This window comes from Ixodes scapularis, unplaced genomic scaffold (assembly GCF_016920785.2).
Source record: "Ixodes scapularis isolate PalLabHiFi unplaced genomic scaffold, ASM1692078v2 PGA_scaffold12__126_contigs__length_90152505, whole genome shotgun sequence".
NCBI classification, from domain to species: Eukaryota; Metazoa; Arthropoda; class Arachnida; order Ixodida; family Ixodidae; genus Ixodes; species Ixodes scapularis.
Window position 1 is genome coordinate 48533889 of NW_024609838.1, and position 288358 is coordinate 48822246.

The 288358-nt window shown below is 46.6% G+C and overlaps 3 protein-coding genes and 1 pseudogene across 3 annotated transcripts; 3 read left to right on the forward strand and 1 right to left on the reverse strand.

The window, feature by feature from the left end:
* The window catches only part of LOC115331392, a 3741-nt pseudogene extending 2518 nt beyond the window's left edge, over positions 1-1223 (reverse strand).
* A 3954-nt stretch (positions 1224-5177) lies between these two features.
* LOC120851178 lies at positions 5178-182944 on the forward strand. The gene is made up of 5 exons (XM_042289200.1): positions 5178-5206; positions 7597-7806; positions 8003-8987; positions 178570-179436; positions 182115-182944. Exons 1-5 carry the CDS (start codon positions 5178-5180, stop codon positions 182541-182543), a joined length of 2520 nt encoding a protein of 839 aa, XP_042145134.1. The 3' UTR covers positions 182544-182944.
* Positions 182945-190653: 7709 nt separating this feature from the next.
* Positions 190654-192175, forward strand: LOC120841232 (uncharacterized protein K02A2.6-like). Its single transcript, XM_040212087.2, has 3 exons — positions 190654-190781; positions 190860-192116; positions 192164-192175. Exons 1-3 carry the CDS (start codon positions 190686-190688, stop codon positions 192173-192175), a joined length of 1365 nt encoding a protein of 454 aa, XP_040068021.2. The 5' UTR covers positions 190654-190685.
* Positions 192176-192194: 19 nt separating this feature from the next.
* Positions 192195-230998, forward strand: LOC121835215 (uncharacterized protein K02A2.6-like). Its single transcript, XM_042289201.1, has 2 exons — positions 192195-194364; positions 230877-230998. Exons 1-2 carry the CDS (start codon positions 192210-192212, stop codon positions 230996-230998), a joined length of 2277 nt encoding a protein of 758 aa, XP_042145135.1. The 5' UTR covers positions 192195-192209.
* Positions 230999-288358: the final 57360 nt, after the last annotated feature.

The window sequence follows — 288358 nt, forward strand, 5'->3', positions numbered from 1 at the left end:
CTGTGACCCGATATCCGGGACAGGATTGACAAGGCTCCCGCACCGCTCTCTCCATGTCAGGCCAGTAGAAACTACTTGATTTAATCCCGAGTTTTCTTCGGGCCCAGGTGGCCTCCCCAGAGGGACTCATGCACGAGCAGCAGCACCTCGCCTCTTCTCGATTTTGGGAGCACCAGCTGCTTTGCCTTCGTTCCGGCAATCGAACCCCAACGAAACAGACGGCCGTTTTCGATAAACATGCCGCCTGTCCCCACGCGTGCGTCGCACTGTGCCTTCCCCAGAGTGGGGTCGCGCGCCTGCTCGCCCTGAAATACTTTGGTCGTCGGGCTGTCGTCCTCCCCTTTCTCCTCGGTGTCCCCATTCCCCGTATCGGTTACGCCAGTTTCTTCAGAAGACATGCCCGTCACCAATGCGACCTGCGGTTTTGTACCGCCCTCTATTCGGCGGTTCGTGCCGCTGAGGTTCAGCCGTACTTCCCACCGGTGGGCATGCGGACACGGCTTTAACCCCTGACAACAGCTCCCAGCCTTCCATCGAAAGGAGGAAATCTATCCGGAGTGCCAGCTGATCGGTGACGGCAGAAAGCAGGCTCATGGGGCTGCTCAAGCCGACCTCCCCTTCTCGTCGCAGGGATATGGGGAGTTCGGCCAACTTCGCGGTCTGTTCCTGGCCGAAGGCCGAAACAAGTTTTATGGTGCCGCTAGGTTCCAACAATTCGGGTGGCACGACGCTCGTGCGCATAACCGTCACCTCACTGCCGGTGTCCAAAACGGCGCTTACTTTGGCCCCACCGCAGTCGGGCGTCACCACGAGAAACCTTGAATGCTTGGATCCTCTATGGTGTGGTGCCCATCCTCGCAACTAGAACGTGCGGCTCATCCCCCGACCCGTCGGAGTGCGTTGCCCGAATGTTTTGGACATGCAACTTCTTTTATCTGGCATATTTTTGGCTCCGTTGGGCACAGTCTCGGGCAAGATGGGAATCATCATTACACACGTAACACCGGGGCGGCCCCTTCGGCCTCGGGGGGCTGTTGGTAGTGTTCTTCCCTTTTTTTGCGTCCGCGTCACCCGTTTTTTTGGCCTTCGTCTTTAACCTCGGCCACCTCGAAGGTGTCCATAATCTTCGACATCTCGTGAGCCTTGAGCGACCCTTCTTCTTCGCGGAGAGTTAAGTGCCTTTGGGCCTCCGGGCTCAGACATTCCTTGAAGCGGTCAGCCATGATTAGTTCGATTAGCGCCTCCAGAGTCTTCGTCTCCCGGGCCTCGATATAAAAAGTGAAAGCCGTTTACAACTCCCTGTAAGGCCGAGTTGGAGCGCAGCTCTTGAGGAGGAGGAGGGAAGGGTACTGGGGGGGGGTCACGTGACCTGGGGGTCACGTGACGATGCCGATGCCGATGACGTCATCAGTAACGATGACGATGCGGATACCGATGACGTTATCAGTGACGTCACTGATGACGTCATCAGTGATGTTGACAATGACAATGCGGATGCCGGTGACGTCATCAGTGATGATGACGATGACAGTGCGGATGCCGGTGACGTCATCAGTGACGTCACTTATGACGTCATCGGGGGTCACGGGACCTCGGGAGGTCACGTGACTTTGGGTGTCACGTGACCTTGGGGATCACGTGACCTTGGGGGTCACGTGACCCTGGAGACGGGTCACGTGACCTCGGGAAATCACGTGGCCTAGGGGTGACCTGGGGGGGTCACGTGACCTTGGGGTAATTTTGGGAGTCACGTGACCTTGGGGTGACCTTGAGGGTCACGTGACATTGGGGTGACCTTGGCTACGCCGACGCCGACGTTGCGGCGTTTTTTGTAAAATGCAACAGGTTGCATGCAAACTGTTGCATGAGCTGCATGCAACAGGTTGCACAGGATGCAACCTGTTGCATCCTGTGCAACCTCTTGCATGCAAGAGGTTGCGACCTGCCAACACCGACGCCGACGTTGCGGCGTTTTTGTGAGATGCAACAGGTTGCATGCAACCTGTTGCATCTTATCTGAGCTGCATGCAACAGGTTGCACAGGATGCAACACAACAGGTTGCATGCAACCTGCTGCATCTTCTTTGACTTGCATGCAACAGGTTGCACAGGATGCAACGCGCGGTTACGCCGACGGCGACGGCGACGGCGACGGCGACGCCAACGCCGCTCAGGCTGGAAACGGGCCCCTAAGAGCTGCGCTCTTATAGATGAAGTCTATTAGGCCGTCGTCCCTACGCTCCATTGCCTTCATGAAACGAGCGCGGTGCTCCTCCGGCGTCACTCTAAGCTCCTCCAGCACGGCTGTCTTTACCGCGCTCTACCTAGACAGCTCCTCCGTGGTTAACCGGGAGAAAAGGTATTTGGCCTTACTTGAGAGAGCGAGCATGATCAGGTGCACTTTGCTCCTCTCCGGCACGCCGTAAGTCGCAAACACCTTCTCTACCCGGTCAAACCATACGGGCAGCTCGGCGTCTTCAGGCACTTTTTGATTTCTCAGTAGTTTAGCGCACTGAGATACGGGATCTGGGCCGCCGGCCACCCCCGACGCAGTCGCGGCTTTCGGTCTTTTGAGGCTAGCCCCGAGCTCGAGCTTTCGCAGTGGGATTTTTCCTTCCGATTCCAGCCGGAGCTGGAATCGAGGCGCTTTATCGCACAAGGACGATAAGACGCCTTGAGCACCAGGCGTCTTATCGCAACGACATTGTTCTCGGCGCGGGTATCAGCAACCATTGACACTTGCCCCTCCGTACCAGACCCTCCGAGCCCTTATTCACGTTTAACTCTGCTTTCTGTGCGCTTCGAGTCACCACAACCATTCGCTGCTACTTTTGAGACCAAACTGACACCAGCCCCAGAGTGTGAAGCCTTCACTCACCCAAGGTGTCGAAACTTGTCGTGCACTGTCGGTGGCCAGTCCTGCTCCCTCCTACCGTGGTGGCGCACTGATACTTGTAGATGAGCACACTCCAAGGCTTGAGCCTTGGTCGGTTTTGGCCGAACGCGGGGACCCTCTTGTCGCTCGGTCGTCTTCCGCACCGTAGGCCCAGCTCTTCTGCAGGAGTTCCTTGTCCGCAGCGTCCTCCGAAGTTTCCCGCTTTGTCAATTTCTGTCGACCAGCGGAACCTTGCTGCCGTCCGGTCGTCCTCTCCACCTCTGCCGCGGGGTCAAGGGATCGCTGACGTCCTGCTGGCTCTCACTCCCCTTCTGCCGACCCAGTCAACCGGGAAGAGGGTGCAGCTGTTCGGTTGTCTTCCCTCACCGTGCCCCGGCTCTGATGCTGGCGACTTTTCGGCGTCTCCTCCCGTTCGCTTGGCTTCTGCCAACTGGGAGGCCGTTCTCGAGGTTTCGTACTCGTCCCCGTCCTGGCGTCTCCTTCGTCTGGTCGTCTCCGCCGCAGTCGCCGTAGGAATGTCCAACGCAATCCTGTCGGCTGCGCCAGTAAGGTTCTTGATGGGTTGAAAGGGTGGTTCCTCCTCGGTGGTTTGTAGAAGGATGACTTGCATTGGACGGTGGTGGTGGTGTAGCGGTTCCGGCGAGAAAAATGTTTACGCAGGTACTTTTACGCAACAGTTTAAAAAAAGACAATGTAACATACGGGATACAAGAATACAAGCATTGACAACCTGAACCCTGGACTTGGCCGCCGTTAGAGAGCGGCTCCTTTCTCTCCAGCGGTACCGAACCAAGGACCCCCTCCCTTTGTCTCGCCTGTGCTCTTATTCAGAGCAGCAAACTTTTTCTAATTTCCCCGAAAGAGTCAACATTCTCATCCGGCGCTCCGAGCCCAGGCCTAGACGGCGCCAGGCGTATGAGGCTCAGACGTGTCTGCCCTCAGACACAACAAATCACTTCTGGCACTCCGAGCAGTGGTTGGAGGGACAGGTACCGACAGTCGAAGCACAGCGCTCGAGACATTTCTAGGGGAACGACCGGCGCTTATCGGCGGGATGCGGCAAACAAATCTCCAAGTAAACGCAACCCAAGGTGTGGCACTAGTCGACTACCAGAGAAAAAAGTGAAAGCCGTTTACAACTCCCTGTAACGCCGAGTTAGAGCGCAGCTCTTGAGGAGGAGGAAGGAACCCAAGCAGCACATTACGCCCGGCTCAAGCTTGAGCCAGACTGGGTAGCCAGGGAAGTTTCAGTGGGCCTAGATTGTTTTGCACCATGGCGCTAGGCAGCCCCATCCAGGTATGCCAGTCTGGCGACCACCGGCAGTTCCCTGTGTAGCCATGGACTGGCTCACCAGTGGAATTACGGCCTGGGCCAGGCGGGAAGCTCAGTGGTACCCCAAGCTTGGCTCTTTATTGGATATACAGCATGGGCCAGGTTAGTGACCGGGTGGTCAGCCACGCTTGGCTAGACAATAGAAATTCACCATGCAGTTAAACCAGTTTAACTGGTTATATTGACAACACACGTCGTAAATTAATATAATTCATTTCATTTCCGCAAAAAATACATACTGCAGGCTGCAAAAATAAACATAAAAACATATGTACAATGCGAAAAAATTGGCATGATATTATTAATGCGTCCCAGGCGGTTGGCGAGAATCTCCACATCTTCTGGAGTGTCGGGGTTCCGGTGGTGGCTAACATAGTACCGCAAGCCATCTGAAAAAAAGAATAAACATCAGTAATTAGACCATGGCAGATTTATTTGCACCCGTCTGTTCTAAAACGGTATGTAACTAATGCCACGAATAAAAAATATGCACTATAATAAGCAGTATGGGAGGGAATATGGAAGCGTGTGCCAATCGTGCATGTGGTGCCAGTCTCGCGGCAATTACGTAGAAACGGCATGTAAGAGATTTGACGAGCCACGAGACAAGCGACGACGATCCGCTTCACTGTCGTTCGGTCACTCGCGCGACGCGGCAAACCGCATGAAAGCGACGGAGCAAGCGGCCAAGGCGATGAGCGACGATTTCTAGGAATCCAAAAACCGAGCGATGCGACAAGCGACCGTGGGAAATCTCCGCCGCTCGTCTCTGACTCTCGTCGCTCGGAAAATCGCTTACATGCGGTTCAGCCTTTACGTTGCATAGCGGACGACAGACTAGGAAGGCAGGAAGGGGCAACAAAAGCAGGATCCTCTACCACAGTGGTTAACCACTGCGGTAGAGGATCTCTGAAACTGAATGTATACACTGGCGGTTGTATTACTAGCATGGCTGTTCCAAATGGGGTTGCGAAAAGGTTCGGTTTCACATGACCCTGATTATGAAAATGTATCCAAATGGTCGAGCCTGCTTACCTGGCTCGCTGGCGCCGAGACAGAGACAGACAGTGCCCGCGCTGCAATGAGGACGGAGCGAATTCCGAACACGCCGTTCTGGGATGCAGCCATTTCGCCCACGAGCGAGTGGAACTCAGGCGGAGGACGTCATCAGCCACAGGAACCATCGGCAGAGGCAGCACTCAAGGCACCGGCAAACTATCTTATTCAAACACAGCAACTTGTAACCTCCCCAAACAGAACAGCGCCAGATCCGGTTTTCTTTCTTTTTTTTTTTTTTTGGTTTTCGGAACTGCGCCGGCCGCCGTCTCAAAACTGGCGCTTCGAGCGGATGCGAGGGCCGCGCAAATTGGCCCGCGCGCTCCCTGTCCTTGCACGTGTACAGCTGTCCTCTTTCAAGGCATCCGCGCTGCGCGCGGGGAGACTGCATCATCCCCGGTCACCGGGCACTGGCGCATTTCAGGCGCGTGATTCATCTGGAGGGTGCGGGATCGTTCCCGCGCTTTTCCAGGCACGCCGCCTCGGGCACTTGCGCTTGAAGCGGCTTCTCCGTGCAAGCCAGGGTAGATAAAGGCCGCGGTAAAAAGCGGGAAAATTATAAAGTTCGAGTACGACCAATTTCGATAGTTTTATTTTCAATTTGCCCGGTACATTTCCACTACAATTATTTCATTTCGGGTTTGGGCTGTTCATATCCAAACTGTTTTCAAATAGTTTTTTTTTTAATGGCGAAAACGTGTTTTTTTTTATGTCTTAAGCTAAAACAGACTTGTTGCACTCAAACGTCACTTTCTAGTGCGAAGACTCTTGCCACAAAGCGTCAAAAATATGTTAAGAGAACGCTCATACGAATTGAAAAAAAATGGAAAAAGTTAAACGAACTCTAGAGTAGCAGTGGCTTTCAGCGGGCATTCCGGGTCCGATAGAATACGAGCTTGAGCCACGGAACATTGCATAGCGGCAATTCCCTGGCATTCCTTGGCTCACCCTATCTTCGATCAGGCAACATGCCCGAATATTGGCTGTTGCTTGTGTTGAGCGGACCAGGGAATTCCTGCGAACTACCATGAAACCCCACAGCTTGGCGGAGGCATTGCTACCCTGGCCATCTCTGACCGAGGAAAATGAATAGACAGCCAGGGTACATCAATAACTGGTAGCGGTCTGTTTACACTAACCATCAATGACCAAGGAAATTGATTGGTCAACCAAGGAAGGCGTTCCCTGGCAGTTCCGTGGCTTTCTGGAGCAAGGGAAGACTGTGAAACGCCAGGCTGGCATACAGACGTAAATGGCTGGGTAGTCGTGGCCAACCTATCACAAATAAGTGGCAACCCTGGCCCCAGCTAAACCAAGCAAGTGTGCTACCTGGGAAGGGTACTGGGGGGTGGTCACGTGACCTGGGGGTCACATGACGATGCCGATGCCGATGACGTCATCAGTAACGATGACGATGCGGATACCGATGACGTTATCAGTGACATCACGGATGGCGTCATCAGTGATGATGACGGTGACGATGCGGATACCGGTGACGTCATCAGTGATGATGACGATCACGATGCGAATGCCGGTGACGTCATCAGTGACGTCACTTATGACGTCATCGGGGTCACGTGACCTCGGGGGGGTAACGTGGTTTTGGGTGTCACGTGACCTTGGGGGTCACGTGACCCTGGGGGACGGGTCACGTGACCTCGGGAAATCACGTGGCCTAGGGGTGACCTTGGGGGGTCACGTGACCTTGGGTGACCTTGAGGGTCACGTGACCTTGTGGGGATCTTGGGGGTCACGTGACATTGGGGTGACCTTGGCTACGCCGACGCCGACGTTGCGGCGTTTTTTGTGAGATGCAACAGGTTGCATGCAACCTGTTGCTTCTTCTCTGAGCTGCATGCAACAGGTTGCACAGGATGCAACCTGTTGCATGCAACCTATTGTGAAAGGCTACGACACACCCGTACCACGTTTACGAGAGTGGCGCGTGCCCCTGGCTCATGTCGACCAAAGCACGCTCTCGCACCGACTGGCGGCTCGTGCGGGAGCTTCGGAGAACTCGGCTCTCGAGACAACCTTTGTAGAAGCTGGGTGTCCGTGTCTGTGTGTTCGTGTGGATGACTCTTCAGCGGGCGAGCCACCACGCCGAGAGACCCGCCACGAACTTCTTCGGCATTGGCTGGCCGTTGGCACACGAACTTCTTCCACATTGGCTGCCGAGGACCACGTAGGCCCCTGCGATTGGACAAGCCAGTGGACGGCGAGATGGCGAGGCGGAGATATAAAGAAAGGACACCCGTGAAGTTGTTGTGGTACGAACACTGAAAGGATGTTGTAATTAATGTAAATATAGTGTGTTCTGTTTTGCTGAGCTCGTCGCCTTCCGGGTCCTCGATCCTGTCTCCTACCCGGCACAAGGTAGTGTCGCCGGGCTGGGAGCGTTCGTCGGAACCCTCAATCACGACAACTGGTTGGCAGCGGTGGGATACGACTACGTGGGACTCGACTTCATGGAATTCGACTACACCGGGTCGACTTCGCCGGACCATGACTCTCGGTGTGGGTGAGTGCCCGGCCCTCTTTCTTGGATCCGCCAGACCTGACAGCCATTAGATTTGTTGTTAGGATTTGGGGGAAATTGTATCGGTCTAAACGAGTGTGTTTCCGTTGGACGCGAGCTTTCCTGAGTTCTAAAAGGGTGCCGATACACAGAGAGAGTCATGAATCTCGAGACGTTGCGTGTGCCACAACTGGTGCAGGTTTGTACCGAATTGGGAATCGATTTGGTACAAAATTTGGTACGAGTTGGGCGAGGACATCGGGTTGTTTCTCGTAAATTTCGAAAGAACGTGCGAGAAAGTGCACTTCCTCCGCGAGACATGGCCCCATAAGCTACTGACGCTACTCCCTTGCGAAGCGGCGGACGTAATAGCGCGCTTAACAAGAGAGGACGCCGACAATTACGACCAAGTAAAGGCCGCACTTCTCAAGAAGTATCGCTTGTCCACGGAAGCATTTCGCCAACGCTTCCGTCAAGCATCTAGGAAGCCATCTCAATCGTGGCCAGAGTTCGCATATAACTTAAAGGCAGATTTGATAGAGTGGCTAAAGAGTGCCGGGGCACACGGAGACCACGATAAGGTGGTCGAGTGTGTTGCAGCGGAGCAGTTCTTCCGGGAGCTCCCTGAAGCCGTGATGTTCTGGGTTCAGGACAGGCTCAGCGAGCCTAATCTCATGAAGGCCGCGGAGCTCGCGGAGGAACACGCGATGAGAAGAGGCCTGCAAGGTGATAGCTCAGGCAAGGCGCAGAGGGACAAAGAGGGTAAGAAAGCTTTCTGGTCGAAAAAGAACGATGTGAGAAAGCAGTTCCCAAGACGGTTCGCTAGCGAGGGGTCTTTCCGGAAACCTAAAGAAAAGGAAGTCGAGGCAGCGAACAGGAAATTTGGCTACCAGCCGAAACCAAACAGCGAAGGCAGCAAGGTCTTCGAAAAAAGGAGACCATCTATTTGTTTTAATTGCAAAGAGCCGGGCCACTTTGCGGCCAGCTGCACAAAGAAAGTGGCTTTCCACTATGTCCGTGACAGCGAAGACAACGAGAGGTTGTTAGAGCCCTACACGCGACAAATGCTAGTAAATGGCAAAGAATGCCGTGTGTTGCGAGACTCAGCCGCGACGATGGACGTCGTACACCCTACGTACGTGCGACCAGAGGAGTACACTGGAGACTGCGCTTGGATTCGACAGGTGGTAGAAGAGCAAAGTGTTTCCTTGCCTATTGCTAAAGTTTCTATCTCGGGACCTTGTGGAGTCCTAGAAACGGAAGCGGCAGTCTCCAGCAGGCTTTCCTTGCCGTATTCGTACCTCTTTTCAAATAAGTCTGAAGAGATGTTGCAACAGAGGGGGTTGAGCTTCGCAAACGAAACAGTGTTGGCCCTGACGCGCTCGAAGGCACGTGCTCTAGCGAGGCAGCTGAGCTATAACTCCGTGGAAGAGGATTCCCCTTCCGCTGAGTCGGGAGACAAGCCTGGAGTGTCGGGGGAATTTTCCGAATCACAGCACCAGAACACCGAGCCAGGGACAGAACGGGTAGAGCAGATGCCGATCATGAGAAAGAGGACGGCATACTTCTCTCACCGGCCTCCAAAAGCTTTCAGGCTTTAGCTAAACTGGATAGGCCGACGCTTATTTTGGAGCAAAAAAATGATCCATCCCTGAAAGATATCCAGGGGAGTAAGAGGGAAGGCATAGCCAAGAAGAACATCTCGTTTCAAACGAGATCAGGCGTGCTCTACCGGCAGTACCGAGACCGAAAGGGAAAGTCGTTCGACCAGCTTGTCGTTCCCCGTAAGTACCGAGCGGACTTGCTCCATCTCGCCCACGATTGCTCCTGGTCAGGACACCTTGGGATAAAAAAACCAAGGCGCGACTGACGCAGGAGTACTACTGGCCGGGATGCTGGAAGGACGTCGAGGGATTTGTGAAGACCTGCGACGCATGCCAGCGTGTCGGGAAATCTACGGATAGGCAGAAAGCCCCTATGACATTGGTTCCAGTAATTACTGAGCCATTTCGCCGTCTCGTGATCGACACCGTCGGACCACTTCCTCAGGCGCAGTCGGGGTACCGGTATATTTTGACAGCTTTGTGTCCGGCCACAAAGTTTCCAGAGGAAGTTCCACTGAAGGAATTGTCCTCGGCTAACGTGGTGGACGCTCTTTTGTCCATCTTTTCTAGGGTGGGGTTTCCAGAAGAAATTCAGAGCGACCAGGGAAGCGTCTTCACCAGCTTACTAACTACCACCTTTCTCGAGAAGTGTGGTATAAGGCTAGTTCACAGCTCCATCTACCACCCACAATCGAACAGCGTGGAAAGGCTTCATTCGGTGCTGAAGTGCATCCTGCGCGCTCTTGGTGTAGAGCGCAGAAGGGATTGGGAAGCCTGCCTCCCAGCGGCGATGTTCGCTCTTAGAACGGCACCTCACGAGACGACGGGGTTTAGTCCCGCGGAGCTAGTGTACGGGAGGGCTTTGAGAACACCGCTGCGTATGCTTCGAGAATCCTGGGAGGATCAAAAGGAAAACCCAACGGTCGTCGAGTACGTTCTAGAGTTGTTAAATCGGCTAAATAAGGCAATGGGGATCATGGAAAGGAACGCGAAGACCGCACAGAACAGGGCAAAAGCCTATTATGACCGAACAGCCCGGCTGCGTACTTTTGAGGTGGGCGACAAGGTTATGCTTCTTGTTCCCTGTAGAAAGAACAAACTTGACGTTCAATGGGAAGGCCCAGCCAGGGTTCTGCAGAAGCTGTCTGACACAGACTACGCAGTTGAGCTAGAAGGGAGGCGGCCAAACACGCGAATTTACCACAGCAACCTCATGAAGCCTTACAAAGAACGCGAGGCTATTGTAAACTTAACTCTGAACGCGCCAGAGGAGATGCCGCATGAGATCCCCTTCCTCAAAGGTGACGGATGCTTCACTGTCGAAGAGCTCTGCGCAAAAATGATAATTCATGAGAAACTCCAGCCCGCTCAGATTGCAGATCTAACCCAGTTGATCGGGGAGTTTCGAACGACCTTTTCAGATAGGCCAGGAAAAACGACCTTGGTGGTCCACGACATCGAGCTAACTGTCAATCAACCGGTTCGTTCTAGGCCGTACAGAGTATCTCCAAGACAAAGAGAGATAATGGAAATAGAGATCAAGCGCATATTGGAGCTCGGCGTTATTGAACCCGGGGACAGTGACTTCACATCGCCCCTGATCCTTGTTGAAGCACTAGGGAAAGACCCTAGGCCCTGTGTCGATTACGGAAAGCTAAATGCTATCACCCGGGATCAAACCTACCCGATCCCGAACATTGAGGAGAGGGTAGAGGTAGTTAGCGGGGCTAGGTTTATATAGACGTTAGACCTAGTGCGGGGCTACTGGCAGGTCCCTCTTACCGAACGGGCTAGCCGGTACGCCGCGTTTATCTCTCCCATTGGCACCTTTCGGCCGATCATGTTGAGTTTCGGCCTGAAAAACGCGCCGTTTTGTTTTTCTAGCCTTATGGATCGTGTCCTTGGAGACTTTCGCGACTTCGCCCTCCCCTATCTGGATGACGTGGATATTTTTTTGGATTCCTGGGAAACCCACGTGGAAAACCTTCGCGCGGTTCTAGAACGGCTTCGCCAGGCGGGACTTAGCGTCAAGCCCGAAAAATGCCAGCTTTGGAGAGCTGAGGTCAGCTATTTAATCCATGTGATCGGACAAGGTTGTCGCCGGCCCTCTGAGGTTAAGACTGCTGCAGTCGCACAGCACCGGCGTCCCAAGACGAAAACAGAAACACGTGCATTTCTGGGGATTTCTGGTTACTACCAGCACTACATAGAGAATTATTCGCACATAGCAAGCCCGCTCACCGACGCCCTCAGAAAATCCGAGCCGCAGATAGTTCAATGGGACGAAGCAAAGGAACGTGCGTTCAACTCGTTGAAGGAGGCGCTAACAAAGGGGCCGGTGCTGAGGGCACCAGATTACGCGACGGAATTCGTAGTGCAGTGTGACGCCAGCGATCGCGGGGTCGGAGCTATCTTGAGCCAGACCGATGATGAGGGGAACGAGCGGCCGGTACTCTACATTAGTCGAAAGCTCTCCACACGCGAAAAAGCTTATATCGCCTCAGAGAAGGAATGTGCATGTCTTGTTTGGGCCGTTCAAAGGCTTTCATGTTATCTCTCAGGTACCAAGTTTGTCTGTGAGACAGATCACTGTCCATTGCAGTGGCTACAAAACATGTCGCCCAAAAATGGCCGCCTCCTTCGGTGGAGCTTGATCCTTCAGCAATACAATTTTGAAGTAAAGTACAGAAAAGGACAGCTTAATTTAAACGCAGATGGGCTCAGCCGTAGCGTCTAGCGAAAAGGGCGAGCCTTGATGAGTTGCGGCGAATTTTCGAAATTCTCCGGGGAAAAATTCTGTTGTGACTCCCAAGGCGTGTTCCGAGAAATGACTATCTCGGTGAGCCGGCTATAGTGGGGGAATTAATCTGTTTTGTCGTTGTATTTGTTTTTTTTCACGGGTGTAGGTTGTATCCAGCTTTCCAGCTTACAGTATTTCTAAGCTCTCTAGTTTATCTTCGTAGCGCAAGGGCTTTGAGGAGAATTGATGAGCTGCTTGTTTATTTTGTGATGGTGTGGCGGACTGAGGGAGGGGCTGGGTGTTCATCGGCCCGGAGTTTGGTCTGGTGTGGTTGTTCCGTGTGTCTACCTCTTCCCAGGATGAACGAGTGCCCGAACTCCTGCCGAGAACCCCAGAGCGAAACCGCGTCTCTCGGAAGAGCGGTTGCTAACTGCTCTACCTCAAAACGCTCTCCCGGTTGCCGGAGGAGCTATTGTGAAAGGCTACGACACACCCGTACCACGTTTACGAGAGCGGCGCGTGCCCCTGGCTCACGTCGACCAAAGCACGCTCTCGCACCGACTGGCGGCTCGTGCGGGAGCTTCGTAGAACTCGGCTCTCGAGACAACCTTTGTACAAGCTGGGTGTCCGTGTCTGTGTGTTCGTGTGGGTGACTCTTCAGCGAGCGAACCACCACGCCGAGAGACCCGCCACGAACTTCTTGGGCATTGGCTGGCCGTTGGCACACGAACTTCTTCCACATTAGCTGCCGAGGACCACGTAGGCCCCTGCGATTGGACAAGCCAGTGGACGGCGAGATGGCGAGGCGGAGATATAAAGAAAGGACACCCGTGAAGTTGTTGTGGTACGAACACTGAAAGGATGTTGTAATTAATGTAAATATAGTGTGTTCTGTTTTGCTGAGCTCGTCGCCTCCCGGCTCCTCGATCCTGTCTCCTACCCGGCACAAGGTAGTGTCGCCGGGCTGGGAGCGTTCGTCGGAACCCTCAATCACGACAAACCTGTTACATCTTTTCTGACCTGCATGCAACAGGTTGCACAGGATGCAACAGGTTGCATGCAACCTGTTGCATGCAATGCGTGGTTACGCCGACGGCGACGGCGACGCCGACGCCGCTCAGGCTGGAAACGGGCCTCTAAGAGCTGCGCTCTAAAACACATAACCACGGAGCCTTGCCAGCTGCAATCAGCCGAGCGGGGCGCGGGAGGTGACAGCCCGCCACGCCGCGGCCTGTTCTCGAGTAACGGGACACCCGCACCGCAAGGGGGAGACTCCTTGCCCCGCTCAAAGTTCTCCCGCCCAGAGGTCGTAAACATCCCCTAGTGAACCCCACACGTCTCCCCCGAAATTGTTCGCGCAAGGCCTTCACACGAAATAAGACAAAAAACAAAACGGTTCCGGAACATTAAAACGTCTATTTCTCAACTATTTAGCGGGGAAACTGAACTGGAGCAAGGTCACGTGACGTCTATTTTTCTGCTCTTTAGCGGAGAAATGGAATTGGTGCATACGTCACGTGACGTCTATTTTTCTGATATTTAGTGTTAAACTGAATTGGTGTATAGGTCACGTAACGCCTATTTTTCCGTTATTAAGTAATTTTCCCCTGTTTACCGTGGAAACTGAGTTGGTTAACGAGACATGACGTGTATTTTTCCGCAATGTATAGCGGGTAAACTGAATTCCTTGTTAGTGAGCGCGTTGGAAATGATGTATGTTTAGAAAGGGTTATAAACGTATAAACAGGCGACGGGACAATACAACTTGTGCTGTCCCGTCTCGTCTTTAAGCATATAGCTATTTTTAAACGTGCAAACCGAATTGGTGGATAGGTCAGGTGACATCTATATTTCCGCAAAGTCTAGTGTTGAAAATGAACTGGGACATAAGACACGCGATGTATATTTTCCCGCCGTTTGTCGTGGAAACTAAATTGGTGCATAGGTTATGTGACGTCTACTTTCCCGCTTTTTAGCGAGAAACTGAACTGGTGCGTAGGTCACGTGACGCCTATTTTCGCTGTTTCGCGGGGAAACTGAATTCTTGCATAGGTCATGGGACGTCTACTTTTCCGCTATTTAGCGGGGAAACTGAATCCTTGCATACGTGACATGACGTCTATTTTCCGCTCTTTAGCGGGAAAACTAAATTGCTGCATAGGTCACGTCACGTCTATTTTCCGCTCTTTTGCGGGGAAACCGAATTGTTGCATAGGTCGCGTGACGTCTACTTTTCCGCTATTTAGCGGGGAAACTGAATTCTTGCGTAGGTCACATGACGTCTATTTTCCGCTCTTTAGCGGGAAAACTAAATTGCTGTATAGGTCACGTCACGTCTATTTTCCGCTCTTTTGCGGGGAAACTGAATTCTGGCTTAGGTCACGTGACGTCTACTTTTCCGCTGCGAGGAAACTGAATTCTTGCATACGTGACATGACGTCTATTTTCCGCTCTTTGGCGGGAAACTGAATTGCTGCATAGGTCGCCTCACGTCTATTTTCCGTTCTTTTGCGGGGAAACCGAATTGTTGCATAGGTCGCGTGACGTCTACTTTTCCGCTAATTAGCTGGGAAACTGAATTCTTGCGTAGGTCACATGACGTCAATTTTCCGCTCTTTAGCGGGAAAACTAAATTGCTGCATAGGTCACGTGACGTCTATTTTCCTCTGTCATGCGGGGAAACTGAATTGTTGCATAGGTCGCGTGACGTCTACTTTTCCGGTATTTAGCGGGGAAACTGAATTCTTGCATAGGTCACATGACGTATATTTTCCGCTCTTTAGCAGGAAAGCTAAATTGCTGCATAGGCCACGTGACGTCTATTTTCCGCTTTTTAGCGGGAAAACTGAATTGTTGGATAGGTCGCGTGACGTCTATTTTTCCGCTATTTAGCGGGGAAACTGAATTCGTGCATTGGTCACATGACGTCTATTTTCCGCTCTTTAGTGGGAAAACTGAATTGCTGCATAGGTCACATGACGTCTATTTTCCGCTCTTTAGCGGGGAAACTGAATTGTTGCATAGGTCACGTGACGTCTACTTTTCCGCTCTTTAGCGGGAAAACTAAATTGCTGCAAAGGTCACGTGACGTCTATTTTCCGCTCTTTAGCGGGGAAACTGAATTGTTGCATAGGTCGCGTGACGTCTACTTTTCCGCTATTTAGCGGGGAAACTGAATTCGTGCATGGGTCACATTACGTCTATTTTCCGCTCTTTAGTGGGAAAACTGAATTGCTGCATAGGTCACGTGACGTCTATTTTCCGCTCTTTAGCGGGGAAACTGATTTGTTGCATAGGTCACGTGACGTCTACTTTTCCGCTCTTTAGCGGGAAAACTAAATTGTTGCATAGGTCACGTCAAGTCTATTTTCCGCTCTCTTGCGGGGAAACTGAATTGTTGCATAGGTCGCGTGAAGTCTTCTTTTCGCTCTTTAGGGAAAACTAAATTGCTCCATAGGTCACGTCACGTCTATTTTCCGCTCTCTTGCGGGGAAACTGAATTGTTGCATAGGTCGCGTGAAGTCTACTTTTCCGCTCTTTAGCGGGAAAACTAAATTGCTGCATAGGTCACGTCACGTCTATTTTCCGCTCTCTTGCGGGGAAACTGAATTGTTGCATAGGTCACGTGACGTCTACTTTTCTGCTCTTTAGCGGGAAAACTAAATTGCTGCATAGGTCACGTCACGTCTATTTTCCGCTGTCTTGCGGGGAAACCGAATTGTTGCATAGGTCGCGTGACGTCTGCTTTTCGGCTATTTAGCGGGGAAACTGAATTGTTGCATAGGTCACGTGACGTCTATTTTTCCGCTCTTTAGTGGGAAAACTAAATTGCTGCATAGGTCACGTGACGTCTATTTTCCGCTCTCTTGCGGGGAAACTGAATTCTTGCATAGGTCGCGTTACGTCTACTTTTCCGCTATTTAGCGGGGAAACTGAATTCTTGCATAGGTCACATGACGTCTATTTTCCGCTCTTTAGCAGGAAAACTAAATTGCTGCATAGGTCAGTGACGTCTATTTTCCGCTCTTTAGCGGAGAAACTGAATTGTTGCATAGGTCGCGTGACGTCTACTTTTCCGCTATTTAGCGGGGAAACTGAATTCTTGCATAGGTCACATGACGTCTATTTTCCGCTCTTTAGCAGGAATACTAAATTGCTGCATAGGTCAATGACGTCTATTTTCCGCTCTTTAGCGGAGAAACTGAATTGTTGCATAGGTCCCGTGACGTCTAGCTTTCCGCTATTTAGCGGAGAAACTGGATTCGTGCATGGGTCATGTGACCTCTATTTTCCGCCATTTAGTGGGAAAAATGAATTGCTGCATAGGTCACGTGACGTCTATTTTCCGCTCTTTTGCGGGGAAACTGAATTGTTGCATAGGTCACATGACGTCTATTTTTCCGCTATTTAGCGGGGAAACTGAATTCTTGCATAGGTCACATAACTTCTATTTTTCGCTCTTTAGTGGGAAAACAAAATTGCTGCATAGGTCTCCTGACGTCTATTTTCCGCTCTTTAGCGGGGAAACTGAATTGTTGCATAGGTCGCGTGACGTCTACTTTTCTGCTATTTAGCGGGGAAACTGAATTCTTGCATAGGTCACATGACGTCTATTTTCCGCTCTTTAGCAGGAAAACTAAATTGCTGCGTAGGTCACGTAACGTCTATTTTCCGCTCTTTAGCGGGGAAACTGAATTGCTGCATAGGTCGCGTGACGTCTACTTTACCGCTATTTAGAGGGGAAACTGAATTCTTGCATAGGTCACATGACGTTTATTTTGCGCTCTATAGCAGGAAAACTAAATTGCTGCGTAGGTCACGTGACGTCTATTTTCCGCTCTTTAGCGGGGAAACTGAATTGTTGCATAGGTCACGTGACGTCTACTTTTCCGCTATTTAGCGGGGAAACTGAATTCTTGCATAGGTCACATCACGTCTATTTTTCCGCTCTTTAGCGGGAAAACAAAATTGCTGCATAGGTCACGTGACGTCTATTTTCCGCTCTTTAGCGGGGAAACTGAATTGTTGCATAGGTCGCGTGACCTCTTCTTTTCCGCTATTTAGCGGGGAATCTGAATTCTTGCATAGGTCACATGACGTCTATTTTGCGCTCTTTAGTGGGAACACTAAAGTGCTGCATAAGTCACGTGACGTCTATTTTCCGCTCTCTAACGGGGAAACTGAATTGTTGCATAGGTCTCGTGACGTCTACTTTTCCGCTATTTAGCGGGCAAACTGAATTCTTGCATAGGGGACATGACATCTATTTTCCGTCCTTTAGCAGGAAAACTAAATTGCTGCGTAGGTTACGTGAAGTCTTTTTTCTGCTCTTCAGTGGGGAAACTGAATTGTTGCATAGGTTGCGTTACATCTACTTTTCCGCTATTTAGCGAGAAAACTGAATTCTTGCATAGGTCACATGACGTCAATTTTCCGCTCTTTAGCGGGAAGACTAAATTGCTGCATAGGTCACGTGACGTCTATTTTCCGCTCTTTAGCGGGGAAACTGAATTATTGCATAGGTCGCGTGACGTCTACTTTTTCACTATTTAGCGGGGAAACTGAATTCTTGCATAGGTCACATGACGTCTATTTTCTGCTCTTTAGCGGGAAAACTGAATTGTTGCATAGGTCACGTGACGTCTTCTTTTCCGCTATTTAGCGGGGAAACTGAATTCTTGCATAGGTCACATGACGTCTATTTTCCGCTCTTTACCAGGAAAACTAAATTGCTGCGTAGGTCACGTCTAGTCTACTTTTCCGCTATTTAGTGAGTAAACTGAATTCTTGCATAGGTCACGTGACGTCTATTTTCCGCTCTTTACTAGGAAAACTAAATTGCTGCGTAGGCCACGTCCCAAGTAACATTGATATGTTGTAAATATGTTGCGAGAATGTTTCGAATGTTGTGGGAGTGTTGGGAGACTTGCGCAACAGTCCCCATTATGTTTCTCACGCAACAGTGATTGGCACAACAAACACGCAGCGTTACGCTACTGTTTCCATGCTGCCTGGGGAACTGTTTATTAAAAGTCGGAAAAGGCTGAAGGTACAACGTTAGCTAGGTGGCATAATTTAAATGTTGAGCAACTGCAGCGCGCGACATGTTGCTTAACCAACAGGGTATCAGTGTAGTACAGACGCAAAAATCGCAACGTTGTGTAGTGAACTGTTTCCAATACGTTTCTGACGCAACATTGATCGGCACAACAGGGCACAGCGTTAGGCTAATGTTTCGAATTTCATGCTGCCTAGGAAACCGTGCACTAAAGGTAAAAAAAGTTGAATGTACAACGTTTGCTAGGCGGCATAATTTAAATGTTGCGCAACTGCAGCGCACGACATGTTTCTTATGCAACGTGGTATTACTGTAGTACAGACGCAAACATCGCAACGTTGTGCAGTGAACTGTTAGCAATCTGTTTCTGACACAACATTGATTGGCACGACAAAGGCACAGCGTTAGACATCTGTTTCGAATTCCATACTGCCTAGAAAACCGTGTGCTAAAAGTCATAAAAAGGTTGAAGGTACAACATTTGCTAGGCAGCGTAACTTAAATGTTGCGCAGCTGCAGCGCACGACTTGTTTCTTGTGCAACGTGGTACTTCTGTAGTACAGACCCAAACATCGCAACATTGTGTTGTGAAGTGTCTCCAGTTTGTTTCTGATGCAACTTTGATCGAAACGAGAAAGACAAAGCTTAAATCTGCTCCCTTACACTGGCGTTCGACACACAAATGCTTAGCGGATCCGCCCGTTTTTTTCAACGAATCGCGAGCACTTGCACTGAATCTTTAAGCAAAGGCGTCCGCAAACGCGACTCAACCGCCGGTGTGAATGGGCCTGCAGTGCTTCGAGCTCCATGTTGCCTAGGAAACTGTGTACCAACGTTAGTATAGATAGAACCACTCTATTAGGATGCGATGCTGAAATCACCTTTGAGGCAAGGTTGTATAAAAACAATATTAATTGTGCTGCAAAGCCTTGAAGCTAAAGATATTAGAAAAGATCACGCGCACGTCATTTGGTACTAAACTCCAATATAATTTACAAGAAGAAAAACGTCTTCTGTTTCTTTTACTCAAAAACATGCTTTCTGCAAGCTGAAAGTGACCACAGTAAAAAAAAAAGAAAAAAAAAGATTAAGAGTGGCAAAATGGTCGCATTTAGTTTGGTATAGGTGGACGCCAGGGGCCCAGGTTTCAGTGGTGAGTTTCCCATCTGAGTGTTCTTGCAACTTTGCCGTGTAGTAAAATTCGGAAAATGGCTGTAGGTACAACGTTCGCTAGTCCATTCGCTACAAAAGCTGGCGCATCCCCCGTCGCGCCTGCAGAGACTTAATTGCCAAAGCCGGCGAGTCGCCGGGCTGTACATATTTGTGGTTTCAAGTTTAACTAGTGGATGGCGCGCCATAACTACTTACACTTGCGGGGTTTGGATATTTACCACCGCGCGGGTTATGGATCTTTTCTGCTAATTCGTGCACGTTTACCATTGCGACATGGGGGAGAACGCCACAACCAAAAATATCCCGATCTCTATCAACCCACGGCCGCAGATGACAACAGGAGTTTGGCCGTTGTATTGAATTTTCAATCAATGATTTCACATGTCCAACAAACTTTCACCATGTTGAATACGCTGTCGTCCATCTACGACGCCATACTTGCCAGCGAAATGCAATGTCCCAACCGGTTTGCAGTGCGCGCGGCACCCGGGTTTGAAAGCATTTGAGAGAAAGGGCACTGCAGCATTGCCACAATGTACTGTTCGAGGCTAAGCTGAAGTGATGATGATGATAGCGTTTATTCCACTTACAAACGGAGGTTCCGTCTGCCATAGTATGAAGCGGCTTCTCTATCCGCTTGAGACTCTATAAGATACGCTAGATGGACAATTTGGTCATTGCTGGACAACTGGAAATTTGATAATGGTCACACGGATTCAAGCTTGCACGACGTTGATTCATATCAAGCCAGATATGGCATCCGTAATAAATATGTTGAGAACGTGTTTCTGCGGAAATTTTTAGTCGCCAGTTGAAAAAGCCACCATGTTGTGAAGGTTATTTCACAAGGAGCTATCTTTCGGCGAAAATAATTTTGACACCTCACAGCAGAGACGTAGTCACCTTCCGGGTTTAATAACTTGTTGATAATGATAAACACAGCTAGACGGCTCCGATTCTGGTGTGCCAGCAAAGGTGGAAAGCGGGACGAGAGGGAGCGAAATTCACAAAGCTCAGGGGCGCCCGCATGCTTACAAAGTCAAGCACCACCGGCTGCGCGTTATTGGCGTTGCCAGGTATCAGAATTCTCAACAGGCGATGTAAATGTTGGCGCAAATACTACAAAATAAAAATTAAATGAAAGAGTAAGTAAATAAAATGGGTTTGTTTGTCAGAAGACGCAATATTTTTAATTTTTCCATGGAAAATAAAAATGCTTTTGAACACTTTCAAATATGCTGAATACAAAACAGCGTACCGCGAAGGATCACGTGATAGTTCGACCGACTTTCATTGGGCGAGAGCCGCTTCGACGCCTCGGCGCGCGCGTCTTGTTCTGTGTCGGCCAACGCTCCTGCGAAAACGCGCATACGCGCGCAGGAAATGACGTCAGTTTGACGCCGACGCGCCTGAATTCCGAGCAAGAACGCGCATCCGGTCTGCGCTTCAGTCGATTTCGGCAACTTGCCAAGTTGCTAAGTTCGCCGGATCGGAAAAGTTTCGACAAATCTGCGTCGTATTATTTGACGTGTGGTCTTCCTAGGCGTTACTGAAGAGGACTGCATTGTTTTTTCACAACCAAAAATGAAGCGGAGTTGCCCTTTCGGAAATGCCCCTCGCGCCCTTCCTCTTCTCACCCTATCGCAAGAGTCACGTGACGTCAGGGGCTTCTTTTGTGTCGGCTTTTCTTGTACGGATAATCCTCAAAAAGCGCAGAATGAGCGGCTAGCTGCGAGCGTGACAACGACCTTGAGACTTCCAGGTGTCTTCCCCTCACTGTCGCGGCCACGCTCAATCCACGAGACTGAGGACGGCAGCGCGGCCCAATGAAGGCCCGAGGGCGCTCGGTCGGTGGAGATAGAGGGGCCGCGGTGTGCTGGGGTCGTTGCAGCAGCCGCCCTCTGGCATCGCGCGTCTGCTGGAACTATTCCCGTGTCTGCACAAGGATTGGCTTGCGCAATAAAGGGTTCAGGTCGTCGATAATACATTTCTTTCCGAGACATATAAATCAAGTGGCTTTCCCTAATCTCGTCATTACTGTTCGTAACATAGATCTCCCTCATAGGTTGTTCATCCCATTTTGAATCCTTTTGCGAATTTATTCGTCCTTACCTCTGGTCGATGTTTGTTTCATAACTTGATAAAGACCTTTAAATATTGGCGCGGGCTTCCGCGATCAACGCTTTACCCAATTTATCAAACATTGGACATGACTGGCGTCAGGCGGGTGGAAGAAGCAAGCCGCAATGTTGGCTTCTAATAAAGACGGTGCAGTCGTGAAATAAGTCTTCGCTTCACCTGTATCCACAACGCCCCATCGTTTGCACGATCATAATTTCTCAGTGACATAGGTGTATACCACATTTTACTCATAGTTACTATAGATGTGGCCCCACAGGCTTTCCCGTTATGAGCGAGTCGACTTTTGAATGACCGGTGGCTCTTCTGAGTGAGAATAAATATCATCTTCTTCTCACAACAACCACACCTTTATCTCTTCCCCCTCCCCCCCTTTCCCGAATTGGGGAGATATCAGTCCATTTCAGGAAGCGTTCTGCACACAGGGTTTTTTGGCTACTCATTCTCAACACATTCCAACTTGGAAGTAAAAACATCGCATGAACGTCGCCCAATTATTTCCAACCTATATAATCTGACTCTACCGTTAGGACCCAATCAATTTCATCATCAATCATTATTTGTTATGATTTCATGTTGAAAGCATGTTCGCCGTGATGCCACAGAAGTGGTCGATTCAAATTTAAAAGGGAGAAACAGGTCCTCGTATTTATTTTGCGGAAATACTCGCTCCTCTGACGCTCCAGTGCGTAAGGTCAAAGCACCCGAGGCAGTGCGTAATACTTTACAAAATGTCATTGACGATGAAACATTGGTGGGTAGTGCGTAAAATTGTTTACACCCCATATTGTAGCACTCTAAACAGAGGCATACCTACCCGCAAAAAAAAATGTGGCAATTATCCCAAAAAAAACACATATTAGCTTGCGTAAAATTGTTGCATCCCCCTCTCCCCCCCCCCCCGGCGCTCTCTCTCTCTCTTAATTTTTTTCCCCGCGCCACGACAAAGAATAGCGGCCCAGCAACGAATTTCTACCAAAACCTTGCTTTTTGGAGAAAGGACTCGGTATACGGTAGTGAATCTGTCAGGGAGTTTGTAGAAAAAAGAGGCGACTGTTGAATCTAGCCTTTTGCAAAAATCATGCCCGGGATATTTCCATTTTCCTTCCACGCAATTAGAAGGCAAGATGGTGGCGGTATTCATGAGCACTAACATGCTGCTTCTAAGAGAGAGTGCCAGATTTATAGTGCATGTCAATTTACATCTAAATAGTTTAATCACTGTACACAAACATTCTCGGCCTGGAAGATCTCATGGAAGCATGGCGGAAAGCAGATTGCTGGAAATAGAAGTCTCTATTGAATTGCACTGGTGTGAAAAATTATTACGTATGTTTGTCTTATTTCTGTGCTAAAATAAAAACAGCGTTTAGAAACCGAACATTGTGAGATTTGAAGAGCACCGAAAGGACATAAAAAACCGGGACAACCTTAACAATACGAGGCGTTCGAAGGGAAAAGGCGTTCGATGAAACGGTGTTCCATGAAACGTCTTCGATGAAACCGCTTCGATGAAACGGCATTCGATGAAATGTCCGGACGCAGAAAATAATCAATGAAAGAGCGTTACTCGTTAGCTTGGAAAAAACTGACGCGTTACAAAGCTCCGTTTCAGTTTTGTAAATGTAACGAAATACCGCGGTGTCGTTACTTGCCATGACTAACGGACGTTACTTTTACGTTAGTTTGTCGTTACTTTGTGTTTCACTGTTAGTATATGACTGTAGAGTCTTAACCCCAAACGTGCCTATAAGATTGTCGAACACTCCTTGAGAAACGGGAGTTTGATGCATACGGTCGATCTTCCTCTGCTTCTTCAAGGGTGTGTTGGGAAAGTAGTTTGTAGCTTCGGTCTTTCGTTTCTCTGAAATTACCGCGAACCCTGTCAGCTTGTGCGAATACAAGGACTGGCGAAAAAAAAAATTAGGACTGGTGCGAAGCACCGCTGTTAATTTCTAGTTATCAGTAGTGAGGAACAACGAAAGATTTACTAAATAAACTGCGTCACGAATTAGTATAGAAAAAAACGGTCTAAATAAAGCGCAACCTCAAACATATATCACATAGGCGTGTTTATATATAACTTCTTTGATTCATTTATTTTCCTTCTGAATTATACAAATAACTAAACTAGAGCGTTTTCGAAGGCTTTTTCGCTAGCTTACATTAATGAGCATCGTGAGATGTAGCTGAAAAACTGCGACTAACAAAACGATCTCGACAGAAAGCTGCGTTATTTCGGCTAAGAAGGCTTAACGACGACATTTTAACGGAAAAAGGTAAGTGACATTGAAGAATAACTTTTAATGTGCTTTTTCACATTCGAGTTCGACGTCCTGGATGTGCTCAGCAGTTTGAGTTTCGGCATACAGAACAGACACTTAAACAGCAAATTGTCTGACTTTGTTTCGTTCAGTTTAAACATAGCACTTTAGGCTAAGCTCCATGGGACGAATATACAGCGAAAAATTGACGAATTTAGCCTCGCGGCTTTTGCTCTGCGCGTGGCATCAGCACAGTTGCTGCTACGTCACGCGCCCAAGCGAGCGTGCCGTCGGGCGCCGTTCGTCAGTTATTCGTTGCAAAATTCGCTCCATTGAGCGAATTTAGCCCGGGCCATAATAACAAAGTTTCGGTGGTCGTTGCCATCTTGCACGAAAAGTGAGTACGAGATGGCGGTAAAAAGGGCTTTTATAACAAGCGTTCCAAAACGGCCTTGTTGGTTAGAGGCAGGAGTCGCATGACAAAGGCAAGTGTACAGTACACGGACCGCTCAAGAACAGCATACCTTATAGCCACACCGGTTTTAGTCACAGTCAGGTTTAGGCTACACATGCAACGAAAATAGGACACCGATCGCATATATAACCCATAATAATAACCAAAAAAGATTATTGGTGATTATAAACGAAGTATAGCGCCGGCCATACTTTGGTTAATGTTCCATGCGTACTCGTAGTATCTTTACGTGTATATGATTAAAAAGGGTGGCGAGCGCTTATAAGCTCTTTAGTTTTACCCTAAGTTTGTCTTTCGTGTCCAAAAACTTTTTTTTTTTCACGCCGGTAGCGGCAAAGGAAGGGCGAAGCAAACGAAAGCCATCACTATTACTGGTACGAATGTGTCTCTTTAGAGAAATGGTATTGTAGCCTTGACACGCAACCAGGAACTGCGAGAAGGATTACGCGGGCGCAGCGTCCAGCATATTTCCGTCTTTGAATGACAGGGAGCTAGGGGCAAACTCCGATACAAAGAAGGTGCCGTCCGTGGTGGTTACGCAGTCTTTTGTCTAATTTTGGGGACGCTATGGGAGAAAGGGTGACCAGAGGTTTTATTCGGAGGCGACCTTCTGAACGGGAGTCGTTACCGAGCGAGCGAACGCACCTTTGTAACACGGCGGCAGGGATTCTAAAAAATGGTGACGGCTTTCTGGTGACGGACGCATTTCAATCCTGCGATAACCTTGCCACTTATTTTGGTTCAAAGCGTGGGAACGTCAATGCTTCCAAATTTAGAGTTTATCCTTTCCGTTTTTGACAGAAAGAGAATATATTTATTTTGAAGAGAAAGTCTTGACCAACTGGAGTAGCTAGGGACGATTCGGCAGAATCCTTCGAGCGGCGGCAGACCGTTGCCTTCTGAGCGGATGTATCTTTCTAGCGAGACGGCTGCTCCTTCAAGGCATGGCGACGGTGGCCTTAGTAACTTCGATACAAATGGCTAATTCGCGTGGTTCTTTCTGCGCGCTCTCGAGCGCTCTTTCCAGAGCGCGCGGAATCGTGTGGTCGAAAGAGAGTGCTGTGGCCTGATCGGGTGGTTCATTCCGAGGGCGCCTCTTAAGGCTCTGTTATACTCCGACGTAACGCGTGCGCGCGTGCGAGCGCGTCACAGCGACGTCACGTCGGCGAAAACCCGACGCTCTATACTCCGGCGTCGTGGCGTAACCGGCGCGACCGGCGGCGTTCGACGCAGCCTGACCGCCTCGACGCCAAAATGGAGCATGCCGTATTCCGCGCCGACCGCGCCGGCCGCGCCGGACCAGGATGCATCACGCGCTGGCTCCGGCAGCCCTCGCGGCGAATACGAGCAATAGCAGACGACGGGAGCACCACTTCGTGTGGCGTCATGTTTGAAGGATCGGACGTCTCGGTCGTTGAGAAGCTGATCGATGGAATTCGTCCTTACCCGAGTGTCTACGACTCGACGAAGCTTCAGTACCGCAGACCGTGCGCTTGTCAAAGATGTACCGCATGTACAGGGTGTCACAAAAGAAAATTTACACGGTATTTTTTACCGCAAAAATAAACTAGGCATCGCCGAACGCTCATTCTCCGCCCGAAGGTAGAGCTAGAGGTCACAACCAGATGGCAAAGTTTCAGCCCGATCCGATAACTTCATCAAAAGTTATAAGTGATTTTCTGAAAATTTCAATGGGAAAATGGCGGCCGACGGACTTTTCAAACACATGGGGCTCTATGACAGTAGAAACCGAAAACGGGCAAAAATGAGCTCCATTTTCCCATTGAAATTTTCAGAAAATCACTTATAACTTTTGATTAAGTTATCGGATCGGGCTCAAACTTTGGCGTCTGGTTGTGACCTCTAGCTCTATCTTTGGGCGGAGAATGAGCGTTCGGCGATGCCTAGTTTATTTTTGCGGTAAAAAAGACAGTGTAAATTTTCTTTTGTGACACCCTGTACATTGACCGCCTACGCTTCCGGCGCAGGGGGTGCACCAACAGTGCAAGCCCGAGTTTTCGTCGTGCAAAGTACGTCCACGCCATCGCTCGAACTCGGTGCTCAAGAAGCGCGAGAATTCTCGTCTGCGATTCGAAACGAAAAGGAACCGGAAATGGCGCACTCTCGCAGGAAAAGCGCCCTCGTAGCCAGATTCTGCGCATGCGCCGCGCTGGCGGCTCACCGACGCGCGCCGCGGACGTCGCCAGGTCAGCCGGAGAATAAAGAGAGCGATTTTTTGTCGCGCGCGGCGTGACTGACGTGACGTAGCCGACTTCGGCCAGCCTTCGCTTGCGCGCGCGTTAGGTCGGAGTATAACAGAGCCTTTACTCTCAGAGCGCTCCCTGGCACTCCGTCTGTAGCCGTCGGAGTGCGGAGCGGCGCAGGCGTCACGTGGTAGCTGGACGGTGACCACGTCGTTTTGTTGACGATGGCCGGCAGTGGTCTGCGGTGGTGTGCGGGGTCCGGCATGACGGTGATTGATGTGTGGTTCTACAATCTGCTTGTGCATTCGACGGTGCGAGGATTACAACGGACGGGTAGACGTTCGTTTGCGACCGTAGCAGGAAAAGACGACGTGTGAAGTGTTCTCAGTGCTTTCACTAGATCGTTCATCTCACGGCGGTGAATCCTCCAAGCCTAACCGACGACGAAGAAGCTCGCAGAGCTCGCCGCTGTTTTACCCGATTTCGTAGTCGCTTAAAGAAATTTTTAAGGTTTGGTAAAAATGCGTTGAAAGGTTTGTGTTGTAAAATAAAGGGAGAGCCGAACATAATGGACTGTGATTTGTGTCACATTGCGATGCTTGCACGATATTTTGCTGTGAGAAAAATGCGGTTTATTAACTATTTTATATTCGCCTGCTCAGTCCTATGGATGATTGCTATCGCAACGCGTTCACTGTCAAAAACGCGATGAGTTGACAACCGTTTCCAAGGGTTGGCTTTCGTTCCGTTCTGCAAAAATAAATTCGCATACTGTTGTTTTCTTTTTTTTTTACATGCCGATGAGTAAAACAATTTACATCAAAACCGTTATTTAATCACGCTGTGAGCGTAAATTTTCCTCAATCGTCCACCGTACGCTGTAAGATCGCGTTGTTTTTAATGCATTACCAATGCCCAGAGATTTTAATTCCGTGACTGGTCTAAGAACCTCGGAGCGCTCTGAAGCCAGCAGTTGTGATCGGCTGAAAAGGATCCCGAGTAGCTCTGGCGGCGAGGAGGGGCCGCTCTGCTGAATCGAGGTCAGAGGAGAAAGGCGACCACGCGAATTCACCAAAAGTCTGCACGAAGGACGCTCAAGAATTCGACAAAGCGATAATCACGCGCCTTTTGGTCCCGGTTGTGGGAGCGTTGAAAGTGTCTTCCGAGGGGTTTTGAAATGAAGTCGTTTATACATAGCTTTGTTGGGGTTTCTTCGCCATTTTTTGTAGTGCGCAGAATAAAAATTAGTTTGCTTTCGAACCACCATGCTGCCATTTTTAATCAGAAGTAACGAGTAATGGGTAACGTAATTTGATAGCAGATACCGTAAAATAATAACGGCATTACTTTACTCGTTACTCATTTGGTATTCTAACGAGTACGATATTACGTTACTAAAAAGAACTAACGCGTCACCAGTAACGTTGTTACTTGTAACGCGTCAGTTCCAACACTGTGACCTAGGAAGAAGGAAAAGTAATTGATATTGAATGCGAGCTTGCTCATATAACTTTAATCTGTTCAGATGTTCCCCTGTAAACAACAGTCCACACCGCCTGGGTAGTACGTAAGTGGGCGAACGAGACGCCTCTGGGTTTGGCGTCACGCCTGCATTTCCAGGGTCAGACTTACCTCTCATTCACACTGGAAGCGGATCCGCGTTTGCAAGGCGGTTGCGAACGCGGTTCTAAAAAGATCCAGTAGATTCCACGCGCATTGGATGTCACCGAGTACACGTGCAATTGAACTGGATCTTTATACAACCGCGTTCGCAACCGCTTTGCGAACGCGTATCCGCTTCCAGTGTGAATGAGCGGTTACTGGTTCCTGACACCCACACGATTGACGGCTCCGCCCAGGTATTTGACTGTTTATTGATACGGAGAAGAAGAGGAAGAGCGCGACTGCTCGCGGCCATAGTGCGTTCTGGCACGCGCTCTGGCGGGCAGTCAGATTAAAAACCCACTGCTGAAAACCACCCTGTGTACGGAGTCTAAAACACGATAATCATCAAATGGGAGTGGACGTAGATGTATAATTATCCGATGCAAATTTTCCCTTGATTCCTAAACGAATAATGCCGGCGTCCAAGTATACCTTCATATCAAATTGTTAGAGAAGAGCATGACGGCTCGCGGCATAAGTGCGTTCTGGCTCGCGCTCTGGCGGGCAGTCAGATTAAAAACCCACTGCTGAAAACCACCCTGTGTACGGAGTCTAAAACACGATAATCATCAAATGAGAGTGGACGCAGATGTGTAGTTATCCGATGCAAATTTTCCCTTGATTCCTAAACGAATAATGCCGGCGTCCAAGTGTACCTTCATATCAAATTGTTAGAGAAGAGCGTGACGGCTCGCGGCAATAGTGCGTTCTGGCTCGCGCTCTGGCGGGCAGTCAGATTAAAAACCCACTGCTGAAAACCACCCTGTGTACGTAGTCTAAAACACGATAATCATCAAATGGGAATGGACGTAGATGTATAGTTATCCGATGCAAATTTTCCCTTGATTCCTAAACGAATAATGTCGGCGTCCAAGTATACCTTCATATCAAATTGTTAGAGAAGAGCGTGACGGCTCGCGGCATAAGTGCGTTCTGGCTCGCGCTCTGGCGGGCAGTCAGATTAAAAACCCACTGCTGAAAACCACCCTGTGTACGGAGTCTAAAACACGATAATCATCAAATGGGAGTGGACGTAGATGTATAGTTATCCGATGCAAATTTTCCCTTGATTCCTAAACGAATAATGCCGGCGTCCAAGTATACCTTCATATCAAATTGTTAGAGAAGAGCGCGACGGCTCGCGGCATAAGTGCGTTCTGGCTCGCGCTCTGGCGGGCAGTCAGATTAAAAACCCACTGCTGAAACCCACCTTGTGTACAGAGTCTAAAACACGATAATCATCAAAAGGGGAGTGGACGCAGATGTATAGTTATCCGATGCAAATTTTCCCTTGATTCCTAAACGAATAATGCCGGCGTCCAAGTATACCTTCATATCAAATTGTTAGAGAAGAGCGTGACGGCTCGCGGCAATAGTGCGTTCTGGCTCGCGCTCTGGCGGGCAGTCAGATTAAAAACCCACTGCTGAAAACCACCCTGTGTACGGAGTCTAAAACACGATAATCATCAAATGGGAGTGGACGTAGATGTATAGTTATCCGATGCAAATTTTCCCTTGATTCCTAAACGAATAATGTCGGCGTCCAAGTATACCTTCATATCAAATTGTTAGAGAAGAGCGCGACGGCTCACGGCCATAGCAACCCCCGGTCACAGTCGCAGTTTCGCGGAGCTGACATTAGCGTCGCCACCATCAGCGGCGCTGTGTATAGCGTCGCCACCGTCAGCAGCGCTTGGGTGGTGGGGGGCTCTCATTAATACAAAAATACAAATATGAAACTTTGTTCGCTAACAGTAATTTCAACAAAACGTCTTCACCGCACCATGAAAATAAAATGCAATTTATTTTATACATTTCCTTCTGTTCGTCCTGCTTGCGGTCTAAAACCAAAACTCTAAACCGACCAGCTGGCCTCGCCGGTGCCCTGGAAGGCGCCGCTGCCTCCCCCCCCCCCCCCCCTTCTTTCTCTACCCTCGCCGAAATTTGAAACTTCGTAACGGCGGACGGCGGCGTCGCGTGGTTTTCTTTACCCAAGAGTCGTGCGAGCGTAGTTTCGCGCTCCGGCGTTCCGCGCGCCTGTCGAACTCGATGGATATTTTTGTGCGACCTTTCAGAGACTGTTGAGAGGTGCATTTTACGTGGCCATATCCCGATGGTGCACGAACAGAGCACATGCCAAGACCACAAGTTTTTGTTTGATCTTTTTTTTTCCAGAAAAGGCAGGTGAGTATGTATCTCCCGTACTCAGTTTTATTTACTCAGCGAACTTACCATTAAACATTTGCTGCCCATAGCTGTTAGTTTGCAGGCTCGTTCTCGCAGTAAAAACATATGCTTTCCCCCGAACAAGTACGGTTTTAAAGGAATGTTATTGGTATACACTTAGCTCGACTTCGATTTGTGCACAACTGCGTATTTAAAGTGTAACAATTGGGTTCAAACTTGAAAATGGTCTTTGGCGGTCCTCGAACAGACGGAGGATAATAAAAAGAAAGAACGAGGGTTCCTATATATTAATTTAAAGTTTCATTTATTTCTGCATGGTTCCGGGTGCAACAACGGCATTATGTGATTAGTTTGTTCTCTGAAGTTGGACATTTGTTTTGTTTTAAATCAGTTAAAAATTTTAAACATCATGACCACATTGTCATTACAGGTGCTGGGACATATAGAAGGAGCATTTGAACTTTGTCTCAAGGAGGAAAGCTTCGGACACTTCGTGGTTCCCAACCAGTTATACAGCCTGTTGAGTGCCAACATTTTTCGAAGCTTTATTTCACATTTTCATTTTGCTTGCGTGAGAAGCTTTGAATATGTAAAAATGAAGCTAATGATTGCTGGGGGCCACCTAAGTGGCTTATATTTCTTAAATCAGTGAAAAACTTTACTTTGAGTGAACAGCTGATCCAACTTGGCATGTTAAATGCGTAATTATGTGGGTCAATGTGTACACTTGTAAAGATATATGTTAGTGGCCATTCCCAAGAACTGATATTGATATAATTAGTGATAAAGCCCATTCCCAAGAAGGTGTGCGGCCACGCATGTAATAATGAAGTGATGAGATCGTGCACGGATGACAGAGAGGTGCTGGCGATGTGAAACTGGAGCTTGTGGGCGAGGTTGACGAAATGATTTTGTCAATGTTTTATTTTTGCGCGTATGCAGGTGCAGTGCTGTACTTAATTCCGTTTTAGCATCTGTGCAATAAATGTGCCTCGAAATATTTCGGTCGCAGCTGTGGATTCCTTACTGGACGGCGGGACGCCTCGAAACAGAAGAACAACGAACACACATGACTACGCACCTTATACAGCTGAAAGCGAAATCGCACATCGAATATTACGTTAGGGACTTTTAGCGAACTGTTACCGTGTTCCGCGTACTGCACTATCGGAGCCTTTGAAACATGCTTCATAGGCGCGCACCCGGAGTGATACCGTGAGAGCGGGGCGCGCACTTAAAAGCATGCTTCAAAGTGCGGTACGCAGAACACGGTTTGTTAAAAGTCCCTATTATTACACTACCGGGAACGGGCGTGATGCTCAGGAGCCTGGATCCAGGCTCCACCACGACCCCGAAGCGATCCATAAGAGAACCACCCTACAAAAATAGAAAGCGCCATGTTGGATTTTTTACGGCTTGGCTTAGAAACTGCTTCTAAGTAGGCTACTACGTCCCAAACGCGTATATAGAAGTCGTTTTAAAAAGTAAGCCAGATATTTTCTTGATAGCATGGTTAGCTCTTAATATAATTTTACAATTTACCGCATATAAAATAATAAGTTAACTCGTTCAAGTAATGAGAGCCCCCCACCACGGACGAGGAATTCGGCGCTACTGTACAAAACTCGACTCCATTGGCCCTATGGAAAATGTCCGGGGGTTGGCCATAGTGCATTCTGGCTCGCGCTCTGGCGGGCAGTCAGATTAAAAACCCACTGCTGAAAACCTCCCTGTGTACGGAGTCTAAAACACGATAATCATCAAATGGGAGTGGACGTAGATGTATAATTATCCGATGCAAATTTTCCCTTGATTCCTAAACGAATAATGCCGGCGTCCAAGTATACCTTCATATCAAATTGTTAGAGAAGAGCGTGACGGCTCGCGGCATAAGTGCGTTCTGGCTCGCGCTCTGGCGGGCAGTCAGATTAAAAACCCACTGCTGAAAACCACCCTGTGTACGGAGTCTAAAACACGATAATCATCAAATGGGAGTGGACGCAGATGTGTAGTTATCCGATGCAAATTTTCCCTTGATTCCTAAACGAATAATGCCGGCGTCCAAGTGTACCTTCATATCAAATTGTTAGAGAAGAGCGTGACGGCTCGCGGCAATAGTGCGTTCTGGCTCGCGCTCTGGCGGGCAGTCAGATTAAAAACCCACTGCTGAAAAACACCCTGTGTACGTAGTCTAAAACACGATAATCATCAAATGGGAGTGGACGTAGATGTATAGTTATCCGATGCAAATTTTCCCTTGATTCCTAAACGAATAATGCCGGCGTCCAAGTATACCTTCATATCAAATTGTTAGAGAAGAGCGCGACGGCTCGCGGCATAAGTGCGTTCTGGCTCGCGCTCTGGCGGGCAGTCAGATTAAAAACCCACTGCTGAAAACCACCCTGTGTACGGAGTCTAAAACACGATAATCATCAAATGGGAGTGGACGCAGATGTGTAGTTATCCGATGCAAATTTTCCCTTGATTCCTAAACGAATAATGCCGGCGTCCAAGTGTACCTTCATATCAAATTGTTAGAGAAGAGCGTGACGGCTCGCGGCAATAGTGCGTTCTGGCTCGCGCTCTGGCGGGCAGTCAGATTAAAAACCCACTGCTGAAAACCACCCTGTGTACGTAGTCTAAAACACGATAATCATCAAATGGGAGTGGACGTAGATGTATAGTTATCCGATGCAAATTTTCCCTTGATTCCTAAACGAATAATGCCGGCGTCCAAGTATACCTTCATATCAAATTGTTAGAGAAGAGCGCGACGGCTCGCGGCAATAGTGCGCTCTGGCTCGCGCTCTGGCGCGCAGTCAGATTAAAAACCCACTGCTGAAAACCACCCTGTGTACGGAGTCTAAAACACGATAATCATCAAATGGGAGTGGACGTAGATGTATAATTATCCGATGCAAATTTTCCCTTGATTCCTAAACGAATAATGCCGGCGTCCAAGTATACCTTCATATCAAATTGTTAGAGAAGAGCGTGACGGCTCGCGGCATAAGTGCGTTCTGGCTCGCGCTCTGGCGGGCAGTCAGATTAAAAACCCACTGCTGAAAACCACCCTGTGTACGGAGTCTAAAACACGATAATCATCAAATGGGAGTGGACGCAGATGTGTAGTTATCCGATGCAAATTTTCCCTTGATTCCTAAACGAATAATGCCGGCGTCCAAGTGTACCTTCATATCAAATTGTTAGAGAAGAGCGTGACGGCTCGCGGCAATAGTGCGTTCTGGCTCGCGCTCTGGCGGGCAGTCAGATTAAAAACCCACTGCTGAAAACCACCCTGTGTACGTAGTCTAAAACACGATAATCATCAAATGGGAGTGGACGTAGATGTATAGTTATCCGATGCAAATTTTCCCTTGATTCCTAAACGAATAATGCCGGCGTCCAAGTATACCTTCATATCAAATTGTTAGAGAAGAGCGCGACGGCTCGCGGCATAAGTGCGTTCTGGCTCGCGCTCTGGCGGGCAGTCAGATTAAAAACCCACTGCTGAAAACCACCCTGTGTACGGAGTCTAAAACACGATAATCATCAAATGGGAGTGGACGCAGATGTGTAGTTATCCGATGCAAATTTTCCCTTGATTCCTAAACGAATAATGCCGGCGTCCAAGTGTACCTTCATATCAAATTGTTAGAGAAGAGCATGACGGCTCGCGGCAATAGTGCGTTCTGGCTCGCGCTCTGGCGGGCAGTCAGATTAAAAACCCACTGCTGAAAACCACCCTGTGTACGTAGTCTAAAACACGATAATCATCAAATGGGAGTGGACGTAGATGTATAGTTATTCGATGCAAATTTTCCCTTGATTCCTAAACGAATAATGCCGGCGTCCAAGTGTACCTTCATATCAAATTGTTAGAGAAGAGCGTGACGGCTCGCGGCAATAGTGCGTTCTGGCTCGCGCTCTGGCGGGCAGTCAGATTAAAAACCCACTGCTGAAAACCACCCTGTGTACGGAGTCTAAAACACGATAATCATCAAATGGGAGTGGACGTAGATGTATAATTATCCGATGCAAATTTTCCCTTGATTCCTAAACGAATAATGCCGGCGTCCAAGTATACCTTCATATCAAATTGTTAGAGAAGAGCGTGACGGCTCGCGGGATAAGTGCGTTCTGGCTCGCGCTCTGGCGGGCAGTCAGATTAAAAACCCACTGCTGAAAACCACCCTGTGTACGGAGTCTAAAACACGATAATCATCAAATGGGAGTGGACGCAGATGTGTAGTTATCCGATGCAAATTTTCCCTTGATTCCTAAACGAATAATGCCGGCGTCCAAGTGTACCTTCATATCAAATTGTTAGAGAAGAGCGTGACGGCTCGCGGCAATAGTGCGTTCTGGCTCGCGCTCTGGCGGGCAGTCAGATTAAAAAACCCCTGCTGAAAACCACCCTGTGTACGTAGTCTAAAACACGATAATCATCAAATGGGAGTGGACGTAGATGTATAGTTATCCGATGCAAATTTTCCCTTGATTCCTAAACGAATAATGCCGGCGTCCAAGTATACCTTCATATCAAATTGTTAGAGAAGAGCGCGACGGCTCGCGGCATAAGTGCGTTCTGGCTCGCGCTCTGGCGGGCAGTCAGATTAAAAACCCACTGCTGAAAACCACCTTGTGTACAGAGTCTAAAACACGATAATCATCAAAAGGGGAGTGGACGCAGATGTATAGTTATCCGATGCAAATTTTCCCTTGATTCCTAAACGAATAATGCCGGCGTCCAAGTATACCTTCATATCAAATTGTTAGAGAAGAGCGTGACGGCTCGCGGCAATAGTGCGTTCTGGCTCGCGCTCTGGCGGGCAGTCAGATTAAAAACCCACTGCTGAAAACCACCCTGTGTACGGAGTCTAAAACACGATAATCATCAAATGGGAGTGGACATAGATGTATAGTTATCCGATGCAAATTTTCCCTTGATTCCTAAACGAATAATGCCGGGGTCCAAGTATACCTTCATATCAAATTGTTAGAGAAGAGCGTGACGGCTCGCGGCAATAGTGCGTTCTGGCTCGCGCTCTGGCGGGCAGTCAGATTAAAAACCCCCTGCTGAAAACCACCCTGTGTACGGAGTCTAAAACACCATAATCATCAAATGGGAGTGGACGTAGATGTATAGTTATCCGATGCAAATTTTCCCTTGATTCCTAAACGAATAATGCCGGCGTCCAAGTATACCTTCATATCAAATTGTTAGAGAAGAGCGTGACGGCTCGCGGCAATAGTGCGTTCTGGCTCGCGCTCTGGCGGGCAGTCAGATTAAAAACCCACTGCTGAAAACCACCCTGTGTACGGAGTCTAAAACACGATAATCATCAAATGGGAGTGGACGTAGATGTATAGTTATCCGATGCAAATTTTCCCTTGATTCCTAAACGAATAATGCCGGCGTCCAAGTATACCTTCATATCAAATTGTTAGAGAAGAGCGTGACGGCTCGCGGCAATAGTGCGTTCTGGCTCGCGCTCTGGCGGGCAGTCAGATTAAAAACCCACTGCTGAAAACCACCCTGTGTACGGAGTCTAAAACACGATAATCATCAAATGGGAGTGGACGTAGATGTATAGTTATCCGATGCAAATTTTCCCTTGATTCCTAAACGAATAATGCCGGCGTCCAAGTATACCTTCATATCAAATTGTTAGAGAAGAGCGTGACGGCTCGCAGACGTACGCTCTTAGTCCGGTAACGGCTGATGAAACGGCTACATGCTTATTTAGGCGTGACATACGGTGGATTTCGGCATGACAAGAAAGTGACCCTGAAAGTAGCCATGACAGTCCAGCGTTTCTACGTCATCCTAGACCACTTAGGCGTTACAAGATAATTTATAGCCATGCCATTAAGAGCTCCTCACATCAATGGCGTTACAAGCTGTTTGTCACGCTGTTAATGCAACACCAATAGAACGAGTAACGGCTAAATTAAGAGCACAAAATAATAAACCTACAATTTCAAAGTTGGGGCCTTGCCGGAGGCAGCGTGGATTGGCAGTGCTACGAGCAAAACAAACCGACAAACGCCGGTCCCGGGGCCTGAGCACGGTTGACCTCTTCCGAATGTGGAATATTTTGCCTTTTATCCATATATATTTTCTTGTTCATATTTGTATGTGACTTGTCATCTGTGATTAATAAAACGTTATTTATTGACAGTTAAAAAAAATTGCTAGTGTGTTTTTAAGGCTTTGCTGAAATAGCTCTCTCCTCATATGTAACTCATGCACTAAGGAACGCCAGCGGGTGTACGGCAAAGCTTATATGCCATGCAAGTGAACTCAAGGGTGTACCTTGCGGGTGAGGACGTCAAGACAATACCTCGAAACAGAGTGACTTGCGGGGCACATGCGCGAAATATCCGTCCGAACCGACGTTCGATCTGGCAATACGACTGCCTGATCCGAAACATTTGGTCGCTTCAGAGGTCGGATCGGCGATCCGGCGTGCGTCCAACGTGCCAGATAGTTTCGCACGGCGGACGGACTGTCGGAATCGTCCAGCCAATGTCATCAAATGGGGGTGGAGTTAGATGTATAATTATCTGATACAAAGTTTCGCTTGATTCCTAAACGAATAATGCCGGCGTCCAAGTATACCTTCATATCAAATTGTTAGAGAAGAGCGCGACGGCTCGCGGCAATAGTGCGTTCTGGCTCGCGCTCTGGCGGGCAGTCAGATTAAAAACCCACTGCTGAAAACCACCCTGTGTACGGAGTCTAAAACACGATAATCATCAAATGGGAGTGGACGTAGATGTATAGTTATCCGATGCAAATTTTCCCTTGATTCCTAAACGAATAATGTCGGCGTCCAAGTATACCTTCATATCAAATTGTTAGAGAAGAGCGCGACGGCTCGCGGCAATAGTGCGTTCTGGCTCGCGCTCTGGCGGGCAGTCAGATTAAAAACCCACTGCTGAAAACCACCCTGTGTACGGAGTCTAAAACACGATAATCATCAAATGGGAGTGGACGTAGATGTATAGTTATCCGATGCAAATTTTCCCTTGATTCCTAAACGAATAATGCCGGGGTCCAAGTATACCTTCATATCAAATTGTTAGAGAAGAGCGTGACGGCTCGCGGCAATAGTGCGCTCTGGCTCGCGCTCTGGCGCGCAGTCAGATTAAAAACCCACTGCTGAAAACCACCCTGTGTACGGAGTCTAAAACACGATAATCATCAAATGGGAGTGGACGTAGATGTATAGTTATCCGATGCAAATTTTCCCTTGATTCCTAAACGAATAATGCCGGCGTCCAAGTATACCTTCATATCAAATTGTTAGAGAAGAGCGTGACGGCTCGCGGCAATAGTGCGCTCTGGCTCGCGCTCTGGCGCGCAGTCAGATTAAAAACCCACTGCTGAAAACCACCCTGTGTACGGAGTCTAAAACACGATAATCATCAAATGGGAGTGGACGTAGATGTATAGTTATCCGATGCAAATTTTCCCTTGATTCCTAAACGAATAATGTCGGCGTCCAAGTATACCTTCATATCAAATTGTTAGAGAAGAGCGTGACGGCTCGCGGCAATAGTGCGCTCTGGCTCGCGCTCTGGCGCGCAGTCAGATTAAAAACCCACTGCTGAAAACCACCCTGTGTACGGAGTCTAAAACACGATAATCATCAAATGGGAGTGGACGTAGATGTATAGTTATCCGATGCAAATTTTCCCTTGATTCCTAAACGAATAATGCCGGCGTCCAAGTATACCTTCATATCAAATTGTTAGAGAAGAGCGTGACGGCTCGCGGCAATAGTGCGTTCTGGCTCGCGCTCTGGCGGGCAGTCAGATTAAAAACCCACTGCTGAATACCACCCTGTGTACGGAGTCTAAAACACGATAATCATCAAATGGGAGTGGACGTAGATGTATAGTTATCCGATGCAAATTTTCCCTTGATTCCTAAACGAATAATGTCGGCGTCCAAGTATACCTTCATATCAAATTGTTAGAGAAGAGCGCGACGGCTCGCGGCAATAGTGCGTTCTGGCTCGCGCTCTGGCGGGCAGTCAGATTAAAAACCCACTGCTGAAAACCACCCTGTGTACGGAGTCTAAAACACGATAATCATCAAATGGGAGTGGACGTAGATGTATAGTTATCCGATGCAAATTTTCCCTTGATTCCTAAACGAATAATGTCGGCGTCCAAGTATACCTTCATATCAAATTGTTAGAGAAGAGCGCGACGGCTCGCGGCAATAGTGCGTTCTGGCTCGCGCTCTGGCGGGCAGTCAGATTAAAAACCCACTGCTGAAAACCACCCTGTGTACGGAGTCTAAAACACGATAATCATCAAATGGGAGTGGACGTAGATGTATAGTTATCCGATGCAAATTTTCCCTTGATTCCTAAACGAATAATGCCGGGGTCCAAGTATACCTTCATATCAAATTGTTAGAGAAGAGCGTGACGGCTCGCGGCAATAGTGCGCTCTGGCTCGCGCTCTGGCGCGCAGTCAGATTAAAAACCCACTGCTGAAAACCACCCTGTGTACGGAGTCTAAAACACGATAATCATCAAATGGGAGTGGACGTAGATGTATAGTTATCCGATGCAAATTTTCCCTTGATTCCTAAACGAATAATGTCGGCGTCCAAGTATACCTTCATATCAAATTGTTAAAGAAGAGCGCGACGGCTCGCGGCAATAGTGCGTTCTGGCTCGCGCTCTGGCGGGCAGTCAGATTAAAAACCCACTGCTGAAAACCACCCTGTGTACGGAGTCTAAAACACGATAATCATCAAATGGGAGTGGACGTAGATGTATAGTTATCCGATGCAAATTTTCCCTTGATTCCTAAACGAATAATGCCGGGGTCCAAGTATACCTTCATATCAAATTGTTAGAGAAGAGCGTGACGGCTCGCGGCAATAGTGCGCTCTGGCTCGCGCTCTGGCGCGCAGTCAGATTAAAAACTCACTGCTGAAAACCACCCTGTGTACGGAGTCTAAAACACGATAATCATCAAATGGGAGTGGACGTAGATGTATAGTTATCCGATGCAAATTTTCCCTTGATTCCTAAACGAATAATGCCGGCGTCCAAGTATACCTTCATATCAAATTGTTAGAGAAGAGCGTGACGGCTCGCGGCAATAGTGCGCTCTGGCTCGCGCTCTGGCGCGCAGTCAGATTAAAAACCCACTGCTGAAAACCACCCTGTGTACGGAGTCTAAAACACGATAATCATCAAATGGGAGTGGACGTAGATGTATAGTTATCCGATGCAAATTTTCCCTTGATTCCTAAACGAATAATGTCGGCGTCCAAGTATACCTTCATATCAAATTGTTAGAGAAGAGCGTGACGGCTCGCGGCAATAGTGCGCTCTGGCTCGCGCTCTGGCGCGCAGTCAGATTAAAAACCCACTGCTGAAAACCACCCTGTGTACGGAGTCTAAAACACGATAATCATCAAATGGGAGTGGACGTAGATGTATAGTTATCCGATGCAAATTTTCCCTTGATTCCTAAACGAATAATGCCGGCGTCCAAGTATACCTTCATATCAAATTGTTAGAGAAGAGCGTGACGGCTCGCGGCAATAGTGCGTTCTGGCTCGCGCTCTGGCGGGCAGTCAGATTAAAAACCCACTGCTGAATACCACCCTGTGTACGGAGTCTAAAACACGATAATCATCAAATGGGAGTGGACGTAGATGTATAGTTATCCGATGCAAATTTTCCCTTGATTCCTAAACGAATAATGTCGGCGTCCAAGTATACCTTCATATCAAATTGTTAGAGAAGAGCGCGACGGCTCGCGGCAATAGTGCGTTCTGGCTCGCGCTCTGGCGGGCAGTCAGATTAAAAACCCACTGCTGAAAACCACCCTGTGTACGGAGTCTAAAACACGATAATCATCAAATGGGAGTGGACGTAGATGTATAGTTATCCGATGCAAATTTTCCCTTGATTCCTAAACGAATAATGTCGGCGTCCAAGTATACCTTCATATCAAATTGTTAGAGAAGAGCGCGACGGCTCGCGGCAATAGTGCGTTCTGGCTCGCGCTCTGGCGGGCAGTCAGATTAAAAACCCACTGCTGAAAACCACCCTGTGTACGGAGTCTAAAACACGATAATCATCAAATGGGAGTGGACGTAGATGTATAGTTATCCGATGCAAATTTTCCCTTGATTCCTAAACGAATAATGCCGGGGTCCAAGTATACCTTCATATCAAATTGTTAGAGAAGAGCGTGACGGCTCGCGGCAATAGTGCGCTCTGGCTCGCGCTCTGGCGCGCAGTCAGATTAAAAACCCACTGCTGAAAACCACCCTGTGTACGGAGTCTAAAACACGATAATCATCAAATGGGAGTGGACGTAGATGTATAGTTATCCGATGCAAATTTTCCCTTGATTCCTAAACGAATAATGTCGGCGTCCAAGTATACCTTCATATCAAATTGTTAGAGAAGAGCGCGACGGCTCGCGGCAATAGTGCGTTCTGGCTCGCGCTCTGGCGGGCAGTCAGATTAAAAACCCACTGCTGAAAACCACCCTGTGTACGGAGTCTAAAACACGATAATCATCAAATGGGAGTGGACGTAGATGTATAGTTATCCGATGCAAATTTTCCCTTGATTCCTAAACGAATAATGCCGGGGTCCAAGTATACCTTCATATCAAATTGTTAGAGAAGAGCGTGACGGCTCGCGGCAATAGTGCGCTCTGGCTCGCGCTCTGGCGCGCAGTCAGATTAAAAACTCACTGCTGAAAACCACCCTGTGTACGGAGTCTAAAACACGATAATCATCAAATGGGAGTGGACGTAGATGTATAGTTATCCGATGCAAATTTTCCCTTGATTCCTAAACGAATAATGCCGGCGTCCAAGTATACCTTCATATCAAATTGTTAGAGAAGAGCGTGACGGCTCGCGGCAATAGTGCGCTCTGGCTCGCGCTCTGGCGGGCAGTCAGATTAAAAACCCACTGCTGAAAACCACCCTGTGTACGGAGTCTAAAACACGATAATCATCAAATGGGAGTGGACGTAGATGTATAGTTATCCGATGCAAATTTTCCCTTGATTCCTAAACGAATAATGCCGGCGTCCAAGTATACCTTCATATCAAATTGTTAGAGAAGAGCGTGACGGCTCGCGGCAATAGTGCGCTCTGGCTCGCGCTCTGGCGGGCAGTCAGATTAAAAACCCACTGCTGAAAACCACCCTGTGTACGGAGTCTAAAACACGATAATCATCAAATGGGAGTGGACGTAGATGTATAGTTATCCGATGCAAATTTTCCCTTGATTCCTAAACGAATAATGCCGGCGTCCAAGTATACCTTCATATCAAATTGTTAGAGAAGAGCGTGACGGCTCGCGGCAATAGTGCGTTCTGGCTCGCGCTCTGGCGGGCAGTCAGATTAAAAACCCACTGCTGAAAACCACCCTGTGTACGGAGTCTAAAACACGATAATCATCAAATGGGAGTGGACGTAGATGTATAGTTATCCGATGCAAATTTTCCCTTGATTCCTAAACGAATAATGCCGGCGTCCAAGTATACCTTCATATCAAATTGTTAGAGAAGAGCGTGACGGCTCGCAGACGTACGCTCTTAGTCCGGTAACGTCTGATGAGACGGCTACATGCTTATTTAGGCGTGACATACGGTGGATTTCGGCATGACAAGAAAGTGACCCTGAAAGTAGCCATGACAGTCCAGCGTTTCTACGTCATCCTAGACCACTTAGGCGTTACAAGATAATTTATAGCCATGCCATTAAGAGCTCCTCACATCAATGGCGTTACAAGCTGTTTGTCACGCTGTTAATGCAACACCAATAGAACGAGTAACGGCTAAATTAAGAGCACAAAAATAATAAACCTACAATTTCAAAGTTGGGGCCTTGCCGGAGGCAGCGTGGATTGGCAGTGCTACGAGCAAAACAAACCGACAAACGCCGGTCCCGGGGCCTGAGCACGGTTGACCTCTTCCGAATGTGGAATATTTTGCCTTTTATCCATATATATTTTCTTGTTCATATTTGTATGTGACTTGTCATCTGTGATTAATAAAACGTTATTTATTGACAGTTAAAAAAAATTGCTAGTGTGTTTTTAAGGCTTTGCTGAAATAGCTCTCTCCTCATATGTAACTCATGCACTAAGGAACGCCAGCGGGTGTACGGCAAAGCTTATATGCCATGCAAGTGAACTCAAGGGTGTACCTTGCGGGTGAGGACGTCAAGACAATACCTCGAAACAGAGTGACTTGCGGGGCACATGCGCGAAATATCCGTCCGAACCGACGTTCGATCTGGCAATACGACTGCCTGATCCGAAACATTTGGTCGCTTCAGAGGTCGGATCGGCGATCCGGCGTGCGTCCAACGTGCCAGATAGTTTCGCACGGCGGACGGACTGTCGGAATCGTCCAGCCAATGTCATCAAATGGGGGTGGAGTTAGATGTATAATTATCTGATACAAAGTTTCGCTTGATTCCTAAACGAATAATGCCGGCGTCCAAGTATACCTTCATATCAAATTGTTAGCGAAGAGCGCGACGGCTCCCGGCAATAGTGCGTTCTGGCTCGCGCTCTGGCGGGCAGTCAGATTAAAAACCCACTGCTGAAAACCACCCTGTGTACGGAGTCTAAAACACGATAATCATCAAATGGGAGTGGACGTAGATGTATAGTTATCCGATGCAAATTTTCCCTTGATTCCTAAACGAATAATGTCGGCGTCCAAGTATACCTTCATATCAAATTGTTAGAGAAGAGCGCGACGGCTCGCGGCAATAGTGCGTTCTGGCTCGCGCTCTGGCGGGCAGTCAGATTAAAAACCCACTGCTGAAAACCACCCTGTGTACGGAGTCTAAAACACGATAATCATCAAATGGGAGTGGACGTAGATGTATAGTTATCCGATGCAAATTTTCCCTTGATTCCTAAACGAATAATGCCGGGGTCCAAGTATACCTTCATATCAAATTGTTAGAGAAGAGCGTGACGGCTCGCGGCAATAGTGCGCTCTGGCTCGCGCTCTGGCGCGCAGTCAGATTAAAAACCCACTGCTGAAAACCACCCTGTGTACGGAGTCTAAAACACGATAATCATCAAATGGGAGGGGACGTAGATGTATAGTTATCCGATGCAAATTTTCCCTTGATTCCTAAACGAATAATGCCGGCGTCCAAGTATACCTTCATATCAAATTGTTAGAGAAGAGCGTGACGGCTCGCGGCAATAGTGCGCTCTGGCTCGCGCTCTGGCGCGCAGTCAGATTAAAAACCCACTGCTGAAAACCACCCTGTGTACGGAGTCTAAAACACGATAATCATCAAATGGGAGTGGACGTAGATGTATAGTTATCCGATGCAAATTTTCCCTTGATTCCTAAACGAATAATGTCGGCGTCCAAGTATACCTTCATATCAAATTGTTAGAGAAGAGCGTGACGGCTCGCGGCAATAGTGCGCTCTGGCTCGCGCTCTGGCGCGCAGTCAGATTAAAAACCCACTGCTGAAAACCACCCTGTGTACGGAGTCTAAAACACGATAATCATCAAATGGGAGTGGACGTAGATGTATAGTTATCCGATGCAAATTTTCCCTTGATTCCTAAACGAATAATGCCGGCGTCCAAGTATACCTTCATATCAAATTGTTAGAGAAGAGCGTGACGGCTCGCGGCAATAGTGCGTTCTGGCTCGCGCTCTGGCGGGCAGTCAGATTAAAAACCCACTGCTGAAAACCACCCTGTGTACGGAGTCTAAAACACGATAATCATCAAATGGGAGTGGACGTAGATGTATAGTTATCCGATGCAAATTTTCCCTTGATTCCTAAACGAATAATGTCGGCGTCCAAGTATACCTTCATATCAAATTGTTAGAGAAGAGCGCGACGGCTCGCGGCAATAGTGCGTTCTGGCTCGCGCTCTGGCGGGCAGTCAGATTAAAAACCCACTGCTGAAAACCACCCTGTGTACGGAGTCTAAAACACGATAATCATCAAATGGGAGTGGACGTAGATGTATAGTTATCCGATGCAAATTTTCCCTTGATTCCTAAACGAATAATGTCGGCGTCCAAGTATACCTTCATATCAAATTGTTAGAGAAGAGCGCGACGGCTCGCGGCAATAGTGCGTTCTGGCTCGCGCTCTGGCGGGCAGTCAGATTAAAAACCCACTGCTGAAAACCACCCTGTGTACGGAGTCTAAAACACGATAATCATCAAATGGGAGTGGACGTAGATGTATAGTTATCCGATGCAAATTTTCCCTTGATTCCTAAACGAATAATGCCGGGGTCCAAGTATACCTTCATATCAAATTGTTAGAGAAGAGCGTGACGGCTCGCGGCAATAGTGCGCTCTGGCTCGCGCTCTGGCGCGCAGTCAGATTAAAAACCCACTGCTGAAAACCACCCTGTGTACGGAGTCTAAAACACGATAATCATCAAATGGGAGTGGACGTAGATGTATAGTTATCCGATGCAAATTTTCCCTTGATTCCTAAACGAATAATGTCGGCGTCCAAGTATACCTTCATATCAAATTGTTAGAGAAGAGCGCGACGGCTCGCGGCAATAGTGCGTTCTGGCTCGCGCTCTGGCGGGCAGTCAGATTAAAAACCCACTGCTGAAAACCACCCTGTGTACGGAGTCTAAAACACGATAATCATCAAATGGGAGTGGACGTAGATGTATAGTTATCCGATGCAAATTTTCCCTTGATTCCTAAACGAATAATGCCGGGGTCCAAGTATACCTTCATATCAAATTGTTAGAGAAGAGCGTGACGGCTCGCGGCAATAGTGCGCTCTGGCTCGCGCTCTGGCGCGCAGTCAGATTAAAAACCCACTGCTGAAAACCACCCTGTGTACGGAGTCTAAAACACGATAATCATCAAATGGGAGTGGACGTAGATGTATAGTTATCCGATGCAAATTTTCCCTTGATTCCTAAACGAATAATGCCGGCGTCCAAGTATACCTTCATATCAAATTGTTAGAGAAGAGCGTGACGGCTCGCGGCAATAGTGCGCTCTGGCTCGCGCTCTGGCGGGCAGTCAGATTAAAAACCCACTGCTGAAAACCACCCTGTGTACGGAGTCTAAAACACGATAATCATCAAATGGGAGTGGACGTAGATGTATAGTTATCCGATGCAAATTTTCCCTTGATTCCTAAACGAATAATGCCGGGGTCCAAGTATACCTTCATATCAAATTGTTAGAGAAGAGCGTGACGGCTCGCGGCAATAGTGCGCTCTGGCTCGCGCTCTGGAGCGCAGTCAGATTAAAAACCCACTGCTGAAAACCACCCTGTGTACGGAGTCTAAAACACGATAATCATCAAATGGGAGTGGACGTAGATGTATAGTTATCCGATGCAAATTTTCCCTTGATTCCTAAACGAATAATGCCGGGGTCCAAGTATACCTTCATATCAAATTGTTAGAGAAGAGCGTGACGGCTCGCGGCAATAGTGCGCTCTGGCTCGCGCTCTGGCGGGCAGTCAGATTAAAAACCCACTGCTGAAAACCACCCTGTGTACGGAGTCTAAAACACGATAATCATCAAATGGGAGTGGACGTAGATGTATAGTTATCCGATGCAAATTTTCCCTTGATTCCTAAACGAATAATGCCGGGGTCCAAGTATACCTTCATATCAAATTGTTAGAGAAGAGCGTGACGGCTCGCGGCAATAGTGCGTTCTGGCTCGCGCTCTGGCGCGCAGTCAGATTAAAAACCCACTGCTGAAAACCACCCTGTGTACGGAGTCTAAAACACGATAATCATCAAATGGGAGTGGACGTAGATGTATAGTTATCCGATGCAAATTTTCCCTTGATTCCTAAACGAATAATGCCGGCGTCCAAGTATACCTTCATATCAAATTGTTAGAGAAGAGTGTGACGGCTCGCGGCAATAGTGCGTTCTGGCTCGCGCTCTGGCGGGCAGTCAGATTAAAAACCCAGTGCTGAAAACCACCCTGTGTACGGAGTCTAAAACACGATAATCATCAAATGGGAGTGGACGTAGATGTATAGTTATCCGATGCAAATTTTCCCTTGATTCCTAAACGAATAATGCCGGCGTCCAAGTATACCTTCATATCAAATTGTTAGAGAAGAGCGTGACGGCTCGCAGACGTACGCTCTTAGTCCGGTAACGGCTGATGAAACGGCTACATGCTTATTTAGGCGTGACATACGGTGGATTTCGGCATGACAAGAAAGTGACCCTGAAAGTAGCCATGACAGTCCAGCGTTTCTACGTCATCCTAGACCACTTAGGCGTTACAAGATAATTTATAGCCATGCCATTAAGAGCTCCTCACATCAATGGCGTTACAAGCTGTTTGTCACGCTGTTAATGCAACACCAATAGAACGAGTAACGGCTAAATTAAGAGCACAAAAATAATAAACCTACAATTTCAAAGTTGGGGCCTTGCCGGAGGCAGCGTGGATTGGCAGTGCTACGAGCAAAACAAACCGACAAACGCCGGTCCCGGGGCCTGAGCACGGTTGACCTCTTCCGAATGTGGAATATTTTGCCTTTTATCCATATATATTTTCTTGTTCATATTTGTATGTGACTTGTCATCTGTGATTAATAAAACGTTATTTATTGACAGTTAAAAAAAATTGCTAGTGTGTTTTTAAGGCTTTGCTGAAATAGCTCTCTCCTCATATGTAACTCATGCACTAAGGAACGCCAGCGGGTGTACGGCAAAGCTTATATGCCATGCAAGTGAACTCAAGGGTGTACCTTGCGGGTGAGGACGTCAAGACAATACCTCGAAACAGAGTGACTTGCGGGGCACATGCGCGAAATATCCGTCCGAACCGACGTTCGATCTGGCAATACGACTGCCTGATCCGAAACATTTGGTCGCTTCAGAGGTCGGATCGGCGATCCGGCGTGCGTCCAACGTGCCAGATAGTTTCGCACGGCGGACGGACTGTCGGAATCGTCCAGCCAATGTCATCAAATGGGGGTGGAGTTAGATGTATAATTATCTGATACAAAGTTTCGCTTGATTCCTAAACGAATAATGCCGGCGTCCAAGTATACCTTCATATCAAATTGTTAGAGAAGAGCGCGACGGCTCGCGGCAATAGTGCGTTCTGGCTCGCGCTCTGGCGGGCAGTCAGATTAAAAACCCACTGCTGAAAACCACCCTGTGTACGGAGTCTAAAACACGATAATCATCAAATGGGAGTGGACGTAGATGTATAGTTATCCGATGCAAATTTTCCCTTGATTCCTAAACGAATAATGTCGGCGTCCAAGTATACCTTCATATCAAATTGTTAGAGAAGAGCGCGACGGCTCGCGGCAATAGTGCGTTCTGGCTCGCGCTCTGGCGGGCAGTCAGATTAAAAACCCACTGCTGAAAACCACCCTGTGTACGGAGTCTAAAACACGATAATCATCAAATGGGAGTGGACGTAGATGTATAGTTATCCGATGCAAATTTTCCCTTGATTCCTAAACGAATAATGCCGGGGTCCAAGTATACCTTCATATCAAATTGTTAGAGAAGAGCGTGACGGCTCGCGGCAATAGTGCGCTCTGGCTCGCGCTCTGGCGCGCAGTCAGATTAAAAACCCACTGCTGAAAACCACCCTGTGTACGGAGTCTAAAACACGATAATCATCAAATGGGAGTGGACGTAGATGTATAGTTATCCGATGCAAATTTTCCCTTGATTCCTAAACGAATAATGCCGGCGTCCAAGTATACCTTCATATCAAATTGTTAGAGAAGAGCGTGACGGCTCGCGGCAATAGTGCGCTCTGGCTCGCGCTCTGGCGCGCAGTCAGATTAAAAACCCACTGCTGAAAACCACCCTGTGTACGGAGTCTAAAACACGATAATCATCAAATGGGAGTGGACGTAGATGTATAGTTATCCGATGCAAATTTTCCCTTGATTCCTAAACGAATAATGTCGGCGTCCAAGTATACCTTCATATCAAATTGTTGGAGAAGAGCGTGACGGCTCGCGGCAATAGTGCGCTCTGGCTCGCGCTCTGGCGCGCAGTCAGATTAAAAACCCACTGCTGAAAACCACCCTGTGTACGGAGTCTAAAACACGATAATCATCAAATGGGAGTGGACGTAGATGTATAGTTATCCGATGCAAATTTTCCCTTGATTCCTAAACGAATAATGCCGGCGTCCAAGTATACCTTCATATCAAATTGTTAGAGAAGAGCGTGACGGCTCGCGGCAATAGTGCGTTCTGGCTCGCGCTCTGGCGGGCAGTCAGATTAAAAACCCACTGCTGAAAACCACCCTGTGTACGGAGTCTAAAACACGATAATCATCAAATGGGAGTGGACGTAGATGTATAGTTATCCGATGCAAATTTTCCCTTGATTCCTAAACGAATAATGTCGGCGTCCAAGTATACCTTCATATCAAATTGTTAGAGAAGAGCGCGACGGCTCGCGGCAATAGTGCGTTCTGGCTCGCGCTCTGGCGGGCAGTCAGATTAAAAACCCACTGCTGAAAACCACCCTGTGTACGGAGTCTAAAACACGATAATCATCAAATGGGAGTGGACGTAGATGTATAGTTATCCGATGCAAATTTTACCTTGATTCCTAAACGAATAATGCCGGGGTCCAAGTATACCTTCATATCAAATTGTTAGAGAAGAGCGTGACGGCTCGCGGCAATAGTGCGCTCTGGCTCGCGCTCTGGCGCGCAGTCAGATTAAAAACCCACTGCTGAAAACCACCCTGTGTACGGAGTCTAAAACACGATAATCATCAAATGGGAGTGGACGTAGATGTATAGTTATCCGATGCAAATTTTCCCTTGATTCCTAAACGAATAATGTCGGCGTCCAAGTATACCTTCATATCAAATTGTTAGAGAAGAGCGCGACGGCTCGCGGCAATAGTGCGTTCTGGCTCGCGCTCTGGCGGGCAGTCAGATTAAAAACCCACTGCTGAAAACCACCCTGTGTACGGAGTCTAAAACACGATAATCATCAAATGGGAGTGGACGTAGATGTATAGTTATCCGATGCAAATTTTCCCTTGATTCCTAAACGAATAATGCCGGGGTCCAAGTATACCTTCATATCGAATTGTTAGAGAAGAGCGTGACGGCTCGCGGCAATAGTGCGCTCTGGCTCGCGCTCTGGCGCGCAGTCAGATTAAAAACCCACTGCTGAAAACCACCCTGTGTACGGAGTCTAAAACACGATAATCATCAAATGGGAGTGGACGTAGATGTATAGTTATCCGATGCAAATTTTCCCTTGATTCCTAAACGAATAATGCCGGCGTCCAAGTATACCTTCATATCAAATTGTTAGAGAAGAGCGTGACGGCTCGCGGCAATAGTGCGCTCTGGCTCGCGCTCTGGCGGGCAGTCAGATTAAAAACCCACTGCTGAAAACCACCCTGTGTACGGAGTCTAAAACACGATAATCATCAAATGGGAGTGGACGTAGATGTATAGTTATCCGATGCAAATTTTCCCTTGATTCCTAAACGAATAATGCCGGGGTCCAAGTATACCTTCATATCAAATTGTTAGAGAAGAGCGTGACGGCTCGCGGCAATAGTGCGCTCTGGCTCGCGCTCTGGCGCGCAGTCAGATTAAAAACCCACTGCTGAAAACCACCCTGTGTACGGAGTCTAAAACACGATAATCATCAAATGGGAGTGGACGTAGATGTATAGTTATCCGATGCAAATTTTCCCTTGATTCCTAAACGAATAATGCCGGGGTCCAAGTATACCTTCATATCAAATTGTTAGAGAAGAGCGTGACGGCTCGCGGCAATAGTGCGCTCTGGCTCGCGCTCTGGCGGGCAGTCAGATTAAAAACCCACTGCTGAAAACCACCCTGTGTACGGAGTCTAAAACACGATAATCATCAAATGGGAGTGGACGTAGATGTATAGTTATCCGATGCAAATTTTCCCTTGATTCCTAAACTAATAATGCCGGGGTCCAAGTATACCTTCATATCAAATTGTTAGAGAAGAGCGTGACGGCTCGCGGCAATAGTGCGTTCTGGCTCGCGCTCTGGCGCGCAGTCAGATTAAAAACCCACTGCTGAAAACCACCCTGTGTACGGAGTCTAAAACACGATAATCATCAAATGGGAGTGGACGTAGATGTATAGTTATCCGATGCAAATTTTCCCTTGATTCCTAAACGAATAATGCCGGCGTCCAAGTATACCTTCATATCAAATTGTTAGAGAAGAGTGTGACGGCTCGCGGCAATAGTGCGTTCTGGCTCGCGCTCTGGCGGGCAGTCAGATTAAAAACCCAGTGCTGAAAACCACCCTGTGTACGGAGTCTAAAACACGATAATCATCAAATGGGAGTGGACGTAGATGTATAGTTATCCGATGCAAATTTTCCCTTGATTCCTAAACGAATAATGCCGGCGTCCAAGTATACCTTCATATCAAATTGTTAGAGAAGAGCGTGACGGCTCGCAGACGTACGCTCTTAGTCCGGTAACGGCTGATGAAACGGCTACATGCTTATTTAGGCGTGACATACGGTGGATTTCGGCATGACAAGAAAGTGACCCTGAAAGTAGCCATGACAATCCAGCGTTTCTACGTCATCCTAGACCACTTAGGCGTTACAAGATAATTTATAGCCATGCCATTAAGAGCTCCTCACATCATTGGCGTTACAAGCTGTTTGTCACGCTGTTAATGCAACACCAATAGAACGAGTAACGGCTAAATTAAGAGCACAAAAATAATAAACGTACAACTTCAAAGTTGGGGCCTTTTTGGAGGCAGGTTGGATTGGCAGTGATACGAGCAAAAGAAACCGACAAACGCCGGTCCCGGGGCCCGAGCACGGTTGACCTCTTCCGAATGTGGAATATTTTGCCTTGTATCCATATATATTTTCTTGTTCATATTTGTATGTGACTTGTCATCTGTGATTAATAAAACATTATTTATTGACAGTTAAAAAATATCTAGTGTGTTTTTAAGGCTTTGCTGAAATATCTCTCTCCTCATATGTAACTCATGCACTAAGGAACGCCAGCGGGTGTACGGCAAAGCTTATATGCCATGCAAGTGAACTCAAGGGTGTACCTTGCGGGTGAGGACGTCAAGACAATACCTCGAAACAGAGTGACTTGCGGGGCACATGCGCGAAATATCCGTCCGAACCGACGTTCGATCTGGCAATACGACTGCCTGATCCGAAACATTTGGTCGCTTCAGAGGTCGGATCGGCGATCCGGCGTGCGTCCAACGTGCCAGATAGTTTCGCACGGCGGACGGACTGTCGGAATCGTCCAGCCAATGTCATCAAATGGGGGTGGAGGTAGATGTATAATTATCTGATACAAAGTTTCGCTTGATTCCTAAACGAATAATGCCGGCGTCCAAGTATACCTTCATATCAAATTGTTAGAGAAGAGCGCGACGGCTCGCGGCAATAGTGCGTTCTGGCTCGCGCTCTGGCGGGCAGTCAGATTAAAAACCACCGCTGAAAATCACCTTGTGTACGCAGTCTAAAACACGATAATCATCAAATGGGAGTGGACGTAGATGTATAATTATCCGATACAAATTTCGCTTGATTCCTAAACGAATAATGCCAGCGTCCAAGTATACCTTCATATCAAATTGTTAGAGAAGAGCGCGACGGCTTGCAGACGTACACTCTTAGTCCGGTAACGGCTAATGAAACGACTACATGCCCATTTAGGCGTGACATATGGTGGATTTCGGCGTGACAAGGAAGTGACCCTGAAAGTAGCCATGACAGTCCAGCGTTTCCACGTCATCCTAGACCGCTTTGGCGTTACAACATAATTTATAGCCGTGACATTAAGAGCTCCTCACATCATTGGCGTTACAAGCTGTTTTCACGCTGATAATGTAACACCGATAGAACGAGTAACGGCTAAATTAAGAGCACAAAAATAATAAACCTACAATTTCAAAGTTGGGGCCTTGCCGGAGGCAGCGTGGATTGGCAGTGCTACGAGCAAAACAAACCGACAAAGCGCCGGTCCCGGGGCCTGAGCACGGTTGACCTCTTCCGAATGTGCAATATTTTGCCTTGTATCAATATATATTTTCTTGTCTTCATATTTGTATGCGATTTGTCATCGGCGATTAATAAAACATTATTTATTGACAATTTAAAACAATTGCTATTGTGTTTTTAAGGTTTTGCTAAAACATCTCTCTCCTCATATGTAACTCATGCAGTAAGGCACGCCTGCGGCTGTACGGCAAAGATTATATGCCTTGCAAGTGAACTCAAGGGTACCTTGCGGGTGAGGACGTCAAGACAATACCTCAAAGCAGAGTGACGCGCGGGACACATGCGCAAAATATCCGTCCGATTTGACGTCCGATCTGGCAATACAACCGCCTGATGCGAAAAATTTGGTCGCTTCAGATGTCGGATCGGCGATCCACCGTGCGTCCAACGTGCCAGATAGTTTCGCACGGCGGACGGACTGTCGGAAGCGTCCAGCCAATGACAGCACAGCTAGCGCGGATGTCATGATGAGGTACTGGGTCTGGCTGGGCGAACGAGAAAACGAGACGATCGACGGAAGCCGGACGCGTGGATCCTCTGACCCATTCAAAAACGATGGCCCCAGCAAAGAATGCACGCGCTAGCGAGAACAAGCTCCTAACTCCACTTGTGCGAGCTAAACCGTCAATCAGGAACCAGAGATCTATGAACGCGGACCTCCGATGGAGTGCTTGGAAGTTGGATCTCCTGGGCGGAGCCGAACGGATTGTCCTGTCGCTTGCAAGGTCGGAAGCGTGTGACTCAATTCGGAGCGGCGTTCGGACTGTCGGATCGCACGTCGGATCGGACGATTCTGCCGTCCATGTATCTCGCCCTTAAGGATAAAAAGGGCCTCACTAATAAATGGGCGAAATGAGAAACGAACTGCCAAGGGAAACGATCACGATATTTTTTTTTTAATTTTAACTGAGGCGATACAAGTGAGTGTATTTGGTTGGTAGTTATATGCACGAGGCGCGTAAATAGCAGTCGTCGCACGTGCACAGTCTTAGGTAGTATTCGACGTTTATAAAATGTGTACGAAGTAAACCAAGCTGCTGGTTTGGCAAAACGAGCGGTATTGCTTACAATTACCAAAAAGCCCTGGGTTTGCGCGCGTTGTGGTGTCTTTTATTTGCCTAACTCGAGTGATGCCGAGTCTGCAAATGTACTTTGTTCAAGCACATGAAAAGTTTTAGAAGAACGTACGCTATGGACTACGAGCGTTGCGGGCGCGTGCCAATCTATGCTCAAAGCGACGGCACGAGCTCCCGCCAGCCAACGCAGTCCTTTTACGAACCTCTTTACACTCAGGGAGAGAGAGGTAGGCGTTTATTAAACAATGATGTCAACCAGCGCCTGGTGCTGGTTTGCTACATTGTGAAATGAACGGAAGCGAAAATCATAAAGATAGAAGAGAGAAAGGCAAACAGAAAAAGACAGAAGAGAGAAATGTAAACAGAAAAAGATAGAAGAGAGAAAGGTAAACAGAAAAAGATAGAGGAAGAAAACACACAAAACCAAAGTACCAAAAACAAAAAAACAAAATAAAAAAAATTAACGAAAATATTTCACTGGAAATTGTCATTGGTCATTGCTGTTCATCTACTCCCCTACAGTATCTTCTGTAAGCGAGTAGCTGCTAGAAAATTCAGCAGAGCTTTCGTGGCTTTATACCTCTCAGCAGCAGAGATCCATGGACCAAGCTGAGTACGAAAGCTTACGCCTTGTTCATTTTGTAGCCTCAGGTCTGTCTTCATTAACTCCTTTTCACGGCTGTAGTCCTTGCATTCACACAATACATGTTCGATGTTATGGGTGACTCCGCACGAAGCAAAATCAGAAGACTCAGTTCTACCGATTTTATAAAGGTAGCTGTTGGAGTATGCCACATTCAGTCTCAAGCGATGTAGGACCATCTCGGCTGCCCTTGGTAGTCCCCGAGGTGCCCGAAATCTAAGTTTGGGATCGATATTGTAAAGATAGGAATAATGATATTGAGGACTTCTCCAAAAGGAAGATCCTATTTCTTGGCCTATATCTCTAATTAAGTTATTTGCATCTGATTTAGAAAACTCAGGGAGAGGTGCAGTCTATCGTGTGCCCGCTCTCAGCTCTTACTGCAATAAACGGGTAAACAAAATATATTTTTGCAGTGCACGCCGATGCCCCAAAATATTCAAGACTACATTGGCATTTTTTTTCTTTTTTTATGTTTTGTGTTTTGCGGAATCGGAGAAGGCTTGGAGAAAGAAAGCGATTCCAACTCTGCTCGCGTTGTTATATTTGCTGACCTAGACTTCTTCACGTGCCTTAGAGCTCCAATAAATGTGCACAAACGCTAGTTTCTTCACGTTAGAAAACAAAACTGTTTTCATATTTAGAAAAAAAAAAGAAAAAAACTCTAGTCTGCCTTATGCAGTAGCAAACAAGTACGACCCGGGACGCAGGCACAGTGCCTTGTGGGCCTCGCCCAGACATGGCGGTGGGGGGCGTAGCGCGGAAGGAGGCAAGGAGGATAGCTTTCGATGGAAAGGGGTAAGACGCAGGGAGAGGAGGAATTAAACTAAGCATGATAACAGCTCCACCCTTTAGCGACGAGTTGAAACATGAAAGTTGCTTCACTTGGCTATCTGCAAGTCACTGAACGTTCCCAGAGTCCGAAACTCCCAGGCACGAGGTGCCAAGATGGCGGCTCAATCTTTTTTTCTTTACTGTGGATACAGTTGCCTAGAGAGATGTAGTTGGTCCACTCCGCCATGAAAGTCGTCTTGACGAGGGGACCCGCAAACGTGGGGAAAAAAAAGAAAAAAAAAAAAGAGGATAGCGACACAGACAGGACAAACTTTCATCTTCAACAGCATTTAAATTTCGTCTTCAAGCTCAAAGCTCGCCCGCTCCGTGGTAGTGCGAGAAAGGGAAATCTTGGAGGAAGGAGAGGAGATGGAGGTTGTTGCCAAACGAGGAAGGGAGAGGACGGAAGGGGGCTCGAAGACTGGATGTGCGGGATAACGGAAAGAAAGGAAGGCCGCTTCTGCCGGTGACATTGTCGAATCGTCTAGTCTGTCAGCGTTCGGCTTCCATTGTGGGCCTCAGAAAGATAATCTCCATTCTTGAGAGGGAGATGGAAGGGGTGCTTATGGTTTTCGGGCTTGTCACCTTCCCTCCTCTCCCTCCCTCCTTTGGCAACCTCCTCACTTTCTCCACCTCCTCTCCGTCCCCCAAGATTTTCCTTTCCCGCACACCCACGGAGCGGGCGGGCTTAGAGCTTGAAGGTGAAAATTAAATGTTGTTGAAGTTGAAAGTTTGTCCTGTCTGTATCGTCCCTTATGTGTCTCCACTTTTTAAATGTTTAAAATGCACCAACAGGCTCAAATAGTACAAGAGGATAGCGATAGCGCTGTAGTGGACTTTCCCTTAACTATATTCAGTTTTAGTATAGCGTTGCTGGCTCTTACGCATTCAATACGCAATAATGTAGCGTGCGCTAAACACACCTGCTCGGACCGAATTTAGTTGTGCGTTACGTTTACGAGTGAACAACCGGCATGACCTTGGTTAAATTCGCCTGAGTCGTACAATTTCGCGTGCTTATAAAGCCACCATGCTCCTCAGAAAAAAAAATATTAAAATGTTAAAGGCCGGCCCGCAAGCAGAGAGAAGGAACTTGACCCCCACTTTCCTTCTCGCCACGGGGAAAGGAGGAAATCGCCTCTCGTTTCCTCCTTGCCATTTTCGAATTTTTTTGTTTTTGTTTTTTTTCCGGCGGCCTGATTTTTTTCGGGGGCAAGTTTGGGGTGGGGAAAATGATAGCTTGAAGGATTTGAAAAGATTATCCAGAAGCCAGCCGGCACACCTGCGACAAGGAGCTGAACCAACCGAGGAGCTGTTTTGACGTTTGAGCGAGCTTGGCACCTGCTCTTCCCAATGAGTTGGATTGACTTTTTTCAGCATTGGCTTGGAGGACGATTCTCGCTGTTGTGAGAGCACAAATAACTTGTTCTGTTCAAAGAAGTAGTCATTGAAGTATCAATTTTAATATAAATATATAGTTCGGCATCTTTCGTTGTTTAGGCGAATTCATGGCGACAACGAAAAGTACGAGCGGCGTTTTTCGGTATCTGAGGGATGGCGCTACATAGATGACGGAGGATTCCATCCATGGTGGATCTAGCACTTTTCGGTGTAGGGCGTTTTGCTGTAGAGAATTTCGGTGCGGACGTTTTAATGCACAGGCATTTCAGTGTACGGACTTTTTCTGCAAAGACTTTTCGGTGTGGGACTTTTCGGTGCGCGGATATTTCGGTGCACGGACATTTTGATGCCTGGACATTCGACGCTATCGTTCGCTCGCCGGTATCTCTTTTCTAACGTACGCACTACACGCTTCACATCGTGTTTGCGCGTTGAGTCGACAGAGATGGTCTCATTTTGGCTTTATTATTGGTACTGCGTGTAGAAAAGACCCCGAACAGCAAGAAGCTTGAGAAGTTGTTTGTGTACTCAGAACAATTTTGAATATCTTCAAATGCGCCTCGTGTAATTGTATAGCTCCGATCGTTAATAATTTGTTAATAATAAATTGTTAATAACCTTACACGACGAAAAACAATGTAAGTTATCACTTGTAACTCAATAGGGAATAATGTAGACGTGTGGAGGGTACAAAATAACTGTAATAAAATCAAATATCGATTTGAATCAAGTAAACACGCCGAATTCGGTGAATGCTAAATCTATTTTATTTGGCATCAAATGTTTGCTCATTCTCGTACGAAAAAAACAGTGGCTGGTGACAATCCGTGGTCAACGTCTCCTTCCGTGCCGTAATGATGTCGCCGGCCGTAAAAACCTGCCTTACAATCGTGTTTATAGAGGGTGATTTTTTTAACAACTAGACATTTTTTTTAAAAACACGTCAAAGTTACGCAATAGCGGTTTGTGCCTTATTTGTAGTCATCGAAAACACCAAATCATTCATTTTTAGAAAGATCTAACGCACGTGAAGTGGTTTACGTCGTCCTAAAAAGCCCAATTTGGACGCGAATCGTGTTGCCGCAATCTTTTCGGCCGCCGCGCACCTCGCCCCTTCTACAGTGGCGTTGTCACAGCATGGCGCATGATTTATTCCTTTGGCTTCATGGCGCTGAGTTGTGCCACGCGGAGATGGTGACATCAAATCAGGACTATATTTTCGCGCCCAAATGAGGAGGACACCTTATCAGGACGCCGTATATTATGGTGAATTCCGCTCGCAGATCTCGAGCGCTCCAAAAGCGCTCCATTTGGAGCGCGCATATTCCGCTCGCAGATCTGGCTCGAGTTGGTCATCTTCCGCTCGTAGATCTCTGGCAGCGCCCGCTCCACGGAGCGCCCCAAACTCCGCCGAACTTGCTCTGCGGGATTTTACAGATCTCTCCGGAAGTTGACAGAGCGGCCCACGTGACTTCCGTCTAAATCGGCGGTGCGCATGCGCGGCGAGGTTGGAGAGATCGGCGGGCCGGTCGGGTCGTGGAGTTGGATCTGTTCGGGTGCGTCGGTTGTTTACTCTGGATTGTGACGGCTCGAATGCTTCTACCTCGCGTAGATCAGGGATAAAAAGCCGGGAATGTGGAGCGTGGCAAATCGTAAGCGCTGACATCTGTGATCGTGAGAGGAAGAACGAGAAAAAGAACGACAGAAAAGCCGGAGGCAGACGCAAGGTTAGGCTTATTCAATCTGCAGCTGGTGATTGTTTACCTTTTTACACTGCATTCCGTCGGCGTTTTCCCGTGAAATAAAGCAAGAAGTGGTTAGGCAACGACCGCGCAAGTGATGGTTTGTTACCTCTGTGTTTACTAAAGTCGTACTACAAGTCTGAACTCCACGCTGGCAATCGCTGTCCGTGCCCAGCCGCTTCGAGGCGGCCGAAAGGTATGTGACGGTGCCGAACGCGGACGTCTTCGTTATTTGTGACATGGGCACCGCGGTACGTATAATTTCGCCCGGCCTGTGTCGCGTGTTACTTCTGTAGCTAAGCAGTGACAGTCGTCACTGGTCGTCGGAAAGATCAGCCGGCTGAGGCGTTGGTGGGCTGGTCAAGTTCAAGCAGCGGCCATTTTGTACGGCGGAGGGAGAAGGGGTGGGGAGGGGTGTGGGGGAGGTCGCTCCAAAAATGCAAGTTCATCTTCCCCTCGTCGATTCGGAGCCGGTCCCACGGAGCGGAATTTTGCTTCCCTCGCGGATTTTGGAAAGCGCTCTATATCTACGAGTGGAATTCACCATTAGTGTACGCGCATTGGTTTGGTGGCTTTCGATTATGACCAACAACTTTCTAAATACACTATGCCGTTTTCTTTCCTTACTAAAATGTTATTATCGAAATTTAGGCAATCAGTCGGTTTTACTTGAGTTCTTTCTTGAACCTAATTCTCGCTTGGCCGTATAGCTCACATCCATAAACCGCGATTGCGTTAATTTTCACTGAACAATTTAGTGGCTTTCGATTATGCCCAACAACGTTCGAAATAAACTATGTCATTTTCTTTTATAATAAACAAGCTCATTATTAAATTTTTGGTAGTCAGTAGGTTTTTAGTTGTGTTCTTTCTTGAACCTAATCCTTGCCTGGCCGTATAGCTCACATCCACAAAGCGCAATTGCGTTAATTTTTACGTTCTTTTTCCCCTAATTTCTAGTAGGAAAAAAAAACAAAAAACCTTGTATATAAAACAGAGGGCAGTTCTTTTCTGATATAAATAAAGCGTGGGGCACGCGTTTTGCCCATGCATCTTTTTTTTTTCCGCCTATAAAAACAAATCCCGGGACATTCAAAATTGAGTTTATGATGGGGCGGGCGCTTTATCACTGGGTATTTTGTCATGCTTTATAAGCTTTATTACTGGTCAGAAGAAAGCCACTCGAACCGTATCACGTTGCAAACAGCTAATTCTGGTGTTTGTCAAGGAGCTCTACAACTTTCCAATTGACATTTCGGTTCATAATACATTTAAAAAGTTGGGTAATTAGTCCTAAACATTTTATTTTTTAGGCATAATTAAAAATACTGCAACTCTCGTAAGATGTTTGCTAACAACATAAGGTTGGTTTCATTGGCGTAAAGTGGCTGCGCTCTAATTTCTCGTTACAGAAATTTGTAAACTTCTTTCATTTTTATGCTTGATCTTTAAAGATTCGTGAAAAGCATTTGCGACCTTATCTGTCATGCCGCGTCCGCAGACAGCGTGGCCTCCTCGGCAAGTTGTCCCCTCATCGAAGACGACAATGAATAAAAGGTACGATCAAAACTAAATGCCTGAATAGAGTGAAAGTTTAAAATAATTCTAAGAGTGTTATTTGATTTTGTTTGTACCATATTCAAGTTTCAACACTCGTCGCAGGCAGCATGAAAGGCAGCACTGCACTCTTGGCACAAACGAGTGCCCAGTCAACGGTCCTACACTCAAACACGCATCACCACCCGACCTGTTTGAAAAATAAATAATTTCCAGTACTTTTGACGGAAAAGGCGAATGTTCTACTGAGCGTGATTTTTTGTGGACCCAAAAGTCCTCTAGCCGAGATCGGTGGTTGACAGCTTCTAGAAGACGAGGAACGACGGATTCATTATTTCCCGCGGAAGTACTGTTTTGACGTTGAATTCCACCTAAAATTGTATTTGCACAAATTATGGCACGATTCCGAACTTGCTTGATTACTTTTTTTTTTAGAGTCAACATAACCAGGCATAATTCACAGATATTGCAGATTTTATTTTAATTAGCGCGAAAGACAAGTAGGGACATAAAGAACACAATACATCTCTCCTTTCTACTGCATTTCTTTCTTTCTGTACTTGTGGGCAGTTAGCCCGCATGTATATATTCAAAAATTGCTAAATCGTTTAAGCCTCCCTCTTTTTATAGTTTGTTTCATAGATTAATTAGGAATTGTGGCAAATCCCGGCCGGGCTTAGGTACAGATCTCGCACATGTTCAAAGACACATTTCGGCATGATTTCCCGTTTGGTGATGACGTTGAGCTGGCCGCTGTTCAGCTTCTTTTCTAAGTAGGCCGTGCAACGCCAAGTGCCTAAATTAGCCAAGCAGCCCCAAAACTTGCGGTAGTACACCTTCCGAACTACTGAGTTTTTTGGAGATGGTCGCTGGCCTTTGCCCACCCTGACAGAGCACCGAACAATTGTGCAAGGGCTGCAGAGGCTATCTGGGCATTCCCTTTCCCAATCTGCGAACGGATGGGAACACAACAGAATGAAAACTTTGTAATACCAGCTGTCTTTTAATAAATGGCATAATATGCTACTATTTCTAGTTGCACTATTTTACGCGAAGAAAATTGTGATTTTGCGGTTCATTCTCCGTGTTTCCTGCTCTCTTTGCTGATGCGCCAGGTATTTGTCTGCTGTCGACTTTTCAGTTGCATTTGTTGACAGAAACTAAATGCACGCTTGGCGGCGAAGAATTTTTTTTCAAGATCTGAAGATAGATGAAATATACCATAAACCGTTTCACTTTTTATGAAAGTTTGTTTTTTTACTCTTCTTGTATGCTTCAACGAGGCGGCCGTCACTCTAGAAAACACCTGTAGTACGAACCTATATATGCGCCAGGAATGGTCAGACTGTTTTCATTTCGATACATGAGTGTATATTGTCAAAATGCAACTAATTTTACATGGTTCGCCCTCTTACTGCAATATTTTTGACTTGTATTTACTCGTGATTAATATTTTGAACAAAAAAAAAGTGAAAACCGTTTACCACTCCCTGTAACGCCGAATTGGAGCCCAGCTCTTGAGGAGGAGGAGGGAAGGGTACTGAGGGCCACGTGTTCTCGGGGGGGGGGGGGGGGTCACGTGACCCCCCCCCCCCGAGGGCACGTGACCTTGGTGGGGTCACGTGGGGCAAACACGTGCCCCCCTCAGAGGTCACGTGACCTTGGGAGGGGGTCACGTGACCTCGGGGTGTCACGTGACTCCCCAGGTCACGTGACCCCCGTGTACGTGACCAAAATTTTTCCGCTAGATTTAGCGGGGAAATTTTTTCCGCTAGATTAAGCGGGGAAAATTCTCCGCTAGATTTAGCGGGGAAATTTTTTCCGCTAGATTTAGCGGGGAAATTTTTCCGCTAGATTTAGCGGGGAAACTTTTTCCGCTAGATTTAGCGGGGAAATATTTCCGCTATATTTAGCGGAAAAGTTTTTCCGCTAGATTTAGCGGGTAAATTTTTTCGCTAGATTTAGCGGGTAAATTTTTTCCGCTAGATTTAGCGGGGAAATTTTTTCCGCTAGATTTAGCGGGGAAATTTTTCCGCTAGGATCTAGCGGGGAAGTTTTTACGCTAGATTTAGCGGGGAAATTTTTCCGCTAGATTTAGCGGGAAATTTTTCCGCTAGATTTAGCGGGGAAATTTTTCCGCTAGATTTAGCGGGGAAAATTTTTCGCTAGATTTAGCGGGGAAATTTTTCCGCTAGATTTAGCGGGGAAAATTTTCCGCTAGATCTAGCGGGAAAGTTTTTCCGCTAGATTTAGCGGGGAAATTTTTCCGCTAGATTTAGCGGGGAAATTTACCCATAATACACCGCGCGGTTACGCCGACGCCGACGGCGACGCCGACGCCGACGGCGACGCCAACGGCGACGGCGACGCCGCTCAAGCCGGGAACGGGCGCCTAAGAGCTGCGCTCTAAAAACACAAAATACTGATACAATCACTCTTCACAGTGCCGTTGTTAGAACGACCAATTTTCAACTCCCTGGGTATAAAAAATACCCACCTTTTTTTTCTTCTCCTGTGATGTTCATGTTCCGTTCACTCGAGATAAATATGCGGTATTGTAGCGTATGTGGCCGCATGCGGAAGTGTCTGAGCATGTTTTAAAGCTACAAAAAGAAAAAGTAAAAAAAAAAGGAGAAAAGCGAGCCAGCCCGAACCCTTCCGAGCTCATATCGAGCCTGCCGAACTAATCCCCGATGTTTGGGTTTGAAGCAGAGAACCTTGAAGGGTGACAGAGATTTTGTCGGGGTGCCGGTAAGCCCATTAGCACTCGTGCGAGAAGGCCGTAAAAGGCGAGGAGGAAACTGGAGGAGGAAAGGTGAGGAGGAAAAAAAGAAAAGAGGGGGAATCTTCTGCCACGCTGAAGAAAATTTTGAGTGCCCGCCTTTAACGGTAGAAATCATTTCATTTCAAATTAAACCAAGCCGCAGCTGCCTCGTCGAGCGAGCTTTTCTGCAGGGTACAGAGGCTATGAGTACGAGTGCGTAACCAAATTCGATCACGGAGTTTCCGTTTATGTACATGTTGCTTTTTTTTTGCTTCAGCACTTCTTTTTGTAATGCTTCGGCCTTGCGAGTAAATAAAGGAAATGAAATCGTCCCGTGGAAACGGCACCTTTCATCAATGCTGTCGCGAAATGAAATCCATGACCTACTGATGTCCAGTGCCTAGCGACCACTTTGGCGATTCCTTGAAGTTCGTCCGTCGGCGATGAACTGCGTGAATAGGTTTAGCGTTGAGCAGATCGCAGCGCTGACACACATCGCGAGCGGTGATTATATTCACTCTGCACTCCTTCAGCTGCACGGCGATCTGATTCGACCGCAGTAGGTCCCGGAATGATTTGCCGAGCTGAACACCACGCAATTTCACGTAACCCTGTACTTCCCGAATACCCTGTCGCCCTTGCTGCGCCGTCGAGGTAACTGCCATCTTGAAACTGCTGCTCTCGTTGGGCCCGAGATCTCTCGAGAGCTTCCCGCGAAGCCCGCTAGCCCCCAACGCAAGATCCCCAGCATTGAGTGCGAAGGCAATACGCTAGCTCTTCTATAGCGTTCTGCGCATCCGCGCTCACGACCCGCAATTTCCTTGCCTACGCAAAGCTCTAGAGTACGGTCCACTAAAACTCTGTAATATTGCTGTCCGTGAACTGCCAGCGTGTTGCGGTCGCTACGGGTTTGCGAACTTTCATTTAATTTGAAGAGCACCCGCCTTCTGACGCCGCGAACATGGTGCGCCTACTTTACGATGAAACTCGAGATGAGAAATTAAAACAAAACGTTCAAGGCAAACGCAGCTGGGGGTTTATTCACCACAAAGCGTGAGTGGATACACATTAAAAGGTTAAAATGCGCGAACAGGAAGGAAAAAGGCACACTTACGACACGGACAGGCGCCAACTTCCAATTGATTTATTGAAATACGAATCATCGTCAAACTCGATCTCAATCGCCTAAACACATGCAACTGATAAAAGAATTATTATCGCGCATTACATACATGCTTCAAAAAACGCGATTTCTTTGGTTAACAGGCAAAGAGATGGCATGCTTAGGCATCTGTCAGCCGCTTTGTGTATGCAGAAACTCATATATAAATACACAAATCAGTATACACAAAGCGGCTGACAGATGCATACGCATGCCATCCCTTTATCTGTTGACCAAAGAAATTGCGTTTCTTGAAGCATGTGTGTAATGAGCGATAAGAATTTTTATCAGTTGCATGTGTTTAGGCGATTGGGATCGATTTTGACGATGATTCATATTTTAATACATCAGTTGGAAGGTAGCGCCTGTCCAAGTCGTACGTGTGTCTTTTTTCGTCCTGTTTGTTCGTGCCTTTTAATTTTTTAATAGAAATGAACCAACTAGCCCCAACCAAAGTTTTATTGTAGATACACATTCCGGCAAAAGGTAAAAAGGAAAAAGACACGTCCCAAAGCTGAGAGCGTTTACAGGCGGTAGTCCGGTTGGTTAATCCTCTCTTAGGTTCACCACACCACTTAGACGGAGGGTGGGCACGCAAATGCCCAAGAGGAAACATCCCCCAACAGTACAAGAGCTATTCCTACTTTTGACTCAACCCCCGTAATTTTCTTACTTCAATCCGCTTAATATCAAACCGGATGTCAGGGCAATGAAGAGAAATAAATAAACTTAATATAAGCTATACCAACGAGTATGTCTCCCGTAAAGCGGGACGAAAACATAAATAACACGGTTCAATATGTTTGGTAAGGCACTTTAGCCACGCAAATGACTCATTAGACAGATTGAGGGACATGTAATTGTTATTTGTAATTTATTTGCATAAGAAGTATGATGTATATGCGGCGACGTGCGAGGCTAGGCAGAAAGGTAACAACCCTTACGCTTGTGCGCCTGCTACCCGGTCGCCGCATACACCGTTGATGAGGGGAAAGGAAAAGGGGAAAACATTTGGGCAAGTATAAATAGTCAAAACAAAACAAAACAAAACAGCAAAGCAACAACAGTGGTTATGGTGCCGCAGCTCATGAGGCGTCCGACGCCACTTGATGGGAGAAGAGCCTGCACAGTTCTCGGGACTCATCATTTCATGCCGGCAGAGGGTTGCGAGCGTTTAGTGGGATAGTTAGAAAGTCTCTGATGGCGGCGGGGATGAAAGATTCGCTATGGCGAGTGGTTCGGCCGCGGAGTGGCTCGGGCTGACCTGTCCTTTTGCTGACACGCACCACTGACGCAAAGTGGGACCCCGCAAGCGACCCGTCGAGCAGCCGACAGACCGCACGTACACGTGATGTCCATCTATAATTTCTGTCCGAGGGGTCGCCACTCGAGTGCCCCAAGACGTGCGTTGTAGGAGACGTCCGCCGCACCGGATGACCGGCTCCCGATGGTTCGGGTCGCCCGACGCTGGACGGTCTCGAGCCGTTCACGAAGGTGCTGCTGAGCGTCGAAGGGGAACGGAAGGACAAGTCCATAACCGCGCTCCAGACCGACTAATCTGGTTATTGTTAGCGGTCCGCAAGGATGCAAAAAACGCTTTTCCAACTTTTTCCTGTTTAGCTTTCCTCCTCAACTCGTAAATCGCGCATTCTTCCAAAGAGTTCAAGAAGACGGAAAGGGGGGAGTCCCCTCTTGCTCGTAATCTCGTTTCCGTAGCCGGACACAGCCATTGTCCCCCTAGAAGATTAGCCCCTGGCTTGAAATTCAGACAAAAGTTGCTTTCCCCACCTTGTTCAACCCATAACTGACAGTGCTGTTGAAGCTACATGCTCGTTGGACTAGCCACACTTTTGTCACGCGATCACGCTCTCTCGCGCATACCCACGCGCAAAGAATGAGGTCAGGTGATGAAAGGGAGGCGGCTGATTGGTCCGGCAAGCGCGTAGCTTCCAGCACAATGTCAGCTTAGTGGTGAAGGGATTAAGTGAGGTCCGGTGCTGTGTGACCTGCGTTTGGGCCCGGCAACGCGCTGCGGGGTCCGCGGATGTATCACTGAAAAGGCAGAGAGCTTACGAAGGGAAGGAGGTACGAAATAGTCTGCTATATTTTCAAATTTTCGTATCGAAAATCAGGCTTTTGACTTTCTACCTTTCTTCTTTCTTTTGACCCACTGAACGATGTGCTATTAGTAAAATCCCAATATAAATTGATTTATTCTATCCCAAAATTTGTTTCATGAGGCCTTTGACAAAAAAGCACTAACTGCTCTCTCAAAATTTAAAAATATATATATATATATATATATATATATATATATATATATATATATATATATATATATATATATATAACGGGCATGGTGGCGGGAGGCCGAAGGCATGGGTATAAAACTGAGAAGAAAAAAACCCTTAGTGAAAAACAGCAACAACGGACGATTTAATCTTCGACGTTTCGGCCGGAGTCCGGCCTCCTGACGAAGGCCGGACTCCGGCCGAAACGTCGAAGATTAAATAGTCCGTTGTTGCTGTTTTTCACTAAGATTTTTTTTCTTCTCAGTTTTATATATATATATATATATATATATATATATTGGTAGCAAAACGGGAATTCTGTGCGATTTTGCGCAACGGTGAATTAACTTCCACTTGGAAAGGAATACAATTTATGGACAGCGATAAAGGATTCCGCTCGGCTTATGGAAAGCATGCAAGCAAATTTTAACTTATGCTTAGCGCCCACTCAGAGCTCGTCAAAATAGTGCCTGTCATTCTTAGGCAATGCACTTAAACAAACTTGTATTTATTTTATCTGAGGTGTACATAGCAATCAAACGAGCAATTAAAATGTCAGCTGGCTACAGTTTGAAGTTCAATTACAAAAGCCCCCAAAGTGTTTCAAAGTTAAATAGTGCGCTTCCGTGCTTCTCTGGTTTCTCATGTAAATAAAAAATAAAAAAACCTTTTTGCAGCAATGTTTCTTTTTTCTTCAGTCCTGCTTTTAAAACGGTCTTCCGGATGAGATAGATAACACCGTTTCACTTAGAACATAAACAGGGACGTAACAAAGAATGTAAGGTTCCGTCACTGGCCTGGTTTCCAGAGTTGTTTATGCCCGTGTCCCATTAGAGCGACAGACAGAAACAAAAGACAGCGACAAGCCTCAAACCCACGCAGCATGCTCGCGGTGGTACCTATGGCAGGCATTTAGTCGTTCGGTGCTCGTGAAGTAAGCACGAGCGATTGCAAGCCTTCCAAAGATACCCTCGCGTGCATTATGATCGTGTTTCAGCATAGCATCCTTTATTCTACAAAGCCTCTCGAATAGCGAAAGACTCTGGTTTGAGGCTTGTCGTTGTGGTTTGCTTCTGTCTGTCGCCCTAGTGGGACACGAGCATTACAAGATTAGGTGTGGTCCCAACATGTTCATGTGTTATGACCGCTTCACGAAACAAAAACGGGAATGTTAAAATTAGACCCTTAGTTCTGAACTTGCAGGCCGAGGTAATTTAGATTGCCCTCTTTGGGGGAAGAAAAAAAGAAAAGCTTCAGCTTTTCGCCAGGCTTTTTTTTCTTTTTTTCGATGTGCTTTTAATCTTATTGATTTCCAGATGTAAAGGGGCCATGAAATTAAATAAAGATTTGGCTTAAGGCTAGTTGGTTCAGATGAATTAAAATATTAGATGGCGTGACTAAGGTGTTTTATGAGATTCCTTTTAGTTGCGGACAAGTTTACATCGCTCAGACCGGGCGATGCCTTAATAAGAGAGCGTGGGACCACAAGCTAGTCGGACGCAATGATTCGGGTGACCATTCTGCGGAGCACTGCGAACGATGCGGGTGTGAAAATTTGTTAGAGCACACAAGGTTTATTAAGAGAGCGAAGAAGAAGATGGAAAAGAGATAAATCGAAGCTTTCGGTATGCACAAAGCGGCTGACAAATGCGTAAGCAGCCGTTCCTTTATCTGCTAAACAAAGAAATTGTGTTTCCTGAGGGCTGCGTGTGATGAGCGATAGGAACCTTCATCTGTTGGATGTGTTTAGGCGATGGGGGTCGACAGTTTGACAATGTTTCGTGTTTTATTAAATCAGTTGGATGTTGACGCTTGCCCGGGTCGTACGTGGTTCTTTTTTCGTCCTGTTCTATTCCCGCCTTTTATCTTTTTATTCGACATGAAGCGAATTTTGGGCGGGGACAAATGATTTTACATTAGGGGTTTACTATTCGCATATCGTTTAGTGGGCCAAAATAAAGAGGGTACAAAGTCAAACGCCAACTTTTCGGTTACGAACGTTTGGAGATATAGGGGACTATTTTGTACCTAATATCCCTTGAAAGCTCTCCGCCTTTTCACTGTGATAGATCCGCCGTACTCAGAGCATGTCAGCGTTACTCACGCGTTGCACATGAGAACTGCGCCACTCGGATGTATGCGCTCGTCAACATATATTTGGATTCGCGTTCGTGGTCAATGAGTGCCCCGACGCAACTTATAATCACTTGCGAATGAAAAGTTATATGTTGTGTTCAAAAAGCACGGTGAAAGCTTCGAGTCATCGCGCCGGTGCCGAAGCATCTCACGTCCACGTGATTTCTCAATCCACTTTTGAGTTGAGGATTAAAGCTAAGGAGGAATGAAAAATAATTTCATGACTCCTTTAAGCGTAATACAATATGAATATAAATGCAAACGAGGGGGGGGGGGGGGTGAGTGGGATGCTCTGCTAATCTATGAGGATGTCACTTTCACCTGACTCATTCGGTGGTTATTTTTTGTCTCAGCGGCATGGTAGCGTGATAGTGCTCATAATGGCGCGGAGGGTGCTATCGCACCACTTACCGAATTAGAGAACCACAAGCAGCAGTAAAGTACGTGAATAATAGGCAGTTTCATGATACTCCTAAAACATATGGTTTCGGAACAATTCTTTTTAAAATAAATGCCATTAAAACGGCGGTCGTCGCACCGAGCTTCGCATCGGAGCGCTGCTGGAGGGGCCGGAGAACTCCGGAACAACGCGGCGGTGGCGCCCTCTAGTTGCATCCACAGAAAGAGTAACATCATTGGCGGGCATCGGGACTCTGGTTACCATGAGTTTGAGAAAATTAGTTCTTTTCATGAAAACAAACGGAAATAAACTTTTTTTGTAGGAACATTTATTGGAGATTGGTACATAATAGCAGACACGGGATGGTTCTTAAAAAATAGTTTAAAAAGTTTCCCGGCATAATTACTATTGTTTTTATACAACTACGACTCACCGGAGATTTGAGGTAGCGCGTCCAGAGCTGGGTGCGTGCCGACTTCTGTGTGTATTTACGGTACCTCTGCATGGGGAGACGGGGGTGTCTCAACATGCAGTCTGTTTCGGCTACGATATAACCGATCAAAGCCAAAATAGAAGAGTAATAGTTGACGCAAATGAATGCGATACTCTGTGCCAGTTTAAAGGGAGTTCAAAGGGCTGTGTAGTTTCCTCAGTGGCCGCGCTGGGAGAAATGGCGGCGTTGCGATCGCCGAAAGTTGGGTTCCATTGTACGGATCGGTGCAACTTCTTTGGGGCATGTGCCATGGCAGTATACTGAGTTTTAGTAACGTTGCTGTAATACTGTTTGCAATAAGGTGCCCGCAATAGTTACCAAAAGACTGTCCAACTGTTTTCGAATTGTTGTGGGACAAGTCAGGAACACCCGCAAAAACTATGCCACGCAGCTGTGGCGTGACAGACTCTAGCAACAAAAGCAAGATATTGTTGACCCGATCATGGGGAAGCACTGTCGCAAGGAGCGCTGCCTGGTCATGCAGTGCAAATGTTGAGAAGATGCATGCGGCAACAGTTGGCGAAAACGGATGTACAGCTGCAGTCCCGTTGTGGCACGCAGCGTCTGCCGAATAGGCTTAAGCAACAGTCAACCAACAATGGTGTCCAGTGTTTCCGCAAGAATTCCTCGACCCATCTATCCCAACCTAGCGCGAAACTGTTGTGTCGTACGGCTGGAACACTTTTGGAACCCAATGTTTGGCGACTGCAATCTGGCAGTGTAAACGCAAACTGTTTTTGAATCTGCCAGGGGGACAGTTTATCAACATCAGGACAGCACACATTTTTCTGGGTAAAAGCAATGCTTCGGTAACTGTTGCGAGCATGAAACAATCAACGGTTGACCGACACAGTTGCCGCAGTCTTTAGAAGCGGACACTTCTGCAGTGTTATCACTGTTGCTACAACATTGTTGCGCGATTGCAGTAAACTGTTTTCTGTTGCGAAACTTTGCTGCGCCGACTGTCTGCACAACATAAATTGTTACCTGGGGTGACGTCTATTTTCCGCTCTTTAGCGGGGAAATTGAATAGTCGCATAGGTCGCGTGACGTCTACTTTTCCGCTATTTAGTGGGGAAACTGAGTTATTGAATAGGTCACATGAGGTCTATTCTCCGCTCTTTAGCGGGGAAACTGAATTGTTGCATAGGTCACGCGACGTCTACTTTTCCGCTTTTAGCGGGGAAACTGGATTCTTGCATAGGTCACATGACGTCTATGTTCTGATCTTTAGCAGGAAAACTAAATTGCTGCGTAGGTCACGTGACGTCCATTTTCCGCTGTTTAGTGGGGAATCTGAATTGTTGCATAGGTCGCGTGACGTCTACTTTTCCGCTATTTAGCGGGGAATCTGAATTCTTGCATAGGTCACATGACGTCTATTTTGCGCTCTTTAGTGGGAAAACTACATTGCTGCATAGGTCACGTAACGTCTACTTTTCCGCTATTTAGCGGTGAAACTAAATTCTTACATAGGTCACATGACGTCTATTTTCTGCTCTTTAGCGGGGAAATTGAATTGGTGCAGAGGTCACGTGACGTCTACTTTTCCGCTTCTGGGAGGGAAAGTGAATTCTTGCATAGGTCACATGACGTCGATTTTCCGCTATTTAGCGGGAAAACTAAATTGCTGCATAGGTCACGTGACGTCTATTTTCCGCCGTTTAGCGGGGAAACTGAATGGTGCATAGGTCACGTGACGTCTCCTTTCTGCATCTAGCGGGGAAACTGAATTGTTGCATAGGTCGCGTGACGTCTACTTTTCCGCCATTTAGCGGGGAAACTGAATTCTTGCATAGGTGACATGACATCTATTTTCCGCTCTTTAGTGGGAAAACTAAATTACTGCATAGGACACGTGGCGTCTATTTTCCGCTCTTTAGCGGGGAAACTGAGTTGTTGCATAGGTCGCGTGACGTCTACTTTTCCGCTATTTAGCGGGGAAACTGATTTCTTGCATAGGTGACATGACATCTATTTTCCGCTCTTTAGTGGGAAAACTAAATTACTGCATAGGTCACGTGGCGTCTATTTTCCGCTCTTTAGCGGGGAAACTGAGTTGTTGCATAGGTCGCGTGACGTCTACTTTTCCGCTATTTAGCGGGGAAACTGATTTCTTGCATAGGTGACATGACATCTATTTTCCGCTCTTTAGCAAGAAAACTAAATTGCTGCGTAGGTCACGTGACGTCTATTTTCCGCTCTTTAGCGGGGAAATTGAATTGTTGCATAGGCCGCGTGACGTCTACTTTTCCGCTATTTAGCGGGGAAACTGAATTCTTGCATAGGTGACATGACGTCTATTTTCCGCTCTTTAGCGGGAAAACTAAATTGCTGCATTGGTCACGTAACGTCTATTTTCCGCTCTTTAGCGGGGAAACTGAATATTTGCATAGGCCGCGAGACGTCTACTTTTCCGCTATTTAGCGGTGAAACTGAATTCTTACATAGGTAACATGACATCTATTTTCCGGTCTTTAGCAGGAAAACTAAATTGCTGCGTACGTCACGTGACGTCTATTTTCCGCTCTTTAGGGGGAAACTGAACTGTTTCATAGGTCACGTGACGTCTACTTTTCCGCTATTTAGCGGGAAAACTAAATTGCTGCATAGGTCACGTGACGTCTATTTTCCGCCGTTTAGCGGGGAAACTGAATGGTGCATAGGTCACGTGACGTCTACTTTCTGCATCTAGCGGGGAAACTGAATTGTTGCATAGGTCGCGTGACGTCTAATTTTCCGCTATTTAGCGGGGAAACTGAATTCTTGCATAGGTGACATGACATCTATTTTCCGCTCTTTAGTGGGAGAACTAAATTACTGCATAGGACACGTGGCGTCTATTTTCCGCTCTTTAGCGGGGAAACTGAATTGTTGCATAGGTCGCGTGACGTCTACTTTTCCTCTATTTAGCGGGGAAACTGAATTCTTGCATAGGTGACATGACATCTATTTTCCGCTCTTTAGTGGGAAAACTAAATTACTGCATAGGACACGTGGCGTCTATTTTCCGCTCTTTAGCGGGGAAACTGAGTTGTTGCATAGGTCGCGTGACGTCTACTTTTCCGCTATTTAGCGGGGAAACTGATTTCTTGCATAGGTGACATGACATCTATTTTCCGCTCTTTAGCAAGAAAACTAAATTGCTGCGTAGGTCACGTGACGTCTATTTTCCGCTCTTTAGCGGGGAAATTGAATTGTTGCATAGGCCGCGTGACGTCTACTTTTCCGCTATTTAGCGGGGAAACTGAATTCTTGCATAGGTGACATGACGTCTATTTTCCGCTCTTTAGCGGGAAAACTAAATTGCTGCATTGGTCACGTAACGTCTATTTCCGCTCTTTAGCGGGGAAACTGAATATTTGCATAGGCCGCGTGACGTCTACTTTTCCGCTATTTAGCGGTGAAACTGAATTCTTACATAGGTAACATGACATCTATTTTCCGGTCTTTAGCAGGAAAACTAAATTGCTGCGTAGGTCACGTGACGTCTATTTTCCGCTCTTTAGGGGGGAAACTGAACTGTTTCATAGGTCGCGTGACGTCCATTTTTCCGCTAATTAGCGGGGAAACTGAATTCTTGCATAGGTCACATGAAGTCTATTTTAAGCTCTTTAGCGGGAAAACTAAATTGCTGCATAGGTCACGTGACGTCTATTTTCCGCTCTTTAGCGGGGAAACTGAATTGGTGCATAGGTCACGTTACGTCTACTTTTCCGCTATTTAGCGGGAAAACTAAATTGCTGCATAGGTCACGTGACGTCTATTTTCCGCCGTTTAGCGGGGAAACTGAATGGTGCATAGGTCACGTGACGTCTACTTTCTGCATCTAGCGGGGAAACTGAATTGTTGCATAGGTCGCGTGACGTCTACTTTTCCGCTATTTAGCGGGGAAACTGAATTCTTGCATAGGTGACATGACATCTATTTTCCGCTCTTTAGTGGGAAAACTAAATTACTGCATAGGACACGTGGCGTCTATTTTCCGCTCTTTAGCGGGGAAACTGAATTGTTGCATAGGTCGCGTGACGTCTACTTTTCCTCTATTTAGCGGGGAAACTGATTTCTTGCATAGGTGACATGACATCTATTTTCCGCTCTTTAGCAGGAAAACTAAATTGCTGCGTAGGTTACGTGACGTCTATTTTCCGCTCTTTAGCGGGGAAATTGAATTGTTGCATAGGTCGCAACCGTCTACTTTTCCGCTATTTAGCGGGGAAACTGAATTCTTGTATAGGTCACATGACGTCTATTTTCCGCTCGTTAGCGGGAAAACTAAATTGCTGCATTGGTCACGTAACGTCTATTTTCCGCTCTTTAGCGGGGAAACTGAATTTTTGCATAGGTCGCGTGACGTCTACTTTTCCGCTATTTAGAGGGGAAACTGATTTCTTGCATAGGTGACATGACATCTATTTTCCGCTCTTTAGCAGGAGAACTAACTTGCTGCGTAGGTCACGTGACGTCTATTTTCCGCTCTTTAGCGGGGAAATTGAATTGTTGCATAGGTCGCGTGACGTCTACTTTTCCGCTTTTTAGCGGGGAAACTGAATTCTTGCATAGGTGACATGACGTCTATTTTCTGCTCTTTAGCGGGAAAACTAAATTGCTGCATTGGTCACGTAACGTCTATTTTACGCTCTTTAGCGGGGAAACTGAATTGTTGCATAGGTCGCGTGACGTCTACTTTTCCGCTATTTAGCGGGGAAACTGAATTCTTGCATAGGTGACATGACGTCTATTTTCCGCTCCTTTGCAGGAAAACTAAATTGCTGCGTAGGTCACGTGACGTCTATTTTCCGCTCTTTAGCGGGAAAACTGAATTGTTGCATAGGTCATGTGACCTCAACTTTTCCGCTATTTAGCGGGGAAACTGAATTGGTGCATAGGTCACGTTACGTCTACTTTTCCGCTATTTAGCGGGAAAACTAAATTGCTGCATAGGTCACGTGACGTCTATTTTCCGCCGTTTAGCGGGGAAACTGAATGGTGCATAGGTCACGTGACGTCTACTTTCTGCATCTAGCGGGGAAACTGAATTGTTGCATAGGTCGCGTGACGTCTACTTTTCCGCTATTTAGCGGGGAAACTGAATTCTTGCATAGGTGACATGACATCTATTTTCCGCTCTTTAGTGGGAAAACTAAATTACTGCATAGGACACGTGGCGTCTATTTTCCGCTCTTTAGCGGGGAAACTGAATTGTTGCATAGGTCGCGTGACGTCTACTTTTCCTCTATTTAGCGGGGAAACTGATTTCTTGCATAGGTGACATGACATCTATTTTCCGCTCTTTAGCAGGAAAACTAAATTGCTGCGTAGGTTACGTGACGTCTATTTTCCGCTCTTTAGCGGGGAAATTGAATTGTTGCATAGGTCGCAACCGTCTACTTTTCCGCTATTTAGCGGGGAAACTGAATTCTTGTATAGGTCACATGACGTCTATTTTCCGCTCGTTAGCGGGAAAACTAAATTGCTGCATTGGTCACGTAACGTCTATTTTCCGCTCTTTAGCGGGGAAACTGAATTTTTGCATAGGTCGCGTGACGTCTACTTTTCCGCTATTTAGAGGGGAAACTGATTTCTTGCATAGGTGACATGACATCTATTTTCCGCTCTTTAGCAGGAGAACTAACTTGCTGCGTAGGTCACGTGACGTCTATTTTCCGCTCTTTAGCGGGGAAATTGAATTGTTGCATAGGTCGCGTGACGTCTACTTTTCCGCTTTTTAGCGGGGAAACTGAATTCATGCATAGGTGACATGACGTCTATTTTCTGCTCTTTAGCGGGAAAACTAAATTGCTGCATTGGTCACGTAACGTCTATTTTACGCTCTTTAGCGGGGAAACTGAATTGTTGCATAGGTCGCGTGACGTCTACTTTTCCGCTATTTAGCGGGGAAACTGAATTCTTGCATAGGTGACATGACGTCTATTTTCCGCTCCTTTGCAGGAAAACTAAATTGCTGCGTAGGTCACGTGACGTCTATTTTCCGCTCTTTAGCGGGAAAACTGAATTGTTGCATAGGTCATGTGACCTCAACTTTTCCGCTATTTAGCGGGGAAACTGAATTCTTGCATAAGTCACATGACGTCTATTTTCCGTTCTTTAGCGGGAAAACTAAATTGCGGCGTAGGTTACGTTACGTCTATTTTCCGCCCTTTAGCGGGGAAATTGAATTGTTGCATAGGTCGCGTGACGTCTACTTTTCCGCTATTTAGCGGGGAAACTGAATTCTTGCATAGGTCATATGAATTCTATTTTCCGCTCTTTAGCAGGAAAACTAAATTGCTGCGTAGGACACGTGACGTCTATTTTCCGCCCTTTAGCGGGGAAACTGAATTGCTGCATAGGTCACGTGACGTCTACTTTTCCGCTATTTAGCGGGGAACATAAATTCTTGCGTAGGTCACATGACGACTTTTTCTGCTGTTTAGCGGGAAAACTAAATTGCTGCGTAGGACACAAGACATCTATTTTCCGCTCTTTAGCGGGAAAACTAAATTGTTGCATATTTCGCGTTACGTCTACTTTTCCGCGGGGAAACTGAATTCTTGCTTTGGTCATATGACGTCTATTTTCCGCTCTTTACCGGGAAATCTAAATTGCGGCATAGGTCACGTGACGTCTATTTCCCGCTCTTTATCAGGAAAACTAAATTGCTGCTTAAGTCACGTGACGTCTATTTTCCGGTCTTTAGCGGGGAAACTGAATTGTTGCGTAGGTCGCGTGACGTCTACTTTTCCGCTATTTAGCGGGGAAACTGAATTCTTGCATAGTGGCATGACATCTATTTTCCGCTCTTTAGTGGGAAAACTAAATTGCTGCATAGGTCACGTGACGTCTATTTTCCGCTCTTTAGCGGGAAAACTGAATTGTTGCATATTTCTCGTTACGTCTACTTTTCCGTGGAGAAACTGAATACTTGCATTGGTCATATGACGTCTATTTTCCGCTCTTTAGCGGGAAAACTAAATTGCTGCATAGGTCACGTCACGTCTAATTTCCGCTCTTTAGCGGGGAAACTGAATTATTGCATAGGTCGCGGGAAGTCTACTTTTCCGCTATTTAGTGGGGAAACTGAATTCTTGCATTGGTCACATGACGTCTATTGTCCGCTCTATAGCGGTCAAACTAAATTGCTACATAGGTCGCGCGACGTCTATTTTCCGCTCTTTACCGGGGAAACTGAATTGTTGCATGGGTCGCGTGACGTCCACTTTTCCGCTATTTAGTGGGGAAACTGAATTCTTGCATAGGTCACATGACGTCTATTTAAAGCTCTTTAGCGGGAAAACAAAATTGCTGCATAGGTGACGTGACGTCTATTTTCTGCTCTTTAGCTTGAAAACTGAATTTTTCATAGGTCACTTGACGTCTGCTTTTCCGCTATTTAGCGGGGATACTGAATTCTTGCATAGGTCCCATGACGTCTATTTTCCGTTCTATAGCGGGAAAACTAAATTGCGGCGTAGGTCACGTGACGTCTATTTTCCGCTATTTAGCGGGGAAACTGAATTGTTTCATAGGTCGCGTGACGTCTACTTTTCCGCTATTTAGCGGGGAAACTGACTTCTTGCATAGGTCACATGACGTCTATTTTCCGCCCTTTACCGGGAAATCTAAATTGCTGCATAGGTCAGGTGACGTCTATTTCCCGCTCTTTATCAGGAAAACTAAATTGCTGCTTAAGTCACGTGACGTCTACTTTCCGGTCTTTAGCGGGGAAACTGAATTGTTTCGTAGGTCGCGTGAAGTCCTTTTCCGCACTTTAATGGGCAAACTGAATTGTTGAATAGGTCGCGTGACGTCTAATTTTCCGCTATTTAGCGGGGAAACTGAATTGTTTCATAGGTCACTTGACGTCTGCTTTTCCGCTATTTAGCGGGGAAACTGACTTCTTGCATAGGTCACATGACGTCTATTTTCCGCCCTTTACCGGGAAATCTAAATTGCTGCATAGGTCAGGTGACGTCTATTTCCCGCTCTTTATCAGGAAAACTAAATTGCTGCTTAAGTCACGTGACGTCTACTTTCCGATCTTTAGCGGGGAAACTGAATTGTTGCGTAGGTCGCGTGACGTCTACTTTTCCGCTATTTAGCGGGGAAACTGAATTCTTGCATAGTGGCATGACATCTATTTTCTGCTCTTTAGTGGGAAAACTAAATTGCTGCATAGGTCACGTGACGTCTATTTTCCGATCTTTAGCGGGGAAACTGAATTGTTGCGTAGGTCATGTGACATCGATTTTCCGCTCTTTAGCGGGAAAACTGAATTGTTGCATATTTCTCGTTACGTCTACTTTTCCGCGGAGAAACTGAATACTTGCATTGGTCATATGACGTCTATTTTCCGCTCTTTAGCGGGAAAACTAAATTGCTGCATAGGTCACGTGACGTCTAATTTCCGCTCTTTAGCGGGGAAACTGAATTATTGCATAGGTCGCGGGAAGTCTACTTTTCCGCTATTTAGTGGGGAAACTGAATTCTTGCATTGGTCACATGACGTCTATTTTCCGCTCTATAGCGGGCAAACTAAATTGCTACATAGGTCGCGCGACGTCTATTTTCCGCTCTTTACCGGGGAAACTGAATTCTTGCATAGGTCACATGACGTCTATTTAAAGCTCTTTAGCGGGAAAACAAAATTGCTGCATAGGTGACGTGGTGTCTATTTTCTGCTCTTTAGCATGAAAACTGAATTTTTCATAGGTCACTTGACGTCTGCTTTTCCGCTATTTAGCGGGGAAACTGAATTCTTGCATAGGTCCCATGACGTCTATTTTCCGTTCTACAGCGGGAAAACTAAATTGCGGCGTAGGTCACGTGACGTCTATTTTCCGCGCTTTAGCGGGGAAACTGAATTGTTGCATAGGTCGCGTGAAGTCCTTTTCCGCACTTTAATGGGCAAACTGAATTGTTGCATAGGTCGCGTGACGTCTAATTTTCCGCTATTTAGCGGGGAAACTGAATTGTTTCATAGGTCGCGTGACGTCTACTTTTCCGCTATTTAGCGGGGAAACTGACTTCTTGCATAGGTCACATGACGTCTATTTTCCGCCCTTTACCGGGAAATCAAAATTGCTGCATAGGTCAGGTGACGTCTATTTCAGCTCTTTATCAGGAAAACTAAATTGCTGCTTAAGTCACGTGACGTCTACTTTCCGGTCTTTAGCGGGGAAACTGAATTGTTGCGTAGGTCGCGTGAAGTCCTTTTCCGCACTTTAATGGGCAAACTGAATTGTGGCATAGGTCGCGTGACGTCTAATTTTCCGCTATTTAGCGGGGAAACTGAATTGTTTCATAGGTCACTTGACGTCTGCTTTTCCGCTATTTAGCGGGGAAACTGACTTCTTGCATAGGTCACATGACGTCTATTTTCCGCCCTTCACCGGGAAATCTAAATTGCTGCATAGGTCACGTGACGTCTATTTCCCGCTCTTTATCAGGAAAACTAAATTGCTGGTTAAGTCACGTGACGCCTATTTTCCGGTCTTTAGCGGGGAAACTGAATTGTTGCGTAGGTCGCGTGACGTCTACTTTTCCGCTATTTAGCGGGGAAACTGAATTCTTGCATAGTGGCATGACATCTATTTTCCGCTCTTTAGTGGGAAAACTAAATTGCTGCATAGGTCACGTGACGTCTATTTTTCGATCTTTAGCGGGGAAACTGAATTGTTGCGTAGGTCACGTGACATCGATTTTCCGCTCTTTAGCGGGAAAACTGAATTGTTGCATATTTCTCGTTACGTCTACTTTTCCGCGGAGAAACTGAATACTTGCATTGGTCATATGACGTCTATTTTCCGCTCTTTAGCGGGAAAACTAAATTGCTGCATAGGTCACGTGACGTCTAATTTCCGCTCTTTAGCGGGGAAACTGAATTATTGCATAGGTCGCGGGAAGTCTACTTTTCCGCTATTTAGTGGGGAAACTGAATTCTTGCATTGGTCACATGACGTCTATTTTCCGCTCTATAGCGGGCAAACTAAATTGCTACATAGGTCGCGCGACGTCTATTTTCCGCTCTTTACCGGGGAAACTGAATTGTTGCATGGGTCGCGTGACGTCCACTTTTCCGCTATTTAGTGGGGAAACTGAATTCTTGCATAGGTCACATGACGTCTATTTAAAGCTCTTTAGCGGGAAAACAAAATTGCTGCATAGGTGACGTGACGTCTATTTTCTGCTCTTTAGCATGAAAACTGAATTTTTCATAGGTCACTTGACGTCTGCTTTTCCGCTATTTAGCGGGGAAACTGAATTCTTGCATAGGTCCCATGACGTCTATTTTCCGTTCTACAGCGGGAAAACTAAATTGCGGCGTAGGTCACGTGACGTCTATTTTCCGCGCTTTAGCGGGGAAACTGAATTGTTGCATAGGTCGCGTGAAGTCCTTTTCCGCACTTTAATGGGCAAACTGAATTGTTGCATAGGTCGCGTGACGTCTAATTTTCCGCTATTTAGCGGGGAAACTGACTTGTTTCATAGGTCACTTGACGTCTGCTTTTCCGCTATTTAGCGGGGAAACTGACTTCTTGCATAGGTCACATGACGTCTATTTTCCGCCCTTTACCGGGAAATCTAAATTGCTGCATAGGTCACGTGACGTCTATTTCCCGCTCTTTATCAGGAAAACTAAATTGCTGCTTAAGTCACGTGACGTCTATTTTCCGGTCTTTAGCGGGGAAACTGAATTGTTGCGTAGGTCGCGTGCCGTCTACTTTTCCGCTATTTAGCGGGGAAACTGAATTCTTGCATAGTGGCATGACATCTATTTTCCGCTCTTTAGTGGGAAAACTAAATTGCTGCATAGGTCACGTGACGTCTATTTTCCGATCTTTAGCGGGGAAACTGAATTGTTGCATAGGTCGCGTGACGTCTAATTTCCGCTATTTAGTTGGGAAACTGAATTCTTGCATAGGTCTCATGACGTCTATTTTCCGCTCTTTAGTGGGAAAACTGCATTGCTGCATAGGTCACGTGACGTCCACTTTTCCGCTATTTAGCGGGGAAACTGGATTCTTGCATAGGTCACACGACGTCTATTTTCCGCTCTTTAGCAGGAAAACTAAATTGCTGCGTAGGTCACGTGACGTCTATTTTCCGCTCTTTAGGGGGGAAACTGAATTGTTGCGTAGGTCGCGTGACGTCCATTTTTTCGCTAATTAGCGGGAAAACTGAATTCTTGCATAGGTCACATGACGTCTATTTTAAGCTCTTTAGCGAGAAAACTAAATTGCTGCATAGGTCACGTGACGTCTATTTTCCGCTCTTTAGCGGGAAAACTGAATTGTTGCATAGGTCATGTGGCCTCATCTTTTCCGCTATTTAGTGGGGAAACTGAATTCTTGCATAAGTCACGTGACGTCTATTTTCCGTTCTTTAGCGGGAAAACTAAATCGGCGTAGGTTACGTTACGTCTATTTTCCGCCCTTTAGCGGGGAAACTGAATTGTTGCACAGGTCGCGTGACGTCTACTTTTCCGCCATTTAGCGGCGAAACTGAATTCTTGCATAGGTCACATGAATTCTATTTTCCGCTCTTTAGCAGGAAAACTAAATTGCTGCGTAGGTCAAATGACGTCTATTTTCCGCCCTTTAGCGGGGAAACTGAATTGCTGCATAGGTCACGTGACGTCTACTTTTCCGCTATTTAGCGGGGAACATAAATTCTTGCATAGGTCAGATGACGTCTTTTTCTGCTGTTTAGCGGGAAAACTAAATTGCTGCGTAGGTCACGTGACATCTATTTTCCGCTCTTTAGCGGGAAAACTGAATTGTTGCATATTTCGCGTTACGTCTACTTTTCCGCGGGGAAACAGAATTCTTGCATTGGTCATATGACGTCTATTTTCCGCTCTTTAGCGGGAAAACTAAATTGCTGCATAGGTCACGTGACGTCTAATTTTTGCTCTTTAGCGGGGAAACTGAATTGTTGCATAGGTCGCGGGAAGTCTACTTTTCCGCTATTTAGTGGGGAAACTGAATTCTTGCATTGGTCACATGACGTCTATTTTCCGCTCTATAGCGGGAAAACTAAATTGCTACACAGGTAGCGTGCCATCTTTTTTCCGCTCTTTACCGGGGAAACTGAATTGTTGCATGGGTCGCGTGACGTCCACTTTTCAGCTATTTAGTGGGGAAACTGAGTTCTTGCATAGGTCACATAACGTCTATTTAAAGCTCTTTAGCGGGAAAACAAAATTGCTTCATAGGTGACGTGACGTCTATTTTCCGCTCTTTAGCGGGGAAACTGAATTTTTCAAAGGTCACTTACGTCTGCTTTTCCGCTATTTAGCGGGAAACTGAATTCTTGCATAGGTCCCATGACGTCTATTTTCCGTTCTATAGCGGGAAAACTAAATTGCGGCGTAGGTCACATGAAGTCTATTTTAAGCTCTATAGCGGGAAAACTAAATTGCGGCGTAGGTCACATGACGTCTATTTTAAGCTCTTTAGCGAGAAAACTAAATTGCTGCATAGGTCACGTGACGTCTATTTTCTGCTCTTTAGCATGAAAACTGAATTTTTCATAGGTCACTTGACGTCTGCTTTTCCGCTATTTAGCGGGGAAACTGAATTCTTGCATAGGTCACATGACGTCTATTTTCCGCCCTTTACCGGGAAATCTAAATTGCTGCATAGGTCAGGTGACGTCTATTTCCCGCTCTTTATCAGGAAAACTAAATTGCTGCTTAAGTCACGTGACGTCTACTTTCCGGTCTTTAGCGGGGAAACTGAATTGTTGCGTAGGTCGCGTGAAGTCCTTTTCCGCACTTTAATGGGCAAACTGAATTGTTGCATAGGTCGCGTGACGTCTAATTTTCCGCTATTTAGCGGGGAAACTGAATTGTTTCATAGGTCACTTGACGTCTGCTTTTCTGCTATTTAGCGGGGAAACTGACTTCTTGCATAGGTCACATGACGTCTATTTTCCGCCCTTTACCGGGAAATCTAAATTGCTGCATAGGTCAGGTGACGTCTATTTCCCGCTCTTTATCAGGAAAACTAAATTGCTGCTTAAGTCACGTGACGTCTACTTTCCGGTCTTTAGCGGGGAAACTGAATTGTTGCGTAGGTCGCGTGACGTCTACTTTTCCGCTATTTAGCGGGGAAACTGAATTCTTGCATAGTGGCATGACATCTATTTTCTGCTCTTTAGTGGGAAAACTAAATTGCTGCATAGGTCACGTGACGTCTATTTTCCGATCTTTAGCGGGGAAACTGAATTGTTGCGTAGGTCACGTGACATCGATTTTCCGCTCTTTAGCGGGAAAACTGAATTGTTGCATATTTCTCGTTACGTCTACTTTTCCGCGGAGAAACTGAATACTTGCATTGGTCATATGACGTCTATTTTCCGCTCTTTAGCGGGAAAACTAAATTGCTGCATAGGTCACGTGACGTCTAATTTCCACTCTTTAGCGGGGAAACTGAATTATTGCATAGGTCGCGGGAAGTCTACTTTTCCGCTATTTAGTGGGGAAACTGAATTCTTGCATTGGTCACATGACGTCTATTTTCCGCTCTATAGCGGGCAAACTAAATTGCTACATAGGTCGCGCGACGTCTAATTTCCGCTCTTTAGCGGGGAAACTGAATTGTTGCATGGGTCGCGTGACGTCCACTTTTCCGCTATTTAGTGGGGAAACTGAATTCTTGCATAGGTCACATGACGTCTATTTAAAGCTCTTTAGCGGGAAAACAAAATTGCTGCATAGGTGACGTAACGTCTATTTTCTGCTCTTTAGCATGAAAACTGAATTTTTCATAGGTCACTTGACGTCTGCTTTTCCGCTTTTTAGCGGGGAAACTGAATTCTTGCATAGGTCCCATGACGTCTATTTTCCGTTCTACAGCGGGAAAACTAAATTGCGGCGTAGGTCACGTGACGTCTATTTTCCGCGCTTTAGCGGGGAAACTGAATTGTTGCATAGGTCGCGTGAAGTCCTTTTCCGCACTTTAATGGGCAAACTGAATTGTTGCATAGGTCGCGTGACGTCTAATTTTCCGCTATTTAGCGGGGAAACTGACTTGTTTCATAGGTCACTTGACGTCTGCTTTTCCGCTATTTAGCGGGGAAACTGACTTCTTGCATAGGTCACATGACGTCTATTTTCCGCCCTTTACCGGGAAATCTAAATTGCTGCATAGGTCACGTGACGTCTATTTCCCGCTCTTTATCAGGAAAACTAAATTGCTGCTTAAGTCACGTGACGTCTATTTTCCGGTCTTTAGCGGGGAAACTGAATTGTTGCGTAGGTCGCGTGCCGTCTACTTTTCCGCTATTTAGCGGGGAAACTGAATTCTTGCATAGTGGCATGACATCTATTTTCCGCTCTTTAGTGGGAAAACTAAATTGCTGCATAGGTCACGTGACGTCTATTTTCCGATCTTTAGCGGGGAAACTGAATTGTTGCATAGGTCGCGTGACGTCTAATTTCCGCTATTTAGTTGGGAAACTGAATTCTTGCATAGGTCTCATGACGTCTATTTTCCGCTCTTTAGTGGGAAAACTGCATTGCTGCATAGGTCACGTGACGTCCACTTTTCCGCTATTTAGCGGGGAAACTGGATTCTTGCATAGGTCACACGACGTCTATTTTCCGCTCTTTAGCAGGAAAACTAAATTGCTGCGTAGGTCACGTGACGTCTATTTTCCGCTCTTTAGGGGGGAAACTGAATTGTTGCGTAGGTCGCGTGACGTCCATTTTTTCGCTAATTAGCGGGAAAACTGAATTCTTGCATAGGTCACATGACGTCTATTTTAAGCTCTTTAGCGAGAAAACTAAATTGCTGCATAGGTCACGTGACGTCTATTTTCCGCTCTTTAGCGGGAAAACTGAATTGTTGCATAGGTCATGTGGCCTCATCTTTTCCGCTATTTAGTGGGGAAACTGAATTCTTGCATAAGTCACGTGACGTCTATTTTCCGTTCTTTAGCGGGAAAACTAAATCGGCGTAGGTTACGTTACGTCTATTTTCCGCCCTTTAGCGGGGAAACTGAATTGTTGCACAGGTCGCGTGACGTCTACTTTTCCGCCATTTAGCGGCGAAACTGAATTCTTGCATAGGTCACATGAATTCTATTTTCCGCTCTTTAGCAGGAAAACTAAATTGCTGCGTAGGTCAAATGACGTCTATTTTCCGCCCTTTAGCGGGGAAACTGAATTGCTGCATAGGTCACGTGACGTCTACTTTTCCGCTATTTAGCGGGGAACATAAATTCTTGCATAGGTCAGATGACGTCTTTTTCTGCTGTTTAGCGGGAAAACTAAATTGCTGCGTAGGTCACGTGACATCTATTTTCCGCTCTTTAGCGGGAAAACTGAATTGTTGCATATTTCGCGTTACGTCTACTTTTCCGCGGGGAAACTGAATTCTTGCATTGGTCATATGACGTCTATTTTCCGCTCTTTAGCGGGAAAACTAAATTGCTGCATAGGTCACGTGACGTCTAATTTTTGCTCTTTAGCGGGGAAACTGAATTATTGCATAGGTCGCGGGAAGTCTACTTTTCCGCTATTTAGTGGGGAAACTGAATTCTTGCATTGGTCACATGACGTCTATTTTCCGCTCTATAGCGGGAAAACTAAATTGCTACACAGGTAGCGTGCCATCTTTTTTCCGCTCTTTACCGGGGAAACTGAATTGTTGCATGGGTCGCGTGACGTCCACTTTTCAGCTATTTAGTGGGGAAACTGAGTTCTTGCATAGGTCACATGACGTCTATTTAAAGCTCTTTAGCGGGAAAACAAAATTGCTTCATAGGTGACGTGACGTCTATTTTCCGCTCTTTAGCGGGGAAACTGAATTTTTCAAAGGTCACTTACGTCTGCTTTTCCGCTATTTAGCGGGAAACTGAATTCTTGCATAGGTCCCATGACGTCTATTTTCCGTTCTATAGCGGGAAAACTAAATTGCGGCGTAGGTCACATGAAGTCTATTTTAAGCTCTATAGCGGGAAAACTAAATTGCGGCGTAGGTCACATGACGTCTATTTTAAGCTCTTTAGCGAGAAAACTAAATTGCTGCATAGGTCACGTGACGTCTATTTTCCGCTCTTTAGCGGGAAAACGGAATTGTTGCATAGGTCATGTGACCTCAACTTTTCCGCTATTTAGCGGGGAAACTGAATTCTTGCATAGGTCACGTGACGTCTATTTTCCGTTCTTTAGCGGGAAAACTAAATTGCGGCGTAGGTTACGTTACGTCCATTTTCCGCCCTTTAGCGGGGAAACTGAATTGTTGCACAGGTCGCGTGACGTCTACTTTTCCGCTATTTAGCGGCGAAACTGAATTCTTTCATAGGTCACATGAATTCTATTTTCCGCTCTTTAGCAGGAAAACTAAATTGCTGCGTAGGTCACGTGACGTCTATTTTCCGCCCTTTAGCGGGGAAACTGAATTGCTGCATAGCTCACGTGACGTCTACTTTTCCGCTATTTAGCGGGGAACATAAATTCTTGCATAGGTCAGATGACGTCTTTTTCTGCTGTTTAGCGGGAAAACTAAATTGCTACGTAGGTCACGTGACATCTATTTTCCGCTCTTTACCGGGGAAACTGAATTGTTGCATGGGTCGCGTGACGTCCACTTTTCAGCTATTTAGTGGGGAAACTGAGTTCTTGCATAGGTTACATGACGTCTTTTTAAAGCTCTTTAGCGGGAAAACAAAATTGCTGCATAGGTGACGTGACGTCTATTTTCCGCTCTTTAGCAGGAAAACTGAATTTTTCATAGGTCACTTACGTCTGCTTTTCCGCTATTTAGCGGGGAAACTGAATTCTTGCATAGGTCACATGACGTCTATTTTAACCTCTTTAGCGGGAAAAATAAATCGCTGCATAGGTCACGTGACGTCTATTTTCCCCTCTTTATCAGGAAAACTAAATTGCTGCTTAAGTCACGTGACGTCTATTTTCCGGTCTTTAGCGGGGAAACTGAATTGTTGCGTAGGTCGCGTGAAGTCTAATTTCCGCTATTTAGTTGGGAAACTGAATTCTTGCATAGGTCTCATGACGTCAATTTTCCGCTCTTTAGTGGGAAAACTGCATTGCTGCATAGGTCACGTGACGTCTACTTTTCCGCTATTTTGCGGGGAAACTAAATTCTTGCATAGGTCACATGACGTCTATTTTCTGCTGTTTAGAGGGAAAACTGAATTGGTGCATAGGTCACGTGACGTCTGCTTTTCCGCTATTTAGCGGGAAAACTAAATTGCTGCATAGGTCACGTGACGTCTATTTTCCGCCGTTTAGCGGGGAAACTGAATGGTGCATAGTTCACGTGACGTCTACTTTCTGCATCTAGCTGGGAAACTGAATTGTTGCATAGGTCGCGTGACGTCTACTTTTCCGCTATTTAGCGGGGAAACTGATTTCTTGCATAGGTGACATGACATCTATTTTCCGCTCTTTAGTTGGAAAACTAAATTACTGCATAGGTCACGTGGCGTCTATTTTCCGCTCTTTAGCGGGGAAACTGAATTGTTGCATAGGTGATATGACGTCTATTTTCCGCTCTTTAGCGGGAAAACAAAATTGCTGCATTGGTCACGTAACGTCTATTTTACGCTCTTTAGCGGGGAAACTGAATTGTTGCATAGGTCGCGTGACGTCTACTTTTCCGCTATTTAGCGGGGAAACTGAATTCTTGCATAGGTTATACGACGTCTATTTTCCGCTCTTTAGCAGGAAAACTAAATTGCTGCGTAGGTCACGTGACGTCTATTTTCCGCTCTTTAGGGGGAAACTGAATTGTTGCGTAGGTCGCGTGACGTCCATTTTTTCGCTAATTAGCGGGAAAACTGAATTCTTGCCAAGGTCACATGACGTCTATTTTAAGCTCTTTAGCGAGAAAACTAAATTGCTGCATAGGTCACGTGACGTCTATTTTCCGCTCTTTAACGGGAAAACTGAATTGTTGCATGGGTCATGTGACCTCAACTTTTCCGCTATTTAGCGGGGAAACTGAATTCTTGCATAAGTCACGTGACGTCTATTTTCCGTTCTTTAGCGGGAAAACTAAATTGCTGCGTAGGTTACGTTACGTCTATTTTCCGCCCTTTAGCGGGGAAACTGAATTGTTGCACAGGTCGCGTGACGTCTACTTTTCCGCTATTTAGCGGCGAAACTGAATTCTTGCATAGGTCACATGAATTCTATTTTCCGCTCTTTAGCAGGAAAACTAAATTGCTGCGTAGGTCACGTGACGTCTATTTTCCGCCCTTTAGCGGGGAAACTGAATTGCTGCATAGGTCACGTGACGTCTACTTTTCCGCTATTTAGCGGGGAACATAAATTCTTGCATAGGTCAGATGACGTCTTTTTCTGCTGTTTAGCGGGAAAACTAAATTGCTGCGTAGGTCACGTGACATCTATTTTCCGCTCTTTAGCGGGAAAACTGAATTGTTGCATATTTCGCGTTACGTCTACTTTTCCGCGGGGAAACTGAATTCTTGCATTGGTCATATGACGTCTATTTTCCGCTCTTTAGCGGGGAAACTAAATTGCTGCATAGGTCACGTGACGTGTAATTTCCGCTCTTTAGCGGGGAAACTGAATTGTTGCATGGGTCGCGTGACGTCCACTTTTCAGCTATTTAGTGGGGAAACTGAGTTCTTGCATAGGTCACATGACGTCTTTTTAAAGCTCTTTAGCGGGAAAACAAAATTGCTGCATAGGTGACGTGACGTCTATTTTCCGCTCGTTAGCAGGAAAACTGAATTTTTCATAGGTCACTTACGTCTGCTTTTCCGCTATTTAGCGGGGAAACTGAATTCTTGCATAAGTCCCATGACGTCTATTTTCTGCTGTTTAGCGGGGAAACTGAATTGGTGCATAGGTCACGTGACGTCTGCTTTTCCGCTATTTAGCGGGAAACAAAATTGCTGCATAGGTGACGTGACGTCTATTTTCCGCTCTTTAGCAGGAAAACTGAATTTTTCATAGGTCACTTACGTCTGCTTTTCCGCTATTTAGCGGGGAAACTGAATTCTTGCATAGGTCACATGACGTCTATTTTCTGCTGCTTAGCGGGGAAACTGAATTGGTGCATAGGTCACGTGACGTCTGCTTTTCCGCTATTTAGCGGGAAAACTAAATTGCTGCATAGGTCACGTGACGGCTATTTTCCGCCGTTTAGCGGGGAAACTGAATGGTGCATAGGTCACGTGACGTCTACTTTCTGCATCTAGCTGGGAAACTGAATTGTTGCATAGGTCGCGTGACGTCTACTTTTCCGCTATTTAGCGGGGAAACTGAATTCTTGCATAGGTGACATGACATCTATTTTCCGCTCTTTAGCAGGAAAACTAAATTGCTGCGTAGGTCACGTGACGTCTATTTTCCGCTCTTTAGCGGGGAAATTGCATTGTTGCATAGGTCGCGTGACGTCTACTTTGTGGGCTTCTTTACGGAGGTCCCTCTACTAATAATCCCGCCCGATCGGTATACGTTCCGCCCGTCACCCAGGGAGTTACACACTGCAACGAGAAGACAGCGAATGGGTTTACTGTACCTCTCTGTTGCCCGTCGTCGAGAGCCGGTAGTCCCGGCCCGCCGACCTTTGTTGTCGCGTGTCGATCAGAGCTCACAGTCGGGGTCCGTGTCCAGGCCTGCGGATAGCCTTTCCCACGCCAGCGCTGCGTAGGCTGGCTGTCCCGGGCTATCAATCCCCAAGTCTCGCTGCGGAACCACCCCGGAATCGTCATAGCCCAGGTCATATGGCCCGGGCTCGCCGTTTCCACCGGTCTTGCTCCAGACCTCGCTGGTGGACCGCTCCAGGGTTTGATGGGCCAGGCTAGGCAGCCCCGGCTCCGTCGTTCTTGTCCAGCTTAGCTCCAGCCTCGCTCAGCTCGCACTGTCTCGCGCCAGCTCGTGTCGTCTCCGTCGGCCGCCTGTCACGAGCCTCTGCCTCGTCCTTCAATCTCGGCTCCCACACTCTCCCCCCCTCAAGGCCCGGACTTCGGGGGACTTCATGGGCTTCAGGGAGCCGGGGAGCTTCATGGGCGGCCGCTGTTGCTGTTGCTGGAGTCGCCACGTTGCAGCGTCCGAAAGCGGCGTAGGTGGTGGTGGCTAGCGAAGCCGGCAGACAATGCCGACCTGTCTGTCGCTCGCTGTCCCACTCACCGCGATGCAGCAGGGGGCTTGCTCTAAGCTGGTCCGGCCGACGCAGACGGACTTGCCCCGTTCCGCTTAGAGGTCACAGCGGGCTTAGAACTGCCCGCCTGAACCGTTCGTCAGGCCGAACAACTGTTAGCCACCCTGAGCACTTGGGAAAACGAATGGTCCTGTCTTCCCTCCCGGTGGGCTTCCTGGGTTACGCCGTCTGTATACGGCCGCCTTTCCAAGAAGCTATTCTGCGCAGAACAAACTGTAAAAACAACACACAGCGAACAAATACTCTGCCGCAGAATGTGGCATTGGCCATAGCCTCTACCGCCACATAGCTTGCCGACGGGTTCGTGTACCATGCGGCCAACTCAGCAAGTCTGCATTCCAGAGCTCGCTCGTGGGTCGCCAAGAACAGGGGATTTCTTGTGTCCTACCGCAACCTCATGCTATACGTCTTCCCCATCGCGACGACGGTAGTATCCTTTCAAGTCAGCGATGTGAACCGGGCAAGCGTCCTCGTTTGTATCTCGCCGAGTAAGCCTAGAAGTAAGACACGACGCTCGCTTCTTTATACCTCGGGTGCCCTTCTCACCTCGAAGCAAGCGATGCGGCAAAACCACTAGCTGCGTTGCTCAAAGCGTGAGTTTCCTTCAGAACAGGTAACGATGGCGTAAACCTAGTCCATCTTTTGCGCAAGCGAAGGGATCCACAGCCTGTGGCGGGATGACCAAATACCATACCCACAATTCCGCAACGGCTACATATACCATGTGCTACTCGATGTAAGCGTCAGCGTCCATTCCGTCCACGTGCATACGAGCTCTAGGGACTGCTCGGTCCTCGGAGGGGGCGGTAGCTCAGCGAGCAAGCCCGCTTCAACCGTTCACGCCTCAAGGCAAGCTGGACAACTACAAGCCACCTAAATGTCTACCGCCTCATCCCCGGCCAGGTCGTGACGCGACATAACTTATTAAAAGTCTTGCTGTCACTGCCACGACCGGCCAGAGTGAAGCCGAAAAAGTATCCTATAAACATTTCGTAGCTCTCTCGGAACGACCCCCTCAAGGGAGAGTCGCCCCCCTGCCTTCCGTCGGTTGTTGGAGTGACGCGAAACAACTAGCCGTCTCGGCCCAGCGGTTACAAATCATACTGCTCCTTAACTCGCCTGCCAGCGTTCCCGGTGTCAACTGCAATTTACGCCAGTTTACCCAACACCCGCTGACAATCTCGACCGCCAGTGTTCCCGGTGTCGACTGCAATTCCCGCAATCTTTCTGGCACCCACTGACAAAACCCCACCTGCACCCCGGGCCTCGACAAGCGCTTGCTTGCCTACCGCATCACTCCAACCCTAAATCATAAATATGGAATAAGTCCTGGCTGTGTTCCCTCCTGCCAGTCGCTATCCTGCCTTCCAGCGAACATGCCGTGGCTCTCCTCTGCCTCCGAAGACGACTTTCTTACATCTTAACCGCGCTCCTCGTGTTCCCCCCGGTTGGGTCACCTCCTGCCAACCACTATTCTGGGGTACCCGAGAACGCGCGTCCGCAACCTCGTCCTTCGAGACCTTTAAGTACTCGATTCGAGGAGACACCTGCTGAGCTCTGCTTTGAGACAAGTCACCATAATTCCAACATACTTTGTCTCAACGGGCATCGTTAGCGTTAGTGAACAAGCGCTTAACGAATCCATGGGACTCCCTCGGGACGACTAGAAGCAGAGGCATACCGAACGGGCCCCACGTTGGGCGCCATTTTAATGTGGGTTTCTTTACGGGGGATCCTCTACTAATAATCCCGCCCGATCGGTATACGTTCCGCCCGTCACGCAGGGAGTTACACACTGCAACGAGAAGACAGCGAATGGGTTTACTGTACCTCTCTGTTGCCCGTCGTCGAGAGCCGGTAGTCCCGGCCCGCCGACCTTTGTTGTCGCCCGTCGATCAGAGCTCACAGTCGGGGTCCGTGTCCAGGCCTGCGGATCGCCTTTCCCACGCCAGCGCTGCGTAGGCTGGCTGTCCCGGGCTATCAATGCGCGAGTCTCGCTGCGGAACCACCCCGGAATCGTCATAGCCCAGGTCATATGGCCCGGGCTCGCCGTTTCCACCGGTCTTGCTCCAGACCTCGCTGGTGGACCGCTCCAGGGTTTGATGGGCCAGGCTAGGCAGCCCCGGCTCCGTCGTTCTTGTCCAGCTTAGCTCCAGCCTCGCTCAGCTCGCACTGTCTCGCGCCAGCTCGTGTCGTCTCCGTCGGCCGCCTGTCACGAGCCTCTGCCTCGTCCTTCAATCTCGGCTCCCACAACTTTTCCGCTATTTAGCGGGGAAACTGAATTCTTGCATGGTCCCATGACGTCTATTTTCCGCTCTTTAGCGGGAAAACTAAATTGCTGCAATGGTCACGGAACGTCTATTTTCCGCTCTCTAGCGGGGAAACTGAATTGTTGCATAGGTCGCGTGACGTCTACTTTTCCGCTATTTAGCGGGGAAACTGATTTCTTGCATAGGTGACATTACATCTATTTTCCGCTCTTTAGCAGGAAAACTAACTTGCTCCGTAGGTCACGTGACGTCTATTTTCCGCTCTTTAGCGGGGAAATTGAATTGTTGCATAGGTCGCGTGACGTCTACTTTTCCGCTATTTAGTGGGGAAACTGAATTCTTGCATGGTCCCATGACGTCTATTTTCCGCTCTTTAGCGGGAAAACTAAATTGCTGCATTGGTCACGTAACGTCTATTTTCCGCTCTCTAGCGGGGAAACTGAATTGTTGCATAGGTCGCGTGACGTCTACTTTTCCGCTATATAGCGGGGAAACTGATTTCTTGCATAGGTGACATGACATCTATTTTCCGCTCTTTAGCAGGAAAACTAAATTGCTGCATAGGTCACGTGACGTCTATTTTCCGCTCTTTAGCGGGGAAATTGAATTGTTGCATAGGTCGCGTGACGTCTACTTTTCCGCTTTTTAGCGGGGAAACTGAATTCTTGCATAGGTGATATGACGTCTATTTTCCGCTCTTTAGCGGGAAAACTAAATTGCTGCATTGGTCACGTAACGTCTATTTTACGCTCTTTAGCGGGGAAACTGTATTGTTGCATAGGTCGCGGACGTCTACTTTTCCGCTATTTAGCGGGGAACATAAATTCTTGCATAGGTCAGATGACGTCTTTTTCTGCTGTTTAGCGGGAAAACTAAATTGCTGCGTAGGTCACGTGACATCTATTTTCCGCTCTTTAGCGGGAAAACTGAATTGTTGCATATTTCGCGCTACGTCTACTTTTCCGCGGGGAAACTGAATTCTTGCATTGGTCATATGACATCTATTTTCCGCTCTTTAGCTGGAAAACTAAATTGCTGCGTAGGTCACGTGACGTCTATTTTCCGCTCTTTAGCGGGAAAACTGAATTGTTGCATAGGTCATGTGACCTCAACTTTTCCGCTATTTAGCGGGGAAACTGAATTCTTGCATAAGTCACATGACGTCTATTTTCCGTTCTTTAGCGGGAAAACTAAATTGCGGCGTAGGTTACGTTACGTCTATTTTCCGCCCTTTAGCGGGGAAATTGAATTGTTGCATAGGTAGCGTGACGTCTACTTTTCCGCTATTTAGCGGGGAAACTGAATTCTTGCATAGGTCACATGAATTCTATTTTCCGCTCTTTAGCAGGAAAACTAAATTGCTGCGTAGGTCACGTGACGTCTATTTTCCGCCCTTTAGCGGGGAAACTGAATTGCTGCATAGGTCACGTGACGTCTACTTTTCCGCTATTTAGCGGGAACATAAATTCTTGCGTAGGTCACATGACGTCTTTTTCTGCTGTTTAGCGGGAAAACTAAATTGCTGCGTAGGTCACGTGACATCTATTTTCCGCTCTTTAGCGGGAAAACTAAATTGTTGCATATTTCGCGTTACGTCTACTTTTCCGCGGGGAAACTGAATTCTTGCTTTGGTCATATGACGTCTATTTTCCGCTCTTTAGTGGGAAAACTAAATTGCTGCATACGTCACGTGACGTCTAATTTCCGCTCTTTAGCGGGGAAACTGAATTATTGCATAGGTCGCGGCACGTCTACTTTTCCGCTATTTAGTGGGGAAACTGAATTCTTGCATTGGTCACTTGACGTCTGCTTTTCCGCTATTTAGCGGGGAAACTGCCTTCTTGCATAGGTCACATGACGTCTATTTTCCGCTCTTTACCGGGAAATCTAAATTGCTGCATAGGTCACGTGACGTCTATTTCCCGCTCTTTATCAGGAAAACTAAATTGCTGCTTAAGTCACGTGACGTCTATTTTCCGGTCTTTAGCGGGGAAACTGAATTGTTGCGTAGGTCGCGTGACGTCTACTTTTCCGCTATTTAGCGGGGAAACTGAATTCTTGCATAGTGGCATGACATCTATTTTCCGCTCTTTAGTGGGAAAACTAAATTGCTGCATAGGTCACGTGACGTCTATTTTCCGATCTTTAGCGGGGAAACTGAATTGTTGCGTAGGTCACGTGACATCGATTTTCCGCTCTTTAGCGGGAAAACTGAATTGTTGCATATTTCTCCTTACGTCTACTTTTCCGCGGAGAAACTGAATACTTGCATTGGTCATATGACGTCTATTTTCCGCTCTTTAGCGGGAAAACTAAATTGCTGCATAGGTCACGTGACGTCTAATTTCCGCTCTTTAGCGGGGAAACTGAATTATTGCATAGGTCGCGGGAAGTCTACTTTTCCGCTATTTAGTGGGGAAACTGAATTCTTGCATTGGTCACATGACGTCTATTTTCCGCTCTATAGCGGGCAAACTAAATTGCTACATAGGTCACGCGACGTCTATTTTCCGCTCTTTACCGGGGAAACTGAATTGTTGCATGGGTCGCGTGACGTCCACTTTTCCGCTATTTAGTGGGGAAACTGAATTCTTGCATAGGTCACATGACGTCTATTTAAAGCTCTTTAGCGGGAAAACAAAATTGCTGCATAGGTGACGTGACGTCTATTTTCTGCTCTTTAGCATGAAAACTGAATTTTTCATAGGTCACTTGACGTCTGCTTTTCCGCTATTTAGCGCGGAAACTGAATTCTTGCATAGGTCCCATGACGTCTATTTTCCGTTCTATAGCAGGAAAACTAAATTGTGGCGTAGGTCACGTGACGTCTATTTTCCGCGCTTTAGCGGGGAAACTGAATTGTTGCATAGGTCGCGTGAAGTCCTTTTCCGCACTTTAATGGGCAAACTGAATTGTTGCATAGGTCGCGTGACGTCTAATTTTCCGCTATTTAGCGGGGAAACTGAATTGTTTCATAGGTCGCGTGACGTCTACTTTTCCGCTATTTAGCGAGGAAACTGACTTCTTGCATAGGTCACATGACGTCTATTTTCCGCCCTTTACCGGGAAATCTAAATTGCTGCATAGGTCAGGTGACGTCTATTTCCCGCTCTTTATCAGGAAAACTAAATTGCTGCTTAAGTCACGTAACGTCTATTTTCCGCTCTCTAGCGGGGAAGCTGAATTGTTGCATAGGTCGCGTGACGTCTACTTTTCCGCTATTTAGCGGGGAAACTGATTTCTTGCATAGGTGACATTACATCTATTTTCCGCTCTTTAGTGGGAAAACTAAATTACTGCATAGGTCACGTGGCGTCTATTTTCCGCTCTTTAGCGGGGAAACTGAGTTGTTGCATAAGTCGCGTGACGTCTACTTTTCCGCTATTTAGCGGGGAAACTGATTTCTTGCATAGGTGACATGACATCTATTTTCCGCTCTGTAGCAAGAAAACAATTGCTGCGTAGGTCACGTGACGTCTATTTTCCGCTCTTTAGCGGGGAAATTGAATTGTTGCATAGGCCGCGTGACGTCTACTTTTCCGCTATTTAGCGGGGAAACTGAATTCTTGCATAGGTGACATGACGTCTATTTTCCGCTCTTTAGCGGGAAAACTAAATTGCTGCATTGGTCACGTAACGTCTATTTTCCGCTCTTTAGCGGGGAAACTGAATATTTGCATAGGCCGCGTGACGTCTACTTTTCCGCTATTTAGCGGTGAAACTGAATTCTTACATAGGTAACATGACATCTATTTTCCGGTCTTTAGCAGAAAAACTAAATTGCTGCGTAGGTCACGTGACGTCTATTTTCCGCTCTTTAGGGGGGAAACTGAACTGTTTCATAGGTCGCGTGACGTCCATTTTTCCGGTAATTAGCGGGGAAACTGAATTCTTGCATAGGTCACATGAAGTCTATTTTATGCTCTTTAGCGGGAAAACTAAATTACTGCATAGGACACGTGGCGTCTATTTTCCGCTCTTTAGCGGGGAAACTGAATTGTTGCATAGGTCGCGTGACGTCTACTTTACCTCTATTTAGCGGGGAAACTGAATTCTTGCATAGGTGACATGACATCTATTTTCCGCTCTTTAGTGGGAAAACTAAATTACTGCATAGGACACGTGGCGTCTATTTTCCGCTCTTTAGCGGGGAAACTGAGTTGTTGCATAGGTCGCGTGACGTCTACTTTTCCGCTATTTAGCGGGGAAACTCATTTTTTGCATAGGTGACATGACATCTATTTTCCGCTCTTTAGCAAGAAAACTAAATTGCTGCGTAGGTCACGTGACGTCTATTTTCCGCCGTTTAGCGGGGAAACTGAATGGTGCATAGGTCACGTGACGTCTACTTTCTGCATCTAGCGGGGAAACTGAATTGTTGCATAGGGCGCGTGACGTCTACTTTTCCACTAATTAGCGGGGAAACTGAATTCTTGCATAGGTGACATGACATCTATTTTCCGCTCTTTAGTGGGAAAACTAAATTACTGCATAGGACACGTGGCGTCTATTTTCCGCTCTTTAGCGGGGAAACTGAATTGTTGCATAGGTCGCGTGACGTCTACTTTACCTCTATTTAGCGGGGAAACTGAATTCTTGCATAGGTGACATGACATCTATTTTCCGCTCTTTAGTGGGAAAACTAAATTACTGCATAGGACACGTGGCGTCTATTTTCCGCTCTTTAGCGGGGAAACTGAGTTGTTGCATAGGTCGCGTGACGTCTACTTTTCCGCTATTTAGCGGGGAAACTCATTTTTTGCATAGGTGACATGACATCTATTTTCCGCTCTTTAGCAAGAAAACTAAATTGCTGCGTAGGTCACGTGACGTCTGTTTTCCGCTCTTTAGCGGGGAAATTGAATTGTTGCATAGGCCGCGTGACGTCTACTTTTCCGCTATTTAGCGGGGAAACTGAATTCTTGCATAGGTGACATGACGTCTATTTTCCGCTCTTTAGCGGGAAAACTAAATTGCTGCATTGGTCACGTAACGTCTATTTTCCGCACTTTAGCGGGGAAACTGAATATTTGCATAGGCCGCGTGACGTCTATTTTTCCGCTATTTAGCGGTGAAACTGAATTCTTACATAGGTAACATGACATCTATTTTCCGGTCTTTAGCAGGAAAACTAAATTGCTGCGTAGGTCACGTGACGTCTATTTTCCGCTCTTTAGGAGGGAAACTGAACTGTTTCATAGGTCGCGTGACGTCTACTTTTCCACTAATTAGCGGGGAAACTGAATTCTTGCATAGGTGACATGACATCTATTTTCCGCTCTTTAGTGGGAAAACTAAATTACTGCATAGGACACGTGGCGTCTATTTTCCGCTCTTTAGCGGGGAAACTGAATTGTTGCATAGGTCGCGTGACGTCTACTTTACCTCTATTTAGCGGGGAAACTGAATTCTTGCATAGGTGACATGACATCTATTTTCCGCTCTTTAGTGGGAAAACTAAATTACTGCATAGGACACGTGGCGTCTATTTTCCGCTCTTTAGCGGGGAAACTGAGTTGTTGCATAGGTCGCGTGACGTCTACTTTTCCGCTATTTAGCGGGGAAACTCATTTTTTGCATAGGTGACATGACATCTATTTTCCGCTCTTTAGCAAGAAAACTAAAGTGCTGCGTAGGTCACGTGACGTCTATTTTCCGCTCTTTAGCGGGGAAATTGAATTGTTGCATAGGTCGCGTGACGTCTACTTTTCCGCTATTTAGCGGGGAAACTCATTTTTTGCATAGGTGACATGACATCTATTTTCCGCTCTTTAGCAAGAAAACTAAATTGCTGCGTAGGTCACGTAACGTCTATTTTCCGCACTTTAGCGGGGAAATTAAATTGTTGCATAGGCCGCGTGACGTCTACTTTTCCGCTATTTAGCGGTGAAACTGAATTCTTACATAGGTAACATGACATCTATTTTCCGGTCTTTAGCGGGAAAATTAAATTGCTGCATAGGTCACGTGACGTCTATTTTCCGCTCTTTAGCGGGGAAACTGAATTGGTGCATAGGTCACGTGACGTCTACTTTTCCGCTATTTAGCGGGAAAACTAAATTGCTGCATAGGTCACGTGACGTCTATTTTCCGCCGTTTAGCGGGGGAAACTGAATGGTGCATAGGTCACGTGACGTCTACTTTCTGCATCTAGCGGGGAAACTGAATTGTTGCATAGGTCGCGTGACGTCTACTTTTCCTCTATTTAGCGGGGAAACTGATTTCTTGCATAGGTGACATAACATCTATTTTCCGCTCTTTAGCAGGAAAACTAAATTGCTGCGTAGGTTACGTGACGTCTATTTTCCGCTCTTTAGCGGGGAAATTGAATTGTTGCATAGGTCGCGTGACGTCTACTTTTCCGCTATTTAGCGGGGAAACTGAATTCTTGTATAGGTCACATGACGTCTATTTTCCGCTCGTTAGCGGGAAAACTAAATTGCTGCATTGGTCACGTAACGTCTATTTTCCGCTCTTTAGCGGGGAAACTGAATTTTTGCATAGGTCGCGTGACGTCTACTTTTCCGCTATTTAGCGGGGAAACTGATTTCTTGCATAGGTGACATGACATCTATTTTCCGCTCTTTAGCAGGAGAACTAACTTGCTGCGTAGGTCACGTGACGTCTATTTTCCGCTCTTTAGCGGGGAAATTGAATTGTTGCATAGGTCGCGTGACGTCTACTTTTCCGCTTCTAAGCGGGGGGAAACTGAATTCTTGCATAGGTGACATGACGTCTATTTTCTGCTCTTTAGCGGGAAAACTAAATTGCTGCATTGGTCACGTAACGTCTATTTTACGCTCTTTAGCGGGGAAACTGAATTGTTGCATAGGTCGCGTGACGTCTACTTTTCCGCTATTTAGCGGGGAAACTGAATTTTTGCATAGGTCACATGACGTCTATTTTCCGCTTTTTTGCAGGAAAACTAAATTGCTGCGTAGGTCACGTGACGTCTATTTTCCGCTCTTTAGCGGGAAAACTGAATTGTTGCATAGGTCATGTGACCTCAACTTTTCCGCTATTTAGCGGGGAAACTGAATTCTTGCATAAGTCACATGACGTCTATTTTCCGTTCTTTAGCGGGAAAACTAAATTGCGGCGTAGGTTACGTTACGTCTATTTTCCGCGCTTTAGCGGGGAAATTGAATTGTTGCATAGGTCGCGTGACGTCTACTTTTCCGCTATTTAGCGGGGAAACTGAATTCTTGCATAGGTCACATGAATTCTATTTTCCGCTCTTTAGCAGGAAAACTAAATTGCTGCGTAGGTCACGTGACGTCTATTTTCCGCCCTTTAGCGGGGAAACTGAATTGCTGCATAGGTCACGTGACGTCTACTTTTCCGCTATTTTGCGGGAACATAAATTCTTGCGTAGGGTCACATGACGTCTTTTTCTGCTGTTTAGCGGGAAAACTAAATTGCTGCGTAGGTCACGTGACATCTATTTTCCGCTCTTTAGCGGGAAAACTAAATTGTTGCATATTTCGCGTTACGCCTACTTTTCCGCGGGGAAACTGAATTCTTGCTTTGGTCATATGACGTCTATTTTCCGCTCTTTAGTGGGAAAACTAAATTGCTGCATACGTCACGTGACGTCTAATTTCCGCTCTTTAGCGGGGAAACTGAATTATTGCATAGGTCGCGGCACGTCTACTTTTCCGCTATTTAGTGGGGAAACTGCCTTCTTGCATAGGTCACATGACGTCTATTTTCCGCTCTTTACCGGGAAATCTAAATTGCTGCATAGGTCACGTGACGTCTATTTCCCGCTCTTTATCAGGAAAACTAAATTGCTGCTTAAGTCACGTGACGTCTATTTTCCGGTCTTTAGCGGGGAAACTGAATTGTTGCGTAGGTCGCGTGACGTCTACTTTTCCGCTATTTAGCGGGGAAACTGAATTCTTGCATAGTGGCATGACATCTATTTTCCGCTCTTTAGTGGGAAAACTAAATTGCTGCATAGGTCACGTGACGTCTATTTTCCGATCTTTAGCGGGGAAACTGAATTGTTGCGTAGGTCACGTGACATCGATTTTCCGCTCTTTAGCGGGAAAACTGAATTGTTGCATATTTCTCGTTACGTCTACTTTTCCGCGGAGAAACTGAATACTTGCATTGGTCATATGACGTCTATTTTCCGCTCTTTAGCGGGAAAACTAAATTGCTGCATAGGTCACGTGACGTCTAATTTCCGCTCTTTAGCGGGGAAACTGAATTATTGCATAGGTCGCGGGAAGTCTACTTTTCCGCCATTTTGTGGGGAAACTGAACTCTTGCATTGGTCACATGACGTCTATTTTCCGCTCTATAGCGGGCAAACTAAATTGCTACATAGGTCGCGCGACGTCTACTTTCCGCTCTTTACCGGGGAAACTGAATTGTTGCATGGGTCGCGTGACGTCCACTTTTCCGCTATTTAGTGGGGAAACTGAATTCTTGCATAGGTCACCTGACGTCTATTTAAAGCTCTTTAGCGGGAAAACAAAATTGCTGCATAGGTGACGTGACGTCTATTTTCTGCTCTTTAGCATGAAAACTGAATTTTTCATAGGTCACTTGACGTCTGCTTTTCCGCTATTTAGCGGGGAAACTGAATTCTTGCATAGGTCCCATGACGTCTATTTTCCATTCTATAGCGGGAAAACTAAATTGCGGCGTAGGTCACGTGACGTCTATTTTCCGCGCTTTAGCGGGGAAACTGAATTGTTGCATAGGTCGCGTGAAGTCCTTTTCCGCACTTAAATGGGCAAACTGAATTGTTGCATAGGTCGCGTGACGTCTAATTTTCCGCTATTTAGCGGGGAAACTGAATTGTTTCATAGGTCGCGTGACGTCTACTTTTCCGCTATTTAGCGAGGAAACTGACTTCTTGCATAGGTCACATGACGTCTATTTTCCGGCCTTTACCGGGAAATCTAAATTGCTGCATAGGTCAGGTGACGTCTATTTCCCGCTCTTTATCAGGAAAACTAAATTGCTGCTTAAGTCACGTGACGTCTACTTTCCGGTCTTTAGCGGGGAAACTGAATTGTTGCGTAGGTCGCGTGAAGTCCTTTTCCGCACTTTAATGGGCAAACTGAATTGTTGCATAGGTCGCGTGACGTCTAATTTTCCGCTATTTAGCGGGGAAACTGAACTGTTTCATAGGTCACTTGACGTCTGCTTTTCCGCTATTTAGCGGGGAAACTGACTTCTTGCATAGGTCACATGACGTCTATTTTCCGCCCTTTACCGGGAAATCTAAATTGCTGCATAGGTCAGGTGACGTCTATTTTCCGCTCTTTATCAGGAAAACTAAATTGCTGCTTAAGTCACGTGACGTCTACTTTCCGGTCTTTAGCGGGGAAACTGAATTGTTGCGTAGGTCGCGTGACGTCTACTTTTCCGCTATTTAGCGGGGAAACTGAATTCTTGCATAGTGGCATGACATCTATTTTCCGCTCTTTAGTGGGAAAACTAAATTGCTGCATAGGTCACGTGACGTCTATTTTCCGATCTTTAGCGGGGAAACTGAATTGTTGCGTAGGTCACGTGACATCGATTTTCCGCTCTTTAGCGGGGAAAACTGAATTGTTGCATATTTCTCGTTACGTCTACTTTTCCGCGGAGAAACTGAATACTTGCATTGGTCATATGACGTCTATTTTCCGCTCTTTAGCGGGAAAACTAAATTGCTGCATAGGTCACGTGACGTCTAATTTCCGCTCTTTAGCGGGGAAACTGAATTATTGCATAGGTCGCGGGAAGTCTACTTTTCCGCTATTTAGTGGGGAAACTGAATTCTTGCATTGGTCACATGACGTATATTTTCCGCTCTATAGCGGGCAAACTAAATTGCTACATAGGTCGCGCGACGTCTATTTTCCGCTCTTTACCGGGGAAACTGAATTGTTGCATGGGTCGCGTGACGTCCACTTTTCCGCTATTTAGTGGGGAAACTGAATTCTTGCATAGGTCACATGACGTCTATTTAAAGCTCTTTAGCGGGAAAACAAAATTGCTGCATAGGTGACGTGACGTCTATTTTCTGCTCTTTAGCATGAAAACTGAATTTTTCATAGGTCACTTGACGTCTGCTTTTCCGCTATTTAGCGGGGAAACTGAATTCTTGCATAGGTCCCATGACGTCTATTTTCCGTTCTATAGCGGGAAAACTAAATTGCGGCGTAGGTCACGTGACGTCTATTTTCCGCGCTTTAGCGGGGAAACTGAATTGTTGCATAGGTCGCGTGAAGTCCTTTTCCGCACTTTAATGGGCAAACTGAATTGTTGCATAGGTCGCGTGACGTCTACTTTTCCGCTATTTAGCGGGGAAACTGACTTCTTGCATAGGTCACATGACGTCTATTTTCCGCCCTTTACCGGGAAATCTAAATTGCTGCATAGGTCAGGTGACGTCTATTTCCCGCTCTTTATCAGGAAAACTAAATTGCTGCTTAAGTCACGTGACGTCTACTTTCCGGTCTTTAGCGGGGAAACTGAATTGTTGCGTAGGTCGCGTGAAGTCCTTTTCCGCACTTTAATGAGCAAACTGAATTGTTGCATAGGTCGCGTGACGTCTAATTTTCCGCTATTTAGCGGGGAAACTGAATTGTTTCATAGGTCACTTGACGTCTGCTTTTCTGCTATTTAGCGGGGAAACTGACTTCTTGCATAGGTCACATGACGTCTATTTTCCGCCCTTTACCGGGAAATCTAAATTGCTGCATAGGTCAGGTGACGTCTATTTCCCGCTCTTTATCAGGAAAACTAAATTGCTGCTTAAGTCACGTGACGTCTACTTTCCGGTCTTTAGCGGGGAAACTGAATTGTTGCGTAGGTCGCGTGACGTCTACTTTTCCGCTATTTAGCGGGGAAACTGAATTCTTGCATAGTGGCATGACATCTATTTTCTGCTCTTTAGTGGGAAAACTAAATTGCTGCATAGGTCACGTGACGTCTATTTTCCGATCTTTAGCGGGGAAACTGAATTGTTGCGTAGGTCACGTGACATCGATTTTCCGCTCTTTAGCGGGAAAACTGAATTGTTGCATATTTCTCGTTACGTCTACTTTTCCGCGGAGAAACTGAATACTTGCATTGGTCATATGACGTCTATTTTCCGCTCTTTAGCGGGAAAACTAAATTGCTGCATAGGTCACGTGACGTCTAATTTCCGCTCTTTAGCGGGGAAACTGAATTATTGCATAGGTCGCGGGAAGTCTACTTTTCCGCTATTTAGTGGGGAAACTGAATTCTTGCATTGGTCACATGACGTATATTTTCCGCTCTATAGCGGGCAAACTAAATTGCTACATAGGTCGCGCGACGTCTAATTTCCGCTCTTTAGCGGGGAAACTGAATTGTTGCATGGGTCGCGTGACGTCCACTTTTCCGCTATTTAGTGGGGAAACTGAATTCTTGCATAGGTCACATGACGTCTATTTAAAGCTCTTTAGCGGGAAAACAAAATTGCTGCATAGGTGACGTAACGTCTATTTTCTGCTCTTTAGCATGAAAACTGAATTTTTCATAGGTCACTTGACGTCTGCTTTTCCGCTATTTAGCGGGGAAACTGAATTCTTGCATAGGTCCCATGACGTCTATTTTCCGTTCTACAGCGGGAAAACTAAATTGCGGCGTAGGTCACGTGACGTCTATTTTCCGCGCTTTAGCGGGGAAACTGAATTGTTGCATAGGTCGCGTGAAGTCCTTTTCCGCACTTTAATGGGCAAACTGAATTGTTGCATAGGTCGCGTGACGTCTAATTTTCCGCTATTTAGCGGGGAAACTGACTTGTTTCATAGGTCACTTGACGTCTGCTTTTCCGCTATTTAGCGGGGAAACTGACTTCTTGCATAGGTCACATGACGTCTATTTTCCGCCCTTTACCGGGAAATCTAAATTGCTGCATAGGTCACGTGACGTCTATTTCCCGCTCTTTATCAGGAAAACTAAATTGCTGCTTAAGTCACGTGACGTCTATTTTCCGGTCTTTAGCGGGGAAACTGAATTGTTGCGTAGGTCGCGTGACGTCTACTTTTCCGCTATTTAGCGGGGAAACTGAATTGTTGCATAGGTCGCGTGACGTCTAATTTCCGCTATTTAGTTGGGAAACTGAATTCTTGCATAGGTCTCATGACGTCTATTTTCTGCTCTTTAGTGGGAAAACTGCATTGCTGCATAGGTCACGTGACGTCCACTTTTCCGCTATTTAGCGGGGAAACTGGATTCTTGCATAGGTCACACGACGTCTATTTTCCGCTCTTTAGCAGGAAAACTAAATTGCTGCGTAGGTCACGTGACGTCTATTTTCCGCTCTTTAGGGGGGAAACTGAATTGTTGCGTAGGTCGCGTGACGTCCATTTTTTCGCTAATTAGCGGGAAAACTGAATTCTTGCATAGGTCACATGACGTCTATTTTAAGCTCTTTAGCGAGAAAACTAAATTGCTGCATAGGTCACGTGACGTCTATTTTCCGCTCTTTAGCGGGAAAACTGAATTGTTGCATAGGTCATGTGGCCTCATCTTTTCCGCTATTTAGTGGGGAAACTGAATTCTTGCATAAGTCACGTGACGTCTATTTTCCGTTCTTTAGCGGGAAAACTAAATCGGCGTAGGTTACGTTACGTCTATTTTCCGCCCTTTAGCGGGGAAACTGAATTGTTGCACAGGTCGCGTGACGTCTACTTTTCCGCCATTTAGTGGCGAAACTGAATTCTTGCATAGGTCACATGAATTCTATTTTCCGCTCTTTAGCAGGAAAACTAAATTGCTGCGTAGGTCAAATGACGTCTATTTTCCGCCCTTTAGCGGGGAAACTGAATTGCTGCATAGGTCACGTGACGTCTACTTTTCCGCTATTTAGCGGGGAACATAAATTCTTGCATAGGTCAGATGACGTCTTTTTCTGCTGTTTAGCGGGAAAACTAAATTGCTGCGTAGGTCACGTGACATCTATTTTCCGCTCTTTAGCGGGAAAACTGAATTGTTGCATATTTCGCGTTACGTCTACTTTTCCGCGGGGAAACTGAATTCTTGCATTGGTCATATGACGTCTATTTTCCGCTCTTTAGCGGGAAAACTAAATTGCTGCATAGGTCACGTGACGTCTAATTTTTGCTCTTTAGCGGGGAAACTGAATTATTGCATAGGTCGCGGGAAGTCTACTTTTCCGCTATTTAGTGGGGAAACTGAATTCTTGCATTGGTCACATGACGTCTATTTTCCGCTCTATAGCGGGAAAACTAAATTGCTACACAGGTCGCGTGCCATCTTTTTTCCGCTCTTTACCGGGGAAACTGAATTGTTGCATGGGTCGCGTGACGTCCACTTTTCAGCTATTTAGTGGGGAAACTGAGTTCTTGCATAGGTCACATGACGTCTATTTAAAGCTCTTTAGCGGGAAAACAAAATTGCTTCATAGGTGACGTGACGTCTATTTTCCGCTCTTTAGCGGGGAAACTGAATTTTTCAAAGGTCACTTACGTCTGCTTTTCCGCTATTTAGCGGGGAAACTGAATTCTTGCATAGGTCCCATGACGTCTATTTTCCGTTCTATAGCGGGAAAACTAAATTGCGGCGTAGGTCACATGAAGTCTATTTTAAGCTCTATAGCGGGAAAACTAAATTGCGGCGTAGGTCACATGACGTCTATTTTTAGCTCTTTAGCGAGAAAACTAAATTGCTGCATAGGTCACGTGACGTCTATTTTCCGCTCTTTAGCGGGAAAACTGAATTGTTGCATAGGTCATGTGACCTCAACTTCTCCGCTATTTAGCGGGGAAACTGAATTCTTGCATAGGTCACGTGACGTCTATTTTCCGTTCTTTAGCGGGAAAACTAAATTGCGGCGTAGGTTACGTTACGTCCATTTTCCGCCCTTTAGCGGGGAAACTGAATTGTTGCACAGGTCGCGTGACGTCTACTTTTCCGCTATTTAGCGGCGAAACTGAATTCTTTCATAGGTCACATGAATTCTATTTTCCGCTCTTTAGCAGGAAAACTAAATTGCTGCGTAGGTCACGTGACGTCTATTTTCCGCCCTTTAGCGGGGAAACTGAATTGCTGCATAGCTCACGTGACGTCTACTTTTCCGCTATTTAGCGGGGAACATAAATTCTTGCATAGGTCAGATGACGTCTTTTTCTGCTGTTTAGCGGGAAAACTAAATTGCTGCGTAGGTCACGTGACATCTATTTTCCGCTCTTTACCGGGGAAACTGAATTGTTGCATGGGTCGCGTGACGTCCACTTTTCAGCTATTTAGTGGGGAAACTGAGTTCTTGCATAGGTTACATGACGTCTTTTTAAAGCTCTTTAGCGGGAAAACAAAATTGCTGCATAGGTGACGTGACGTCTATTTTCCGCTCTTTAGCAGGAAAACTGAATTTTTCATAGGTCACTTACGTCTGCTTTTCCGCTATTTAGCGGGGAAACTGAATTCTTGCATAGGTCACATGACGTCTATTTTAACCTCTTTAGCGGGAAAACTAAATCGCTGCATAGGTCACGTGACGTCTATTTTCCCCTCTTTATCAGGAAAACTAAATTGCTGCTTAAGTCACGTGACGTCTATTTTCCGGTCTTTAGCGGGGAAACTGAATTGTTGCGTAGGTCGCGTGAAGTCTAATTTCCGCTATTTAGTTGGGAAACTGAATTCTTGCATAGGTCTCATGACGTCGATTTTCCGCTCTTTAGTGGGAAAACTGCATTGCTGCATAGGTCACGTGACGTCTACTTTTCCGCTATTTTGCGGGGAAACTAAATTCTTGCATAGGTCACATGACGTCTATTTTCTGCTGTTTAGCGGGAAAACTGAATTGGTGCATAGGTCACGTGACGTCTGCTTTTCCGCTATTTAGCGGGAAAACTAAATTGCTGCATAGGTCACGTGACGTCTATTTTCCGCCGTTTAGCGGGGAAACTGAATGGTGCATAGGTCACGTGACGTCTACTTTCTGCATCTAGCTGGGAAACTGAATTGTTGCATAGGTCGCGTGACGTCTACTTTTCCGCTATTTAGCGGGGAAACTGATTTCTTGCATAGGTGACATGACATCTATTTTCCGCTCTTTAGTTGGAAAACTAAATTACTGCATAGGTCACGTGGCGTCTATTTTCCGCTCTTTAGCGGGGAAACTGAATTGTTGCATAGGTCGCGTGACGTCTACTTTTCCGCTATTTAGCGGGGAAACTGATTTCTTGCATAGGTGACATGACATCTATTTTCCGCTCTTTAGCAGGAAAACTAAATTGCTGCGTAGGTCACGTGACGTCTATTTTCCGCTCTTTAGCGGGGAAATTGCATTGTTGCATAGGTCGCGTGACGTCTACTTTTCCGCTATTTAGCGGGGAAACTGAATTCTTGCATGGTCCCATGACGTCTATTTTCCGCTCTTTAGCGGGAAAACTAAATTGCTGCATTGGTCACGTAACGTCTATTTTCCGCTCTCTAGCGGGGAAACTGAATTGTTGCATAGGTCGCGTGACGTCTACTTTTCCGCTATTTAGCGGGGAAGCTGATTTCTTGCATAGGTGACATGACATCTATTTTCCGCTCTTTACTTCGAAAACTAAATTACTGCATAGGTCACGTGGCGTCTATTTTCCGCTCTTTAGCGGGGAAACTGAATTGTTGCATAGGTCGCGTGACGTCTACTTTTCCGCTATTTAGCGGGGAAACTGATTTCTTGCATAGGTGACATGACATCTATTTTCCGCTCTTTAGCAGGAAAACTAAATTGCTGCGTAGGTCACGTGACGTCTATTTTCCGCTCTTTAGCGGGGAAATTGCATTGTTGCATAGGTCGCGTGACGTCTACTTTTCCGCTATTTAGCGGGGAAACTGAATTCTTGCATGGTCCCATGACGTCTATTTTCCGCTCTTTAGCGGGAAAACTAAATTGCTGCATTGGTCACGTAACGTCTATTTTCCGCTCTCTAGCGGGGAAGCTGAATTGTTGCATAGGTCGCGTGACGTCTACTTTTCCCCTATTTAGCGGGGAAACTGATTTCTTGCATAGGTGACATTACATCTATTTTCCGCTCTTTAGCAGGAAAACTAAATTGCTGCATAGGTCACGTGGCGTCTATTTTCCGATCTCTAGCGGGGAAACTGAATTGTTGCATAGGTCGCGTGACGTCTACTTTTCCGCTTTTTAGCGAGGAAACTGAATTCTTGCATAAGTGATATGACGTCTATTTTCCGCTCTTTAGCGGGAAAACTAAATTGCTGCATTGGTCACGTAACGTCTATTTTACGCTCTTTAGCGGGGAACTGAATTGTTGCATTGGTCGCGTGACGTCTACTTTTCCGCTATTTAGCGGGGAAACTGAATTCTTGCATAGGTCATACGACGTCTATTTTCCGCTCTTTAGCGGGAAAACTAAATTGCTGCATTGGTCACGTAACGTCTATTTTACGCTCTTTAGCGGGGAAACTGAATTGTTGCATAGGTCGCGTGACGTCTACTTTTCCGGTATTTAGCGGGGAAACTGAATTCTTGCATAGGTTATACGACGTCTATTTTCCGCTCTTTAGCAGGAAAACTAAATTGCTGCATAGGTCACGTGACGTCTACTTTTCCGCTATTTAGCGGGGAACATAAATTCTTGCATAGGTCAGATGACGTCTTTTTCTGCTCTTTAGCAGGAAAACTAAATTGCTGCGTAGGTCACGTGACGTCTATTTTCCGCTCTTTAGCGGGGAAATTGCATTGTTGCATAGGTCGCGTGACGTCTACTTTTCCGCTATTTAGCGGGGAAACTGAATTCTTGCATGGTCCCATGACGTCTATTTTCCGCTCTTTAGCGGGAAAACTAAATTGCTGCATTGGTCACGTAACGTCTATTTTCCGCTCTCTAGCGGGGAAACTGAATTGTTGCATAGGTCACGTGACGTCTACTTTTCCGCTATTTAGCGGGGAAACTGATTTCTTGCATAGGTGACATGACATCTATTTTCCGCTCTTTAGCTGGAAAACTAAATTGCTGCATAGGTCACGTGGCGTCTATTTTCCGCTCTCTAGCGGGGAAACTGAGGCCAGATTCACGAAGAGCTTCTTAGTTTACGACAACTTAGCTAAGAAGTTCGTAAGTTAAGAACATCGTAAGAAGAGGAGAAATCGGTATTCACGAACGCGTTCTTAAGTGAGAGGAGGAAAGCGACGTTGTCGTACGGAAAAACTAAAACTTACCGGTGCTGTTGCTATGGCGACGGCGTCTTCGGCAGCACGAACAACCAATCGGAGAGCTCGGCATTTGTTCGGAGCCGTTCGGAGCCGTTCGGAGCACGTGGATTTTTCATAACAAACACAGGCGGCCTTTCTGCCACCGCTGGTCTGGGGTTCGTATCCGTGCAGTGATATGTCGACGCTAACACGATTTAAACTCGCCCGAATGCCGAGGCCGGGATGCGTAACCACCCCCATTGACTCCTACGAACTCGATCGCTACCAAGTGAACACAACTGTCATCGTTGGTAAAAGACGGCCCGCAGTCGTTTGCAAAGCGACGTAGATGGGAACAAATTGCCGCGGCGTTTTTTGCGGCCTCGGAAATGCAGGAGCGAGCCGACGTTAAAAAAGATACGCTTGAACTACGACAGTGTCAGCAAGAGCCACGTAAATGCCTGTTCACACTACGGAGCGGACGCGCGCGTTTGACCGAAGTGCTGGATTTGCGCTGTTGGACCGCGAATTGATAAGCGCTTCGGGACCGATCCTTTACAATTGCAACTCCATGCTGACGTGACACCCGGCGAAGAAAGGTTGGACCGGCATTGCGACCCACGAACTTACAGCGATCGACAGTGAGGTGCAGTCGTGTCAGAATAAAATGGAATACTAATAACAAAGTGTACATACCATGTTGCGAAGGTAATCCATACGGCGTTTATTTGAGCTTGATATCACTCAAAACAGAGATAGAATCGATGAGAGTCCCTTTTCGACGACAGCGTTCGTCACCGTTGCCTCGGAAAACAAGGGGATGGCAAGAGGAAGAGATTGACCTCTTAATCTAGAATTGAGGTCGGCGATCAAACTATAATACGGGAAAGGTTCACATGGGTCGCGCGGGCATATTCCATTCAGCACGCCAGCCGGTCGTGGGCAGACGGTTTTCGCCAAGCACCGTCAGATCATCGCCGCGCCGAGTCGGAGTGCCTGCTAGGCCTATCTGCCGATCGGTCGGAGTCCGCACTCGTGGCCCTTGAAGTTTTTCCCGGGTGCCCGTGGATCCAGCGTTCTTGTTCGTTCGTCGTGGTCTGTTTCAAGTACTTTTTACTTGTTTCTTGCTGCTTGAAGTCGGGACGCGTGAGAAGCGCACGTAGAAAAATAAACATACGTTGGTTGCCGCGACCAACTGAGCGACGCTGTCGGCCATGCTGATTTGATCGTAAGAAGTGCGTAAGACAGCTTCGGAGCTGTCGTAGGATTTCGTCGTAACCTGCGCAAAACTTACGAAAATTTCGTTTCGTGAATACGGATTTGTTCTTAAGTTTTGTCTTACGCACATTTTTGGCGTAAGATCGTTTCGTGAATCTGGCCTCTGAATTGTTGCATAGGTCGCGTGACGTCTACTTTTCCGCTTTTTAGCGGGGAAACTGAATTCTTGCATAGGTGATATGACGTCTATTTTCCGTTCTTTAGCGGGAAAACAAAATTGCTGCATTGGTCACGTAACGTCTATTTTACGCTCTTTAGCGGGGAAACTGAACAGTTGCATAGGTCGCGTGACGTCTACTTTTCCGCTATTTAGCGGGGAAACTGAATTCTTGCATAGGTTATACGACGTCTATTTTCCGCTCTTTAGCAGAAAACTAAATTGCTGCATAGGTCACGTGACGTCTACTTTTCCGCTATTTAGCGGGGAACATAAATTCTTGCATAGGTCAGATGACGTCTTTTTCTGCTGTTTAGCGGGAAAACTAAATTGCTGCGTAGGTCACGTGACATCTATTTTCCGCTCTTTACCGGGGAAACTGAATTGTTGCATGGGTCGCGTGACGTCCACTTTTCAGCTATTTAGTGGGGAAACTGAGTTCTTGCATAGGTTACATGACGTCTTTTTAAAGCTCTTTAGCGGGAAAACAAAATTGCTGCATAGGTGACGTGACGTCTATTTTCCGCTCTTTAGCAGGAAAACTGAATTTTTCATAGGTCACTTACGTCTGCTTTTCCGCTATTTAGCGGGGAAACTGAATTCTTGCATAGGTCCCATGACGTCTATTTTCCGTTCTATAGCGGGAAAACTAAATTGCGGCGTAGGTCACGTGACGTCTATTTTCCGCCCTTTAGCGTGGAAACTGAATTGTTGCATAGGTCGCGTGAAGTCCTTTTCCGCACTTTAATGGGCAAACTGAATAGTTGCATAGGTCGCGTCACGTCTAATTTTCCGCTATTTAGCGGGGAAACTGAATTCTTGCATAGGTCACATGACGTCTATTTTAACCTCTTTAGAGGGAAAACTAAATCGCTGCATAGGTCACGTGACGTCTATTTTCCCCTCTTTAGCGGGAAAACTGTATTGTTGCATAGGTCAAGTGCCGTCTACTTTTCTGCTATTTAGCGGGGAAACTGACTTCTTGCATAGGTCATATGACGTCTATTTTCCGCTCTTTACTGGGAAATCTAAATTGCTGCATAGGTCACGTGACGTCTATTTCCCGCTCTTTATCAGGAAAACTAAATTGCTGCTTAAGTCACGTGACGTCTATTTTCCAGTCTTTAGCGGGGAAACTGAATTGTTGCGTAGGTCGCGTGAAGTCTAATTTCCGCTATTTAGTTGGGAAACTGAATTCTTGCATAGGTCTCATGACGTCGATTTTCCGCTCTTTAGTGGGAAAACTGCATTGCTGCATAGGTCACGTGACGTCTACTTTTCCGCTATTTTGCGGGGAAACTAAATTCTTGCATAGGTCACATGACGTCTATTTTCTGCTGTTTAGCGGGAAAACTGAATTGGTGCATAGGTCACGTGACGTCTGCTTTTCCGCTATTTAGCGGGAAAACTAAATTGCTGCATAGGTCACGTGACGTCTATTTTCCGCCGTTTAGCGGGGAAACTGAATGGTGCATAGGTCACGTGACGTCTACTTTCTGCATCTAGCTGGGAAACTGAATATTTGCATAGGTCGCGTGACGTCTACTTTTCCGCTATTTAGCGGGGAAACTGATTTCTTGCATAGGTGACATGACATCTATTTTCCGCTCTTTAGTTGGAAAACTAAATTACTGCATAGGTCACGTGGCGTCTATTTTCCGCTCTTCAGCGGGGAAACTGAATTGTTGCATAGGTGATATGACGTCTATTTTCCGCTCTTTAGCGGGAAAACAAAATTGCTGCATTGGTCACGTAACGTCTATTTTACGCTCTTTAGCGGGGAAACTGAATTGTTGCATAGGTCGCGTGACGTCTACTTTTCCGCTATTTAGCGGGGAAACTGAATTCTTGCATAGGTTATACGACGTCTATTTTCCGCTCTTTAGCAGGAAAACTAAATTGCTGCGTAGGTCACGTGACGTCTATTTTCCGCTCTTTAGGGGGAAACTGAATTGTTGCGTAGGTCGCGTGACGTCCATTTTTTCGCTAATTAGCGGGAAAACTGAATTCTTGCAAAGGTCACATGACGTCTATTTTAAGCTCTTTAGCGAGAAAACTAAATTGCTGCATAGGTCACGTGACGTCTATTTTCCGCTCTTTAACGGGAAAACTGAATTGTTGCATGGGTCATGTGACCTCAACTTTTCCGCTATTTAGCGGGGAAACTGAATTCTTGCATAAGTCACGTGACGTCTATTTTCCGTTCTTTAGCGGGAAAACTAAATTGCTGCGTAGGTTACGTTACGTCTATTTTCCGCCCTTTAGCGGGGAAACTGAATTGTTGCACAGGTCGCGTGACGTCTACTTTTCCGCTATTTAGCGGCGAAACTGAATTCTTGCATAGGTCACATGAATTCTATTTTCCGCTCTTTAGCAGGAAAACTAAATTGCTGCGTAGGTCACGTGACGTCTATTTTCCGCCCTTTAGCGGGGAAACTGAATTGCTGCATAGGTCACGTGACGTCTACTTTTCCGCTATTTAGCGGGGAACATAAATTCTTGCATAGGTCAGATGACGTCTTTTTCTGCTGTTTAGCGGGAAAACTAAATTGCTGCGTAGGTCACGTGACATCTATTTTCCGCTCTTTAGCGGGAAAACTGAATTGTTGCATATTTCGCGTTACGTCTACTTTTCCGCGTGGAAACTGAATTCTTGCATTGGTCATATGACGTCTATTTTCCGCTCTTTAGCGGGGAAACTAAATTGCTGCATAGGTCACGTGACGTGTAATTTCCGCTCTTTAGCGGGGAAACTGAATTGTTGCATGGGTCGCGTGACGTCCACTTTTCAGCTATTTAGTGGAGAAACTGAGTTCTTGCATAGGTCACATGACGTCTTTTTAAAGCTCTTTAGCGGGAAAACAAAATTGCTGCATAGGTGACGTGACGTCTATTTTCCGCTCGTTAGCAGGAAAACTGAATTTTTCATAGGTCACTTACGTCTGCTTTTCCGCTATTTAGCGGGGAAACTGAATTCTTGCATAAGTCCCATGACGTCTATTTTCTGCTGTTTAGCGGGGAAACTGAATTGGTGCATAGGTCACGTGACGTCTGCTTTTCCGCTATTTAGCGGGAAACAAAATTGCTGCATAGGTGACGTGACGTCTATTTTCCGCTCTTTAGCAGGAAAACTGAATTTTTCATAGGTCACTTACGTCTGCTTTTCCGCTATTTAGCGGGGAAACTGAATTCTTGCATAGGTCACATGACGTCTATTTTCTGCTGTTTAGCGGGGAAACTGAATTGGTGCATAGGTCACGTGACGTCTGCTTTTCCGCTATTTAGCGGGAAAACTAAATTGCTGCATAGGTCACGTGACGTCTATTTTCCGCCGTTTAGCGGGGAAACTGAATGGTGCATAGGTCACGTGACGTCTACTTTCTGCATCTAGCTGGGAAACTGAATTGTTGCATAGGTCGCGTGACGTCTACTTTTCCGCTATTTAGCGGGGAAACTGAATTCTTGCATAGGTGACATGACATCTATTTTCCGCTCTTTAGCAGGAAAACTAAATTGCTGCGTAGGTCACGTGACGTCTATTTTCCGCTCTTTAGCGGGGAAATTGCATTGTTGCATAGGTCGCGTGACGTCTACTTTGTGGGCTTCTTTACGGAGGTCCCTCTACTAATAATCCCGCCCGATCGGTATACGTTCCGCCCGTCACCCAGGGAGTTACACACTGCAACGAGAAGACAGCGAATGGGTTTACTGTACCTCTCTGTTGCCCGTCGTCGAGAGCCGGTAGTCCCGGCCCGCCGACCTTTGTTGTCGCCTGTCGATCAGAGCTCACAGTCGGGGTCCGTGTCCAGGCCTGCGGATAGCCTTTCCCACGCCAGCGCTGCGTAGGCTGGCTGTCCCGGGCTATCAATCCCCAAGTCTCGCTGCGGAACCACCCCGGAATCGTCATAGCCCAGGTCATATGGCCCGGGCTCGCCGTTTCCACCGGTCTTGCTCCAGACCTCGCTGGTGGACCGCTCCAGGGTTTGATGGGCCAGGCTAGGCAGCCCCGGCTCCGTCGTTCTTGTCCAGCTTAGCTCCAGCCTCGCTCAGCTCGCACTGTCTCACGCCAGCTCGTGTCGTCTCCGTCGGCCGCCTGTCACGAGCCTCTGCCTCGTCCTTCAATCTCGGCTCCCACACTCTCCCCCCCTCAAGGCCCGGACTTCGGGGGACTTCATGGGCTTCAGGGAGCCGGGGAGCTTCATGGGCGGCCGCTGTTGCTGTTGCTGGAGTGGCCACGTTGCAGCGTCCGAAAGCGGCGTAGGTGGTGGTGGCTAGCGAAGCCGGCAGACAATGCCGACCTGTCTGTCGCTCGCTGTCCCACTCACCGCGATGCAGCAGGGGGCTTGCTCTAAGCTGGTCCGGCCGACGCAGACGGACTTGCCCCGTTCCGCTTAGAGGTCACAGCGGGCTTAGAACTGCCCGCCTGAACCGTTCGTCAGGCCGAACAACTGTTAGCCACCCTGAGCACTTGGGAAAACGAATGGTCCTGTCTTCCCTCCCGGTGGGCTTCCTGGGTTACGCCGTCTGTATACCGCCGCCTTTCCAAGAAGCTATTCTGCGCAGAACAAACTGTAAAAACAACACACAGCGAACAAATACTCTGCCGCAGAATGTGGCATTGGCCATAGCCTCTACCGCCACATAGCTTGCCGACGGGTTCGTGTACCATGCGGCCAACTCAGCAAGTCTGCATTCCAGAGCTCGCTCGTGGGTCGCCAAGAACAGGGGATTTCTTGTGTCCTACCGCAACCTCATGCTATACGTCTTCCCCATCGCGACGACGGTAGTATCCTTTCAAGTCAGCGATGTGAACCGGGCAAGCGCCCTCGTTTGCATCTCACCGAGTAAGCCTAGAAGTAAGACACGACGCTCGCTTCTTTATACCTCGGGTGCCCTTCTCACCTCGAAGCAAGCGATGCGGCAAAACCACTAGCTGCGTTGCTCAAAGCGTGAGTTTCCTTCAGAACAGGTAACGATGGCGTAAACCTAGTCCGTCTTTTGCGCAAGCGAAGGGATCCACAGCCTGTGGCGGGATGACCAAATACCATACCCACAATTCCGCAACGGCTACATATACCATGTGCTACTCGATGTAAGCGTCAGCGTCCATTCCGTCCACGTGCATACGAGCTCTAGGGACTGCTCGGTCCTCGGAGGGGGCGGTAGCTCAGCGAGCAAGCCCGCTTCAACCGTTCACGCCTCAAGGCAAGCTGGACAACTACAAGCCACCTAAATGTCTACCGCCTCATCCCCGGCCAGGTCGTGACGCGACATAACTTATTAAAAGTCTTGCTGTCACTGCCACGACCGGCCAGAGTGAAGCCGAAAAAGTATCCTATAAACATTTCGTAGCTGTCTCGGAACGACCCCCTCAAGGGAGAGTCGCCCCCCTGCCTTCCGTCGGTTGTTGGAGTGACGCGAAACAACTAGCCGTCTCGGCCCAGCGGTTACAAATCATACTGCTCCTTAACTCGCCTGCCAGCGTTTCCGGTGTCAACTGCAATTTACGCCAGTTTACCCAACACCCGCTGACAATCTCGACCGCCAGTGTTCCCGGTGTCGACTGCAATTTCCGCAATCTTTCTGACACCCACTGACAAAACCCCACCTGCACCCCGGGCCTCGACAAGCGCTTGCTTGCCTACCGCATCACTCCAACCCTAAATCATAAATATGGAATAAGTCCTGGCTGTGTTCCCTCCTGCCAGTCGCTATCCTGCCTTCCAGCGAACATGCCGTGGCTCTCCTCTGCCTCCGAAGACGACTTTCTTACATCTTAACCGCGCTCCTCGTGTTCCCCCCGGTTGGGTCACCTCCTGCCAACCACTATTCTGGGGTAACCGAGAACGCGCGTCCGCAACCTCGTCCTTCGAGACCTTTAAGTACTCGATTCGAGGAGACACCTGCTGAGCTCTGCTTTGAGACAAGTCACCATAATTCCAACATACTTTGTCTCAACGGGCATCGTTAGCGTTAGTGAACAAGCGCTTAACGAATCCATGGGACTCCCTCGGGACGACTAGAAGCAGAGGCATACCGAACGGGCCCCACGTTGGGCGCCATTTTAATGTGGGTTTCTTTACGGGGGATCCTCTACTAATAATCCCGCCCGATCGGTATACGTTCCGCCCGTCACGCAGGGAGTTACACACTGCAACGAGAAGACAGCGAATGGGTTTACTGTACCTCTCTGTTGCCCGTCGTCGAGAGCCGGTAGTCCCGGCCCGCCGACCTTTGTTGTCGCCCGTCGATCAGAGCTCACAGTCGGGGTCCGTGTCCAGGCCTGCGGATCGCCTTTCCCACGCCAGCGCTGCGTAGGCTGGCTGTCCCGGGCTATCAATGCGCGAGTCTCGCTGCGGAACCACCCCGGAATCGTCATAGCCCAGGTCATATGGCCCGGGCTCGCCGTTTCCACCGGTCTTGCTCCAGACCTCGCTGGTGGACCGCTCCAGGGTTTGATGGGCCAGGCTAGGCAGCCCCGGCTCCGTCGTTCTTGTCCAGCTTAGCTCCAGCCTCGCTCAGCTCGCACTGTCTCGCGCCAGCTCGTGTCGTCTCCGTCGGCCGCCTGTCACGAGCCTCTGCCTCGTCCTTCAATCTCGGCTCCCACAACTTTTCCGTAATTTAGCGGGGAAACTGAATTCTTGCATGGTCCCATGACGTCTATTTTCCGCTCTTTAGCGGGAAAACTAAATTGCTGCAATGGTCACGGAACGTCTATTTTCCGCTCTCTAGCGGGGAAACTGAATTGTTGCATAGGTCGCGTGACGTCTACTTTTCCGCTATTTAGCGGGGAAACTGATTTCTTGCATAGGTGACATTACATCTATTTTCCGCTCTTTAGCAGGAAAACTAACTTGCTCCGTAGGTCACGTGACGTCTATTTTCCGCTCTTTAGCGGGGAAATTGAATTGTTGCATAGGTCGCGTGACGTCTACTTTTCCGCTATTTAGTGGGGAAACTGAATTCTTGCATGGTCCCATGACGTCTATTTTCCGCTCTTTAGCGGGAAAACTAAATTGCTGCATTGGTCACGTAACGTCTATTTTCCGCTCTCTAGCGGGGAAACTGAATTGTTGCATAGGTCGCGTGACGTCTACTTTTCCGCTATATAGCGGGGAAACTGATTTCTTGCATAGGTGACATTACATCTATTTTCCGCTCTTTAGCAGGAAAACTAACTTGCTCCGTAGGTCACGTGACGTCTATTTTCCGCTCTTTAGCGGGGAAATTGAATTGTTGCATAGGTCGCGTGACGTCTACTTTTCCGCTATTTAGTGGGGAAACTGAATTCTTGCATGGTCCCATGACGTCTATTTTCCGCTCTTTAGCGGGAAAACTAAATTGCTGCATTGGTCACGTAACGTCTATTTTCCGCTCTCTAGCGGGGAAACTGAATTGTTGCATAGGTCGCGTGACGTCTACTTTTCCGCTATATAGCGGGGAAACTGATTTCTTGCATAGGTGACATGACATCTATTTTCCGCTCTTTAGCAGGAAAACTAAATTGCTGCATAGGTCACGTGACGTCTATTTTCCGCTCTTTAGCGGGGAAATTGAATTGTTGCATAGGTCGCGTGACGTCTACTTTTCCGCTTTTTAGCGGGGAAACTGAATTCTTGCATAGGTGATATGACGTCTATTTTCCGCTCTTTAGCGGGAAAACTAAATTGCTGCATTGGTCACGTAACGTCTATTTTACGCTCTTTAGCGGGGAAACTGTATTGTTGCATAGGTCGCGGACGTCTACTTTTCCGCTATTTAGCGGGGAACATAAATTCTTGCATAGGTCAGATGATGTCTTTTTCTGCTGTTTAGCGGGAAAACTAAATTGCTGCGTAGGTCACGTGACATCTATTTTCCGCTCTTTAGCGGGAAAACTGAATTGTTGCATATTTCGCGCTACGTCTACTTTTCCGCGGGGAAACTGAATTCTTGCATTGGTCATATGACATCTATTTTCCGCTCTTTAGCTGGAAAACTAAATTGCTGCATAGGTCACGTGACGTCTAATTTCCGCTCTTTAGCGGGGAAACTGAATTATTGCATAGGTCGCGGGACGTCTACTTTTCCGCTATTTAGTGGGGAAACTGAATTCTTGCATTGGTCACATGACGTCTATTTTCCGCTCTATAGCGGGAAAACTAAATTGCTACATAGGTCGCGTGACGTCTATTTTCCGCTCTTTACCGGGGAAACTGAATTGTTGCATGGGTCGCGTGACGTCCACTTTTCCGCTATTTAGTGGGTAAACTGAATTCTTGCATAGGTCACATGACGTCTATTTTCCGTTCTTTAGCGGGAAAACTAAATTGCGGCGTAGGTCACGTGACGTCTATTTTCCGCCCTTTAGCGGGGACACTGAATTGTTGCATAGGTCGCGTAAAGTCCTTTTGCGCACTTTAATGGGGAAACTGAATTGTTGCATAGGTCGCGTGACGTCTAATTTTCCGCTATTTAGCGGGGAAACTGAATTCTTGCATAGGTCACATGACGTCTATTTTAACCTCTTTAGCGGGGAAACTAAATTGCTGCATGGGTCACGTGACGTCTATTTTCCGCTCTTTAGCGGGAAAAAAGCATTGTTGCATAGGTCACGTGCCGTCTACTTTTCTGCTATTTAGCGGGGAAACTGAATTCTTGCATAGGTCACATGACGCCTATTTTCCGGTTTTTACCAGGAAAACTAAATTGCTGCGTAGATCACGTGACGTCTATTTTCCGCTCTTTAGCGGGGAAACTGAATTGTTTCATAGGTCGCGTGACGTCTACTTTTCCGCTATTTAGCATGGAAACTGACTTCTTGCATAGGTCACATGACGTCTATTTTCCGCTCTTTACCGGGAAATCTCAATTGCTGCATAGGTCACGTGACGTCTATTTCCCGCTCTTTATCAGGAAATCTAAATTGCTGCTTAAGTCACGTGACGTCTATTTTCCGGTCTTTAGCGGGGAAACTGAATTGTTGCGTAGGTCACGTGACGTTGACTTTTCCGCTATTTAGCGGAGAAACTGAATTCTTGCATAGGTGACATGACGTCTATTTTCCGCTCTTTAGCAGGAAATCTAAATTGCTGCGTTGGACACGTGACGTCTATTTTCCTCTCTTTAGCGGGGAAACTGAATTGTTGCATATGTCACGTTACGTCTACTTTTCCGCGATTTAGCGGGGAAACTGAATTCTTGCACAGGAAACATGACGCAGATTTTCTGCTCTTTAGCAGGAAAACGCAGGAAAACTGAATTGCTGCTCGGGTCACGTGAAGTCTATTTTCTGCACTTTAGTTCTGGAACCTGAATTGTTTCATAGGTCGCGTGACGTCTACCTTTCCGCGATTTAGCGGGGAAACTGAATTCTTGCATAGGTCACATGACGTCTATTTTCCGCTCTTTACCGGGAAATCTAAATTGCTGCATAGGTCACGTGACGTCTATTTTCCGCTCTTTAGCAGGAAAACTAAATTGCTGCGTAGGTCACGTGACGTCTATTTTGCGCTCGTTAGCGGGGAAACTGAATTGCTGCATAGGTCACGTGGCGTCTATTTTCGCTGTTTAGCGGGGAAACTGAATTTGTGCATAGGTCACGTGACGTCTACTTTTCCGCTTTTAGCGGGTAAACTGAACTGGTGCATAGGTCACATGACGTCTATTGTTCCGCTATTTAGCGGGGAAACTAAATTGCTGCATAGGTCACGTGCTGCCTATTTTCCCGACTGAGCTGGTGAATTGGTCACGTGACGTCTATTGTTCCGCTATTTAGCAGGGAAACTAAATTGCTGCATAGGTCACAAGACGCATATTTTCCCGATATTTCGCGGGGAAACTGAACTGGTGCATAGGTCACGGGACGTCTATTTTTCCACCACTTACTGGGAAACTGAATTGGTCGCATAGGTCACGTGACGTCTATACTTCCCCTTCTTACGGGCAAACTGAATTTGTGCATAGGACACGTGACTTCTATTTTTCCGCTACTTACAGGGAAACTGAATTTGTGCATAGGACACGTGACGTCTATTTTTCCGCTATTTAGTAGGGTAACTTAATTGGTGCATAGGTCACGTGACGTCTATTTTTCCGCTACTTACGGGGAAACTGAATTGGTGCATATGTCACGTGACGTCTATTTTTCCGCTCCTTACGGGGAAACTGGACTGGTGCATATGTCACGTGACGTCTATTTTTCCGCTACTTAGGGGGAAACTGAATTTGTGTATAGGACATGTGACGTATATTTTTCCGCTACTTACGGGGAAACGGATTTGATGCATAGGTCACGTGACGTCTATTTTTCCGCTATTTCGCGGGAAACTTAATTGGTGCATACGTCACGTGACGTCTTTTTTTCCGCTATTTAGTGGGGAAACTTAATTGGTGCATAGGTCACGTGACGTCTATTTTTCCGCTATTTAGTGGTGAAACTGAAATGGCGCGTACGTCAACTCACGTTTATTTTTCCACTATTTAGTGGGGAAACTTAATTCGTGCATACGTCACGTGACGTCTATTTTTTCGATATTTAGTTAGGAAACTGAATTGGTGCATATGTCACGGAACGTCTATTTTTCCGCTACTTACGGGGAAACTGAATTTGTGTATAGGACATGTGACGTCTATTCTTCCGCTACTTACGGGGAAACTGAATTGGTGCATAGGTCGCGTGACGTCTATTTTTCCGCTATTTAGTGGCGAAACTGAAATGGCGCATACGTCAACTCACGTCTATTTTTCCACTATTTAATGGGGAAACTTAATTCGCGCATACGTCACGTGACGTCTATTTTTTTATATTTATTTAGGAAACTGAATTGGTGCACACTTCACGTACGTCTATTTTTCCGCAGTTTATTGGGGAACTTGAATCGGTAGATAGGTCACGTGATGTTTCTTTTTTCGCTACTTACGCGGAAACTGCATTGATGCATAGGTCACGTGACGTCTACATTTCCGCAAAGTTAAGCGGGGAAACTGAACTGGTGCATAGGCCACGTGACGCCTATTTTCCCGATATTTAGCGGGGAAACTGAATTTGTTGCATAGGTCACGTGATGTCTACTTTTTCGCTATTTAGTACGGTAACTGAATTCTTGCATTGGTCACGTGACGTCTACTTTTCCGCTTTGTAGCGGGAAAATAAAATTGCCTCATAGGTCACGTGACGCCCATTTTCCCGCTATTTAGCGGGGAAACTGAATTTGTTGCATAGGTCACGTGACGCCTACTTTTCCGCTATTTAGTAGGGTAACTGAATTCTTGCATTGGTCACGTGACGTCTATTTTCCGCTCTGTAGCGGGAAAATTAAATTGCCTCATAGGTCACGTGACGCCCATTTTCCCGCTATTTAGCGGGGAAACTGAATTTGAGGCATAGGTCACGTGACGTCTACTTTTCCACCATTTAGTAGGGCAACTGAATTCTTGCATAGGTCACGTGACGTCTACTTTTCCGCTATTTAGTAGGGTAACTGAATTCTTGCATAGGTCACGTGACGTCTACTTGTCCGCTATTTAGTAGGGTAACTGAATTCTTGCATAGGTCACGTGATGTCTACTTTTCCGCTATTTAGTAGGGTAACTGAATTCTTGCATAGGTCACGTGACGTCTACTTTTCCGCTATTTAGTAAAGTAACTGAAGTCTTGCATGGGTCACGTGACGTCTACTTTTCCGCTATTTAGTAGGGTAACTGAATTCTTGCATAGGTCACGTGACGTCTACTTTTCCGCTATTTAGTAGGGTAACTGAATTCTTGCATAGGTCACGTGACGTCTACTTGTCCGCTATTTAGTAGGGTAACTGAATTCTTGCATAGGTCACGTGATGTCTACTTTTCCGCTATTTAGTAGGGTAACTGAATTCTTGCATAGGTCACGTGACGTCTACTTTTCCGCTATTTAGTAAAGTAACTGAAGTCTTGCATGGGTCACGTGACGTCTACTTTTCCGCTATTTAGTAGGGTAACTGAATTCTTGCATAGGTCACGTGACGTCTACTTTTCCGCTATTTAGTAGGGTAACTGAATTCTTGCATTGGTCACGTGACGTCTATTTTCCGCCTTTTAGCGGGGAAACATAACTGGTGCATAGGTCGCGGGACGTGTATTGTTCCGCTATTTAAGAGGGAAACAAAATTGCTGAATACATCACGTGACGCCTATTTTCCCGTTTTTTTAGCGGGGAAACTGAACTGATGCATAAATCACGTGATGTTTATTTTTCCGCTAAATTTACAGGGGAACTGAATTGGTGCCTGTGTCGAGGACGTCTATTTTCCCTTAAGTTTTGCAGGGAAAATGAATTTGAGCAAAGGTCATGTGACGTCTATTGACCCGCTTTTTAGCGGTGAAACTAATTTGCTGCATGTGTCGCGAAGTCTATTTTTCTGCTATATAGCGGGGAAACTGAATTGCTGCATAGGTCACGTGACGCGTATTTTTCCGCTATTTAGTGGGGAAACTGAATTGGTGCATACGTCACGTGACGTCTATTTTTCCAAAATTTTGTGTTAAACTGAATGGGTGCATAGGTCTCGAGACGTCAATTTTCCCCCTGTTTAGCGTGGAAACTGAGTTAATGTATTGTGATGTGACGTTTATTTTTCCGCAATGTATAGTGGGTAATTTGAATTGCTTGTTAGTGAGCGGGTTGGTAATGATGTAAGTTTAGGAAGTTATTTTCGTAAAGAAAAGGGACGGGACAACACAACATGTGTTGTCCCGTTTCCTGTCTTCTTATATATACCTTTCTTTAAACGTACACACTGAATTGGTGAATAGGTCAGGTGACATCTATTTCTCCGCTAAGTTTAGGGGGGAAAATGAACTGAGACATAAGTCACGTGATGTATATTTTCCCGCTGTTTATCGGGGAAACTGATCTGGTGCATTGGTCACGTGATGCGTATTTTTCCGCTAAGTTTACAGGGGAAACTGAATTGGTTCGTGTGTCAAGTGACGTCTATTTTCCACTAAGTTTAGCGGGGGAAATGAATTGTGAGAAAGGTCACGTGACGTCCATTGTCCCGCATTTTAGCGGTGAAGCTAAATTGCTGCATAGCTCACATGACGCGTATTTTTCTGCTGTTTAGCAGGGAAATTGAATTGGTGCGTAGGTCACGTGACGTCTAATTTTCCGCTTTTTAGCGGGGAAACTGAACTGGTGCATAGGTTACGTGACGTCTATTGCTCCGCTATTTAGCGGGGAAACTAAATTGTTGCATAAATCACGTCACCACTATTTTACCGCTATTTAGCGGGGAAACTAAATTAGTGCATAGGTCACGTCACGTCTACTATTCCGCAAAGTTTAGCATGAAAAACAGGTGATTATGTTCTGCACCGGCAAAACGCCGGACTTCCGAAAGCCCCATCGGGCGAGTACGGGCCAGTGAGATTATCAGTCACTGGCCAGTGACTGGGGCTGACTGGAACGTCCGGCACTGGGAGTCACAGTGAGTTCCCGGGATGCTTCCAGCAAAAATCCCAAGCGTAGTAAAAGTAATACGGTAAGATGCCAGCAAGAACGCAGGCTAGCTGCCTCAAGCTGTACAGTACCCGGTCTTGATTTGTCGCAGGAAGTTCCCGGGCTTCTGCCAAATCCCCGGCATAGTACCCCCAGTATAGCAAGATACCATATAATAGGGTGTATAAACCAGCATTTTGCACTGTGCATAAAAGTACAATTCTGGCATAGGTGTACACCTTTTTGAAAAAAAAAAAAAAAAACAGCTGCCACATCCATTTTTCACTCATACATGGATAGTAAATGAAACATACAAAATGGTTACCGTAGTTATTTGTGGCCAGTGGCAGTGATGCTACAGCTCGGCAGGTAATCATGGGCTTGTCGCCAGAGGAGTGCGCTGGATGAAAGAGGCTGCATGCCACGGGCCTAGGAAAGTTTCTTCACACTTCTCATGCAGCTTGTGATGCAAGTCGACCTTGCACCCGGGAAGGCGAGTCCTTCATTACAGCACCTGTAAAGATAATCGATACCACAGTAGAATGACACGTTAAATCAATACCCGCTGCACTTGATAATCCAGAAATTCCAGACAGTGGTGAGGGGCCTTCGACAAGAAGACCATGTAAAAAGAAAACTACGTAGCTAATGTACTAATCGTCTTTATTTTATTTTCAATGTGGAAACAATATCACAACAAAAATACCTCTATTGCCTTAAGGGACACTCCTGTAACAACACTGTGTATGACCAAGGGATAAAAATGGTCCAGCTATTTCATATTTAAGATCAGCTTTTTGTAGGAAAAAGGCCCACTTCATAAAAAAGCTTGCGGAAATCATTTACTTTAATTCGAAAGGGATGCCGGACGGGCGAGCTTGGTGGAGTAGTAGGCATGTTTTTTACGTTGTCGTTCGTCACGAAAGGTGCGCAGTGCCTGATATCCAGATCCAGCATTTTTAGGTAAATATTGCGATTAATTAGTCTTACTGAGAGAGTGACAATTCATACGCTTGATATATAGAGCTCATTGTTGTACACATACTGATGAGATTGGGTAGAGACAGGTAGACATATAATTTATTACAAACTATGACCCCCGCTTTACCATATAATGGCAACTTGACGACTAATACTTACTTGCAGACTTTCTCAAATAAAATATAGCGATTTAAACACAAACTAGTATATATTAACAACCTCTACCATCAAATTTACATTGGGTGTTTACCATCGGCATGCCTCATAGCCTTTCAAAATGCCCGCAAGCCTCACTTACCTTAAACATATGAGTTCACATCACAAGAAACATTCCCTCGAGATCATTATTGAGATGACTACAATCGCGAAACGTTCAGGCAAATCGATTGAACAATGCCGAATCAGTAGTGAGGCAGTGTACAGGGGTTTGTAAGTGCAGGTTAGTATGTATGGAGATCTATTTTCTAAGTCAATTTGTTAATCTGGCTAATTTTCTTCGCAGACCCATCACATACTGAGACAATATTCTGAATACAGACGAAAACAGGAAGGAGGAGTGCGTTCCAGATTTAGTTTTGTTTATCCCGACAATACAGCCAGCAGCAGATGTCTCAAAAGCTGTCCGAAAGGGGTAGAGAAAGTTTGAATCCTAACTTCCGTAGTACGGTGAGCGGCAGCTCATACTGACAATTGTTATGAGCAATGTCGGCCATCCCTCTGCCTGAAATATCCATGCGTCAGCCACCCCATATCATAAAAGGTTTTAGCTGAGCGCTTTGTAAGGCCCGCTCCGCTCAGCGACAGAGCGAGAAGGCCACCAGGTATGCGCATGCTGCTCAGCCGAAAGTGGCCATGGGGGTGCGGGAATTGTCTGCTCCATCGGCATCTGCTGTCCAATTGGTCGTTGCTGACTGATTTTTCTGCGCATGCAGGTGCTTTCCTGCTGAGCGTAGCGGGCCGTAGAAATGCTCACCTGAAACTATCTAATGTCTACGTCGCAGCCAGAACTGCAAAACACGCTGTCTCTTCTTCCTCGCTTGCACAATACACCAAAATTGCACTGCATACTGCTGTGGAGACTTGCTGGCATGTTTCACACTCACTCGCTGCAGACAGCTAGGACTGTTGGTAAACGAGGAACACAAATCTGAACACATAACAAGCACGCCAAAACTAAACACCAATGGGTCTACACGAGACTGCATTAAAGTTGCCAATTGCACGTGTTTCATACCGCACAGCGACTGTGTTAACACAAGTCAACTAGCTCTACACATACCGCTCAGCACACCACAGTTAGGCTGAATCAAATAAGTGTCACACTCTCCAAGCTTAAAATACAGTCGTGATCTATTTGAGGGTGAACAAGCAATCGTCGAAAGCTTAGTACTGGAAGCATTATGCAGCTGCTGGCTTGCTCTCCTTTTCAAATTTCTTGCGAACAAAGCGTGGTAAGACGTCTGATAAGGAAAGGACTTCATAGGGATCAAGTCTCTCCCTGGCCGAAGTAGACAGTGTGTGTGCAGCAGAAACGGCTGTATTGAAATCTCAAGAAGATGAAAGTTCAGGACAAGGTTGGTAATATTTCACATTGCATGTAGGCCAATACAAATTGCATAATCTAAAACATAAAAATGAATTTCAAATTACCACCCAGGAGGCGTTGTTATTACAGAGCTGTATATATAAGGCACCTTACCATCAACAACCTTTTAAGAGTGCCATGGACCTGAACCTCGGCTCACCTGGTGATGCAGGAACGAATCGGCCTAGTCGATGCTAGCTACCGTTCGGCGAGGGCTGCACTGAGTATAAAAGTGAAAAATATGTTGCAGATTATATGAAACGAACAAACAAACAAAAGCAATCCTACATGCACATTTCGCTAGAGGCACTGACAAATAAAAACGAAAAGTTGGGTCATTTACGTTAACGGAATATACTTCGGACACGTACCATGAGTTTTGGCAAGATATTTGCTGCCTTCAGACTAGATAAACTTGTAAATTTACAAGCCAAATAAGAAATAACTTAAAAGCTGAAATAAATTTCGCTGACATACAAAAACCAAATACTAGTTCTGCAAATATGGTGCTATCTAGTACACAAGAAATGAGTAGAATCGGATTACAGCGTCCCTTTTACAAAGACTGAAGCAAAACATGCATAGAGTCTGTTCTGCCATTACAACAGAAATGAGACCAGTATTGTGATCTCGTGGAGACCAGAGTTCGGAACAGGTTTCACAGGGTTTTGCACGACAAATATTCCAATGTCATTATTCGTTTTCGGAACATTAAAATTATTCTGAAAGTGCGGCCAGTTACACGGCGTATTCACTCAAGTCTTGCGAGTGTTGAATTTTAAGCACAGCGCCCTGGTTGTGTCCATGTGTGATATATGAACGAATACCAGAGAGACCAATACTGAAAACTTCTCCGAAAATCATTGGGCACGGTGGCGAACGACGAGAGTGAAGCTCGTCACCACTCTCGCCGTTTCTTCGTGTTTCTTGTTGCTACTAACAAGTGCACCAATAGGAAGGCGTCAGTCATTTTCGGGGACACTAAATAAACAAATACAATATACAAATACAGCACACACAGAAATACAGGACGCAAGTAGTGACGCACTTCTGTTGGGGTTGCGTGGATATTTATACAGCGTGTAGTTGATCAGCCATTTCAAAGTGGCGTGAAGTCACTCGCTATAGATGAGAAATCTGAACAGCGCAGTACAACCGCTACCTTAGTGTCTTACGTGCACGACGCAGTAGTGGTACGCGACCGCACACTCGTACGATGCTTATCCAGATGGAAACGGGCAGGGGTGGAGATTTAACCCAGGCTCCCTGGGTTCTGCAGCGCGAGCTTTTGCTCCACGTGCTCCCAGATGGTGTTCGTTAGCGCACTCGGGCACCGATCCTCCAAAGCGAGGCTACGCAAGGCACTTCTGTTGGAAACTCAGCATTCCGCTTACGAATGGAATGTGCGATTCCTCTACCGGCTTTCATTTCACGCGATTGGCATCAGAATTGCTAAAGCCAGCCCATAACCACAGTTTGTGTTAAAACAATCCTAGCACCGCTCAGTTGGTAATATATTGCTCAATATATAGAAAACCTTACCATGAACAGCCTTGGCATTCTTCCTTCAAGCCTGGACGTCAGCAGAGGAGACTGTCATCCTGTGTTGTCCCAGGACACTCACATCAGGATGGCGAAAGTGAATGCCAACTTCTACTTGACAAGGGCTGCAGTAAGTATAAAGATGAAAACACAGAGTTGAATATGCGATAAAAAATATCATGGACCAACTTTAAAAAAGTGCACAGAAAAACAACTACAAAAGCACAGGAACACGGAGGACGCAGACTGGTGCACACTCGCAAATCGATCTATTTAACACAAAATGAAATAAAAAAAGAGGATGAGAGAAATCAGAAAGGCTGTGCTCAGAGAACTTGAGCTTCAGGAACCAGGGCGTGAGGTGAAGATATCAGGTAGATTGTTTAACAGAATCTCTAGAATTAACAACAACCTTTCCATGTAGAAAGATGGTGAGGTCACTCTGATTCAAGATCTTGAAAAAGAGCACACACAAAAAAAAATAAAGGAGAGGAATACATGCACTACATACAAATGCAGACTCCAAATTCGTATAAATTACAGACGAAAAAAAAAGAATGCGGAAGGAGCTTTAGAAAAAGTTCAAACAGGTCCAAGTGGAACGTGCTAATTCACCAATATGCACAAGACGGTAAAAACAATTTCGTTGGCAGCTCAGGTAAGAGACGGATGCGCGGACATATTGGTCGCCCATACTACGAATAATAAAGGCCTGAAATAATCCTCTTGTATGTCTTTTATAGTAGCTGCTAATTATTCAGTTTTTTTTTTTCTAAGGATGACATACACAAGCAGTGTAAGCAGTGCATAGGCAAGTGACCATTCAACCTATACTTTAGAGAGAGATTGAGGTGTCTTTATATATTGCGGAGAAGGCGCCGTGTAACCGAGCTTTCGCTTGCACGTCAAAAGATCCCTAGGTGGTCCAAATTAATCCTCCGCTGGGGCGTGCCAGATGCCCTCGTAGGTTTGGCACGTAAAACCCCCAAATTTGACTTTTCACTTTTAGCTGTCTTTATATTTTAGCCATCCATCTGTTACCTCAGCTGATATAAAGATTATGTTCTTAAAATCTGCTCTTGCTAACAGGTGAATCAGCGCATTCGAATAGACCCTGTGCTCGAGCTCCATCTGCATTATTTGTCTACCTTCTTTGATTTATGCCAGTTGAGAGTCAGCGCTTGCATGTGGTTCACGTGTTACTCTCCTTGTCTTCTTGACATTTCCTGAACTATTTTTCAACGTGTTCAATGAGTACCAGCTCACTACCTTACTACAATTATGCAACAACTAAAACAATTACAACTTACACCATTCGCATTCGCAAACGAAAAGACGGAGATTGGGTGAGTGGGCCCGACAGCTTCCATCCGAGCAGGATGCCTAAGTTTTTCGTCATATCGTTACAGTTGCTGTCTACCGTCCTGGCACCGTCATGGTCACCACTATCTGGGAACGGCAATACCATCATCGGAGGCAACTTCACATCAGCGACATCAACAGATACAACTAAACTGCACCCGTCAACGCCGGCCTATTCTTTGTGGATCGGTCTTCAGCACGTGTTTCTTACGGTTCTGCCCATGCTTGGCCCCAACCAGTCACCATCAGCCACCTCCGCGAGCTCAGCGCCACTGGGTAGACAAGCGACGGCATCACTCAACATCGCCAGTGGGCCCGACAGCTTCCACCCGAGCAGGATGCCTAAGGTTTTCGTCATATCGTTACAGGTCAGTAGTTTTAAACACCTTGGTTTAAAGAGCAACAATGTGCGTCTTCTTTGCTGCCGGGCCCCAAGGCATGCTCAGTGTTGTACCTTGAATGTTGTGAACTGTATCGCGTTGGTAGTGCTTGTGTGGCTGTCTACGTAGAAAGTGTTAGATATATGTCACTTTTACTCCTCGTAGGGGACATTGAGACTAACCCTGGTCCTATGACGAAAGCGCAAGAGTACCTGCTTAACCAAGTTTTCACCATCGTCACGTCATTGCAGACTGGCCAGACAAGCATACTTCAGGGGGTTAGAGAGTTAAAAGAAAAACAGAGTAGTACTGATGAATCGTTGAATGCCCTCACCACACGAGTTTGCCACTTAGAAAACGAACTTTCCACAATAAAAGAAGCAAGTGCAAGTAACTGCATAATATCGGATCCCCAGATAACATCGGCGGTTTCCGAGATATCAGAACTTAGGGCGCGCTGCGATGACACAGAAAGCAGAGCGCGCAGGTCAAATCTTCTTTTTTTTGGCCTCCTCGACGGGGAAAGGGAAACTTGGGCACAATCGGAAAAAGGTGTTCTGGACGTGTGTCGCGAAAAATTGGGCATCCAACTTTCAACAGCAGCTATCGAAAGAGCGCATCGTCTTGGCAGGTTCAGTCACCAAAAGCATCGCCCCATTATTGTAAAAATGGTCTAAAAAGAAAAGGAGACGGTGCTTTCAAACGCTTTCAAGCTTAAGGGCACCCCTTTTTCCGTTAGTCAGGATTATATACCGTCTGTCCGCCTTGCTAGGCGGAAACTGATAGAGTTCGCCAGGTCGCATGGGAAGCCCATCAAATTGCGTTTCGACAAACTACTCGTTGACAACAAATGTTACATCTACGCGCCTGGCACAGACTCCGTTCGCGAACTAAACCCACCTGAGCGGAACTTGGAGCCAGACGGGACTCCTTCCGGACTTCATGACCCCGTCATGGTGCTCAGAAAAACCGGCAGTTCTAACCTAGCACCTGCTCTGTCATAGCGTTCGGATGACATTAGTGAGTCACCCCTTGTAAATATTTCTGTTATATTTACTAACATTAGAAGCGTTATGCGTAACCGCGATGACTTGTCGTCCATTGTGGACTCATCAGATGCGGATATTGTTGTTCTCACCGAGACCTGGTTGTCAAGCAAAATACGTAACGATGAAATATTAAACTGTCATAAACGTTTCAATTTTTACCGTCATGACAGAGGCGAAAAAAATGGCGGTGGCGTATTGGTCGCGGTGGCGGAAAACGTTTTATCATTTCAAATCAGTATTGTTTCTGAACTGGAGCTTCTATGGGTGTGTCTTCAGTTAAAAACAAAAAAAATATATATATATTTTAGGCGTTTGTTATCGTCCTCCTTCAAAAAGTGCCACTTGTGTTACAAGCCTACACGACGCCATTAACGGAGTCATGATCCGTTTTCCCAATACGCCAATAATGCTGCTGGGTGATTTTAACTACCCCGCCATAGTATGGTCAGATATGGGTGCTAGCCTCAGTCCCTTTTCTTCAGAGAGTAGTGAGTTTTTGAACTTGTGTTTGGACTTTAGCTTTTCACAAATTGTTACGAAACCGACGCGTATTACAACTACAACTGCCTCTGTTTTAGACCTTATATTAACAACATCGCCCGAGCTTATTACTTCATGGACTTACATGCCTGGTATTAGTGATCATTATTTGTTGCATTTTATATTAAACATTCCCAGTTCCCGCAAATCAAAACAAATAAAGCAAATACACGATTATGCTAGAGCGGACTTTGATGTGATTAACAATGAAATGAGTCTCTTTTTAGATCGGTATATGCACTGTTTTGCCGAGCGCTCAGTCCCAGACAACTGGCGTTTATTCAAAGATAAGGTGGTATCATTGATGAAGGCACATGTACCTCTTCGCAACATAACGTCGTCACCTGAATCGCCATGGTATACCGTGACTCTGAAAAGGCTCTCAAATAAAAAGAAACGTTTGTTTCGTGCTGTCAAGCTGAAGGATGACGTACAGCATTGGGCAGCGTACCATCTAGCTGCGGGTGTGTACAAAAATGCTGTTGTAGAGGCTAAAAGCTCATTTTTTAATATTCTGTTACCATCTATGCTAATAAACAACCCCCGTCAATTTTGGAAAGTTGTTAACCCCACTGAAAGCTCCGATGTTGCGCTTAGAATGGCTGACGGAGTAGACGTACCAAATGATCAGTGTTCTTTTGTTTTAAATGATGTTTTTGTCAAAGCGTTTCGTGCCCTGTTACCTCCAACTTTACCGCAACTCCAGTTTGTAACTTTTTGCCAATGTATCCTGTCATTACAGAATCTGAAGGGATTGCTAACATAATTGAAAATCTTGAAACCTCTTCGGCAGCTGGCATCGACAATGTAACTGTTAAGTTTCTAAAGAAACACTAAAACGTATTCAAGCATTATTATATCTTATCTTTTTTCCCAGCCTCTCGAACAAGGAATATTACCCAGTGACTGGAAGGTGGGGAAGGTGATTCCAATTCATAAAGGCGGCGATAAACGTAATCCTATTAATTTCCGCCCGATCTCACTAACGAGCATCCCTTGCAAAATTCTTGAACACGTAGTATATTCACATCTTGTTAATTTTCTTGACTCCAACTCTTTTTTCAACACAGCTCAACATTGTTTTCGAAAGTTTTATTCCTGTGATACCCAACTCTAACATTAACTCATCATCTTCACCTCACTCTAGACCGGGGTTCTACGACTTACTGCATATTCCTGGATTTCTCAAAAGCATTTGACAAGGTTTCTCACCAGCTACTTCTTCATAAACTTAGTAACCTTAATATAGATCCCAATGTCCTCACATGGATAAAATCATTCCTAACGAATCGCTTCCAATTTGTTCGAACTAATGACACTAATTCTTCGCCCTCACCTGTTAACTCCGGTGTCCCTCGGGGCTCCGTACTCGGACCACTCTTATTTCTTATTTATATCAATGACCTTCCTGTGCATGTTTCTTCCTCTATTAGTTTTTTCGCTGACGATTGTGTAATTTATAAAGAGATAGTTAACGACTCTGACATTTCCGCCCTTCAGGTTGATATTAACAACATCTGCCAATGGTGCAAGGAATCGCTCATGGAGCTTAACATCACTAAATGTACATCTATGAGAGTATCTCGTCATAACAACACTTGTCCTTCCTACTCTATTAACAATTCTACTTTAGTTTCTCTGTCCTCCTATAAATATCTCGGCATTCACATAACCAACGACCTCTCCTGGAATATCCACGCCCAATATGTCACTAACAACGCAAATAGGCTTTTGGGCTATCTCAAACGTAACTTTTCGCTTGATCCTCTTTGCTTAAAACTTCTCCTCTATACACCAACTCAACTCTCCTACGTCACGCCGCGGTGGTGGCGCGCCGGACGCACTTCCGGTCTGGGGCGGTGGGCAGAAGTCGCCGTGCCAGACATGCATTCCTGTGTTCCTTTGGAAGAAACGGGACAAAAGACGTGCCTTCTCGTCAAAATGCTGCGACGGGGGCTGTACCAAGAGAGTCTAGAAAGTTTTTGAACATCAGTTTTCATGTGTTTTTGCCCCCTCCGTTCGTCCGAGGACGTGGATAGTAGCCGTGAAAAGGGCAAACAAGACGCTGTCGAACTACGATTGCGCGTGCGGGTCACAATTTGTGGTCGCCAGATGTATTTGCTTTGTTCCAACATGAACGAGAGAAAACCCCCAAATTGTCCGGACCACTCACGGGTTCAGTGAGTCTTCAAATTCACACGGCCGCCTGATCGTTCGAACTTTCGTCTGCTTTTTGAAAGTTGTCTGCTTTTTGTCCTCTGTTCGGTCAAACAAAAGCGGCCCGTAGACCAAACTTTGACCCCGTGATTGCGATAAGAAGTAATTGCAGGCCTCAAAAGGCTTAAGTAGGCTTGGTGTAAACAGTAGATACAAGATGTTAATTATTGGTACCGGTGGCCATCACCTACTTGTTACGCTTGGTCTGTTCCCGCTTCCGATTTTCAGTATCGACGTCGATCATCGCCGCTACCTTTTAGACTTTTGCAGCACGAGCGACGTCGCGACCGAAAATAGCTACAAGAATCTCATCATGGTTTTGGCGTCCATTCTGCAGCGTTCATGCGAATGAATCGCCGCACGTCAAATCATTTACGGAAAGTTTAGCGGCGTAACGAGCCTTGATAATTTCGCTCAGGCGATTCAAGTGGTAAGACATTGCGATGACGACGTAGAATCGACCACTCCAACGCGAAAAAGAGTATGCATACTCACACAGACGCCGACAACGTGACATTCGAATGGTTTGTTGACGCGGGACGCGGTGCTTCTTGCCCGTACTTCATTGCGCGTGCGTTCGAACTGTCGTCTGCTCTTTCAAACTTGGCTGCTTTTTGTAGTCAGCTCGTTCAAACGACAGCGGCCCGTAAACCAAACGTTGACCCGGTAATTGCGATAAGAACTAAGTGCAGGCATCAAAACACTGTTGAAGGTTGGTTGGGGTAAGTCTGCTAAGTGTAAACAGACACAAGAAGTTGTTGATCATTGTTACCAGTGGCCAGCACCGACTTGTAATGCCCGATTCTACTTGCGGTTTTCAGTATCGATGTCCACTATCTCAGCTACGGTTTACGCTTTTGCGGTCCGAGCGACGTCGCGACTGAAAATAGCGAGATGAATCTCATCGTGGGAGTCAGGCTTTAGCGCCCATTCTGCGGCGTCCACGTGAAATGAATCGCCGCACGTCACATTATTCACGCAAAGTTTTGCCTCGATAGTTTTGCTGAAGCCGCTCAAGTAGTCAGACACATAGGTCGGCATTTCCGAACCCACTCACTCACCATCACATCACTAATTACAGCAACATCCAAAAGTCACAGCCCTTCACATCACAAAGTACATCGACGTCCAAAAGTCACAGCCTTTCACATCACAGAGTACACCGACGTCTAAAAGTCACGGCCATTCACATCACAAAGTACACCGACGTCCAAACGTCACAGCCCTTCACATCACAGAGTACACCGATGTCTAATATTCACGGCCCTTCACATCACAAAGTACAACGACGTCCGAAAGTCACGGCCATTCACATCACGGAGTTCAACCGGACAACAAACTCATCCCCATCACGTCACCGCAATCTCTGAACTCACAAAGTCATTCACCGTCACTTCACGAATCCGTCAAGTTCACGAAGTACTTCACCGTCACATCACGAATCCTATAGAGTTCATGAAGCATTCCCCATCCTATCACCGCCAACTCTGAATTCACGAAGTCGCTCACCGTCCCATCACGTGCTCATCGAGTTCAGCAAGTCGTTCCCCTCACGTCCGTGAACTGATCCCGTTCATGAAGTCGTTCGACCGGTTCGACTTCACGGCCCTTCACCGAGTCACAGCCGTTCACCGAGTCACAGCCATTCACCGAGCCACCGAGGTCACGGAAAGCGGCGTCGGCCCCTGCAGCCGCGGCCACCGCCACTGCCTCCGGCTCTCAGCCATTTTCGAAGTTCTTTCGCAGCGGCGCTGACGACTCCAGATGTGTGTTTCAGTGTGTGTCTGTGTGTGTGTGTGCGTGTGTGTGTGTGTGGGGGGGGGGGGGGAGTATTGGGCTGGGCCGGGCGACGCACCCTGCTCTTGTCATTTTGTTTGTCTAGCTAGTTCCCTCTGACTTTTAGTTTTGTTGTCCCGTTTCTTTTATTTTCGTTTTGTTTCGCGCTTTCTTCATCTTGTGCGCATGCTGTGGAGAGCGAGCGGCTCTTCCCTGCTCCGAACTTGTGAGATAAGGTGCTTGTTTCCGGGAGAGTTATCAGCCCCACGGATGCCCAGAACCAAAATGGCTGCTGGTTTGTCGGCGAGCGGTATTACAAAGGGTGGCATCATTCTAGCAAAGCGCACATGAAGGCTCCCTAGACTTCGCCTGGTTGTCGGCGTTGTGATTGTGGAGGGGACCCCACCTCAAAACCTTCTAACCTGTCTTTTTTTTTTTTTTTTACTTTCGTTGCGCACGGTTTTTTCTACGAAAAAAAAAGAAGGCGCTTATATTTTTGCCAACGACCGCAAACCCAGGTGGCAAAAAGGAGAGACAGACACGAACCTGCGTGCGCGATTTTTGTGAAACATCTTACAAACATTAATACGAGTCCACAATATATGAACGAAGACGTTTTAGCGAATTACATTTTAGCGAATAGAGATCACATACGCGAGTCGACGTTTAGGCATTTGTAGGGGCGGCAAACTGGGCATCCAGACAGACCGCGCAAGGCGGTCTGTTCGGAACGATAGCAAGGGGTGCTTTGCTATAGTTTGGGGAAAATTAAATGAACTCAAGTTCGAGCGTCCATCGCCAAAGGTTCGGCAAGCTCGAAAACAGGACGGCGGCGGCCTCCATTTCATCTATTCGGTCAAATGAACGTCGCCATTCGCTAAAGTGTCATTCGATGAAACGTCGTGGGCCAGGTTTCTCTCGCTAACCGTCGTTCGATCAGTACAAAATTGTTTTGTATGTTTTATCTTAATAATTATGATCCATGGCAACCAGCCTATCGTTGCCTACCTCACTTTAAGTCGTAAAATAGCGCGATGATGTCACTTTCATAAGAGATACCATAATAACGCAATACTTCACAACCGACCGCTGAATCACCCATGTAATATTTTGTCACGAATTTCATCATATATATATAAAGTAGACATTCCAAAACAAGAGTCATCCATTCCCAAAAATTCCAGGGACTGGAACTACCTTCCCTCATCTGTTGCCACAATTGCCACTTACTATATGTTTAAAATTGCCGTAAATAATCTATACAGCTCAGACTGCGCTCCAAAGTGTACAGCTTTGTTCTGTTCTCTTCTAACTCCCGCTCAGCTCTGTAATGCCGATGGCCCTGAGGGTATGTCATTTAAACAAATAAATAAAAAAAGTAAGTGCCTCCCCTGAAAAACCTCTTCAAGAGGCGACCTGCAGCTTGCCGAAGCAATGAAATCTGTTTTATTCGAACCCGTTGGTCAGAGTACACCTCAATATTAATTAAACCACTCATTGGATCATTCACCTCAAAGCAATATGTTTACTTCTGAGCGTGTTCGTGTCGCTCAACCCACTTTGAGCGAAATGCAGTCGAGATAACTAATGATGGCGGTCGACTCCACGTTTTTCAGCTTTGAACCGAGGCGAGGCGCGCGATTCACGCTCGCCTCGCGCTCGTTGTTTTACGCCGGGGTTTGGCTGCGCATAGACTCGTTTTATAGGTAGCGTACTGTGTTTTCGGAGTTCATTTTTGAATAGAATCGGAGCGTGTTTTTCGGAGTTTATTTTGTAGCGTAGGCTACACAGGCCGAGGTTGAGCAGTTTCGCGTGGTTTCTGGCGAGCCGTGCTGCGTCACACGTGTCAGTCCCCGATGCACGCGCCGCGCGCATGGACCCGCTCGAGATCATGGCTCGCGCTGTCCGGTTGTTCTGGGCGGCAGCTTGGTTGCTTGATACATAACACGGCGCACAGCTGGCCAAACCAACGACGGGCATCTGGCACGCCCCAGCGGAGAATTAATTTGGACCATCTGGGGATCTTTTGACGTGCAACCGAAGGCTCGGTTACACGGCGCCTCCTCCGCAATAAGAAGAGCGGAGAAGCTTAACTCATCGGATCCCGAAGTAGTCACATAATCCGTAAACCGTCTGTGTCATTGAAGCAGCAGTAAGCATGATAATCACGCTAATCGCAGACAACCAGGAAAGCTAAGAACAACCAGCTGAACCGAAGCTTATGCTACGTATATCCTGGACAGCCGAGCTAAGCCACTGCAATTTTTTTACAATGAATTCGGGGTGTTTTTCGGAGCTTTCTTTAATGGTATAGAAAATACGGAGTTTGTCGGCTTCTTCGGTGGTGCGAATTAAATTTAGAAAACAGCAGTTTGCGAATTTAGTAAATCAGCCTTTTCATATGCGAGACTTCGACTGTGGTCGTAAGAGAAGCTACCTCGTTTCTATAATAACGGGATAAGTTCATAAGTTTCAACTAAAAAGGATGACAAACGTAAAGCTTGTTGTAAATTCCGGGGAAATATGAAGACCTGTCGGGCGTTATTACTTCTGGCAGCCCCAAATATTCGGGGTTTTTTGGATAAACTCGAATCGGCAAAAGTTTAAACGGCAAGTGTTCTTCGGATTTCATAGGGTTTATTCGAAAACGCGGAGCCCTAATTATACTGTAGTGGGCTCACGCAAAATGCGGAGCTTACTGCATTCTTAACTTGGTTAAAACTGCAGTTCGAATCCCACAGCGCGCACTCGCTCCCTTCCGCCCAGCATTCGCTGCGCTTGCAAGCTTGTGCTTTTCTGGTGACGCAGGTCCACGAAAATAACATGCATACAAAATCAATAAAAGACAAAGTTCCCGGGGCACGCAAAATACGCATGCCTCGAGAGTGGAGGCACAGAGAACGTATACCAGCCTTAACAGTCGGATGCGCAGTGGTGACCCGGAGGCTAGAAACCTCGCGCTGAAGGCAGACCTTGCACTGCGGTCTTCACCGGTCACTGAATATAAGTACAATAGCGCAATGTGCTGAATGTACTTGGCACGCTACACCTATGTCGATACCTGTGGGCGGCATGTTTTCGTATTTCGTTAAACTCCTACGCATCCGAATCTCCGTTCGACTAAACATGAAAGGAACCGCGGCGCAAAAGGACGCACACACAAGTAGAACAGCGACACGTGCACAGCGCTGTCTGTCCTCTACTTGCTTTCCTTGGGTCCTCTTGCGCCGTTTTTCCTTGTATGAACGGTCTTTGTCAAAAGTTCACAACCAACCAAGCCGCTCCGGCCAGGCCGGTGAGGGCTCCGAACTTGCTACAAAGACTGTGCACTATGCACCGACTGGACCACCTTCAAACTTTACCACAGTTCGACTAAACATCTGTTAGACAAAGAGTCAATCATTTGCTAAAGTCCGACGGGGTGGTGTTCGCGAATATAATAGACTCGGAAACCTGATGGGACGCAAGTTCTTGAGGTGGGAATCTCTACGAAGCGTTTTATTAGAGGACAGGGTCTTCAAGTTTCACTCCTTGGCATTGCTTTCAGTCAGGATGGCACGCTGTGCGATTGATTGGGAGCTAGTGCGCCACTTTCCGCGAGAACACCAGTAATGCAGGTGGCTGCTACCTACGGAGAAAACTCTGCGAATGACAAGGACTAAAGTATCTAGACTTATGAATTTTCTAACGTTATACTCACATGACGTGACGTGAGCATATAAAACGTGGTGCTCAGTGGCACCTAGCTCATTTCACATAATTTTTCCACTATATTTTATACACCAACTCATGTTTACAAACAAACTGGAGCGCTCCTCGCCGACGCCACCGTAGCCGGGCATGCGTGATGAGGTGTGGGCAAGAAGCTCGCCGCGTCGCCGATAAACAAACCATTGAATTCCGTTGTTGTCGGCGGCGGTGTGAGTCCCCGTGCGCTTTTCTGCGTTGGAATTGTTGATTCTACGTCTTCCTGGGCAATGCCTGACTACTTGAGCAGCCTTAGCGAAATTACCGAGGCTCGCTACACCACAAAACTTCGCGTGAATAATGTGACATGCGGCGATTCATTCCGCGTGGACGCCGCAGAGGATACGCTAAAGCCTGATTCGCATGATGAAATTTCGGTCGCAATTTTCAGTCATGACGTCGCTCGGGCTACAACAGCGTGAACCGTAGCTGAGATGTTCAACATCGATTCTGAAAATCGCAAGCAGAATCGGACCAAGTGAATGAGGCATAACAAGTCGTTGATGGTCACTGGTAACAACGATTAACATCTCCGCACTCACTTCTTATCGCAAGTACCGGGCCAACATTTGGTCCACGGGCCGGTGTCGTCTAAAAGAGCAGACGACGAGCAGAAACGTTTGAAAGAGCAGACGACAGTTCGAGCAATCAGGCGGCCGTTCGATCTTGAAGACGCACTGAACGTCCGCATGCAGACGGTCCTAACAACTTTTCGGTATTCTCGCTTTCATGGCGGAACAAAACAAATAAATCTGATGACAACATGTATCCGTGAATTTAACCCAAACTGCTTCCCGGCCAAGCAATCGTGGTCCGACGGCGACTGGTTTTCCATTTTCACGGCACATATCCACGTTCTCGGACGAACCGAGCACATGAAAACTGATCTTCAAACCTTTCTTGACTCTTTTGGTACAGCCCCAGCCGCGGCGTTTTGACGAGAAGGCAAGTTTTTGTCAGGTTTTTTTTTTAATACAACGCTAGAATACACGTCTCACATAGGGACTTCCGCCTTCAGTCCCAGACCGGAAGTGCGCCCGACGCGCGACCACCGCGCCGTGACGTAACAGAGATGAGTTCGTTGGTTCGTGTATTGCCAGAACATAATTTCGGCGACATATTCACCTAAACATGAACTCATCTCTGTTACGTAACGGCGCGGTGGTGGCGCGTCGGGCGTAACAGAGATGCTCCTTCAAACAAAAACCAAAAGGCTCCTTAAAACCAAAACCCACAGACTCCACACGTAACCAGTAACAAAAAAGAACAGGCCACAACGGGTCGACAAAGGACGTAAAAGGAAAAACCCGAACAGCAAACTTTTCTCGACACTTGGCAAGGTCAAACTTTGTACCTACAGGTTGCCTCAAGCTTGAAACACAAAAGTTTATCCCAAGCTTGAAACACTAAAGCACTAATCACAAACGAGCGTGTTGGGGACGAATTAAGTAAGTGCTTATACTTCCTTTTTACACGTCTAAGAAACTAGGGAGTTTTGCGTATTGTTCTAATAATTCCTGTAAGGATACCCGATACTCCTCTGTCGTCTTAGTGCATGCGTAGTATCGTTATTGGGTATCGTTACCGAGCACAAAAACCGTCTACAAGAACTCCCTACCGTTTATCGTTTTTCTAGTGAAATTAAAGACGACGTTGGCAAGGAGAAGCAAGCTAACTAATCTCGAAGGGAAGGGAAACAGAGGTCGTCTTCGCTCCTTCAGCTCCCCTTGATAACCGGTGATTTCTTCAAGCAGACAGAGCCAGTGAGGACGCCTTCAGCGAACATCAAACATAGTCTTTGAGATGAATAGAGGCAGGTTCTTAATTTTGTTTTCGTTGCAAAAGTAAGGTCATTTTGGAACAAGGTCTGGTGGGAAATGCAAGATGGGAGGACGGGTAAACAGCTCGTCCACACTTCTAGACGGGGAACACAGCCTGTCATAAAAACTGGACATGTCAGGCTCTAAAGAGCGTGGGAAAGTAAAAGCTCTGTAGTGAACCGACGATACGTGCCCCAGAACAGCACGGCGACGTGCATGAAAAAAGTTTAAAAAAAACGCGGCAAGCCCGGTTCAATAGTTTTCCATGTTTTAAAAATAACAGGCTTATTCTGCTCTTTGTGCACCTCGTGTGTTTGTTTACCCCTCAGACGCTCTGACGTACCTCTATTTACACCTGATTTTGACCAATGACGGCGCGCGCTTTTCTGTCTCGTCTTCGCGCGTTCTGTGAGCGCCCTTTATGTTTCCCGCTGATTGTTGTGCCACTCTTCGTATTTACTTCTTTTCAATAAGTCACGATAACGATCGAAAGCGCGGAAGACACGTTTTGGTACCCCTACTTTCTCGTAGGGGTACCCCTTAAACACTTACTTCGAATTTGACTTCGACCTCGACCGCGCACCTTGTTTTTCATTGGTAGCCTACTTGCAACAGCAGGATGACGGTGATGACAACGCAATCGCGGTCTGCTTGTGGTCCTGTGTGATGGGCTCTCACTTCCGATCGAAGTGAGAGCCATTCGTATCGCTCCGACGCTGTTGAAAAAACTCAGCAGACCTTTGAATGAGTCACTTGCTCAGGAAAATAGCGAGGAGACGAGTGTCTAAGCGCTTATGTAAGAAGAGTGGTCTCGATTTCAACTGAAAAGCACTCCAGAAAAATGTGGCCGATATGGTTCGTATGCAAAACTAGCTAGCATAAAAAAAGAGATAAATTCAGAAATGGGGACGGACTATCTGTCTCCCCCCTTGTAAAAGATTTATGTCATTTTATCAAGAATCTTTGAACACTCATACTCCGCCTTCGCGTTCGAAGCGCTGTTCACGGAGTAAGGCTAGGCTGCTTAGTGGATTGAGTTTCGCCACGTGTTTGTCGCACATTTTCTGATGGGGTCCGGCTTTTACACACAAGTATCGTGCCAGTAGCTGACTTTTGCTCAAATAAACAGAAACAAAAACCTCTAGTCAATATTCACGTTCAACGGAGATCGAAGAACTCTGTTCGTATTCCTAGAATTTAAGAACTCGGGAATATACACGACTGTGATTAAAACTATTATCGGCAACAGCAAGCGAGGCCCCCACCTAAACGCCTGAGAGCACGTAAAATCTTCTCCGCCTGTTATTGCAACGGACATGTCCGCGCGCTTGTTAGGAAACGTGGGCGACAAACCGTGATGCCAATCGGCTGCTTCCTCACATTTTTGAAATTATGATAATTCTCCGGCATATGGATAAAGCCCGTAATCTTCCGCGATTTTTCTAGAATAGCGTCCAGCTTTCCCGAGATCTTAGATGCTAACTAGCGTTTGAAAAAAATCCTGAAGCGGCCGAAACAGATCAAATCCGGCGCACGCTTTTTCGTGTGGACGGATAAAAACGAGCGTATGCCGCATATTACCAGCATCATAGAATATCTGTAAGCATTATATTAAGCGAGAGCGAGAAAACCAACATTGTATAGTCCAGTTAGGGTCGCACCAGTACTCGCGTAAAAGCTCCGGGAAGACGGTTTTATTTGTGTTTCCTTGAAGGGTGCGCGCACGCACGCGCTTACAAAAGATAAAAAACATTGTCGCACGGACACACGCAGGTGCAATCAACGCGAAGAGAAACCCTCCCATGGCAGAATAGCACACTGGCAAAACGACACCTTCCCCGGCCCCCCACACACAATGACACACACAGACACACACACCGAAAGGAGGAGTCGCCAAGCCGCGCCGCGTAAACGGAACCCCACGGCCATGCAGGAGGCTCAAACGTCTGCCGCGCACAGACAAAGCCTCCCTTAACGTTCGCTAAGCTGCACATGTACTACGCGACGCGGGTACGCACGCCCGCAGTATCGGGGCAAGGCAGCCGGAGGTCCGCCAAACTCGTTGGAGTCGCCGCTGAGTCTGTGCCAGTCCAAACATCCCCCCTCCTCCCCCCCCCCCCCCCCCCCAATCCCCATCTGGGAAGCGCTGGTGCCGCTTCGTCTGCAATACACAGTCCCCTCCCCATTTCCGATTTCGCGCTTAAGCCGCGCACAGTCGCACACGCAAAATGTCACATCCTCTCTCAAAGTCCTCCAAAGCAAACGCCCCCTGCAGTTGCTTCCCCCAAACGTTACCAGACCACCCCTACGAATCTCGTTCTGGGCTCTAACAGAAGTTCCTTCCAAGTTTCTGCTCCGTCTGCACTCTATACTAACCGCCACAGCATGTTTGTGCGTGTAAGGGCACCAACATGCTGCAGACACTTCCAAATGTCAAGTCGGCTATCAGTCGCGAAGAGTACGCCCACGCAAGCAAATCCATAACGACATCTCCTGAGTCCTGACTCCTAGTTCACGAACTCAGTCCCCATCACATCACGAATTCAGTTCACGAATTCATTCACCATCACATCACGTATACACCAGAGTCACGAAGTCCTTCACTACTGCATCACGGGCGCGTCAGAGTTCACGAGGTCACTCCCCGTCACATCACGGCTCCTTCCGAGTTCATGAAGTCAATCCCCTTCGCATCACGACTCGTTCCGCATTCACGAAGTCACATCCCCTTCACATCACGGGTTCTTTCGCATTCACGGAGTCACGCCCATTCACATCACGACTCCTTCCGTATTCACGAAGTCACATCCCCTTCACATCACGGGTTCTTTCGCGTTCACGGAGTCACGCCCATTCACATCACGACTCCTTCCGCGTTCACGAAGTCACATCCCCTTCACATCACGACTTCGTGCGAGTTCACGAAGTCATTCACAGCCCTTCACCATGACGCGGTGAGCATGAGTGAGTGTGAGTGAGCGAGTTCGTGAGTGACTTCGCCGAGGTATGGTCAGACATTGTTAGGAGGACGTAGAATCAACAATTCCAACGCGAAAAAGAGCACGGGGACTACCACCGACGCCGACAACAACGCAATTCAATGGTTTGTTTATGGGCGACGGCGGGCTTCTTGCCCACCATCCACCGAGCATGCGCGGCGCCGGTGGCGTCCGCTAGGGGCGCTTCGGTTTGTTTGTAAACATGAGTTGGTGTATAAAACCGTAGTTCGTCCTGAGCTGGAATATGCAGCTTCTATTTGGAGCCCCGGTATCACCCTTGCATCAGCTGTCGAATCTATTCAGAATCGTTCTGCCCGTTTCATACTCTCGAACTATCATCGTACAGCCAGTGTAACTTCCATGTAATCGTCCCTCTCCTTACCTGATCTCTCTCTCTCGGAAGAAAAATATCTCGTCTATGTTTATTTCACAAGATTTATTACTCTAACCCCGCTCTCCGTCAAGCATTGTTTTTAGAACCATCGTACATATCATCACGTGTAGACCATGACCTAAAGGTAGGGATGCCCCATTGTAGCACATCCACTTTTAATGCTTCTTTTCTACCCCAAACCTCCATTGATTGGAATCGCCTTCTCGCACATATAGTCTCAATAACTAACACTGTTTATTTTAAAAATGCTATTACCAACTTTTTAACAGATGATGCGTAGCGCGTGTTTTTGCTCTGTGTGTGTGTGTGTGTGTGTTTTTTTTTGTATTTTTGCCTCGTTCAACTATTATTTTTATCTGTCGACCGCCCACTCCCCTCTGTAATGCCTTCGGGCCCTGGGGGAATAATAAATTAAATATTTCTAACAGTATATACTAACACAGAATAAAATATACCTCCCATAAACTGGCGAGACACTACCTCAATTCATGGAATGCTTGGGATTTTCCCCAGAAGCTTGTAATTAATACTGGATAGCCTTTAAAACACCAGTAGGAAGAGAATAAATGATTCACCACTTGAAGCAGCCTGAGTGTTTCTGGAGTTGTGAACTTTGTTGCACGTGCGTTGCATCATACGAAACACGTGTACAACAAATGATATTTTGAAGCTCGACGTTTTGCGAGGAATCGCTTAAAATGCCGGTGTCAAAAATTATTTCGCGGGAATAAAGTTTCGCGATCGGGAGTCGTATGTTATGCACTAATCACCATGGGGTGAATTCATCGCGGCACCAAATTGCAGCACTTCTTTTCTATTTACGAAACGCGAAAATAATGTCGTTTCCATTCGACTGGGCGGCGGAAGCAACGGGCTTGCTCGATCAATCAATAGCAGGCTTTTGCCTGGTCCAGCTCTCCGCCCGCAAGTACGCTCACATAATCTAACTCCAGTGAGAAACTTAGTGACTTCGGCGATGGAGGGGCACCGTGCTCTTCAGACATTCTAGTTTACCAGTAAACTCTGCGGTGCAGGGAGGCAATCAAACACCCCCCCCCCCTCCCCGCCTGTGACCCCTCCTCCCAAAGAGTTCCGCCGCTACTGGTGGACCTTTAGCGAGTACGCAGCCTAAGCGCCCATTTGTGAACGATAATCAGCGCGAGGATGCGGTGCTCTGCATGGTTGAAAAAAAAGAAAAGCAGCCTCGCATCACATCATTCAAGCACAACTAGTAATACTGGTAAAAGCAAGTGATCTATAAAAAAATAGCAAGCCTTTTGAACGCAGGAAAGAATAATCTAGCCCTAAAGAACAAAAAAAAAAAAAAAACGCACTTACTTCGGAACAACCATGCCATGATCTTTGCTCTTGAGCAGATTTGACGTAGTTCCACCATCTCACATTCGCTTCCGTCTTTTTCAGACACATGTGAAACTAACCCAAACGCCACGCATCACAACTAATCGGGAAATTGACCTAAAGGCACAGACATGCAAACGCACACGGTCAACAAAATGTGTAAAGCACAGGCTTTGGACTCCATTGAATTGCATTCGTTGGCTATTATGGATGTCTAGCGACTTCACGGAAGATGTGTTCGTTGATCTTCAATACACTTTCAATAAAACGAACCGCAAACCGCATTTCAAATTCACAAAAGACACATAATTAATAAAATATTGAGCATATCAACATGGCTACAATATTATAAATACGTCCTGAAAATGTAGCGAAACTTTAAATACGAATCTATCCGTCCAATGGTTTCAACCGATATTCATCAGATGTGTAAGCTCATAAAAAAGGCGCGAAACCGACCGGGCTTTTGTGGCCTGTTCATATTATTGTTTTAAATATGTTCTATGTTTTTGCAGTCGTCGACACCCACATCTCTTAATTTTTTTACATACGGAAAGTAGTATTTGATATTTTTCTGGTAGACAAGTGCTATTCCCCCCTCCCTCCCCCGTGACGCCTATTTTTACTTATCGAGTTGCACTTTGCGGTTTTACTTTTTTATTGGGTCAAAACAAATTTTTATTCTAGAGGTTTAATTAGAGTGCGGATAATTAAACTAGCTTTCAGAAACGGTGTTGTTCGGAGTTGTAACATTCTTTTTTTCGTAGACCCAAGGGGTCACATTCACAAACCCGGCAGCGTGATCATCCCCAACACATTGGTGTTTCTCAATGTTTTGCGTTAAAAAAAAAAAGTTTTTATACTCGCGTACTTCTGGTGCGGTATGTCGTATAACAGAAGAATCAAGGACACATATCATTCGGCGATGTGAACATTTGAAATTTTTTTGTTAGATGATCATCATTACCACTGACAACAACCGATTCCTGCCTGAGATAGCATAATTTCAAACTCAATTAAAATCACCAAAAACAGAATCTCAGGAGCGTTATGTACCACTCGTAGCGTCATAAGCAATAAACACGTCTCTTACTTTTCTAGTTTGTGGAAAGTAATGTTTATTAGTGTTTTTGTTACTCAAAGTGTGTGTTCAATGATGCCACGTGTGTTTTTTCTTCATTTGGAGGCTCGGCTATACCGTTTTTTATTATTTTATCAGAGCCAAACAAGTATGTATATCGCCGGTATAGTACATCAAATTATACTATCAACCTGAAAAAAAATATCGTTCAGTGTTGGAAAACGTATTTTTGGTGGCGTAGGCGGTCAGATTCTCAAATCCTGAACTTTAAAGTTTTCTCACCGCAATGTTTTTTCTCGCGTTTTCGCGACAAAACACGTCAGCCATGCCATGCTGGGATCAAATACGCCAGCATCGGCAGTCATTTAGGAAGGATTGATGAATGGAAACATTTCACCACGCTATTCATGTGTCCCAGTTCGTCAGAATCTCAGTGACATGCCTGCATAGTGAAAACGGCAAAAAATAAAACGATGCCGGTGAGTAAACGGAACATCCATGGCGAGGTTCGCGAGCGTGAACAACAAAGCGCCAATGGCGGGCATTTACTAAACTTCAACGTAAATACTGGCCATCAAAGACAGCAAAATACCGATGCCGGCCAGTTACTGACCTTCCATGTAAATGCTGGCCATCAAAGACAGCAAAATACCGACGCCGGCCAGTTACTGACCTTCCATGTAAATGCTGGCCATCAAAGACAGCAAAATACCGACGCCGGCCAGTTACTGACCGTCCATGTAAATGCTGGCCATCAAAAACAGCAAAATACCGATGCCCGCCAGTTAGTGGAACCTTCATGGAAAGACTGGCCAGCAAAGACAGGAAAATACCGATGCCGGCCAGTTACTGGAACGTTCATGAATAGACTGGCCATCGAAAACAGCGAAATACCGATGCCGGCCATTTACTGAACTTCCATGTAAATACTGGCCATCAAAAACAGAAAAATACCGATGCCGGCCAGTTACGGGAACCTTCATGGAAAGACTGGCAGGTAAAGACAGGAAAATACCGATGCCGGCCATTTACTGGAACCTTCATGGAAAGACTGGCCATCATAGACAGCAAAATACCGATGCCGGCCATTTACTGAATTTCCATGTAAATACTGGCCATCAAAGACAGCAAAATACCGACAGCGGCCAATTACTGACCTTCTATGTAAATACTGGCCATCGAAAACAGCAAAATACCGATGCCGGCCATTTACTGAACTTCTATGTAAATACTGGCCATCAAAGACAACAAAATACCGATGTTGGCCAGTTACTGAACTTCCATGTATAAACTGGCCATTAAAGACAGGAAAATACCGATGCCGGCCAGTTATTGGAACCTTCATGGAAAGACTGGCAGCAAAGACAGCAAAATACCGATGCCGGTCAGTTACTGGAACCTTCATGGAAAGACTGGCCATCAAAAACAGCAAAATACCGATGCCGGCCATTTACAGAACTTCCATGTCAATACTGGCCATGAAAGACAGCAAAATACCGATGCCGGCCTGTTGGAACCTTCATGGAAAGACAGCAAAATACCGATGCGTGCCAGTTACTGGAACTTTCATGGAAAGACTGGCCATCAAAAACAGCAAAATACCGATGCCGGCCATTAACTGAACTTCCATGTAAATACTGGCCATCAAAGACAGCGAGACACCGATGCCGGCCAGTTACTGAACTTCCATGTAAATACTGACCATCAAGGACAGCAAAATACCGATGCTGGCCAGTTACTGGAACCTTCATGGAAAGACGGGCCACCAAAAACAGGAAAAACCCGATGCCGGCCTGTCACTAACTTCTAGTGCTGAACTGGCCAGTGAACCGGGCGCCGCCATCCTGTTACCAGGACCGGCCGGCGTCGTCGCGATCCCGGTGCACTACTTGGGTTACTCCTTAAAATTAGCGCGGAAATCGTTCCGCTGATTTTAGAGGGAAAATTCGCCTACTAAATTTAGCGGAAATATTGTTTCCGAAAATTGTGCGTGCAAAATTTTGTATCACGCAACGCGCGCGGCTACGCTGACACTGACGGCAAAATTTAGCGAAGAAATATTTGCGTTAAATTTAGCGGAAAAGTGTTTTCAGTAATTTTTTGCGGGGAAGCATAACCCGCTGAATTGAGCAGGTCAAGTTTCCACGCTAAATTTAGCGGGAAAGTTTCCCGGCTAAATTTATCGGGAAAATTTTTTCCACTAAGTTTACCTCGAAAATTCACCCGCTAAACTTATCGAAGAATTCTTTTGCACTAAATTTAGCGGGACGTTTCCCTTGATGGAATGCACGCGGTTACGCCGACGGCTTCGCCGCTCAACCCGGAAATGGGCGCCTAAGAGCTGCGCTGTAAATTTAAAAATCACCCTTTCCCCTCATTGTTCACGATAAAGTTTATATCCTTTGGAGATTTCGAACGATTATGAAAGTGGCCGATATATATGTTATTCGGCGAAAATGTCAAGGATAGTAGTAATTAATTTAGCAATACATATACCGGGTGTATTTGCGAAGACTTCCAAAAATCCTATAAATTAGATCGTTTAAAAAAAGAAACCGCCTTCGGGAACAAACTACCAGCCAAGGCGGACGTCAGGAATTGCCAAAAACATACTAATTAGCCAGCTAATAAATCAAAATTTGTTAATTAACTTTTTAATTAGTGCAAATAGACATATGGTTCAAATTACAAAGTTGCTGAGCGTTATCAAAATCCATAAAGCTAGTCATTTTTAGAAAGACTTCGAGCGCGTGAGAAGAGTAGTAGCGCACTAAAGCTACCACTTGTGGAGCAGGGACAAGGCTGGGGCTAGATAAAAGGAGAAAAAATCGCGCTGGTGCCTTACCGCAACCGCTAGCCTTGTAGCTGCTCCACGAGTGGTAACTTTAGTGCCGTAATACTCTTCTCACACGCTGAAAGTCTTTCTGAAAATGACTGATTTAGTGGTTTTCAATAACACTCAGCAACTTTCTATTTGGAACCATATGTCTATTTCCACTAATTGACAAGTTAATTAACAAATTCTAATAATTAGCTGGCTAATTAGTATGTTTTTGGCAATTCCTGACGTCCGCCCCTGCTGGTAGTTTGTTCCCGAACACACTTTATTTTTTTTTCAAATGCCCCAATTTTAGGATCTTTGAATGCCTTCGCAAAAACACCCGGTATATATCTATATATATATATATATATATATATATATATATAACGGGCATGGGTGGCGGGAGGCCGTAGGCGTTTGTATACAACTGGGAAGAAAAAAACCCTTGGTGAAAACAGCAGCAACGGACGGTTTATTCTTCGACGTTTCGGCCGGAGTCCTGCATTCGTCTGGAGTTAGGCCTTCCTGACGCAGGCCGGACCTGGCCGAAACGTCGATATATATATATATATATATAGCGGGTGTTCATTTTTAATTCGAACAGATCTATTTAAAAAAATCCATAAAAGATGCACTGATACGCTTTGTGCAGGTGTGTTATACAGCCAGGGGGACATATTATAGGGGCTAATAGTAACGATCATTTGGTTAATTAATTAAAATTCGATAATTACCTTTTAAATAATGAAAATAGACATATGTTTCCAGTTAGAAACTTGCACAGCGTCACAAAAAACCACTAAATCTGTCATTTTCAGAAAGACTTCGAGTGCGTGAAAAGCGTAGTAGTGCACTAAAGTTACGACTTGTGGAGCACGTAAAAGGCCGGGGCTAGATAAGAGACGGAAAAATCACGCGGGCGCCTTACCGCAGTCACTAGGGGATCACGTGATATCGGGGGGGGGGGGGATGCGGGGTCACATGACCTCGTGGGGGTCAGGTGACCAGGGGGGGTCACGTGACCTGGAGGGCACGTGACCCTGGGGTGCCACGTGACCTGGGGGTCATGTGACCTCGGGAGAGGTAGAGTGACCTGGGGTGTCAAGGGACCTCGGGTTAGCGGGGGTCACGTGGCCAGGGGGGTCACGTGTCTTCGGGGGGATCGCGAGACCTGGGGGTCTCGTGACCTCCGAGGGGTCACGTGACCTTGAGGTCATGTGGCCAGGAAGCCACGTGACCTGGTGGGTTACGTGACCGCGGGGGTCAATGACCCCGGGGGATGTCACGTCGCCTGGGGGTCACGTGACCTAGGGGTAAAGTGACCTCGGAGGGGTACGTGACCTGGGGGTCACGTGACCTCGGAAGGGCATGTGACCTGGGGGGTCACGTGACCTCAGGAGGTCATGCGACCTCGGGGTGACATAGCCTGGGTGTCACGTGACTCCCCTGGTCACGTGACCTTAGCGTTATGCTGACGCCGACGCCTCTCAAGCCGGAAACGGGTGCCTAAGAGCTGCGCTCTAAAAATTGGCAGGTGCATTTTTATCTAATGATCAAATCGTCATGTACGTACGATATATTGTGTGTTTTCATGGCGCCATAATTAACGGGGTGCTCCGGCGGTTTTTAGAGCACAGCTCTTAGGCGCCCGTTTCCGGCTTGAGCGACGTCGCCGTTGGCGTCGGCGTAACCGCGCGGTGCATTATGGGAAATGGCCCATAATGCACCGCGCGAGCGCCCCTAAGGTCACGTGATGCCCTCGCCGGAGTTCACGTGACCCCCCCCTTCCCGAGGTCACGTGACCCCCCTCCCCTGAGGTCACGTGACCCCACCCCCGGAGGAGATTCAAGAATGAGGGGAGGAGGAGGACAGGGAGGTAAGGAGGGAGGAGGGGTATACCCTCCCCTCAGTACCCTTCCATCCTCCTCCTCATGAGCTGCGCTCTAATTCGGCATTACAGGGAGTTGTAAACGGCTTTCACTTTTTGCTGCTGAATTTAGCGGGGAAAATTTTCCGCTAGATTTAGCGGGGAAATTTTTTCGGTAAATTCAGCGGGAAATTTTTGAGCTAAATTAAGCGGGAAAAAAATTAGCGGAAAAAATTCCCCGCTAAGTTGATCGGAAAAATTTCCTCGCTAAATCTAGCGGTAAATTTTCCCAGCTATATTTAGCAGAAAATTTTCCCCGCCAAATTTACCGGAAAAAATTCCCCCTAAACCTAGCGGAAGGTTTTCCCCTACCCCCAAGGTCACGTGAACCCTTTCCCCGAGGTCACGTGACCCCTTTCCCCGAGGTCACGTGACCCCTTTCCCCGAGGTCACGTGATGCCTCCCCGGGTTCACGTGTCTTCCACCCTTGAGGTCACCTGACCCTCCGAGGTCACCTGACCCCCCGAGGTCATGTGACCCCCCCAAGAACACGTGACCCCTCACCCCAAAGGTAGGAGAGGAAGGGGAGGGGGGAGGAGGGAGGAGGAGGGGAGGAGAAGGTGAACGAGGAGGACCAAGACGAGGGATGAGGGGAGGAGGAGTAGCAGGGAGGATGGGAGCTGAGGACAAGACAGGAGAGGCATACCCTCTTCTCAGTAGCCTTCCCTCCTCCTCCTCAAGAGCTGCGGTCCAATTTGGCATTAGAGGGTGTTCTAAACGTCTTTCATTTTTTAGAGCGCAGCTGGGTAAATTTCCCCGCTAAATCTAGCGGAAAATTTTCGCCGCTAAATCTACCAAAAATTTTTCCCCGCTAAATCTAACAGAAACTTTTTCCCGGTAAAGTTAGCAGAAAAGTTTCCCCGCCAAATTTAGCGGAAAAATTTCTCCACAAAATCTAGCGTAAAATTTTCCCCGCTACGTCTAGCGGGAAATTGTCTGCGCTAAATCTAGCGGAAAGTTTTCCCCACTAAATCAAGCAGAAAATTTTCGCAGCTAAATCTAGCGGAAAATTTTGAACACTAGATTGAGCGGAAAATTTCCCCGCTAAATTTAGCGGAAAAATTATCCCGCTAAATCTAGTGGAAAATTTTCCCCGCTAAATGTAGCGGAATACTTTCCTGCGCTAAATCAAGCGGAAAGTTCTCCGCGCTATATCTGGCGGAATGTTTTTTTCCACCACATTTAGCGGGGAAATTTTCCCGCTAGATTCGGCAGAGAAATGTTCTCCTAAATGGGGGCGAGCAGGAGGGGAGGAGGGGCATTGCACCCTCTCCGTATTTTCCGCTCTTCCTCCTCAAGAGCTGCGCTCTGCTACGGCGTTGCAGGGAGTTGTAAACGGCTTAAATTTTTTTAGCTACCCAAACAAATTGCATTTTCTGACTCCCCGGACTTTCGTCTTCACAGTATGCCTTTTATTTTCTCGAAATTCAAAATTGCGATTTATAAAACCGTAAATGAAGGTGATGCCAAAACCAATATTCAAATTTACGCAAGCTGACCAGTTGCGTGACATAAGATATGGTACAGACTTTCAGGTCGCACAAGAAGTCTTAAACACAGTACGTCGAGTGCTTTCGGCGTGCTTCTCACTGAATCAACTACCAATAATGATTTTCCCGCCACCAAACGTCTTGCAATCAGTTGGTAACATGGCTGACTGCTCACTTTGTACCATTTCTGTCGTTACACTTCAATGCTGCCAGTAGGGTCTCCCCGTTCTAGAAACTCGATAAAAACGAAATTCGAAAATTCAATAACTTCGCGAAATGTTTCTATTTTCACACAATACTTAGGGAACTGGTATACCCGCGTCAATCGGTTATTGAGCCAATTTCGAGGCAAATCGGCGACCATGAAAAAATCGCCGGAGCACCACTTTAACCATATGTCACGGGGTCACGTGACGTCGTGGTGTCAATACATGCTGTCATGTAATCTCACGTGACCCCGTGATGTCAAGTGACGCACTGCGTCAAATCGATTTAGTTTGAGAAAGTCACTTGATATTGACTCCTTGTTGACAGCGTGATGTAACATGACATCATGATTTCGCACCGAGAGTCACATGGTACTGTGACGTAAACGATTTTCATAACCCAAAATCCAGTGCTCGGGTTAATGCACATTCAGCATCGCTAAACATTCGGGTAACGGCTCATGTTCAGTAAAAATGATAATAGCCCAACCCTAATTATATCTGAGGCTCAGCCCAAGCTTCCGCTTTCCAAACCCTAGCGCATGACTATTATGAACACTGACGGTATATATTCAGTGTCAGACCACGTGACCGCTTGTTCAAATTGCGAGTCGAGGAAGGCATCGAGAGCTGTCTGTTTCCTTTTTTTTTTTGGATCTGTTATTGCGCGGAGGGGAAAACTAATGGATGTTCTCTCAAGCTATCAACGTGAGTGGTTACTGCTTAAGAGTATTTACTGAAAATACTAAAAAAAAATGTGTCATGACCAATTTGACACCATTGACACACTCCAACATTTATTCGTTGTTGCTGAACTGACTCAGAAAGATGCCCCCGAGAATATAAGTATTGACTAAATATGTCTTAGCAATATGACGGTACAAAAAATACATGTGCACGGGAGAGATACTTGAGAAGAAAAAGCAAAACAAACTCTTATTAACCACAGAGGAACAGTCGAACGTTGGCAGTCGCTTTAGGATTCACACGAGCGTTGTTCTCAAGTTATTCCCCAAGTTTCGACCACCTATGTATTTTGCTTAAAGGAACCATAAAACGATTTTTAGACATTCACCAAATTCTACTTAGAATCACTCCATCACGTTAATAAACGAATAAACTTGCCTTTGCTTTTCTTTCTAGGCACTGGCAATTGCCAAAAAAAATGCGAGAAATATGAGCATCGTTCGTCTCCTCAACTGGGAGCCAGAGCAAGCCGTCCCTATCCTATGCCAGCAGCGTTATTTATAGCCGCGCTCCGGGTTTGGAAAGGAAGAAAACACCTGCTAAGCGCCAGTCATTGTAAGCGTTTGGTTATTCTCATCACCGCACCGGTTGGACGCCAAGAGAGCGTCCGTCGAGGCCTTGAATCTTACGAGGAATGTACATTGCTCACGCAGTTCTCGTCTAATCCATAAACCGTTCTGGACTGTCGTCAGGCGGGTGTTTTTGATCCCGCAATTACGTCATCAATCTTTGCGAAGGCAAGACTAAGAGAAATAGTCTCATATTATCCTCTCAATTTCACCGCGACAAAAAAGCTTTTGTAGAACTGGACGTCTGTACGAGTATGCCTGGACTAGTCTAGGACCATTATGCATCAGAAAGGTCATGAGCATTCCAACCCAATCTCGTTTATGAACCCTTTAAACTTCACGGGGTGCAAAATAAAAGCAATGGAGGGTTGCTGTAACAACTGGCAAATATAAAATATAATTGTCGAATTAACACACCTAAACGGAGGAGGCAATCTCTCAGGAATACAAAACATTTTCAGGGGGAGCAGCATAAAAATAAAAAGAAGTGCGTGTGTGCCTGCGTGTGTATATGTGTGTGTGTGTGGGGGGGGGGGGGGGTGGGGGTAGTTTTAAAAACATACTGCGTTGTAAAAGTTCCTCTTCCCCGCATCTTCACCCCTGATCAAAAGGCGTGGCTCCTGAAACTACATCGAAAATGTAGTTTCTGTTTGCAAAAAAAAAAAAAAAAGCACGTTTTTGTCGTGCCAGACGCTCGCGTCCTTCCTTACAATGATGCACTAAAACAATATTACGTGCCTTTCAAATAATTGGTTTCGAGCGCGGACCTCCCGAAAAGGTGCATTTTGCACCAATGAATTTGATTTTCTCAGCAAGAAAAAATCAGAATGACCGATGCTAGAGTTGAGGTTTGGGCCAGTTGGTACATACTTTGGAATTAAAACAGCGCAAAATGACGAGGACCAGACGAAGTAACACTGCTGCGTCCGTGGTACTTCGTCTGGTCGTGGTCTTTTTGCGCTCTTTTTATTTTACCATGACCAGCAGCGTATAGCTTGAGGACGTCACGTACATACCATGAGAAATAGTTTAGCTTTCAGGTGAAACGCAGTGTTCGCAACACTAGCAATAGGTGTCCTAATTGTAAAGTTGTGCCGTATTTATAGAAGTCTCGCGATGATATGCGGCAGCCCAGAGAAACGTTAGAGCGCATGACTGTTGACGCATAGTGTTGTATAGTGGGGGCCTAAAACAAGTGCAGGTAAAATCAAACATAGCATTCGCCTCCCGAGGCGGTATTTCGCAAGCTTTCAAGCTCATGCAAGCTGAGCAATAGCGATTTATGTTAAGATAGTAAGAATCCTTGTCTGACCTTCGTGTTTTTATGTTTGATTTGGAATTTCATTGCATGCATCTCTATGTATCTTTTTTGCTGTAAGGCGTTCTGTAAGGGATTATTTAGAAAAAATGTCATTAATTATCTTTCCCTATTTTACATTTCGTGTATTTTCCTTCCGATCTATCATGTGAGCAGAGAGACCTTTTTGGCTTACCCTACAACTCGATATTTCACACTGCCAATCAGCGAACAAAAACACGTTTACGCAGACTCAACAGCTCACGTAGTTTCGAGTATCGTCCTTCCGTGAAAATCTCAACCGGTTATGTGAACTTCATAAAGTAAAACCTATTGATCATTATAAAAATATATATTATTACTAACTGAAGATTTGGCAACATAAGTAAAAGACCGACCACCCAAAAGCTATGCCCCCCCCCCCCCCCGTCCCCCCCGTCATCCGCCACAAACTATCTGAAATGTGCTTTGGAAATCTTTTGCGCCATTTTTTATTTTCGACAGGCACGTTGTAAGTGATTTAGGAAAGCTTTACTCACATTTCTGATTTTGAGACTTATTTAAATAACTATGTGTTCCTCACACATATAACTTCAAAAACATATGGAAGTATGCTATTGCCTCCCTTATGTAGTCAACATTACTTTTTTTGTCTGTGGGCTGACAAATACACAAAGTACACAGGGGCGCGCACCGAAACTATGACGATTACGCACGGGGACCTTCAGAAACTGTACAATTAAGTAGCTGCCAACATAAAATACCACTTTGTTTTACTTAACAAAAAAAAAAACATATTGGAGAGCACTAAAGCTTCGCTTTTAAAAGTGGAACGCGATAGCGTTAACGGGCCTCGTTCGCATCGCTTTCTCATTCGCCGTGAAAGCGTGCCTCGCGTGGCCTAGTTAGGAACGTGTCTGACTCGGAACTGAAGGATCGTAGATCCGGAACCCGCCTAAACTTCTTTAAATTTTCCTTTAAGGCAGGAATTACTTTATAAAGTAAATTCATTTGTACATACGGCGACATATATTTTGCATTACATGTTACGTTTAAATCACTTTTATTACACTCGTGATGTCACGTTTCACGTGAGCACTGTGGGTTGTTTGAAATTCCTGCGCTAGGGCATGTAGCTCTGACGTCATGACCCTATCGACCAATCAGAATTTTCAAGCTACGCCATCGACATCGGCTTTTCTGCAACATAAGCTCCTTAACGCTATCACGTTAAAATCATCAATTAGCAAGGGTGATGCTCATTTTAAATAATATTGACCGGTATTTTGTCAAGAACAAACCTCAACAGCCTGCTTTGCTGCTCATCTTGTGTAAGAAAATGTTCACTTGGGTCAGCGCTATTTTTGGTCAGATTCGTTCTCAGTGCGAAGGTGGGTATAGATTAGAGTGAATAATTTCGAGTACTCTTTTTTGCATGATTAATCGCATGCATCGCGGTGCTGAGAAGTAAAAAATGTTTGATTAGAAGAACAAAAATTGTGATTGGCGCTCGGTGTGCCTAGAAAAAATAAACTGAAAGGAACTAACTGACTGTCTGAAAGAAAGCGCACGTTTTATTTGCCGTCTTTTTAGTATTTGTCTTTGTTAGCGATTTTTATTTCATCAGACTGGAACGAATTGTCCTTAAAGTTTCGTGACATTGTGAAAATTTTATTGGCTTTAGCTCAGTTATGTCGTCGTTATATATATGTATACATGATGAAACGTATTTCGTAAACAATATTTCATGATATATATATGGCCACGAGGTGTCCATTTCATGATTTTATGTGCTGAAATAATTTCTTAATTCAAGGACACAGTCACGATTTAACTTTTATTACTGCGACACAAAGTTCTGCAATCACGGGATTTTTATGCGACCTTCCACGCTTTCTAACAACATTTTTTATCTTGTAAATAGATCAGCTTGAACTTTAATGTTTTTCGTAAACACGAGGAAAAAATGACAGGAACAATAGCATAGTTCTAAATTTAAAGCTGCTGTATTTACAGGTATGTACCAACAAGCTGAACTCTTCGCTGTAGTACTTAAACATTTTGATTTAGGTAAAATATATGACTTGTAAACAAAGAGATGTTGAGTCGTATAAACACGACGTTATGCGCGTTGCTGTAGTATTTATTTTAGTGTTGCGTCGAAATTAAATAACTGAATTTCATTGACTGAGTTTTGGTACCTGAAAACAAATGGGAATTGCATGGACAATAGAAGAAACAATGTAGTTAATCCTTGCATTGCGTAATTAGTGCCTATTGCCAAAACAACGCGGAAAATGTATTCCCAATTTAGCGGTGCATACCGCTCCCCGGAACTCAACTGGAACCAAACCGAAAGCCGTGAACCCGATCTCGAATTGAGCCGTTTATAATTTCGGTTCTACACTCAGGTTCTGATAAGAAGGGTCGGGACGGAATACTCCAGCAATCTTTTGTTTAGTTTTTTTTTTTTTTTTTTTTTCGATCTACCCAAACTAAATGTACTTTTAGAATACCAAGGTTTTACTCTGCCCGGTATGCTGGTTCTTATCGTTAAATTCAAAGTAGCCATTGAGGAAACTTCAAATAATGTAATGCCAATAGCAACTTTCAAATTTTCTCGTGCTTTCCAGTGGAGTAACATCAGGTGTTGTTTAACTTGCAAGTCCAGCAGTGAGTTTTTAAAAAAACTGTCTGACACTCTTTTTTGCAAGTTTTTTTTTCATTTGTTTTGGTGGTGTATGCCTAACCAGCATTCATTTCACCCTATTCAACTTATTGTAACACCCGTCGGAAGCAAGATCTAGTGGGCCAATATTGTTTCACACTATAACATGTCTAGTCAAGTGTTTACTGTCACCACTATGGGGCATCTCCACGTCTCGGACCGAATTTGAAACTTTATTAACTCGTTAAAAATAAATATTGTTACGTGTAAGTATTTTAAGTACTAGCTCATATGTGTCTATGTACTAGTTCAGATCTGCCCATTTAGCACACCGCGTCGGCCGGTATCGGGACTACGTCGGCCGCTCCTGGTAACAGGATGGCGGCGCCCGGCCATTGGTGCCGGTGAGCTACCGGCCCCGGCCGGCGTCGGGGTTTCGTCTTATTCACTGGCCAGTTCAGCCGTAGAAGTTGCAGTTACTGGCCTGCATCGGGTTTTTGCTGTCTTTGCTGGCCAGTCTTTCCATCGAGGTTCCAGTAACTGGCCGGCATCGGTATATTGCTGTTTTTTATGGCCAGTATTTACATGGAAGTTCAGTAACTGGCCGGCATCGGTACTTTGCTGTCTTTGATGGCCAGTATTTACATGGAAGTTCAATGACTGGCCGGCATCGGCGCTTTGTTGTTCTGACTGGCGAGCCCCTCCATGTGTTTACTGACCGACATCGTTTCATTTATTTATTTTTTGCTGTATTTGCTATGCAGTCAAGTCATTGAGATACTGACGAACTGCGGCAATTCATCAATAGCGAGTGGAAATGTTTGCGTTGATCAATCCTTCGCCAATAACTGCCGACGCTGGTGTATTTGATCCCAGCATGGCAAGACTGGCATGTTTTATCGCGAAAACGCGAGAAAAAACAATGCGGCGAGGAAAATTTCCAGTTCAGGATTCGAGAATCCGACCACCTACGCCATGAAAATTAAATCACACAACGCCGAACGATACGTTTTCAGGACGCTAGTTTAATAGACCGATCTCACCGGCCAGTTTGACTACGCCACCGCTGCCGCAATGCATGAAGGGAACTTTAATCTTTCTTCACGTGCGACAACCTCGCAGAAGTTCTGCACGTGAGGCGCACGAGACAGCACGAGCCCTCTGGTGCTCTGCCTTTTGCCTCCTGTGGAATAAAGTTATGTTCAAAAAATAAAATAAAAACGGTATGGCAGAGCCTCCGAATGAAGAACAACAACAACAAACACGTGGCATGATTAAGCACGTGCTTTGAGGAACAAAAACAATAATACGCATTACTTTTCAGAATCTGGACGAGAAAGAGATGTGTGTATTGCTTATGACGCTACGAGAGGTACACAACTCTCCTGAGATCGCGTTATTGGTGATTTTAATTGAGTGTGAAAATATGCCATTTCAGGCAAGAATCGACTGTTTTCTGTGGTAGTTAGGATCATCTAACAGAAATATTTCAAATTTTCACATAGCCAGACGATTTTTCTCCCGATAGCTTATGTTATACACTGTAAACGAAAAGTAGCCCGGATGGGGGTTTTAAAGAATAAGATACGATTAAACTCCCAAGCCTAAAGCATTCACTCCCGCACATGGGAGTATAAAAACTAGAAACCACCACTTTACTCTGGTCGCTAAGAGACGAGGTATAAAAGCGACAACACCTGATTTTACTCCCATTTTAAACTGGAGTTCTTGTTCCCTCCTTCCCTCCGCAAGACGAAATGGGAGTTGAAAATACTCCCATCCGTCCACCCGTCTGCGGGAGATCGGCCGCCATTGACGCAGCCGGCGTTTCCCCCGTCCCGCTCAGTCCCGGCTCTGGCACCAACGGGTTTCCCGTCGTGGAGGAGGTCGTTATAATGGGTCCAAGACGTTTTGGGGCTGGTTTTTGTACAAAATCCCGACGCTCTCGAACAACAAATATTACATCAGTGAAAAACCAATCACAAAGTACGAACTTTTCGCTCAATCTGGCGAATACTCAAAAGTTGAGGGTACTATGGGGAAGCAGAAGACAATCCAGCTCTTTTCGGGCAGACTCAAGTATAGTGCAACCATTGAGTGTTGTTTAAAGGCCCTTTCACACGATGCATTTTTCTGGCGCATCTTGACTCGCGAAACGAGTTTCGTGAAATGAATGCGCCGTCTGAACAGGACCGAAAAATGTGCGTCTGCATCTCCCTGGGTTTTCACGAAAAACACAGCCAACGGCCTCTCGAGAAAGCTTTCACGCGATCTCAAAAGGATAAGCGAGCCGTTCGCGGGGCCCAGTGGCGGATTAAGAGGGGGAAGAAGGGGGGAATGGGGAGGTTTGTCTAGATGTTCTGACTACCTCTTGATTTGTGCATGTGTAAAAATTTAGGGCGGGAAAACAAAGGGAAAGGGTGGGGGGGAGGGGGGTTTCAAACGACATCTGATACGCTAACCTCCCCTCTCTGGAAATACCGGCGTCGGTACCTGGCGGGGCCAGATTTCTTCCCGATTTCAAGCCACAGCAGAAAAAAAAAATAAATAAACACGGCGCGATCCACGGATGGATACGTAGGTTGCGTTTTCTTGGTCCATACGAGTTCGGGTGCGCACAGGTCCGTGGCGCGTGGCAGCTTTCTCAATTTTTGTGCACTCGTAGCGACGAGCGCGAACATTGCACGTCGCCGCCAAGAATGCTCTATTCGCGTCGTCAACGAGCCCGGAGAGCGCTGCCCGACGGCGGTGACTACCCAGAAGCCCACGCGCGAGCGCCCCATTCGGGAATTAGGGGCAGCTGGGGCCAGTGTGGTGCTCGAGGCGCTCACTTCTGCGATCTAAACCTGCCGTTCGTGCCGCGTGTCGTCTGCTGTACACGTTTTTCCGTGCTGGTGTGCATTTTTAACGTTCGTGCGCTCGACTGGGCGATTGTGCGCGTGGACGTGGACTGCTCCGAGGATGTGCTACCGCCGTTAGGCCTATCTGTTAACGAGCCCGGGCCCATAGGCCTAACAGCCGGTGGTGGTGGTGGTGGGGTGCCGGCGAAAGCGGGAAGCTCCATGACGCGTCAAAGGTAGAGTTAATTAGAATTAGGGATGACTTCATGTGTGTGCTATATTTTATCATGTGCTAGTTGTACGTTAAGGCAGCCGTTCCCGGTCGAAACAAGCGCCATCGAATGTACGGGAACGGAATTCGGGGCAGCTGGGGCCAGTGTGGTGCTCGAGGCGCTCATTTCTGCGAACCGAACCTGCCGTTCTTGCCGCGTGTCGTCTGCTGTCCACGTTTTCCCGTGCTGGTGTGCATATTTAACGTTCGTGTGCTCACTGGGCGATTGTGGACGTGGACTGCTCCGAGGATGTGCTACCGCCGTCAGGCCTATCTGTCTAGCGAGCTCGGGCCCGTAGGCCTAACAGCCGGTGGTGGTGGTGGTGGGGTGCCGGCACAAGCGGGAATCTCCATGACGCGCCAAAGGTAGAGTTAATTAGAATTAAGGATGACCTCATGTGTGTGCTATATTTTATCATGTGCTAGTCGTATATGGCAGCCGTTCCCGGTCGAAACAAGCGCCATCGAATGTACGGGAACGGTGGACCCAATGAAACATTTTAACCAAGCCCGCCAGAAATTTTCATCTGGAGTGTCTCGGCTAGGTAAACGATAGTAGCGGTACGCGATGAAAGTGGGACTGAATATTTGCATTGTTTGTAAAGGTTCTGTAAAATGCGCTACAATTTCAGACGCGTACGTTGTGTCATTAGGCTTCGTCCGCTTTCTTCGGTGTCAGTTTCTTGACTCGGCGAATAGACTGGCCATCTGTCAGAAAGAGGTCGCTGTGGAATATCGATTTCATCGAAGCATTCCGGCGGAATCACAAGAGTCGCTTGACACCACTCCGGAAAATCTGCCAAGCAGCTAGTTTCGACAAAACCGATAGTGTGATTTGTGTTTTGTCACATTTGTGTGAGATTTTGGAGAAAATGAATGCTGGTCTGCATTCGTTATCCCCCAACATTTGTTTGTTTTCGGTCTGCTAACCACTACCCCGAATCGTTGTTTTGAAGCGGGTCCAAACCACGGGAACGAAAAGGTACCGACTGGGAATCCGACATACGGTACGTGTAAATACGACGCGGTTGCCGCGAAGACACGCATGCTCAACGTGGCAGCTCGTCGGGGTGCGCTGGTTGGCCGCGCTGATAAACCAGACATTGGCGTAGCCAGGTCGTGTTCAAGGGTCGAAACACCTTCGAAATTGCATGGTTTTCCTCTTTCTCCCCTTTCCCTTTTCCATTGTCAGCTTCTTTTTTTTTTCTTCTTTTGTGAAGGCATTAAAAGTCCTATGTGCTTCTCTTTCTGTTCGACAACCCACTACGGCGAGGGGCCGGAACATTCCAAAGCAAAACGAAGATGACAACACTGTCCGTGGACTGCGTGAGCGTGAGAAATAGAAGTCCGGCTCCGGCTTTCCGAAGAGCTCTCGCCAAACTCGACAGTGTTATTAGCAACCTAAGCCTTTCTTCGGGCTCGCAGGTGCGGATGACTCCGCTCCTGACGTCACATAAGCCGCGAAATCCTAACCTCGAAGGACGCTGGCCTCGCCTCGGAGAATGCAGGCGGCCTGACTAAAGTTCCCTATACTCTTTGAGCCTCAAGGACTCCACGCCACTATCAGGGCAACGAAACAAAATTTAAAAATAGCAATACTTTGACTTTGCAAACCCTACAACCCTACAAACAGGACAACAAAATGACAAACAGCTTAGATTTTTTTTTTTTTTGTCCCGTCTTTTATTTGTTTTGGGGCATACAAAAATGTAAAAAAGAAAAAAAAAGAAGCGGGAGAGAAAAGCGGCAGCATATGCACCGTAGAAGCACTTTGGAATGCTCATAATTCTTTTGGTTTCAAAGCGTACCGAGGTTACTTCTTTTATCGCTGCAGTGGGTAATGTTTATAATCTTGCGTTCAACACGTGAGTCGTGAAAGTTTCTTTACGTATATAGACTCTCAAAAATTAATTCAATAGCCAAAGCTGTCGCTTGACGCTTTTTTTAAATAATGATTATTTACCTACAACTTCAAGCGTGCCATCAACGTCTCCAACAGAATCGGCACATTCACGTCAGGCAGCATCGTCCGCCCTAGGCGAGAGCAATGTCATGGCCAACGACGTCGGTTGCAATGTCGCAATCCTCGGGTTGGGCCAATCACCAGCCTGTGCGGAGCATTCGTTTCATTAAACAAACTGTCTGAGGAAGTTCTGGTTTGGACACAGATGTGAAGGGACCGCACCTCTTAGCGCGTGTCACCGGTAGAGACAACTTGCCTTGGTCCCCAGGTCTCGTATTCTAATGTCAACCGCCTGCTGCAAATCCTGGCCACCATGCCCGTTAGCGTCGCTGAGGCGGAACGTTCAGTCTCGAGACTCCGAAGACGGAAGCCATACCTGAGAGCTTCAACGTCCCCGGAGCGGTTGCTGCTCCGTTCTTAGCTCAGACCAGAAGCTCCGCCTTCAGCACGAGCTCGCTGGCTTCCGCTGTGCTTTGTTTGCGCGCGCCTGCGCGTTCAGACTTGTGCCAGCAAGGGCAGAAAGCTCGTGCTGAAGGAGGAGCCTCTAGTCTCAGCTAAGGGTGAACGGAGTATAGGGGTTGCGCTTTTGAACATTCACGGGAACGTCCAAGACAGCTCCGAAAGGGTCCTCTCGCTGCTTTCGATCGACCGACCGCGGCTTCCACTAAATGTTTAGACCCCACAAAACGATAGAAGCTGGTACTTTTCTCTGCCACTTTCTCGTAAAACGACAACGAAGAACGGAAAAAACCCGAAACATGACCACAACACGATCATTTCTGAAAAATGTGCGCAGGAACAATGAGCGCGACGTTTCACTTGCTCGTTACCCCGGTCGGTGCGCATTGGAGTTTTTATGTGTAATCGTATTCTAAACTTCGCTATTCTTTGGCACTCTTACGTAGTTTTCAGTCATTGGATACCCCAGTGTTCCGCAGAGAAGTGAACGCACCGGAATATTTTATGAGCCTGTCTAGACTTTTTGTTCAAAGCGCATTATTATATTTTATGATTGTGTGTTTTCGTTGTTCCACAGTAAAGTTCCCCTCTTTAAAGATCGAAGGGACGAAATAAAAAACGTTGAATTCTTGTCTTCTGAGAAACAGGAAAATAGCAACTACAGTTGTGTTTGCGGGATTTCTTTTCCTCTTTCTTGATTTTTTTTTTCTACTTTTGAATGGTCTGGGCAAAGGAAAGCATCCCCTGAAAACATTTCCTGGCTATGGCACTGGCGGACTGCTTTCTAACTGTTTGCGTACCGGATCGCCGTGCAATGCTCAGAAAGGACAACGAGCTGGCGTGTTATCTCCGATGGGTGGAAAACGCACCAATCTCGCCGTGCCCTTTTATTTCGATATGGCGTAAAATGTGCGTGAAATATCAACAGGTAAAGTGACAAGAATTAGGCACATAGACAAATTCAATCATACTGTGAAATAAAGTCCTCCATCTTTATATTTAATCCCGTGTAGGTATGCCGCGAACTTTTTTTGACCGAAGTTTCGATGATCGATTGAAGTGGTTCAAAAGATTTCGAATTTTCGACCTTCCCATTTCGAAAAATTCAACGGAAGTCAATTTTCGAACTTATTAAACTAAGAAGTTCGACGCTTTCCGAAATTTCGAACTTATTACCCGGCAAAATTCGATGCTTGTCGAACTTTCGAACTTGATAGACTAAAAAATCGATGATTTTCGAACTTTCGACCTTCTTGCACTAAAAAGTTCGAAGCTTTTCGAACTTTCAAACTTCCTACGCTAAGAAATTCGAAAATTTTCGAACTTATTAATCTACAGAATTCAAAAATTGTCAATCTTTCGATTCCTGAAACGTCAAAGGTTTGACGAACTTCGAGCATTTAGGGTAAAAGTTCGAAGTTCCTGGAACTTCGAAAGACCGGCGGGCGGTTTCATTTGGATTCAAGCAGTGAGGTACCTTCGTAATATTTTTTTCTCGCAATTTTACATGCGGTGCCGCATTCCTTCCGAAGGACAATGCCGTTTATTTAAATCATATGGCATGCTTGGTTTTAAAGAAATAGATTCCCGAAGGAGCGAGGAAGGACGACGGGGTTTTGACAATTGTCGTACGTGCCATATTTGAAGCGCGCTATAGCCGAAGCTATTTATGGTAGAGATGTTAAACTTTTTAAGAATGATCTATGTATAGCCTAGGTAAGTGTCGTCTTAAGATATGATTATTGTTGTTCGACACAAGTTTCGAAGAAATATCCAAACATGTACCTACGGGCAATTATGCCCTAAACTTGGTCATTTTCTTCGCCTACATTCTTTGAGGTATCGCAGTTAAATTAACACCAGAGACAGTACATATCATTACCATCTGCAGATTACAAAATAATGTATTTCTTTTTTTTTTCCCCCTTGAGGAACAAATTAACTCATGGGTAAGATTTCTAAAATTGTTCAAGTTCAGCACGTCATAAAAAAAAAAAAACATTTTTTTCTCAATTTACGTTTTTGGGACGTGTTTCTTTTGGCCTGTACACATTTTGGTGGGAGAGACTTGTTTCATAGTTCTGGGCCTCTGAATATGCAAGAATACAACACTTCCGGCTGGTTCTTGATAGTTCTTTTTTCTCTCGAGCTTTTTATTTTTGCATTTATTGTTATGTTTATTTATTGATTATATTTTACCAATGGCACAGTTATTTAGGCCGAAAATACATAGCTCCGAACTTCCGAGCCACCGAGCATGTGACGAGTAGTGCCTTCTGACAACGAGTTTCTAACAATGACCATCTACGCGGTCTTTTATGCAGTGAAGAGCGACAGTAGCTATACATATGCATAAATAATTTCAGATTACAATAAGCTAGACCATGCTCTCTTTCCCTGTATTGTTTTCTTTAACAGTCCGAAATATCTGGAAGGGGGGGGGGGGGAGGTACTGGAGCCCCCCCCCCCCCCCCCCCCGTTTTTTCTCTTCCGACGCCACTGGTATTGTAGAACGCTCCTCGACCTCAAGTTGCATCAGCTTCTGTGCTTTTGGCTCGGCGTTTCTTTCGCCCCGGAAATTAAACCTCCAGAGCAATTACAAACAAAAAAATTGTCACGATGCAGGCGAGCTGGCGTATGTTGATCATGATGCAAAATCCCGAGACTGGGCATGAAAGTCGCAAGAAATAGTGTAAGAAGAAAGAAAAAAGGGGACAGGACAACGTCTCAAACTCAGCTGAGTTGAGTTTGAGACGTTGTCCCGAGCTGAGTTTTCAGCTGAGTTGAGTTTCAGGCGTTGTCCTGTCCCCTTCTTTCTGCCTTCTTACACTTTTTCTTCAGAATTTCATTCCCAGTCTCGGGATTTTGCATCATGTACAAACTAAACTTACTATATGCCAGCGTCACTCGAGCGGCGTTCGATCGGATTACTGCCAGCGTGCAAGGAGGTAGGGGGGCAGTTTGCCAGATCACTTCAAGGTTTTTGTGAGCCTCAACCACCTGCCTGCCCCCGGCCGTTTCGAAATGGATGAGTATCGTTAAACAGTGCGTTCGTAGAATCGCTACTTCGTGATGCACGTTAATGACCACACCGGGCCGTCGGTCACAATTACTGATCTATTGTCACACGTCACTCTGCACTGGCACATATTCCAGCACATCCCGGACACTCGTCGTCTCATATAATTGCCTGATCGCGCAGTCTAAATATCACACCCGAACTTTTCTAAACCTGATTTCGTGAAAACCAGTGTGGCGTGAAAACGTTATTTGAAACTGAAACTGGTGGCGGAACATGAAAACCCGACTTCGAACTTTGCGCACTTGGACATAAAAAAAATTTAAAACCTTCAAAGATTTTTTTTTTTTAATTTATCCCTGAAAGAGAATCGAAACCTTTGACCTTATCGAACTTTATGTAGAAAGAAAATCGAAATCTTAGAATTTATCGACCTTTGTCTTTAAAAATTCGAAACCCTCGATTTTTCGGTTTTACATCTAAAGCAATTCGAAACGTTCGAATCACTGGGATTTAAAATTAGGGAAGTTCGAAATCTTCAAATTTATCGAACCTCAAGTAAACAAAAATTCGAAATAATCGACCCCAACTTTTAGAAACTGTGAAAGCTTCGAACTTTTCGATTTCGAAACCCCGCGATTTAGGAAAGTTGCGAATTTTTCGAATTCAAATCTCCGTACGGTCGAAAATATAGAAACCTTTCGAATTCGAGAATCAGTTCAGGTCGAAAATATCCCAACCTTTCGAAATCGAACCTAGGGTGGTTCGCGGCATCCCTAATCACGTGCAAAAATAAATATGTTCAAAAATTCATTTGCAACAAAAAAAGAAAAAGATTTTGCATCAAAGCGATAGGCAGCATTATCTCCAATCTACCTTTCAAATTCAGGTTCTGATGATTTTAGTGGTTTTAAGTACTATTTGTATCAAATAAAGCGATTTTATCTCTTTCGGTTTTGAAACCGAACCCGAAACAGAGTGCCTATGGCAGGTGGCGCTAGCTATCGCCCGAAATCTCCCCGCTCATATCTTGTTTTGAATGGGCGTCCATAACTTTGCTCTCGGAGGCGCATCTTGCGGAGGCGAGTCGTCGGGTGTCGTCGTCTTGTGCCGGCGTTCGCCGCTTATTTTTTACTTTTCAGAACCTTAATAATGGGCGTTTCTTACTAGTACCTTGTTCAAGTGTGTCAAACGGTATCTCGGAGACGCCGCGTCTAGTCATTGATCGTTGGCTGGCAGCGAGAGGGCTACGAAAACTTCAAACGGCCGGTCAGCACAACTCTTTTCTTTGTCCAGAACGAAGTGTTACTTTTGCCGTAAGCTTGCTAAGCTATGCTCTGACCTTTAGCCCCCTTCCCTGGCAAATCGCGAGCGCTTGTTTCGCACTTGGACTCGTCTTCGTGGTTGTGCGACGGCACCGCGTTGTATCGGATCGCCTACTTTTGATGCTCCTAACGGGGCTTGTAACAGTACCGCATCCCTCAGATGTCCACGTAACTTTCTATTGCGATGTGGCACTGGCACAATCAGTTTCGTGACTGCCACAACATCGCCAACAGAAATATTTAAACTGAAATGTTGCGAGTGCTTTCCGAATAAGCTACTCCGAAAAAGGCAGAGAGAACTTCTGTGGCTCGCTCGACGCGCTCTGCCACTTTCCCACGGATCCGCTGGAGCAAGAATTTTAGTAGATCGTTTTCAGAGGCTCTGTACTGCTACGGGCGCGCGCTTCAGAGCATGCATCGAAGTGGCAGCGCGAGCTCCCGCTACGAATAGCGTGGTCTGAAAACACGGCCGCTCGCCGAGCGCTCTACCGGCTCCAGATTTACCAGCGGCGCAAGAACCCGCCCGGCGAGCGCGTGCTATTTGCCAAGGGAAGGGCTACTAGTATGCTTGTGACCTGGGGCGGTTTGCTGGATAGCGACGTTGTGTTTGTCCTTTACCTGTCTCGGCTTTCAGTATGTCGAATGCGCCAAGCGACTGAGAGAGAGGAAGAGACGAGTGCGCGAGGACGTCAGAACGCTGAGCTCTGGTCGGATTGATTAGTGGGTAGACCTAAAGCCCTTGGTCTGCACTGCATGTGTCCAACACATTCTGATGCAAGAGCATAACGCGAGACGCATTCTAGCTCGTTCGGCAAGTGACAAAGGCAGCTAAATTTAGATCTACCCACTAATCATTCAGACGAAAGCTCGGCATTCTGATGTCCCCACGCTCTCTCGTTTCCTCCTCCCTCAGTCTACTGCCCAGTATTGTTACCTTCGATTCCCGTTTATGTCGTCCAAGTTTGCCACGTTTACATAAATCCGACTTGAGTGCGTAGACTTTAATTATTCTCAGAATTAAGCCGATACGCCAGCATTCACCTTAAAGGGGCCCTGCAATCATATTTAAGCGTCAACCTTTTTTCCGGTTTCCACGTCTCTTCTGGTTCGGGCAAGCCAGCGGGTACGGAGAGAGTAACTAATTATCAGTGCATCATATTTTAACCGGACGACGCGGAAACCTCCTCCCCCTACGGGGGCGTCCCGCGGTACCAAAAGTGCACGAAATGTGAGGTATTTGCTCCTGGGCTTACTACTGGTGAGAGCCGCTAAAAGCTTCTTTTAGTCGAAACAAAAAATATAAGTGGCGAGAACCGTCTCAATTATTTATGCAAGTAGTTTTTGTTCAGTATTTTAGATCAGAAAAGAAACAAATGCAGTTTATAAAGTCAGGAAACCAGAAATGACCTGTCAACATACCCGCCTCCAAGCGGTAAAAAAGGGCGGCGCATACTAGAAAGGAATAGTAGGATCAGGCTCCAACGAGTGGCGAGTGTAGAAAGGTCCCGGATGTATGCGGTGGCACTGCGGTCATTTACGGACTCGGGGATTTGACAGGTTCCAAGCGTTGCGAAGCCTTCGGCACAGGTTTGGCTTGCTGTTTGGCCGTTTCGCGATATGGCAGCGCGAAGTGGCTCCTGTTCTGAACTGATCTTTACCCCGTGTTTGCTGTCGTTTGTGGCCAATGAAGTGTCATGCTGAATTAGTGTTTAATCGTGCAGCAAATGCAATGCGAGCCGCCCTGGCTGCCTGCTCCTACAGCCTATCCAGAACATGCTTTAGTGGCGCCCTCTCGAGCTGTCGACGCGGAGTGCGGCAGCCATGACCGCTCGCTGCGCTCACTACCCCTCCTCTAGTTTACGGCCACTGAAGTGGCTAAAGACGTCATGAACGAAGTTATTTTTTGCTTGTTTTTGTAATTTTAATTTGCCTATAACTTTTAAGATAAAGTGAAATTCAAAGGGGGAAAAAAAAAGTTTCATTAAGTTACTATGTTTAGTGCGCTCAAGTTCGGTGCAAATTAAAAACCAGTAAAAAATTCATTGCAAGGCCTCTTTAATGCTCAAGCCCTATGCTAAGATGGCACCATGTTGTGTTACATCTCAAAGTTAAACCAGCATTTCCAACTCAAGCCGAACATTGTAATCACATTTTCTGTCTGGTGTTTTGCATGCGGTGGCCTTTCTGATAGCATAAAGATCTTAACCACTGTCTTTGATGCTCTGCAAGAAGTTACAGCATGGAAGAAAGCGCTGAGAGTTCTGGGCCTTGCCACTCTAGAACCGAGGGAACAATACTGCACACGACATGGCGAGCAAGATTGTTACCAACGGCTTTCAAGACACTACAGCTACTTCTATCATGGTTGGACCACAAGGACGAGAGGTTCCAGTGCAAGCAGGAGCAGCACTGAGGTAGGAACTACTTTTTCTGCGATACCAGCACTTTGAGCTCGCGACGCCATTCCTGCTTACAACTTACTCTAGGGGCTCCCTCCGATGCGCAAGGCCAGAGCGGGTGCCGCCCTCGCCGAGCAGCTCAGCTATTTGCGACTCCAGCGTACTATACGGGCGCGCCGGTCAGGCAGTATGGCGGGCGAAAGGAGGTTGCTTTCGTCGTTCAGCACGCTGACCACCATAAATTCTTTCACAGCAGCGTAAGATCGGTGTTACATGTGAAAGCAAAGCGATTTTTCGACGGTAGAAACCTTCTTCTAGTCAGTGCGTAGGAATGACACAGCGGAAGCATAACAATAATTACTGGAAACAATGTTTGTTTCTATGCTGCCTACGTGAACCAAGCAGCGATAACAGACGACAGAGTGGAAACAACCTCCTCTCCTGAGCTTCTCGGTGTTGCCGCTACGCTGCGTTGATTTCGCTGGAGTCGCCAATATTCAGCTCATTTACAATGGCAAAAAAGGTTTGCGTTTCTTCTCGAGAGAAACTTACGGAGGGACACCCAGGATTGTGCCCACTTTTTTTCTGCTGCCAACAAGACAAGACTCACTGCCTCCATGTTCTCAGCTAGGCACATAGCCAGGATTTTGATTCGGGGGGGGGGGCGGGGGGGGGGAGGAGGAGGGGGGGGGGGGAGGGGGGGGGGAGGGGATTGGTGCCCGCTTTTTGCTACCAACTCTGCCAATACTGAGTTGGCGGCAAAAGGAAAAGGAATGCTATACTCTAGCTCTGCAATGCCTATACAGTTACTTTATATCTGGACTAAGTGCAGCGCTCGTGTTAAACCACAAAACTAAAGAAAAAAAAAAGATCGCAAGAGTGCAAAGACAGGAAAGGACCTTGAGACAAGTTGAAAAATATGCCATCTCGGGATCGTCCTTTTGTTAATTTTATTTCTTATGTTTTGTAACAAGTCGTCGCAGACTGTCGCCGCGAAGCGGCTTGAATGGGTGGACCGGGTAGGTTAAAGGAATACTGAACCGAAATTTGGATTTCGCAAAGTAAGGCTGCAGAAGTGTTGAACCGAATTCTACGAACTCCAAAACATCCCTCGTACATCGATATCTCAAACGGATGGCCGTACTTTTGGAAAAGAAGGGCGTGATCAAGCGAGTTCTTTGACGTAACCGTCCTCTGGGAGAATTTGAGAATGAGGAGAAGCGGCCTCGCTTCTCTCCTCCTCGCTTCGGTTCACCAGCTTGGCGGGACGTAGCGAGGAGAGAGAATGGGAATCGTGACGTGCCTTGTCTCGTCGGCCTCGTCAGCCAAGTTCAATCGCGCACTTCTTTCCCAAAAAAATATGGCGATTCGTTAGATATATCGCCGTATGTGTGGTATCTTTTGGTTTTGCAACTTCCCGCCTATCCGCCCGGCCTTGTTTAGTTAACTCGAAATCTCGTTTCACTATCCCTTTAACACGCACGCGCCTTAGTGTTACGTGTGCGACATAGTGGTCGTCCCCCACTGCAGTGGCATGGACAGGGAGGAGGCTTATGGGGCTTCAGCCCTCCCTCCCCTGGTCATAAAGATCCCAGCCTCCCCAGCCAGCCCCCCCCCCCCCCCCCCTAAAAAGATCGACGCATGGCACCGTGAAAGCGGTGAAAGTGGCAAGTTATTTTCTTCCACAAGGAAGAGCACATGGGGGTAAATTACCTTGCGGCAATTTTAGGGATTGCTATGGCGCAGTATTTGCTATAAAATGTCAGGGAAAAAGGTATATTTTGGCTTTTAAAAAGCTGCATCCAGTTAACATCTGCAACGATTTTTTGTGCGGCGAATTGCCCTATGACGAATCGGCCTATTCGACGAATGAACCGCCGACGAGTTGACCGTCGGCGATTTGTCCTAGACCCTCACCACATCATCTCAGCTGCGAGCTACAACGCAGGACGACATTGCATTCCTATAGGACAGGGGTCTCAAGCACGCGGCCAGCGACTCGCTGGGACGCGGCCCGCAGGCAACCGGCTACGCGTTCCGGTTCCTGTGCGCTGGAAATGGCATGCGCCATAGTGATCTCATCACGCCGATTCATTTCCGCTCGAAAAGTAGCTCTGCTTTTTTAACGTATTCACATAGTTTATACTTATCTGTGCTCATTTGCCCTTTGTTTCGCTTTATTTTTTTGCTTCCCGGCTTTTTGTAATGTACAACAATTACGCTACTGCTGCAAGCGCAAACTTTTCGTTTCAGGATACATCTCAGCTGCGCGAATTCTCGATCAGCAGGAGTAGCTGCCAAAGATAAAGCTACGAGGTCGGGACTAGATCCATCACAGTATTTTCTCAGTGTGTTGTAATAAAAATCGTCAGGAAAGCAAGAACTGTCAAATTAACTGATTGATTTTTTAGAGACATCTTGGGCTTGGTGAATTTCCGAACGAATTAAGCAACGAAAACGACAGTGCAATTTCTCTCTTGTTCCATTAAAAATGCTAGCATGCTGGTGGGGCGGTGTCATTATAATTATTGATATCACATGACGTGAGGCCCCAAAGTAGTCATATAAACCAATCAAATCTAAACATGTCACTGGCAAAACTGTGAGTTACAAAAAGCATAGAGGACGAGGTCTTTTCATTTTTAAAATCGTCTGACTCACCCCCCCCCCCCCCCCCCCCCCCCGTTGCGTTGGCCCTCGACCTTTCCGGTATGGGCTATCTGGTCCTCACACTCAAATGAGTTTGAGACCACTGCTATAGGAGGTGCGCATCAGAAACTTTTAATAGGACCCAACAAGGTGGGCAACAATTGCCGGCAACTTGCGACGCGCAAACGTTTCTCGGCGAAATTATGGAGTGCGAAGGTCAGTACACGAGACCTCTCTTGCTTAGGCGACGCAAGTGGACATTACCAGTCGACTGCTTCCGTTGCATTCTCATATTTAAACAAATCTAAAATGTTACTGTGAACCAAGAAACTTTTTTTCTTCTCAAGTTACAGTAATTTGTGTGCAAAATAAAAAGTGTTACTGTATCTTTGTGGCGTTGCAAGCACGAGGTGCTTAGGACTTTCGTTTGCGGTGTAGAAACATTATTCTAAAACACCCTGGCACAGCGCGCGCTAACTCAAGCGCTAAATTTAGCGCTAGCATGGGCTCGGTCGCTCCGGTGAAAAGTAAATCCGATAGAATAAACACAAATTTGGGACGAAAACAGACGCATACAACTCTTTCAACTCTCAACGAGATTTATTTCGTCTCCGTTCAAACGACGGCCATCGAGCAGGTTCAGGGGAGGGAGCAGAGAAGGAAAAAGGAGGGGGGGGGGTTGAAAGAAGAGGAGGGGGAAAAACAGGTTATTCGCGGCCTTCCCTCAAGGCCCCTGTCCCTTCCGCCCAGTTCAGGATGGAGGAATCTCATCTCCCTGTCTCAAAGGGCTAGAGAAGCCGAAGCAACGTTAGTGACCGAGCTCTTAATAGCGTACGATTCGGTGACTTCCCTGCCAAATCTCTGCCGGTGTCCTCCCAATACGTGCGTACCTTCGTATCTGGGCGAACAACCGTCGCACTTCATACGGTGTACGACTATTGGATGCATGGAGTCGGGGGGGGGGGGGGGGGGGTTTGCTCACCTCTCGCGAGTTTTTTTTCAGGCGCTCATTTAGGCGCCTGCCGGTCTGCCCCTATATACCCCCCCCCCCCCCCCCCCCGAAAAAAGGATGGTATAAACCACCTCCTTCCTGCACTTAACAAACTGCTGTCCGTGCTTTTTGTTGCATTGGGTCGCAGAGGGTGGGGTATTCACCATTCTGCACATTTGTTGAAGCTTTTGCTTGCAGCTAAACACTACTCCTATCTCGAAGTGATAGGCGAGTCCCTTAAAGGGACAATGAAGGCAATTTCGGAAACCATTTTGGCGATTGAACTGGGTTCCAGGCACGCCTCACGCCACGTTGCCCAAATTTCAGCCGAAACCGGTGCTTGTATGCCGCACAAATCAATTAAACAGTTGCGGTAATAATCGTACCGGAATCGACTGGAGCGACGCCCCGAGAGTTGCGGGAGAAGCCAAGAGAAGCGGAGCTCACGTGACCGATGCGAGGCCAAGAAGCGCGACGTCACAAGAGACGCCTCAGCGATTGGTTGAAACGAGAGATGCGCCCTCGGTCACGTTTTGATTCCCGGTTTTTAGGAATACTGTTCTAATTTCCGCTTGAATAGCCATGAAAAGTATAAATCGGACCGGAAAGGATTACTAAACCGTAAATAAAGCAGCATAATTGTTTTTTTCTTTGCTACGCTGGACGCGAAACGGCCACCGAGCAACTATGGGCACTTCGGCATGCGGGCCGATCGATATCGGCTGGGCGGTCTCCCTCGGGTGATGGCGGAGGCCGCCACACGCGTACTCCCGCTCCGTTTGTGTTGGGTTACTGAAGATAAGCTCGAACTCGCTCGCGACAGCGGCATTGCCGTCTATGTTGACAGATTCGACGAAACGACCGCGCCACCGCGCTGTTATAACCCACCGCGGTAACAAGAGTCTCGATCTCCTAAATACTACCGATACCGACTATTCACACTTGACGTCACTCCCTACGTCACCTCCGTTTTCGGAGGCCCAGAAACGAGAATCGAGATTGTTTAGTTTCGGTTTCTTTACTCCTTTCGTAGGCACAGAAATACGCGTCACAAATGTCTACAAAAAATTGGGCAGCATGCTATGTTCCCAAGAAGCATAAAAAAAATAATTTAAAAAAATTAAATAAAATCGTCTTCATTGTCCCTTTAAGGCAATGTGCGGTATTGTGCGAGTAGGGGATAACTGCAAAATGTTTTTTACGAGGAACAGGAGCGGCTGGCGGTGCCCGGGAGGCAGTGATCAGCCTCTTTAGTGTCTTTGCCACTAAGTCTTCAGGGTACCCTGCCCTCTTTAGCCTCTCTGTCTGTAGAGCACGCTGTGCGTGGTGAGATGGGGGCACGACCTGGTTCCAGAGGATTTTAGGAGTGAGTTCACGAGACCCCGTTTTACTGCTTTGAAGTGGGCACTCGTGAAGGGCGGACCGGCTTTTCTGTGCGCTATCTGAACTCCCAGCATATCCCATCGGGGTGCATCTTCAGGTGCAGGTCCAAGTTTTGAAGACCGTCTTCAGACGGGTCTTTTCTCTTGAAGGAGAGTCCGGTGGGTCTCGAAGCGAAGGCCTGAATGACAGACTCGGGAGGGGTCTACTTTGGGTGCACGATCAGATAATCATATACATACCGGAACACCCAGCTCTCCGGCGCGGTCTCCTCCATTGAGCTCCTATGCACAGCGCGCACAGCATGCTTCTACAAACAGAGAGGCTAAAGAGGGCAGGGTATCCTGAAGACTTAGTGGCAAATACTCTAAAGAGGCTGATCACCGCCTCCCGGGCACCGCCAGCCGCTCCTGTTACTCGCAAAAAGCATTTTACAGTTATCCCCTACTTGCATAACATCGCCTTAAGGGACTCGCCTATCACTGAGCAAACCCCCCGACGACTCCATGCATCCAATAGTCGTACACCGTATGACGTGCGACGGTTGTTCGCCCAGATGCGAAGGTACGCGCATATTGGGAGGACACAGGCAGAGATTTGGCGGGGAAGTCGCCAAATGGTACGCCATTAAGAGCTTGGTCACTAACGTCGCTTCGGCTTCTCTATCTAGCCCTTTCCGACAGGCAGATGAAATTCCTCCGTTCGGAACTGGGCGGAAGGGACCAGAGGCCTTGAGGGAAGGCCGCGAATAACTCATTTTTCCTCCTCCTCCTCTTTCAACCCCCCCCTCTTTCAACCGTTCGGTGCGGCCAGTGCGCCAGCCCTTTTTCAGTCCTTCATGGACGAGGTGCTTAAAGGCATACCTCATGTGGGATGCTACATTAATGACGTCATCGTGTCTGGAAAGGACACCCAGGACTGTCAAAAGACGCTGGAATGCGTCTTGCGTCGACTTCGTGACTACAATGTCACTTTGAAAACGGACAAGTGCCGTTTTTTTCCAAAGCTCGGTGACCTACCTGGGTCACACGGTGAGTGCCGATGGCATTTACCCGACAGAAGCAATGACAAAGGCTATCACAGAAGCGCCCGAGCCCACCTGCGTAACGGAACTGAAGGCGTATTTGCGGATGCTAAACTTTTACGCTAAGTTTCTCAAGAATGTTTCGTGCGTAGCTGAACCGCTTTATCGGTTGTTGAAAAAAGGTGAAAAGTGGTCGTGGACTCGGAAGTGCAGCGAGGCCTTTGCTGCTACGAAGCAGTTGCTCGTAAACAGCCAGGTTCTTACGTTCTACGACGTAGACAAGCCAATTGCATTGCTGTGTGATGCTTCATCGTACGGGATTGGTGCTGTCATTTTTCATGTAACACCAGAAGGGGAAGAGCGCCCAGTGGCGTTCGCGTCGCGAACGCTCACGTCAGCGGAAAAGAACTATGCGCAGTGCGAGCGAGAAGCGCTAGCTCTGATGTTTGGTCTGAAAAAGTTCCATCGCTACCTGTATGGTAGGGAGTTCACTCTCTATACAGACCATCAGCCACTGCTTGGGATACTGGGGCACGATAAGCCTGTACCTACGCTAGCGGCAGCTCGAATGCAAAGATGGGCAATGATTCTTGCAGCCTATAGGTACAAACTCAAGTACCGTAAAGGAAAAGATGTCGAGGTGGCTGATGCTCTGTCTAGACTCCCACGACCGATGACAACAGCTGACGACCCTGCTGAGTGTCTTTTGTTGTTTGACAGTACTCCCTTGACCGCGGAAGATGTAGCTAGAGCTACAAAACGTGACTTGACCTTGTCTCGCGTAGCTAACTACGTTCTGAATGGATGGCCTGCCCAAAGTAGCGAAGAGCTAAAACCGTACCATGTACGACGTGACGAGTTGTCATTTGAGCAAGGCTGCGTCACCTGGGGCTCAAGGGTGATTGTACCTGAAAAGCTGCAGTCACAGGTTTTGGCACTGTTGCATGAGGACCATCCAGGTGCTAGCCGCATGAAAATGCTTGCCAGAAGTTTTGTATGGTGGCCAGGGCTAGACCTAGAAATCGAGAGCTACGTACGACAGTGTCGCGTATGTCAGTCTGTTCAGAACGCTGCTCCACCTGTACCGTTACAGCCATGGAGCTATCCAACTAAGCCGTGGCAACGAGTACACGTGGATTTTGCTGCTAAAGAAGGCCATGTCTTCCTAGTACTGGTGGATGCTTTCTCGAAATGGATCGAAGTGTGGTCCATGTCTTCCACCACTACTGGTAAAACACTCGACAAATTGCGAAGTGTATTTGCGGCTTATGGGCTACCAGAGGTACTGGTGAGTGATAACGGACCTCAGTTTGTTTCAGATGAGTTCTCTGAGTTTATGAGGGTGAATGGCATCAAGCACGTTAAGACGCCACCCTATCATGCTGCCTCCAACGGCGCAGCAGAGCGTCTCGTGCAGACCACAAAAAAAACTCTGCTGAAGCAATTGTTAGACGAGAAACAGAGTGGCAAGAAACACTCTTTGCTCGAACGTTTGGATAGCTTTTTACTGAGCTATCGAAACACCCCAAACAGTACCACTGGTCGCACTCCAGCCGAGCTGTTTTTGAAGCGACAGCCACGAGTGAAACTTTCTTTGCTTAAACCCGATTTTGTAAAAGCCATGCAAAACAAACAGCAGCACCTGAAGGAACAGAGTGATGCGTCGCGAAATGCTAACCGGTCTTTTGTTGTGGGTGATACTGTGTTGGTCAAAACGGTGCGAGGCGAGCTAGTGTCATGGGAAGAAGGTGTGGTGACTCAAGTCGTCAGTCCTGTGACATATTTAGTGAAAGTGGCGCAGGTTGTGCGGTTCACACACGCCGACCACATCCGAGACCGCCTTGCAAGCCCGACGTCCCTTGCTGCACCGCCTACGCCGGAGGAGCCTACGCTCCCAGATGTTCCGGTGCCTCGAGAAACTCAGCCGATGGTGCCACAAGTTGCTTCTGCTGCTATGCCAGCGGACTCTCAAGCCGGCAGTCAACAAGCTACACGGACGCGTCAGCAGCCGCTTCCACCACCGAGTTCCACAAGTGCGCCAGTGACGACACCGGAGCCTTGTACTGAGGCACCGACTTCCAGAAGAAGTACGCGAGTGCGGCGTCCACCGGACAGGTACAAACCGGAGCAGGCAGGCGGCACGACAGACAGCGTTACTACACGCCGGAAGCAAAGACGCGTCGTTGAACGAGATAAGAGCGAACCAGAAAGATAACGTCAATAAGCGTGACGTTCGAAAACACAAGCAAAGCAAGAAGTCTTGCGAAAGATTTGGAAGGGCGCATGCGGCAAGCAAATGTTGGTACAAGAATGCTACGTGTCACAAGTGTGGCAAGTTAGGCCATTTGCAAAAAAGTGTGCTCGAGCGAGAAAAAGGGACCCAAGAACGCGAATGCAGTGGACTGCTCGGAGGACGATTCAGAACTGGACGTCTATCACTGCCTTAACACGGTGCGTTCGGGTTATGAAGTGAAAGTCAATGTTGAAGGGGCGGACGTTTTCATGCAAATTGATACAGGAGCGGCTGTAACAATTGTTCCTGAAAGTGTTGCGAAAACCGTGTTCCCTCATGTCAAGTGTGAGCCATCTCGGGTAAACCTAAAAACGTACACGGGTGAACGAATCCCGGTAAAGGGGCAATGTGACGTTTCCGTCACATACGAAAACCAGACTTTGAAACTGCCCGTTATCGTCGTCGATAACCAAGGCAAGAAATTGCCGTTGCTCATGGGGCGGAACTGGCTTGAGAGGCTCAGACTTGATTGGAAAAGCGTCATGTCACTGGAGCATGTAACTGATTCACACCGAATAGAAGCGCTGCGTAACAAGTTCCCGACAGTATTTTCTAATCAGTCTAGTGTCACGAACAACTATCAAGCGAAGATGGTTCTAAAACAAGATTGTACGCCGGTTTTTTGCAAGGCGAGACCGGTGCCTTACGCGTTACGCGATAAGGTTGGAGAAGAGCTGGACAGGCTAGAGAAGAGCGGGGTTTTACGCCGCGTAAGTCACAGTGAGTGGGCGACTCCGGTAGTTGTAATTCACAAGAAAGATGGATCACTCAGGTTGTGCGGGGATTACAAAGTAACGATCAACCCTGTACTAAAAACCGACCATTACCCACTGCCGCGACCTGAAGATCTGTACACTGCCATCGCAGGTGGCAAAGTGTTTTGCGTGCTGGATCTTTCTGCTGCGTATCAGCAGGTACCGCTGGCTGCCGAGTCCAAACCACTTTTGACTATAAACACGCACATGGGGTTGTTTCAGTTCCAACGCCTACCGTTTGGTGTGGCCAGTGCGCCAGCCATTTTTCAGTCCTTCATGGACGAGGTGCTTAAAGGCATACCTCATGTGGGATGCTACATTGATGACGTCATCGTGTCTGGAAAGGACATACAGGACTGTCAAAAGACGCTGGAATGCGTCTTGCGTCGACTTCGTGACTACAATGTCACTTTGAAAACGGACAAGTGCCGTTTTTTTCCAAAGCTCGGTGACCTACCTGGGTCACACGGTGAGTGCCGATGGCATTTACCCGACACAAGCAATGACAAAGGCTATCACAGAAGCGCCCGAGCCCACCTGCGTAACGGAACTGAAGGCGTATTTGGGGATGCTAAACTTTTACGCTAAGTTTCTCAAGAATGTTTCGTGCGTAGCTGAACCGCTTTATCGGTTGTTGAAAAAAGGTGAAAAGTGGTCGTGGACTCGGAAGTGCAGCGAGGCCTTTGCTGCTACGAAGCAGTTGCTCGTAAACAGCCAGGTTCTTACGTTCTACGACGTAGACAAGCCAATTGCATTGCTGTGTGATGCTTCATCGTACGGGATTGGTGCTGTCATTTTTCATGTAACACCAGAAGGGGAAGAGCGCCCAGTGGCGTTCGCGTCGCGAACGCTCACGTCAGCGGAAAAGAACTATGCGCAGTGCGAGCGAGAAGCGCTAGCTCTGATGTTTGGTCTGAAAAGGTTCCATCGCTACCTGTATGGTAGGGAGTTCACTCTCTATACAGACCATCAGCCACTGCTTGGGATACTGGGGCACGATAAGCCTGTACCTACGCTAGCGGCAGCTCGAATGCAAAGATGGGCAATGATTCTTGCAGCCTATAGGTACAAACTCAAGTACCGTAAAGGAAAAGATGTCGAGGTGGCTGATGCTCTGTCTAGACTCCCACGACCGATGACAACAGCTGACGACCCTGCTGAGTGTCTTTTGTTGTTTGACAGTACTCCCTTGACCGCGGAAGACGTAGCTAGAGCTACAAAACGTGACTTGACCTTGTCTCGCGTAGCTAACTACGTTCTGAATGGATGGCCTGCCCAAAGTAGCGAAGAGCTAAAACCGTACCATGTACGACGTGACGAGTTGTCATTTGGGCAAGGCTGCGTCACCTGGGGCTCAAGGGTGATTGTACCTGAAAAGCTGCAGTCACCGGTTTTGGCACTGTTGCATGAGGACCATCCAGGTGCTAGCCGCATGAAAATGCTTGCCAGAAGTTTTGTATGGTGGCCAGGGCTAGACCTAGAAATCGAGAGCTACGTACGACAGTGCCGCGTATGTCAGTCTGTTCAGAACGCTGCTCCACCTGTACCGTTACAGCCATGGAGCTATCCAACTAAGCCGTGGCAACGAGTACACGTGGATTTTGCTGCTAAAGAAGGCCATGTCTTCCTAGTACTGGTGGATGCTTTCTCGAAATGGATCGAAGTGTGGTTCATGTCTTCCACCACTACTGGTAAAACACTCGACAAATTGCGAAGTGTATTTGCGGCTTACGGGCTACCAGAGGTACTGGTGAGTGATAACGGACCTCAGTTTGTTTCAGATGAGTTCTCTGAGTTTATGAGGGTGAATGGCATCAAGCACGTTAAGACGCCACCCTATCATGCTGCCTCCAACGGCGCAGCAGAGCGTCTCGTGCAGACCACAAAAAAAACTCTGCTGAAGCAATTGTTAGACGAGAAACAGAGTGGCAAGAAACACTCTTTGCTCGAGCGTTTGGATAGCTTTTTACTGAGCTATCGAAACACCCCAAACAGTACCACTGGTCGCACTCCAGCCGAGCTGTTTTTGAAGCGACAGCCACGAGTGAAACTTTCTTTGCTTAAACCCGATTTTGTAAAAGCCATGCAAAACAAACAGCAGCACCTGAAGGAACAGAGTGATGCGTCGCGAGGTGCTAACCGGTCTTTTGTTGTGGGTGATACTGTGTTGGTCAAAACGGTGCGAGGCGAGCTAGTGTCATGGGAAGAAGGTGTGGTGACTCAAGTCGTCAGTCCGGTGACATATTTAGTGAAAGTGGCGCAGGTTGTGCGGTTCACACACGCCGACCACATCCGAGACCGCCTTGCAAGCCCGACGTCCCTTGCTGCACCGCCTACGCCGGAGGAGCCTACGCTCCCAGATGTTCCGGTGCCTCGAGAAACCCAGCCGATGGTGCCACAAGTTGCTTCTGCTGCTATGCCAGCGGACTCTCAAGCCGGCAGTCAACAAGCTACACGGACGCGTCAGCAGCCGCTTCCACCACCGAGTTCCACAAGTGCGCCAGTGACGACACCGGAGCCTTGTACAGAGGCTCCGACTTCCAGAAGAAGTACGCGAGTGCGGCGTCCACCGGACAGGTACAAACCGGAGGACTTCCGAAGCTGATGTGAGGGGGAAGGAATGTAGCAGCGTGGCGCTGCAAGTCACGGCGCACCACGGCGCATCGGCTGTGCGCACCCCGGTCACGGATGTCACGTGACAAGCGCCTATAAGTATAGCACGTTCAATAAAAAAGCCCTCTTTGCCCGTTGGAATGTCGTCTGCTCAAGTTATCACAGTGTTCCCGTTGGCCTCGGCAGCCAGGTACCGCTGGCCGTGGTTTGGACTCGGCAGCCAGGTACCGCTGGCTGCCGAGTCCAAACCACTTTTGACTATAAACACGCACATGGGGTTGTTTCAGTTCCAACGCCTACCGTTTGGTGTGGCCAGTGCGCCAGCCATTTTTCAGTCCTTCATGGACGAGGTGCTTAAAGGCATACCTCATGTGGGATGCTACATTGATGACGTCATCGTGTCTGGAAAGGACACCCAGGACTGTCAAAAGACGCTGGAATGCGTCTTGCGTCGACTTCGTGACTACAATGTCACTTTGAAAACGGACAAGTGCCGTTTTTTTCCAAAGCTCGGTGACCTACCTGGGTCACACGGTGAGTGCCGATGGCATTTACCCGACAGAAGCAATGACAAAGGCTATCACAGAAGCGCCCGAGCCCACCTGCGTAACGGAACTGAAGGCGTATTTGGGGATGCTAAACTTTTACGCTAAGTTTCTCAAGAATGTTTCGTGCGTAGCTGAACCGCTTTATCGGTTGTTGAAAAAAGGTGAAAAGCGGTCGTGGACTCGGAAGTGCAGCGAGGCCTTTGCTGCTACGAAGCAGTTGCTCGTAAACAGCCAGGTTCTTACGTTCTACGACGTAGACAAGCCAATTGCATTGCTGTGTGATGCTTCATCGTACAGGATTGGGGCTGTCATTTTTCATGTAACACCAGAAGGGGAAGAGCGCCCAGTGGCGTTCGCGTCGCGAACGCTCACGTCAGCGGAAAAGAACTATGCGCAGTGCGAGCGAGAAGCGCTAGCTCTGATGTTTGGTCTGAAAAAGTTCCATCGCTACCTGTATGGTAGGGAGTTCACTCTCTATACAGACCATCAGCCACTGCTTGGGATACTGGGGCATGATAAGCCTGTACCTACGCTAGCGGCAGCTCGAATGCAAAGATGGGCAATGATTCTTGCAGCCTATAGGTACAAACTCAAGTACCGTAAAGGAAAAGATGTCGAGGTGGCTGATGCTCTGTCTAGACTCCCACGACCGATGACAACAGCTGACGACCCTGCTGAGTGTCTTTTGTTGTTTGACAGTACTCCCTTGACCGCGGAAGACGTAGCTAGAGCTACAAAACGTGACTTGACCTTGTCTCGCGTAGCTAACTACGTTCTGAATGGATGGCCTGCCCAAAGTAGCGAAGAGCTAAAACCGTACCATGTACGACGTGACGAGTTGTCATTTGAGCAAGGCTGCGTCACCTGGGGCTCAAGGGTGATTGTACCTGAAAAGCTGCAGTCACAGGTTTTGGCACTGTTGCATGAGGACCATCCAGGTGCTAGCCGCATGAAAATGCTTGCCAGAAGTTTTGTATGGTGGCCAGGGCTAGACCTAGAAATCGAGAGCTACGTACGACAGTGTCGCGTATGTCAGTCTGTTCAGAACGCTGCTCCACCTGTACCGTTACAGCCATGGAGCTATCCAACTAAGCCGTGGCAACGAGTACACGTGGATTTTGCTGCTAAAGAAGGCCATGTCTTCCTAGTACTGGTGGATGCTTTCTCGAAATGGATCGAAGTGTGGTCCATGTCTTCCACCACTACTGGTAAAACACTCGACAAATTGCGAAGTGTATTTGCGGCTTATGGGCTACCAGAGGTACTGGTGAGTGATAACGGACCTCAGTTTGTTTCAGATGAGTTCTCTGAGTTTATGAGGGTGAATGGCATCAAGCACGTTAAGGCGCCACCCTATCATGCTGCCTCCAACGGCGCAGCAGAGCGTCTCGTGCAGACCACAAAAAAAAACTCTGCTGAAGCAATTGTTAGACGAGAAACAGAGTGGCAAGAAACACTCTTTGCTCGAACGTTTGGATAGCTTTTTACTGAGCTATCGAAACACCCCAAACAGTACCACTGGTCGCACTCCAGCCGAGCTGTTTTTGAAGCGACAGCCACGAGTGAAACTTTCTTTGCTTAAACCCGATTTTGTAAAAGCCATGCAAAACAAACAGCAGCACCTGAAGGAACAGAGTGATGCGTCGCGAGGTGCTAACCGGTCTTTTGTTGTGGGTGATACTGTGTTGGTCAAAACGGTGCGAGGCGAGCTAGTGTCATGGGAAGAAGGTGTGGTGACTCAAGTCGTCAGTCCTGTGACATATTTAGTGAAAGTGGCGCAGGTTGTGCGGTTCACACACGCCGACCACATCCGAGACCGCCTTGCAAGCCCGACGTCCCTTGCTGCACCGCCTACGCCGGAGGAGCCTACGCTCCCAGATGTTCCGGTGCCTCGAGAAACTCAGCCGATGGTGCCACAAGTTGCTTCTGCTGCTATGCCAGCGGACTCTCAAGCCGGCAGTCAACAAGCTACACGGACGCGTCAGCAGCCGCTTTCACCACCGAGTTCCACAAGTGCGCCAGTGACGACACCGGAGCCTTGTACTGAGGCACCGACTTCCAGAAGAAGTACGCGAGTGCGGCGTCCACCGGACAGGTACAAACCGGAGGACTTCCGAAGCTGATGTGAGGGGGAAGGAATGTAGCAGCGTGGCGCTGCAAGTCACGGCGCACCACGGCGCATCGGCTGTGCGCACCCCGGTCACGGATGTCACGTGACAAGCGCCTATAAGTATAGCACGGTCAATAAAGAAGCCTCTTTGCCCGTTGGAATGTCGTCTGCTCAAGTTATCACACTTTTTCCTTCTCTGCTCCCTCCCCTGAACCTGCTCGATGGCCGTCGTTTGAACGGAGACGAAATAAATGTTGGTGAGAGTTGAAAGAGTTGTAAGCGTCTGATTTCGTCCCAAATTTTGTTTATTCTTTCCGATAGTTTAAGTATAATTACGAACACGCTCGTTTTTAATGTTAAATCCGGTCGCTGTAGCTATTTTACTATACGAAGTTGGTACTGGTATGGGCCTTTAGCGACGATGACTGGAAGTCTGGAATAATAAATAAAAACGTGCTCTCCCGGCGCAATAGACGCAGTGGTTGAGTTGCCAGCTGTCTCCACTGCTATTGAAGTAACAGGGCAAAGATACGCTAGTTGATCATTTACTGAGATAAAACAACAGAGCGCTAAGGGCTGGTTTTGGAGTAGCCATAAATATTCTAAGAATGCGCACCACTTCATAACGGCAGCCACGAGCGAGAGTTCAATGTTTGGTAGATGGAGAACGGCAACCTCCCTGTTTTACGTCTGCTAGCAGAGTCGGGCGCGTGCCCTCTCTCGTTTTACCCCGCCGACCCTGCTGAACTTCCCGGATGTGTGGAGAGGGTGCTGTGGTCTAACAATATGGCGCCACCCTGAGAGAGCTAAATGAAATGGTCTATAAGCTCCCTCCGGGAGCCAGAGTTGCGCATCTGTTTTCCACATGCTGCCGCACCGCTAATCGCCGAGATCCGATCACGTGAGGAGCAGACTCAAATGCCGTGCAGGAAAGTAGACGTTGCGTGCGCCCCGGCATACATTCCCCTGCTTTCGGGCGAGCCTCGAACGCACGGCGCAGATATTCGCCGAATTCAGACAGATGAGGGATCAGCGTGCCATGCAGGAAAGACGGCGCTACGGGGATGAGCACGCAACTCTGGCTCCCATAGGGAGCCTATACAGGAATTCTGCAAGCACTGGTACCACAGATCAAGCAGTACCTACCTCTCCACGCTTATGCCGGAAACTCTCAGCCTCGGGGTTCGGTCGTGGTTGGCGCCAGGCATGTAGCAAGTGGGGGGGCCCATGGGGCTTGCCCCCCCCCCCCCCCCGAAATCTTCCATTTTGCTGGGACCTCCTGTCCCCCTCCCCCTCATACAGCATTTTGTCATAGGCGGCCCCGGCCCTCCCCCCCCCCCCCCCCCCCCTTTTGCCCGAAACAAAATCCTGGCTACGTGCCTGGTTGGCGCGGTCTCGCGCGGCGAGATGCAGCAGTGTCCTGTGAGCAGTTAGAAACTATCTCGCTCACCAGGGCGTGCACAACTACATCCTCTCCTTTCCAGAGGGAGGGTAAAAACCGGATTTTAAGCCTTGTTCAACTTCTTACTAACTGTGCAGCGATATTACCAATTCTAAGCAGTCGCAAGAGATTAAAATCTGTTTTTGCACCCTCCGGTCACAAGCAGTCACAAGTTTGTGAAACAGCCATTACAAATGTTTCATTTCAGTTCATTTATACCGCTAAAACAATATCAGTTTTGAGCAGTCAAAGCAGGATCGATCGAAACTTTGAGTTCAGACCAACATCCTTTTGTGAATTCTTAATAGAGTATTCGCACGACTAGGTTTCTCTCTGAGCACAGGATTAAACGTTATCGAGCTCTAAACTCACGTGCTCCGCATCACGAATGTTCTCAAATACCCCCAGCTCGCGGGGAGCCGAGGGGAATTTGTGACCGGCCGACAGAATATCTGTTGTTCCGTCAGAGCGACCAGGCCTCCCCTTTGTCCCCCTGCTTTTAGGAAGGTACCGCAGTTAACAGCAATTAGGTGGGCGCCTTTTTAAAAAAAAAATTATTATGCTTTTTGTTTGACGAGTTTCCGAAGTTCGCCAGCACATTCGAAAAAGGAAAGACTCCGGCAACTCCGACTCGGTTGTGCGAATGCTCGCTTGATATTTCCGCTCTGCCTCCTCCTCCTCGTTTTTTCCTTCTCGCAGCTCTACGACATACTCAATTTTCTCCAGCATTAATGATCTCTCATGAGATACCCCGTCACCATTATGCACATTTACAAGGCGATCAAAAGACTTTTAGCTGCACGAGCAGTTTCTTTGAAGCTCACTACCCATACAGGCATTGTATTCGAATGACTTGTCTTCCTTTTTTCTTAAGGGGGCACTAAACCAATGTCTGCGAAAGTCTATTTACGGTCATAAATGTGGACGTGTCTGCAATAGTTCTCGAGGAATCAATTTCTGATGCCGATTTAAGTAGCAATAGCTACTTAAATTGGTTAAGTGCTTCTTTAATTTGTTTAGCAGACAATTGCTAACCAACAGATTAAAGCAGGCTCCTCTGTTCCGTGCAATTTGCTTCGTAATCAGTTGGTCAACTTGACCGTCAAACTATATCTTCGATCTGATATAGATGTTTGATATACTATCCCCATCACGTGAGTGGATAGTTGAAATAGCTGCAAGGCTATGTCCTTTTTATCAAAGTAGACCATCTTCTGTGGTGAAGCTAAGGTTCTTGAGAGGCAGGTACTTTCTTGTGGCCCTTGTGGGTTGCTCTTCACACGTCCGTTTGTAGAGCAAGGTTTAGCATGGTGACAGGGTATCTTTTTGGTGGTAATCTTTATCCGTGCCACAGTTTTCAAGGGCATAAGAGCATTATTTGGTTGACTGACACTTAACTTGGTATTGTGAGTCAAGCAGATTGTCATGGCTGTGCTCATCTTCACGATAAGGAAAGAGGGACATTTAAGACAAACGGACAAGACAATGTCCCTCTTTCCTTATCGTGAATTAATAACCAACACGCTCAACCATCTACGTGCTCATCTTCTTTGTCAATGCTTTCTAAATATTGAGAGGTTATTGTCTGATTGGCCACTAATTGTAACTTGGCTTTGTTACAATTTTTCGTCCTCCGATTCCGAGTGATCAGGTTGTAAATGAGACCGAGGTGCCTGCAATTTGACAGGCTTACTGTGCTGCAAGGTCCATCTATCTTAACAATACCTAGGTGGTTGAGATGAATCTTCAAAGCTCGACTCTAATAATTTGTGTGATTTTATTATTTTGTTGTTCTAAGTGATGGCTTCTTTTATGCTTTGTATTTTCAGAAGTGGGCCTTCAACTCCTTCAGCTGGTGCTGCAAGCCTGCTGGCACAACTTGTGGCCCAGGTACCAGAATGAAGAGCTGAAAGCACTGTTCGAGTGAGAGGACCAGTGGCCCTTGCGCAGGTCGAAAACCGGACCGGGCAGTCATCAGAGCTATTTATGTTCCACTTCCATTAGCTCCAAGATGTTTCGTTGGCACCCTCTAATGGTTTCCGTCCGTGACGTCACAAACAGAATTTCCCTTGTCCTGATTGGCAATATTTGCCTCTATCTTCCTGTAATTGGCAGGATTTCCCTCCCCGTTAGCCGGCATTTGGGTAAGCATTATCAGTATACAGGAAGCTCTGGTTCGGCGGATCGCAAACCTCAACTACTGCGACGCTTTTTGTCGTGCACATTGCTAATAGTCTGCGTCACTAGTTGTGTGCAGTGCAAGCGAAGCAACGCCGGGCAAAAAAAAGGGCAAGCACTAGGAAGGCTGGACAGAAGAAGAGGGCGAGGCGAGAAAGAGAGAGCACTAGGAACTTTAAAGAGGAGGGTAGGTTTCTCCCCTCCCCAACCTTTCTAGTGCTTGGCCTTTCTCCCCTCGTCTGGCGTTGCCTTCGTCTGTCGTTCACGTAATTATAGTCTGTTACAACTGAAGAATGTAAGGAAAGGGAAAGGAAGGCCGGGGAGGAGGAAGCAGACGAATTGCTGGAGAGGAGAGGAGAAAGTTTTTCCCTCTTCTATCTAGCATTCTGTCTGCTTCCTCCTCCCCGGCCTTCCTTTCCCTCGCCCCATCTTCTTGAGCTGTAACTTACTATAATGAAACAGGGTATAGGGGACATGTTGCTTTTTGAAACAATCAAGACTCATGAAGGATTGATAAGAGCCTGTTGGTATGGTCATTTTAGTCTTTAGTGGAATAGACCGATCTCACCTAGCGTTCAGTGCATCTGTGAAGCCGCCATAACTTTAGTTCACAAGAGGCAGGTGGCAGTGCTCGAGACACCTCGTGCCGTCTCGCGCTTTGCATGCGCAGAGCTCCAGCGAGGTTGGGGCACATGCAGAAAGACGAAAGTTCCCTTGATGCATTGCAGCAGCAGTGGCTTAGCCAAACTGGCCTGTGAAATCAGTCTAATACAACTAAAAAAATTGAAATTATTTGTATAAGTTAGGTAAGTCCTTGTTATATATTTGCCAAATATAATTGTTAGGTGTACATCCTTTAAAGGAATGCTGAAGCGAAATTTTGATTTCCGAAAACAACGCAGAAGCGCTAGGCGGGACGCTACAAACCCGAAAGCATCACGCATAAAGCGATATTTCTAACGGATGGTTGTATTTTTTGTGAAAGAAGAGCATGCTTGAACAATGGCCAAAAAGGCCCGTGACGTCGCGATTCTGGTTTCCTCCTCTTCTCACTTTGACTCCGCGAGGACGCGAAAAGGGAAAGAAGCAAGGCTGTTTCCCCCCCTCCTCAACTATTCTGCAGGAAACACAATGTCGCGATTCTCACTCATCGCATCCTTATTTTACAAAAATATGGCTATCCGTTCGAGATATCGCTTTATGAGTGGTGTTTAGGGGTTGGTGGCGCCCCGTTGAACACTCCTGCTACCTTATTTTGTGAAATCTAAATTTCTGTTCCTTTCCTTTAAGACCTGTTCACATATACACTGCACCTGTGCTGCCAAGTTCTTAATCTTGGTGAAGCTTTTAAAGTACTGCATTAAGTCGGTTTGGGGATGCATCACGCTACGATTTACGACAGAGGTGCCCGAAGGTATTGGAATCACTGCATCAAAAGCTCAAAGAACAAACTTACCTGAGTAAAAGGTAAAAAAATCACTATTTTTTTCTGCCTTTGGTGCCCGTCTGCTAACTGTGCACCCTTTGACTGGCTCAATAACTGACAGATGGCGACATCAACCCTAGCGGCTTGTAGCTGCTCAGCAGCCGCCCAGTCACACGAAAATCAGACAACCCTTTTGAGTCATAAATGGTGCACACTTTTTCGGTGCTATAATTGTCGGAACATTATTTTATTTTCACCCCCAATAAATCACATTAAATGGACACAAAAATAATCAAACCGATGGTTCGTTGAGTAATTTCAGCTACATGTGGTGTGCTTTTGGCGTGACCGTGGAGCTACTGAGCTGCCATAGGGCGTCGGTGACGTTGCCGCCATCTGTCGGTTGTTGTGCCAGTCGGAGGGTGCGCATATACTAGCACACTGGTGCCATACGTAGCCAAACCAGTTTTTTTACTTTTTACTCGGGTAAGTTCATTCTTTGAAATGTTTTCTGCGATGCTTTCACCACCTTCAGGCACCCCTCTGGTAACTCGTAGTGCGATACATTGTGAAGCCAATTTATGCGGTGATTTGAAAGGGTTCACCCAGATTCGGGGCGTTACAATAGTGCAGTACTATTAGTAAGTGCTTGGAATAGTGCTGACTTTGCTCTTTGTTAATGATCTGATGCTCATATACTGCTGTATCAGTACTAAGTTAAGTTCAATTCAGCACTGTTTTACTGTTGATTTAGCTCTGTCCCGTATATGTGAGCTATCCCTTATAGTCGTTTTTTAAAAAGTTGATAACTCTTGCATGTTTGTGTAGTATCTTGCGAAGCGCATCGCGTATGACGTCACATTGATAGTGCGTCGCTTATCTCTATATAAGCGCTGGGAGCCGTATGCTCCGTGTTCTTTTGGTTACGCAATGGCGTGCTGAATAAACCGTCTACGTTGGTCGTCACTCTGGCTCTGCCTCGTCGCTCGCGGCTACAACATACTAGCGACGAAGAATGGGATAAAGGATTCCGGCGGGGTACAAGAAGCCACTAGCGGCGGTCCCGGAGCAGGCTGCGAAGAGACTGGCAGGATGGCGACGATTGGAAGGTTCGACCAGTTCGAGGACGGCGACGAAGACTTCGAGTCCTACGTGGAGAGGTTCGAACACTTCCTGAAAGCCTCGAAGGTGAGCGACGACCTGACGGTCTCAGTGTTCATAACGGCAATTGGAAAGAAAACCTACAAAACTCTAAAAACTTTGCTGGAACCGGAAAAGCCGGAAAACAAGACATATGCACAGCTAGTGCAGACCCTGCGAGGGCACTACGTACCAAAGCCCTCTGTCATTGCAGAGCGGTTCAGATTTAACCGTCGCTTCCAGCAAGAAGGCGAAACGGTGGCAGCTTTCGCGGTAGAGCTGAAGCGGTTGGCGGCGTCCTGCGACATTGGGGCGTTTCTGGACGAGGCTCTTCGCGACCGTTTCGTGGCCGGGCTCTGTGACAGAGGAACTCAAGCTGAGTTGCTGAAGAAGAGCAAGTTAACGTTTAAAAACGCCTGCGATATCGCAAGGAGTATTGAGTTGGCCAGCCAGGAAAGCCGGGATTTGCAGCCCAGCGTGGGGCAAGAGACCGTCAGCGCTCTTTGCCACAAGCCAGACAGCGGGAAACGCCCACCGCGCCGGAGGGAGGTACCGGCTACAGTACCCGCAGGGGCAAGAGCGACGAAATCGCCGGACTGTTTCCGATGCGGTTCAGCGCATGAAGCGTCTAGTTCCAAATTTCGCAAGTATCGTTGTCATTTTTGTAAACGTGTTGGACACTTAGCGAAAATGTGCAAGGATAAAAGCAGAGACGCTGCGAACGCAATCGCTGAGGACAGTGACGGGGGTGAACTGGTGTTGCACAATATCTATTCCTGTGAGGGGCGCACCGGACTTTACAAAATTTGTCTGAAAATTGAACAGAGAAATGTCCGCATGCAGATTGACACGGGGGCATCCGTATCAATATTACCAGAGGCACTGTATAAGAAATACTGGCCCAGTCTACCGAAAGAGCCATGCAGTCTAAAGCTAAAAACTTACGGGGGTACTCCACTCTCGGTAACGGGGAAGCTAACCGTTTCGGTAGAGCACAACGGTCAGCGTAAGCAGCTCCCGTTAATTGTCGTGAAGACAAACGAGAATACGAACACTGTGCTGTTGGGACGTGACTGGCTGGCGGCCCTTAAGTTGGACTGGTCTAGTGTGCATGGGGTTTGCTTGGACAAGGTAACGGCGTTGCTTGAAAAGTACGCTAAGCTTTTTGAGCCTACCCTTGGCCTAATCAAGAACAGTGCAATTAAATTATTGCTTAAAGAGGGCAGTACACCAGTCCTTTGTAAAGCGTGTTGGGTTCCATTTGCGGTTCGGAAAGCAGTGTCGTCCGAATTGCAGAATCTCGTAAAAACAGGGGTGTTAGTACCTGTTCAGAAAAGTGAATGGGCGACTCCACTAGTAGTCGTGCCTAAACCGAACAACCAGGTCAGAGTGTGTGGTGACTTTAAAGTGACGCTAAACCCATGCCTTAGAACGGATCATAACCCCCTTCCCGTCATGGACAATCTGTTTGCAAAAATGGCCGGGTGCAAATATTTTACTGTGCTTGATCTATCTACGGCATATCAGCAGCTGGAATTGCACCCGCAGGCGCAGTTACTAGTCGTGGTCAACACACACTTGGGGTTGTTCAGGTACACGCGTTTACCCTATGGCATAACGAGTGCACCTTCGATATTTCAGGCAGTCAGGGATGACGTGTTAAAAGGGCTGGATCGCGTAGCGTGCTATCTGGACGACGTGCTGGTAGCTGGAGCTACGTTTGATGAGTGTTTCCAAAAGGTGGAAAGTGTTCTGTCACGGTTTCAGGACAGGGGCATACGGTTAAAGAAAGAAAAATGCAGGTTCTTTCAAACGTCGGTCTCGTACTTGGGGCACGTTCTTGATGAAAAGGGCATACGCCCGTCAGATGAAAAAGTAAAGGCAATAATGGAGGCGCCGTCACCAAAGGATGAATCACAGTTGCGGGCCTACCTGGGGTTGCTTAACTTCTATGGGAAGTTCGTTCCTAACATGGCCGCCAAGCTAAGGCCTTTGTATGACGTAGTAAACCAGGAAAAAGGTTTCAAGTGGTCACTTCAGGCAGAACAAGCATTTCAGCAAAGTAAAACGTGGCTAACGGGCGAGAATGTTTTGACATACTACGACCAACAAAAAGAGATTGGGCTTGTGTGTGACGCGTCAGCGTATGGCGTAGGCGCCATTCTGTTTCATAAGAATGGTAAAGATGAAAAGCCAATTGCATACGCGTCTAGGGCACTGAGCAAAGCAGAGCAAGGGTACGCTCACATCGAAAAAGAGGCTCTCGCCGTTGCCTATGGGCTCAAGAAATTTCACAAGTACCTGTTTGGGCGTAGTTTCGTCATTTATTCAGATCACCAGCCATTAGCTAGCCTTCTGGCGCACGGCAAGCCTATTCCAGTGATGTCAGCGGCACGCATGCAACGCTGGGCTTTGTTGCTAGCGGCTTACGATTACAAATGGGTGTATCGTAAAGGCAGCGATATTGGAAACGCTCACGCGCTGTCGCGGTTGCCGTTGCCGAATGATAAGGATGTTTCAGATTATGTACATTTCTTCTCAGTTGTCGATGAACTTCCCTTGTCTGCTGACGCGATCCAAAAGGGAACGAGCACTGATAGGGTGTTATCGAAAGTGTTGATGTACACGAGGAGTGGCTGGCCTACGCGTGTAACGGACAGTGAATTGTCCCCGTACTTCGTCCGCCGGCATGAGCTGTCCGTAGATCAGCAGTGCGTTACGTGGGGAAATCGTGTGATTGTCCCTCGCCGCTTGCGCAAACAAGTGTTAGCGCTTCTGCACGAAGGTCACCCCGGAGTTACGCGCATGAAAATGCTCGCGCGTAGCTATGTCTGGTGGCCTCAGTTAACACAAGACATTGAATGTGTTGTTAAAAGTTGCAGTACCTGTCAGTTGACGCAAAACGCTTCACCGAAGGCCCCACTACAAACTTGGGGTTGGCCGAGCCGCAGATGGCAACGAATCCACCTGGATTTTGCATTCACAGACAACCAATGGCTTTTGGTGCTGGTGGATGTACACTCCAAATGGGTGGAGGTGTTCGTGATGAGTTCAACAACGGCAGAAAAGACTATTGAAAAGCTTCGGAGTGTGTTCGCGGCGTATCGCCTTCCGGAAGAGGTCGTTGCGGACAACGGGCCGCGGTTCACTGCGAAGAACTTCACAGAGTTTCTGCTCAGGAACGGAGTGCGTCATACCAGGACACCTCCGTACCATCCGGCATCAAATGGAAGTGCCGAGAGATGCGTCCAGACGGCCAAACGGGATCTTCTGCGACAGCTTCTCGACGAAAACTCTTTGGGCGTCAGGAAGACCCTACAACACCGTATAGACCAGTTTCTATTCAGGTATCGGAACACCCCCACCACGACAACGGGGCAAACGCCTGCTGAACTGTTCCTGTCGTGGAAGCCCCGCACCCGCCTGACCCTGCTACAGCCAGATCTGGAGAGACGTATAGCAGATCGTTTCTCCAAGATCAAGAGCCAAGCTGACGACAGAAGAGGGCCGTGGAGGTCATTCGAAGAGGGCGAAAGAGTAATAGTTCAAGGCCTTCGTCCGGGGGAGACAAAGTGGCTACCTGGGGTCATCGAGAAAAGGTGCAGTGCCGTTACGTACAGGTCCCGTCAAAGTAAAACGGAGCGCCGGAGCGGCGACCGAACTGCATCGCCGCGCTATCTAGCAGCGCCGGCTGCAACTGATAGGTGCCGTCTGCGCATGCGCGCGTGCCGTTCGCGGTGTCCTTCGTTTTCTTGTTTGATCCGCGCATTATTGGCGTCTCGAGCTGCCAAACGCTGTTCCTATAAACACCGCTAGGTGTTCGACTCACACTCGGAGATAACGTTGACTGCAAGTGGGAAAGGGCCAGTGTTGTCAATGAGCACCGCCCCTTGTGCTATCAGGCGTCGATTTTAGGAAGATCGTTGCGCCGCTCGAACCACCGATAACGTGTGGGTTGGAAGAAGAAAACAGAGGCCCCAGCGGAAGGCACGCTCGCATGCGCAGATGTAGCCTATCAGTTCCAGCCGGCGCTATCAGATAGCGCGGCGATGCAGTTCGGACGTCGCTCCGGCGCCCCGTTTTACTTTGACGGCACCTGTACATTGTGCGTGTGGGACGCGGGACCAGGTTTGTGCATGCAGAAAATTTACGTCCTCGTTATTTTGAAAGTGACAAACAAGGGTCCCGGGAGCCTTCATGTGTGGTACCCAGTTCGATTCCAGACCGTGTGCCGGAGGCGTCTGCTACGAGTCCTCCTCTTCCTGCGTTGGAGTCTCCGAAAGCGGCTGCAGCACCGCCAGAGCCACGCGAAGACTCAGCCTCCTTGGGTCAGCGAAATGCAAGTCCCCGCCAAGGTTCCGCACCGCAGTCCCCTCTCCGAGAACCGGCCTCTCCTCAAGGGGCACAGACTCTTCGACGCAGTGCTCGTGCAAGAAAACCTCTCGATTGGTACACGCCCTAACATTGTGTAAACAAAATTTCTGGGGAGGAGTGTAGTATCTTGCGAAGCGCATCGCGTATGACGTCACATTGATAGTGCGTCGCTTATCTCTATATAAGTGCTGGGAGCCGTATGCTCCGTGTTCTTTTGGTTACGCACTGGCGTGCTGAATAAACCGTCTACGTTGGTCGTCACTCTGGCTCTGCCTCGTCGCTCGCGGCTACAACAGTTTGCAGTGCACACAATTATGATAATGGGAGGGCGTTTGCTTCTTCTGCCTAGTGATTTTGCGAAAGTGAAGAAAATTATAGTTTGTAGGAGTAAATCGCTAGAAATGTATACTAATCTCAATTTCTTAAGCTTACATGCAGCAAGACAGGTATCCTACAGTTTTTGCAATAGGTCGTTTTGTTTGGTATGACTTTTTAAAAGCTTGCAATAAGCTGTCAATTTTTCCGGCTTTGAAAATTTTTACATGCTTGATGACATTTTTGCAGGACTGTCACTCACTCTTAAAGTTGCTGAGACTATGAAACGATGGAAAAGGAAACTAGCACAGAAAGGTAGATAGTTATAAACGTGTTTGATGTGAACTGTTGAAAATAAGGGTGTACCTTGTTCTTTCTTTTTTTTAAGGTTATTACAACAAACTTTTAGCACTAATTGTATTGTCTAAATGTTAACCATGTTCTGCCCACACCATGGAGACACCGATTTTTTTTTTTTTGCTAAAAAAGACGCCGAAACATTATTTAAATAAACCAAATACTGTCACGTCACACCACATAGAAGCAGCACCACTACACGGGAACATGGTGGCAGGCTGTGTGCGCTTGAGCCCTGTCCAACTTGGCTGAACCGGTTTTCTTTTTTCTCCCGTGCCTATTCAACTCCTGCGGAGAGCGAGGAGGGACAACTCGAACGACCAGCTTATAGTGCATTGACGTCATCAAGTGGCGAAGCTCACAGCCACGCCAGCCCCCATATAGCCTTGACTGAAGGAGAACCAGACGTCACGAACGTGATGCATATCGGGAGATCTTCTGAGACACTAGTTTTAAATGTTTTGTGTCTTTTTGAGCAAAAAATTGGTGTCTCCACTGTATGGAAAAACATGGTTGACATTTAGACAATAAAATAGGCACTACGATTTCGTTGCTATATCACTTTAAAACCATTCTGCCCTTTTACCATATTTTCAATATCAGTAGTATTGATATTGCTTTGAAGAAACTGTCTTCAATTCACTTCTTGAGAGAAGTCCACTCTTCACCTGGTTTGCAAGGTTCATACGATAACGTCGGAAACATCTGTTGTGTTGATTGTGAGTATATTTTAACTTAAATGCTTGTGCTTTTTTGGTTACAGGTCCCTTCCAGCACTACACAGGAAAGAGAATGGCCAACAGCGGACTGATTGCAGGAAGAGTAATTGCATCTGCCGCTACTACATATAACGAGCAAGCTGCGACGTCTAAGAGGGAGCAGTCAGAGTGTTTAGCATAAATAAGCTGAGGTGAAAAATCTGTGACTCATATTATGTTTTATCGAATTCTGTCCAGTTTGAGGTAATTTATTTCAATATTTTAGGACTGATTAAGGAAGAACTTTGTACTTATGGTAAGGCTCCATCAGGATGTGGCGTACCTCATTTCCGTCTACTGGATTTTCCACATCCACTATGTAAAGAAGGCACATAACATGCTGACTTTCATTGAACGTGGTTTTGCCGACTGCTACATGAAGACACGGGTGAAGGCACTGGAATTGATAAATTTCTACAGAGCAATCGTGGCTTGTGTACCACTGTTAGCCTAGCGTACCCTACATTGTAATAAATACCCCTGTCAGTTGGGCATTTAAATGGCTTTCGGAATGAATTCCTTCAAAGAATCGGTGAATCAGTTCACAATCTTGGCTCTGCCTGTGCCCTTTGGTGTTCGCAGACATTTTTCGAGGAGTTTGCTCTGAAGGCCATTTAAATGGCCGTCTAACGGGTTATAAGCCAGTTTGCGCCCAAGGCAAAATGAGCTCTTGTTACACGACATGTGCAAAAAATATTCATAGTGCAATAAATTTATTTCGTGCATGATGCTACCTGCTTATGACTTTCCTTCCACACTTCCTGACTTTGAAGAAACTCCTAGATGGATGCGAAGGAATACCCCCGTAGGTATACAACTCCTAGGAGGATGTGAAAGAAGACTCCCGTGGGTCCACGTACTAACTCCCAAATGGATGTGAAAGAATACTCCCTTAGGTCCCGGCAGTAACTCCCAGGTGGATGTGAGAAAATAGTCCCATAAGTGCACGTAAAAACTCCCATATGGATGTAAAAAAATAGTCCCATAAATGCACGTAAAAACTCCCATATGGATGTGAAAAAATAGTCACATAAATGCGCGTAAAAACTCCCATATGGATGTGAAAAAATAGTCCCATAAATGCACGTAAAAACTCCCATATGGACGTGAAAAATAGTCCCATAAATGCACGTAAAAACTCCCATATGGATGTGAAAAAATAGTCCCATAAGTGCACGTAAAAACACCCATATGGATGTGAAAAGATAGTCCCATAAGTGCACGTAGAAACTCCCATATGGATGTGAAAAAATAGTCCCATAAGTGCACGTAAAAACTCCCATATGGATGTGAAAGAATACTCCCGTGGATCCACGTAAGAACTCCCAGGTGGATGTAAAGGAACATTCCCGTGAGTCCACGTAAAATCTCCCATAAGGATGTGAAAGAATATTCCCTTGGATCCACATAGGAACACTCTGACGGAAGTAAATAAATACTCCCATTGATCCATGAACAGACTCCCGTACTGCTGGCAGCTCTGTACATACTCCCTTGCACCCCCCAAAAAACTCTGGCCTGCGTGGGAGTTCATTCTGAACTCCCATCCTGCTGAGTATAAAAACCTCCCACAAGGGAATGCCCTAGAGGACAAGCGATGTACTCCCATCTGGGTATATTTCCGTTTAGTATGTACGACATACCGAACCAAAAAAACGCAAATATAAAAACTTTTTTTTTTAACACGATAAAGGCGTTGAGGATGTTTACACTGCCGGGTCTGTGAGTGTGACCCCTTGACGCTACGAAATATAAATGTTCTAATACCGAACGATGCCGTTTCTGAAAGCTAGTTTAATTATCCGCACTGTTCTTGGATCTCAGGAATAAAAACATGTCTAGGCCTAATAAAATGTAAAACTGCGGAGCGCAACCTCGATAAGTAAGATCAGGCGGCAGGCGAGGGAAATATCACTGATGTACCAGAAGAAATATAAGTACTACTTTCCGTAAGTCAGAAAAATAAGAGATGTGCTTAATACGCACCGCGCTGTGAGCTCAGCTAAATAACTGCCTTAAAATAGCGGTATTTCTTTTTTAATAGTGGGTAAAGTTGACCACCTTCAGACAAACTTCGGCAGCATCACTGCGGCAGTTTGACCACTCACACATTTTCTCATTTTGCTCTCAATATTCCCATTATGATTACCTTCTTTACTTCGTTGAAAGGACTTGCGCTGTTTGCCCACTACACTGACCCAGAAATTAGCACGGGGGCAGCGAATTATCCCGCCAAAACAAGAGGGCGACTGGTTTGTGCTTTGCATCAATTTAAATTTGGGCTCGCACTTCCTATTTTCACATTCTGCGTGATTTTTACCCTAAAGTAAGGGGCCGGCAACTGCAAAAAAAAAACATAGAAAATATTTAAAATACCAAAAAGAAATAAAAAACGTCGTAAAGAAGAAATAACTTTGCTCAACCGGGTATCGAACTACCGACCACACGAACACCAGCATCGCGCGTTAACCAGCAAGACAACATCGTCAAAACGAAGATTTGTTGTTTTCAGTAGTTTATATGTCCGCTGAGTTCGTTTGAATACATTGCACGGTTAGTTTCGTATGCAATTTTTTGCTACGTGTACAGGACGTATTTCTAATATCGTGGCAATGTTTACATGCTCAATGCTTTATTAATACTGTGTCTTTTAATACTATTTTAATGCGCTTTTCTGATCGTTTTATTGCAAGCGTGTTGAAGATACGCGCACATAGCTTCCGTAAAGTCGTTAGGCATCCATAGTAGCCAACGAACGCGATCCAATTCAATCCACAGCCTTGTTTTGCCGGCCATGTTGGCGGTGTGTGTTTCACGTCTCTGTCTTGAGGTCAATTTACCGATTAGTCGTGATGCGTGGAGTTTAACTTAGTTTCAAATGTGTCCGAAAAAGAAGGAAGCGACTGTGAGCCGTGGAACTACGTCGAATCTGCTCAACAGCCAAGATCATGGCACGGTCATTTCAAAGTAAGTTCCTTTCTTTGCCTATTAGGGCTAGATTATTCTTTTTTCGTTCAAAATGCTTGTTATTGTCTAGATCGCTTGCTTTTACCAGTAGTACTAATTGTGCGCGAATGGTGCTATGCGAGGCTGTTTTGCTTCGTTCACAAATAGGCTGTGTACTCGGTCCAGGTCCATCGATAGCAGCGGAACTTTTTGGGAGATGGTGGGGGGGGGGGGGGGGGGGAGGGCGGGCGGACGGCGTATCGGCGACGGCGGCCGGGCGGCCGGGTGGCCGGCGGGTGGAGACGGAAAGTTGAAGGGGGAGTTTGATTGCCTCCCTCCACGGTATTGTTCACTGGTAAACTACAATGTCTGGAAGAGCGCGGTGCCCCTCCATCGCCTAAGCTCTAGGTTAGACACTACGGGTGGATTCCGTGTGCGTATTTACGTCCGGAGAGCTGGGCCACGCAAAAGGCAGAAATTGATCGATCAAGCAAGTCCGTAGCTTCCGCCGCGCAGTCGTCTGCAAACGACTTTATTTTCGTGATTCGTTATCAGAAAATAATTGTCGAAAATTGGTGCCACGATGAATTCATCCTATGTTGATTTGGATAGCATACCGCTCCTGATCGCAAAAATTTGTGCCCACGAAATAATTTTTGATGCCGCTTCTGGGCTTCTGGGGAAATTTACAAGCATGTCCTGACTTAAGGTAGTGCCTCGGCAGTTTATGAGAGGTATATTTAGTTCAGTGTAAGTATATAGACATACCTCACCCAATCCCTGTATTTTTTTGTCTGGTGCTGCCTTGAGCGAATGGTGTAGGTTGTAATTGTTTTTAGTTGTTGCATGATTATAGTAAGGTGGTGAGCTGGTAGTAATTGAACACTTTGAAAAACAGTTCACCACAAAAAGTCAAGGAGACAAGCAGAGTAACGCCTAAACCACACGCAAGCGCAGACTCTCAACTCTCATAAACAGAGAAGGAAGAAATAAAGAATACGGAAGGAGCTCAAGCACAGGCCCAAGTGGAATGCGCTGATTCACCTATTAGCAAGAGCAGATTTTAAAAAAACATAATTTCCTTGTCAGTTAAGGCAACAGATTGATGGCTTATACATAAAGACAGCTCAATCTCTCTAAAATCTACGATGAATTGTCACCTACTTATGCACTGTTTACACAGCTCGTGTATGTCATCCTTATAGCCGCGTCCCACTAGAGCGACAGACAGCAACAAACCACAGCGACACATGACGAGCGACAGACGACACCGACAGACAGCCTGTTTGTCGGAGTCCGCCGTCCCACCTGGCGGACACGACGCAGGACACGGGGACAAGGAAACTTGTTTCCTAGTGGGACTGGAGTTGTCAACAAAACACTTCAACATACACAGACAAACGGAGTCTGGCGTCGCGGTTTTCGTGTTTTGCTCTTTGGGCATTAGACGCGCCGACAAACGCGGTGAAAGTAGAGACGATTACTTTATTTCTTGATTAAAGCTTGCGCTTGTCTTCATTTGCCGTTGGCGACTTTCCGCAAACAGTTGTGACAATCGACACCAAACCTTTTCCGAACTAGCATTCCGGAATCATTCCTTTTTTTTGGTCGTCTGAGGAGTTCTAACTGAGCTCCACGAATTTCACCCCAATTTTGAGGATGTTTAAGACTTCACATCTGAATGATTTAGGGCAGGCGTTTTTTGTGGACAGTACGGCATCCCGATTATCACAGAACGTGATGACAAGTGTCTCGTCTGCCGGAATGGCTTGCCGCATAACGTCGTGTCCTACTTCGTGGTGAGCGGTCTTACTTTGGTCAGTCCTCGAACATGGGTGTATCCATCCTCATGCAGGGGCGTAGACCTCGGTGTCTTGAAGCACCAAATCGCGCACAAAGTTTTGTGAGAAAAACCAGTCCACCTGGCGGACACGACGCAGGACACGGGGACAAGGAAACTTGTTTTCTAGTGGGACTGAAGTTGTCAACAAAACACTTCAAAATACACAAACAAACGGCGTCGCCGGCCAACACGACTGCCCAGCGCTAGTGGCGCGCCCGCGACCACTATGAGCAGTCGAGGGACCGGAACTGCGGGAATGAGGAGAAGCCGCCAAGGGCTTTTCTGAAGATCGAGCGGCGGAGCAAGCCACGGGAGGAAGGGTAGAAGGTGGGAAAGAGAGGCAACAGAGGGCACAAGCGGGCGAGGCGGAGAAGTTTGTATCCGAGAGATGTTCCTCGACAGGACTGCTTGCTGCGCTTCAAGTCCAACGACAGACAAGAACTCGTCCGTCGTCGATGGTTTGTCAGTGCTTGTCGGCGATTGTCGCGGGTGTTGGTCGTTGCAGTGGGACAGCATCGGCGACATGGAACTTTGTGGTGTCGTCGGACAAAATCGGTGTTTGCCGCTGTAGTGGGACGAAGCTTTTAGAGAAAACGTGAATAATCAGCAGATAATATGAAAAACATACAAGGGGATTATTTTAGGCCTTTATTATTCGTAGTATGGGCGACCAATGTGTCCGCACATCCTTCTGTTACCTGAGCTGCCAAGAAAATCGTGTTGGGTGAATTAGCACGTCCCACTTGGACCTGTTCGAACTTTTGCTAAAGCTCCTTCCGCATTCTTTATTTTTTTTCTTCTCCAATTTAAGTGAGTTAGGAGTCTGCACTTGTATGTAGTGTATGTATTCCTCTCCTTTATTCCTTGTTTTTTGTCTTATTTCTCAAGATGTTCAATCAGAATAAACTCACCACCTTGTTACATGGAAAGGCTGTTGTTAATTCCAAAGTGTCTGTAAAACAATCTACCTGACATCTTCGGCTCACTCCCCGGATTCTGAAGCTCACATTCTCCGAACATAGCCTTTCTGATTTCTCTGATCCTTTTTCTTTTTTCTTTTATGTTTAATGGATCAAGTTGTGAGTGTGCACCAGACTGCGTCCTACGTATTCCCGTCCTTTTGTCCTTGTCTTTTCGTGCACTTTTTTTTTAAGTTGGTCCATGATATTTTTTACCGAATGTTTTAATCTGTGTTTTCATCTTTATACTTACTGGAGCCGTTACCAAGTACAAGTTGGAATTCACTTTCACCATCCTCATCTGAGCGTCCTGGGACGACATAGAATGACGGTCTCCTCTGCTGAAGGCCAGGCTTCATGGAAGACTGCCAAGGCTGTTCATGGTAAGGGGCTCTATATATTGAGCAATATAATAGCAACTTATTGCTGCTAGGATTGTTTTTAACACAGACTGTGTTTATGAACTGGCCTTTAGCAATTCCGATGCCACTCGCGTGGAGTGAAATCCTGTAGGGGAATTGCGCATTCTATTCGTAAGAGGAATGATGAGTTTACAACAGAAGTGTGTCTCGACTTGCTGCCAGTACTGCTGTGTGTGTTGTGTTTGTATTTTATTTGTTCATTTAGTGTTCCCAATATTGGCTGAAGCCTTCCCATTGGTGCGCTTGTTAGTGGCAACACACAAACACGAATGAACGGCAAGAGTGCTGAACAGCGCCACTCACGCTGTTCGCCACCGCACCCATTGGTTTTCAGAGACGTCTGTAGTATTGGTTTATGGTATTTGGTCATATATCCCACATGAACACAACCAGGGCACTGTGCCTACAATAGACCTTTTGCGAAATCCCCCGAGCGCTGCGGCCCGCGACCAAGGAATCGTGGGAGAGACTGTCCCTCGCCTGGCCGCTCTGCCTTGAGATTGTATTGCCTTGTCGCTTGTCTCCTCTTAATTTTCTGTTTTCCCCGCAGGGGGCGCCTGTGAAAGCGGGTGTTTGGGGAGTGGCGTCTCCACGGACCCCGAGCCATGCGGGTTCGCCCGCCCACGTATGGCTCTGCGTGGCTTTCCCGTGTCCGGGGAAGAGGGCATCCTGGTGGTTGAGCCGAGCCCGGGGTAGGTTTAGACCCTTCGGGGCCCCCCGGGTGAGGCAATACACCACTTCGGCCCCTTCTTCTCGTAGACGGGAGTCCTGGTAAGGCCCAGTCAGGATGATTTAGTCTAGTCGCCACCTCTACTATCCCCTCTCTACTTTCACTCTTGTCTTCTCCTCCTTTTCACTCTTCTCATTTCTCTTCTTTCTTTTTAAACTCCTTTGGCGGCAAGGGCTAACCTTGGGTGGCAACAGGCACCTTGTCCAGAACCACTCTTGGTTATAGAGACTGGGCAGCACTAATGGAGTAACGTCTTCAGCCAAGCCTTTCTTGTTATCGAGCGTTACCTTTTCCCTTGTTGGGCTCGGTGGTGGGCGGTGCACCACAGTTTCCGAAAACCCTCCGCCTTCATATGGGTTCTCAAGCTACAAAACCTTTTGATCGGGCCCCGAAAAGGGTCCGCACCGAAGCGCTACGCATAGAAAAACCAAAATACACATTTTCAAAGTTCCCCAAGTTTCTTGCCATGCACTCTGAGGATGAAAAACCGCTTGGCAAGTTGTCCCCTTTCCTCATTTCAAAAGTTCTTGAAGAAGTGATTGCGAAGAACTACAATGCAAAAAAGATGGCATCTAATGATCTAGTGGAGATACACAGTAAACAACAGTGATTCACTATTAGCACTAAACTGTGTGACTGATTACAAAGTCACTGTCACACCTCATAGAACACTTAATACAATTCAAGGGGTGATCTCGGAAGACGACCTGGTCGAGTGTACAGAAACCGAAGTAGTTGAGGGCCTTTCTACACAGGGAGTAATCGCTGATCGGCGTATTACCCTTTGCCGCGATGGTGTTGAACGCAAGTCCAAACACATCATCCTCACATTTGAGTCAACTACACATCCTGAAGTTGTGAAGGCAGGATATCTCCACTGCTGCGTCCGCCCCTATGGGCCAAACCCTCAGCGGTGTTTTAAATGCCAGCGATTTTGCCATGGGTCACGGAACTGTCGAGGAAGTGACACTTGTGCCAAGTGTTCTAGCAAGGAGCACGTCGCTGATGTGTGCGAGAATGAGCCCCACTCTGCTAACTGTAGTGGTAAGCAGCCAGCGTACTCCCGATCCTGCCCATTATGGAAACAGGAAAGAGAAATCCACACCTTGAAGGTTACCGAAAATATTTCATACGCTGATGCAAAGAAGCGCTTCGCCTTTGTATCCAAAGGCTCTTATGCCGAGGCCGTACGCAGGGGACCGGTACGGCCAATGGTTTCGACGGGATCGCAGACGTCTACGGACAGTCTGCGCCTCCCGTCGAGGTCTCCTTCATCCTCGGGAGCGGTGCCAGTGACACCGCTTTCGAACCGTAAGGTGGGTGCTGCCTCTTCTCCGTCCAGCTCAGGGCAGGGGCTGACCCCCCCTGCTCCACCTGGCCCTTTGGCCCCTAAGGGCCGAGGCCTACCCCCTCGCTCCTCTGCTCCCCAGAGGAAGCCCGGGGAGCCGCCGAAGCAGTCGACCTCCAAGGGTCAACTGCCGGTGGCAACAGACGAGCCCATGGACGAAAGTGGGCCCAGGTCCGAGGAGGATGCTCTCCTCTCAGGATCAGAGTCCTCCCTTTCTGTTGCCAGTGAGCCCACTTGGAGGCAGAAAGATCATCCTAAAAAACAGAACACGCCACGTGTTCAGATAGATTTTAAACTTTAAAATCTCCTTTTAAATATTTTTTTTGTATATATACATTTTTCCTCTCTAGATGCCAAAGTATAGTATCATGCAGTGGAATTGTCGCGGCCTTTTTTCTAATATTGATGACATAATTTTTTTTCTTGACGAGCTTCGGCCTGTGGCCATATATTTGCAGGAGACTCATCTTAGGGACACGCATGCCAAAGTTTTACGGCGCCATCAAGTTTTCAGAAAGGACCGTGCATCATCTAGCAACTCGTCTGGTGGAGTGGCGGTTGTTGTCCAGAGCGGTCTAGCCTGTGCTCCAGTTCCTCTCACGACCTCGCTGGAGGTAGTGGCAGTCCGTGTGCTTCATTACCACCTTACTACACTGGTCCCAATCTACCTACCACCAAATATTTCACTGCATCTACAGGACCTTCAAGGACTCATTAACCAGCTTCCCAACCTTTTTTTTTTAATTTTAGGAGATTTTAATGAATGGGGTTCACCACATGGGGTGGTGCACCCCATGTGAGACAGTGCCCGTGAAGACTCCCGTGGTGGGGTCATTGAACGTGTTTTGTTATCATCTGGCCTTTGCCTTTTAAATGGAAGTGATCCAACTTTTTTTAGTGCATCTCATAATACTTTCACCTCTATAGATTTGTCTCTTTCATCACCATCCTTACTTTCATGATTTCATGGAAGGTTTTAGACAATCACTTTGGAAGTGACCATTTTCCTGTGATTTTAGAAAGTATTGCATCACTTCCTTCTCTTCGAACCAGCATCCCCAGGTGGAAGTTGGATGAGGCGGACTGGGCTCTTTTTGCGTTGGAAGCGGTACTTGACTCTACCGAATTTTTATCTATGACGCGGGAGAATGCAACCTTGCACATTACTGACCGAATCATAAATGCAGCATCTATTTCTATTCCACAAACATCGGGGAATCTTCCGAAGCGGTGCAAGCCTTGGTGGACCAAGGAGTGTACTGCCACACGTAGGTCTCAGAACAAGGCCTGGGCCACTTTTTGTCGCTACCCAAGTACTAGGAACAAGATCGAATTTAAAAAAAGTAAAGCAAAGGCTCGTTGGACAAGGAGGCAAGCCAAGAGGAGTTCGTGGATGAAGTATGTTTCCAAAGTAAACAGTTTTGTTACTTCCAAAGAGGTGTGGGACCGAATGAGAAAGATTCGGGGCAATTATCTTTCTTTTAGGATACCTCTTTTATCCTCAGCTATGCCAACGTTAAAGGGCCAGGCAAATTGTCTTGCAAATTAGTTTCAAGAAGTCTCTAGTTCATCCAGTTACACTGCCAAATTTCAGAAACTCAGGGCTATGGCAGAAAAGCAGCCAATTGGTATGTCTGGATCAGATGCTCTAGAATATAACCAGCCTTTCACATTGCGTGAACTTAAGGTGGCCCTTGCAACAAAAAAGGAATCTGCACCTGGACCTGACAGAATTAAATATGAAATGTTGTGGCACTTGTCCCGTGAATCCCTGGGACATCTCTTGACTTTTTTTAACAATTTGTAGGGAGCTTCTGTTTTTCCTCAGGGCTCGAAACGTGCGCATATAATTCCCTTGCTGAAACACGGTAAAGATTCTTCGCTGCCTACGAGTTGTCGTCCCATTGCGCTGACCAGTTGTCTCGGGAAAACGTACGAGAGGCTGGTAAATAGGCGACTAGTGCACATTTGGAGACTGAAAAAATTTTAGATACGAATCAATGTGGATTTATAATGGGTCGCTCAACCTTAGATCATCTTGTTCGCCTGGAAACTTCATACGTGAAGCTTTTGTACATTGACAGCACTGTGTGTCGGTATTCTTAGACCTAGAGAAGGCTTACGACACTACTTGGCGTTATGGGATTCTCAAGGACTTGCACATGTATGTTATCCGTGGCCGAATGCTGCGTTGCAGACAAGATTTTCTTACTAACCGAACTTTTCTGGTTAGGTTTGGCTCCACCCTCTCTGATGTTTTTCTTCAAGAAAATGAAGTCCCCCAAGGAGGTGTATTGAGCGTTACTCTGTTTGCAGTGAAGATAAACAGCCTGGCTGCAGCGATAGCACCATCTGTCTCCTATTCGTTATATGTAGACGATGTGCAGATTTCCTTCTCTTCCTGCAACCTCTCGAGTTGCGAGCGCCAACTGCAGGTCTCTATAAATAAAATGAGTAAATGGGCCGATGAAAATGGGGTTTAGATTTTCTCCTGAAAAGACAGTATGCATGCCCTTTTCACTACGGCGGGGCCTCTGACTTGAGCCCAGTTTACAACTCAATAGTATATCTGTAACTGTAAAGCAAGAGCACAATTTTTTAGGAGTTGTTTTTGACAAGAAACTTATGCTTTTGGCCCATATCAAGGAACTAAAGAAGAAGTGCCTTCAAGCGTCTAATATCCTCAAAGTACTTTCCCACATGTCTTGGGGGTCTTACAGGCGATGTCTCATCCGATTATACAATGCCCTGGTTCGTTCCCGTATGGACTACGGTGCAATTGTGTATGGATCAGCACGGGAATCTGTTTTAAAAATGCTAGATCCAGTCCATCCTCTTGGCCTTCAACTTGCTACAGGAGCTTTTCGGACTTCGCCTATAATGAGCTTGTATGCAGATGCTTATCAAATTTCTTTAAGAAAAAGGAGACACTATCTTAGCCTTTGTTATGGATACAAAGTTAAATCTGACCCTGCACATCCCGCCTTTAGCTGTGTACAGACTTCTCTCGAGCGACTTTTTGTAAACAAGCCAAGCATTGTGCGACCATTAAGCTTTCGGCTTCAAAGTACTTCAACCTCCCTGCAGCTTGAAATCCCTGAGAATAGCATGATTACAAGGATCGAGAGCATTCCTCCCTGGAGTGCCGTAAAAGTTTCAAGCGATTGGTCACTGGCGAAATTTTATAAAAATCAGTCAAACCTCTCGTGATTCAGCAGGAGTTTTTAGCATTGCTGGAGAAATATCAAGATTACATACAATTTTATACTGATGGTGCCAAAACCTTACCCTACGTAGGTTCTGCAGGGTTTTCACCACAGTGCAAGAAAGCAAGACGTATCGATAGCGTTGCAAGTATTTTTACTGCTGAGTTTCATGGTATAATGATGGCCCTTGAACATATCTTAGAGTATCATGTGATGAAAGCTATTTGGTTTGTTGACTCCCAGAGTGCCCTGCTCTCAGTTTGTCCCTTACCGACAGAAAAAACTGGCTTACACAACAAGTGCGTGTAAAGCTGCACCGTGCTCTCCTACTTGGACTCGATATTAAACTCTGCTGGGTACCGAGCCATGTAGGGATTATCGGTAATGAAAGGGCAAATGAGCTAGCCGCCTCTATCAAGGATAAGATTAAGGCTGCGGTACCACGGCGGCCATCTTGAACAAAACATTAGTTGAACCACCGGGGCGGCGTTGGCTGTCCGTATGAGCAAATGCTGCAAAACCTGCGCGCCAATTTCGAAACCCTTTTTCCCGTCGCTTGCGACCCTGAGTTTCCTTCTCCACTCTTACGCCCCCCCTTCCACGTGTTCACCCTCTGGCGCGTCGCGCCCACGTTCTTTGTTGGGAGGACAATGTACCGGATAATCCCCAACTTGAGGCCCCCTGCCAAAATTGTCCGGCTGCCAAGTGATTTGAGCGAGATGGGGTTTTGAAGCGGTATGGAAAAGTGGGACCGTCAATTTTGAACTATGCCTTTTCAATACTGCATAAGTTGTGTACGGGGCTGGCCAAGGCACGGGCGCGAGGACGTAACTGTATACAATGCTTGGGTTGCAGGAGCACTCGCGCGCAGAAATGGTAGGACGCGCTTTCTGAAATCACACGCCTACATTCCGCAGCGTTGCAATCCTACGAGTAAAACATCTTCGGACAGTGCGTGAGTTGATGCCGGCCGTACGAAAGACACACCTCGCGCTTCCTGTCACTACTGCCTCTGCTTGCACGCGCTGCCCATTGGCGGTTATTTCTTTATTTTGTTTCGTCGCTTTTTTTGAGAATACTGAAACTAATATTTTCTCAGACCCTGCTCATCGTACCTCTGCACCACAGTTGTGTAAACACATTGTGATGTAATTTGAGATATGGGACGGAGTGTCTACATTCTTATTTCGTGTGTAATGCCGGCATAATATTCCTTTGCTGCCAGAGGGTCAAAAATAATGGTAGGGTCGGCAGCAAAAACTATTTCAATGACCGAATTATGATCAAACACCAGTAAGAACATAAAAAAGAAATCACATGGGGACAATAAAAATATTGCTACAAGAGGATGGTGCGCGGGGCACAAACAATATTCGGAGTGACGTTGAGGGAACGCGACAAGCCAGATCTTTCCTGATGGCAGCCGTAAAAGTTGATCTGGCGCCTCGTTTTGATCGGCTTTGCACGGAAACTCGTCGACTACCGACCATCTTGTCAGTGGTGAACATAGTGAGCATGAACTGGATGATTTTTTTTTTGTTATTGTTTCTGTAGTTAAATGAGAGTATGGAAATATGAGACGTCCGCTGACGCTCGCGTCGGCTAACGGAACCTCAATCGCCGATCGCGGCCGATGTCATGGGCGTATACAAATACATCAAGTCGTCTGGGCGGGAGCAGCTGAAGCGCCGCACTTTTTTGGCCGGACAGTAGAGACTCCGCGAATTCTGACTCGAGGCTACTCTGTGCGGAGGGAGCCGCTACTGAGCGCGACCAATCGGAAACCAAGGATGGCTGAAATTTCCTGATTGCCATGAGATTTGCAAATTCGTTCTTCCCGTCGTAGTAAATTCGTCCGAATCGCTATTCGATTTACTAATCGATTATTTGGATGAAAATATATATTTCAAAATTCGTACGTGGCTCACCAAATGGCAATAAAATTGGTATAGGATTTCAAACCTATATAGTGTCGCCTTAATTTACAAACTTGTTTCACTTGAAATTAGAGTTCACGCGCAAGCGAGCTGGTGGAAGCCTATACTAAAAAGGCCAGAAACAAGAGAAACAAAAAATAAATAAATAAGAGCGGGATAAGCTCAACACAGTCTCAAATCACAGCTGAAAATGGTTACTTGGTAAGTGTAATGTCCAGACATTGTATTATTAAAAAAAAAAAAAAATATATATATATATATATATATATATAAAAAGTCAAAAATGCGTACTGTCGGAGTTATTAATTCGAAGTTTATTCCGACCTTTCGAGCGGGGACCGTTCTTCATTAGGTGATGAAGAGTGGTCCCCGCTCGAAACGTCGTAGTAAACTTCGAATTAGTAACTCTGACAGTACGCATTTTTGCCTTTGTATGTATATATATATACATATATATATATATATATATATATATATATATATATATATATATATATATATATATATATATATATATATATAGAGAGAGAGAGAGAGAGAGAGAGATAGGTAGATAGATATTTTTCACTATTTGCTGACGGCCGAAACTAACTATGCAACACAATTTTCGCTAAAGGCTACCGTTATTTACAAAATATGACGAGCGTAGTTATTATATCTGCAATAATTTGATAGCAGAAACATAATTCGATCAAGCTACTTGATGAGTTGGCGTTCAATGAAGCGGTGTTCGATGAAATGTCCACTATTCGATGAAACGCCAATCAATAAAACAGAGCTTCATCGGACGAAGATGCCTAGCTGTTGTGATCCGCAATATTTCGCGCAAAAACGAAAGACACCAGAATAAACAACAAGTAAAACCACAGAGCTGCCCCGCCTCATATCACCCTCAGTTGGAGCTCGACTGACACATTGCGCCGATCAAGCATCACCAACAGCTCAATACCTAAACGCCACGGCGTTCACTATCTTTGTTTGGGTGATTCCACCCACTAATATAACAACTCATACAATGCGCCGTGATAAAGTGCTTTTTGTCTTTGTGTATGTGTTTTCGTGACATCTAACCTCTGTTTGCGCTCTGACTAAGAATGAAACCATGTATACTAAAACATCGATAGTGGTCTCTATTTTTAGCAACGCTCGCAACGTCTTGTCTTTGACGCAGTGGCATTCTCATCTCCCATACACGGACATTTGGACAAAATAGGTTGGTCGTCCTCATCCCAGGCCGACCAACCTATTTTGTCCAAATGTCCGTGTATGGGAGATGAGAATGCCACTGCGTCAAAGACAAGACGTGTGCGAGCGTTGCTAAAAATAGAGACCACTATCGATGTTTTAGTATACATGGTTTCATTCTCAGTCAGAGCGCAAACAGAGGTTAGATGTCACGAAAACACATACGGGATGAGGACGATTCGTCACATGCGCACTCGTCACAGGACGATTGGTCATAGGACGATTCGTCGCATAGGAACATTCGTCACAGGATGACTCGTCATGCGGCCAACTGGTCACATCGATCGAGTCTGCCCACGTTCCCTGATGAGGAGTTTCACGATTTTCTACTGTCACGTAAACCAATGGTTAGAAAAACTAATCTCAAATACTCATCAGTTTTTCCTCTCGTAATATTACGGGTCTTCAGCAGGTTGATCTCAGTTGCTGGCTTGAACGAGTAATAATCCGACTGGCAGCCAAATCAGTAGTTTTGCCTTGCATACACCTATTTGACAAAACCAATAATTATTGGAACTCTTTCTGCCGAATCTGTACGAGTACCCCTCGTGCAGCGTCATGGCTCTACCTCTCTCTGTTGCGATCACCTCTATCCTTTTGAATGCAGTCTCAATTCAAAAATAGTCGCTGTTATGTGGCCTCCGCATTCACCGTTCGGGACGGACCCAGTTGCTAGAACGTCTGTTATAAATTCTTTGACTTTGAGAAGCGAAAGACATGCTAAGATAAGGGGTGTAGGAAAAAATGTCCCCGGAATAAATGTCCCCGGAAAAAATGTCCCCGGAAAAAAAGGCCCCGGAAAAAAAGGCCCCGGAAAGAAAGGCCCCAGATGGAAAGTAGGAAAAAATGTCCCCAAAGGATTTTCTATCTCTGGGTTTCCCTGATCCTCATGTGCTTCGGGCGGTCCGGTCATGCGTCCTGGGAAAAAAGGCACCGTGTGGCAGGTAGGGGAAAACGGCTCCGAAAGAGGATTAGTGAGAACGAAATTTTACCGTTCGCATTATATCCCCAAATAAGCACCTTCAATACCTATAATAACTTTGATGACAATTAACCTCTCGTTTCTATAAAAAAATGACCGCATCTCCACGTGGTGAATTATGTTGATTGGGGCGAAGCTCTGGTGGTGCTGATGATACTGATTTTATTGTTAATAGGTAGTGCTGACGGTGCTGATTTTTTTTTATTGCTCATAGGTATTGCTGAGTTCCGAGTTGCGTCTCGACTTCAATATTACTGCTTTATGGTCGGTGAAATGCAGAGCCAGCGGTTCTTCTAGCGGATCAGCTTGGATCCGCTAGAAGCCGTGGGAACGCATCTCCACGTCCATGTCAGAAAGAGAATGTTTGGTATAGAACATGGTTATATACGCATTTGAGCATTTGACCGCAGCGCCCTCCGCCCTCTCCTCTATAAACGTTGAGCCAATGCATTCAAAGTTTACGCATTTGACCGCAGCGCCCTCTGTTGTATAGACGTTGAGCGGCTACATGCAACGTTTCATCCATGACATCCCCAGCTCTTGAGTTACTACCACGTCTCAGAGCCTCTACTCGTCTCGCAGTTAAGGCGATGGACTAGAAATCCCGCACAGGTTTGAATCCTGTCGACTGCGCAAACATTTTTTTTTTTTTAAGAAGACAGATGAAATGGCAATCGATGTGAGCACGGACGCCGGACGGACAAGGCTAGACCCTAAGGAGCTTCGCCTCTTAAAAAAAAAAAAAAAAATTAGCGATCGCTTGTTCGTGTTAAGTGTCGCGCTTTTTACCTATTTGTAAAAGGGTACACAAGTACCTCTCAAATTTCCCGACACAATAATTTGTCATGCCGAACCAACATTCAATGTTCGGGACCGCACCAGAAGCCGAAATGGTTGTGACAAATTCTTCACCTTTCAGAAGCCAAAGACATACTAAAATATGAGGTTAGCCACTTTGTCCGCCCGAACCAAACTGAACAATACATTTTTGGGGGGACGAACTGTTGTGGGACCGGTTGGCCGCTTGACGAGTAATCCTATGACGAATGGTCCTGTGTGACGAATCTTCCTGTGACCAATCATCCTGTGACGAGTGTGCATGTGACGAATGGACCGTATCCCGGTCGGCCTTCACTCATTAGCTGCGGAACGTTTTGACCGTGACGTATGTACAATTCAAAGAAGCACCGACAGGCGGGTGCCCCTTTGAAAACAAATCATGCTCGCGTAGAGATATTTAGCGGCTATAGTATAGTCCGTGGGTATTTATTTCTAGGCCAACTCGTCGGCGTCAGTCGGTACAGGCGCTGGAGGCGTGATGAAAATGCTGGCAGATGTCGGCTTGACGAGCCCCACACTCTCCCCTTACAGCAGATGGCAAATAAACCAACAACAATATTTGTCGACGGGCAATTGATTGAAGAGGCCAATCGGTAGTAGGATGACTCGACAAAGGGTAATTCATCAAAAATTCCAACTCGTTGACAATTGTCTGTGAGGCCATTCAGTTTCCACATTGCACTCATCTTCTGTATTAGAACACATACAGATGTTAGACATTTTAATATAAGCAGGTTTCGGGCACCGGATATTTTTTTGAAAAGCTGTTTCACCGAATTTCGCATCTCCCGGTTCGTTGAATTTTGATATGAAATCATAATATAATTATTATATTTGTTACTTCTTCAATTAGAAATGGTTACAGATAATTATAAAATAAAAGTAGGCTTTCGCAAAAATTATGTCGATTATAGGCTATGCCAACGTAGCCGAACAGTAAAAAAAAAATGTTATGAGGGTGTTTTTGTTAGGGTTCAGGAAAGACAAAGGCGATTCTTCAAATGAGCACTGGTCACACAGGCCGACTGGTAACATAATTAAAATAAAAGCACCGACTTCACAGAACAGGAAAAAACAATTTCACGAGACTTTTTGCCTCCATGAATAAACGCCTCCATGAATCATGAATAACCAACTCGCCCCAGCTGAAGTTCTGATCAGTTTCGCCTCCCTTGCGGGAGGCATCTTCAGTAGTTACACAACAATGCCTGTGTAAGCTTCGTGGAGAGGGCCGCGTTTTTTGTTACACACGGATGTGTGTGTCCCTGCGAACAAACCACGATTCTAGGATATTCGGGACCCCCATCTGTCCTCCCTCGCCAAGGCCGGGAAGTCCAAATAATGCCCTATTGTCCACACATGGTACACCAGTTCAGACTTCAGTCGGGTCGCGTGGGATGCGCACGTGACGTCACGCTTGTGTTTACAAAGCAAATGAAAAGTGCAACCTCAAGTCAACGCTATTTATCAAATATGTCCGTACTTCGTGGAGAGGGCCGCGGTTTTTCTTACACACGGATGTGTCTCTGAGAACAAACACGATTGTAGGAGATTTTCGGGACCCCCATCTTTGTCATAGGGTGACTCGTTTATCGGACTGTTCGTCGCAGCGAGAGTACAGGGAAGGATAATAATTCATACCCTATATCGTGCAGAGGAGAAGAATATTAAAAAAAAAAAGAAAACGAAGCGAAAATTTCGATTTCCTTTCTTGTGGACAGGGCATTGTAGGTGAACGTTGCTTCCTTGTTTGATTCGCCAAAGTAGCAACAAAGCGGCATTTTACGATCGAGCGAGCACCGTCGGAAACACTGCCCAAAATAATTTTATAGGGAGTTTCACGGCTTTCCACTGCGACATAAGCACGTGGATAGAAAAACAAATATTGACAACAATAAATTTCGAATATTTTTGGCACGCTCACACCTGGTTTTTCTTCATAATTTGATGACTCATATGTTAATTTTGTTTGCGGAACCGTACTTCTGACCGGCAATTTTATTGCGGACGCGAAGCTTTTGCGTGCGATCCACTACAGTTAATTATTTTGGGGTGTCCAAGTTGAAGCGGTGCGTGTTATTTTTCGATCTCTGTCCGAATGATACAAAGTTTCACGTTTTCACCCTGTGAGTGAAGTAAGTTGGTCAGTGCTAGCATCGAAGGCTAACTTCGAACTCTAATTTGGAAATAATGTCTCTGTTGCCGCATCGCGGACAAAGATATACAGGGTGTCAAAAAAGAAAATTTACACGGTCTTTTTTACCGCAAGAATAAACTAGGCACCGCCGAACGCTCATTCTCCGCCCAAAGGTAGAGCTAGAGGTCACAACCAAATGCCAAAGTTTCAGCCCGATTCGTTAACTTAATCAAAAGTTATGTGATTTTCTGAAAATTTCAATGGGAAAATGGAGCCCCTTTCTGCCCGTTTTCGGTTTCTGGTGCCATAGAGCCCCATGTGTTCGAAAACACCGTCGGCCGCCATTTTCCCATTGAAATATTGAGAAAATCACTTATAACTTTTGATTAACTTATCGGATGGGGCTGAAACTTTGGCATCTGGTTGCGACCTTTAGCGCTACCTTTGGGCGGAGAATGAGCGTTCGGCGATGCCTAGTTTATTTTTGCGGTAAAAAAGACCGTGCAAATTTTCTTTTGTGACACCCTGTATATGCTCTTATCACTGTAGCAAAATAATGTGGCAGGATTTGTGCTCTTGTTATGATCGTGTACCATTGTAGTCGACGTCATCCCAGCACGGCGTATCGTTTTTGTATTCGATTCAGCCCTGCAAACCACACTTAGGAAAAAAATGAAAGTTTGCACCTTGTTTGTTCATTTTTTTGTTATACTGCAGAAACACATTGCGCCCCGTGTTTTTGAAGGCACGGTAGACGGTGGTGACGGTGAGGTGATCGACCCCCATGTCAGCCGGCGTCTCGCTCGACCTCCTCGGAGGACAGGTCGTTTTTACTGGTGACTGGTGCATACGTGGAGCAACTCCGCGCGCATTGCGTTCTTCATCTCAGAGAACGCAATACATGACTCAGCTCTATCTCGTCATCGCTCCAAAATGACAAGTGGAATTCGCAACTGTAGTCGGTGACAGGTCAAGAACGAAGTGGGAGCTCCTCCCACCCTGTTCCACTTCAGCGGAGCGAACGGGGGAGAGGAGGTCGCCCCCTCTCTCCAGCGTTCGCAAACGGCAAATTTTAGTTTATTAGGCCACTAACTGTCAATTTACGCTCGTTCCTTTACGTCCGCCGCAGCCGATAATGTTATCCCCGGGAATAACAAAAGTATAATTTCTTTCAGCAAAAAAAAAAAAAAAAAAAAAAACATAATAATAAAACGCCCGGTATATCACAGCTTTGACAATGCTTCACGTGTGTGAGGTTCGATGACCGACAGAGAACCACCGCTGGCCGTGCTCCCGAAGCGGGGAAGTGCAATTTATGGAGACCGATCATATTATCAGAAAGGTGCAGACTAGGGAGCCTTCATGTGCGCGAAGCGCACATGGAGGCACTCTAATGCAGACAATCCAGGAAAAGTATTCTTGCAACTATGAGGTTCCAGTTGTACTTACACATGCATTATCGTCAAATTTGACGAAGTTCCTTCCAACACTAAAGAGTTGTCAAGAGTGAAGATTATAAAGGAGAATATCAGCAGGAATCTATTGTCTGTTTACTGAAAACAAAACAAGCATCAGAAAAACGCATTTGGGCGGCCGGGGAGGCCAGAAGCACGTACTGCGCGCACCCAGCGTGGAACCAGCGAATGAGAGGGCACTCCTAGCAATCTGTTTTCAGAGCCACGGTATGCCGGCTGCCGGCCAAATGTCCACTTTAATTCTATTATGGCTTTCGAAACGTAAATACACGCTCGAGAATTTTCAACAATATCACGCGAGCGCCGACCGGCCTGTAGATCAGCGCATCGTCACGGTGCGAAGTAGCGATATCATTGACAGTACGCGCGTGCGCAGAAGAAACGCGCCGAAGTCAGCGTCGGCTGCTAAGCTGTTTCCCCAATCACGACCCACCCCTGGCGCGACGCCCACCGCTTGCTCCACCCCATAAGCAGGGGACCTAGTAATCAAAGCGACACACACGGTACGCAAACACGAACACCAGCCAGTAGGAAGGACACCGACACGAGCTTAGTCAGCGAACGAAAAGACAGACACAAACTTCACTCTAGGCAAACAGAGCAGGGGTAGTTACAAGGATGAGAGGCGTGCGCAGACGGAGGTAAAGGGGTATTCACACGAGGGAGAAATCCCGGGGATTTCTCCCCGGCACGCGCATCCCACGACGAAAACGTCACGCTTTGCGATGTGCAAAAGCCTCGCGTTTTCATCTCGTGATGAACGCGTGCCGGGGAGAAATCCCCGGGATTTCTCCCTCGTGTGAATACCCCTTAAGCAGTGCACAATAAATACGCGAAAACTCGCAGCAACCGAAGAACCACGCAGCAAACACGTACGTGCACACGCACCAGAAGCACGTGCGTCACGCTCCGTATATATATGGGTGGTTTCATCTCAAATCGTGCAGGCAAAAAGGGTCGAATTTTTAATTTCGATGAAAAAAATATATGTTATGGCACCGTTTCTAAAACCGCATTCGACACAAACCGCAAGTTCGTCGGATTTTTTGTTCTCGACTTATGAATTTTTAAAGAGGCCACGGCGAAAAGCAGTGTTTTTCACACCCGTCGCGGGTCGGATGTTTCGCTTGATCTCTCGCCATGGATTTTCAGTCCACATTATATTATCTTTTTTGAAGCACTCTGTGGACACATTTAAAAGGCTCCAATACCATGAAATAATTTTAGGCCTTTTGCTTTTTTTCTGTAAAAATGTCAAAAACGCCTCCTCGGTCAATTGTTGACGAACTTTGACAATTAATTACTGGCGATCTACTTGGGTTACACCGATATTTTTTATGTCCATGGAGAGCCCAAAACACGCTTTTTTTATTTATTATAAAATGCCTTGGTTGTATAAAATATCCTTTGCGGTACCTTTACGTTAATATTATGCAAAAACCAAAAAGTAGCATTTTTGAAATTGATTTTCTCAAAAAACCCATTTTTTATTTTTTTTTATGTTTTGTTCAAATGTAGATATGATAGTTGTCTACCCGAAAATCAAGCCTAGAAAGTGTATATTTTGTTTGTATGTTCTACATTCAAGCATCAATATCGTAGAAAAACGTGTTTTTACGGCTCGAAATGGACTGGCGAATTGCGCGTCTTCACAAGCTTGGATATAGTTTTTTTCTTTTTTTCAACGTTCCCACATAAAAATGAAATACAGTATTTCCACCCTGATATATTTATTGATTATTCAAATTTTATTATAGGCGGCAAGCTACATCGGAGGAGTTCCAAAAAGAGAAAGCAAGACTTCTTAACAGACCAGCAGGTGTCGTAAATTTTTAACGTGTAGGAGTCGGCAGACGTCTTATTGATTCGGGGCCCTCATTGGCCTGCATGAACGTCCCGCCCTTTCGGAGCCAGCAGATGACCACGACCTTTCGCGCTCGTTGTGTTAGATGGGACGGCCCGTGACAGTAAAGCGAGCAGCGCACCCTGTGTCACGAGGAGTGAAATGGTACGATTCTGTCGTTGACGCGGCGAACAGTGACAGCCATCCAGGAGGAGTCTGTCAGAGCACTGCACAAGGGAAAGCAAAGGAATCGTTGCTTGAAAGGATGAGGACACCACGGCCATACAATTTCGACGGTCAACAACTGTTCTGCCAGCCAAAACAACGCCGCGTGCGCGCTAAAACCGGCGGCGCGGGACAGAAATCCCGCAGACGCACACACGAAGACGGGCCGGTTTCGTTAGGGATGTGGGGAAACTTGAAACCAGCCATCCGTGCATGCGTGAAACGATACCGCCTGTTTGCCCTATAGCTTCGAGCGCCCTATCCTTACCTTGAAACGGCCGTGCTCTCTCTCTCTCTCTCCGGGGAGATCCGATAGCACCGAAGGGTTATCTATTAAACTTGAGGAAGAAAACGAGAAGGGAGTGTTTAAGTTTAATTATCCCCACCAACCCGCTCGTTCTGTCCTTATAAAGGGTTATCTCTTTTGGAAACAGCAAAGCCCGGAGACTGACATTAAAACGAGCGTGTTGGTAAATATACTTGTGTTTGTATTCTGCCCGGAGACTAGTTGGGTCGAAGTCAGCCTCCGTGTCAACTATAACCGTTTGTGAAGAGTGGGCTTCTCCCGAGATGAAACGTTAGCGCCGGCTGACGTGTTCTTTTGAAAAAGGGAAGGGGAAAGAGAAAGTTTGAGTAACTGCAGAAACTACCTCGAAAGCTCCTCTCCCGATATGAAGCTTGAAGCATAGTCTCGGTTACCTTCTCGCGCATCGCCTGCTCGAATCTATTCTTCACTTTCTTTCGTACAGCCACTGTTCCGCACAGCCGTCGTGGATGTGCGTAATAGAGGGAGGAACAGATTCGAGCATCATCCGGACGCCGTCATCCTGCCAGACTTCAATGTCGTGGGACCGACTCGTGTGTGTTTCTTCGCCCCGCTGAACTTTGTTTCTCGGGTGCGGTTTTTTCTGAACGTTTTATTTATTTATTTTTTCAATGTTTTCTTACTAACTGTTTGTTAGCACTGTTCAGGTGTTGGGTTTATTTCGTCATGGCGTAGCGGCCTGGCGGTGATGTAGAGAGCGTGTTCGCACGCATTTGGTTGCGTCCCGTTTAGGGAATGCCCGGGGGAGGTGGTTTTTGTTCTGGCCATGTGCGGCTGAGTTTTCCCGTCCTTATTAAATTATTGATTTTTTTTTTTTTGCTTTACCTTTAAGTGCCGTCGACTTCTTTGCCTGACTCTCCACTAGGCGTGGACCTATCGCCTTGCCACCGCTCGTACCTAAATACTTTTTTTTTTAACGCAATTTTTGTTAAGATTGGAGTTGGGCAATTTAATTCCTATTTATTTATTTTTATTTCCTACCCCTCTCCATGACAATCTCTCTGTGTGTTTCGGACCGTTTCTGTGTCACCACTTTTGTGTATTACGGAAGTGAAAGGACATTCCCTGGTGACCTGTGCGATGTGCGGTGAACAAGCCCCAGTGTTTGGTTTCGTAAAGAATTGTATATAATATATCGACGATGTGGTGACTTTCTTTGTCTTAGTAATATGACAGCTAATAGCTAGTCGTGCTAGTTTACTTTGAAAGGTTTATAAATCGAAACAATACAACGTCTGTGCCTTTTGGTTATTGAAAGTCTACTAGGCCTGCTGATTTGGCTAGATATGTATCTCATGGTTCCCGCTCTTATCAAAACATACATAAATATTCAATACCACAAAATCTGTATATAATTGATTGCAAAATGCAGAAGAAAATTCAAGAAAACGTTTTCACAATTCATAGAGACGCATGGGTCGCTATGTCTGACTTAGGTCTTGCAAAACAAAGACGTCTTTTTCCGATATTGAGGCCTAAATATAAAACATGCAAACAAAATATACACTTTCTAGGCTTGATTTTCGTGTAGAAAACTATCATATCTACATTTGAACAAAAAATAAAAAAAATAAAAAATGGGTTTTTTGAGAAAATCAATTTCAAAAATGGTACTTTTTGGTTTTTGCATAATATTAACGTAAAGGTACCGCAAAGGATATTTTATACAGCCAAAGCATTTTATAATAAATATAAAGAGCGTGTTTTGGGCTCTCTATGGACATAAAAAATATCGGTGTAACCCAAGTAGATCGCCAGTAATTAATTGTCAAAGTTCGTCAACAATTGACCGAGGAGGCGTTTTTGACATTTCTACAGAAAAAAAGCAGAAGGCCTAAAATTATTTCATGGCATTGGAGCCTTTTAAATGTGTCCACAGAGTGCTTCAAAAAAGATAATATAATGTGGACTAAAAATCCATGGCGGGAGATCAAGCGAAACATCCGACCCACGACGGGTGTGAAAAACACTGCTTTTCGCCGCGGCCTCTTTAAAAATTTATAAGTCGAGAACAAAAAATCCGACGAACTTGCGGTTTGTGTCGACTGCGGTTTTAGAAGTGGCGCCATAACATATATTTTTTTCATCGAAATTAAAAATTCGACCCTTTTTGCCTGCACGATTTGAGATGAAACCACCCATATATATATCTACGCGGAACTGGCGATTTTGGCATTTCGGTAATTTGAAACTTCGATATCGATTGCGTGAACAATTTATTCAGCAAACTGAACCGATGGAGCCTCGCATAAAAAAAAATCGATTGACGATATGAAAGCGACTGAAATTCTTCCTAAAAGCTACATTAGCAGAAAGTACCGTGTTATAAAGGACCACACAAGTTTCGACCAAGTTTTCCAGCACGTTATTTTGCAAGCAACGGAAGACGCCAAGTGTACAACCAGTTTCCGAAGCTGGCAACCACAGCTGGAATCAGCGCCATCCTCGGCAGTTTCCTGAACCTCGCGTAGTCACATTTCAGCCAACTCCACATAGAGGGCGCAATCAGACATCCAATTTGTGTTTTCTGTATGTTTTATGATTTTTTTTAATAAATAGGCTCGATTAGTGAAAATGTGGGCTAATAATCAGGACCTGGAACAGTAATCTCCATTTAATACTAAAAATATCGGCCTAAATGTCTGCCAAAAAGGGTCAAAATACTCGGTTTTGACTATCAACAAATTCGTGATTTCGCCTATATTCAAGCTTTTTTTATGGAAACTCAAAGGTGAAATTTAGAAAAAGGGCCTCTAATGACAAAGCAGAATATGTTTTTCTTTGAAGGTCTACAATTTTATTCAAATGTGCCAATCCCTAAGCGCTGTACCACTGTACTACCAAATGAAGTTTGCCAAAAAAAACTGTTTTTGTCACTTTTCACGTGATCATTCCGAAAAAAGTTTAGGCCATATTACAATGAAATTTAGCGTAGCTCTTTCTATCATAGTTGCAAACACATGTAAAAAGTTTCAAATAAAATGACCGAGTAGGCGGCCAAAAATCCGCGACTGAATGTGCTTCCGCGAGGTACATTTTTTAAAGTAAATATCTGTCAAAATAAAATGAAAAACGAAAAAAGGGCCTCTAATGACAATGAACGCGCTCTTCTTCTATAACATTCTAAAATTGGAAATAAATTGCTCCAATTGTGCACCCTGTACCACTGTACTACGAAACCATGTTTTGCCGAAAAGGCCAATGTTCGCGGGTGCCCACTGAATTAGCGTTTCGCACTAGGAAAACAAATCCTACATCAGAGGAAAGATAATGTTGTACAGGACAAGATGATATATAACACATAATTTTAGAAAGCTTGAACACGCCACAATCGCATTTCGAAAACGTGCGGAAAGCATCATATGTCATGGCCGCCATGGGACCGCAGCCTTAAAATATCCCTTAAACTGCCATATAATAATAATAATAATAATCTTTCTTTATTTCATCTTTTCCACATACAATTTTACCGAGATTCATACCCCACATAAGCCTAAGCGGCTTGTGCGTAGGGCAGCGACAGAGCTCTAGTCACTTATAACAAACCCCTTTTTTACACTTGTTCAGTTCCTTGCAAACAAAACAAAAAAAAATGAAAACAAGACATATATACACCTTTACTCCATAATTCTCTACAAAATAACACACACAATACTACACAATTTAGATTCCAACCCCTGGTAGACTTCTCTTCTGCTTATTACAGCTCTTTTCTGTTAATAAACCATTGTTTTAACTCACGTTTTAACTCGCTTATTTTTGTAATTTCTATTATTCTTGGTGGTAGCTCATTGAACACTCTAGGTACATATGATGCTCTGACTGCTTTTCCATATTTCGTCTTAACCTTTGGTTCTTGGAATAAATTTTTAGGCCTTAGGTTTCTTATCGGGATATACTTTGTTTTATATTTATCGCTGAACTGATGTTGAATTATAATATTTAATTCCAGTAAGTCACTAAGTTTTTGAATATCCAACTGTTGATACATGTAATGTAAAGGTCTATTTTCATGTACATACAAGTTTTTTACTACTTTATTTAAGATAGAATTTATTTTATCTTGTAAATACTTTGCACAGTGCCCGCATATAGTAATTCCATATACTAAGACTGATTTTCCTAAGCTATGATATATCATCTTTAATATTGGTTGAGGTAAACACGATCTTAGGTGGTATAATTGGGCTGCAACTGATCTAAGTCGTTTACAGATGTGTTCCACATGTTGATTCCATTTGAGATGCTCGTCAATGTATAGTCCTAGGTATTTCACACTCGTAGTTAGTTTCAGGGGTTCACAATTACAATTTTTACATGAGTCACTATGTATCTTTATATTCCCTTCCATTTAAGTTCGTCTTTGTGGACTTCTAAAACACATCAACTCTGTTTTCTTAGTGTTAATTATAATTTGATTTTCTTTGTACCACTTAACCAATTTGTAAACATCCTCTTGAATTTTATTTTCGGCTGTCGTATAATCTTTATCTGCATACAGAATAACGGTGTCGTCTGCAAACTGAAACAACACGCTATTTAAATGAACATTCACAATATCGTTAATATATATATTAAACAATATAGGTCCCAATACAGTCCCTTGAGGCACTCCCTGTTTTACTAGTCTCTTTTCACTGAAGCTACTTGCTATCTTGACAACCTGAGTCCGACCAGAAAGGTAGTCCTTGAACCAGTCTAATAGTTGGCCTCTGACACCTAAAGAGAATAGTATGTCTATTAGTGTTTCATGCCTTACTGTTTCAAATGCCCGAGAAAAATCTATAAACAGTGCTAGCACATAATTCCCTTCGTCTAGTTTCTTATTTACGAAATCACTAAAGTCTTCTAGTAGAGTGATTGTACTTGAATTTGTCTTGAAACCATATTGCGTTTTTGTTAATAGGTTATATTTATTATTGAAGCCATTTAACGCATTATGGACATATTTTTCCATTATGTAATTAAGGACTGGAAGAATACAGACAGGCCTATAGTTAAGAAGAGTTTTTTTATCTCCTTTCTTGTAAATCGGTCTTACCACAGCTGTTTTTAAACCACTTGGTACCTTCCCGACGGCCAAGCTCTTATTATACAATGCTAGCAATACTGTCTTAATTATATTTACATTTTCTTTGATGTCGCGCGGTCTGATCGAGTCGATTCCAACTGCTTTGTTTGTTTTCATGTTACTTACTATTTCTATTAGATCTTCCTCGGTCATTTCAGGGAGATACATTGAGTTTCCGATTCTAGCTCTATTTTCCGTTTCCTTTTGGTATCCATGATTGCAAAGCAATTCTATTGATTGTATAAATTCGTTATTAAAATCATTTGCTATTTTCTCATCATTGCAGTATGTTCCAAAGTTCTTTTTGATTGTTTGATCTATTGACAGTCCAGTGTTTCTACCCACTACTTGATTAATTACAGACCAACATTGAGTTGGATCCTTGGTGTGTTCAAACTTTTTCCAGAAATAGTTTCTTTTCTCCTTTTTTATTATTGATGTCACTTTATTTCTTATGGATCTGTACTCTTCCTTGCGTTGGCTGCTTTCTGGACTGCTTTTAAGTAGTCGCCACGCTTTGTTTTTTTTCCTGATTAGTTGATCTATTTCTTTTGTCACCCATTGGTTCCCCGTTTTCCTTTTCTTTACGGTGACCTGTTCAGACGACTTTTTATATATATCCGTAAACGCATTTTTTATTTTATTGTATATAATTTCGGGGTCTTCTTCATTGTCTATGCTTTCCCAGTTTATCTCTCTCACGTATTTATCTACTTTTGTGTTGTTGATATATGTAGTTACTTGGTCCCTTTCGCTTTCAGGAATACCCAATTCTGGAATTGCTATTCCCACAAAGTAGTGGTCGGCTAATTTTTCAGCAATGACGTGAGCTTTACAGTATTTTTTGCTCCTAATGCAAATATGGTCAATACATGATCTTGTCAATTGCAAACCCAAAATTTCTTCTCTCGTAATATCTTTAATCATTGATTGAAGTCCATGTTAAGCCAAGCAATTTAGGTACTTGTCTACTAGATTACTTTGCTTAGTTATATCAATATTTATATCTCCAGTAATTATTAAATTTTTCGAATTCTCTACCTTTATCCAGTTATCGATATCGTCAATGAATTCTGCTATATTTCCTTGAGGTGCAATATATACTGCCAGAATTTGTATCTGTTCCTTTTCATTCTCAATATCTATTTGTACTGCTTCTGCCCTCGAAAAAGTTATTTTTTTACTATTCTTTATATTCCACTTTTTACTGACCATAACCATGATTCCACCTCCTCGCTTGTTCTTTCTGTTATTTGTAATCGTTTCAAAACTTTTATTTTGGAATAATGCTTCGTCGCAGTCCGTTATGTTCGTTTCAGATATGACTAAGCAATCAATAGAGTTCATGAATGGATCAAGAAGTAGGTTCATTTCACTGTAGTGTTTCTTCAAGCTCCGTATATTTACATGTAACAAAATGAAACTGGTTTCGTTTGCTCCTGGTGAAATCTCTTTCCACCATTCCTTGAGTGATGAAATCGTTTGTTTTCTTTCCATGTCACCCATCGACTGTAGCGGCTGCATTTACATTGCACTTACTTTATTTTTACCTGGTCCCCTTCGTTCTCAATCCGGATAGTTGGTGCGCCTTCTTCTTTTCGCACATACGTACAACCTTCTTTGTGCCAAATAAACTTGTACCCCATGCTTTTTGCCTTCGCTCTTGCGTCAAAAAACGTCTTTCTGTTTTGTGCAGTCATGTTTTCTTGGATAAAAATAGTGCCGGTATCATCGCCACCCCTCAACTTGCTCTTGTTTCTTAGCCACACGTTCCTATCGTTACGATTGATAAATCGCACTATCACCATGGGCGTTTTGCTGCCTTTGTTTGGAACCCGGTGCACCGCTTCGACGCTATCAACTTTTAATCTAGGCACCTCTATTTTGTCAGCAATTTGATTCAGCTTTTCGAGCAAGTTTTCATCCTGGGTTTGCACTAACCCATGTACTTCTAGATTGTTCATTCTTCCGTACTGCTCCAGCCTGTTTAAATCTTTCCTTAGTTGTGACGTTTCGTCAGTTGCCTTCTCCTTTTCGAGCACGGTGATTCTTTTCTTCAGCTCTTTAACTTCGGTGTCTTGTTCCGTCATTTTCTTTAACACCTCGTCGTACTTGTCCGACATAGTCTGCATTGATTTTTCAATGTCTAGCACTGTTTGTTTTACAGTCATCAACTCATCTACTTGTTGTTTCAGCGGCGTGAGTACTGCCAACATCCTTGTCATTTCTGTCAGTTGTTTTTGTATGTTTGTGGTATCATCCGTATTGCTCCTAGTTCTCACTTTCGCTCCCCGACAAGTTTGACATTTCCAGGTTTCTTTGCATCCCGTTTTTTTTCCGCGAAAGGTGCTTTCGCTAGTACCCGAGCAAGCGCCAAGGTGATAACAAAAGTGACACTCGCAACATTTTAACACACTCTCTTTCTCGTTATCTTCAATACTTTTTTTACAGCTTAAACACCTTTCATCAAGATCGTTTGCTCTAGCCATATTCGTGAACACTCGCAACGGCCAGTCAGTCAGTCAGCGACAGGGATTAGCTCTGAATTTAGTAGGAAATGAAAATCCTCCCACCTGCGGATGCAAGTTCTTTTAGTTTTCGCTCTCGAGCCCTGTCGCTGACTGGCAGCTGTCGTCGGGCGCTCCTCTTTATGATGTCCTGGTGTCGCTCTAGTCGCTGCTCTGGTGGCGGTTGTCCTGGACGGTCCGATGTGGCAGCGTTCCTCCGGTGACTTCGCTGTTGGTGGATCCGCCCCTTCAGCTTCGGCTCCTTCCTTTGTTGTTATCTGCGGATGCAAGTTCTTTTAGTTTTCGCTCTCGAGCCCTGTCGCTGACTGGCAGCTGTCGTCGGGCGCTCCTCTTTATGATGTCCTGGTGTCGCTCTAGTCGCTGCTCTGGTGGCGGTTGTCCTGGACGGTCCGATGTGGCAGCGTTCCTCCGGTGACTTCGCTGTTGGTGGATCCGCCCCTTCAGCTTCGGCTCTTTCCTTTGTTGTTATCTGCGGATGCAAGTTCTTTTAGTTTTCGCTCTCGAGCCCTGTCGCTGACTCCTACTAAGGTATGGCAGTCAGAATGGGATAGGGAAATTGCCGATAAACTACACTTTATCAAACCTTGATTGGAGGTGTGGGAGATCTCCCATCACAAGAATCGTTTCCATGAAGTTTTGATGTCCCGATTGAGGATTGGCCACTCGCGCTTGACACATCTGCATTTGCTTTGTGGTGAAGATGCTCCACAGTGTGAGCACTGCGGCAAAGTAGTGACTGTATTACATATCTTGTGGAATTGCAGGCACCTACATGAAAAGCGACGGGCATGTTTTCCAGAACTTTTTCGATGTCATCTCCCGTTTCACCCAGTCTTCCTTCTTGGCGATAAACCTCTAGTCCCTTTTCGACGGGTTTTAGAATTTCTTGAAGTAACTGGCTACATACACCGGTTGTAACTTTTATTCATAAAATATATCACTCCCATTGTAGATATCTTAAAATGTTGTAGATTATGGTCAGTGTGTAATCTTAAAATTCTTAGACATAGCAATTTTTTACACCCAGAACTCATGTTTATGTAATACACGATTCATGTTCATAGTCTTATAAAATCATCAGCTTCTATAGCTCTGTTTCTTCAACCCTTGTTTCTGCAATAGTTTATGCACTTGGCGCATTTTGGCCCTGGTAGCTCTCGCGGCATAAAACTCAAATCAATCAATCAATCAATTTTATGTTTTTCGAATCTATTAGCTATTTTTATCTATTCCAGTGTATTTTTTTGTTGCTTCTAAGTGTTTCTGTTCTCTTCTGCGTGCAATATTTCTTTTGTATATATAGTACTTGTGTCCTTATTTCGCCTTTTTCGACGGGAGTGCCGACGGACAACACGCCGCTTCGCGCGTCGTTTCCCGTGTGAGTATTACCGTTGCTACCGATTCTTATCGTGCTGTTAGCTGTTCATTTTGGTTTATAGGATTCGCGTGCAGTCGAGAGGAGTCGTTTATGAACACCCGCGCACATGTCATAGGGGTAGGCAGAGCTCTGAATCAACAATCGCGACGCGAGAGCCCAGTGCGCTCTGATTGTGCCGCTTGCGCTCACCCCATTGACTGCGCTGTGGCGTGTGCCTCCGAGTGCTGCTTACTTGACCAAGGTACAGCACGCCGCTTTGTCGCCGCGACCCATTTGTTCGAATGTTTCCGAAGCTGAGGCATATGCAACGCTGCGCCGCCTGACAACTGCGCGCTGCGGCACGATCCCTTCACAAACGCCGACGGCTCAATGTCGCGGCTTGAAAGCGCCTATGGCATGCCTTCGTAATCTATCTGCTAAGCGGTTGTCAGTTGCCAACGCCCTTTTTTCAAGTGAAGATGTGTGTTGCCGGAAATCATTTGTCCGAATGCCTGCAAAACCGTAACACCGTTCGGCATATCCAACGCTGCGGTGACTGACAAACTGTGCGCAGCGGCGTAAGCCCTTCGCAAGCGCCAGTGGTCCAACGTCGCGGCTTGTATGCGCTTATGGTATGCCTTCTTAATCCATCTGCTAAGAGGTTGTCAGTTGCAAACACCCTTTTTAAGTGCAGATATATCCTGTCACCCAGGCAGTCACCTTGAAACTCGTAGATCCTTCGATAATTTTATTTCTCGAGTCAAGATGCCAGCTGATGCTCGAGTTAAGATGCCAGCAACTGACAACCGCCGAGGAGACTGATCATGAATGCATGCCAAAAGCGCATACAAGCCGCAACGTTGAACAGCCGGCGCTTGCTAGGGGCTCGCGCCGCGGCGTGCAGTTGTCAGGCGCCGCAGCGTTGGATATGCCGAACGGTGTTACGGTTTCGCAGGCATTGGGACAAATGATTTGCGACGGCAAAGCAGCGTGCTGTGTCTTAGTCAAGTTAAGCGGCACTCGAAAGCATACGGACCGAGCGCGGGCGGCCAAATCACAGCGCACTCGGCTCTTGCGTCGTGATTGTTGATTCAGAGCTCTGCCTACCCCTATGACATGTGCGCGGGTATTCATAAACTGCTCCTCTGGACTGCAGGCGGGTCAAATAAACCAAAATGAACAGCTAACAGCGTGATAGGAATCGGTAGCAAAGGTAGTACTCACCCGGTGTACGATGCGCAAAGCGGCGTGTTTTCCGTCGGCCCTCCCATCGGAAAAGGCGAAATAAAGACACAAATACTAGATATATGCAAGAAATATTGCACGCAGAAGAGAGTATGAACACTTGAAGCAATACAAAATACAGTGGTATCTGGTCCACTTTAGCCAATCTGCTCCTAATATTGTCTATGGCATTATGTAGAACCTTCAGTGATGGCCCAGCTTCTCCACTGACCAACCGATATTAGAAGCACATTGGTATAAAATAGGCCATCTTGGCCTGTCAGTTCCATTCGCTTCCGAATATTAGATGAACACTGGCAAAACATGGGCAATGTTGGCATAACAGTTCCATTGGCTTGCGAACATTGGATTCACACTGGCATAAAATGGCCAATGTTGGCCTGTCAGTTCCATTGGCTAGCAAATATTGGATGAACACTGGTATAAAATGGGCAATCCTGGCCGGTCAGTTCCATTGGCTTGCCAATTTTTGATGAATACTGAAACAAACCGGACAATGTTTGATTTTGAGTTTCCTTGGCTTGCTAACATTGGATGAACACTGGAATAAAATGGTGAACCGTTGGCCTGTCCGTGCCATTGGTATTCCAGTATTTGATGGGGACTATCATGAAATGGACACTGTTGGCATGTGTTTAGTATTGGCTTGCCAATGTTGGATAAACACGAGCTTATACTGGTTACTTTTGTTCTGTAAGTACCATTGGCTCATCGTCATTTCAAGAACGCAGGGGTATATAATGGTCAGTGTGTGTTAGTCTGACAATACCATAGGCTTAATAGTGGAAACATGTTGGAATAGGCTGGTTTGGGGGCTTTCGTTTTGCCACAAGTTGAAATTGCTGGAGCGCTTGTCAATTTTATTTAATTTTATTTAATTTTTGTTAATTATTTAAGTGTAGCCTTGAGCAGGCTACCTCTGTTGATTTCGATACAGAGTTGACATTTAGAAGGTGGTCAGATTTAAGGTGGCAAATATTTTGGCTGACTTATTTTGGGTTGGCATGTCATTGAGATCATTGCTAATTGTTCTCAGTTGCACCTTAATAACTACATTATTTAAACAAATTAACATGTGATTGCAATGTGTTTTTTTCTATATAGGGCAACAGTCAAACCCGAATAATTTAAACTATACCTTGTATTGAACTATTTGTAAACATACGAGTAGCTTTAATAAAAATGCATAGCGGAAAATGGGGTTACATTCAACGAAAACTCCAGTATCTCCCAATAGATCAAACTGCCAAGAGCGCCGTTTTGCTCTGCTAGCTGCCTTTCCCCCAACGCGGCATCACGTTGAGGGGAAGCAAGCTAGCAGAGAAAGCTGGCTTTTTTTTTTCTTTGGGCAACCGCGTAAACCGCGCAGAAGAAAAAAATGTACTCTCCTTTGCGTAGGAAGAGGGGAGAGGGTGAGCCGGTGGGACCTTGAAAAACAAAGAAGCGGCCACTGAATAGCCGCGCAGAACGTCCCTCATGACGTACAAACGCTACTTCAAGAGTAAACAACTTTTCTAAATGTGGCGTGCTTGTTTGATGTAAAATTCATTAAACATTTCTTATAAAAATGCCCGCTATATCAAACTGGTAGACGGTTTTTCGCGAGTTAAATATAAAAAAGGTTTGACTTATCAGTGGTGCATATGAATAATTTCCACATTCTTTTCATTTTCAGATGCCTTCGACATGTACATCGGGCAAGCACCCTTTGATATGTCGCCTAGGCAACGAAGGAGTCTCATGATCAAGTACATTCCGGAGCATCTTCAAGATATCGACAGGAAGCTGCAGTTTTAGGCTACTTTTGGGACCTAACTCAGTTTTTCTGTTGATGTCATGACGGTGCTGCGTTATTTGCTTTGTCATGCGTGTAATATATATGTTACGTCAACTGTACCTGCTTTCGAGTCATTTTGTTAGTTTCTTTTGCATGATCTTTTCAGGAACCGTGTCGGGAATTTATTTCAGTGGAGCGCCTCGGGAATACGAAGGGCAGATCGGGGGTTGCTAGCTCACCTTTTTCCGAACAGGAGTTTACGGGTGGGCCTGCGGCATGAGTGAACCCGCATAACAGGTAGACCCGTATCAGGTCGGGTGCTGCTGTTTGCGAACCCTTCACATGTAGTACGACCTGTTTGCACACTGGCTTCGTATGTTCATAACATCATATAACCCAAGCGAGTCAACCTGTATGAAAACTATATGGGTTTTTTGATTTCTTGAGCAGGGCAACACGGTTCATTGTAAAGTATTCAGTAATCCTGTTCGGATTATGGTTTGCACCGGCCGAACGGTTTGAACACGTTTATTTTACGGTATACAGTAATCCAGTCCAGATTATGGTATGCACCGGCCAGATGGTTTGGACACGGTTCATTTTACGCTATTGAGTAATCCAGTTCAGATTACGGTATGCATTGGCTACGCTTTTTTGGTCACGGTATGCATATTTTACGGTAAGATTCCCGGCTCGATAATCCAGTTTGAATGTTACGATGTTAAATTTCATACCGTATTTTCGGTAGGGTGTCCTGACAAAATTTTATTCTTTGCGCCCTAGATTGGTCAAATGTATTCCACACCAGGAAGTGGGCGTTTGTGTGAGCGGCGCTGAATAGGATCTTTGTATTTACGCTCTAAACAACGTTACGAGCTGAACATTCAATACTTTTGAAATTAACTCAGCATTTCTGTTCGACCTAATATCAGGTCGATTATGCGAGGCAAAATTTAGAATATTTCCCGACCTGCAGCCACGAGCGGCGGTCATGAGAAGAACCCGGCGTGACGTGAATGGGGGACTTGTAAAAAGAAAGGAAATTGTGCAAATACCGGCTCAATCAAAGTTAATTTTTCTATAAATCTTGTCGTTCCAACATAAATATAAATGCGTCGAAAACCTGGTATCTACAACAAAACTTCTATAAGAACAAGTTTTAGTGGCATCATCTACCCGAGGTCAACAATACCGTCAGCTCTAACTGTTACAGCGAACAGCCGCCAGAAGCCGGAGGGGACGGGTGTAGAGAAGGACGGGGATGGCCGGACCCGTACGAGACTTTCCTCTTTTCACAATGTTGATCGCGCTGCCCAAGAACGTGGTCACGTGGTCGCGAGCGGGTAAGTTCCCACTGCACTCTGATGGCTCTAGAGAGAGAGCTTCACCGGAACCTCGCGTGTCCCTTCGGCACATGACAGTGCACGTGACTCGGAAGACGGTGAAATCGTCGAGAGGTGCCAAAAACTCTAGTCTTGTCAATTTTTAACATAAAAACTAGGATATGCAGACAAAAGCGTTTTTTTTTTTCTTTTTTACGTCCGAGAGGTTGAGACACCAACTGTGAAATTATAAAGCAAAGCACTGAAATTGTTGCACAAATCCTTTAAGGAGAATGTGATCACTGCCCAAATGGCCAGTCTTTTAAACTCAAGGAACTTCATATCCTAGAGGATGAAGATAATGAGCTCACAACGTGGGAGTCCTGCGACTTTGTGAAAAGATATTGGATCCTGAGAATTTCCTAAAAGTCGTTCAAGTAACGGTAAAAGTTGGATATTTCACAACCATATCTGACAAACACGAAGTAAAGCTATCTACGATGAAAAGCAATGATTGCAACACGAAAGCTGCCTTTCAATTTGACTTTGCTGAAAACAACCATCATGCTTCCCGATGGAGTTCAGTTCAAGCATACCACACACAATAAAGTTACGATATTTACACGTGTAGAGACGACAAGAAAATCTACTAACATCTTCGATATCATCCGTTAGGACCTGTGTGACGATGCCGCGCACACGTGCTTGGCTCTAGAAAAAGCGAGAGTGGGTCGAAGACAACGTTGCCGTTTATACGCACATGACGTACGTAGGAGACGGAGCCGCCAGTCATCTCAAGAATCCCTACCAGCTTGACCAATTTGCATAGAAAGATTGTCAATAAGCCCAGTAGTTATTTTCAGCATCGGCACGCGAAAAACTGCATGCGACGAGGTGGGCGGACTTGTGGAGCACCAGGCCACGTTGAACAACCTGAGAGAACGTTCAACAAACGAAATTCAGATGGCCACGACGATGGTGAGCGTTCTATTCAAGAAACCAAAAGGCGTGCATCTTGTGTATCTGGATGAAAATGAGGTCGTTCGGTATCGCCCACAACAAAAAAAAAGTGGTTGACGGTGCAGGTCTTTCTTGTCATTCAGTCTTGGCACGCGTGGCGTATGTGCAATGCATCAACCTTAGGAACCTGTGACATATATGTAGCACGGAGAGTCGGATCTGTCTAGAAGAAACTTTATGAGATGGGTACAGCGATGAAAGCCTTAGCGTAAATTGCCGAATTCGATTCCCCAAGTACTGTTCATTTTTAATGCAGTGACATCTTATTTATCAGTCTTCTTCGCGGGGTATATAACCTACAGCTTTACTCGGCGATTGCTTATAATCCTTATCTTATCACCATACCAAAATCACGAAACGTTATCGTCACGCAGGGCGAAATATCTCGGCTTTGCCACGATCCACTAGAGGCGCGCTGGCATCATTAACCTGAAATTCTTTGTACCCGGAAATACATAGCCAACCTGAACAATTTTATAATATTATCTTTATCTTTCTGTGTGAAGTAAAGTTATTTCTTTTATTCGAAATGTAAATATACTGTGAAATAAAACTTCCCACTGCATCAACTTTTCGCGAATCACTAGTCTCTAACATGATACACCTTTGTACGTTGTATGTAAAATGCTGTATATAGTTTCTCCTCACTTTTACTGTTTCACCGATTGTTCTAGTTGGCAATGACCTCATCTGAATACAAATATATAAAAGATTTGTGTAAGTTTTATGAAACTGGAACTCAGAGCCATTTCTCATATAGTGCACTGCTAAGTCTAAGCTTTGAAAGCAGACCCTAGCTCAGTGAGTTGTGTCGTTGTTCCTATTTAAACAATGCAACATGTTTTAATAAAAATGTTTGCCTAAATAATGTATGACAGGGTATCCAACTAAAAAAATCTAAGGTTTTTTTGCATTAAATATTTTTTGTTTGACTTTCCCTCATGTTTCCCTAAGTGCATCACAACTACAGTATCGCTGTTTAATCTGAAATATATATTAAATATTAGCCATCCATAAGTAGAATAGTGTTTGAAAAGTTAATGATAGTGTTTAAATTATTTCTTGAGATAAAGGCCTCAAAATTTGCTATTTGTCGTTAGAGCACGCAGGTTTGGAAATGTTTAAAAAGCAAAATATATTGTAAATAAATATTATTATTATATATAACAAGCAAGCTGTACCGATAGTTTCTTTCTAAGAAGTATTATAGTGTTGCTAATTTTATAGTTTTATTATTCACTTTCAAACGTGCCCCCGCCATCAGTGCGTATTATTGCAGCTGTCCACCTTTTCGTGCCTGACGACTTTTCATATTCCCAACTTTTTTTGTTAGGACTGTATGTGTATTGTTTCATACCGGACACTAGACAATAACTTTTAAAAATATCAGTTGATCTAAGAATGTCGAGCAGCCACCCTTTGGTCGATCTTTTTTGAAATCACACTGTCGAAGTAAAAACAAATGCGGCTTACCTCTGTCCGTCTTCTCTGCAAATGGAGCGGAAGTAGGCTGAGCTTGCTTTGTTTTGCAGGCAAAATAATTGGCACAGCATCTTGCTTCATTTCTGGCATGCATTTAATGCCCATCATCTTTATAAGCCATACCTTGTCGTCTTTCGCGTCATTCGTAAATGCACTGAACAAGGCACACTCCACTTGCTTTGCTATAAATTGTCTTTCTGCGCGTCGGAGACGTATAACTTCGCGATCCTTGGGTCGGCAGAAAAAGCATGGACATAAAACGGGCCTCCTCTCCAGGAAGAGTTGTAACTCTTTCCGGATAGGCAAGTGACAACACGAATGCACTTTTTTTTCAAGTAGAGGCATGCTTCACTTCGAACAAGGTTGCAATAACTGGCTGGAAAATGTGTCTGTGCAGTTAAAGTATAATCAATTGCTTCTTAACGCTATAATCCAAACTAGGTTTTAATGAAATAATAAATCCTCCTTTTACAACTTTAATACGCAGCGACGGTGAGAAACAGCCGACATTTGAAGGAAAGTTTGGCTCTCCAAATGCAACGATATGCAGGTGGCGATCGACGGAAGATGTGGTGGAATGCATCCGGAACCGCCAACATCCGGGAGAAAAGACCGGCTTTGCAAACATAGCAGTTTGCGTGTCTTTGCGGGGTTGACATTTTTATCCTTCGTTTAGTTGAAATTTCTGCGCTAAAGGCTACCGTATTTCATCGAGAATTGTCGTAGCGACATCAGCGATTTCGGTATCATTTTTACCTGACTTAACATGCTTAGCGTACCTTCCCTTACAGACATACCATGGATGAACCCTAATTAAAAAACCCACATATGGATATATAGGAATTGGGCAGATAAGGCTAGATTCACATTACAGGTAAATATATGGCCATTTTGTGTATTTTTAGCCATATCTGCTTAATTTGTTTATATACTCATTTTTAAGCTACTTTATATAAAACCATATCTGCATTTGATTTGAAGAATAAGTATTTAACTACCTCAAATATAGCAGTCTTATAGATGTGATGTTTAGAGGCCGGATGTTTAGGCACTAAAAAGCCAGTTTTAGGCGCCTATCAAATGAACTAAAAACTTCGTCACGCATTTATAGGCACAATCAGTTTTTCTTCACAAAGTGCTTTTGAAAGCATGGAGGGCCTCCGAAAATTCAGAGAAATACAAAATAAAGTGGTGCATTATGAATTATAATTTAATTTATACAGCATTCAATAGAACAAAGTCAACCCAAGCCCACACGGGTACTAAGCTGTTCCATGCTGTACACAGTACAACAAGAAACAATGTGAACAATTATGAAAACAATAGCAAACAAGCACTATCTCAAGATTCTTGGATTCCAACTTCTGCCTCTTGTCGCTTAGAACCAGTTTGTAGGCTGAAAAAGAGCTTTTCACGTCAACTGATGTGAGTGAGACGTATCTGCAGTGAGGCATATTTAATGCTGCAACACCCTAAGGTGCCCTGGAGTGTTCCCCGGTGAGAACCTTCGAGACTTCTTTGAGTACAGAAAACCCACTTTGTTTGCTCAAGACGCACTGAAGCTTTGAACGAACTTGTACAGCAGCGGGGCCTGCGGGGACGGCGTCGACTAGTTCTTGTACTTTCGAAATGGGCCCGATGTTCTGAGCCAGAGTTTCGCCAGCACTTTCGAGGCTCTTGATTGTGCCCGCCAGAAACGTGAAATTGGAGAACAAGTACGCCAGGTCACCCTCGAGAGTGTCCTCCCGCGGGGCATACTGAGCCTTTCTGACTGACACACTATCGTCTGCTGGAAACCCGTTAATCACCATCTCACACCTGTAAAGTAAGTACTTCAACGCTCTACAGCCTTAAGCAAGGTTTCTCCGTCGCGTCACGATGGGTCCTGGTGAAAGAGGTACCTCTGGTAGCTGTTCCTTAAATGCAGAAACACAAAACGGTGACTTAAAAACATAGCTTTTACAGCAGGAAAGAGATTGTCTACATGCTTGAAGTGTTTTCTTAGTTGTTTTTCAAATGCGGTGACTGCCCTGGCTGAGGCAGGTGACGTGCAACATCCGCGGGTAGAATTCCTTCAGGAGGAGTGCAGCTTTGTGCATATGAGCCGCCGCATCCGTGTAAAGTAACAACACTCTGCTGTCTTCCAATCCAGTAGGGTATAGCAACTTCAAGGACGCGAAGTCAAAGTACGCCACGGTCTTCGCATCTGTTCTCTCCATAGCGCCTTAAAGCACTCAAGAAAAGGCGTGGTTCTCTCGCCTGCTACAAGCTTCCCAGCTACGAGGTGCGCGACAAAGTGTCCAGTTGCATCTGCCCTTTCGTCTACGGAGACCCCAATACACAAGTATCTAAGTTAATCTTTCATTTTCTTCACTGTTTTCTCATACAAAGACCGCAGGTAGTTCTTGCGCAGAGTCGACTACGGCATTATGGTATGACTAAAATATTTTTGTAAAAAGTTTGTGAAAACTTGGTTTTCTACTTTCGCCCAAGAAATATTAGCTGCGACTAAGGCTTCGCGCAAGTCTGTGTGGAATCCGTTCTTTCTATCCCGTGAGGTTTTCTTTCTAAAATGACTGTCGTAGTCGTTGACGGCACATAGCGTTCTCAGTTGTCTCGAGGCCCTGTTGTTTTTTTCGTGTTCTGCCAGGTGGCACTCTTTCTCGCATGGAATCTGTGAAAAAAACGACATTACGATATGTTGAAAGCCGCAGTGCGCCGTCCTAAGTGGGGATGGCTTTAAGGAATATCTGCCTAATACCTCTAAATATACCGACACTGATAATATATAAGTGTTTTACAATGGTGATAAAGCCTACTCATTCTGCAAGGTTGTTCAGGTTTAAGTTTAGCTCCAGAGCACACAGCTGCCATACGATCCGCTACCAAAGCTCACTTTTACGACACTATCTGTCGCTTAGATAACAAGGCGCAAGGCTTTTGGGTGAACAAGGACTTCAGCTCGAATTGAGTGCGTTTTGTTCATGGGGGGCATCGTGTGTTACTGCAAGCTATTTTTTTTTTTTTTGGTTTGCCGATTATGTTGAGCAAAATAAGGGGTCTTTCTGTTGCCTCGCCCCCAGCGTGAGTTTCAACTGTGCACGTCCAACCAAACCATAAATGGGAGGTAATAAGCACGTGGAGATCAGTAATCCGAAAAAAAAGACATGGTGTGTTTTGCGTTGCTGCCGAGTGTAAGTAATTTCTTAATGGAAATTTCAATTAGCGTCAAGAAGTTTGTAATAGTCCTTTTGGTGGTCCCCCTCCGGGACGTCAAGGCGATAATCTTTTTCCTAGTCACCTTATGAACGGTTTGGCAGATGCTGCTGCCCTACCTAAAAGTGCCATATGAATTTATTTATGAATTTATTTATGATGTATTTACTGGACACATTTTTATATCAGAACCTATTGCGTATTTCATATTAGTTTCATATGTTGCATACCATTTTTTGGTCTGGTATGTCATATCAGTTTCATATGCTGCATATAACTTTCAGCTAGGCAAGGTGGCGCTGGGTACCGCCTAATACATGTGCTACGAAAATAGTCTTAATTTCTCACGCCACCATCACACTTCCGGCCCTTCGGGCAAGTTTATTATACACACATGTAGATACATTACGCATACCACTAGCATCAGCTGAATATATACATTGAGCGCATGCATACGGCACAACAAACATAAATACAACTTCACACCCGGTAACTACTTCTGAGCTCGGCGTTTCCGCCTTGTATACTGGTCGTTGTGAAGGTACGGATTTTCTCGGTGACCACTTAAGTAATAAATGATATTTCCAGCATGTTGATATTTTTTTAGCCTGGGAGTATTTTGAACGGCTTAGGGGATGAGTCTCTTAATAAAAAGTAAACGATCATGTTTTAATTATTTGATAGCCAATAAATCAAGCCGCTCCACAGCGGTTCCACGCCACGTCTTTGCTTGCCCGCACGGCACGTCATATACTGAAAAAAAAAAAACATATCAAATCATTTCTGATATGTTTCTTGAACGAATTTTTATATATGTTGGCATATGTTGCATATCAATTCTTATATGTCTCATATCAGTTCTTGGGCATTTCATATCAGTTTCATATACCACATATCAGTTTTTTTTTACATTTTATATCAGTCCCATATGTTGCATATTAGTTTTTGGATATTTCATACAAGTCTTATATATATATATATATATTCATCGAATATCTGTTCAGTAGGATGTTTACTTTGAATATTCTTCCTGCTTGAGCTTTGAATACCGTGCATAAAGTTTAATTCGAGCAAACCCAATCTCACGGGAACAAGGTCGCTTTTCTCACTGTGACGTAACGGAGATGACTCAGCAACCAATCAGCACGCTGCAACTACTGCTATGGCTGTGCTCGTTCTCGGGGCTAATAGATTTCGAGAAACATTGTGTTTGACTCTATTCGTAAAATAAAAAAAAAAATACTTAATGTGTTTTTTGAGGGTCATGCCACAATTCAGAAACCTCCTGTCTTACAAATGTATGTGCCAGTCTCGGCCGCGGGGGAGGGGGAGACAGTTTTGAGAAGACTTTTGAAGTTAGCGCAGGAAATTGTTGCCCGGCCCATAGAGGAGTAAACCTTCGATTAAATAAATACATCTGCTTCATCTCTTTAACAAAGAGGCAGTTGTATTTCTTGGTACATATTTTATGAGCGAATGACGTTTTCGCGATTAAAAATATTTGAGCGGACGAACGTTTTCGTGAATGCCATTCTAGCGTATAGGCTGCCTTTCGGCGGTGACGGCTAGGCTTTAAAGTAGATCGGGGAAACGGCGCTGTCGTTTGCTACAGCGTCATTCGGTGAAACTGCGCGATTTCGTTTGCATTCACTAAATCGTTGTTGAATCAGCTTTTTTTTTTCTCCGAAACAAGGTGCCAAAGGGTGTCTTTTTACCTGCTTTCCCCAAGGTTGACAGAAGACCGTATCCTAGTCCTTTGAGTAGCAAAGGGAATGTTGGGTCCATTGTCGAATCAGCACGCTCTTTGGGACCTTCCTTTTTTTATTGTTGAGAAGCTTCAGGAAGCGAAAGCGAAGAGCAGTAAACCACACACCACCGGACAAAATAACGTTAGAGACCGACGCGCACGAGAAAGGAGCAAACCACGGCTTCTTATTTCGTTCACCTCACATGTTGGCTGGCACGCACGCCCACCACACACGCATACATACACGCGCTCGCTGACTGGAAACAAAAAACTTACCTGTTGACATTACACTCCCTTTCCCGATCTTACAATGAACCGCAGCGAATAGAACAGGCCATCCAAGCCATTCCAGTACTGCACCAGATGGGCGGAGCGACACGAGGAAACTCCGGGTCACGTGTATGCCACTCTCTTAGCGCTGGACTGGCTTGGACGCTCCCTGCATCCACTAAGGTCCATTTAGGGCGAAACAGAGTACAGTAGCATCCAGATCCAGACTTCCAGCTTCCAGGCAGCTCCCGGGCTCCACACTGTCCAGCCATGTTAAGACAACAAACCCGCTTCTGCCGAGCGAGGTGAGGAGGGGAGGAAGCAAGGGCAAGTAATAGAAAGGACGATGCGTGCGGAAGGGTGGGAAGGGCGTTCTACAAGAAGGAAAGCGCCGTTTGCGCCTTGGCTTACAGGCATGAAGAAAAAAACAACAATGTTTGTGGTGAATCTTCAGGCAGAGATTGGAGCAGCCTGTTGCCATGCATTGGAGCAAGATGAAAAATAGTTTGCTTGAAATAGAAACTAAGCAGAACAAGTCATGTTGCGGTAGCGAAGCAAAAAGTAGCAAAAAAGTAGGCATTTGTAGGAAGGAAAATGTAATTTAGGCTCATACTCCGAAATAGGAATTTATAGGCACAATAAAACCACCCTTAAAACGCTTCTGAACTCATGATTCGTTCTCATATATAGAAAAGGCACGATAGGGACCAAAGGAAAAAAATAGGCATTTGCCTAAAGATCCCGCCTCTAGTGATGTTACTCGCAGATTTCAAGTTATCTAAAAACATACACTATTATTGATATAAAGATTGCATGAAATATGAATTGTTTTGGATAGGCGCAGAAAACAATCTGCCCGCATACACTTCTGCGCTATATAGGCCTCTCGCCGTTCAAGTTTAAGGTTCATCATATTTGTCAAGTCTTAAGTTCATCATCTAGATATAGAGAAATGCTATGTGACAAAGATCAAACTTCTGAAATAAGGACGCAGGTGAGCTAGTTAGGAAACATTGCGACAGACCTCATTCGAGGGGGAAAGTAACAGCCCTCTGGCGGGATTTGTTGTCAAGGAAGCCAGCCCAGAAATCCAGTTTGCGAAGGAAGTTCTGATCTCAAGAGCGACAAAACTCCACTGACAAGCACTTGGAAACACCCGCTAACAATAATGATACAAAACTAGTACTTGAGTGACACACGGACAAACGTTAAGCTAAAATAAATAAACGGCGGCACGCAGCTTTTTGTACTATACTTAAGTTCCAGAAGTTGTTGATTCTCACTTGCCCAGTCAATCTTCAGCTGTGTTGAAGGCATAGAGTGAAAGCAACAGCCCCTTAGAACCAATCAAAGCGAGGGAGGTGAAGCACGTGAAAACCCTTACCATTCTTAGAGAAGGCGAGTGAAAAGAATCTTTTTTTTTCTCAAAAATATTTGCAATTAAATTGAATTTATTTAAATTAGAACTATTTGATTTAAATATTAGTTATTTGCTTTAAATAAATTAATTTGATGAAAGTCAATATTCAACATTGATTTATCCCTAATTGTATTTTGATACATCGCAGATTCATTTTCCAATTCAACCGATTCTTAACAACTATACGGACGACAGAATTACTGTACATTTAAAGTGCACTTTAAATGACAACTTTTTTTATAAAAAAATCCCGTGATGCTTGAACAAATGCAACTTGAATATTTTAGTTGGTAAACAATTTTCAATACCATGTTTTACTTTTATAATGTGCTTGCAATACATCATTGTATTGTTGATGTTTGTTTTTCTAGCGTCGTAACATGCTTGAAGTAAAACGCCACTGAACTGAACAATAATTGCGAAAGGAAGCTTAACGTTCCGATTTGGCCAGAAGAGCGCTGCTTTGGGATCGTGTTCACCCTGCAACAATCTTTTTTGCTAAATAAAAATATATTGATATAAATACAAAAAATGTCAGATATTATTTTTTTTTCAAATAAAAGCAAACTCTAAGTAAAATGCTTTGACATTTATTAGTGAAGGGTTTTTGTTCAAATCACCAGAGTAAGGCTAGTCTGATTTAGATCCCAGTTTATTTCCTGATTTGAACCAGGATTGAAATCATCTTGATTTGTGCACCCTAACCTGTGCAGAAGAGGAGTATAACTCAGCAGTTGGATAATAGGAGGAGTAACTCTCTTATTAATCCAACCCTTCTGTGACTGCCTAAAGGTGAATTCGCGTGGTGCTTTCTGCGAGCTCTTGAGCTTTTTCCAGTGCGCGCAAGATCTAGTTGTGGAAAGAAGAGGCAATTACCTGATCGGTTGGTTCTTTCCTAGGGTGCCCCTTCCTCTCAAAGCGCTCTCAAACGCTCCATATCTAGCCGTTGGTGTTAGGACCAGAGCAGGCGTCGCGTGGTACGTGACCTGGGGTCACGTGAATTTGTGGACGATGGAGGCGTCATTGGTGGTGTGCGGCAAGACGGCTTTGAAAATCTAGCACTGTGAATTGCTTGTGCGCATGGTGGTGGGAAGATTGCAACGGAATGGACGACATTCGCATTTGACAGTGATACGAAAAAGCAGAGGGACATGCATTCCGTATTTGTAGCTTTAAAAATATCGTTCGCTTCAAGGAGGTCAGCCCGTTAAGCTGAGCCGATGAAACAAGAGCTCATAGCTTCTTTACCGTACTTTGTGGACGCTTCAAGCATTTTTTTAGCTTTAGAAGAAGTGTGTTCTAAGATTTGCGTTGTAAGCTAAAAGGAAAGCCGGGAATAATTCGCCGTGGTTGGCGTCGCATGACGATACATTTTATATCCTGTGGGTGATACTTCTCAATATTTAGCTGAGAGCATGGTGTTGTTTATTTACCATTTGCTATTTGCCGTTCTTCCGTACGCATGGCGGATATTGTATCGCATGACTGATCACATCGCGTTTATCATGGAACAGAGGATGAGTTAATTGACAACTACTTCCAAACGTTGCCAATTTTTTTTTTTAACACGCCACTTCGATACGCAGAAGCGTCTAGCACATTAGAGCCGTCATTTCAATATGTTGCAAGTATAAAATTTGATCAATCACCCGTAATTGGGTGAAGAAATCTGTTTGTTTAGATTACCAATGTCCAGGAGGTATATAATTCCGTGACTGGCCTGAGACTTTCGGTGCGCTTTGAACCCAACAGTTGACGTCGGCTGAAAAGTATCCAGTGGAGCTCTGGCGGCGAGGTGCAAGAGCTTCATAGAATCAGAGTCAGAAGAGAGAGGCGACCTCCCGAATTCGCCTAAAGACGTCGCTTTTCACCCTCTAGAAAAAGACCCTCATACCAGAAATTTGTACAAATACGGCTTTCCTTTTCCTGCCGTAAGTCACAGGTTAAGTTTTGATTGATTGATTGGGGGTTTATGGCGCATCAGCATCTAAGGCTATATGGCGCCAAGCTATAGCCTTAGATTGCCATACTAGTTTAAGAAGAGGAAAGAGCTATAGTAGCGTAATATATGAAAAAACCATGAACATGAATGTGTATAAGTGTAAACAATATGACAATGAATTTAGGATAGAAAGTAAAATCACAGTCAATGTACGAGGCCGATATCTGTGAGGAAATTAAGAACACAAGTGTATGGAATGAGCGGTTCTTCACCTAGTAGTAGGGCAAGGTGTAGTGGAATGTGTTCTCTATAAAGCAGTGAGAAGTGTTGATACCGGCATTGGTGATACATAGGGTATTCAATGAGTATGTGCATAATACTTAGAGGTAGGTTACATTGCACACATTCCGGGGCATCCTCCCCGCTCAAGAGCTGTCCATGTGTGAGACGAGTATGACCGATTCGTAACCTACATAGTATGACTTCATAATAGCGCTCCCGATGTCGGGCACTCTCCCACTCGCCTAAAAAAGGTTTGATTGCGTGTAGTTTCTTGCTGGTTTGGCTGTTCCACTGCACCTGCAACTTTGCTTTGATGCAACACTTCAGAGAGTTGTGGTAATCTTTGTAGGGTATTTGGTGTGTGTCAATTTCTCGATCATTAGCAGAGCTAGCTGCACAATCAGCTGCTTCATTTCCAGGAATGCCAACATGGCTAGGAACCCAGCATAAGACTATGTCAAGATTTTTCTTAGCAGCCAGGATAATCTTGTGCTTTAACTCAGAAACCAGTGGGTTTTTTGCGCGGTTCATTGATGCGACTGCCTTCAGAGAGCTTAAAGAGTCGGTGTAGATTACAGCATGAGAAAGTCGTTTTTTGATTATGTAATCAACAGCCAGCAGTAAACCATAAAGCTCTGCTGTTAGTATAGAGGCTTTTGAATTTATTCTCTTCACCTGACTTACCGATGGTCCCACCATAGCACAGCCTACTACTGAGTCGTTTTTTGTCCCGTCTGTATAAAAACTGGCATACTCGTGATATTTGGTCTGAAGCTCAAAGAAGTCTGCCTTATGACTTCCTGTGGAACATTCTTTTTGTTATACTTGGTCAGTGTAAGGTTGCATTGTATGTGGAAGTTGTTCCATGGAGCTATATCTGGTGGGTACTGGACTAGCTCAGGCTTTGCATCAATCCCAACAGATTGTGCTGCAGTATTATTCCACATAGAAAGAGGGGGGACTATGGAAGGTTTGTTTTAAAATGTACGCTGGAACTTGATAGTCTCAATATTATCTCGAACGGGGTGCTCCGCGACAGAGCGCACCCTGACAGAGTACATAAAACCCAGGGAAAACCTCCTATGCTCAAGGGACAGTTCGCTTGCTTCCGCGTAAAGGCTAAGCACTGGGGAGGTGCGAAACGCACCTGTAGCCAATCGCAGTCCCTGATGATGAATAGGATCTGGCATCTTTAGAACTGGTGCCCGAGCAGAGTTATAGACAATACAACCATAATCAAGCTGAGAGCGAATGACTGACCGATAGATACGCAACAGACAATGTCGGTTGGAGCCCCATGATACATGTGACAAGACCTTGAGGATGTTCAGAGATTTAAGACACTTGAGTTTTAAGCTCTTAATGTGTGAAACGAAAGTCAACTTGGAATCGAACAGAAGGCCCAAAAACTTGTGTTCATTTTTTACAACAATAGGAGAACCATACATGTTCAAAGACGATTCCTGAAGAGCACTCCGTCGACGAGAAAAGCTAACACAAGCTGTTTTTCGGGAGAAAATTTAAAACCGTTTGTATCGGCACATCTGACCAAATTATTAACCGCAAGTTTGACGTGACGTTCACAAATTGAGGAATTACAGGATAAAATGGAGATCTGGAGATCATCAACATATAAAGAATACTGCACCGAAAGAGGAATTGCACGGCCAATTGAATTAAGTTTGACAATAAAAAGAGTGACACTCAGCACACCCTCCTGAGGGACTCCATTTTCCTGTAAAAATTCTTTAGAGAGAGTTGTTCCCAGCCACACACGGAAAGTACGATGCTGCAGGTAACTCTGCATAGCACTCAACATTCGGCCACGGAAACCAAGATCGAACAAATCCTGCAATATGCCATAACGCCAGACCGTGTCGTATGCCTTCTCCAAATCAAAGCAGATGGAGAGACACTGTTGCCTGTTGATAAACGCCTCACGTACGAAGGTCTCAAAGCGGACGAGATGATCGACAATGGACCGTGCTGAACGAAAGCCACACTGAAACTTATCAAGGCAGTTATTGTTTTTTAGAAAAAACATCAGTCTCTTGTTAATCATCCTTTCTAGTGTCTTGGAAAGACAGCTAGGTAGAGTTATTGGTCTGAAGCTAGATGCACAAGAGGGATCTTTGCCGGGCTTCAGCACTGGAACAACCACAGCGATCTTCCAGGAGGATGGAAAGTGGCCCTCGAGCCAAACTTTATTAAAAAGGTACAAAATTAGCTTCATAGTGGATGGATGAAGATGTTCAAGCATTTTGAAAAGAATACCATCTGGTCCAGGCGCAGTTTGTTTGGGACAAAGAAGTGCTGTTTGAAGTTCACATAATGTAAATAGACTATTATAGGGTTCGTGCGTGCCAACTGATGTGTTAACAGCTTTTTTTTTCTTCATTTATCTTGTGTCGCTGAAACGTCTGAGTATACCGTTGGGAACTGGAGACATACTCGAAATGCTCGCCAAGGATGTTGGCCTGTTCCTCAAGACTTGCAGGACACACTGCATTTCAACTCAGGAGTGGGGCAGTGAATGCCCGGTAAGGGACGTCAATTTTATGTACGCGATCCCAGACTTCCTTCGCAGGTATAGTGCTGTTAATAGAGGAAGCGTACCCTCTAAAACTTTTTGTCTTTGCTTGCCTTCGAATCCACCTCGCCTGGGCCCTTTTTCTTTTAAATTCAATAAGATTACATATTGTAGGGTAGCGCCTAAAAATACCCCAAGCTAGATTTTGTTCGTTTTTGGCCAAACGGCAATCCTTGTTCCACCAGGGCTTAGGTCTCCTGGGTAGATGCGAGGACGTCATCGGGATGGGAAGAATGGCAGCCTGTAAAATGTGGTGAGTGATATATTCAGTGGCTCTGTCGATATCGAGATCGTCAAATGGTGTGCATGCCAAAAGAGACGATTCTTTGAAATTTGACCAGTCGGCGTTTTCGAATTTCCAACGAGGAGAGCGCGTGGGGACTTTTCATGGGAAGATGTTTAAATTCTAAAATGATGGGAAAGTGGTCACTTCCGTGAGGATTCGGGATGACCTTCCATGAAAACAATGGGAGTAATGATGGGTTAAAAATAGATAGGTGAATGGAAGTGAAAGTGTGAGTTGTTGAACTAAAATATGTGGCTTCATTTATGTTAACTAGGCACAATCCCGAGGAAAGAAGAAAGTGTTCGATGAGAGCCCTTCTGGGATCTCGTCTGCCACTCCCCCACAGAGGATTGTGTGCATTAAAATCTCTCAAAAGCCGAAAAGGTGGTGGGAGCTGACTAACAAGGTCTTCAAGCTCCTCAATCTTTAGCTGATAACTGGGGGGTATATAAAAGGAACAAACCGTAATTAAACGATCTAACAAAATGCGGGCTGCCACTGCCTCCAGCGAAGTCTGCAGAGTCATTTCGCTACATGGGGTTGAGCGTTGCACTACAACTGCAACGCCTCCAGTTGAATGAACGGCTTGTAACCTGTCCTTGCGAAACACCTTGAAGTACTTTAATATATTAGTGTGGCTCACTTTTAGATGTGTTTCCTGTAAGCAAAATGCAATGGGGCCGTGATCATCTTGTAGCTGGCTCACATCGTCATAGTTAGGAAGGAGGCCTCTACAGTTCCACTGAAGAAAAAGAGACATCGATATTCTAAAAGGAAGTCAGATCAATATATATACATATGTATATATATACTAAAAAAAAGCTAGAACATAAATTTACGGGCTTTTGGTGCCTCAACACGTGGGATTGTTTTTTCTTAGAAGTGTCCTTTGGTCGTCCTACAACCTCAGAGGAGACCAGAGGAAGAGACTCTGTTTCAGGGAGAGGCTGGTCGTCTTCAGAGAGCGGTAGGCTCTCGTTCATTTTATTCATCCGGCGAGAGCGTTGGGCCCTTGGGCGGAGGAGGAAGTTGTTCTGTCCGCCTGGGCTTCGGGTGGCTGCAGGAAGCACAAGGAGAGAGCCCTCGACCCCTGCCAGAAGGGCCAGCTAGGGACGCTGATGGAGGGAGTGGTACCCTCCTTGGAGGGTACAGCACCCTTAGAACATGCAGGTGACTGAGTGTGCGTCAACTTCAGAGGTTCGGAAGGGGACCCCTGTGGAGACGACAGGTCTTCCAGAGAAGTCTGTGTCTCCACGGATGCCGTAGACAGTGGGGGTCCCCTCAACACTGTCTGGGCATAAGAACCCCTTGCCTGAAAGGCAAGCTGTTCTTTGGCTGCTTGGTAGCTAAGGTTATGCTTTACTTTAAAAGTCAGGATATCTGTTTTCTTTCCATTTTGGACAGCAGCGAGAAAAAGCAGGGTGAGCTCTGCTACAGTTCACACATTTGACTTCATTTTCGCAGATGTCTGCTACATGGTCAGTACCACCGCACTCTCCACACGTTTCTCGGCCGCTGCAGTTTCGGGAACCATGCCCGAAACGTCAGCAGCGAGAACACCGCTGAGGATTTGGGATGAAAGGGCGAACTCTACAGTTCAAGTACCCTGCCTTCACGGTGGATAGAAGAGCATGGAGCTCAAATGTGATTATCAGATGGCGGGTTGGTTTTTCTTGTCCGTCACGTTTTAAGGTGATTCGTCGAACAGTAACGACAGCACTCTTGCGCAGACCTTCAAGGATCTCCTCTTCACTGCATTCGAGAAGGTCATCTGAGATGACACCGCGAACACTATTCAGGGTACGGTGGGGGGTGACAGTAACCGGGTAGTCTCCCAGGCTTGTCATCTTCAAGAGTGCTGTGCTCTGTGGCTTATTTTCTATCTCAACAAGGTCTCCAGCAAGCTTCTTTGCCTTATAACATTTTCCAACCACTTGTTCTTGATGCTTTGCAATGACAAGGGGAGAAACTTTTGACAAACGCACAGTGTCACTTGCAGAGTGAACTACTAGAAATCGAGGATATTTTTCAGGTTCATTAACTTTTTCAAAAGTAGGGGAAGCGGGGCGAACCCTTTTCGGGGGTCGCTCTGCATGGGGTTGAGAAGAGAGGGACGCCATAAAAAGGCAAAGGGTGTTCGGAATCTGTGGCGCGCCGCCCACCACGGAGCCCAACTAGGGAATAGGTAACACCCTATAACAAATATGGCTTTACTGGAATCACTACTCTATTAGCGCTACCCAGAAACTATAACCAAGTGTGGATCTGGACGAGAGAATCTGTAACCACCCAAGGTTAGCCCTTGCCGCCAAAGGAGTTGAAAAGGAAAGAAGAGAAATGAGAAGAGTGAAAAGAAGGAGCAGGCGAAGGTGAAAGAAGGGAGGGGATAGTAGAAGGAGTGGCGACTAGACTGAATCATCCTGGTCGGGCCTTACCAGGACTCCCGTCTATGAGAAGCGGGGGCCAAAGTGGCGCACTGCCTCGCCCGGGGGGCCGCGAAGGGTCCAAACCTACCCCGGGCTCGGCTCAACCACCAGGATGCCCTTTTCCTCAGACACGGGAAAGCCACGCACAGTCAGACGTGGGCGGGCGAACCCGCATGGCTCGGGGTCCGTGGAGACGCCACTCTCCAAACACCTGCTCTTTCACAGGTGCCCCCTGCGGGGCACAGGTTAAGTGTTCAGGGGTAGCTCATGCTTACTCTTTCCATTTTAGCTGAGCGAACGTTGGAGAAGAACTGACCTCTTTTCCTTCGTTGGCTTTGCTAAATTAAGAAGAAAAGGGAGGAGCGCCCCCCTCCCTAACTCTTGACCTGTCACCGACTATTTGCGACTCAAATTTACAACAGGAGCTGACACTCGTTTTCCAAGATGGAGGTTAAATGAGAGTCGGAACTGCACGCTGGTATAGCATATCTTGAGACTCCTTAATGCACTGGCTTCACTGAGCAACAATGATTATCCCTGCGCATGCGAGGAAGGTAGGGTGTTATAAGTAAAAGGTGACCTGACTATCCTCAAAACAAAGCGGTGTTTAACTTAATATTTACGAAAGGAGACAAGTTTTATTTCTGGAACTAAACCAAAAGTAACCTCTATTTTGTATTTTATTTCGCGGTATAGGTGTTGATTTCGAATTCTTTCGTAACTCAAGATGTGTCTGACAGCGTAATTTTTGAATTAATAAACATGTTAGAGGAAACGTTTTGTTTCCCACTTGTCCAATCCGGGCACTTCAAAATGATTTGGAGACTGGATTGTCTATAAGTCTTTAGTCCGAAGGGCATTCGTACGTATTCGAATAACCCGAATGGTGTGGTTATTGCTGTATTGGGGATGTCAGATGCCTTAATCGGGTATGCGATGATAAGCTTTGACTAAATCGACCTTACTGTAAATAGATTTTCCGGCGAGTTGTTCTGTGAAGTCGTAAAGGTGGAGAGAGGGATAGCGGTCCGACAACGTGCTTGCATTCAGGGCATGGTAGTCCCCGCACGGCCTCGAGTCCCCTGGCTCCTTTTTGGGCACCATGTGCAGAGGCGATGCCCAGAAGCTGTTTGAAGGCCATATAATCCCAAGCTCGAGCAGGTGCTCTAATTCTCGGTGAGCTGTTTTGAGCCGTTCACCGGAGAGGCGGCGAGGTCGTGCGTAGACCGCCGGACCGGAGGTAACGGTGGTATGAGTCACTCCGTGCTGTACCGGTTGCGCCATATTCGAGGGTCTTGTGACTTCGGGAAATTTGTTTAAGATACCTGCATATCCCGTTGATGGTGTGATGTGACATATGCCAATAAATTAGGTCGTTGTAAATGTCCCAATCAAAGTCAGGTGTGTCGTGCCGTCGAAAAGACGACGGCGTCGCATGCTAATGTTCAGGTTGAAGTAAGCCAAGAAGTCCGATCCTAAGATGGGACACTTAACTTCAGCGATAATAAAGATACACCTGAAGGTGTGGCGCAGTCCCAAGTCGAGGGTCATGCATCGAAAATCATCAGTTGCTATAGGAGTGCCGTTTGATGCGAATAAGCGCACGCCACAGTTCCGGTCTTTTCTATATGCTGTTGTGGGTGGGATGACGCACAACTTTGCACCAGTGCCGACAAGAAGTCGATCACCTGTGGACCGATCAGCAACAAAGAAAAGACGGCTTGCTGGTCGGCCGGCGTCACCTACCACCTCTAGTGACTGGCCGAGGTGTTTTCCTGCCAGGTACAGGGACAGTGGCATTTGACTGCGCGGTGTCCGTATTTCCGGTGGTACCATCAGATACCTTGACCAAGTAGCGGCGATGGCGTTTGTGAACGAGATGAATTCCGATGATTGGGAGTGCTGCGGCTCGAAGGACGCCGTGCGCCATCGGAAGGTTGTTGCAGGGCGGCAACGGACGCCGTCAGTTGGTCAACGTTTAACTACAGATCCTGCAAAGCATTTGACGAGGGAAGTGGCTCTACCAGTGTGGAGATGGTCGGTACCGCGCACTCAGCTACACGATCAGCCATCTCTGCCAGACGGTTCAAGGGCATGTCGGTTGCTGAGGCAAGAACCATCAGGATGCCCTGGGGTAACCGTTGCCCGAAGAGCTCGCGCAAGAAGGGCTTGTACGAATACGTACGAATGCCCTTCAGACTAAAGAGCTCCGCACAGATATTCCAACGATTTATACACGAGGTGACACGCCGGCTTCCCTTTGTGTTTCCGTACGTCGACGACATGCTCATCCCTAGCAAGTCACTCGAAAAGCATAAACAACACCTTCGCTTGCTTTTCGAGCAACTGCGCAACTACGGCCTTGTCGTCAACGCAACGAGGTTGTAACGCGAGGGTACTAAATGCATTCGCGAAAGCAAAGAAAGCCCTCGCGGAAACAACACTCCTTGCTTATCCGCGGCCGCATGCGCCGACTAGGCGCATGGTTTATGCCTCCGATGTCGCAGCTGGAGCGGTACTTCGACAGTACGACCAGACGGGTTTATTTCCACTCGGTTTCGTTTCCCAGAAGTTGAAACCAGCAGTGACGCGCTATAGCACAGTCGGTCGTGAGCTCTTCGCCAATTACGCAGCGGTCAGACACTACCGGCACTTCCTGGAAGGCCGAATTCTCCACGTACCGACCGATTACAGACCCCCCACCTTCGCTTTTGACGTAAATTAGACCTCGTGTTCGGACCGCGAAATTCGTCATCTTAAATACATCTCCGAGTATAAAACCGATCTGCTTCACGTGCCCGGAGCGAATAATGAAGTGGCCGATGCTCTTTCACGTATGGAGACACTCACTGCGCCCCCTGACTTGGATTTCTCCAGACTGGAGAAGTCTCAACATGATGCCGCCGAATTGCAGACAATGGGAGCATCTTCTACATCGTTACAACTTTGAGTAGTTCCGCTGCCGCTTTCAAACTGTGACCTGGTGTGCGATACCTCAACGGGGACACCACAGCCATACATTCCCCCCGATTTTCGGCGCGCCATCTTTCACTCGTTCCATGACATCAGCCATCCAGGTGCTTGTTCAACCCGTCGGTTCATTTCCTCACGATATTTGTGGAGCCCAATGAACAAGGAGATTAGCCTCTGCACGCTGACCTGTGCTCCTCTCCAACGAGTCAAGGTGCAACGGCATACCAAGAGACCGCTGCAGCCTTTCCGACCACCAGACGCCCGCTTCGACCAAGTGCTTGTAGACGTTGTCGGGCCCCTTCCGCCATCCCAGGGGCTCCGATATATACTCGCATGCGTGGATCGTTTTACTAGACGGCCAGAAGCCACACCAATTCCAGACGTCACCACGGAAACCATCGCACAAGCATTTATCACCAGCTGGATTGCACACTACGGCTGCCCATCCATAATTACCACAGATTGTGGTAGGCAGTTCCAAAGCAGATTATTCGCATCACTTGCTAAAATACTTAGAGAGCGCCATATGCACACGACCGCCTAACATCCGCCTGCCATTGGCATGGTCGAAAGACTACATCGGCAATTGAAGGCCTAACTTATCGCTAGAGACGACAGGAGAAACTGGGTCGACCATCTACCCTTTGTGATCCTAGGCATCCGATTCACTGTTAAGGAAGACGTCGGACGCACGGCCGCAGAACTGGTAAGCGGCACAACGCTCCAACTTCCGGGCGAATTTCTTACTCACCTGCCCACTCCACCACCTGACCTCTCTTGCCATGTTCGAGACCTTCGAGACCGTTACACACCATAACGCCCGACACTGCCTCGACGCCAAACACCACAGCTAGTGCTCGTACTGACCGAACTGGACAAATGTACGCAAGTCTTCGTCCGACTTGCCGCCGTTCGCCCTTCATCAACACCACCCTACGATGGTCCATTTCAAGTCATATAAACAAATCACGAGACTTTGACCATCCTCATTAATGGACGAAGTGATGTTATTACCATCCACCGTGTGAAGCCTGCATTCATGAAAGGAGCCATCTGTGACACTCTAATCGTCACACACTAATGTTCTTCGAGACCCTTACCCCACAAAGCAGTTACGTGGAGCAAACAAAATTCTGCTCCACTAAACTGGAAGACTTGTAGCGTATAAGCGGCGACGACAATAACAATGTGGCTCATGAAACGAGGCACGTTAGCAGGGCGCGCCGCGTGGGCACTCACGACTCGAGGCCGGCTAGCTTGAGAGGGAACATCGAAACCATCTGGCTCTTTTTATTAACAGCAGAGGTCGCGGTTTTGCTACTGCTCCTTCCAGGTGTGTAAATAAAAAAGGGGTCAATTTGGAGACGTCATACTCGTCTTTTGGTTAGACATTAAAGTCTATCGTACTTTCGTTGCTCACCTAAAGTACCAGTATCGTATTAAGTTACTCGTTTGTTGTTTCCAAGACGGAAACAAATTTTCTTAATATATATTTTCGTTTCTAGACTCCGTCACGTAAATTATCTTTTGTTCGCATTTTTCTTCGATTTTTGTTTTATTTTTCGATGGTATTTTTGTAACACCGTACAAAAAAGTAAGGTAATAATAATAAGTTTCTGCATTGACATAACGTTTTTTGAAATGAAGCTCTTATGCTCACCTGTAACGTCAAACGTTTAATTTCGTAATTAAAACAGTAACTCAAAAGCAACGCGTGGTACGTTTTGTAGATAAAGCTGAGTGTAACGCACTCCTTTCATCTTGAACTAACGTAGGTCAGTAACGTGTTCCATGTATTTGGAAAGAAAGTGTAATGCATATTGACAAAATTATTTAGTGCACGAACGATCTGTTGAGAGTTTATCATAATTATTGAATCCGAGACTCGGGTAGAAGGAATAGTTTTGTTTTTAGAGAGAAAGAGAAAGTATCAGGAACAGACTAGGTCTTTACTTTTTTTCATTAAAAGATAAGGTAACATGGACAGACAACGTTGTTTGTTTATGTTACTTTCTTTTCCACTGTAAAAAGAAAAATATTCCCTGATTCTACTCGAGTTTCGGATTAAAATCAGACAAATATATTTCTTCTTTTTTTGTAACGCTTACAACACTTGTTTCGCCAAAATGCGCTACAAGACCGGACCAGTTGCTAAAGTTTAAGAACAAAACGTTAGCTTATTTAAACACTTGCAAGTGATTTTCGAAACTTTTCACAGGGAAAATAGCAGACGACGAAGCCAACAAATACACGGAGTTGAGTGGCATGACCTATATTGGGAATGGGCGACAATTTTCCATTATAATATTTAAAAAAAATCAATTTTAATGTCGTTTGAATAACAAAACGGTTAATACTAAATCTTTCGACCTCTGTCTCCGACCGCTAGCCGTACACTGTGGTGGTTGCTGATCGTTGGTCAATGTGAATTTCATTTTTGCGGTGAACAGTCCCCTTTTATTTTTCTGGGTACACCGGCTATTTTAGAAGCTCCTATGTACCACATTTTATTTTCGTAGCACATCTTAACATTTGAACATGTCGTACTCCATCTCACGGTAACTTGGCAATCGGTGAAGGCTAACGTCCCAGTGAGCCAACCGCGCGTTGGAGGGAAACACGTGGCTATGCTCTCACTATTTCCGTCTCCAGCTCGTTGCCCCCCTCCCCACCCCCCTCTACCTCTCTCTCTCGGCGGACACGGCAAGCGCTCAAGTGAGGATCCTTTGATTCTCCTTCTCAGCAAACACGGCTTAAGCGCTCGCGATCAAGGCTTGCGAAATGCCACTTCTGAATGCAAACAATGGTGGCCTTCAGATGATCGTAGGCATTTGGCGGTGATATTGCCGCTAGCACGACGTCGAGCTCGTCAGCTATCTCGGGTGGTAAGACGGATACTATCAAATAGTACCTCGACAGCTGCACGTTGATCCTCTTCAGGTGAAATTGAGCTTCGACCTGAGCGACCCATGCCCTAAGATTCTTTGCCCAATATGTTCGAAGCCGAACCACAAGTGTAGATACTGCCGATTCACCTTCGAGAGGGCTTTGCTTCATGTCTTGAATGGCAGTCCAGGACAGGAGGTGGACGTTCAAATGTGGTAGAGGGCTACCGGTCAGCTTCTGCTTTGGCTGATGGCTCGACAATAAAGCCCACCTTCGGTGTCCTTTTTCGGGTTACCGCTTCACCGCTTGAAGTGGCGAAATTGACCCCTTCATTTATTTACACGCCTATACCTCGTTTCACTTTATGTTTTACCGCAGCGAAGGCTAGAAGCGCGAGCTAATAGCGTGGGCAGCTGCCCTTCGTGCACGAGAGCTTGTGCCGCCGAGATGTGTCCCAGAGCAATGAGCTCGCGCTTGTAGCCTTTCCTGCGGTACAACACAAGGTGAAACAGAGTATAGAAGGAGTAGTAGCTTGACCGGGCGCTCTGCCATTGATAAAACGAGCCGGATGTTTTCGATGTTCCCTCTCGATCTAGTCGGCCTCCAGTCGCGTGTGCCCACGTGGCGTGTGCTGCTAACGTGGCTCGCTTCACGAGCCACATTGTTATTGTCGTCGCCGCTTAAGGCGCTTTCACACGATGCATTTTTCTCGCGCATCTAGTGTCGCGAAGCGTAGTTTCGCGAAATGGTTGCGCCGTCTGAATGAGTGCAAAAAGGACGCGCGCATTTAAAAAAAGTTGCGCGCACACCTCGCTTCTGGAGCGAGCTTTTGCTGAAACTTTGCCGAGTCCTGTCAAATCACTCTGAGGGCGCCGCCAATGGCCGCTCAGAAACGCTCTCACGTGGCCTTTGGGGGGGGAGCGAGCTGTTTGAGAAGACCACTTAACTGCCGGTGTTGTAGCCGAGCCAAATCCGAGAAAAACCGAAACCACGAACGATCGATACTGCCGGCGCTTCAACAAGCACGTAAAGCGCCACTGAAGGAAAAGTGAGTACCATATCGGAAAAAAAATCCAGCGATAGACAAAGACAATTAGGCCTCATTCACACAGCGGGCGTCTCGCCCCGTCCCGGCGAAAGTGCCGTGGGCGCCGTGTGGAAAACGGGACGGTGCGGGGACGGAGGAGCGTTCGAACCAGCGGCGGCGGAGCGGCCGGCGATGCTGGTGGTTTTTAGAATGTGGCGGGAGAATGGAGAATACGACGCTGAACGGCTAATGGTGACGATGATGATGTTGGCTTTCAACTGAAGCGCCACTTTATGGTCAACACCCAAACTATTTTCGCGAGTCTAAACGTCATCGTTGTTGCACGTGAAGCGGTTCGTGTGAACGAGCACATTTCGCGAAAGTTGAGTGTCGCAAAACTGTTGCGCGCCTAATAGATGCATCGTGTGAACAGATCATTAGCCACTATACCGAGTTTCACATGGAGCAATTTCGGCCCTTGAGCGGCGCGATTTTGCCGTCGCGGCTCTCTGGCCAGCCGAAGCGGCTGAGCGGCGCGTTTCCACCAGCTTGGAACCTTTTCGCCCCGGCAGAGCGGCAGCTTCGCCGCTGACCAATCAAGGCGCGGCGGGGAATCACGCGACAGAAGAAGAAACATTTCGGGAAAGCTGGCGCCTAGGACGGTGGCGTTTCCACCCTCTTGAAGCAGACGACGAGCAGAGAAATTACGCAAGTAACTGGATTGCGGTTTCTTTTTTCCGGCGGGTCGAGCTTCTTCGCTTCAGCAGTCGTGTCGGAAGTGTTCAGGAGATTATGGAGGAGGGGGATCGCTGTCCCGTTCCTCGGAATTTGTTTTCTTAATGATTTACGCGGCTCGTTTTTACTTTCCTCACCTGAGTACATACTTTAGCGGGCGCAAGAGACGCTAATAAGAAGCGGCTTGTGCGAGCGCTAGTAAAAAAACAAAAAAACAAAAACAAAAAAAAACTCAGCGGCATTTACGTGTCTTTATTAATACAGATTGTCACACCAAGTAAGGCAATATTTATCGCGCCCAGTTCAATGAGCCACTTATGAGTGAAGTGTCGAAGCGGCGGGTTTTTCGGGACGCTCAGCTCAAAGAATTTTAAAACAATGAGACCAAAAAGAAACTCTCGGAAGAGGTGACTGACGCCGAGAATGTGATCGACAAGACCGGTATGAAACCACTGCACTACTACGGGTTGTAACGCTTTTACACGTTCAGGGGGCTCGGGTCGTCCAAATTAGTTGAAGACTTTACATCGGAGGAAGGCGCTGCCTTTGACGCTGCCAAGGATGATACGAGGTTCCATCCTCCACGACAACGAAGTTAAAAAAAAGCATGAACAAATAAAACTAACGTTTCATTAGTATTTTCTTTTTATTAAAGTGAAATTAAAGGGGAAACTGAAAACTAAGGCATTGAAATTTTTGCCAGAAGCCGCTGTAACCGACTGCGCGCATCTGCTTGCTGCAAGCAACATTAGACATCGCGACGGCAGAAAACACTAAAGCGTGTTTCACATGCAGCGGTTTTGGCCCTAGAGCGGCGCGATTTCTGCCGTCTCGGCGCTCTGGCCAGCACCAGCGGTTGAGCGGCACGTGCGCCGCGACGGCAGAAATCGCGCCGCTCTAGGGCCAAAATCGCTGCATGTGAAACACGCTTAGGGCTCATTCACACTGGAAGCGGATCCGCGTTCGCAAAGCGGTTGCGAACGCGGTTGTATAAGGATTCAGTACAATTGCACGCGCATTTGATGACATCAAATGCGCGTGCAATTGCACTGCATCTTTATACAACCGCGTTCGCAACCGCTTCGCGAACGCGGATCCGCTTCCAGTGTGAATGGGGGGTTAATGTGAAACAAAACCTCACGATTCGTTCCGCCGCGCCGCAAGCGGCAGTGATTTTGGCCGCGGAACCACTGCATGTGAAACCGGCTTATAAGTACGTTACGATATTACTCAAGATAGTAAATTGTTAGCGATAACGACGTTACTTGTAACGCGTTTCCGCCAACATTAACGGGGACTGTGTTTTCAGCGACGCTTTTTTTTTCTAAAAAAGAAAAGTTTTGTGGGGAAAGTTTGTAGTATTTATATGTAACTCAGGTGCTTTCCTCTCAACCGTTTATTATTTAATGCCTACCGCACACAAAAAATTCAAAGGCAAAACATTTCGAAAACCAGAAACCAACACCCCTAATTGATTCTGCCATATATGAGATGACGTACACTTGTTGTGCATTGTGTGGAGCAGACCTCTAGGGCATTTTTGAGCTCATAGTCCGAGGGTCTTGGCACTTTGTTCAACACACACTTAATGCACGAGGTCGTCGAATAATGTGTGCAACAGGTGCAGGTGGCGAACGCGCTGAGAGCGCCGATGCCCATCGGGAGACGGTCGAGTCGTGAGAAAACACGGCGGATAACTAAGCCACATGATATGCAACATCCTGAAAGCGAGGCCTTGTTGATGTAGTCAGATCTCTTAAGTCGTCGACTGGAACGTCTAGTGTACGACTGCCAGGTGTAGGCGTCACATGCTGGTATTTTCACGTCTCCTCCTTGCGTATATCTCGGGTCATTATCAGTTTCCGCTGGGTCATAACGCCCGATTATATTTGATGTCGCTGTTAGAACTGTGCTCGCTGCTTCCACGGCCTCTTCCTGGATGTCCAACCTGAAAGAAAGGCGGATCACAGCGACCTTTATCTTCTAAGTCCCATACAGCATCCCACAGTTTAGAGAAAAGCCCGCGTTTGCCGACATCAGAGTCCAGACTCGCGAGAGATGGAGCATCTGCGCATCCAAGCGAATTAAAGAGCCTAGGTTGAAGAGAGGGTTCTCAAATCGTGTGGAGTGTTTTTAATCTAATTGCGCGCACCACCCGCGGCGATCCGTGGTGAGTGAGTGTGCACGCGCCGCGTTTTAGCGAGCGAGAAGGAAAGCAGAGGGGAAGACGGAGTCGTTTGCAGACTATCCACAAATACTTTACTAGGGGGAATACATTCCACTCCTCTCAAATACAATAGCCTCGGCGCGGACAGGTTTTCTGGGCTTGGCGAGAGCCATCTGTCGTCGAGGAGGTCTCGGCAATCGATGACATAGATGTTCTACATACCAAATTCGTTCTTGTGGAAATGCGCGAGACACGGTCCGGGCGCCACTTCTAAGAATAACATGGCGTCTAAACTCTAGCTCAGTGGTGCTACAGTACGCTGTAGTGGTGCGCTAAATACTTTGCTGCGCTGTGCCGCCATGATCTTCCCAAGGGTCGCAAGTTCCACGTGCCTCGTGCATCGACGCACCTTGCGCTACTTTTGAAACATGAAGGGGCTTTACGTGGAATCAGAGACGACACCTCCGCGGCCGCCGCGAACATCCACGTGCCTTTGCGCGTGGACTGACGCGGATCTCCACTCCGTCAGGGCTGGATTCGGCGCTGTAGGCGTTCTGTCTAATGCAAATGAGCTGAGTGGAATGTAATCCCCCTGGTAAAGTATTTGCTATCCACTCATTCGTTACCTCCTCGCAGCTCGTATTGCTAATGCGTCCTTCAACCACGTAACTCCGATCTACCAGATGGGCGCTCTTTGGAATACAGGCTCTCTAATGCGCAGTGCCCGCAGCTGCGCCACGGTCGTGAAGGGAAGTCGGCCAATTGAATTGATGTATAGATACGGCCCCTAGTTTTTCTGGTAAAAAACGATATTTCTCTATATTTACACCCCGAACATGTTTTCTTTTTCAATCAAGTTAAATCTGACTTTTGCCCGTAATCTAAAAAAATTCCACCATTTTCACCATTTTCGCGTGTTTTTTTTTTTTTTTTTTGACATTGTAAAAAAAAGTGGAGCTCGTTAAAAAAGAAAAAAAAAAATCATTACATGACATAGTAGGATGCGAAATGTATTCGAGTAACACTCTCTGGGAAAAAATGTTTCGCGAAGGGAATTTTGATTAGAAATTAAAAAATGCTACGCTGACGATGCTGCTTGTTGCAAATGGAAGCTTTTATGTTCAGAAAACGTTCACTCAGCCAAGCTATGTTTCAAGACTGGAGAGGTCTACTATCTGAACAGAAATGCTGGTCGTGCAAATGATTCTACAGTCAAAAAAATTGTGTTGAAAATTGAAAAGACAAAAGTGAACACTTATATAGTATCGGGTTTTATTCCGATTATTCGCACTTAAGACTCGCTTGTCTAAAGAAAGCCTTCAATGTCCTAAAACCGGTCAGGACGTTTGATTGTAAAATATTGTTATTAAATTTCATGTATAACCCCAAAATCCCCGATTCCATTATAGTCTCTAAAAACAATTTCTCCCCCATAACGAACCTAAACAAATACCGCGCGATATTAAAGAAAAAAAAAATCGCTTGCTCGAAGGAGTTGAGACACAACTTGAGACAGTCTCAGCCGAGACCGAACGTGAGCCACTTGCTCGAAACGAAACTTAGTCTGGACTTGAGACTGAAACCGAGTCTCTGACTCAACTTGTGTCTCAAGCCGTGAGACATCCCCGTAGCAAATAAACTGGCAGCTGAGACCCAAACGGAGACCCAAACTCGAGACAGTCTCAGCGGTTAGCCACTTGCTCGAAACGAAACTTAGTCTGGATTTGAGACCAAAACCGAGTCTCTTACTCAGTTCTAGTCTCACATCGTGAGACAGTCACGGAAAAGGCTCACTGTCGGTCTCAGAGTAAACAAAATGTCTGACGTGGCCACAACACACTGGCTTCAAGCAATCTTTGCCGCATGAATGCACCCTCGGCAGCGTCGGGCCGGGTTTTCGAGGACCGATTTCGCCTCTTCGACGTTTCTGACGAGGTTTCGGTTTCGCCGCGACGGCAACATGCGCATCACCGGAGTCTTGGAGGTAAGAAAACAGTCATATTTCTAACGTTCCTCTTCGACTATATGTTACATATATTAAGCGGACAGCTGCGAAGTAATTTTGGAGCAATCGAGACTTTTGTTTTCGTCAGTTAAAAGCCTCTTTTGACCAACATGCAGCGCCGTCATTGCGTCTCCAAAACGCTGTGTAGTGGTCCTTTCCCAAGCTCACTATTTTTTTTTTTTGTCTTTGGTGTGGCACGGTATTTCGTATCATGGTGAGTTTCTCATTGCGAAAACGGTTTTAGAATAACGAGCTTCATAACTTGCCAGATGAAATAGCTGGTGGATACTTTAGGGAGTTTTGAAAAAGAGCAGACTCTTCAAAGTGGTAGCGAATGATATGTATTGATCATATCTCGCGGCAAGGTTCGTGCGCACGATATGACTATGTCGGCGGAACAATGTAAACTACGATAGTATTCAACTGACGGCGTAAACCGCGTTTCCTCCTTCAGGTGGCCAACAGCAGCGGAACTCCCCGAACTGCAGCAGCAGTTTTAAGCATTGGGTGGCTTTCCGGGCGTCGTGGGAGTCATCGACGGCACCCAGGTTCGGATCCAAGGGCCGCCGTGCACGAGGAACTGTTCGTGAACAAGCACTACTGCCACTCCATCAACGTGCAGCTGATAGTGGACGCGCTCTCTGGGATCCTGAATGTGGTTCCATGTGACCCGGAAGCGTCCACGATTCCTACGTGCTGTCGCAGAGCAGTGACAGGGAGAACGCCGCGACGGGCGTGCACGGCGGCCTCCTCATAGGCCATAGCGGCTACCCGTGCAAAGCGTGGGTGATAGCGCCCTTCCGATCGCCGACCGCGCCAGTGGAGTGTGCGTACAACCAGGCTTACCGAACAACACCGTTTCTAATCGAAAGGTAGGTGTTATGGAGAGCTGCTTTCAGAGAAACAGTTTGCTTGTGAGATGTCTCGGAGCTACGTTTTCTAAAGCGCAAAGGCCACGCTGCGCTTTAAATATCCAGGCAATGAACAAATCGGTTTATTTGCACAGCGTATCCTAAGATAGCCACCATGCCAGGTTGTAGATAAAATTTGATTGTAGCCAGAGTGCACGGAATGGCAAACAGCAGAAGTATCATGGGGCCTGGCAAACGAACTGCTAAGTACACTTTTATCGAGCATCACAAGAAGTGGAGTCGAGGGTTCTGTTTGTTGTTGTAACCCCACAGACTATGAGCTGAAACACCGGATCCTTACTTCTCTGGGTCCGTGATCCTCACAGGCCCTATTACTTCAGTTTGCTAGATTTATAGCTTTTGTGTATATCACGCTGTTCTCTGTTTTACAGGTTGTGGTACGTTCTGAGTGTCTTAATTTTGCGCCTCCGCCAGTCAGCTTTCGACTTTTGCCAGTAAGAAATAATTGTAAACCTAGAAGCGTGAGCATATTAAGATAGACTCTGTGTTTCTTACGCTGTCATAGACGATAATGAGGCTCGTGAAATTTTCTGACGCTAATATGGGGTCGAACTTTCTGTAGAAATACACATACAAAACCAAAGCATGCGATTTCGCTGCGTACCTAAATATAGTTCAACCAAAATAATTTGCTGGGTATAACTTCACTACTTTAAAAAATACTCTTATTGTTCTTTTTAGCCTTGTTTCCGCAACATTTCTACGATAATAGTCAAGATGTGTTAAACATAATTTTTTCCTTTTTTAACTCCTTTGGGTTTTCTTCGTTTGTTTGCGGGAGGTTTTCTGTATTTTATTACATCATAACTTGGGGAAACGGCGAAGGCGATTGTCTAAGCAAGCCAATCAGCACGTTGGAAAGAGACATTTGACTCACTAGGTGCGTGCAGTGCTGTCAAAGACATGGTGGAAATAGACAAGAATGTCGCTTTTGTAAAAAGGTTGAGTTACAGGTTAAGTTTCAGGGGAGAGAAAGCAACTCCCAAGTTCCTCCTTCCCCACTTCTTCAACTGCTTGGGTTACGCTTTGTATCTGTCACTGATTGGCTGAAGGGGACCGTAACACTTGCTCTTTGCCAAGTGACGGTGAGACAGAGTATAGTTCCCTGCTGAACAAACATGGCGTCTTTCTCTTGTGCAATGGGCAGGGTTGTGGATTGAGCTACGAGCTTTGAGCCCAGGGTCCCTGGGTTCTGCATTGCGAGTTTTGGCCATACAGTTTCCGAGCTGTGGTACACCACTGGCTCTCCCTAGAGCCATCAGTACTTGAATGCAATCCAAATAGGATTTCGCTTTGTGCCGTAGCTTGCGCGTGTTCCTCTTTTGGTGTATTGCGCAGAAGCTATGATTTTTCGGCACCCGAGGAGTTAACACGTCAATAACCTCAAAACTGCAGTGCCGTTGAACTTCACAGCATTTCTTACATTGACACCGCATACCTGTGTCAGTCGCAAGATCAAATTTGACAGGATTGACCACGGTGTAATTTACCTCATTGACTTGTGTCTAGAAACGGGTGAAATATAGGGAAAGTTATGCGGATATAACTGCGTGCTCTGGTGATCGCGGTTAAGTGCTCGAAACCTAAACGCCAAAACACAAACTGAAACATATACCAAAAAAACTAAACTTCTTGGCCCAATAACACGCAGCCGTTAGCTTCTCCCCTCTAGCTTTCTTTTCATTGGCACAAGTAGATCCCGAGTATAGGAAGACTTAGTGTCAATAATGAGGTGCAAAATTAGTTCGATAACTTGTACAAACACTGCTTATATCTCTGCCCCAATGCTTGTTTTTGGAGAACAAAAAACATTTAACCCACAGCCCGTAATGCATGGTTGATACCACGAGGGGTGTACACCTTGTTTGAAGGCGTGAGTTGCCGTACAAGTGGCAAGCCTAACCCTGATGTTTTATTCGTGTGCCACCCTTTTTTGACAGACCGTAAGGGGGGTGACAGTGAAGCCCACTTTGGGTTGCATAAAATGTGCTAAGGGATTAAGGAAATTTTTGATTTGAAGGACTATTGGGCATCTCAAGCGCAGCTTCCACTGCCTGCACACTGAGCTGAAGGGGCTGCGGAGTGCTGCTACACCACTCGTATTGCATGCAGTGTCATTCACAACATTGTACAGCACTACAGCTGCGAGGACGGCAACTGCCACCTACCAGCAAGGGTGCTTTTGCCTCTCTCGCCACATGAAGCGGACGACGGGGTTGCGCAGTGACGTGCAATTCTGGACCCACACTGTTGTGGTAAGGTACGAGCCTGCAAACACAAGTTTATCCCTGATAAACTCGTGTGAGGGCAGCGCTTCTTTCTTCCAAAATACCTTTTCTATATAGGGTTTAAAAATATATATATATACATATACATTCGTCCATCTAACACTTAACGTACTTGCAATCAAATTCTCTGGTCTAATACACCTCTATTTTGAACCTGGAAGAAAAATAACCTTTTCAACACTTCTGGACAGTCATACATGTGCAAGCTGAATTGCGATCTTGGTTTTTAAACTTGGCTCTCTTAGACTATTGCTTGTTTTGTGGAAGAATATTCCTGAGTGGCAGTCTCGCATAAAGGCCCATACAAACAATTGCGTTAGACTGCGTTGAGACTGCAGGTAACCGGATAATATATACTTCGTATGCTGCGTGATAAGCAAATTATTTGCTTTACCTTATATGACCCATGGACGACCAGGCAACTCGTGGCTACTTCTGAGTGCAATGCAGTAGAACTCAACTATGTGTATGGGCCTTTAATCCACTGCACTGCTATTTGACACCTGCAGGTTGTACTTTTTTTCATTTTCACTCCCACTCAGCTTTGACGTCAGCAAATGGTAGATGCATTCTTATTTTTGCAATGCAAAAAGAAGACAACTGTGCAGGGCTTTTGGCTCAAAGTGCCTCAAGCAACTTTGACAAAAGGCAGCAAGAAGGGAGGAGCTTTTAAGGAGTCCAAAGAGAAGAAAAGCATTGATGAAGCGAGTGTAAGGGCGCAAACGAGCTGGTTTATATTGAACATGATATAAACCTTGAGACTGCAGGTAAAAAGACACAAATACTAAACGCACTAACGCTGCCTGCATGCCCCTTGGCGTGGAAGTCTCAAGAAGCCTGTACAAATGCAGTCTTATGGAAGGCAAACTTTTTTTTTTTTTTGAGGTGCGGCCGTGGCAGGTGCTTATGTGGTTATGACGTTCACTTTGAATTGGCCGAGTGTGTAAACGCTGTTGCAAACTTTTCATGAAGCCATCATTTACTTAGTTCTGCATGCTTCCAAACGAAATAATGAAGTGGAAGGTTTTTGTACGCAAGAAACTAAAGGTGGAGACATTCAGGAGGACCGAGCAGAAAAAATGTTTTATTATAATTACAATCCCCCCCTTTTTATGGGCCTTCTTGTTGAGCAGCCTGCCCAAGTAGGTCAAAGACTTTTTTGCACTGTTCTCTATAAAAAAATGGCCGCAATCTGCGTCTCCCTTGTTGCTTTGCGCGCTGCCTATGCCGTTCTAAGCTCCTCAAGGGCTGTATTTATCCAAGTAAGGACACATTTTCACTTGAGTGGCATGTTTTTCACCTGTTGCGCGAACAAGTATTTGTAATACTGCCTTTCTGCAGCCTGCAGGCGGTATGCTGGGCCTCCAAACTGGTCGTGGACAAGGGGGTCCCGGTCAGCGTAGGCCTGGTGGTGCTGGTCGCCCTTCCAATGGCAGCAGTGCTGTCTCAGGCTGAAGGGGCACCTCATCCTCGTCCAGCTGCCAATCCAAAGGCTGGCAATCTTTCGTTCCCCGGACTTCAGAATCTTGAGGAAAATGACCCAGGGAGCCACAAAGACCTTGTGGCCGAAGGCCCAACCTCCTGGGCCAACCAAGTCAGTTGCTGGCCGCTCATTGACTGGTGCTTTGCTAACCCTGAGGACAATCCACAAGAATGTTTTTAATGTCGCCCCTGTACATAGTTCGAGCACACACTTATTTTCTTCTCAGGAAATCGTTCTGAGTGCTTGTGGATCAAGCTCGATCGCTTAGCTCTCGGTCGTTGTGGCTATTAGTTTTGAAAGTAGCTAGGCTTGAGCAGACCAGTCAACGGTATAAAAACCGAACCCGATGGTAGCTGTTGCGGCTATTATTTCTGAATGTAGCTGGGCTCGTGTAGAGCCAGTCTGCAGTGTGCATGTCAAGCCCGATCGTAGCTGTTGCGGCTATTAGCTGTGAAAGTAGCTGGGCTCGAGTAGAGCTACTCTACGGTGTGTAGGTCAAGCGCAACCTTAGCTGTTCCATATATTTTTTGTGAAAATAGCGTGCTTCGGTTTGGGCCAGTGTGCAGTGTTGATGCAGGCCACCGATTTTCTGGTCGCTTGTCCCTGTGCGTCTTTCCATTGACAAATAGACTACCATGCTAAGTAGCAGATGCGCTCAGGGTGATATTAAATTTAGTGAGTGTATGCTTAATAGATGGTACTAGCTTACTGCTCAAGATGTGCCAGCACAGGATGACTTCTTATTAATTGTGTTAAAAAATGAGACGTTTACAATTCCCTGTAATGCCGAATAAGAACGCAGCTCTTGAGGAGGGTACGGAGAGGAGGGTATACCCCTCCTCTCCTTCCCTCCCCCTCCCTCCCTCCTCCCTTGTGACGTAACTCGTGACCCTCGTTGTGACCTTCACTTGTGACCTTTGTGACATCACTCGTGACCCTAATGACGTTATATTTAACGTCATTATGGGAATCATCCCAATGCTTCCCATAATACACGCAGTTACGCCAACACCGACGCCACTCACGTCAGAGACGGGCGCCTACGAGCTGCACTCTAAAAGAAATTCTTCATGTGGGCAATGTGCATGTTGCAGCTGTTGTAGAAGCTTGCCGTCATTATATGTGCTCTGCAGCTGCAAGCTCAGCTATGGCCGCAAGTGAATACTACCTGTAAAATGAGCTAGATTGTAGAAGCCCTGCAGGTACATATTGTCGCGGGTGGTGACCAAAAACAATAAATAAACAAGAAGAAATAAACGTTTAATGTGGCGAACTTGTGCCAAAAATAAAAGGGTACATAAGGTAATAACAGAGCGTCGCGGGCGTCGAAGTCGGCGTGACAGCACAGTCGAACGCTGGGGCGAGACTGAAAGCAGATCGCCACGCGGAGCCCCTTATGTACACGTGTGGGCTTCTGGAATAATCGGCGTGGAAGGCTCGGCGTGGAGAACATTTCGACCTCGAACGAGCAACACGGTTCTCGAATTTACCAGAACATTACTTTAGAGAGCCAAAAAAAACTGTGCCTCCACGACCAGGAATCAAACCCTGGCTTTCAGCGTGGAAAGCAAGCGCGATAACCGTTAGGCCACGCGCGCGCTGCCTACTTGGCCAGCTGCGCGCGCGGCATTACTCCCCCCTTTAAAGAAGTGCATCGTCCCGATGCAACCCAAAAGCAAAACAAAGCAAATAAAAAGGCCGGTAAACTAAAGAGTCATTTGGAACACATAAGGTCCACAGTCCTACGAGCGTAGTACGGCTTCAGTCGCACGACGTGGACGACTTCCGGTCGTGGAGGGCGGCGTCAGGAAGTCCGTGTTCCGTCGGGCATCACATCGTAGTTCAGATCCCCGAGTCGACGAAGCACTTTGTAGGGTCCAAAGTAGCGCTTCAGGAGCTTCTCGCTGAGACCACGGCGGCGGATCGGTGTCCACACCCACACCTTCTCTCCGGGCTGGAAGTGGACGTCCCGACGACGAAGGTTGTAGCGGGCAGTGTCGACACGTTGTTGAGCCTTAATCCGGAGTCTGGCGAGCTGACGGACGTCTTCTGCACTTTGCGCAGCCGCGGCTTGGCGGGGAGCTTGCGGCGGTCGTCGGGCTATGGCAGCGTAGCTCAACGTCGGTTCCTCGGGTGCCACCGTGGTGACGGGAACCTCTGGTTGGAGCGCCCGTTGTACTTCCTCGCGCACAGCCTCGGCAATGGAGAGTGTCGCTGGACGACTTGCGGCTGGGAGCAACTGGCAGAGTTCCTCCCGGACGACCTCCCGGATAATTTCGCGGATGTCCGTACCAGGAGCGTTCTCGCCGCCAAGCAGCTCGGTTGCAGCGACACTTGGATGTCGCTGGTAGTGGGAAGCGCGCGCTTGGAGGGCGCGCTCGATGTTTGTCGCCTCGGTGACGAAGGCTTCGACGGTGCCCGGTGGGTTGCGCGCGAGGCCTCCAAAGATGTCGTCTCTCGCCCCGCGCATGAGGACCCGCAGCTTCTTGTCGTCTGTGGCTCGTGGGTCGGCACGGGCGCTCAGGCGGAGGACATCTTCTACGAAGCTTGTGACGCTTTCGTCGGGGCCCTGCGTTCGAATTCGGAGGAGATCTTCTGCCTTCTCCCGTCGGTGTAGGGTGGCGAACGTCCGCTGCAACTCGGCCACACAGATGTCCCACGACGTAAACGAAGCCTCGTGATTCTCGAACCAATGCCTCGCAGTACCCTCCAGCGAAAAGTAGAGGTTCTGGAGGCACTGCTCCGCAGTCCATCCGTTGTGCCGCGCAACACGCTCGTGGTGCTTGATCCAGTCTTCGACATCCTCATGGATCTCGCCGTGGAAGGGAGTCGGCGTACGGGGAGCGGCGGGCAGGGAGACGACGGCAGGAGCGGCGGGGGTCGGCGACTGGTTGGCCATCGTCGGCTTCGTTGGCTGCTTGGTCCTGGGCGGCAGAAGTCGAAATTCCGGGTGTAGGCCTTGGGTGCGACGACTGAACCGGATCTCGGTAGAGCCTTCGTTGCTTCTTCGTGGGCTTGGCGTCGGACTTGCACTGCGGGCCCTCGGAGGGGTACGCGGCAGGGGCATGCGTTACCCCGCACATCCAAAAATGTCACGGGTGGTGACCAAAAACAATAAATAAACAAGAAGAAATAAACGTTTAATTTCGCGAACTTGTGCCAAAAATAAAAGGGTACAAAAGGTAATAACAGAGCGTCGCGGGCGTCGAAGTCGGCGTGACAGCAGAGTCGAACGCTGGGGCGAGACTAAAAGCAGATCGCCACGCGGAGCCCCTTATGTACACGTGTGGGCTTTTGGAATAATCGGCGTGGAAGGCTCGGCGTGTAGAACATTCCGACCTCGAACGAGCAACATGGTTCTCGAATTTACCAGAACATTACTTTAGAGAGTCAACAAAAAATGTGCCTCCGCGACCAGGAATCGAACCCTGGCTTTCAGCGTCGAAAGCAAGCGCGATAACCATTAGGCCACGCGCGCACTGCCTACTTGGCCAGCTGCGCGCGCGGCAACATTTATGCAACAGACTTTCAGCTTTCTGTGTGCATTCGTTTGACTTGGCATCTCAATACAATGGACCCAAAGAAAATGGGTCCCAAAGGAAATGAGGTCCGAGTGTTGTGTTCGTCGCCTTTAGACCTACGGAGATGTAGAGTTTTCGGCATAAAACAGCAAATTCGTGTTAGTGCCTGCCATGTTTCGGCTTTACTTCATAAGCTTCTAGCCTGTGTATTTTGTGGTGATGGTGCAATGGAAACACAATAACCTTTGTATTGTTTGCATTGCTTAACTCCTTTTTAAAATGTACCTTCTAGAATTTGAGCAGTGTACAAGATTAATTCTGCTACCGATAAGTGCAGTGTTTTTTCATTGGAATACCGACCTTGACTTTTAACTGAAATGACATGGCTCAAAGTTTCAGTGCTCTTGAATGTGCACAGTATATTCTTGCTTTGGAGAGAACTTGCCGGAATGTTTCCTAGAGTGGGCCCAGTATTTAGTATTTGCATACCCAAGATACAGTTAGGAAATCAATGTAAGCTTTACTACTAGAACCCCAATCATGTCAACCGCAAAAGGTTAGACTTGTCTGCATCAAATGGCGCATACTGCATTCTAGTATATTTGTGGAAACAGCAGTAACATGACAGCTCACTGATCCTCTGGCTGTAGAAGACGGCTCTTTTTACATTTTCTTGGGTCATTGGATTTTGTCTGACTGCAGCAGCGCATTCACTGTTTTGATTTGTTTGTAATAAAAGTTTTCAACCCAGAACACTTGACAACTTGTATAATTTAGCCGGGAAAATTAGAAGTGAATAAAATTCCTAAAAGTTATTACTGGTTGCAGTGGCGTCACGAGGGTCAGCGGCACCCGGGGCTGTAGCCTGCCGCGAACCCTCCCCCCCCCCCCTCTCGCATAGACCGCCGCGACTTCTCCCCCCCCCCCCCCCCCCCGCCCGCTCTCGTGGCCCGCCGCGACACCCCTCTGAGTGCTGCACCCGGGGCGGTCCACCCCCCCCCCCCTACCTCCCCCCCTTTTGACGCCACTGCTTGCTTTGTTCTATCAAAATGTTCAAATCCAGAGCTCTTGACTACTTCTGTAATTTAGCCAGGAAAATAAGAAGTAAATAAATTTATTGAGCACATAGAATGTGTGCTTCATTTTTTATGTGCAGTAAAGCAGTAAAGACAAATGCATAATAGACTCACCGGTCGTGGAGTGTGCCCTTGTAGAAAGCGTCAACTCTGCAGCTAAAAAAATTTCTGTTCTGCAACTTGTTTTTAAACTTTTTGTCTTGTGCGTAGCATCGGTTGGTACCGCGAGTTCAGTACGGATGCCGTGCTTTCTTTTTAGCAACTTTTGTAATCTTGTTAAATTTCTCTAGAATTACGCGTTTTCGTTTCTCTATTTTGTACACCAATTGAAACTTTTCATCTTTGCACCAAATTACATTCGGCTTTACCCTTGAAGGAACGTACAGTGCTGTTCCTTTTTCTTAGAAAATGCATGGGTACGAACAGACACTTCTGTAGATGCCTTTATTCGGCGTACGCGCTCAACGTCGACGATGGTGGTGACAGACACGTCCAGAACCGCTGCTTGCTGCGCTTTTCACGTGTAATCACGTTTTGCACGAAAAGCACGACGCAATTATGAGATTGTCGTCGTTGGTCGCTGCCCAAAGCTACCATGGCGCAGGAGAAGCAGGCGACCCGTGTCACATCCACGTCCGGATTCTTCGTTTTCCCTAGATTCCCTCTCGAGGCACCGCTCACTCCGTTGTAGGTACCGTACTCAAGTCCTGACTTGGCTGAGACGGTTCCAATTTCGTTTCGAGCAAGCGGCTAAGCCGGCGTCTCACACTGGGTCTCAGCTGAGACCCAAGATGAGACCACCAGAGAAAACAAAATGTCGGACGTGGCTACCACAGCCACTACGCACCGGCTACAAGTCATTTTTACCGGGTGGATGCTTTCGTTAAAGTGACTTTAGACTGCTTCTACGCCATCGACGTCTTCGACAGGAAAGCCTGCCACGACTGTTTCGTTTTCGGCTTGGCGGTTTCGCAATTGCTTGTTTTTCTGTGAGCATGACGACCAGCAAGCGAGACAACTATGTCACCCAGGTCCTGATGCTATTGCTCGTTCCATCTTTGCTACTGGCGGCTTCTATTCGTGACACCGTGAAGCCACTGACAGTACCTTCAGTTCCTGCACGTTCATAAATCGATCTTCTCAGGGTATATGCGACGAGTGAGTTATTCACAACTTTCTTCAAACAAGCTTTGCAACGCAACGCAACGCACGGCGTCAGGTAAGAAATAATATCAATAGCATCACTGTTTCGCTGTGCTGCTTCGTAAAGGCAAATTATGAATACGTTTGGCATAATTATAAGTTATTTTTGCGGTTCAGTTCCTGACACAAATACAGCGAGATCCATTCAAGAATAAACAGAAAGCAATACGTAGCACGTAGTCTTATTGTTCAGACGATTTTTAACCCCATGATCACGGAGTTGACCGAGGGATTGAAATTGCAGTTCCGAGACAATCATGTATTGGTATAATGATGTGTTTCGTGTTTAAAAACTGTTGGAAAAGCAAACACTTTCACAAAATGTCAGCGTCAACTCCCGACGGACGTCATGTTCCAAAACATTTTCGAAGATAGCGAGTACCTTGATACATTATAGCAACATTAACCCTTCGCTAGATATTGGTATGGCGTGGCTATATATTTTTAAATCGGAACTGCGCTAGCATATTTAATGCTTGTCGTGCACGAATCTCAGACATATTTCCCCACTTAATGTGGTCACCAGCAGCGGAGCTCCTCGAAACTGATCGGAGGGCAAACGCCGGACAAGTAGGTAGTCCTCCTGGTAGTCGGCATAAGCTCACAGATCGTGAGATGGTCGCCAAGTGGCAAGGAAGCGGCCACGACCTCTACATGCTATCGCAGAGCTGTATCAAAGACAACTTCGGAGGAGAAACTTCAAACGGGCTCGTCATCGCGGATGGCGATTGGCTACGATGGCCGTGATTGATCGTGCCCTATCGCTGGGTAGTCACGCCAGCGGAATGCGCATACAACCAGGCGCACAGAAAACTGGACGAAAGTAAGGTTTAGAGGTAAGGGTTGTTTTTGGATTAGTTAAGTACATGTATTAATCATGCTGTCTACAGACATCTCGGGGCCAACTTTTTTTAAACGGCCTCATCATGCTGTGTTTGAAATAATGGGGCCGTAACTAACAATATTTTTTTCAGTACACTCCAAGCATAGTCACTGTTAGATCCTGGCCGGAAGATGACGACAGGATAATATTAACTATTTATTAACTCAAGATACAAAGGCTACGTGACGAGGTGACAGGTTCGCTGGCTGGTGTAGGCTGTTGGCTACGTGCTTCGCATTTTTCTCGTGGTGTGGTGTCATCTTTTAGGATTGCAATCCGTGCCCCAGATCGTGCCACCACTCAACACACTACAGTCACCATGAATGATCTATTGAAACTTTGACTATTGCCAGACACTTTCCAATAGGACACTGAAGTAAAATGTTTGTAAGAAAAAATGGGTGATTGCAAGCACAGAGACGTCGGAACTATTCAGGAGAGGGGAGGGGGGGGAGGAAGGAAGGAGAAGGGGAGGGGAGGGGCATGTGCGGTGAGGGCGAGTTCGCGCCCCTCCCCTGTATTATTTCCATTGAATTTCTGACCTGTTGGGGGGGGGGGGGGGGGTCGGCCCCTTCTGTTTCGACGCCACTGTTTCGACGCCAGTACAAGCAGAGTGTGATTACAACCATCGTGTCTGTACTCGACTGTATACCAGTCTTGGGTAAGTTACTTTTAAAAAGCAATTCGTTACAGTCACAGTTACTTTCAGAAAAAAGTCGAGAAGTTCCCGTTACAGTTACCGCAACACAATAGTAACTCGTTACAGTTACAGCAACTTTTAAAAAAGTAACGACGTTACTTCTCAGTTACTTTCTTATAACTCAACAAATTTAGGAAAAACTAGAAAGCTCCCCTCACCGCGTTGTATTGCATACAATTAACAGAGGGCGCTTTTTACTTCATATTGTAGCTTAGCAGGAGCCGCTTCTCGAAATTAATGTCTGAAAGATTCCCTAGTTTGATGGCGAAAACGTCCCTGCCCTTGCGAAACAGGCGCTCAACCGGCGCGCTGAAAGGAATAGCACGAGAGCAAACCCGAAACCAATACAAATGTCCTATCGTTGATAGCACCAGCACATTGCTATCTCGTTGACGGTTGCGCTGGATTCATTGAGTTGCTGTACAAATTTCAGTTTGTACCCGTCAAGCCAGCAACAAACCCTGCGCAAACAGCAGTAAAGTTTGCCTTTGACACCACGCCGGAGTAGTGGCGCAAATCAAAATACGAAACATGTGCGGTGCCCTCCGCGTATATTGTTGGTTCACGGTTGATTCACCCAATTAAAAAGCGTTTGCGCAGAAAAAAAAACGCAACATAGATAGCGCTTCAAGATACTAAGATGTAAGTGTTCAGTCACAAAGTACAAGCGCGTCCATCAAAACAATCTTGACTTCTTTCTCACCAACTCTACACGTGAATATATATTCGAGTCGTGACTCGCGGGAAAGAACGTATTCACAAGTTTGTGCAAGGCCAACTTGACACTCGAAAAGTTGAAAAAGTCCATTTCGAAAGTGCAAGGTATAGCTGGATTGTACTCGTCGTTCAATGATATATTATTTATAAAAAAAAAGGAAAGTAGCGACGAAAGTAACGTCGTTACCTTCTTCGTTACCTTAGAAAAAGTAATAGAACTACAGTTACGAGTTACATTTTTTAAATGTAACTCGTTACAGTTACAAGTTAGAAGAAAAGTAACGAAGTTACAGTAACGCGTTAGTAGTAACGCGTTAGTACTCAAGTCTGCTGTATACATGCCTTGCACCTATGTCACATGATGGCGTAAAACACCGGCAACCAATATACTGGTGATTCAGGCGACGGCCATTCGCAGCGAGAGCTATGGTAAATTGCGCCTTATACAGTTGCAGCACTTGCTAAGTATTGCGGCGATAGTTTTATTGAGTTGCCCCTCAAAAGAGTAACTGTCAAAGAAAAAAAAGCATGAGTGGCAGAGAAGGGTTGCGGCTGCACAGTTGGCAGGACTCTTCGTGGCGGTGCGTTGACGGCACTTTTTTAACATTTATGTTCACGCACTCTTTGCCTTACCCGTTCGTGGTAGCGATGCCCTTTGCCTTTGTCTTTATGATGTAGTTTCCATGTTCTGAGCGCAAGTTTGGGGCCTCCTAACCGAGTACGAGTAAGCATGCTGCGCCGCGAGCTCCGCCAGGCAATGATCAGTCGGCAGTGGCCCCCGAATGCATGCTCGCTGAAACACTGCCACCGGAACATCGACCTTTGCGGTCCATATGGATTCTTGCGTTGTTTACTAGTACTTCACTAACTCATAACTTAACTATGAGTGGCGTCTAGAGCCTCTGGTAGGATAATTGCGAGATTCCAGTTACGCCTTGAACCGCATATTGAAATTTGTTCTTCTGACAAAATAGCCTTTCGCATCCAAACATTGTCGGTGGCATATTGGAACTTTCTGCTCGTAGCAGACTTTACCAACGCCGAAATATCCCGTACGCGCTGGCTGAACGTCATCATCGCAAGTTAGTCACGGGTTTTTTAGTTCACATGCCGAAAACCAGGTCGCTTTGTACAAAATATTGCCACGCTCGTCGGCGAGCGACCGCGTCCTGGCCGAATGGTTAACGTGCTTCACTGTCGTTTGGAAAGTCTGGGTTCGATTTCAGTCAGTGGCATGCTCTTTTATTTGTTCTTTCAATATTGCGTTCTCGTGTGTAGAGAACATTCCCGTATGATCGAGTTCCGAATGTTCCAGTCACCGAACAATCTAGGCCGATTGTTCCAGAACGCAACGCGCGTACATAAGGGCTCGGCGTGCTGATCTGCAGTCAGTTTTGGCCCCAGCGTTCGACTCTGCTGCTACGCCGACTTCGACGCCCGCGACGCTCTGTTATTATTTTTTGTACCCTTTTATTTTTGGCACAAGTTCGCCACATTAAACGTGTATTTCTTCCTGTTTATTTATTGTTTTTCGGTCTCCACCCGTGACATTTTGGTGGAGGTGCGGGGTACCGCATGCCCGTGCAGCGTTCCCCTCCCAGGGCCCACAGTGCCAGTACGATTCCCGGCCCGGTGAAAAGACCACTCACCGCAGAACCTGGAACTCGGACCAGCCGCCGCACCAAGGGAGAGGATCCTGAGTACGGTTTGATGCTGGACAAACCCAAGCCGAAGAAGACGACGATGGCCAACCAGTCGCAGACCTTCGCCGTTCTTGCCGTCGTCTACCTACCCGTCGCTCCTCGCACACCGGCTCCCTTCCACGGCGAAAGCCAAGAAGACGTCAACGACTAGGTCGAACAGTATGAACGAGTGGCCCGTCATCACGGGTGGACGGCGGAACAGTGTCTGCAGAACGCTTACTTCGCCTTGGAAGCAACCGCCCGTAACTGGTTCGAGAACCACGAAGCATCGATCACTTCCTGGGAGCAACTAAAGGCTGAGTTGCGAAGAGCATTCACGAACCAACAACGAAAAGAACGCGCGGAAGAGCTTCTACAAGCGAGGATCCAAGGCCCTAACGAGAGCGTCGTTAGCTTCGTGGAAGATGTCCTGCGACTGAGAACCGCACCGATCCTGAAGCATTCGAAGCAAAGAAGCTCAGAGTCTTGATGCGCGGCGTGAAGAAAAACATTTTCGGTGGTCTTGTGCGGAGTCCGCCTACCAATGTCGAAGGCTTCATGACGGAGGCCACCAACATCGAACGTGCCCTTCAAGCACCAGCCGCCCACTATCACCGAGTTCCCGGCGTCGGTTGCTTTTCGTCTTCCGGCTGCAACACCACGGACATCCGCGAGATAATCCGGGACGTCGTCCGGGAGGAGATCAAGAAACTTCTACCTGCCGCCGCAAGCCAAGCTTCGCCTCAATCGAAGATATTGTCAGGGAAGAAGTCCAGCAAGCGCTGCAGCCTGAGCTTCTCGTCAGCACCGCTCCGGAACCACCGACGTTGAGTTACGCCGCAGTGGCCCGACGGCAACCGCGTCCTCGTCGCACCTATGTCGCGCCGCCCCGACGTCAGTCTCCTGCGCCGCAGCACGACCGACACCACGACGACCAGGTCCAGCACGCCTGCCCGGAGCCTCGCGCACCCCGCAAGACCGACGTGCGCCGAACGCCCGACCGACGCCCTCTGTGCTTCCATTGCGGGGAAGCGGACCACACCTACCGCCGATGCCCACACCGACGACTCGGGCTACGCGGGTTCCACCCGAACGACCCGCGCTCCCGTCATGGTGACCGCCCTACTGAGATAGACGAGTACCTGGAAAGACCTCAGTCCCCCGAGCCTGCGTCCCGCCGAGAGTTCCGGTTGCCGTCACCTCGACGTCCAGCTTCGTCGATGCACCGACCACGACGTGAAAGCCTGTCCCCCCTCGCTCCTCGCAGGGGAAACTAGGCGAGGCAACCCCTGGAGGTGGAGTTGCCGAAGACGACCAACGCCAAGATCCTCCACGAACGTCGGGGGGCCCCCACTCGAACGCTACCAGAGACCAAAACGACGCCCCTGCAGTGGTGTCCAATAACCTAAACGTCGTCTTCGACGGCCACGACGCATCAGCACTCGTGGACGCCGGAGCAGACTACTCCGTCTTGAGCGGGAGGCTCTCCCGCCGCCTTCGAAAAGTCACGACGCCGTGGGATGGACCTCGAATACGAACCGCAGGAGGGCACCTCATCACACCAATTGGGAGATGTACTGCTCGCGTCGAGATCCGCGGTGAGACGTGCCCTGTGAAGTTCGTCGTTCGACAAGACTGTTCCAGAGACGTTATTCTCGGCATGGACTTTCTGTGTGAATACGGCGCCGTCGTCGACCTTGGTGAGAACAGAATGACGCTGCGCAAGCCTGTTCCGTCTTGAGAGAAACCTCAAACAGCGTCAGCCGCCCTCCGAGTCGCTGCCGACCACGTGAACCTGCCGCCGCGATCAAGTGTTGTCGTACCCGTAGTGGCCGATGCAGCTACCTGCGGCGAACTTGTTCTTGAAGGCAACCTTTAATTACTCCTAGGAAGAGGAATAGGCGTCGCAAGAGGAGCGGCAGAACTTCAGGATTGGCGCACCGTGATCCTCGTGACGAATTTTCGACAAGAAGCGATACATCTCACGAAAGGTGCCGCTGTAGGCCGCGTCGAGGAAATTCGGAACTCCGCCGAAATCGCCGCGATTGCTGAAAAATCATTCCCAACTCAGCAACACATTACGTCGCCAGCGCAGCTCGACATTGACCCCAAGCTTCCAGGCCCGAAACGACGGCAGCTAAGTGACCTCCTCGCCAAATGCAGTGCTTCGCGACGTCGTCGAGGGTGCGCCAAACCGCCGTTGCGAAACACCGCATCGTTACCGAGGACGACGCGCGCCCTGTGCATCGATCGCCGTACAGAGTCTCCGGTAAAGAAAGGGAGGTGATCCAGGAGCAAGTGCAAGAGATGCTGAACGACGACATAATCCAACCTTCAAGCAGTCCGTGGGCCTCTCTAGTTGTACTGGTTAAGAAGAAGGACGGAACGCCTAGGTTCTGCGTGGACTACCGGCAGCTGAACGCAATGACGAAGAAAGACGTCTATCCACTCCCCCGCATCGACGACACGTAAGACCGGCTGCGCCACTCCCGATACTTTTCATCCATGAACCTGAAGAGCGGCTACTGGCAGGTCGAAGTCGACGAATGGGACCTAGAGAAGACAGCTTTTGTTACGCCAGATGGGCTGTACGAGTTCAAGGTGATGCCCTTCGGACTGTGCACGGCTCCAGCAACTTTCTAGCCTGTCATGGACACCGTACTGGCAGGATTGAAGTGGCAGAGCTGTCTCGTCTACCTCAATGACGTCGTAGTGTTTTCCAGCGACTTCGACGAGCACTTGCGACGACTCCGAGCAGTTCTCCAAGCCATACGGACCGCCGGACTCACCCTGAAGCCGTCAAAGTATTAGTTCGCCTATAACGAACTGAAGTTCCTAGGTCACGTGGTTAGTAACGAAGGCGTTCGCCCCGACCCAGAGAAGACGCGCCCCATCGCAGCATTTCCAGCACCGACAGACAAGAGGGCCGTGCGAAGGTTTCTTGGACTATGTGCCTGCTATCGGCGCTTCATCCGGAATTTCGCAAGGATTTCCGCACCGCTCACAAACCTCACAAAGGACGCCGAGAAGTTCGAATGGGCCGAGGAGCAGCAGCAGGCATTCGACGAGCTGAAGCGACGACTGCAGACTCCTCCTGTTCTAGGACATTTCGATCAACGTGCGGAAACCGAAGTTCACATGGACGCAAGTAACGCTGGACTTGGCGCGGTACTGGTTGAAGTGCAAGAAGGCACCGAGCGAGTTATCGCCTACGAAAGTCGGACACTGTCCAAGGCGGTGAAAAATTACTCCACGACTGAGAAAGAATGCCTTGCGGTCGTCTGATCAATCGCAAAGTTTCTCCCGTATTTGTACGGGAGCCCGTTTCGTGTAGTCACGGACCGCCACTCGCTCTGCTGGCTTGCAAACCTCAAGGAGCCGTCAGGACGCCTCGCTCGATGGAGTCTACGTATACAAGAGTTTAGCATGAATGTGGTCTACAAGTCAGGCCGGAAGCACAGCGACGCCGACTGCCTGTCCAGCGCCCCCGGCGAAACACCTTGCGGCAGCAGCAACGACGATGATGACGGGTGCTTCCTAGGTGCAGTGAACACCAACGACATGGCATGACGTCAAAGAGACGATCCTTGGTTGCGCGCATTAAACGAGCACCTCGAAGGACGAGGGGGTACTGTCCCCCGTGTCTTCTCGAGAGCCCTGCCGACTTTCGTCCTCCGACAAGGTGTACTTTACAAGGAGAACTTCGGAGACAACAGCACACCACGGCTGCTGACAATCCCTACCGATCTTAGAGCGGAGATCTTCCAAGCCTGCCACGACGACCCGACGTCCGGATACCTTGGTTACAGGCGTACGCTGGCCCGAATCCGTGAAAAGTATTACTGGCCCAAGCTGCCGAACACCGTTCACTTCTAGACACGGTCCTGCCACGAGTGCCAGCGACGCAAGAAACCGCCGACGAAGCCTGCAGGTCTCCTGCATCTGATCGCTCCCCCGACCGTACCGTTCCAGCAGATCGGAATGGATCTACTCAGTCCTTTCCCAGCATCGACGCAAGGAAACGGGTGGATTATTGTCGCCACAGAATATTTCACACGGTACGCCGAAACGAAAGCCCTTCCTGCAGGGACTGCTGTGGAAGTCGCCAAGTTGTTTATCGAGTCCATCGTCCTCCGGCACGGCGCTCCCGAAGTTTTGATCTCAGACCGTGGATCATCGTTAATGTCCCAGCTGACGCAAGAAATCCTTCGTCTCGGCCACACCAGCCATCGGCGCACAACGGGGTACCACCCGCAGACCAATGGCCTGATGGAGAGACTCAACAAGACCATCGCTGACATGATCTCCATGTACGTCGGCGTGGAGCACAAGACATGGGACGAGATGTTGCCGTACGACACATTTGCCTACAACACGGCCGTGCAAAAGACCGCCGGGGTGACACTCTTCCAACTGGTTCATGATCGCAAACTAACGGAAATGCTGGACGCGATGATACCCCACGAACCGGCTGTCGACAGAAGCGACGACGCCCAAGTGATTGGCCAACGGGCAGAAGTCCGCCAGCTCGCCAGACACCTTATTCAAGCCCAACAACGTGTCGAAACTGGCCGCTACAACCTTCGTCGTCGGGACGTCCACTTCCTGCCCGGAGACAGGGTGTGGGTGTGTACACCGATCCGCCGCCGTGGTCTCAGTGAGAAACTCCTAAAGCGCTACTTCGGGCCCCACAAAGTACATCGTCGACTTGGGGATCTGTACTACGAGGTGATGCCCGACAGGACGGAACACGGACTTCATCACGCCGCGCTCCACGACCGGAAGTCGTCCACGTCGTGCGACTCAAGCCGCACTACGCGCGATAGGACTGCGGACTCTGATCTTGTGCACGGTTTGACAGGATTGTGTTTCGCGAGCCTCCGTATGCTCCAATTCTTTTGTTTGTTTCGCTCTGTTGTGTTGCCTTTTACGTGGCATCGAGACGATGCCTTTTTAAATGGGGGAGTAATGCCACGCTCGTCGGCAAGCGACCGCGTGCGTGGCCGAGTGGTTACCGTGCTTGACTGTCGCGCGGAAAGTCTGGATTCGATTCCAAGCAGTGGCATGCTCTTTTATTTTTCTTTAAACATTGCGTTCTCGTGTGCTCGAGAACATTCTCGTATGATCGAGTTCCGAATGTTCCAGTCGCCGAACAATCTAGGCCGATTGTTCCAGAACGCAACGCGCGTACAGAGGGGAGTCCGCTTGCTGATCTGCAGTCAGTTTTCGCCCCAGCGTTTGACTCTGCTGTTACGCCGACTTCGACGCCCGCGACGCTCTTTTATTATCTTTTGAACCCTTTTATTTTTGGCACAAGTTCGCCACATTAAACGTTTATTTCTTCCTGTTTATTTATTGTTTTTCGGTCACCACCCTCGACAATATGGTGCACATCAGTGCATGTCCGTGCACTTCGTGGCGTCCTATGCCTTGGTAAGAACCCAAGGAGTTCTGGCTACTTTTCGATAGAGTGCAGTCAAGCGCAGTGAAAAGAAACTGTGTATGGGCCTTTACGCCGCTGCACTTTCATTTTGGACCTGCAGTTTGTGCTTTCTTTCGTTCTCGTTCCCACTCGGCTTTGACGTCAGCTGATCATAGGTGAAGGTTGCTCAACACAAAAAAGGGGACGAATAGTTAGGTGTCTTGGATGAATGTGCCTTAAGCAACTTCGACAAAAGGCAGCAAGACGGTAGATGATTGTAAGGAATGCAAAGAGAGAAAAAAAAAGCTTTGACGCTGACTGCATTCCATGTCGGCGGTGACATTGCACAGGCCTGTACAAATGGAATGGTGCGCAAGGCAAACATTTTTTTTTCGGCGGGTACGGTCCTTTAACGTGTTTATACGGTGATGGCTTTCACTTTTACTTAGCTGAGTGTGTAAAAATCGTTGCATTTTTTTATAACGCCATCATTTCTTTAGTTTTGTATTTTGCTAAACTAAATGCATAATGCAGTGGAATTTTGTTTGCATACTTGGAACCAAAAAGACATTTGAATAGAACTAACCGAAAAAATTGTTTATTGTATTTACAACGTAAAGCTGGAACGGCAATGCTTCCTTGCCAAACTGAAGGGCCCTCCTCCCTTTAAGGGGTTTGTTGTAGGACCTTCCCAAGTAAGGCAAACATTTTTTCGCACTGTTGCATGTAAAAAATTGCTGCTTTTTTAACCTCTTCGACAGCCTCACCGGCTGCCATTGCTGCCCTCGCCTGCTTTTCCGATGCCTTCAGTTTGGCAAGGAGGCACTGCCGTTCTAGCTTTACATTCTCCTGTTGCTGCGCCGGGATGTCTTTGAAAAACTGTTTGTCCGCAGCCCGTGTGCCGCTGCCGAGCCTGCGGGCGGTGTGCTGGGCCTCCAGACCGGTCGTGGACGAGGTGGTACCCGCCGGCCCTGGCCCAGTGCTGTCGGTTGTCCTTCAGCAGCAGCTGCTGCTTCAGGCGGTCCCCCTGCCACAGGAGGAGGCCCCTCCCGACGTAGCAGAGCAGCTGCCGCACCAGGCTCCACGGGCGCCTCATCCTCTTCCAGCGGCAAGTCCGGAGACTCGTAGTCTTGGGTTTCGCCAGACTTCGGCACCTCGATGAAGGCGACTCCGGGGTCCACGTCAACCTCATAGCTGAGGACCCGATATCCTCCTACCACCTCGTTGGTGGTTGGCTGCAGGCTGACAGGTGCTGTGCTGGCCCTAAAGAAAATACACAAGAATGTCTGCCTTTTCACCCTTGTACATAATTTGAGAACACTCTTATTTGTATTTCATTGATGCGTTTTGTGCGCATGTGGATCAAGGTACACTCCTGAGTTCTTGGCCATTGCTGGTATTAGCTGTGAAAGTAGCTGGGCGTTAGTAGAGCGAGTCTACAGTGTGCAGGTCAAGCCCGATCTTGGCTGTTGCGGCTATTATTTGTGAATGCAGATAGCTTCATGCGGATCCAGTGTGCAGTGTTGATGCCGGCCACATATTTCTGGTTGCTTGTCCCTACAATTCTTTTTTTTTATTTCAAAAAGGCTACCATGTTGAGTAGCAGATGTGCTTGGGTGATTCCAAATTTAGTGGTAGTGTTTACTGGTCGGTGCTTAATCGATTGTACTCACTGTACACAATATTTGAAGTGACTGCTCAGGATTACTTCTAATTTATTTGTTTATCAATACTGTTCACCTTTTCTGGGTGGTTTTATTCCAGAAAAGATATTCCTCATGGTATGCAATGTGCATGTTGGAAGTGCTGCAATAGCAGCATGTGCTCAGCAGCAGCGAACTCAGCTGTGACAGTGAATGCTACCTACAAAATGAGTGAGATTTGAGAACACTAATCTCGCACAAATATGTTTAAGCAACAGACTGTCTCAGCTTCGTGCCTTCATTCAATGGACTTGCCATCTCAATACAACGGACCTGAAGCAAATGAGGTCCAAGCGTTGTGTTCGTGACCTTTGGGTCTACGTAGCTGTAGGGTTTTCAACATAAAACACTATATTTGTTTTGCTTCTTCTCATAGTTCGGCTTGACTTCATAAACGTCTAGCCCGCATACCGTAGTCTTGCGATAATTCAAACTCGGGTATTATACTTATGGTTAATTCAAATGAATTTCGTAAGTTTGGTTGTCCCGCTATGTTTTTAGTGTGTTCATAAGCCACTTAAACCGAATGCCGTTGTCCTGTAATTCATATTTTTTGTTCTTGCAGCCCTTTTGTTTAATGCGCTTCTTTGCGAGCACCGGTTTACTGCAGAGGGAACACCCATAGAGCTGTTGCTTTTCCACAATGCACCGGTGCTCAGTGATAAGCGCACTCGATGGGGCTCATGCGGAAATTTCCACAACAACTTGGACAGACGCTGTGATGTGGCAGCATGGCATACACCGAGCACCGGTGCATTGCGCAGAAGCAACAGGTCCATGGGTGTTCCCTCTGCAGTGCATCGGTGCTCGGGGATGCAAAAGGGATGCAAGAACAAAAAATATGAATTACAGGACAACGGCATTGAATTTAAGTGGCATAGGCATAGCATGGGTACGTCACAACGTCCGCACAAGTTGCTATGAAAACTGTGGCGCAGCGCCCGTTTCATTGTTCATGTGTCCCCCGTTTAATAGTTCACACTAGACAACTTCTTGACCTGATGAACACGCTGAAATTTGTTTTGAGTTGCCATGTGCTGTTTGAACAGCCCACATCAATGAACATTTTTGAGGGATAAATGAACATATGTCTTACATTTCACGAATGTTTCATGTGTAGCATACCTGGTTACGATCAGTAGGCCTATGTAAAGGAAAGCATGAAATATCTCCTGTGTACGTGAAGCCATTCATAAGTCGAATCATATTTTTATCATGCATCATTATTTAGATAAATTGCTGATAAATCAAACAAAATTCATGGCTTCCTGGAGTTTGAAATAATGAGAGTATGATGTATCCTGTAATGGTGGCGTAGTAGAAGCACAATGACCTTTGTCTTGTTCGCATTGCATGACACCTTTCTAAGATATACCTTCTACCATTTCAGCAGTGTGCCAGCCTAAGTCTGCTACCATTTTTCTTTCCCAAACCTTCAAGACTCGGCCAACGGAGCTTGTGATGTTCAGAAGACTGCATCGTCCTCGCCTTGTACATGTCGACTGATAATCACCATCATTTTAATCACGCATCTCACAAGATTAGGTCGTGATCTTACATCATCACATAATCACCATCACTAGATGTGGCATTGCAGGTGTACCTTGTACGGGCTGTTGTCTTTATGCAGTGCCGTGCTCTCCTGATCCAATAATTACTATTATTATTATTATATATATTAATTTTATTATCATCTTTGATGAGCGCTGTGGCCTTTCATTGAAATGCCTAGCTCGACTTTAACTTCAAGTAACATGGCTCAAAGTTTTAGAGTTCTTGGATGTCCAAGGTTCTTTCTTGCTCTCGCTCTGGAGAGAACACACCAGAACATTTCTTTGAGTGGCCTAGTATTTAGTACTTGGGAACCCCAGATATGATTATGAATACAATATTAGCGTTGCTAGTAGAACCCCCAATCGTGTGAATCTCAAAAGGCTAGACTTTATGCAAGTAGCGGTAACATGAAAGCTCACTGGTCGGTGTCAATGCCTCCTCCGATACCCAGAAGGTTGGGGCTTGTGGCACCGATGACCGCCAGCACAGCTTCACCCAGCGCTGTCGGTCGATAATCGTTTCGCCCTGCGCCTGTGGAAGACGAAATTATCTTTATATTTGGTTTGGGCATTAAATTTTGTCTGATTGCAGCAGGCGCATTTATTGCTTGGATTTGATTGTATTAATAGGTTGATATCTTAATTACTTCTATAATTTAGCCAAGAAAATGAGAAAGTGAAAAAAAATTTCTTTAGCACACAGAATGTGTGCTTCATTTTTATGCGCAGTAACAACATATGTACAGTAAACTCACCGGTCGTGGAGTCTGCCTTCTTGGAGAGGGTCAGTTCAGCGCGGCTGCGAGATTTTAGGTTTTTTGCCACTGCTTTTTAATCTGCGGCACAGTGAATGCCGCGAATTCATCACGGATGCGACCTCCTGCCATGTTTTCTTTTTAGCAGCTTTTGTAATATTGCTGTTAAATTTGTTCTTAATTATACGTTTGCGTTTATGGATTTCGTAAACCAATTGAAACTTATCATCTTCGGACCATTTTGCATTCTTCACCTTGGAACGCATCCGTGATGGACTGGCGTCATCCATGTCTGCGTGCAGCAAAGGCAGACGGTCGTTTGCTAACTTAGTGATCAAACATAATTATCAATTTTTATTACAAATGTTTCCGAAACAAAGCGTCCAGCACAATTTTTTTTTTCTTTAAAAATTGGGCATCTAAGGACACGCAGGCTGGTCTGTAAACAACTTTATTCGGCATACGCAGTGGACGTCGACGACGGTGGTGACAGACGTTCGCGATAGGGAGCAATATGACAGCGTTGGTGCGCACTAAACGCTACCCAAAACCGCGCATCGCTGACTCTTTTTTTTTCTTCCTTCTATTTTGCACGGAACCACGGTATGTGCGAGAAATGTGCCGGAGTTTTGCGACTGTCGTCGTTTCTCTTTGCCCAAACCGATCGCAGCGTAGCAGAAGCAGACAATCTCTCGCTTGCTGCCTCGCGTCGCCGGCGCTTTCTAATTGGACAGGAGGTCACAACTCCACTTCCATGTCCGGAATCTTCGGCCGTGTTTCAAAATTTACTCGGTCTCACTCTAGGGTAAAGGTTTTGTACCTTTGCGATCGAAAACCTACCCTCGTCCGGCATTACTCGATATTTTTTGTCACGCGACATGATCCGCCAGGGTAACTCGGATCCATTCGAGTAGAATCGGAACGCACCCTTTGTTTTTTCCGGCAGTTCTTCAGTTTTCCCTAGATTCCCACTCTAGGTACTGCTCACTCCGTTCTTGGCGGTCTTGGTGCCAGACTCAAGTCCGGACTTGGCTAAGACCGCGCCGGAGAACGTGCTGGATCCGTCTTGGTCTCAGTCACGGTCTCAGCCGAGACCGCCAGGCGCCTGAGTGAAGACTTGAGCCAAGACTTGAGTCAAGACTCTCTAGCAAGCGCCCCCTGGTTTCTCAAAACGCGGGCCTTTTTTGCGAGCAGTGTGGTGGTGTATAATGCGTGGAACGCAAAAACTAAGCTGCGATCGTCTCAATTTTGTTCCGCAGGCAGAATACAGACGTCTCGGGAGTGACGTTCTGTGTTGTTAGCAATCCCTCCTCCCCCTAAATTTAGCACTCAGCCGGTGCACACACCGAGAAAGTTAGGGAGAGGAGGAGATAAGAACTCGCGGGAGAACGCCGACCTCTGGTTGGAACGGTTAGTGGGGAGACCTAACGCTAGCTGCTTTGTCTGCACAACACTTGTCGAACGCGTTAGAACGCGGACGTCCGGCATCTGCTTTCGCATTCTAACACGTTGGACAATTGCAGTCAAGACAAAAGCGCACTGTAAACAGATGTATCGCAGTTGCGCGTCAATTAAGTATCTACGTGAAATGCACTGTTTTTAGCCCCAGTAACCTCTAGGCATATCTTCTCGGGCTGTCCCTCCTGGTAAATTCACTCCTCTTCAGCTTAGTAACTCATTGTAACGCTGGAAGTTCTGGGAGATGTTCCGATTTTGAAAAGTGACCCGATAACAGTGTCAGCTGCCAGTACACATCTATAGAGCAAATATTATTTGGTTTTAACCAACTTTTTTATCCCGAATCGTCCTGATTCTTCCTTGAGTGTCCCGAAAGAATAAATATTTTTTTCAATTGTCCTTAATTGTTTATTAAGTGCGTTGTTACTTAACTGAAACGCCTGTATAGAATGTGGCTTTCACCCAGTTTAACATTTTTGTGTCGGCAAGGAGCTAGCGCGGCATTATTTCTCCAACTGCTGTAAAGGCGTTCAAACCACATGCGCTGCGTTAAATGAGCCGTCTGCCTTCTCTATTTTGAAGCGCGGTATACACACGCCATTGAACGATAGTGCAGCGTAAGCTTCTTATGGGCTGCTGCCGAGGAATAGCCTTAACTCAACATCTGCCCCAGAAAGAGCCAATCACGCTCCAATTGGTCTTCGGTGGCTTCCTAAACCTGTGATAACCCCGTCGATGGAAAAATGAGAGCATCAGTTCAATCTTAGAAATAGGGGGTGTATAGGGGTACACCCCTTGTCCCATAAGTAACACCCCAAAACTGCATTTGGACGTTCAGTCCACTGACAGCAAGCTGGCGATACCAGCTTTTTCGAGCGGCTTGATAACTGTCGGATATAACAAACGAAATAGCTAATGTGCGTATCAAAGACAAGAAAAGAAAAGAAAACGCTGAGGTTTTGATGCAGGGCCAATGAAATCTTCATTTGTAGCCTTTAATACGCACATTAGCTAATTTAATAGGTTGTATCGGTCGCCTATCAAGCCACTCTTGGAAGTTGGTATGGTCGGTTCGGTCGACATCTGTAGACTGAACGTCCAGTTGTTGTGTTGGGGTGTTACACATGGGCCAAAGGATATACCCATATACATTTCCTATTTCTGCGAGTGTTTACTATGCAGAAAACCACTGCAAGGTGGTAGACTTTGGGAAGTAATTAAAAGGAACAAATTGTACCACAAAGTGGCTGCCAATAACTTGTGACCAGCGGTGATCTTGCCGATGAGCTATGCACAATGGGAAACTGCGGATCCGAAATTGAATGCGAGGTTGGAAACCGCGGGGCTCAATGTAGAGACACAGTTATAATCCTTTAATTCTGTGGCGGACAAGTTGCACGGCTTTGCGAAATGCAAACTCGTGAGTTCTATTGAGGAAAACCCTCACATAGCATGGCCACGTTAGAGAAAGCTCCTAATGGCGATTATGACTTGTCAAACGACCGCTCGGGTTTTTGCCAATACCATTGGCTGGGTTTACTTGAATGAAATCTAAGCGCATCGAATGAAGATGTGACCCGTTCGGTCGCATTACAGCAGTGGACTCAGTATTCAATGACCTTGAGCGGCATTCAAGTAAACCCAGTCTATATAGAAGTGCAGTGATCGTTCTCCGATTTTAGAAATGTGTTAGTTGATGAAAGCCCAAAACTAAGCAAACAAACAAGCAGTTGAGATGTTCCTGAATATTTCCTTCAACTTACAAGAAAGTACGTGTGCATTGGTAAAAAAAGTAAAATAGGTATTTCAGCTGCACTAAACACTCCAAGCACAATCATAGAAGCATACATTGTCCGGAAAGTGCCCCGATGCTTTAGCATTTCCTGTCTGGATTCTGTTCTTTTTCAGCCCTAATCTGTTCCAGAAATCCCAGCTCTACTAACTGACTCATTAACCCTTTGGCTTTCCCCGTCGTGTCGGCCTGCGTCCTGAGTATTAGGAATGGCGGGCTTCAGCCGGTCAAGTGTAAACTGTTTCGCTAAATTTAGAGCGAAAAGAAAATTTGTGCGTAGAACATGTGACATCAAGCCTTGTGACGTCATTTTTCTACTTAATTTAGCGGCAGAAATGTTTGGCCGTATACGTGTAATTTTAGAGCGGAGCTCTTAGCCGCTCGTTAGCGTGTTTCCCGGCGTCGGCGTGGCCGTC

Bases quoted from the DNA above. Each gene is read 5' to 3' on its own strand.
- LOC120851178 (XM_042289200.1), top strand. From the start codon at position 5,178: ATGGCTGTTCCAAATGGGGTTGCGAAAAG. The intron at 5,207-7,596 runs GTTCGGTTTCAC...ATGTAAATATAG, and splicing joins CCAAATGGGGTTGCGAAAAG to TGTGTTCTGTTTTGCTGAGC. The intron at 179,437-182,114 runs GTACCGCTGGCT...CTCGGCAGCCAG, and splicing joins TTTCTGCTGCGTATCAGCAG to GTACCGCTGGCTGCCGAGTC.
- LOC120841232 (XM_040212087.2), top strand. From the start codon at position 190,686: ATGGCGACGATTGGAAGGTTCGACCAGTTCGAGGACGGCGACGAAGAC. The intron at 190,782-190,859 runs GTGAGCGACGAC...AAAACTTTGCTG, and splicing joins ACTTCCTGAAAGCCTCGAAG to GAACCGGAAAAGCCGGAAAA.
- LOC121835215 (XM_042289201.1), top strand. From the start codon at position 192,210: ATGGCCGGGTGCAAATATTTTACTGTGCTTGATCTATCTACGGCATAT. The intron at 194,365-230,876 runs GTAAAACGGAGC...TTTCATTTTCAG, and splicing joins TACGTACAGGTCCCGTCAAA to ATGCCTTCGACATGTACATC.